At 41.9% G+C, this 278,752-nt stretch overlaps 4 protein-coding genes across 21 annotated transcripts; 2 read left to right on the top strand and 2 right to left on the bottom strand.

The window, feature by feature from the left end:
* Positions 1–37,143: 37,143 nt before the first annotated feature.
* Positions 37,144–75,541, bottom strand: LOC140911293 (THAP domain-containing protein 6). 10 transcript variants are annotated; one of them, XM_073344013.2, is made up of 8 exons: positions 75,124–75,537; positions 70,620–70,689; positions 45,898–46,013; positions 44,208–44,415; positions 43,392–43,499; positions 42,541–42,636; positions 40,803–40,847; positions 37,144–38,096 (listed from the first exon to the last, which is right to left on the bottom strand). In XM_073344013.2, the coding sequence occupies exons 3-8, from the start codon at positions 45,975–45,977 to the stop codon at positions 37,902–37,904; spliced, it is 732 nt and encodes a 243-aa protein (XP_073200114.1). In that variant the 5' UTR covers positions 45,978–46,013; positions 70,620–70,689; positions 75,124–75,537; the 3' UTR covers positions 37,144–37,901. The 10 variants fall into 10 exon arrangements, with proteins under 10 accessions (XP_073200114.1, XP_073200115.1, XP_073200112.1 ...); XM_073344014.2 differs by lacking the exons at positions 70,620–70,689; positions 75,124–75,537 and adding exons at positions 51,776–51,854; positions 70,471–70,613; XM_073344011.2 differs by lacking the exon at positions 70,620–70,689 and having other exon boundaries at positions 75,124–75,536.
* Positions 75,151–78,155, top strand: SMIM15 (small integral membrane protein 15). Of its 3 annotated transcripts, none has more exons than XM_073344022.2 (2): positions 75,151–75,407; positions 76,147–78,154. In XM_073344022.2, the coding sequence occupies exon 2, from the start codon at positions 76,162–76,164 to the stop codon at positions 76,396–76,398; it is 237 nt and encodes a 78-aa protein (XP_073200123.1). In that variant the 5' UTR covers positions 75,151–75,407; positions 76,147–76,161; the 3' UTR covers positions 76,399–78,154. The 3 variants fall into 3 exon arrangements, with proteins under 3 accessions (XP_073200123.1, XP_073200124.1, XP_073200125.1); XM_073344023.2 differs by having other exon boundaries at positions 75,260–75,348; XM_073344024.2 differs by lacking the exon at positions 75,151–75,407 and adding an exon at positions 75,453–75,767 and having other exon boundaries at positions 76,147–78,155.
* A 3,191-nt stretch (positions 78,156–81,346) lies between these two features.
* On the bottom strand, positions 81,347–211,601 carry NDUFAF2 (NADH:ubiquinone oxidoreductase complex assembly factor 2). 4 transcript variants are annotated; one of them, XM_073344028.2, is made up of 5 exons: positions 211,318–211,596; positions 137,243–137,332; positions 116,325–116,383; positions 111,525–111,565; positions 81,592–81,727 (listed from the first exon to the last, which is right to left on the bottom strand). In XM_073344028.2, exons 1-5 carry the CDS (start codon positions 211,442–211,444, stop codon positions 81,691–81,693), a joined length of 354 nt encoding a protein of 117 aa, XP_073200129.1. In that variant the 5' UTR covers positions 211,445–211,596; the 3' UTR covers positions 81,592–81,690. The 4 variants fall into 4 exon arrangements, with proteins under 4 accessions (XP_073200126.1, XP_073200128.1, XP_073200129.1 ...); XM_073344026.2 differs by lacking the exon at positions 81,592–81,727 and adding an exon at positions 84,435–84,654 and having other exon boundaries at positions 211,318–211,601; XM_073344025.2 differs by lacking the exon at positions 116,325–116,383 and having other exon boundaries at positions 81,347–81,727; positions 211,318–211,592.
* Positions 211,602–211,840: 239 nt separating this feature from the next.
* ERCC8 (ERCC excision repair 8, CSA ubiquitin ligase complex subunit) lies at positions 211,841–272,550 on the top strand. Of its 4 annotated transcripts, none has more exons than XM_073344006.1 (12): positions 211,841–212,023; positions 216,705–216,800; positions 216,969–217,070; positions 219,769–219,892; positions 224,514–224,595; positions 225,668–225,736; positions 227,582–227,648; positions 241,723–241,826; positions 244,118–244,242; positions 250,873–251,070; positions 264,574–264,660; positions 271,420–272,550. In XM_073344006.1, the coding sequence occupies exons 1-12, from the start codon at positions 211,947–211,949 to the stop codon at positions 271,474–271,476; spliced, it is 1,188 nt and encodes a 395-aa protein (XP_073200107.1). In that variant the 5' UTR covers positions 211,841–211,946; the 3' UTR covers positions 271,477–272,550. The 4 variants fall into 4 exon arrangements, with proteins under 4 accessions (XP_073200107.1, XP_073200111.1, XP_073200108.1 ...); XM_073344010.2 differs by lacking the exon at positions 271,420–272,550 and adding an exon at positions 266,690–271,409; XM_073344007.2 differs by lacking the exons at positions 264,574–264,660; positions 271,420–272,550 and adding an exon at positions 256,905–264,565.
* The last annotated feature ends 6,202 nt before the right edge of the window (positions 272,551–278,752 follow it).

The following is a 278,752-nucleotide window of genomic DNA, read 5'->3' as shown; positions in this document are numbered from 1 at the left end:
AAGAGATAAGCTACTGTGTGGAAACATAGTAAGATAGATATTTAATGACATCTACTTTAATCATTACAGAGTTATTCAGGTATTGACAGGTTAAAAACCTAATGTCTCATGGAGAAAACTGAACAGCTATTTCCTTGGTGGTGGTACATATTTAATTGAGGCTAACTGCAACATATCAAGGAAACATTAATTGGGTTGTTCCACAACTGTACTCATTACTGATTCAAGTTAAGCACTACTGGATATTTTAGCACGATTCAGATTGGGTTCGCCTAGTATTTAGTATTACACACTCGAAGTAAATTCAGTTTGCAGAGAATAATTCTAACATATCTCTGATAATAAAGGTATAATTGAGTACTTTGAGTATTGAAGGTGCTGTAGAGTGTGTGTGTGTTGCCTTTAACTACCTGAATGTGCATATTTTAATCTAAGAACTTGAATCTAGTAGAGAATGTAGCTGATTTGTGTAAGGTTGTGGCATGGACACTGGACAAGGATTTGCTATTGTGGATCAGACCAGTATCTCATCTCTGACAGGACCAGAGGAAGATGCAGAAAAATAAACCCAAAACCAGGAGAAAACACTTGTCGATAGAGAAAATACCTTCTTAGCCTCCATCACTTTAATCTTCATTTGGCAACATCTATAGTGAGAAATCAGAGCTTGGATCTGACATCTATTTAGCCCTAGATTCATCACCATTAAACAGCATGGTATTAGGTAAAGTGAACACTAATACTGCCCCAATAAAGCATCAGTTATTACTTTTCATCATCATTAACTAAGTCAATTTCCAAGGTGATGCCTCAGCAATTGTATTGCTGTACTGGTTCCCATCTAATTGGAATGTACCGTTAAAATATTTTATAGTTATACAGCACCTTTCACCCAAAAGCACTTCATGTATTATAGAAAGATATCACCATGGAACTGTGCTCATCTGAGTGGATGGCAGCAGCCAATCAGCATTCAAGATGTGGTACTGTAGAGGTAAGGGAAATTTGATATTCAGTCACCAGAGTAGACCCCTACTCTTACTAATAAGATCATGGGCTCTTCAGTGGACTGAAACAACATAACATCAATACAGGGAAAGCAACATGATCTCTTTTATCATGATCCCTCTTTGACAGGGATCTTTGGAAGTAGGGTCTGGCCAGTTTGGAGTAATTCAGCGCACTATGGAGATGAGTGTAATTAAGTGAGGCATGCACAGTGCCAATTTACAAACAGAGCAAAGATAAAGGTGCTTAAGAGAACTGGTATAATTGGTAATACATGAAGTCTGATTTTTTTTCCAAAGCCTTTAATTCAATCAAAGCATAACCAGTATTCATAGGGATGCTCAAAGGTACTTCTGAGGGATATTTGCCTGCTCATTTTCATCTCTCCCTCCCAGCCTTTAGGCCCTAGGCCCGTTTTATTTTTGCTTGGGGTGTTGAAAATAACTTCCCTAGTAATTTTACTAACTTTTTCCATGATTCAGTTTCCACAAAAGCATTCTTCTAGTCCAAAGGCCACCACAAAAGCATTCTTCTAGTCCAAAGGCCACTTGGTGTTGATTATACCCAAAAATACAAATATAAGCATATCCAGGTTTAATCTATATCCGATCAATGCAGTTACAAGTATAGGCCAAAATACAACTGGATCAGCCTAGGAGATACCTTCCCATCATGGCACAACTCCAGAGGGGTAAAGGAAAGCTCTGACAAAAACCCAGTCTTAGACAAATGATGCTTTAGCTAAGGTCCAATAGCCAGAAATGGCAAGATGAGGCAGTTTAGAACCCTGCTGTCTCGTGAAGGTTTTTCTTATTTCACTTTGCTATATTTTTCCCTAACTACTGAAGTTAGCATTTCTTTTTAACAAGTTGAACCCAATTTACTGTACCTGGTACCCAATCAACTGTTTTCTTTATAGATGTGAGCTCAGCCCAAACCTTAAATAAGATCATACTAATATATCAAGGGCACTGCAAGTTTAACACAAACAATCCTTTCTCATGAATTCATTCTTTTTAGTCACATGCTTTGGACTGGTCACATATTCTAATCCAAACTCAATTAAAAAACATAGTTCACCAAGGCTGAATGTGGGCCTGTGTTCCTACTCGGGGAGTGGGGGGAAATATAGAAAGTTGAACTGTTCTTGCTCAAACTTGAAAAAATACCCTTTGACCAGAAAGGCATGAGGCAGTACAAACAAGAATTCAATGGACCTTGTTATGCTCCCCCTCTTATTGTCATTGCCAGCTATGGTACATCACTATGTCCCCTGTGCTTCTGAACCCATTTATTTTCTATCTGCTGCCTATCTAGTTGAGCCTGAAGCAGCACTGTTGTGTCAAGGCTGCAAGTTTCAGTGGGAGAAGCACTCAAAACTTTCTAAGGTGTAGCAGGGCCTCTGTAAGAAGACAAAATAAACAGGCTCAGGTGCTTTGGGAACACAAGAGATTCAGATTTGGAAGATCCTGGGGATATGAAGTAGAGAAAGGAGGAACTGTTGTTTAAGAGGAAGTGGCAATTTGTTGGAGGCACTGCCTTATTCTGATTCATGAGTTGTGCAATTTTCTCCTTTGGATTCTGATCCACTTGAGCATGTTACTAAAGCAGAATTCTTACAGCTATTGGAGACTAATTCTGGGTGCTGTGGCTACCCTTCATAAATTGTTTTCATCTGCCTGAGATTACTGTCCTGATAAAATCGTCCCTTTAGATTTCACTTCAGAAATACACATTGCACAGATTTCCCCTCCCCCCAGCAGATATTCTGCCTAGGCCGTTATAAATCTGATTTGTTTTATTATGGAGCATCCTCACAGGTAAGTGCAACAGGATAGCCAAGTGTAATACTTTTAAAATACAAATCAGTCCCCCAAAAACTAATCATGATTCTACAGTTATATAGAAGCTTAAAAGAACCCAGGGTTCGTTCTCTCTGTCTCTCATATATATATATATATATATATATATATATATATATATATACACATATATATACATACACACACCAATCCATGAAATACAGTTGCCAGACTACAACACTGCAACTGTTTAATAAGATACAATAATGCTACTCAACAGTATAGGAAGTGAAAAGACACCATATCTAACTGGAGGTAGGTAGAATGTAGTTACCCAGAGTGTACTTCACCAGCACTTGTAGATAGGCTTGTGGGATCTTTGGTTAATCCTGACAGGGTCATTAAAGGGAGGCACCTCCAGCAAAGCATGCCCTAGCATTGTGCTGGAACATTAATTCAGTATCAACTCTGACTGTAGTATACCATCTATTGAATTATCAATTCAATTTTCTGCGGTAGCGAAGGGATTTTTGTTTTTTTAGGGCTGTTACTCAGTTAACTCATGCAATTAACTCAAAATTGTGATTAACTACACTATTAAACAAAATAGAATACCAATTGAAATGTATTAAATATTTTTGGATCTTTTTCTAAGCTTTCGATATATTGATTTCAATTACAATGGAATAAAGTGTACAGTACTCATATTTATTACAAATATTTGCACTGAAAATGATACAGTATTTTTAAATTCACCTAATACAAGTACTGTAGTGCAATCTCTATCATGAAAGTGCAACTTACAAATGTAGGGGTTTTGTTACATTTTTGTTTTTGAGGGCAGTTATGTAAAACTTTAGAGCCTACAAGTCCACTCAGTCCTACTTCTTGTACAGCCAATCGCTCAGACAAACAAGTTTGTTTACATTTGCGGGAGATAATGCTGGATGCTTCTTGTTTACAATGTCACCTGAAAGTGAGAACAGGAGGTTTCATTCCACTTTTCTAGCCGGCATTACAAGGTATTTATGTGCCAGATATGCTACACATTAATATGCCCCTTCATGATTTGGCCACCATTCCAGAGGACATGCTTCCATGTTGATGATGCTTGTTTAAAAAAAAGTGTTCATTAAATTCATGACTGAATTCCTTGGGAGAGAATTGTATGTTTCCTGCTCTGTGTTTAACCCACATTCTGTCATATATTTCATGTTATAGCAGTCTCGGATGATGACCTAGCATACGATGTTTGTTTTAAGAACGCTTTTACTGCAGATTTAACAAAACGCAAAGAGGGTACCAATGTGAGATTTCTAAAGATAGCTACTGCACTTGACCCAAGGTTTAAGAATCTGCAGTGCCTTCCAAAACCTGAGAGGGATGAGGTATGGAGCTTGCTTTCAGAATTATTAGAGCAACACTCTGATGCAGAAACTACAGAACCTGAACCACCAAAAAAGAAAATCGACCTTCTGCTGGTGACATTTGACTCAGATGATGGAAAATGAACATGCCTCAGTCAGCACTACTTCGGATCATTATGAAGCAGAACCCATCATCAGCATGGATGCATGGCCGCTGGAATGCAGGTCGAAGCGTGAAGGGACATATGAATCTTTAGCACATCTGGCACATAAATATATTGCAACGCTGGTTTCATATGTGCCATGCGAACCCTTGTTCTCACTTTCACATCCAGAACAAAAGCATTACAGAGTAAACCTATCCTGAAAGCAATAAACAGCTTACATGCAGGTTGTCGCTTATCAGGCAGTCACATCTTACACAGAGACACACTGGCAGATTTCAAAGTCTTTCAGGCCCTCTTCACGGAGTCCGTCCCTTCTAGTCACAGTCTCATGTCAGTTCTTGGCCAGGGTGAGAATGATTTCCCTTCCTGTATCAGGGAGGTCACCTTATACAGTGTTCCATTCAAGGGTCTCCTGAACAGGGTTAAAATAGTATATTCAACTTCCTTCAAAGGAAGTCCTCCAGACTTACAGATCCCTAGCCAGGTAGCATCAGTTGTTCCCCTTCCCCCCATGCTCTTAGCTCCTGCAGGAGACTGCCATAACTCCCCCCTGTAGATAAATATAAACCCTAGACCATACAGATATACACACACTTATAAAGTTGAAACAGTAGTCTCAAAGGTATCTATAATATCTGTCACTTCTTCACCTTCTCTGAGAGCTAGCCCCTCTTTGGTTCCATGTTGTGGAATTGTACCAGCTTTGCTACATGTGGAGGCTTGGGTCAGCCTTAGCAATCTGCAAAATTTCTCCCTAATTTCATTATTTGGGCTATCAAGTATTTCAGTTCTACAGGTAACTTGCTCTTGTCCAATATGAAACAAAAGTATCGATTTTTAAGATGATTTTGCTGGCGCTTTTAAAAATTTGCTTTTGGTATTTTAAAAGTGGATGTCAGTGAGACTGCTCAGATGAGCAGGCCCCGATGAGGGCTCTGGGTAAAAGAGCATTTGACCTAGTCTCTGTAATAGTGTCCAGGGTTTGAGCCTTATTCCACTTACTGATTTTCTGTGTTGCCAACTCCTGCAATTTTCTTGTAAGATGTGAAATATTTGGTGGTTCCCCCCCCAAAAAAGCCCCAACTTCTGGAGTCATGTGATTAAAGGAGAATTTCAGACTTTTTTTTGTAAAATATGTTTCTTGGACCCAAGGTTGTGAAGAAAATCTTGAACGTGACTCAACTGTAAACTAGAGACTCAAGAAAACCAGATGACCAAAATCTATTTTTTTTTTATTATTGATAGTCATTTTGGGGTCAGAAAGTGACATGTCTTTATTATTTTTTTTTTTTTGAATGCACGAGGCTAGCAATACTACTTCCTGCTAGTCTCACAGTAGGGACAGCAAGCCGCAGCCAGATCAGAGATCCTACTCATTCACATTTCCCAATGCCTAGTTGAAGCGAAGATCATTCTGGCAGTGCCCTCTTAGGACTAGATTGTGACGATATGAAGAACCATAAGTGCTAGGGCAAGAAATGCATGTAAAGATTTTCCTGTGAATGCCACCTCTGACTCAGGCCTGGAATCAGGCTGGCTCAGTAGGTGGAGGCGACAGGTGAGGGTTAGGGGAAAGAGAATCATTATATGTGAGACTGAGTGACAGAAATAGGTGTGGGGGAGAGGGAGCCTAGACATAGGAAGGAGGAAGATGGGCAAAGGTATATGTAGCGAGGAGGAAGAGAATAATACAAGATATGAAAGGGAGGGAGTAGAGGCAGGTTGATAGATTCAGTGAACACAGATGAATGAAAAGAGATATGACTTATAATGGAAGGAAGGGAACATAAAAGGAAAAGATGAAAAGCTGTAGAGGGAAATGTAAATATTGGAGCTGGAGGAACCAGCTAGGGGCAGAGTTCTTCTTGACTTGGAGGCAGTGACCATGAGATGGTCGAGTTCAGGATCCTGACCCAAGAAAGAAAGGAGAGCAGCAAAATACGGACCCTGGACTTCAGAAAAGCAGGGACTCTGACTCCCTCGGGGAAATGATGGGCAGGATCACCTGGGAGAATAACATGAGGGCAAAAGGAGTCCAGGAGAGCTGGCTGTATTTTAAAGAATCCTCATTGAGCTTACAGGAACAAACCATCCCGTTGTATAGAAAGAATAGTAAATATGGCAGGCGACCAGCTTGGCTTAACAGAGAAATCCTTGCTGATCTTAAACACAAAAAAGAAACTTAGAAGAAGTGGAAGATTGGACAAATGACCAGGGAGGAGTATAAAAATATTGCTTGGGGATGCAGGAGTGAAATCAGGAAGGCCAAATAACACTTGGAGTTGCAGCTAGCAAGAGATGTTAAGAGTAACAAGAAGGGTTTCTTCAGGTATGTTAGCAACAAGAAGAAAGTCAAGGAAAGTGTGGGTCCCTTACTGAATGAGGGAGGCAACCTAGTGACAGAGGATGTGGAAAAAGCTAACGTACTCAATGCTTTTTTGCCTCTGTCTTCACGAACAAGGTCAGCTCCCAGACTACTGCACTGGGCAGCACAGCACGGGGAGGAGGTGACCAGCCCTCTGTGGAGAAAGAAGTGGTTTGGGACTATTTAGAAAAGCTGGATGAGCACAAGTCCATGGGGCTGGATGCACTGCATCCAAGAGTGCTAAAGGAGTTGGTGGATATGATTGCAAAGCCATTGGCCATTATCTTTGAAAACTCATGGAGATCGGCGGAGGTCCCAGATGACTGGGAAAAAGCTAATGTAGTGCCCATCTTTTAAAAAGGGAAGGAGGAGGATCCCGGGAACTACAGGCTAGTCAGCCTCACCTCAGTCCCTGGAGAAATCATGGAGCAGGTCCTCAAGGAATTAATTCTGAAGCACTTAGACGAGAGGAAAGTGATCAGGAACAGTCAGCATGGTCCGAGCAAGTCATGGCTTACTAATCTAATTACCTTGTATGGTGAGATAACTGGCTCTGTTTTATTCCTTGACTTTAACAAAGCTTTTGATATGGTCTCCCACAGTATTCTTGCCAGCAAATTAAAGAAGTATGGGCTGGATGAATGGACTATAAGGTGGATAGAAAGCTGGCTAGATCGTCGGGCTCAACGGGTAGTGATCAATGGCTCCATGTCTAGTTGGCAGCTGGTATCAAGTGGAGTGCCCCACGGGTCGGTCCTGGGGCCGGTTTTGTTCAATATCTTCATTAATGATCTGGAGGATGGCGTGGACTGCACCCTCAGCAAGTTTGCAGATGACACTAAACTGGGAGGAGAGGTAGATACGCTGGTAGATACACTGGAGAGGTAGGGATAGAGGTAGGGATACAGAGGGACCTAGACAAATTAAAGGATTGGGCCAAAAGAAACCTGAGGTTCAACAAGGACGAGTGCAGAGTCCTGCATTTAGGACGGAAGAATCCCATGCACTGCTACAGACTAGGAACCGAATGGCCAGGCAGCAGTTCTGCAGAAAAAGACCATGGGGTTATAGTGGATGAGAAGCTGGATATGAGTCAACAGTGTGCCCTTGTTGCCAAGAAGGCCAATGGCATTTTGGGATGTATATGTAGGGGCATTGCCAGCAGATCGAGGGACGTGATCGTTCCCCTCTATTTGACATGGTGAGGCCTCATCTGGAGTACTGTGTCCAGTTTTGGGCCCCACACTACAAGAAGAATGTGGAAAAATTGGAAAGTGTGCAGCGGAGGGCAACAAAAATGAGTAGGGGCCTGGAACACATGACTTATGAGGAGAGGCTGAGGGACCTGGGATTGTTTAGTCTGCGGAAGAGAAGAATGAGGGGGGATCTGATAGCTGCGTTTGACTACCTGAAAGGGGTTTCCAAAGAGAATGAATCTAGACTGTTCTCAGTGGTAGCAGATGACAGAATGAGGAGTAATGGTCTCAAGTTGGAGTGGGGGAGGTTTAGGTTGGATATTAGGAAAAACTTTTTCACTAGAAGGGTGGTGAAGCACTGGAATGCGTTACCTAGGGAGGTGGTGGAATCTCCTTCCTTAGAAGTTTTTAAGGTCAGGCTTGCCAAAGCCCTGGCTGGGATGATTTAGTTGGGGATTGGTCCTGCTTTGAGCAGGGGGTTGGACTAGATGACTTCAGGAGGTCCCTTCCAACCCTGATATTCTATGATTTTGTTTTAAAAACAGATGCCAAAATAATGCAGGAATAAAAAAGTAAAGGTTTGATGGTATATACTCCACTCTTCAGAGGCCCACTGGGGCTTAGGAAGAGGAGCAGAGCACTGGGTTCAGGTGGAATGAAGTGGATCAGAATTATGGCGGTCTTGGAATGTCACTGAGTTGCAAGCTGGTCATAATATATTCACTGGGGCACTTCGCACCTACCAGTTTGACCCTAGTCTTAGGTAAAGTGAGCAGGCAGGGAGAATGCTAGGTTGATTGGGAAACCTGAAGCCAATCGGGGCTGGCTGAAACTAGTTAAAAGCCTCCCAGTTAGTCAGGTGGGTGTGCGTGTCAGGAGCTGTGGGAGGATGGTGTGCTGTTGGAGAGACTGAGTAGTACACACCATATCAGGCACAAGGAAGGAGGCCCTGAGGTAAGGGTGAAGTGGAGCTTGAGGAAGTGAGGGCTGCTGTGGGGGAAGTAGCCCAGGGAATTGTACATGTCATGTTTCTAAAAGGTCAGCTACCATAGCTGATACTATTAGGGTCCCTGGGCTGGAGCCCGGAGTAGAGGGTGGGCCCGGGCTCCCCCCCTCTCTTTGCTCCCTGATTAATCACTGAGACTGGGAGACAACAGAGACTGTGCAAGGAAGGATAACTTCTCCTCACCTCCCTTGCTGGATGAAAATGGCTCAGTAGACTGTGACCCTTGTCTCTAGAGAGAGAAGGATTACGTGGAGGGTCACAGTGAGCCTCTGAGGCTAGCAAAATCCGCCAGGAAACGCAGGACCCACGGAGGCAAGGACAGAGCTTTGTCACAACTAGAAGTACAATAAAAGCTCTGCACGATGGAAGTATTTGTGGTCTCATAGTAGAATCTGGGATTTTGGTTCTAGATTCCATTCTGGGGTATACACTACTTGCAATGAGATTTGAGCTCTCTATTAATAGTTAGCCAGTGTTGTTTTTGCAACTCTGCAGAAGTGGGTAAATGCAGGAGCTATATCACTGAACAACAGATGTTGCATCTAAATTGAGTTTTCCTGTGGAAATAAATTACAGAATAAATAAAGAAAAGAGAATGCCGGGTTATTCTGTCTCACTTAAGCAAGTCCATACACAAGAGAATTCCCAGCACTTTACTTTCAGCTTGGGAAATAGGCAAACCTCTCCTGACAGGATTTCCACCCAGATCATTTTGAGAATAGGCCTTCAAGGGGTGATTTGAAAATACACTGGCCTACACCTGCCCTTGGAGAGTAAGCACATAACTTACTTTTTTTTCTACCCTGCCCATCCATAAAAGAAAAGTCCGATGGTGGCAAATCAGACTGTCATTTTGATATTGGGGTGACTTGATTAATATCTAGTTGCAACGCTTGATTTGCAATTGAAACATTGTCAAACCAAATCCATAATTGTTTTCCTGGTAAACTCAATCAACTTTTTAAATAGAGAGTTAGAACAAATTTTCACTAATTATCAAATAGTAAAGCAAAAAGCTTATGACAGGTGTCCTAAAGTATGAGAAGTTTGGCACCTACAATGACCGTATCACCTTTGTGGACAATTATTGTATTTTATATAGCGTGTTGAGGGGGAGGGAATGCTAAAAATCATCATTTTTATTGTGCTTTGAAAGCAGCTGTGTTCCAGTCAGCGGTAGTGCTATTCTAGTGGGAGAAAAGAATCTTGACAAGCTGATGATACCTTATGGTTATGGCCACATTTATGTGCTGCTTTTCATTCGAGAGTCATAGAATCATAGAATCATAGAATATCAGGGTTGGAAGGGACCCCAGAAGGTCATCTAGTCCAACCCCCTGCTCGAAGCAGGACCAATTCCCAGTTAAATCATCCCAGCCAGGGCTTTGTCAAGCCTGACCTTAAAAACCTCTAAGGAAGGAGATTCTACCACCTCCCTAGGTAACGCATTCCAGTGTTTCACCACCCTCTTAGTGAAAAAGTTTTTCCTAATATCCAATCTAAACCTCCCCCACTGCAACTTGAGACCATTACTCCTCGTTCTGTCATCTGCTACCATTGAGAACAGTCTAGAGCCATCCTCTTTGGAACCCCCTTTCAGGTAGTTGAAAGCAGCTATCAAATCCCCCCTCATTCTTCTCTTCTGCAGGCTAAACAATCCCAGCTCCCTCAGCCTCTCCTCATAACTCATGTGTTCCAGTCCCCTAATCATTTTTGTTGCCCTTCGCTGGACTCTCTCCAATTTATCCACATCCTTCTTGAAGTGTGGGGCCCAAAACTGGACACAGTACTCCAGATGAGGCCTCACCAATGTCGAATAGAGGGGAACGATCACGTCCCTCGATCTGCTCGCTATGCCCCTACTTATACATCCCAAAATGCCATTGGACTTCTTGGCAACAAGGGCACACTGCTGACTCATATCCAGCTTCTCGTCCACTGTCACCCCTAGGTCCTTTTCCGCAGAACTGCTGCCTAGCCATTCGGTCCCTAGTCTGTAGCGGTGCATTGGGTTCTTCCGTCCTAAGTGCAGGACCCTGCACTTCTCCTTATTGAACCTCATCAGATTCCTTTTGGCCCAATCTTCCAATTGGTCTAGGTCCTTCTGTATCCTATCCCTCCCCTCCAGCGTATCTACCACTCTCTCATAGCTAGGGACATTTCAGTCAGATCAGTCAAGGTGTCACCAGCTTTTGTCATTTTTAATGAGACAATAGTTTTTGTAATTATGATTTTTATTTGCTGGGTGTTATTTATTTATTAGAAACTGAACACATTTGTTTTGAAGTTTTATATTCCTGTAAAACTGGCAGACAGTCATCACCAATTCTAACATGTTTATGGACAAGATGCCAATTTTTTTTTTTGAACATCCACTTTTTTGGTTAAAAGCAACAGAAAGTTCATTTACGATATTTAATGTCTTGTTAGCTTTAAAAGTGTGGGGGTGGGTCTTTGATTTTTAAAAACAGCGGTCAGTAAATGTTGGTTGGCAACCCAATAGTCTGTGGTAGCCTCAAGGTTTTTCGGCCTGATCTTGAAGTCCCGGGCAGTCTTAGATGCTCAAGTAATTCAAAACTGGACCCTTTGATATTTTTCATAATGAAAATAATGGTATACAAAGTTAGGCCCAGAATCCTGCAAAATGGTTGCTACCACAAGTAGTTCCACTGAAGTAATGGGTCCATTCACAGGAGTAAATGCTATGCTGAGTAGTATATGACTATTTACAGGACTGGCTATTTTTCTTGAATTATCCAATTCAGATATCAATTACCCATTATATTTTCACTGCTATATTTCATTTTAACAAGTCCAAAAGAACAAGAAAAGTTTTCTATCACGAAACTATTTCCACCCATGCCAATAGACATTCTTATGCCGATGATGCTTAGGCTAGGAATTTATGTATTACATTACAAAGATGCACTTTAAGTATTTACATGTTACAACGTCCTGAGTAATACAGACTGTACTTGTCTTGAGCCGTTGATACATTACATTTTTTTCCAAACACCCAATTACTACATACTTGCCTCAAGATAATTTGTGGAAAATTTCATGGGAAATTCTTTCGCGCTGATTGCTACAAGTTGTTATCAAAACAATTCATTAAATTATAGAATATCTTTATACCAGCATCGTTTATCACTTCTGGTTCTACCGGATATGCTAGGGCCACGTTCATAGTACTTCATCAAAATGCACAGCGTTAAAAAAAAATAATTTTGTTTTACAAACCAAAATGCATGTAAAGCTATGGAAACATACTAAAGTGACCCTGCCAATAGAGCAAAGAGTTCAGTAAGAACATTACTTTATGAAGAGCAAATTAAATTATTTTATTTCTTCACATTTGATACTCTGGATGGAACATTTGTCAAAATGTAATGAGACAATGTCAAGATAGTGTAGATTCAATTTAGGCTTTTGATTCTCTTATATTTTTAGGGTGGGGATTTCACAAATGTAATATGAACAAAGGTGGTTATGCTTGTGATGGGGCACACCATTCACCGCTAGTCTAGCGCCTCACTCTGGCCATTCTGGGGATTAGCTCTCCTCCCCCCAGTCTTACCTGCCCTCAGTTTTCACCACATGTACAGATTTATCATGGGCTTCTGTTTCTTTCCTTTGTTTCCTCAAGCCCTTGCCCTTTTCCTAATTGTCCTTTTCTCTGTAGGGGACAGGTCTCTTTATATGACCCTATTCCACACACCAAAAGCAAGTACTTCTCTGACTCAGTCACTTATTGTGTGGGGCTCCCTGGACCCTTGCCTCTTGGTAAGGCTCTTTTCTTCCATCTATATAGGGACACTCCCTCTTCAGGTGCCCCTGGCTCCCACAACCCTAACATCTTCAGAGTTGGGTCTCTGACCTCCTAGTTCCAGAGAGCCTTTCCACCTTCTACTTCCCACCGGTAGTATCCTGTACAAATGCTGCTATTGGCCACCTACCCTTGGTATACCGGCACTTCCTACAGTCTCTGCTGGTTTTCAAGGATCTATCCCCATGTGGCATGGGCCGCCCTTGTTGCTTCTCAGCTCCCCTCTGTGGGAGCAGCAACTCCAGCATCCACCCTCATAAAGCATAGCTTTCCTCAGCCACAAAAGCCTGTATTGCAGGCTGCTTCATATTCATACACACCCTTGGGATACTCCTCCTGCACAATTTATCCTTGGCCCATTGTATCAGGGGCAACTGCCATGCACAGTCTCTCTCTCTCTCACACACACACACAGAGTCCCCTTATAGCAGGGTGACTGTCTCCTACATCCCTTCACTGGTTATACAGTCCTCCACACAATACTGTTCCCTCAGGGGCGACCGAATGCCCGTGTTCTCCACCACTTGTGATGCAGTGCACCACTCACTGCTAATCTGGTGCCTCCTCCTGGTTGCTTTGGGGATTAGTTTATCAGGTCAACAGCCATTCCCATTTCTTTCTCTGGTCTATAGCCCCTCTCTCACTCCAGTAACTGCAGTGTCCTCTTCATGGCTCAGTACTCTGGCCAGGCCAGTCAGCATATCACCCTTTTGGGGTATATCAAAGTCTTTTCTTCAGCAGCCTTAGGTGGTTTTCCCATTCACTCCCTCAGGTTCCACTCCTTCAGTGGCTGTGAGGGGAACACAGACCCACTCTCTACTGTGAGTTTCAGTCCAGAGACCCTCAACCCAGTAGTTTTGGACTTTACTCTCTCAGCCCTCACCACTCTTTCCCTGAACTGCTTCCCACCACTCCTGGTTCCTCTGCTTTTTCTAGGAGTATCAGCACCAAATCCCCTTCCTAGAGAGTGACTGTTCTTTCCCAGCAGTATCCCTTGTCTGTTGGTAGCTGCCTGGATTTATAGGCCACACCTATTCCTGCACAGCTGAACCTGCTTGCAGTCAATTCCCTGCTCCCTGTCTCTCCCTCCAGGTGCAGCCTGTGGAGTTAATAGGCCTACTTAACCCCTTCTAGCCCTGTGTGGGTGAACACCCCATCACAATGATAAAAAGTGAATTTTTTAAATGTTTTTCTCTGCATTTGTGTTTCCAACATTGCAACAATATTGTGTTTGTAAGTGAGAACCTGAAAATGAAAATGACCAGTCCAGTTTCACTGTCCACGCTGAGCATAAATTGTGAATAGTCATGCTATTAGTTACACAGGCAAGACATTTTCAATATGATATTACTGTTTCTTTTAGAACTTGGAGAAGTTAAAGCTTAGCATTAGAATCACTCGTGGAGGCTGAAAGAAGAGTGGAGGGTTACAATGCTAGTATTGTGTGCTCTTTGTTTGTCAACACATGTATGCAGAGGCTAGGTATAATGCTCACCAATGTAACCAAACCTCTATGCCTACACTAGAGTGAGCACTGGTAAATGTATGGGAGGAAGGAGAAATGAGTATGCTGAGGAAAGAGGAATGCAGGAGATGGTGTATGGTCAGGGCAGAGCTGAACTAGTGCAATCTAATGAATACAAATCATCCACTGCCTTCCATCCACTTTATTTCACTGTAACTCCATTGCACTAAATTGAGATATGTCCTTATAAAGCTGTAACAGAATGGTGGATCAAGCCTGATGTGTGTGTCAGCCATTTTTAGGATTTTCATGAAGTGGGAGTGATTGTTTTATTTCAGCCTTGCATAATTTGAAAATGGTTGAATGTCCTCCTCTGCCCCCGAAAAACTTTCCAAAAGTATTGACTATAAATATAATGCCAAAAAATCACCTTTTGGCTGAGACTGGGAGTTTTGGAAAGTTCAAGTAATGAAAATAAGTCATAATTGAAACTGTAATCATAAGTATTGAAGTTGTAAGAGATACCTACAAGACACTGCTGGCTAAGAACAGGCAGATGACGAGCTGAGACACCTGCCTGCTATGCAAACTCCGTTTGTTTTACTTTTCCCTTGGGCTCGCACCCTCACCACTCTTTGTTTCATGCATCAGTTACACCTTGTTATAATCTAGATTGGGAGTTCTTGGGGGCAGGAGTTAGCTTTTTAGTACATGTTTATGCAGCATCCAGTTTTACTGTCAGCCACTAAGAAGGAAGGCCTGTGTAACTGTTTTTTTTCCTGTTCAAGCCAACACCAAGTTTATGAGTCATGAAACTGGAACCCTATTTAAAAGACAGATAGACAAACAAAACAGAAACCTACCCTAGCTGATGAAATGCCTGCTTCCTGTGGAAGAATGACTCTTAGCCTGCTTTCTGTGACCTTGCAGGGTTAAAGGGATTTCCTATTTGCTATATGGAGTGGGGGTAAGATATATAATACAGGCCTGGTTTGTATTAGGCCTGGTTTGTATTCTGGTGTTCAAAAAATATTGTTACTAAGCAGATGCAGGGTATTACATGTGTTGAGATAGCAGGACCTCACACACTTAAACTTCAGAGCCATATGTGCCTCTTCCCACATAAAATCCATGTGGAAGGGGAGTACTCTCCCCCACTGCAACAGATGTGTAACCTTTTTGGATCTATCACTTTGCTGCATTTCCTCACACTATTGTAAATGGAGCAGAAGACCTAGTGGAAAAGCATTAGCCATATCCCCGGGTTACTTAGTGAGGCTGTAGATACGAGGGAACAGATCAGCACTTTTGCTATGAGTCCCTAGATATTCATTCTTGAGAAACAGAGAGGAGGGGTCTTCAATGAGGGCCCTTGGCTGTGCAGTTCACTCCCTCTGGTGGTCTGGCAGAGTTTCCAGCTCTCCAGAATGCACTGCACGTCCTCATGCATTTGTCTGACTGTAAACCATTGCAGAATTATTGATTGTAGTTAGTTGGGGTGGAACAAGGTTGGGGCTGCTTTCCTCTGTGTAACACAGGTAGTTTAAACATGTGGTTGCATATCTTTAATGGCCTAGATGCAGAAACAATTATTAAAATAAACAGTAAACTTATTATGGTTCTAATTTTCCAGTGACCTGTTTCATTGTTTGAATGCAAACAGTAAGGTGTAGTACCTGCTGTAACACTGATTTTATATTTGCATAGTGATTGCCTAAGAAGATTATATTAAATAGAGGGGATAAGGCAGAAGGAGATCATTAGGAAGGAGGGGGGTTGGTGTTTGGATTTTTTTCGGGGGGGGAGGGGAGAGTATTTTACTTCAGGCTTGTCAATAAAGTGGAGTAATACACTCTACAGGGGTGTGATTTCTAAACTACACTAATGTGTTGAACATTATTAGTCCACAGAGACCCTGCTGGTGCACTTTGACATAGTGCTGTTTGAAATAGGTCTGTGTTAAAGTGCACTAGGAAACCTTCTGTGTGCACCAGCGAGGTCTACCCAGAACACTTTAGTCCACTTTAGAAATCCCATCCCCATAGAGCACATTACCCACCATACAGACGAGCCCTTAGTTCTCTTTCACACAAGCAACTGTCTTATTTTTTTAATGGGGGGAAAGAAATGATACAAGTACAAGAGGAAAGGGAGTACTCTTTGACCCAGTAATGCAACATATTGATGGCTAAATATTTCAAATTTTTTTGAGAGCTTAGTTGGCTTCTATGGTACTAGCTACTACATCACATTGGAAGGTGGAGAATGACTGAGCTGAGAACTGATTATCTCTATGCCTGAAAAATACCATTAATCTCCATTTCTTACAACTCCCTATGCCCTCTCCCTCAAAGTCAGGGCTCTTTATTCGTATAGCCATTTGCCTCCAGGGCTGGTGCATGGCTGCTGGTTTATGTCCTCAAACATGTGTTAAATCAGTGTTACAGAAGCTGCTAAGACTGACTTCCTAAAAAGAAATGGAAACATGGTCCTGACCAGTTAAAAAAGCATGGCCCTCAACCCATCTTTCTAATAAGATGGAGGAGGAGAGGAAAGTTGTGGGGGAAGGGGAAATACTCAGGTGTGCAGGGTCTACATTAGCAAATCCTTACGCTATGTTTTATTTCACCACCCTTCAATAAATTTTGTGGCACCAGTAACTGGTTTGGGGACATGGAGGGGAGAGAAGAAAAATGACACTACATGAAAATAATTACAGCTTTGAGGGCAATTCCAAAGAGACTTTAGAACAAATGGTGATCCCTTAGGTGTATTCTTCTGTAAAGCACATTGCAAAAGTCTTAAGAGGCATGGATGACAGCATCTAGGTCCAAATCAGAAGAAAAGAGGTACTGAATGATTAATCAATATTTCTCCTTACAATGTTTTCAAAATTATTTTCAGTAGTATTTTATCCATTCAAGCTCACTGTTTTACCATGGCTCTGGAGGTGCATCAGTAATGGCTCTGCTTCTCCAGACGCCTCTCAAATATTAAGAAAATATAAAATACATCACAAATAGTGACCTTTCAGTGCACTCTTGTCATTTGTTCACTTTCACTCCAACTTGCATTAAACTCCTTTACTTTCTTGTCACTCTTCTGTTAAAAGGCTTAAAGTTTTTTTCACCATGGAGGGATAGATACATAAGAAACTGAGAAGAGGCATAACACTTCACTAAAGCAGACCAAGCAAGGCCCTACATACAAGCGGAGTCAGAGGCTTTTTATTTCCGGATTGCTCCCAATTTTTAAAATAGCTGATGTGCACGTGTGATCATGCTGCTTAAGTGCTTTGCAGGATCGGGGCCAAAGTGCTCATGATCAATCCCTAGAACATGTTAAACAGTGAGGTGGCAAAATTTGCAGATGATACAAAATTACTAAAGATAGTTAAGACCCATGCAGACTGCGAAGAACTACAAAAGGATCCCTCAAAATTGGGTGACTGGGCAACAAAATGGCAGATGAAATTTAATGTTGATAACTGCAAAGTAATGCACATTGGAAAGCATAATCCCAACTACACAAAATGAAGGGGTATAAATTAGCTGTTACCATTCAAGAAAGAGATCTTGGAGTCGTGCATAGTTTTCTGAAAACATTCACTCAACATGCAGCGGCAGTCAAAAAAGCAAACAGAATGCTGGGAATAATTAAGAAAGGGATAGATAATAGGACAGAAAATATCATGTTGCTTCTATATAAATCCATGGTACATCCACATCTTGAATACTGTGTGCAGATGTGGTTGCCTCATCTCAAAAAAAGATGTATTGTAATTTGGAAAAGGTTCAGAAAAGGGCAACAAAAATTATTCGGGGTACGGAACGACTTCCATATGAGGAGAGATTAATAAGACTGGGACTTTTCATCTTGGAAAAGAGATGACTAAGGGGAGATATGATTGAGGTCTATAAAATCATGTAGAGAAAGTAGATAAGGAAGACAAGAACTAGGGGTCATCAAATGAAATTAATAGGCAGAAGGTTTAAAACAGATAAAAGGAAGTATTTCTTCACACAACACACAGTCAACCTGTGGAACTCCTTGCCAGAGGATGTTGTGAAGGCCAAGACCATAACAGGGTTCTAAAAAGAACTAGATAAATTCATGGAGGACAGGTCCATCAATAGCTATTATCCAGGATGGGAAGGAATGGTGTCCCTAGCCTCTCTTTGCCAGAAGCTGGGAATGAGCGACAGGGGATGGATCACTTGATGATTACCTGTTCTGCTCATTCCCTCTGGGGCACCTGGCACTGGCCACTGTCAGAAGACAAGATACTGGGCTAGATGGACCTTTGGTCTGACTCAGTAGGGCCATTCTTATGTTCTTATTTCACTTTTGGAAGAGCTTTTAACCCCATAACTCTTGCATTTACTTTTTGAATTCAGGAGTGGGGAGAGGAGGAAGTCAGCAGCAGTTAGGAGGAGGAGACAGATAACTGGAGATGTGCGGTTGGTTGTACAGTCCTGGGGAAGAGGTGGGGAAGGAGCAGGAATAATGTGGAAGAATCAAGCAGGGAAAATATAGCCAGCGAGGTGAGAGGGGAGGAAGTGGCAGGTAGGCAAATCTACACACCATCTGGCTTTAGATGGCTTGTGATGTGCAACTAAAGTAACTAGAATAGTTTAGAATGTTGGTCATATAGTGTTAAGGATGCCTTAGTTATTGATGGCCCTGTTGCCTGTATTTAGCACTTTCTCTTTGTTTTATTAAGACATAAACATAGCCTATTAGTTTCTTGTCAACAATATACCATAAAATGTAAGTATGTGCTTTACCAAATTAATACTGCAGGAGGAATTTTCATTTTGGAGTACTTGATTTCTCAATACTAACATTAATTTTACATTTAAATAGACATATCCACTTTTAGAAAAGCTATAGCCACATTCTTTACGGCTAGTTGCTGAAAAGAGACTTCTCTTGAGGCTATCTTGAAAGTGCTGTGCTGAACCCTCCAGACTTGAGGAAAATTGGAATTATTATTAAATTTAAGTTTTAACATATTTTAAAAAACATTGCTCTTGAAATGGCAAGTCTCAGGTCAATCCAGTCTTACCAAACTAAGGGGAGGGAAAAAAAAATCTAGAAAGTCAGCCTAAGTACAATGTTAAGATTTTTCTTTTAAAAACCTCTCTGATTTGTCTTCTCTGGTTTGGTGGTCAGTCACTGGCCGCAATTAGTGATAATTGTAGCTGCTGGTTGTTCAGTTGGAAGGATACATCACTGTAGAATATTTTCCTAAGATGTGTTGGGCCCCTGTGTGTAAAATAAAGACACTTGTACAACTTTGAAGGGTGGAGTAGTTCTCTCATTTCCCCACTGTGGTGCACACTTTGCCAGATGGCCAGACTCTGGCCCACTCAGTGCCTCATCATGTTTCCCAGGCATTATGAAATAGGCAGCAGCCAAATAAAGCGTAAAGTGCTTTCCTGGTCTTTATTATGGACAAACACAACTAAGAAAACCAAGATTCTGCCCACATCCCTGACAGAGCTTTCCACAGCCCTAGACTGTAAAACAGCTCCAGCATCATTCTGCTGAGTCCCAAATGGGCATGTAGGCTGTTGGCCAGGCAAATGTCAAAGCCAAGTGCAAATGTAAGATAACAGTCTCCAATTTCAGCCAGTACAGTATTGCTATCCCTAAGCAGCAATGCAATTAATTCAGGACTTCTTTCCCAGCAATCCTGACCAGGCCCCAATTCCTGGAACACCTCTCTTACATACCATTTTTTCCTAATAAGAGGGACAATATCTTCCTCTTAATGAGCAGAGCTGGAGGACTCAAAACTTAGCAGCTGAGCTCTTTTTCTTCTGTGGCTAGCCAAGTCTTTCCTGGCATAACTGGGTGTGGAGTGTGAACATCACATTCGCTCAGTGGCAATCCACCCCATCTCTCTGGAGCTACCATCTCTCTGGAGTTCATCTCTCCTCTTCTGTAAGTTAGCTGGAAATTGTGACTGTCAATGCCTGCAAGCTAGGGAGACAAGGTTCGGGTGGCTATATCACTGAGCCAGCCTACTTTTACAGCATTTTATCTAATAGCATTGCATATGCAAACAGACAGAGTTTATAATGATTGACTGAGTTAATCTTTGATCTCATAAGCCTAATCATCCAATAATCAGCTGTTCATAAAGTTCTTGAAATCAAACAATAGGACTATAAAACATTAAGGACTTGTCTCCAACAGGATCAGAACATGTTAGCTACAACCGTGTTTATATACTAGGGGCACTCACTGTTCTTTCTTGTGGATGGTTACCAAGCTGCTGTATTGGACTCCATCTTTGGATCCCCTGTGCTTTCAACCCAGTTGGGTCTGAACAGCATCCAGACAATATCAGTAAATCTGACCTCTCAGGCAGACTCCTAATGGGCAGACTCCCTGCCTGATATGCCTTGTGGGATGTGGAGTGTCATAGACCAGAAACCCTGGCCACCCCTAAACTAGGGCTGAACCATCCTCAAGTCTCCCCAGTAGTTTATGCATGCTCTCCCTGAGGTCCCACCTGCATGGGCTCTGTGGCTTACCATTTAGCTGTTTGTGGACTACGTGACAGTTAAGGTAAAGAACACAGACAGGTTTGGCAAAGGAACTTCTCCAACACACACATTTTACTCATTGAAAATCATAAGAGATTTAAGATCTATGGAAAAATAACAAAAACCTGAGTGCAACCTCCTCCAGGGTACTCGGCACTCAGAGTCCTCTGAGTTTTGGTCAGTGTCCTTCAGAGAGTCTAGTTCCTTCCTGCTCCCCCCTTTCTGCTTGCTCTGCCTTCCCATTCTGGTGATGGAGTGCCCACCTTTACTACAAAGTCTCTCTCTTTTTAAGACCAATTTTTAATACCTTGTGCTCCTTCTGTCCTTCCACTAGGGTTTTTCCATTCTCTGCCCTATTGCAGGCAGAGGATCACTAACAGTCAATGGCTTGACCAGACAGTCTCCATTGTTCTGCCATGACAAGGCTATTCAGTTCCTAATGGTCCTGTTTCAGTTTCTCAGACATTTTCTGTTTTCTGCCAGAAAGGCAAAGATTTATTCCAAACTGATTTCTTATGATCAGAAATAGAATTCAGAAAGTTGAATGGAATTCATAGGTTTAAATAAATTCCCCGAATGGTCACAATCAGCATTTCCTCAGCATTGGTGCTTAGATACCACAATGGTTTCTGCTCTGGAGATCCCTAATTTAAATAGACAGTGATGTAGCCCCTCACCCAAGAACCAGGACAGTAAAACTGTGCTATAGAATAGTTTTTTTGGAAATCTGTAGCAAGTTTTGGTTTTTTTACATAATTCCAAACTGGTTCTCAGGAACACAAATCTCTGTCCACATGTAAAGGAAACCATAGCAGATTCCTGTAGCTAGCACTGTTCTGACAGAAAAAGTTGTCTTCCCTGCCACCCCTCATATAATTTAAAGCTTATGACCACTGTTCACTGTCATGTTTAGTTTTATTTGATTTTCATCAAACCTGTTTTTCTTGTTACGGTATTATGTGATCCATCATGTATATAAAATAAAACAAGAATAAGGCTGTATGCGCATGTCAAGGTTCTGATAATATCACAAGTCATGGGAGCTTTTGCTTTTGAGGTTAGTATGATCTCATCAGAAATTGCTGGGTGTGGACTAAGAGAAGGTGGTTTTTGGAGCAGTATCTTACAGCAGCTTTGACTCCCCTAGCCTATGATCTTTGATATAGGGGAAAAAATACTCCTAATATCTTTAGATAACTATCTAACCTAAGCTCTAATCCTGCAAATGTTTACTGCTGGATGTATGTCTGTGATTAATTGTATGTAAGCCACTGGGCCTACTCCTAGTAAAAAGTGTTTACAGGATCAAGGCCCAAGTTTGTATATGCATATAGAAATTAGCAATTCTTTCAAAATCAAAGCTTCTTTGCCTAAAAGGGTCCAGGGTGGGCAATTCTGACAAGATCATGCTAACCTTAGAAGAAAAGCTCCCATGTCTTGTGATATTATTGGGACCCTGACATGTCTATACAGCCTTATGCACAGTCTTCTTGTGGTGTTTTGTGTACCTGATGGATCATAACATATATTTGTAACATTTACTCATTTTATCTTTGCTGTATGAACAGGTAATACCCATATTAGATTAATACTACTATTAAAACCTAATAATTGTTGTTTTAATCCATGAGGGCTTACTGAAGGCTGTGATTCAAAAGTATAAAGCACCAGGTATTTTTGTCTGCTTTTCCTGCTGGCTATTGCATACCCAGGTATCTTTGTCTGCTTTTCCTGCTGGCTATTACATGCCAACTAACTTATTGCCATAGCACATAACATACCCCATCTGTCACAAGCATTTTTTAACACAATGTAAACTGAATATTGAATTTAGCCACACCTTATGAAGAAGGGTTTTAATTATTCTTTAGTTCTTAATATAGGGGAGTAAGGACAGGATGGAGGAGGATTGGGTTGTTAGCAAGATAGCTGGAGGGAATCAGAATATATCATTACCTAAGGGAGTGGTATCCTCAATCTTCATCTACTTTAATTCCCTCACCAGCCACATCAAATGACAATGCTGTAGGGCTTAAAAAAAATTGGGGCAAAGCTGGGGCAGTGGGAAGCTGATAATGACAACCTGTCTAGATAGCTGAGTGGCAGGCAACTAGAGAGAAACAAGTTTGCAGTATGGCTAGCTCGGGTGAAGCTGTATCTAATAGTATGTATCTGTTTTTTTTATCAAATGAGGGAACATCAGGAGAGATTTGGCACTAGACTGAGCTGGCTGGCTGGCTCAGGTGAGCTTGGCAGGAAAATTTACTTAAATCAATTTCTGCTAAAACCTGAAATCAGTTTGTCCACAACGGATAATTATTGCGTAGAGCACAAGAGACATTCATGACTCTGTCGTTTTGCCTTCAGAGACATAAAGCACTGTAGTTTCTTTTACCTGCACAGCTAGCTCTAGAGGGTCATCAGGCAGATGACTTGGATAGTGGAACTGGGATAGATGGCAGAAACAGCAGGCTCCCTCCTTAAAAGCCGTCCTCCTAGGCAACAGGGACACAGCGCTCCTGCCTGTCAGGAACAGGAGGGGATGCTGATGAACAGATACTACTCTATGTGGCTGAGTGCGTTCTTGACTTCCAGAGCAGGGTGAAGGCTGAGAATGAGAAGATTCCATCATAACTTCCTTCTATCTAGCTGTCTGCATGCAGTACCAACCTTACAGCCATCTGTCCCCCAAGTCAGACAGCCTTGGGTGCTTCAAATGGGAAGTATCTCAGCACGTAAATACATTGTAGTGGAAAGCGTGAGTTACTGCGGGTAGTGGAATTCACAAAGGTATTTAGGCACCTAACTCAGTGAAGTCAGTGGGACTTAGGCACCTAAATTCCTTTGTGAATCCCATCCTGTGGGTCTGGGCCCACACCAGGCACTGCTGGCTTTATGTTAATCATCATGAACCCAATTCCACAAGATGTGCTGAACGCAATCTCAGGTGGCACTCACCCTCACAGGATGGACACCAAGGTTATGAGGGCACTGAAAGTGAAATTGCTGGGAAGCAAGGGTCAGATACTCTAAAGTATTTAGAGGCCTAACTCCCATTGTTTTTTGGGCCTAGGAGACTAAAGAAGGGGGCCATTAGCAGCTACCTCAAACTCTCAGATGTAAGCTCTCTAATTCAATCCTTTTCATACTACATCACTTCCTCTTTCCTTCTACAAACCCAATCCAACCAAAATCCATTCCACGTCACATCCCTCATGCCAAAACTGTCCTTCGCTCCCCCACCCTGCAGAGCACTTGAGAGCGAGTATCATATAAAGCTAGCACTATCTGCAGGGCGCCCTTCCTACTCAAACACAAGTGCCTCTTTCCATGGTGCATGTAGTAGAGAGGGAGAGGTATTCCCCTTGGTTCCAATGCTATGGAGGCACTGAACATTTTCTGCAAGGTGCACCCTCATTTCCTATTGATTCAATAGGAGGGGAGGTCTCTCGGCACCTTGTAGGAAATACTCAACACTTCCTTGTGCTGGAAGACACCAGGGAGCACTTCTTTGCAGATACAGGAAGCTGGCAGTAAATTGAAATGATGATGATTTTTTCCCTGAGAAGAATGGAGTCCCATCATGGCAGGTTCTATACGACACATGAGACAATCCCTGTGTCAAAGAGCTTTTGGTCTTAAATGAAATAAAGTCAGATGGAGGCATGGGGGAAGCACATGAAGAAAGAGATCCCACTGATGACAGGCACATGTTAGGTTAGTTCTCTTTTTATATTATCCTCCAGCTGCCCCTCCATCAACTTATTGTTCGTTCATTTTTGTTGATTCTTATCCCTAGCCAAATATCTGTTTAGTAATTCAACTGGTTGCTCAGCTATTACACATCTGCCAGTTAGTTAATAACAGTTCGGTTTTCAAATGATTAATATTTATTACTTAATTAATTTATATATTATTTTAGATTATTAATACAAAATTCCCACCTTGTGCCAGAGCAGCCTTTTAATCAAAATCCACCTAACATCCAATGAGGTGGCAAACCCAAATTTCTCTTTGAGGGTCCTTCATACACTCTCCTGTCAGTACTGATGACATCACAGATGAAAGCCCTTGGTGTCATGCTCATAACATCAAAGGGTGAGACTCCCATGAGAAGGTCTCCCCCTCTCACTACCAACTGCTGCTCTTCTGGCAGCAGCTGAAAAACTGCTCACATACTAAAGTGACAGGGCCCATATAAATAATTAGAGTCTCTGTCTGGCCTCACCCACGTAGCCTCAGAAAAAGGGAAGTGGTTGGGCCATCGCGGCCAAGTCTGGGCCTTGGAAAGGAGGGGAAAATCAAGCCTGGCCCCTTCCGTCTGCCTTATAGGAGCTGGAGAGTTTTGTCACCAATTTATTCCTCAGATTTATTTTTGTTTTCAAATTGTCCATAAACAGATTGTGAAAAGCTTGCGTGTATACCATGTTTGATGTTATCTGTGGATTTCTTCAACAAGTAATTCTTGACCTATAGACTATTTGCAAACAGTTAGCTGTAAATATTCTTAATTGACATGCTGTTGGTTAGCTACATAAGTCAAGTAGTATTGTTTCTATTTCCTGATTGGATGATTTATGAAAGTGACCCACAATAGTAGGTCCAAGGTTCACAGCTGAAAGGAGGGCGTGGGAAAGGGAGCTAGTTCACATCCATTTTAGATTCTAATAGAAAGTCCTTTTTTTGGGTTTGGTTCAGTCTATAGTTAGTTCCAGTTAAACAAAAGTTTTTGATTTTGAAGCAGCCCATTTCCAAATGACAAGCAGAGGCCCCAATTCTGCAATTGGATTCACATGGGAAGATCCAGTTGCAAGGATTAGGGCAAAATTACACTGAACTCATACCTTTAGTTGTGAACCATCCAGGGAAACCTTTCTCCCTAATCTCTTCCCTCCTTCTGAGAAGAGACCACTATTGAAATAACAGTATCCACCTGATCTCTTTGACTGGAAGGAGGTTGATGAGTCTGGTAAGAGCACAGCTGCTTTAGAAGAGTGGGAAGGAAACACCTGTGCCCTGTTAATGCTATCAAGTGGCCTCTTTTTCTTTTGGTGTTTTGGTTTGAAAAACAGGAGCACAGTGCTTCTGGCTCACAAAGGGCTCTCCTCCTCCACATGCCTCAAGAGGTTCATGCACCCTTTTTACAAACACCGTTAGAATTGTGACAACTACAATCCAGTGTAAAATTCAGAAATTGCTCTTGGTGAATTCTCAACCTTAACATTCCCTTTTTGTAATTACTGAGTGCTCAAATAGTTTCACAAAGTGTCACAAACAAGGTCAAATCCAAATTTGCTTTCAAATTCAAACAAATATTTGTACAAATCCTCTCTCTCGCTCTCTCACATACACACTGTTTGCTTAGTTCTAGTATCTGGCTGTGTGATTTATTTTTATGGCTTTATAAAATGTAAAACCAAATAAATAAGAGTCCACATCACCCAGCCAAAGGCTTACCCAAGAAAACATATGGTTGTGCTTAAAATATAACTTAAAAGTTACTTACAGAGTGGGAGAATGTCCAACATGAAACTATTCAGTTCCTCCTTCATTCTGGGGTGGAGAAAAGCCTTTGAACCATGCAAATCATAGTGTGTCCGCAATAACAGGAGGCAAATTAAATTATATTATCAGCTTCTAAATATAGAAAACATCATTTCAACAGAACTATTCCTTTGCAGAAGCTAGACTTTACATGCTTGTACTGGAAAAGGGATGTTGAGGGACAGCTGACTGGCTGTAGTGCTAACCAAAACTACAAACATATGCAGCTAATCTTCATCAAAAGCTCTTTCAAACTTTATTTGCTATTTATATAGCATCAGAAGTTTGTACAGCATTGTATGGAGGGAGATCTGTGCCAGACATATACCATACTCCTTACATCCATTAATGTTTTAAGGCAGAAGAGATGCCAATGTGCTCCTGAAATGTGCTTCTACTCACCTATGGTGAAATTCACCCGTACACAGTGGGCCCACAATCCCATGCACCACTTTAGGTCCCATTAAAGGCCTTACTTTGAGGGCACAAGTAGCATGTAAGTGGTACATAGACTTTGCACTGGCCCTCTGCACTGGAGTGAATTTGAACCCTAGAGTTCAGCTGTGCACCCAGTGCAGTAAAAGGGTGTTTTGCAATTGGCTCCAGTGGCATCAGGAATGGGCACATGCAGGGCTTTCAGAGACATCATAGAAACAAGAAATGACATTTCAAAAACTAAGGGTCAATAGAAATGACAGTCTGCATGATCAGCATCCCTACTGGAATTTGTGTGTTAACTTACTCAGGAATTGTCTGACTCCACTTTGTCCAGTCCCTGCAGAATCAATATTCTGCACCTCATTCTCATGTACGCAAAGGCTCTCTGACCCGGAGTTTTATTTTGGTGGAAACAAAATACTTCACTGATCCTTAGAAATATCATTCATTTTCTGATCCCTTGTTAATATATGATTTTACACCCATCACACTAATAACAGTTCTGCAGAACTCAGGCACTTTCCATTCCTCTAGTTATCTTTGTATAGCAAAGGTAAAGGTATTTGAGTACAAGTCCTCTGGGCTTACTGTCTGCACTAGCATATTGCCTTCAGGATACTTATTAGTGTCCTGTAATAAATAAAGGGTTTACACACACTCACTCCACCACAACAGGGTCATCAGGAGTTCTGAGCTACAGAACCTCCTTGTGTTCTACAAACACAGTTGTTATAGTGTACTTTCCTTTGGTTTCCCGTCACCTTCCAACAGGAATAGAGCAGCATGGCTTTTCTCTTGAGAGAGAGAGTTAGCTATTGTTACACATCTCCGCCTCCCCATTCTGTTATTCAACAGCTAGAACAGATTGAGCACAAAGACTGGTGTCCAAAGCCATTGACCAACCCTTCTGAGTTAACCGATGAAATGTAATGTCCAGGACTGTAATCATAGAATCATAGAATATTAGGGTTGGAAGGGACCTCAGGAGGTCATCTAGTCCAACCCCCTGCTCAGAGCAGGACCAATCCCCAATTAAATCCTTGACCTTGTGTGAGCCTTGATACAACTGCTACAGTAGTTCTCTTACGGATGAGTCCCCCACTAGTACTAACCATATGTATTGATGGGTTTGGATGGAAGGATAATTCACCCAGTGGCTGTTGGTCCTAAGCCTTGGACATCAGTCACTCAGGGCCACATTCTACACTTGGATATGCAATATGGCATGAAAACATTATGACTTCAATGGGAGCCCTGCCTGCTGAGCTGAGAGCAGAATTTGGCTGGAATGGATCCTGAGGCAGAGACTTTCCTTTGTTCTTTGTCATCTCAGAAAGAATTTCAAAGTCCTAGAAGCCCTTTATTTTTATCCAACAATTACAACACTTTTGTCATCTTTAAAAAATATTAAAATCTACCCCAAACACCCAACTTCATAAAGAATATGCCACACAGGGTTGAAAGTGTCAATGTATTTTCCCTTTTCGCATTAAGTCTTAGTCCTGGGTTATATTTTTATATTGCTTTATGAAGCTGCATTTTCTATTGCATAGAGGAAAAGAATATATTTTTAAAACAAAGTACTCTCCAACATTAAATAGACAAAAGCAGATTCCAATCAACATAGGGCCATGTTCAGATTCCTTATTCGTGTTGAGTAGTACTTTACTATGTGATTAATCCCCTTGGAATCAATGACCCTACTTATAGAGTAAAATACTGGTCAATATTGGTAACGATATTGAAATCTGAACCTCAGTAACAAGAATTCCCCTCTAACCACATAACATATGTTATCTAAAATAATCCCAGTGAAAAACAAAAACCCTCATGATTAATTTTAGTTTTATACCTTACATTTAAATGAGCAGCAGACCAGGAATTCTTATGTTCATCTATTCATGACTTTCTTTACTTCTTTCTTTTACACACAGCTAAAACATATTTAACAAAATACTAGATTTATATGCTTCATTTATATGCTTGAGTGTTATACACTGGGTAAAAGACAATGAAAATGTTCTTGTATACTGTGCTATGGAGAAATGCTCAATTTTGCCATGGAGAAACCTATATGGAATTTTAAAGACATTATCTTATGCTGGGGTGGAAGTTTCATAGAACATTTCAGCCATTCAATTGTTTTGGTTGGTGATGTTGAGGGGAAGACTATTGGTGAAATTATTTACCTACTAGAAGTGTACGATGGGTCTCCACAGAGTTCTCAATTCCTCCTGACTCAAATGTTGATGGCCTCACTCTGGGGGACAGGAGACAGGGACAAATGGCAGGGAATGGATAGTACAGTGTCAGAGGTGGAAGGAAAGAAGCCACATTTAAAGATGTACAGGAAAAGAAACGTTTTCTGGGTTTCTTGCCTAGTCTTGTACATCTCTGCAGCAAAATCAGCACAGTTCTGAAAAATAACTTGTATAAAGAATATAGGCTTCTGTAGCAAAGCAACAATTCACTTGTGTGGCATCTCCTGCTGGTCATCCTGGGAATTAGCTCTCCAGCATATGGAGGGCCTCCTTCTGCCAGTGGCTCACCTACCTCAGACCCCCATGTCCCTCTCAGACCCCAGTGCCCCTTTACCTTGGGGTTCTGCCCCCAGTAGTAACCCCACACTCAGGATCTCCCCACCCAGGGGAACCCTCCAACCCTCTATCCCCACCTTGCCTCAGTGGCTACTGCCAGTCCTCATCTAGACCCCCACCCACTGGGGCAGACTGCAGTCTATAAACTACTCATCACTGGCAAAGGGGTTTCTTCTTCTTTCTTCTTCTTCTTTCCAGACTGTACCTCTGCAACCTCAGTCCCTGCTTTAGGCCTTGCACAAGGCCTAGAAGCTGGAGCTCCCCAGCACTACTCTACCTCAAGTACCCTTCTCTCCCAGGCAGCCAGATCCTTCTCTCTCCAGAGTTAAAGAGAGACTCACTCAATGCCTGGCTCACAGCCCTTTTATAGGGCCAGCTGTGGCCTGATTGGGGTGTGGCCCCAGCTGTGGTTGCTTCCCCAATCAGCCCAGCCCTTCACATGCACGGGGTATCTGCCCCACTACAGCCTGGATTTCATAAGGAATTAAATGGGACTGTTCATATGTTTAAAGTCAAATACATATTTTTTTTTAAGAAGGGATTTCTTTCTTAGCATGGGGTAAGAGGTGTGATATATATACAAGGGGAAACTGGTTACCTGTCTGTTGTTTTCGGAAGGCATCAGCTTTCTCTCCTCTTCTGGAGGTTCTTATGTTTTGTTCATTAGGGAGTGTCATGACTAATGGAAAAGTCATTGTATTGCTTTACACAGAGTGACTGCTAATTCTCTGTCTCCTTGCAAAACTCCTATTGATTAAACTGAGGCCAAGATCAAGCCCATAATGCTTAGTGTAAGGAATACTATAGGGCGGGAGTTCTCAACCTTTTTCTTACTGAGGCCCCCCCAAACATGCTATAAAAACTCCACGGCCCACCTGTGCCACAACAACTGGTTTTCTGTATATAAAAGCCAGGGCCGGCATTAAGGGGTAGCAAGCAGGGCAATTGCTTGCTACCCCTTAATGGGAGGAGTGGTAGATACGCTGGAGGGGAGGGATAGGATACAGAAGGACCTAGACAAATTGGAGGATTGGGCCAAAAGAAATCTGATGAGGTTCAATAAGGATAAGTGCAGGGTCCTGCACTTAGGACGGAAGAACCCAATGCATAGCTACAGACTAGGGACCGAATGGCTAGGCAGCAGTTCTGCGGAAAAGGACCTAGGGGTGACAGTGGACGAGAAGCTGGATATGAGTCAGCAGTGTGCCCTTGTTGCCAAGAAGGCCAATGGCATTTTGGGATGTATAAGTAGGGGCATAGCGAGCAGATCGAGGGACGTGATCGTCCCCCTCTATTCGACATTGGTGAGGCCTCATCTGGAGTACTGTGTCCAGTTTTGGGCCCCACACTACAAGAAGGATGTGGATAACTTGGAGAGAGTCCAGCGAAGGGCAACAAAAATGATTAGGGGTCTGGAACACATGACTCATGAGGAGAGGCTGAGGGAGCTGGGATTGTTTAGCCTGCAGAAGAGAAGAATGAGGGGGGATTTGATAGAACAAAGCCCTGGCTGGGATGATTTAACTGGGAATTGGTCCTGCTTTGAGCAGGGGGTTGGACTAGATGACCTTCTGGGGTCCCTTCCAACCCTGATATTCTATGATTCTATGATTCTATGCCCAGAACCCTATGCCACAGGGGCACCGTGAAGCTAAGTTGCTCAGGGCCCCAGGCTTCAGCCCCCTGCAGTGGGACTTCGGCTTTCTGCCCTGGGCCCCAGCAAGTCTAACACTGGTCCTGCTTGGTGGACCCCCTGAAATCTGCTTGCAGCCCCCCAGGGGCCCTGGACCCCTCGTTGAGAACCATGCTATAGGACAATCAACTGGGTAATTTGAACAAGCAATACTTTTGGAAGGAAAAAAATAAAAATTAACAAGTGTGTTTGAATGCTCTGATTTTCATAGGAAAGTAACCAGTATTCAAAAGTAGACAAAGGGGAGTGATAAAATACCTTAAAACTTCAAATGATATCACTTGATACATATGTTTGGAGTGATAGATAAATATTCTTCTTCTGGACTTCCCAGGGCATCTTGTCTTCTCCATTTCTGCCTTTTGGACTGAGCTTTTCAAGACAGGGTCCGTCTTCATGATGAGTCTTGTACATCATGTAGCACCTCATTACTATTAATAATTAACAATGTAGCACAGAGTGAGAACAGTTAGAGGGGCATTTCACTGGTGGCTTGTGTAGGTTATATTATTGTGTAATGATCCCTCTGTTAGACCTTCATTGCACATACCACCTTGAAGGGTTTAATCAAACCTTTCTTTCCTTTACATTATTATCAGACTCTTTTTATTGTGAGTACTAGGAGAGGATAAAAATACATAATACTTGACCAGTTGTTTCCAATAACATGTTCAAATTTAAGTGAGGGTGATATTAAATAGGTATTTGTAGTTGTGTCCAGTAGTTTGGATATTATACCACAACAGATATAATCTTTTTGAGTTAAGTCCTTTTTCAGTGTGCTGTGCCTGACTCTGATCTCAGTTATGCCTCAATAAATCTGGACTCATTCGACTCAAGTCAGTGGAATAACTCCAGATTTATATTGATGTAACTGGACTCAGAATCCAGCCTGCTATAGCTCAAGGACTAGATTGGCTATGGGATCAAGTCCCATGCCAGTTGTGGATTTCTATACAGGGCTGAAACTCTATGGGGAGAAAGAACAGGAGGACTTGTGGCACCTTAGAGACTAACCAATTTGTCTGAGCATGAGCTTTCGTGAGCTACAGCTACAGTCTCTAAGGTGCCACAAGTCCTCCTGTTCTTTTTGCAGATACAGACTAACACGGCTGCTCCTCTGAAACCTATGGGGAGATGGTCTCGCAATTAAAGCACTGGACTAGGAGGCAAGGGCTAGATTCCAGCCTTTCTGTGCCACTCTTGATACATAAGGGCCAAACAGCTGCACTAAATGAGTAGATCAGGAGTCCTCCAATGTGGGGGAATTCCAGCTGGTGTAGAGTAGTCCACTGCTCTCAAGTGATCTTCTGGCGGCATAACAGTCTTTTGGAATGGGCACCATTACCAGCAGGCATCATTTAGAGCATCCCTGAGCACGATGTTTACCCCAGTGCCCAGTCTAACATTGCCTCTCTCAGTAAAATAGGTTCTAATGTTCCAGGCTGTGCAAGAGCTATTATTAAAAGTGCAACAGCAGGGCATACTTGGCTATGAGTCACTGCACTGCTGGTATCTAACGTACTATCGTGTGACACACTTCTAGTGCCTTGACTACAATAAGGCTCGCTAGAAACCCAAATCCTATTCTGCTCTGTAACCCTTATATGTAGTATAAATGGAAAGGGAACAGTCTAGTGAAAATTTGTCTTCACGTAAATATGTTTCCGGGTGTTTTTCAGTTTTAATAAACCAGTGAGCTAATCACTGATGAAAACCTAAAACTGGCATCCATTGACCCTATAATTTCACACAGAGGTTATAATCAGGGCAAGAGAAAGGTGGTTTGATTAGCAAGATAGAATCTTTCCCATTCCAGAATCAGATCTTCCTCTGATATCTCAGCCCCCTCCTCTGAATAATAATACTGAAGCTTTATTAGTTAATCAATAAGCCATGATACACAGTATGGTTTTCATAAAATAATCATATGCTAGAGCATTTTGAGGCATGACCCTCATGCCTCTAAACAGATTGGGGTGAGATTATCTTTTGGTAACCGCACCCCTGGGAACTGTCTCATTTCTATTATGAGAAAAAAATATGGTAGAAGAAAATGTGTGTTTCTGCTAGAGAAAGATTAAGCTGGTAGTTTAAAATTAGCAGCCATTTCTGCTGCCTTGCAATATTAGCCTCCCCATTTAGAATGCTCAGCGTCAAACAGAATCCTTCCCCCAGTCCAAGTGGTTTCAAAGCGAAAGTGTAAGTGACGTGATTGGGATGCAGTTTAGCCTAATACAGATGCACTGAGGAGAATTAAATTGCCAATAATGAAAAGAAAAGGCAGCAGCAAGTTTGCTGTAGTGCTTGAAAACAAAGAAAGCCATAGCCCTTTCTGAAAAAATGGGGTGTTCTCTGCTCTCTGAAAAAGTCAGTTCTTGCTTTCTATCAAAATAAGGAAAGCCAGCAATGTATGGATTGTCAGTGATTCCCCTGTAAGCAAATACTACACATTCTGGTCACTTAGTTGCAGTTTCTAGTTATTTTCTTCAATAGGGTATTTTTTAAAATTTGGAAAAATTAGATATGGAGTTTTTTGAAAAGTGAAAAATAGAAAACTGCAGTGAGGCAGGAAATACACTTTTTAAATAATTATGCTGCTCACAACTAAAGTTGCATGAATACTATGAAAATGTCCCACACATATTTGCTCCAGTTGTAAAATGAATTAACTCCAGCTAGACTTTTAAACTTTTTGGGTTACTTTCGGTGAGCCTCCATGTGACTAAAGTGTTAGTGGCATGAATGTTTAGGGAAAGCACACCTTAAAGCTGCATGCAAAAATAATTGCAAAAAGCAAATTTTAAATGTGCATGAACAAGTATCTGCACCAGAAGTGCTCATGCTCTCAGCCAATCCATGAACTTTTGAAATTGCACCATTCAATATCTGAGGGTATGAGTTTTGTTACATTCTACCAAGGAGATGCTTCTAACAAACAGGGGGGACTTGATTATTGCATCAGTTGTGTGTTCGTTACTCCCACTGAAACAAGTCCCTAAGCTTTCTTTATACTTAAGAAGGAACAGTTGATGGAGATTCCCTTCTGAGCCTCAACTGAGGGCAAGGTGAGAGGGTTGGCTCCACCTGTGGGCTATTCCTAGACCTACCCAGAAGTAGAGAAGGTTGAGAAAACACTCCTTGTGCACATGTTCAGATGTTGTAGGTGAAGCATGGGCATGAGCTAATCATAGACAGAGATGGAAAAGCTTGATTAGTTTATCAAGTCCATTTCCTTGGCAGTACAGCATTGTTCCAGATATCTGCCACCTCCCTTTTACACAGGCTAGGGCTGGGGTGGCCAACCTGAGCCTGAGAAGGAGCCAGAATTTACCAGTGTACATTGCCAAAGAGCCACGGTAATATGTCAGCAGCCCCCCCATCAGCTCCACCCCACCCCCGGCTCCCAGCGCCTCCCACACACCAGCAGCTGATCAGAGCCTCCCCCTCCCTCCCGATCAGCTGGCATGCAGGAGGCTCTGGGGGAGGAGGGAGGGCACTGCAGGCTCGGGGAGGGGGCAGGAAGGGGAGGAGTGGGGGCAGAGCCTGTGGCAGAGCCAGGGGCTGAGCAGTGAGCACCCCCCGGCACATTGGAAAGTTGGCACCTGTAGCTCCAGCCCCGGAGTCGGTGCCTGTACAAGGAGCCGCATATTCACTTCTGAAGAGCCGCATGTGGCTCTGGAGTCGCAGGTTGGCCACCCCTGGGCTAGGGACTTAAAGTCAGGAAGTTTCCATACTATTCAGACAGAAACATTCCTTATACTGTGCCCCAAAAACGTGCTAGGTGCTTTACAGAACAATGAAAAGATGTGGTGCCTTCCCTGAAGAGCTTACAGAATATAGACAGCTGGGGATAACAAATAGTCGGGAGGCGATTGGGTGAGGAGACGCAAAGGTTCCAGCAATAAGATCACACTGTTTGGCATCGTTATTAATTGTATCCTGTTATTAGTTATTGTACTAACCTACATTTTTCTTCTCTAGCCTTGAATTTGACACTCTTCAAAGATTTGTAGTTAGCATGTCCTCCCCTGCCCACACGTCGTCATCGCTTTGCAAAGCTATATTTAGCTCTTTTAATCTTTCAAGTCCCTCCTGCCAGTGGTATTGGAACAATTTTTATAGTGGGGTGCTGAAGGCAGAAACTATGTATTTGGGTTACTCCTACTTCATAGGGGTGCAGCCGCACCTCCAGCACTCTTCGTTCCAGCACCTATGCCTCCAGCCCGCTGATCATTTCTGATCTCTAGTAACGTGGAGTCCAGAAGTGGGCTCCCTTTTCTAAATGTAATCACACCAGCGTCACAAAGAGAAGGCTTATTACTGTGATGCCTCTGCATTTACAGCCCCAAAGCAGACTGGCTTTGTTGCTGCTCTATTCCATTGCAAACATTTATGGAACTGATCATCTATCACCCCACTAGCTCTCTTTCAGTATTACCGCCTTCCGGCTCTAGTCCTCCCATTGTATGCTTGTCTTTTAGAGTATTTTTCCATGGCTGTGTTTAATGTAAATTTCCCAAATTGAACCTCATTTTCTGTCTACATTGCTAATCTCTTTAGATTCCTTTGAATTACATCTCTGTTCTCACTGGTGGTCAGTTTTCCTCAATGTCACATGATCTACATTTCATTAATAGGCTTAGTGCTTTTCCTATATGATTAAGGAAGATGTTTAAAAGGGTGGTTTGTTTCCCCCTAACACTGATCTCTGTGATATTCCACTAGGTGCTTTCCTCCACCTCCATAGTATTGCCATTTAGCCTTAGCCAGAGGTGCCTGCAGGCTCTGAGCCTGTGAAGGTTTGATTATTTAAGCACAGGGAATAGATAAGGAAAAAATATACTAGCAAATAATGCAGAAGTTTTTGTTGTCCTGGAGACTGCAGTTTTTAGATGAATGTTTTTGTGTGTGTGTCTTGGAGCTCTGGGCTGCGTCTGATGTTTCATTTTTGCCCCTATTTCTTGGTTAGTCCCTCTTGCACCCATAAAAAATACCTTGCAGGAACATTTATAGGATTTCAAACTGGTTTGTGCTGTTGCCCAGAACATCTCCACCAGCGCAGTGAAGAACAAAGAAATGAGCTCCTATTTAATTTCAGCTGTACACATGCCTAAATGTTTAGGTTGTGACTTGTGGTTTAATTATGTGTTAATAGTATAATTATAACTAGCTGTATATTGCAACCTAGATGCTAAGAATTGTGCAGGGTTTCAGCCATGCAATGGCCATGAAATTCAATGGGAATCTTACAGCTATAAACTCCCACATCTTTTTCAGGGCTGGTTTTCAAAGGAGACCGCAAGAGGCCTAAATGCAAAAATTCATGTGCCCTTTTTTGCTTTAGCTTATGAGCATGTTATTGCAAAATTGTCCATTGAGAGTGGTTTACATCTGAAGTATGTGGTACTGAACATGTCAGAAGACAATATTCCTTTTGTGCCCAAACTCCCAAAGACTTTGATGGAGGTTTGGTATGTGTGTAATGTTCTGACAACTATTGTTTATGGGATAATAAAAGCCTGGTGTGACACAGATTGCCTAACCTGATGTGCATTTATTGTACAAAGAACAGTTTTAGCTGGTGTTTTTAATTGATTAATATTTTTAATTGCAGGAGGGTATCTGGAATATCACAATTCTGAAAACAGTGCACAACCCCCTGGTCATTGTTTGAAGATCATCACTGGATAATGCAGAACCTGATTCAAAGGCCGCTGAAGTCAGAGAAAGCCTTTCCATTACCGTCAAAGGCCTTTTAGTAGTGTCCTCAATATCTAAACTAATAGGGACAAATTCCATGCTGCGCCACTTGGGAGGCAGGGTGCAAAAGGTGCAGCCCACAGGAGGGGAAGGGCAAAGGCGGCTAATATACCATCTTTGCGTTTACCTAATTCTGGACTACTCCACTGACCAGTGCAATCCCGGCCCGGCATGAGCCTGAGCAGCCATTGGGACTGCAAAATTTATGGCAGCTTTGCATGGCTGTCTATGCACTAGATTCACAGCCTAGATTAGCTGGAATGCTTTGTGCTCTGCCCATTCCCCTCTTGTCCCTACATGGGGGGCACCCTATGTGAAGGCTAAATATTGCACATAGTGTACACAGTAGTTATTTTTCGTAATGAATTTTAATATGTTCAATTTTAGCACGCTATATAGACAGCAGAAATATATATTGATACAATGGACTAGAATAAGTCTGCATCTATCCATGCACCCCCCCCACACCCTCATACCCTTTACTACGCATGATCACAGGATTTAACATGATAGTTAATGCAAATGCTGAGCTTTCCAAAAAAAAAAAAAAAAGGGTATATATTTCAATCCATTATGTAAACTGACTTTATAGTGCACTTGTGGATGGCTGTTGCAATGACACCATTGCATCTCTAGAAATTAATGCACTGAAAAGGTGACATAAGATGGAGAAGGGGGGAAAAAGACAAAAATGAATAACGTAGGTGCTAAATACTGTCCACTTAGTAAATGTCTACAGAAGACTTTAAAAACAAACAAACAAAGAAACAGTAAAACTCCCATCCACCCTCCATGAAACTATATATCTAAAATATATGGGGTATATATATTCATTGTCCCCGTGTGGGACAAATGAAGAGGAGACAGGGATTAAAAGAAAAGGCTGACATTCGCTCCCTGAACACCACAAGTGCCAATCTTAACGTTGAAGTTTCTAGCTTTTATATGAAAACTTCAGTAGTGTTTACATGTCTTTTTATTTAATAAATACATTCAAAAATGACATGTATAGCAATAAACATTAGTGAACATTTCTTATCCAACAGCTGGGTGCAGTGGGAGAGAAGATCTGTCATTCAGCCCATGCCCTTTGCACAGATCTAGCAATCACGTTACTTCCCTCGACAACATGTCTTTAGAGTGCAGCTTGTCCAACAAGATTTCCACATTTTTATGGAGTCTCTCTTCTTGATCAGAAGCATTCCTTAATTTTCTTCTGAGCTTGTGATTCTCTGCTAAAAGTTCATCCAATTTCCTCTTCAGAGTTTTTGGACTGTCTGCGATATGGTAATGGTGGTCTGTCTAATTTAAAGATAAAAGAAAGCAACAATGCTGGATTTTTGCTGTATTCGTTAGTATCAGAGCTAACTGGGGCTTAATTTACCAAAAAACAAACCAAAACTAAAAAGCTTCCACGTATTGCAGCTCCATGGTGGAACTGAGAGTAGGATGAGGAACTCATAACAACATGGAGCAAAGCGCTGTGGAGAGGGGAAAGAAAGTACGATACAAGTCTACAATCAGATCCATTTGCAGAGTGTCTTTGTGCCTATATAGAGCCCCACTGAAGACAAGCTAGCAGATCTGATTAAAAGATGGGGTACTAGACCTCATCTGCCAGACATAAGTACCAGAGCTCATTCTGGCCCTACTACAATACACCCTTAGGCGTCAGCTCCGTTGATTTAAAGTCTGTAGTGGAAGAATCACCTGCTGACATGTTGCATTGCCATGTACTGGCCCCGTTTAACCTCTGCCCGCAGGAGAATCCTCAAAGGTATAAGAAGTGGACACAGGATATAGAATCCACTGAATGCTCAAATAAATAGGACATGTTAAGATAGGGGTCTGGCTCAACACCTAAGAATTTTTTAATGAGCTGTATAGCCATAGTGTGATGATAGTGTAGACTAATGTGGCAGCTATTATTTATTCAGATTTGTTAAAAGTGCACGGTGGGGTCAGCAATAACTCATCCACTGCCTTGAACATTGCAGCCTAGTGTATAAAGGCAAGGGATGCTGACCAAAACATCAAGGTTCTCATGCAATCTTTAAAATCCACCTGAAACACCATGAGATTAGCAAAGGGGACTTTGGAATAATGGCTCATCCATAGGATGAGTTTCAGAGTAGCAGCTGTGTTGGTCTGTATCCGCAAAAAGAAAAGGAGTACTTGTGGCACCTTAGAGACTAACCAATTTATCTGAGCATAAGCTTTCGTGAGCTACAGCTCACTTCATCGGATGCATGCAGTGGAAAATACAGTGGGGAGATTTATATACACAGAGAACATGAAACAATGGGTGCTATCATACACAGGGAGTTTCTTGAGCAGATGGTGTAGTTTCTTTTGGTAACCCTCAGTGGGATCAGAGGGTAATGGTTTGTAGAAAGTGGTGTTGGAGAGCTGCCTAGCAACCTCTTGTTCATATTCCGACCTATTCATGATGACGACAGCACCTCCTTTGTCAGCCTTTTTGATTATGATGGCAGAGTTGTTTCTGAGGCTGTGGATGGCATTGTGTTCCGCACAGCTGAGGTTATGGGGCAAGTGATGCTGCTTTTCCACAATTTCAGCCCGTGCACATCGGCGGAAGCACTCTATGTAGAAGTCCAGTCTGTTGTTTCAGGAGGAGTCCACCCAGAATCCTTCTTTTTACACCATCAGCTCAAGAAACTCCCTAAAAAAGCACAAGAACAAATCCGCACAGACACACCCCTAGAACCCCGACCAGGGGTATTCTATCTGCTACCCAAGATCCATAAACCTGGAAATCCTGGACGCCCCATCATCTCAGGCATTGGCATCCTGATAGCAGGATTGTCTGGTTATGTAGACTCCCTCCTCAGGCCCTACGCAACCAGCACTCCCAGCTATCTTCGAGACACCACTGACTTCCTGAGGAAACTACAATCCATCAGTGATCTTCCTGATAACACCATCTTGGCCACTATGGATGTAGAAGCCCTCTACACCAACATTCCACACAAAGATGGACTACAAGCCGTCAGGAACAGTATTCCCGATAATGTCACGGCAAACCTGGTGGCTGAACTTTGTGACTTTGTCCTCACTCATAACTATTTCACATTTGGGGACAATGTATATCTTCAAATCAGCAGCACTGCTATGGGTACCTGCATGGCCCCACAGTATGCCAACATTTTTATGGCTGACTTAGAACAATGCTTCCTCAGCTCTCATCCCCTAATGCCCTATTCTACTTGCGCTACACTGATGACATCGTCATCATCTGGACCCATGGAAAGGAAGCCCTTGAGGAATTCCACCATGATTTCAACAATTTCCATCCCACCATCAACCTCAGCCTGGACCAGTCCACACAAGAGATCCACTTCCTGGACACTATGGTGCTAATAAGCGATGGTCACATAAACACCACCCTATACTGGAAACCTACTGACCGCTATGCTTACCTACATGCCTCCAGCTTTCATCCAGACCACACCACATGATCCATTGTCTACAGCCAAGCTCTACAATACAACTGCATTTGCTCCAACCCCTCAGACAGAGACAAATACCTACAAGATCTCTATCAAGCGTTCGTACAACTACAATACCTGCCTGCTGAAGTGAAGAAACAGATTGACAGAGCCAGAAGAGTACCCACAAGTTACCTACTACAGGACAGGCCCAACAAAGAAAATAACAGAACACCACTAGCCGTCACCTTCAGCCCCCAACTAAAACCTCTCCAACGCCTCATCAAGGATCTACAACCTATCCTGAAGGATGACCCATCACTCTCACAGATCTTGGGAGACAGGCCGGTCCTTGCTTACAGACAGCCCCCCAACCTGAAGCAAATACTCACTAGCAACCACACAACAAAACCACTAACCCAGGAACCTATCCTTGCAACAAAGCCCATTGCCAACTGTGTCCACATATCTATTCAGGGGACACCATCATAGGGCCTAATCTCATCAGCCACACTATCAGAGGCTTGTTCACCTGCACATCTACCAATGTGATACGTACCAGCAATGCCCCTCTGCCATGTACATTGGCCAAACTGGACGGTCTCTACGTAAAAGAATAAATGGACACAAATCAGACATCAAGAATTATAACATTCAAAAAACAGTCAGAGAACACTTCAATCTCTTTGGTCACTCGATTACAGACCTAAAAAGTGGCAATTCTTCAACAAAAAAAACTTCAAAAACAGACAGACTCCAACGAGAGACTGCTGAATTGGAATTAATTTGTAAACTGGATACAATTAACTTAGGCTTGAATACAGACTGGGAGTGGATGTGTCATTACACAAAGTAAAACTATTTCCCCATGTTTATTTCCCCCCTCTCTGCCACTGTTCCTCACACGTTCTTGTCAACTGCTGGAAATGGCCCACCTTGATCATCACTACAAAAGGTCCCCCCCCCCCCCACACTCCTGCTGGTAATAGCTCACCTTACCTGATCACTCTCGTTACAGTGTGTATGGTAACACCCATTGTTTCATGTTCTCTGTGTATATAAATCTCCCCACTGTATTTTCCACTGCATGCATCCGATGAAGTGAGCTGTAGCTCATGAAAGCTTATGCGCAAATAAATTTGTTGGGTGCCACAAGTCCTCCTTTTCTTTTTCCAAAGGATGAGAACATTTCTCTCCCTAAAGCTGCACTACTGAAGCAGCACTTCCCTTGAGTTCTGGGCTCAGAGGTCGAAGTGTTAGCAATTTAGCCCTTAATATAGCATGCCATGGAAAGAGTTAAGTTCACATATGTAAGAGTTACACCTTCTGGATACCTCATTTACATATAAAATGTAATTTTTTCCCTCTGATCAGCTGGGCATTTTGTCCTGAACTAGCTTACATGGATGTAGAACCGACTTCTACAGTTTTCAGAATTTTTTTTTATTTTTCACTTACGAAGTTAGTTTAGTGCCTAAAGGTATGTCTATACTTCCCGCCGGATCAGCAGGCAGCGATCAATCCAGTGAGGGTAGATTTATCGCATCTAGTCTAGACCCAATAAATCGACTGCCGAGCACTCTCCCATCAACTCCTGTACTCCACCGGCGTGAGGCGCAGGCGGAGTCAACAGGGGAGCAGCAGCAGTCGACTCACCACAGTGAAGACACTGCGGTGAGCAGATATAAGTACGTCGACTTCAGCTACGTTATTCATGTAGCTGAAGTTGCGTAACGTAGATTGATTCCCCCCCCTGCAGTGTAGACCAGGCCTTAGGTGCACCTTGACCTGGTGAAGGTACCACCTGTAAAGCCAAGAGGGTGGTTCTATCTCCATGTCCAATCAATCTTTCAAGCTTCTCTATGGCAATGGTTAACAACAGTTTCAATTGTGAGAGTGGCTTTTGAGAGGCAGACACCTGTCCACTTGGAACTGGACTGCAAGCATGTACTCATTTCATATACAGTGGCTACTGCTAAATATCTGAGAGCTTTTGCTTCATTTATTTCTTTCCCTAAATATACAGGGAAACAGAACTACCTCCTCTAGCACTGTGTGGTAACTATAGGCAAATGCTATCTTGAACTGTGAACAAAACATTTAAAACAAAATCATTGAGCCTTTTATCTTATGTTCCAATATACTAAGATTCTCACGGATAGTGTGGAGTCAGTAGGAGTTTTGAGTGTATAAGGGCTTTAAGATTGGACTCAGTGTCAACAAGAGAACATTTTAAAAAGCCTAAAACAGAAAGAATGTAAAAGGAGGAAGTATACCCATTGTAGTTTGATGCTCACCATTACTGTGTCCTGTGTATTACACATCCCATTGGTGTCTACCTCATGAGAACAGCTGAAATTTTCTGTTAATCTTTTTGGGTTGTTTGCTGTTTCCTTTTGTAGAAAACAACAACAGAGAAATTTAATTCCCCCCATGAAACCTTGAACGGAGTGTGTACATGATGTTATGCCCCCAAAAAAGAATTAACGGGATACAGCTTTTTCTCAACTTTTAAAAAACTTTTCTGCCTTTCTCTCACTCCAACAGCAATGAGAAACGGGAGTCCTGTATAACCTTGGAAATTCAAATGCCCTCTTTCAGGCTAGTTCATATGCACTCACATATGGTCGCATGACACAGGTACTTCATGACTGAATGTGAAGAACATTAATTTGTTGCACATTAGACAAGTTACTGAAAGACAAAGAGATGAGTTTTCTGATATCTAGTTCTGCTCAAAATTCTCTCCAGTGGTCTTATACTATGGGTATAATCCTGACCCTATTGAGATCAGTGGCAGAACTATCATGGTCTTCAATGGAGCCAGGATTTCAGTCCATGTATTTTAATCGCTTCGTGGCACATGTCTGTTGCCTCACTGTAAACCCTACACATGCACATTTTACAACATTTTTACATCTTTGTATTTTTTGTTCTCCAATAAGCCTAACAAATATTAATTGTTGCCCCAAGACCAATAAAGCACAGCATCATGCAGTATCCCAGATTATTTTTAAATGCTAAAATAAACAAGTATTTCTCCAATTCAAATTGACACAGAATTGGTCATTAATACAGGAAATACAAAAGGAAAGGCTCACGTTATGACACTATTCTTTCAGCATTCAGTCACAGTTCTGATGCTTACCGTTACCGTGGCTGGCGTAACATGCACCTCACTGGGATCTGCCTCGAGAGGAGGATTTTCTAGAACTATGCCAGCACGTTTTGATCTCCGTAGAGAATTATCTATTCTCTTCAAAAAAAAAAAAAAAAAAAAAAAGAACGCAATTAAAGTTCAGAGAGAACTTCAGCTCTCAGAATTAAGGTTGGTGGCAATGGGGTTTTCATCAGCAAAGCCAGGTTTTATAAATGTTATATTAGGTGTTGACTTCACCTCCTTCACATCTGCTTCTACAGGCACCAGATCAGGCTCACTGTTAGGAAAGAGAGCCCAGCAGACAGTAGAAACTGCCAGAGAGCTGTTGAGACCTGGTCCACATAAGTGTGAATGAGAAAGGTACTAGCCTATGCAATTGTTCATAGAAGGAAAACCTGTCCATGAGAAATTCTCTCTATTGAGATGTGATCCATACTGTGACAAATTTAACCATTCCAGTCTTTAAGTTAAGAGAAATAATATAGGCTGAAAGAATCTGAACTAGACACAAGGACACAGCTTTTGCTTTTACTTAACCAATCAGTTTTAAATTACAGTTCTAGAATGCGTAATTTAACCACTAATATACATACACTCTCTCTGACACCTCAACACCCCTGACCCCCAAGATTTTACTACAGCTATTTTTAGTTGACCTAACAAAGGTTTATTAGCATATTAGTAACAGTATGGCACTCTGTGTGAAATGTCACTCCAATAACCTGCCACCCGAGGCGGTTATGTACTTCAGTTGATAATGAATCAGTTATTTTTAATGAAATCACAGTGTGTCACATTTTATACCTGAAAATTGTCAGGAAAGGAAAATATAGAAGGACAACTCCCTTCCTTTAAAAATTTCTTTCCATTAATTTCTTTGAAGCAGTCAGGATTGAAATGCTGAGAACAAATCATGTCCCATTCAGATGGTGTCCAGAGTTTGCCACTCACGGGGTCAGCCCGATGTACTGCCTGGGCCCACTGCTGTTTTTTCTTATTATCCTTGGGAAACCTAAAACAGAAATAACAAAGTTCACAGACCAAAGAATGTCAGCTGGGTTTTGTTTAGTAATTATACTTTAAGGGGTGATGCTACCCATACAGTCCATTACAGTCAATGGGACAACTCACATGATTAAAACTGCACTTACTTAAGTACCTTGCTGAGTTGGAGCCAGAGAGAAACAGCATGGTCCAGTACACAGAGCATGGACTAGGAGTTAGGGACCTAGATTCTATTCCCAACTTTCCAACTGACTACACTTGTGCCCTTGGGGAAGTGACTTAAATCTCTCTGTGTCTCAGTTTGCCTGTCTGAGAACTCTGGATAATAATGCGCACCTACATTTGTAAATCACTAAGAATATCAGGGGGAAAAAAGAAGCTAAAAGATTGCAAAGTATTAGTTAGTGAGGATGGCAGGTCAATTAAATAAAAACTAAAAAGAACATACTGCTTACCCACTAGGTTTGAAAAGAGAAGGTACTCAGGGAGAAACACAAATCCCCTTATTAAAACGTCCAGTTGGATAAAAAGTTAGAGGGGAAGAAGTAACGTACATACATCTTCTAAGTTCACTAGATACACTGTAAGACTCTCACAACACAATTTCACACATATAGTGCTCACATGTTCTTTGTAAATGGTGAAATGCTCATCACGTCATTTTAAATGGACTGGACAAAGCACTGAAGAGTATACTGCAGAAAACAATTGCTCATTAGCTTCAGGAAATTTACTAGATGACCTAATAGGCTTATTTCCCTTTCTTAGTTTCTGTGATATGCATGTCACATTCACAAACCCAGTTCTACTTAATTTCATGCCACTCAGTTCTCAGAAGCAGCATAGACTCCACGTACAGAAAATCAATTACGCTTTCAAAATGGTATAATAATTTTCAAAGATTCCAAGGGAGAAATAATAACAATGTTAGTGTAGATGATGCTCTAAGAAAAATACTAAACACAAGTTGTCATACATTAAAATCTTGACTAACAGGTACTAACCCTCACTTCTCTCCCACGGCCCTTCCCATCTTTTTGTCTGTCATTCATGGCCTCTTTCTTCTGTGCAATTCCTCATTAATATAATTGAACATATGTCTTTTGTTTTAATTTAAACAACATTTTGTACTTCACCAATTGGCTATTACTCTTAATCAGGTCCCTGCACTGAAAGCCAGGACCTCACTTAGCTGTGCTGCTGCTTTTTTGTATGCTGAAATGACACTCCTCAATCAGTGCTCCTTCCCAATTCCTGACAGGAAGTGCTGCGTCCAATTCATCAGCCAGGAGGAAAGGCTTGCACTGGGATAGCTCCTGGCATCAGGCTGCCACTCCAGAATACTAGGCTTGGGAGAAGGTTTGCTTGGTCAAAATACTTAGAGGGTGAAATCCCTACTGAAATCACTGGGAGTTTTGCCTAAGATTCCACCCAACATCTGCAGTACCTGCAATCAGAATACACTGATACCCATGATCATCAGGCTCACCTATGAAAAGTTATTCCCTGCTTCCGATTTAACTTTGTGTCTGCGTTACTGCAGTTATATGCTGCACAATATTTCACCATGATAGTCCCCCTCAGAGATGGTCACTGCATTCAGTGCTGTAATGAGAAGAGAATAGATGTTTAACATATCACATTTAGAGGTAACATCTGCTGAAAGGGCATCAGTGGACAGTTTCTGCAGTACATTTCCAACTGGAAGGCTGAAAGTAGAAGTGAGAATGAGAAGTAATAATAATAAATAAAGCAAACTACCTTCTTCCTCCACATGATGTGATGTAAGTGTGCTAAAACAAGTACTGTATTGATATATTTCTGTCTGCTGATATTATAGACATATACTTTACTCAGTAAAATGCAGTAATTCATGTTTTGGGTATAAATGATCATGCATAGTCACTAGGACAAAGAGCCATGTTTATTATTAAAAGAAAAGAAAAATAGCTTACCATCATTCTGAAAGCTGATAATACAATGGGCAAGCATATCAGGACATCATTAATACTATTGTGCTGTACTTAACTGAAACTGTGACAACTTTCCACATATATATTTTTTCCAGTAGAGTGTATTCAGTAAGAATAACCTTCATTACTAAGGTGCCACAAGTACTCCTTTTCTTTTTGCAAATACAGACTAACACGGCTGTTACTCTGAAACCTTCATTACTTTAAACAGGTCTGCAGCAGCACCTGAAATTTGCAGCTCAGAGAAACAGAAAAGCAGCTACAATGGCATTTGCACGGCAGCCAAAATGTCAGAACAGCATTCTCAAAGTTACATCACAGTAGCCATACAAATCCATGATTACTGCTTAGCTGAGAAAGAAAGAAAGCTGAGAAATTAAATTAGTGCAATAATAGGGGATGCTGGCATAGAGGAGCCAGTTTCTATAGGCAAGGAGACTGCACAGAACCAGAGAACGGCTATACTGTGAAGTGGTAACCTATAAAAGAAGTGCAGCAAGTTATAAAATAAACACAGGAAAAAATAAATAAAAGCAAAACTGAGGATGTTGTTTTCTTTGTGTGCTCAGTGCTGAATTTGCGGTTTATTCTTTGTGGAAAGTATTACATCTCCTTAGCATAAACAGTCTCAGTGAGGCAATTAAAGAAAACAAAAAACAGTTTCCTGCCAAATATGACTTCAAAACAAACCTATAGCAATATGACATAGTCCAACACTTCATCTCTCTTAAAAACAGATAAGAAAAAATGTATTTCAAAGGTTGCAGTTGGCTTTGTTATGCTGGAACAGTACACTGAGTATTTAATACCTGGAATGTATTTACCACAATTTTATAAAAAGTGGCATCATCCCTCTGGCTAAAATTGAACAACTAACTTTATAATTCAAGGGTCATTTACTCAGCAGTTGGAAACATCATTCTTTGGACAAGTTGGAATGTGTTCCACAATAACTGCATTAAGCAAATACCTATTAAAAGTAAATATTAACAGGGCTTCATTTAATGCAGGAGAAAATGCCAGATCACATTTTTATTTTCTTTAGAAGGTTGAAGAATGCAACCCTTGAATACAGAAAGACAGCTATATCCGTTTTGCAAATCAGGCCTAAATCTGCAAAAATCAGGTCAAGGTCTAAAAAGACATGTCAGAGAAGGGACATAGCACAAATTCCTTTTGTTTTAAGGCCTGACTGATCCAATGCCCATGGAACTTAATGGGAGTCCTTCCACTGACTTCTGTGGGTACTGGATCAGGCCTCTCATCACGTTGAGAAATTTGTTATTACTAGATTATATTTCTTACGAGTTTCTTCTTGCACTCCTTTACTCTTACAGCAACCAGAAAAATAGTACTTTGTATATATTATCTTTATTCACTGTTAAAGGAAAATCTATATTATAGAGCTTTTTAAGGGAACTATTATCAAAGTCTAAAATTATCTGAAATATCAAGATGAATTAGCACAACATGAACTGAAACACTGAAGAAACTGCATGTCAACTAGTCATATACTTTGTTCTTAATTCTATTACTTTTATATTGTGTAAAAGGATTGCATATAAATTTAATAATCAGACCTACTGAAGAGCTAACGCCAATCTAATTTGGAGACACATGTGAAAAGGTGGGGTTCTCTTTCACATTATAGCTAAATAAATAGCACAGAAACACCAAAGAGACACCATCATCTCTGTGATTAGGACAAGAAAAATATTACCATTAGGGTTTTTAGCAAAGCTGATAACCACATTATGCAATCAGTGTCCCCCTTTACAGCCCATTCAGTGAACTATAATATTCTAACACTTATCTGAGGAGGGACCAAGCAAAGGAATTTGTTAAAAACTGGAAAATAATTAAAAAGACAGAAAGAGGCAAGTAAATTTGTTATACAAGAATTATAATACTGGTAACATACACTACTTTTGGAAATATCTCCCATGGCTACCTCAAGGATGTTATCAAGTGAGCTGCTGACTCTCCTGGAGAGTAATAAAAGGCAGGAGAAGACTGAAACATCTTCAGAAATATTATTTAAGGGGCATCATCATCATCATCACACACACACACACACATGCAGTCTCTTCACAGGTACACTTCCTTGGTTTTGGAAGACGGAGTGACTGGGTGGGAAGAAGACAGGGCATGGGGAAAACCGTTCTCAGCACTATCACTGATGTATTTATTAATTTATTTCTTTTTATTTTTATTGTGCTTAATGCAGATTCAAAGAACATCACAATTAATTTAACACTCTTTCAATGCAAAATGTACTATTCATTTAATAATAAAAAGTGAGACTAGACAGGTGAGGAATGGTGTCCCTAGCTTCTGTTTGCTAGAAGCTGGGAAGGACTGACAGGGAATGGATCACTTGATTACCTGTTCTGTTCATTCCTTCTGGGACACCTGGCACTGGCCACTGTTGGAAGACAGGATACTGGGCTAGATGGACCTTTGGTCTGACCCAGTATAGCCGTTCTTATGTAGACCATAAGAGAATAGAGATTTCACTGAAGCATGGATTGGAAAGTAGTGGGAGCATCGCTCACTAGGGAGCTGTGCTGCCACGGAGGGAATCATGGGAAGTGATGGTGGAGGAAATGGCCTTCTATGCATATGTTTTGACCTGGAGTGGCTGCCCTGACATCTGGAATTATCTTATAGCACTCGGGATGTCTTCAGTTTGGACGGGTAATGTCACCTGCCCACGCTAGAAGACCAGGAGGGGGCACACCCCATCTCTCTCCCACTAGGTAGAATTCTGTGGCTGTGAAGCTATGGAATTTTCCATCTAATTTCCTTGTTGTGTGGAAGGGCACAATTTTCCCTAAGAGACTAGAATACTCTTCCTGGCCTGAAATGGTTAACTCAAATTCAAACATACATTTACATACAAAATGGTGCTATCATTAAACTGACTCTTATTGGTGGATAACTGTGCCCTGCAATTTTATATCATAAATTCTTGCTTCACTTACTGGTACTTCTTTCCTAGAGGCAAACACACAAACCAAGTGTGCATGTTACATTTTTCCTCTGTCACTTGTCTGGATTCTGCTACATAATCTCAATACAAATACTTTACTTTTCTAAATGTAACGTAAAGACCCTCTTGTATATTTGCAAGCACCCTCCTGCATGTCACATTCTGGTGTTACGAATTGCTATCAGAGCTGTTTGGGTAATACCAAGTAGTTCTTAGAACCATCCAATAAGCACATTGTCATTCAGGAAAGAGGTATGCAGCGCAAATCTTCAAAACTAGACAGAAACACAGCATAAGAGAGGGAATTTAAAACTATGTTTATTTCTGTAAACAAGGAGAAAACCTTTTTTGGTAGCATGAGAAGCAAGTCTAATCTAGATGTGAAGATTCTATAGTTCAAGGTCATTTTGCTTTTGGAGAAAAGGGGTGCTGAGAATGCCATGTCCTCTGCTGTGACTGGTGCACTGCTCTTTGTTAATTTAGAAACCAATCCTGCCTGCCCCCACCCCATCTCCCATTAAGCCTTGGACAGAGCAGAACGAATGTCATTCTATTCCATGGATGGGTCAGGATTCCCTGTGCTGCTTAGGGGATTCAGACCCTATACACACAATGGAACTTAGCTCTGTGTAGGCTCCCTGCATTACATGGAATGAGATTGGAGCATTCAAGGCTATGCCAATCCACTGGCTGAAAGGTGTTGTGAGGGGACGGAGGCAGAGCAGTAGTGGCCACAGAAAAGGCCCACGCCACATCTCCCCTGCACATATGCCCTGTATTGAGATAATGTGGAAGAAGATTTCGATCTCACTGTCACACTGTGTACTCCAGAGAATCAAAAGTAAAATCTCAGCATTTTACAACAGAAAACAATCACAGCTGCACTTAAATAGACATTTCCCTTTTTACACTGATTTATATTACAGTTAATTTAAAATCTGCATCTTTTGATAGCTGTTCATTGAGTTTACTTAGCTTATATTTTATAACCTCAAAACACGGATGCATTAAATAGGAGCAGAGTTAAATGTGTTTGAGAAAAAATGTTCTAGCTTTCACAGTTACAAGTGCTATTTGATATCTATTCAGATGGACCATATATTTCTCATTATCTTCTTCAAATCTTTAAATACTTTATTTTTTCATATGTGTTAGTGGAGATGAGTAAACCCCCTCCAAAACCTTTGGTAGCTCAGGAATAAGAAGGGAACTCCCCATTCAAGGCCCTTGGCTCAGGAATTTGCTTCCCTCCTTGGTCCATTAGTGCCTAGATTTTGCACCATTCCAGGCATGCTGCAAAGCCCAACTTATCTTACAGGCATCTAGGAAGGTTGGGAGCTGATAGCTGGAGGGGCTGTAAAATGAAGAACAATTTAGGTGGGGTCTCATAATTTGGCTGCCTAAAGTGTCTTTAGTTTTTGTGTGAGAGTCTGTTAAGTAGAACATTTGTAATTGGAAAAACTGATAAACTAAAACATTGTATTGAACATTTTAGACTTTTTGCAAGTTCTGTTTTGGGAGGTTCTTGGTGCTCTGGTTCAGTACGGTGGTTTTTGCTTTTCCCCACAACAAAAACAATATGAAGAAACAACACAGCACAGCAGGATCCCAAACAACTGTGCTTATTAAATATACACAAACATACAAAGCATAGCTACACCCATACCTCTGCTCTGACTGGTTTCTGGTGGCTTTTGAAAACGTGTAACACAGTGGGTACCACTAGAGGGCTCACAAACTCTTTAAAGAGATACTAACCTAGTCAGATACACTACATTTGGTGCTACAGGTTTTAATAAAACAAAAAAAAAATAATTTTGGAATGTAAAAATAAAAGCATTTCATATTATTGTGCTTTCTTAAAAAAAAATACAAGAAAATGTAAAGCATCATGGTTAAAGACATTTTGGTGAATAACAGACATCAACATTTCTAAACACCATGAATCCAAAACTACCACAAGTTCATAAAAACAAAAACAAAACACAACTGAAACGTTTTTGACAAAACCTGGTTTGAACTGTACGTAGTAGCTCATGATATTATGGAACAAAAGTGCATGGTACCTATTGTAATATACACCCAAGCAAGAAATAATTGTGTGCAAAAAATCCCAAATCAAAACAATAAAAACCTTAATATAACACTAGCTTGAGATTTTAACTACGAAGAGATGGATTTTGATTTTCATACACACTAAGGCCCTTTTATGCCACTCTGGCAGAATAAAGAGGCCTTCAAGGCAAACATAATTACATTTATACTCACTTTAAAGGAGCCTTAGGACACAGCTATACTACACACTTTGGTTGATGCAAATTACATTGGCAGACAGCCACCAAAACTTGTATATTGCTCGGGAGTGTGCATACATGGCTTGCATTGACACTGCAGGTACTTACCAAGAGTGTGTTGATGCAAAGTGCAGTGCGCTGCAGGTAGGCACCTCAGTGTGCCACATGCTGCCATCTGGTGCGTTGCCTTTTGGAAAATTTTCAGAATATGTTGTGGATAGAAATGACTTGCCCAGGGATCTCTGGATGCAAAGGTCAAGTTCCCAGCATGCAACGTGCTGAATTTCCTAATGCCATCCATATCCCATAATTTTCATGCCTTTAAAAAAAAAAACCCCAGAAACCTGTACAGCACTTTTTAGGATTCACCATCTCTCACAGAAGCATGGAGCCAGCAGAGCTCTGCACTGTTCTCATGAATGTTGCAAATATAGGATGCTCAATTCTCTTTTATTTGGAAACCCACAGAAGTACCACAACAATGGGGGCCATAACAATTTCTTCGAGCATAGCTTGCTAAGGGACATAGTGAAAAACAATTCAAGTTGTGGGTGGTGTTCACAAAGCAGCTGCAGACGATGGAGCAGTACTTTTGGGCCCCAGAAACAAACACTGACTGGAGGGATCTCATTGTAATATAGGTTTGGGACAATGAGCAGAGGCTGCAAAAGTTTTGGATACAAAGGCCACATTCCTGGATCTGTGTACCAAGCTCACCTCAACTCTCCAGTGCAGCGACACCAAAATGAGAACTGCATTGACAATGGAAAAACAAGTAGAGATCACTCTCTGGAAGTTTGCAATGCCAGATTGCTACCAGTCAATGGAAAATCATTTTGCAGTTGGAAAATCCACGGTGTGGGGCTGCCATAATGCAAGTATATAGGGCCACTAATCGTCTCCTGTTAGGGAGGACTCTCAGCAGTGTGCAGGACACAGCGGATGGATTTTTGCAATAATGGTGGTTCCTGAACTGCAGTGGGGCAATAGCATGTATATCTGTATTTTGGCACCTGCCCACCTTGCCACAGAATACATCATTAGAAAGGGCTACTATTCTATGGTTATGCAAGTGTTGGTGGATCACCGGGGACACTTTACCAAGAACAATATGGACTGGGGTCAGGGAAGGTGCATAACACTTGCATCTTTAAGATCACAGGACTCCTCAGAAAACTGCAAGCATGAACATTCTTTCCTGACAGGTTTCAGAGTAACAGCCGTGTTAGTCTGTATTCGCAAAAAGAAAAGGAGTACTTGTGGCACTTTAGAGACTAACCAATTTATTTCAGCATAAGCTTTTGTGAGCTACAGCTCACTTCATCGGATGCTCAAATAAATTGGTTAGCCATCTGCAATTAAAATGCCAATAGTGATGCTGAAAGACCCACCCTACTCCTTTCTCCCCCGTCTCATGAAACCATGCATTGGTCACCTTGACGGCACTAAGAAGAAATTCAACTACTGGCTCAGCAGATGCAGAATGATTGCTGAATGTGCTTTTGGTAGGCTGAAGACACTCTGGCAGTGTTTACTTTCTAGCTGGATGTCAGCAAGAAAAATATCCCAACAGTTATAGCTGCCTGTTGTGTTCTGCATAATATCTGTGAGGCAAAGGGGGAAAAGCTCCCGCCGGGGTGGAGCTGGAGCAGCTGTCTGCCAGCCACAAGGGCCATTACAAGAGCCCCGTGTGGGGCTATACAGTTGAGGGAGGCTTTGAAAGAGCACTTTAACTGTCAGCCACAGTAGTGTTCGGTGCTGGATTAGTCTTTGGAGTTGGAGCTTTGGGTGCTGCTAAGAATTGTGTACTGCTTGCTGTTCATTTATAAATATGACTAGGTGTTTTCCTGAGGCTATGAATTACATTGTGCTTGCTGGAAATTAACAAGTACTGTTTGCTTTGAGTACTGATATGCATTCTACAATGTGTGTTGTGAACTAATAAAGATAATTTTATTCTCCAAAAATAGAACTTTACTGAGTGGGAAAAACAGTGCAGAAAAACAATACAAAAAATCCCACAGGCAATGTAATACAAAATTCTAACAAATTAATGGAGTGAAACTTTATAAGCAAACATTTCTGTCCACTTCCGTGCACAAGTGTAGTCTGTTGTGGCTACCCACACACCAACCATGGTTCTGTGAAGCCGTGGTTTTCCTTGCTGTCCCTGGCGAGGAATGATAGGGATAAGGATGTTCCCCTTGATGCTATGTTGGGAGGGGTAGAGAGCAGAAATCATGAAGTTCTCCAAGAGCTGAAAAGGCTGGAGCGTCTAACGTTTTTGGATCTATAGGTCAACCACGTGCTGCAGCATTTGGGTTTGCTGCCTGAGAAGTCCCATTATGTCCTGGTGTATTTCCCTCTCTTTGTCCTGCCGAGACTCCTGGGTCTCTCTCTTGTCCTTTCTTTCCTTCTTTAGGCTGTCAGTCATATTGGCCCTCCAAGCCCTTTGTTCATGGTCTGATACAGCACTGACTTACAGTATCTCACTGAATATGTCCTCTTCTTTCTCTTCCTCATCAGGGTCAGGTGTTCTGCAGGTGTGGAATGGGGAAGTACCACACCAGAAGCAGCTCATTTAAAAAAAAGACAAGATGCACCACTGCATTTACAGTTCCAATGGAAAAGATAAGTTTCACAACTCACTTCCCTTATGCCCATAAATGTTTAGTAAATAATGCTTATTGACACTTCAGCTTTGGAGCACCTTGGCACAGCACTGCTCTCCAGCCAGAGGCATAGTTAGCATGGTCTGCAGGGGTGGAAAGGAGGGGAGGGGGTGTTGGTTTTGGTTGATATCTTTTATCCAAAGGCACAGAGAACATAACTCCTACTGGCATTCTGAAGCTGCCTGGGCCCATGTGACACTAGCCTATTTACTGCAATGATGCCAGCCAAAGTAATCACAGAGTGGTGTGGGAAAGTGTCTTCCTGCAGAAACAATGAAGGCAGCCATCCCCAGAAACCTTCAAAAGAGGATTGCAGAGTATCTCCATGGAAGTTTCATAGAGATCTCTCAGGATACAAGGGACAACCCTCTGTACATAAAATAATGTGCTGTGCATCCCCCGCCCAACCCAATAGGGGAATGAAAACTTTACCTGTTTGTTGTACCTTTATTTCTTCTCAGATAAGCAAATGAACGAAAAGTTGATATCTTTATCTTGTTAACTTGGGGATGGGCCACGTGCCATATTTAAATTTAAACACTGTAAGGAAAATGCTTGAATGCACTTACTCTATTTCCTTCATTAGGCTCATCCATGCGCCCTTGGTGGGACTGGCTAGACTGTGAACAGACCCTGGCTCACGGCATAGCTGGAGCTCTTCCCCCACCCCCTCTGCTTCCTCCTCTTCCTCACTGTTCACAGCAGAAGTCTCTGTCTCAGGCTCCTCTGAGGTATCCATAGTAGTCTGTGGGATGCTGATGGGGTCTCTGCCAAGTATGGCATGCAGCTCATCGTAAAAACAGCAGATCTGCAGGGCACCAACAGATCTATTGTATTCCTGGCCAAGTTCCTTTGCTTTCATGCAGCACTGCTACTGATCCCTGTCATATCCCTTTGCCAGCATCCCCCATGCAATCTATTTTAGATGTCCACATTTCTACGACTGGTCCATAGCTGTGCTTAACACAGTTGCTTCTCCCCACAAGCCCAGAAGATCCTATAACTTCTGTCTACTCCAGGCAGGAGCGCATCTATGATATTGTGCTGGCACAGTCGACTGGGCAGTTGCATACAAGGAGAGCTGCTAGGTGTGCTCACCAAGGTAGGCAATCAAGAAAAGGCATTTCAAAAACATGTAGGGGGCTTCAAAGTGGGGGTAGTTTCCAGTATCTGTGACTTCTGGGCACTTAAATTTTCAATTGTGACCAGAGTGTTACTGTTGTAGAGAATGGGGCATTGTGGGACAGTTGTTGGAGGACTGTTGAGTTGACACAGGTCATGCAGCGTCTACACTCACACTGCACCAACCTCGGTAGGTTAAGGATGGCTCCATGCTGTTCGTGGAGGTGGTTTTACTGTGTTGATGTAATGGGGCATTTACATTGGCTGGACACAAAGTTGAGTATAGCCATGCACAAACAGATCAAAGCAAGGGGATCTACTTGGTAGCGCAGACCAGCCCTAGTGTAAATGACACTTGTGTCTGTGCAATAGAGTTAAAGTCTTCCTGTTAACATTAACTCTTCTTTCTTCATTTGCATTAGATCAAACACACCACAGTGCTACATGCCTCTAAAAACACTTGAGATGGAACACTATTTTAATGTCTATATTACATGATCAAATAACATTAATCTATGCTATAAATATGGAACACTACTGTATACATGTACATCTACGGCTACAGACAATAGCTCAGCTGCCTACATCATATTATTTGCCAAATAGTGTGTCCTGTTACATAATTGCACAATACTGTATAACTCAAGACTCTGTCATAGTGTATCAGGCCAAGGGGACAGAGGCCAGGTTCCTGTGAAAGTGCCAGCTCTTGCCAAGGCTTTAGGCCTCAGCTGAGCACCGACAAGCTCGTGCATGGAAACCAGACTAACCTACCTGTATGTTAGTATTGTTCAAAATAGGTGTTGAACTTGTGAAAATGTGTTGGTGTTCATACTCTATACAACGCCGGTTAATTGCCGCATGCATTAATCTTACTCGTAACATCTGTATCCCATGCTATAAGGTAATATGTAGGTTTTGCTTTATAACTGTAAAAATGCCTGCTCTGAATTTGGAAACCCAGGCAGGAGGAGTGGTTCTGCAGCCCATCAAGGAGGACTATCAAAACTAAGTGGGCCATAGTGAAACATGCTACAAAGATGGGGTTAATGACCCTCTTACATTGTGAAGGTGATATATGCAAGAAAGCTTGTCCCATCAGCTTGAATTCTGGAAGAAGGAAATAAAGATAGTGACATAAAAATTCTTCATCTGTTTGCTGTTTGGACTCTCATAGGACTAGAGCTAAGAAACAAAAGCAGAGATCCCCAGTGTTAACCTGGGTGAGCCCTAAAAGGCATACAGTGCTGACAGGTAATTACTGCTCTGTCACCTTTTGGAACCATAGACTAACTCATTTGTGTACATATGTTCCCCGCTTTAACCTGCAAATAATTCTCTCAATTCTTTTTCCTAATTAATAAATCCTTAGTTAGTTTATTATATGATTGCTTACAAGCATTGTCTTTGATATGAGATCTGAGGTACAAACTGACCTGGGTAAGTCTAGTCTCTTGGGACTGGAAGCAACCTGAATCTTTTGCGATCTTTGGTATAAAACTATGCTCTGAAGTGTCCTAGCCTAGCTGGGAATGGGCAACAGGGGATGGATCACTTGATAATTTCCTGTTCTGTTCATTCCTTCTGAAGCACTGGGCATTGGCTACTGTCAGAAGACAGGTACCTGGGCTAGATGGACCATTGGTCTGACCCAGTATGGCCGTTCTTATGTTATGTTAAAGCACAGCTGCTACTCCTCCTGCCAAGCAAATGGGTTGAGATTGGGTGGAGCTCCTCTCCCGCAACCCATTGGTCAACCAAGCTGGTTTGGAGTGAACAGAAGCAAATGCTGTGCACCATAAAGAGCTGTAGGAAAAAATATTCCCCCTCAGGAGCAAGGCAGAGACAGGAAAGGATGTGTGGATCTGAACTGCCGTCAGTGCAGCCACTCTATATAGCCCCAATTCAATGAAAAGGTGAGGGAAATACAAAGACTTTCCATAAGCAATGGAAGAGTGGATGCACTCTGGAACACAAGACATATTTCTCAGAGGTCTTCCATGTCAATTGACCAGACTAGGGTGATGAACAATGTTTCAAAGAGCTAATGGATCGATGATTTAAAACATGGACACAGCTTCTTTTCAAGAGATAGCATACAAAATTTTGTTTGTATTACAAGATCATGCAACTGAACACAATTGGGGTATGATATTTTGCCTATATACAGGTTAAACTGCATTTGAGATTTACTAGGGGATGCAGGGCAATAGGATCCCCATAAGGAACATCCTTTAAAATACAAGGCAAGTCGTCACTCAGGACCAATCTTATAATATAAGACAAGCTCCAGCTTGTGGCAGTAGGACTGAAAGCTAGTGATTTTTTATCTAATTTCCCAAGTTACAATTAATGCAACAAGAGCAGGACTCAGACCAAGATCTCTTATATGACATCATTATTAAACAAGATATTATTATGGCAGAAATTTGTACAGTGCCTAGCACAGTGTGGTACTGGTCCATGACTGGGGCTCATGGGCACTATGGTAGTACAAATAATAAATAAAATAAATAAATAAATAAATAATAATAAAAGTCACCAAATGTCACCGTCACACATAGTCTTGTAAATTACTTCTATTTGCATATGATCGCTATATACTCTGAATAAATGCTATATTTTCGGGGGAGATTTTGGGGGAGTCTCTCTAATTAGAGAGTCAGGTCTAGACTCTTGGGCTATGTCTACACTTAAAACGGTACACTGGTGCTGCTATAGCACTTCAGTGTTAAGAATACCTAGAGCGATGGGAGCGGTTATGCCATCAGTGTAGGTAATCAACCTCCCTGAGAGATGGTAGGTAGGTCGATGGAATAATTCTTCCATCTACACCAGAGTAGGTCAGTATAACTACATCTCTCATGGGTGTGATTTTTCACAACCCTGAGAGACATAGCTATACTGATATACATTCCTAGTGTAGACCAGGCCTTAGTACAGAGTTGCTTCCTGGGAACTGACTGGGGTCTGGGTTGACATTCATGAAGGGGGTTGTTTGTGGTGTTGTTTGTGACCACCTCTGTTCAATGACTGGTGTATAGAGTGTAAATGGACAAGTTACACTAAGAAAATATCCAGACTCCATAGACATTACTGATTTCTACTCCAATGGGAAACTGACGTGCAATGACATCTACCACCACTTGGCAGAAGAAAACAATATTTAATATATTCATTTTTTCAAAATAAAATTGTACTTTAAAGGCAATGTTTAAAATTGACTTCAGGTTTAAAATTGACTACAAGAGAGAAGCAACCAGCCTGGAATTCTAGAGCCCTGATTCTCAGTTACACAAAGGCCATTTTATGCTAGTCTGGCACAACAAAAGGCCTGAAAGTAGGCAGAAACAGCCTCCTGAGAATCCCCGATCTGCAAAGATACTCCTGTAGCCAGAGTACTGCCGGGGTTGGTGGCTCTATTCCCACTACCTGATAGAGAGGGCATAGCTAAAGTGAACTGCACTATAGCTGACAGATTTCAGAGTAGCAGCCGTGTTAGCCCTGGTCTACACTAGGACTTTAGGTCGAACTTAGCAGTGTTAAATCGATGTAAACCTGCACCCGTCCACATGATGAAGCCCTTTATTTCGACTTAAAGGACTCTTAAAATCGATTTCCGTACTCCACCCCTGACAAGTGGATTAGCGCTTAAATCGGCCTTGCCGGGTCAAATTTGGGGTACTGTGGACACAATTCGACGGTATTGGCCTCCGGGAGCTACCCCAGAGTGCTCCATTGTGACCGCTCTGGACAGCACTCTCAACTCAGATGCACTGGCCAGGTAGACAGGAAAAGAACTGCGAACTTTTGAATCTCATTTCCTGTTTGGCCAGTGTGGCAAGCTGCAGGTGACCATGCAGAGCTCATCAGCAGAGGTGACCATAATGAAGTCCCAGAATTGCAAAAGAGCTCCAGCATGGACTGAACGGGAGGTACGGGATCTGATCGCTGTATGGGGAGAGGAATCCGTGCTATCAGAACTCCATTCCAGTTTTCGAAATGCCAAAACCTTTGTCAAAATCTCCCAAGCATGAAGGACAGAGGCCATAACAGGGATCCAAAGCAGTGCCGCGTGAAACTTAAGGAGCTGAGGCAAGCCTACCAGAAAACCAGAGAGGCGAACGGCCGCTCCAGGTCAGAGCCCCAAACATGCCGCTTCTATGATGAGCTGCATGCCATTTTAGGGGGTTCAGCCACCACTACCCCAGCCGTGTTGTTTGACTCCTTTAATGGAGATGGAGGCAACACGGAAGCAGGTTTTGGGGACGAAGAAGATGACGATGATGATGATGAGGTTGTAGATAGCTCACAGCAAGGAAGCGGAGAAAACGGTTTTCCCGACAGCCAGGAACTGTTTCTCACCCTGGACCTGGAGCCAGTACCCCCCGAACCCACCCAAGGCTACCTCCTGGATCCGGCAGGCGGAGAAGGGACCTCCGGTCAGTGTACCTTTTAAAATACTATACATGGTTTAAAAGCAAGCATGTGAAAGGATTAATTTGCCCTGGCATTCGCGGCTCTCCTGGATGTACTCCCAAAGCCTTTGTAAAAGGTTTCTGGGGAGGGCAGCCTTATTGCGTCCTTCATGGTAGGACACTTTACCACTCCAGGCCAGTAACACGTACTCAGGAATCATTGTACAACAAAGCATTGCAGTGTATGTTTGCTGGCGTTCAAACAACATCCGTTCTTTATCTCTCTGTGTTATCCTCAGGAGAGTGAGATATCATTCATGGTCTCCTGGTTGAAATAGGGTGCTTTTCTTCAGGGGACATTCAGAGGAGCCCGTTCCTGCTGAGCTGTTTGCCTGCGGCTGAACAGAAATGTTCCCCGCTGTTAGCCACGGGGAGGGGGAAGGGTTGAGGGGGTAGCCACGTGGTGGGGGGAGGCAAAATGCGACCTTGTAATGAAAGCACATGTGCTATGTATGTAATGTTAACAGCAAGGTTTACCCTGAAAGACTGTAGCCACTGTTTTATAAAATGTGTCTTTTTAAATACCGCTGTCCCTTTTTTTTTCCTCCACCAGCTGCATGTGTTTCAATGATCACAGGATCTTCTCCTTCCCAGAGGCTAGTGAAGATTAGAAAGAAAAAAAAACGCACTTGTGATGAAATGTTCTCTGAGCTCATGCTGTACTCCCACACTGACAGAGCACAGACGAATGCGTGGAAGCAAATAATGTCAGAGTGCAGGAAAGCACAAAATGACCGGGAGGAGAGGTGGCGGGCTGAAGAGAGTAAGTGGCGGGCTGAAGACAGGGCTGAAGCTCAAATGTGGCGGCAGCGTGATGAGAAGAGGCAGGATTCAATGCTGATGCTGCTGGAGGACCAAACCAGTATGCTCCAGTGTATGGTTGAGCTGCAGCCAAGGCAGCTGGAGCACAGACTGCCACTACAGCCCCTGTGTAACCAACCGCTCTCCTCCCCAAGTTCCATAGCCTCCACACCCAGAGGCCCAAGAACGCGGTGGGGGGGCCACCGGCCAACCAGCTACTCCACCACAGAGGATTGCCCCCCCCAAAAAAAGAAGGCTGGCATTCAATACATTTTAAAGTTGTAAACTTTTAAAGTGCTGTGTGGCATTTTCCTTCCCTCCTCTACCACCCCTCCTGGGCTACCTTGTTAGTCACCCCCCTATTTGTGTGATGAATGAATAAAGAATGCATGAATGTGAAGCAACAATGACTTTATTGCCTCTGCAAGCGGTGATTGACGGGAGGATGGGAGGGTGGTTAGCTTGCAGGGAAGTAGAGTGAACCAAGGGGCGGGGGGTTTCATCAAGGAGAAACAAACAGAACTTTCACACCGTAGCCTGGCCAGTCATGAAACTGGTTTTCAAAGCTTCTCTGATGTGTACCGCGCCCTCCTGTGCTCTTCTAACCGCCCTGGTGTCTGGCTGCGCATAACCAGGAGCCAGGCGATTTGCCTCAACCTCCCACCCCGCCATAAACGTCTCCTCCTTACTCTCACAGATACTGTGGAGCACACAGCAAGCAGTAATAACAGTGGGAATATTGGTTTCGCTGAGATCTAAGTGAGTCAGTAAACTGCGCTAGCGCGCCTTTAAACATCCAAATACCAAAACATACCACCATTCTGCACTTGCTCAGCCTGTAGTTGAACAGCTCCTGACTACTGTCCAGGCTGCCTGTGCACGGCTTCATGAGCCATGGCATTAAGGGGTAGGCTGGGTCCCCAAGGATACATATAGGCATTTCAACAGCCCCAACAGTTATTTTCTGGTCTGGGAATAAAGTCCCTTCCTGCAGCTTTTGAAACAGACCAGAGTTCCTGAAGATGCGAGCGTCATGTACCTTTCCCGGCCATCCCACGTAGATTTGGTGAAACGTCCCTTGTGATCCACCAGAGCTTGCAGCACTATTGAAAAGTACCCCTTGTGGTTTATGTACTCGGCAGCTTGGTGCTCCGATGCCAAGATAGGGATATGGGTTCCGTCTATGGCCCCACCACAGTTAGGGAATCCCATTGCAGCAAAGCCATCCACTCTGACCTGCACATTTCCCAGGGTCACTACCCTTGATATCAGCAGATCTTTGATTGCGTGGGCTACTTGCTTCACAGCAGCCCCAACAGTAGATTTGCCCACTCCAAATTGATTCCCAACTGACCGGTAGCTGTCTGGCGTTGCAAGCTTCCACAGGGCTATTGCCACTCGCTTCTCAACTGTGAGGGCTGCTCTCATCTTGGTATTCATGCGCTTCAGGGCAGGGGAAAGCAAGTCACAAAGTTCCATGGAAGTGCCTTTACGCATGCGAAAGTTTCGCAGCCACTGGGAATCATGCCAGACCTGCAACACTATGTGGTCCCGCCAGTCTGTGCTTGTTTCCCGAGCCCAGAATCGGCGTTCCACAGCATGAACCTGCCCCATTAGCACCATGATGCATGCATTGGCAGGGCCCATGCTTTCACAGAAATCTGTGTCCATGTCCTGATCATTCATGTGACCGCGCTGACGTCGCCTCCTCGCCTGGTATCGCTCTGCCAGGTTCTGGTGCTGCATATACTGCTGGATAATGCGTGTGGTGTTTAATGTGCTCCTAATTGCCAAAGTGAGCTGAGCGGCCTCCATGCTTGCCTTGGTATGGCGTCCGCACAGAAAAAAGGCGCAAAACGATTGTCTGCCGTTGCTCTGACTGAGGGAGGGGCGACTGATGACATGGCTTACAGGGTTGGCTTCAGAGAGCTAAAATCAACAAAGGGGGTGGCTTTACATCAAGGAGTATTTCAGGCAGGACTTCACAGAGGGTTCCAATAAGAAATGGTACACCTAAGTTATTGTTCTTATTGGAACAAGGAGGTTAGTCTGGCCTCTGATTGATACATGGCTAAATTTACCTCGCTGCACCTTCTCTGTGAGTGACTGCAGTGTGACCTAGAGGAATGAGTCCCCTAGACAGAGGAGGGGGGGAAGCAAATGAGTACAAAACAAATCTGGTCTATTGCTTGTTTTAATCCACTCCATCTATCTTTTACATCTTTGGCTGGCAGCAGACGGTGCAGAAGGACTGCATGCCATCCACATCTCATGGCTGCTCGGCAGAAGATGGTGCAATATGACTGCTATCCATCCTCATCTCTTGCCTGCCCGGCAGAAGATGGTACAGTATGACTGCTAGCAATCCGTATCCCCTGCCTGCTCACCATAAGACAGTTCAATAGGACTGACTGCAGGACTAAAGAGAATGACCTGGTCAAGTCACTCCAAATTCAGTCCCTGCGCCCGTGTCTGCCCAGGTGCTCCTGGCCGACGTGGCCAGGAGCACCTCGGACATGACGATGACGGCTACCAGTCATATTGCACCGTCTGCTGCCAGAAGGCAATGGGTTGCTGCTACTGTGTAGCAATGCAGTACTGCATCTGCCAGCACCCAGGAGACATACGGTGACGGTTACCTGAGTGGGCTCCATGCTTGCCGTGGTATGGCGTCTGCACAGGTAACTCAGGAAAAAAGGCGCAAAACGATTGTCTGCCCTTGCTTTCACAGAGGGAAGGAGGGAACGGGGGCCTGACGATATGTACCCAGAACCACCCGCGACAATGTTTTAGCCCCATCAGGCATTGGGATCTCAACCCAGAATTCCAATGGGCAGCGGAGACTGCGGGAACTGTGGGATAGCTACCCACAGTGCAACACTCCGGAAGTCGACGCTTGCCTCGGCACTGTGGAAGCACTCCGCCGAGTTAATGCACTTAGAGCATTTTCTGTGGGGACACACACTCGAATATATAAAACCGATTTTTAAAAAAACGACTTCTATACATTCGACCTTATTCCGTAGTGTAGACATACCCTTAGTCTGTATTGCAAAAAGAAAAGGAGCATAAGCTTTCGTGAAGTGAGCTGCAGCTCACGAAAGCTTATGCTCAAATAAATTTGTTAGTCTCTAAGGTGCCACAAGTACTCCTTTTCTTTTTGCAGTATAGCGGTTATCTATTTCCTAGGGCCATGGAAAGCACATTATAAGCTACAGTAGCCCGGAGGTCCCCTAATTCGTGCTCCCTCTCACTAGTTATGTCATGTCTAAATTCTAGTTTGATAACTCCTTGAGGCAGAGGCCAGCCTGACTAGATATTGGTTCTGCAAGGCAATTAGGATTTTTGGATGTAGCATTAAAAAAAAACAACAACAACCACCTCTCTAAAGACTTAAAGATACATGAATCTTTGACTCTTCTTTTAGTTTTTGTTTTCTAGTTCCTGCAATGGAGAGAAGTAAAGAAGCAGTTGGTGTTGTGTTTTTGTTTGTTTTTCTAAAAAGACCAACCAATTCAAATGCTTGCTTCATCTCAGAGATCTTAATTTTTAAATGATAAATTTATATCATCCTTTTCCTTGATGTCTTTTCTAAGGTTCTGATTCTACTGCCAGTGACATTAATGGAACCTTCGCCGCCAACTTTAACAGCAGCAGAATTAGTTCAGGGGTCATGAAAATCTTTCATCTAACAAGGGGCAATGTAACAATGGGGCATTTTATGAGAACCAGAAGCTAAAGCTCATGGCTCTTTCCATGCTCTACTCCAGAATGGAGAGAGCGGAATTTCTTGTGATAATGTCTGACCAATTAAACAAACAAAACAAGCACATACTACTTAAACTTTGGGACTGGGTAAAAATGTACTTGTTTAGTTCAAAATGTTTTGCTGATGAAAAACGAACCCCCGCCTCTGCCTCTCGCTGCCTGGAAAGGCATTGTTACTAATGTGAAGGAATGTTTTTGAATCAGAAAGGAAAAAAAGCATGCAATGTGCCCTCTGCTTTTGGAACAGTTCCTTGATATTTCTGATGCACTGAAATCTTGCCTTGGAGAAAACAGATTGCTGTGATTTCCACAGGAACATGGGGACAAGGGCGCAAAATGCTCCCCCTTAAAAAAAATAAGTTTGGGGGGAGAAATAAAAATTCAGCAATAGAAAGAGGAAGAACTTTGTGGGGAAAGGGTGCAAAAGTAGCCGATTTATGCAGTACCTCTTTGTTACACAGCCCGAGACCGGCAACTCACGGACCCCATAACAGTGAATTGGGCTGAAAGGGTCATTTTTAATTGAAATGTTGAGGACAGGATTAGAAATCTAAATGACCTTGAAAAATTGATTTGAAATCAACAAGATGAAATTCGGTAAAAGCAAGTGCCAAGTACTATATCTAGGAAAGAAAACTTAAATGCACAAATAGAAAATGGGGAATAACTGGCTTGGTGGTATTACCGCTGAAAAGGATCTACGGTTATACTACATCAGAAATTGAATATGAGCCAACAATGTGATGCATATGAGAAAAAGACTAATATTGTGGGATGTATTAACAGGAGCATCATATGTAAGACACAGGAGGTAACTGTTCTGCTCTACTTGGTGCTGGTGAGGTCCCAGCTGAAGTACTGTGTCTAGTTGTTGGTGCCACACTTTAAGAAAGAAAAGGAGTACTTGTGGCACCTTAGAGACTAACCAATTTATTTGAGCATAAGTCTCTAAGGTGCCAAAAGTACTCCTTTTCTTTTTGCGAATACAGACTAACATGGCTGTTACTCTGAAACCTGACTTTAAGAAAGATGTGCATAAATTGGAGAGGATCCAGAGGAGAGCAACAAAAATAATAAAAGGTTTAAAAACCTGATCTATGAGTAAAGGTTACAAAAACTGGGCATATTTAACCTTCAGAAAACAAGACTGAAGGGGGATCTGATAACAGTCTTCAAATATGTGAGGGCTGTCATTGAGGATGGTGATCAATTGTTCTCTGTGTCCACTGAAGGTAGGACAAGAAGTAATGAGCTTAATCTGCAGCAAGGGAGACTTAGGTTAGACGTTAGGGAAAATATTTCTAATGATCAGAATAGTTAAGCACTGGAACAGGCTTCCAAGGGAGGTTGCCGAATCCCCGTCATTGGAGGCTTTAGAGAAGTGGCTAGACAAATACCTGTCAGGGATAGTCTAGGTATACTAGTGCAGGGGAGTGGCATAGATGACTTCTCGAGGTCCTTTCCAGCCCTACATTTCTATGACTCTATGAAAAGTTCAATGCCCATCCCACATAAAGGCTGAGCTGCTGTTATGACACACCTTGATGGAAACAACACACACTAGCGTAGCTGAGTTAATGTGAATCAGGATAAGTATTATATAGTAGGAAAACAACAGAGCCAAGGTGCAAGCAGGTAAAGCAAATGGAACAAAGGCTCCAGCAGGCCGTGACAGCACCATCCTGGCCACACTTATAATCATATGTACATTTTCATTCATCCAGATAAGATGAACAAATTTATACATTTATAACTGGGAAACAAAGAAAAGAAAAACACTTTGCAAAGATGAGTATTACCCAAGGATAAATGTTATCCTCATTTACAGATGAGGAGATTGAGGTGATTTTCCTAGAGACATGCTGTGTGTTAGTGGCCCACCTGGAAAAATAATCTCCGTGTCTCCTGACTTCCGGACACTTATTCTAACTACTAGAAAAAGCTTTAGCAGTGCTGAGGTTCTTTTTTCAGCATTTTTTAAAAAAACAAACAAACCAATAAACAGCCATTTCAGTCATTACCATACCAGGGTGGATTTGAACTAGTGACCGAGGTAGGAGATGGATGGGTTCATATCCAATTATCAATCTCACAAGCAATCCAAAAGGAGTACTTGTGGCACCTTAGAGACTAACCAATTTATTTGAGCATAAGCTTTTGTGAGCTACAGCTCAATTCCTCAGATGTGAGCTGTAGCTCACGAAAGCTTATGTTCAAATAAATCGGTTAGTCTCTAAGGTGCCACAAGTACTCCTTTTCTTTTTGCGAATACAGACTAACATGGCTGCTACTCTGAAACCTGTCAAGCAATCCAGTTTCCCTTACTGTCTTTATGGGCAATTGACTTCCTGTTTTGAACTCTAAAATTGATTACTCAGAAAAAGGAAGTTAAAAGTTGTGATATAACTAGAAGCAGATTAAGGCTAAATATGGTTCATGTCTGATCAAAAACACAGGGTACCAAAACATTTTAAGGAGAAGAAAAACAATGCTACTATAAAAATAATTGTGGGTCACTTTTAAAGGATGAAGGTACTTTAATCTGACGCTGGTCGTGCATACTTTTTTTGTCCCATCAACATTTTAAAAGCCAGATACAAAACCCACTATTATGAAAACAAATTGAAAAATTTAATAGTCTTATTATTTTTTGCCTTCCAGTAGTACCCAGAATGTGCTAGACATCATCCACATACAGTCCCTTCCCTAAACAACTTAGTCTAAGAAGAGTTTACACAGATGATGTGGAAATGGATTGAGCACACCAGTGGAATTACTCATGATTTCTTCTGAGATGCTCAGGTCCAGCTGTACGAACGATAGCAATAGTACAAATGGAAGAGGCTCTTCATAGAATCATAGAATATCAGGGTTGGAAGGGACCCCAGAAGGTCATCTAGTCCAACCCCCTGCTCAAAGCAGGACCAATTCCCAGTTAAATCATCCCAGCCAGGGCTTTGTCAAGCCTGACCTTAAAAACCTCTAAGGAAGGAGATTCTACCACCTCCCTAGGTAACGCATTCCAGTGTTTCACCACCCTCTTAGTGAAAAAGTTTTTCCTAATATCCAATCTAAACCTCCCACACTGCAACTTGAGACCATTACTCCTCGTTCTGTCATCTGCTACCATTGAGAACAGTCTAGAGCCATCCTCTTTGGAACCCCCTTTCAGGTAGTTGAAAGCAGCTATCAAATCCCCCCTCATTCTTCTCTTCATGCAATCTAGGGCAGTGATTCTCAACCAGGGTCTGGGGCCTCCTGGGGGGCCGTGAGCAAGTTTCAGGGGGTCAACCAAGCATGGCTGGCATTAGACTCATTAGGGCCCAGAGCAGAAAGCCAAAGCCCCACCACACAGGACTGCAGCCCAAGGCGCCAAGCCCCATCACCCAGGGCTGAAGCCTGAGCAACTTAGCTTTGCAGTGACCCTGTGGTGTGTGGCCCTGGGGCAATTGCCTTGCTTGCTACCCCTTGATGCCGGCCCTGGCTTTTATATGCAGAAAACCAGTTGTAATGACACAGGTGGGCCGTGGAGTTTTTATAGCATGTTGCAGGGGCCTCCGAAATAAAAAGGTTGAGAACCCCTGGCCTAGGAAATAAAGATGTACTGCTAGTCCACTTCAGCATAACACAACCAAGTTTTCAAATAAAGATTTGTAGCACACAAAGAGGCTGTAATCCCCAATGGTACAATGGAGTTTTGTTGGCTCAAGTACAGCTATAAGAAACAGAAAGCCTACTGGTCTGCATACACTACAGATGTGTCATGCGTGGGCAAGACAGTGCTGATAAAGCACCCACAGTTTAGAAGTTTTACAAGCTGGGGTGGGGGTGGGGGGGAGACACTAGATAAACTTAATTTCTACAGTTCTTCAAAAAAATATTCACCAATATGCAATGTAAGGGAGTTTCATACACATCATCCAGAAACAAGAGTGATATTACTCAGCAGGTGGAATATACAAGGTCAAGAAAATTATGAAATTAAATAATACATGAACTTTGTAGAAACCATTCTGTGTGTGGGACTATCAACTTACATTTTTATGTACACAATGGGACATATTAATGGAGTTACACCAGGGTTGTATCATGCTACTTTGTGGAGCAAATTCAAAGTCAACTAGAGAGGCATGTAAATTATGATCACAACATTTAGCACTGGTTTTCTACATGATTCTACACCAATAACATGTCACCACATCATAGCAAAATGAACAAATTTATTGAAAGCATATATTAAACATATACACTCAAAATTTCATCCTCATTAATGATTCCTAACATGAGACTGCTTTGCTTTCATGCAAGTGACTCCTCCATTTTCCATGTCACTATTATAATCTCGGCACTGCTGTGCCTTCCTCTGCATTATCAATCATTTCTATTAAGGTTGGAGTTTTTGGCATCTTGTAGCTCTCATTTCACAACTTTGTCAACCCATTCTTTTTGTAGTTTGACAATGGACAAGATTGCTAGACCTCTTCAGTATCAGTTCACTCAAGATTCCATCCTAACAAAACTTTCAATGCTGCTCAAGTATGTTAAAGATTTTTTTTTAAATGGTGGCAATTTAATGTTATTGAAGTTAATTGGTTTATAAAATATTGCTGAGTGGTATTTTGATACTGTTTCATTAGCTGTTACCACTGAGTGCTGGTGATCGCTGAAAAACCAAATATTTTCCTTTCCCAAAAATACTAAGTGTGAAATCTTGGCCCTGTAGGGCTGCTGGCCTGTTTCTCCAGCTCAGTAAGGACTGATGCCATGTCCAACACATGATCAGGTCCTCTTTTTGAGGCCTTTATTTATTCTTCAAATACAAAACTCACAAAGTAAAACCAAACAAAACTCTTCCCCAGTCCTCCTACAGGAGCCTATCACAGGAACCAGCTGATACCATTCTCAACTGAGCTCTTTCCATCCTTATAGGAATTGCCCTGGCCCCTTCCCAGCTGGGTCTGATAATCCTCGCCAAATTGTTGCCAATTGTCGCCAAATCCTCCCCAAACATCTTAAAGGGGCTCTGCCTCAGAACAGGGCTGGCTGTCCCAGGGCCCTAGTAATTCCTTAAAGGAGCAGACCACCCTGCTCCAGGCCCAATTGAAGTCAATGGCTGTTTTAAGTCCCATTGATTTAAAAAGAGCCAGGATTTCATCCCAACTGTGACCTAGATGTGTGGGTTGTAGAGATTTAAGACCCTAAAGTTATTGCATACTGCTTTGATACACAAAAAGTCTTACAGCTTGTTTCACAACTCTTGCCAGAGTCCCTAACACTTGTCTCTAACAGCATCGCTCTCTATGCATGGCAATCTGTAGGTAAAACCATTACAATGCTTAGTACATATCAAAGACCATTCTTTATGGGGACACAAGATTTCATCAAGGTGTCCCTCATTGTTCCATCCTAGGCTCCTCCATTCTCTCATAACTCATTTAAAAAATATGAACAATGACTCAGTCAGTGCCCTGTAAAGGAATTCTAGACAGGGATGTCAGAAAAAGGGCAGCGGCACATTGAAAGAGTTTTGTAAAGCAATTCCCAATTTACCAGTCTGACTGAACACAAAAGTATGCTTATGGTTCAAGTCTGAAATGATTTATTATGGCGTGTAGTGTGGCTTTATCCTGTTTTATCTGATCTGATGCTGGACTTTGCAGAATCTAGCCTACTTATCTGGGTACTTACAATGGTATCCATCATGATTGCAACTGAGCATCTCCCAGTAGTAAAAAATAATATCAACAATGATCCCCCTCTCTCTTCCTTTTCTGACAGAAAGAGCAGAGGCAGTAGAAGCTTGCTCTGAATGGGAGGGCAAAGGTCCTCTGCATGGGCAGTAGAACAAGGGGAGTGGGGGCAGCAGGGGAAGGTCAGGTGTCAGAGATAGGAAGGGGAGTCAAGGTGGGTGCTCTGTATGGGGAGTTGGGGTGCCAGGGAGAAGAGGTGGAGCAGTTCCTACCCGCTCCTTGGCCTGATTCCAGGTGCCATGGCAGCTGTACCAGCCCCTCTGGGTCTCATTCTCTCTTCTGCCTGCCCCTGCAAATGTCTGCAGTTTTCAGGGAATGGTGCACACTGATGAAAACACAGATCAGCTCCCACAATATTTACATTGCAGAGGTGCAAGCCCACACTGCACTGTGATTCCACCACCTCCAAGAGACAGACATTCTTCTATTTGCTGTAATGATTTAAAAAGAAGAGCATGACTATTGATATGAATAAGGGTAGTTCTTTGGGAGAGCTTGGGCCTAGAAGTGGGTTTTGCATTTAGCTCTGAATGTGGTGAGCCTAAGTGGCCTCCATTCTGTACAAAGTTGTGATGTTCACTGGGCTAGTGCTTGTTTTGCAGTGTAGCATCACTAAAATGGAGAAAAATAAATGAACTGAACAAAAACCAGAAAAGGGTCATAGATATTCAATCTGCCAGATTACCTGGGGTATCCAAAATGCCTGACTTGCCTGCATGATTATGCAGTACTCTTAGGCTACGACTTCCTTTAATTTATCTCCAATAAGTGCATCCAGGAATGTCACCAAAGGAGATAGTGTTATGTTGCTTTCCAGGAAATATCATGATAAACATATCATTTAGCCACTGGATGGCCTGTTCATTTTAAGTTTCAGAGTAACAGCCGTGTTAGTCTGTATTCGCAAAAAGAAAAGGAGTACTTGTGGCACCTTAGAGACTAACCAATTTATTAGAGCATAAGCTTTCGTGAGCTACAGCTCACTTCATCAGATGCATATCGTGGAAACTGCAGCAGACTTTATATATACACAGAGAATATGAAACAATACCTCCTCCCACCCCACTGTCCTGCTGGTAATAGCTTATCTAAAGTGATCATCAGGTGGGCCATTTCCAGCACAAATCCAGGTTTTCTCACCCTCCACCCCCCCACACAAATTCACTCTCCTAAGTGACAACTCTTTACACAATGTGCATGACAATCAAGTTGGGCTATTTCCTGCACAAATCCAGGTTTTCTCACATCCCCCCACCCCCATACACACACAAACTCACTCTCCTGCTGGTAATAGCTCATCCAAACTGACCACTCTTCAAGTTTAAATCCAAGTTAAACCAGAACATCTGGGGGTGGGGGGGGGGGTAGGAAAAAACAAGAGGAAACAGGCTACCTTGCATAATGACTTAGCCACTCCCAGTCTCTATTTAAGCCTAAATTAATAGTATCCAATTTGCAAATGAATTCCAATTCAGCAGTTTCTCGCTGGAGTCTGGATTTGAAGTTTTTTTGTTTTAAGATAGCGACCTTCATGTCTGTGATTGCGTGACCAGAGAGATTGAAGTGTTCTCCGACTGGTTTATGAATGTTATAATTCTTGACATCTGATTTGTGTCCATTTATTCTTTTACGTAGAGACTGTCCAGTTTGACCAATGTACATGGCAGAGGGGCATTGCTGGCACATGATGGCATATATCACATTGGTGGATGTGCAGGTGAACGAGCCTCTGATAGTGTGGCTGATGTTATTAGGCCCTGTGATGGTGTCCCCTGAATAGATATGTGGGCACAATTGGCAACGGGCTTTGTTGCAAGGATAAGTTCCTGGGTTAGTAGTTCTGTTGTGTGGTATGTGATTGTTGGTGAGTATTTGCTTCAGGTTTCGGGGCTGTCTGTAGGCAAGGACTGGCCTGTCTCCCAAGATTTGTGAGAGTGTTGGGTCATCCTTTAGGATAGGTTGTAGATCCTTAATAATGCGTTGGAGGGGTTTTAGTTGGGGGCTGAAGGTGACGGCTAGTGGCGTTCTGTTATTTTCTTTGTTAGGCCTGTCCTGTAGTAGGTAACTTCTGGGAACTCTTCTGGCTCTATCAATCTGTTTCTTTACTTCTGCAGGTGGGTACTGTAGTTGTAAGAAAGCTTGACAGAGATCTTGTAGGTGTTTGTCTCTGTCTGAGGGGTTGGAGCAAATGCGGTTGTATCGCAGAGCTTGGCTGTAGACGATGGATCGTGTGGTGTGGTCAGGGTGAAAGCTGGAGGCATGCAGGTAGGAATAGCGGTCAGTAGGTTTCCGGTATAGGGTGGTGTTTATGTGATATCTTAAAACAAAAAAACTTCAAATCCAGACTCCAGCGAGAAACTGCTGAATTGGAATTCATTTGCAAATTGGATACTATTAATTTAGGCTTAAATAGAGACTGGGAGTGGCTAAGTCATTATACAAGGTAGCCTGTTTCCTCTTGTTTTTTCCTATCCCCCCCCACCCCCAGATGTTCTGGTTTAACTTGGATTTAAACTTGAAGAGTGGTCAGTTTGGATGAGCTATTACCAGCAGGAGAGTGAGTTTGTGTGTGTATGGGGGTGGGGGGATGTGAGACAACCTGGATTTGTGCAGGAAATAGCCCAACTTGATTGTCATGCACATTGTGTAAAGAGTTGTCACTTAGGAGAGTGAATTTGTGTGGGGGGGTGGAGGGTGAGAAAACCTGGATTTGTGCTGGAAATGGCCCAACTTGATGATCACTTTAGATAAGCTATTACCAGCAGGACAGTGGGGTGGGAGGAGGTATTGTTTCATATTCTCTGTGTATATATAAAGTCTGCTGCAGTTTCCACGATATGCATCTGATGAAGTGAGCTGTAGCTCACGAAAGCTCATGCTCTAATAAATTGGTTAGTCTCTAAGGTGCCACAAGTACTCCTTTTCTTTTTGTTCATTTTAAGGTATCCCAAGTTTCTAAAACCAGGTAGTTCCCCTGCTATATGAACTATTAACTTAGATAACACAGTTTGTAAAGCCATCTAACAATAATGCTAATTCAATATCTTAGAAATAATAACCACATCATTGATTTAGATGAGCTCTGCATTTTCCTGACATTTGTAGAAGAAGTTATTATACAAAGAGACAGAAAAGTTAAGAGATTCCAGTGCTTGTATAAGGGCTTGGCAATACAGTACAGGAAGTGAGACTGTGCTTTTCAGTGCATATTATAGGCATAGCCTGGACAGTACAGCCTTAGAAAATTTTAAATTTGTATTAAGAATGCATAAATTATCCTATGATAAGGATCTGCATGTAGCAAAAATGTATGTATAACACATACCCAATGGAAAGAATTTTAGATCAGATTTCTTGCCAATTATTATGTCCTTTGGTAAAGCACAGTCACTACTTGTTACTCATGTGGTGCCCTTTAAGTAATACAAATATATATGAGAAACAAGCATACAAAAGCTGGGAATGGAAATTACTGAACAGCTCAACCTAGTTCAAGTAACTGCAAGATCTCTGAATCCACCACGCTAAAGCCCCAATCCTGCAAACACTAAAGCATGTCCTTTACTACCATGAACAGCCCCATGGCAATCAATGGGATTACTCACAGTGGTAAAATTAAGCATGTGTAACTGTATGCAAGAGTGGGGCCTAACATGTTGTTCTATCTACCCATACTGTAGGCTTTTACTATATCAAAAATTTTCCAGGCAAATGTACTTTACCTTCCCCACTTGTTGAATTTTTGCATCCATTTTACATGCATTTAACAATGCACTATTACTTTTAGGATTCTGAACCACATCAAGACAAGGAAGTTCAACTAATTTAACTTGCAAAAAGAAAAGGAGTACTTGTGGCACCTTAGAGACTAATCAATTTATTTGAGCATGAGCTTTTGTGAGCTACATCCGATGAAGTAAGCTGTAGCTCACGAAAGCTTATGCTCAAATAAATTGGTTAGTCTCTAAGGTGCCATAAATGCTCCTTTTCTTTTTGTGAATACAGACTAACAGGGCTGCTTCTCTGAAACCTAATTTAACTTGGAGGTCCAGTAGTTGGCCTGTTGTGTTGTTGGGGTTTTTTTTAATGGAGACAGAAACCTCTTGGATTTATGGCAACATGTGTATATATAGATTTAAAACATTTCCAAAACCAGACTTTACTACATGTACTCCTTCCCCAGGGGAGAAGATGAGAGAACAAACACATCACAGATTCGTCATGTGGCTTAATGAGCTATGGGAAGGCTACAATGATGAGCTTGGTCTAAACGCGACCTAGAGCCGAATACCAGCAGTTGTTCAATTACAAACAAGATATTTGCACACACCCCCCTCTAAAATGAGCAGACAGGTCCCACCACACTGCACGTCGGTATATAAAATGAGGGGATCAGGGCGCTTTGGGAGAACAAATTTATTTCCTTTCCTGCTCGAAGTCGGGGCGGGGGGGTGAGCTGCCCACGGCACGGGACGCCGACTTTGGGGTGTTGACGATGGACCCGTCCGTCTCCCAGGGTTACACCACCGCCGCCTACGACACCGGGGCGTTTATCACTGACGGGCTCAGTTTCAAGGAGCACCAGGAACATCGGCCCGAGGGAGCAGCGTAGACTCTGCTTTTCCAAGGGGCTTCTGCAGCCCCCTCCCCGCTCATTATCTGCCAGACTATGCTACGGGCGGGGGTGGGGGAAAGGGGGGGACTCTGTCCCCCTGAGGGAGCCTTGTCTCCCCTCCCCCCTCAGGGGGTCTCTGCATTCCCTCCCATCGGTCCGCAGCCAGCTCCCCGCCGGCACGAACTGAGGGACGGACTGCTCCAGCCCGCTCCCGCGCGGGCGGGCGGCCAGGCGCACGCGGTTTACCTACCGCCTGCCCCGGAAGTGCCCCGCGCCGTCCGGACGCGCTGCGCTGCCCCCACAGAGCAACGGCGGAGGCAGAGACATCGCCACCGCCGGCCGCAATCACGTGACTGGAGGCCCCGAGAGCAGCGGCTGAAGGGACGCGCTAGCCGGTGCCAGAGAGTGACTCTATGGCCACGGAGGCGTAACGGCGGGGGCTGCGCGGTCTCCTTTTCCTGTTTCCGGTTGGCCAGTGAGTCTCCTGTCCTCGCGGCTTCTGGTCGTGGAGCCGCCGTGGCACCGCCAGGAGGGGTCAGTTCTTCCCTGGGGCTTGGGCTGGCTCTAGGGGGAGGGCTCCCAGAGAGCCTCCGCCTGGGCCCCGCGATCCCGCGCAGGAGCCCGCCGCGGGGCAGCGACTCATTCGGCCCCGCCCCTCGGGTGCCGCTGCCGCGCTGGGGCCGGGGAAGGGAGCGTGACCCGGCCGCGAGCCGTCGGATAAGGGTGGGGCTGGGACGACCCTGTGGGCTCCTCGGCCCGCTGCGGGGGTCGCCGCCGCCGCCGGCTCGGGAAGTGAAGTGAGCCGCTCGCTCCCGGCCGGGCCCCGCTCCAGGTGCGGGGAGCTGGAGCGGCCGCGCTGCCCCCGCGCCGCGCTCCCTCCTGCGTGGCCCGCAGGTGCGCTAGGGCCGCGGGGTTTTTAACTCGGGGGTGCGGAGAAACCGTAACCATCGGGGGTCCCGCCAGCTCCGGGGGGTGGAACAAGAGTTTGAAAGAAAACGAGTTTGGCGGCATAAACAACCCACCGGTTTACTCGTCTGACTAGGAAAGTTCAGAAAGTACAGGCGAGACGGGGGTGGAAAGTACGTGTTGGAGAACGATCGTAACAGCTGACTGAAATAGCGGCTTCGCTCCCTCTATCTACAGAAACGTGAAGCACTCTGATTAACTAGGTAGCGGGGGCAGATATTGCTACTGCACTGCATAGGCACGGTAACTTTTGCAGTACTTTTATGACTATGTAATGAAAAGATTTTATCATTCAATTTTTATGTAGGATTCCCCCAATTGGATGCTAGAAAAGATGTTTGATATCAAAGCCTGGGCTGAATATATTGTGGAATGGGCTGCAAAGGATCCATATGGCTTTCTTACCACTGTGATCTTGGCCCTTACACCATTGTTCCTAGCAAGTGCAGTGCTATCATGGAAACTGGCAAAAATGATTGAGGCCAGGGAGCGGGAGCAAAAGAAGAAACAGAAACGCCAGGAAAATATTGCAAAGGCCAAACGAACAAAGAGGGATTAAGTGAGACAAAATGCCTTCCTTGTGCAAAAAATGTGCTTTTTCGTTGATGCATTCTTGTGCACTTGTATCTTTGTGTGTTGTTGTCTTCCTCCAACAGTCTTCTTGAACTACAACAATTCAACCCCTGAAATTATTCATGTTCTGCTTACACAATTTGTGTTGCTGTCTCTGTCTAATCTACAGTGGCATTTGATGTGTATAATTCAACCAGATACCACTTTCCAATGAGTTTACTTTTGTATGTTTACATGCCATACATTAAAATTAATGCACTTGGGGGGTGGGGTTTGGTTTTTTAAATTGGAACTGCTTTAGCAGTTGTTCAAACATGTCAATATTAAATTATGGAAGAAAAAATTAAAATGTCTGACTTTCTAAAAATGTTGCAGTCATTGGTTTTCTAGACACTTAGGAACTTTGTTTTAATACAGCCCTTTTTCTACTGTTAGTTTGTCTTCATTATAGTACTTTTTTTTTTAACCTGGTTTCAACTTGGTCCTGGAATAGCAGTCCTTGTTTCTGCAGCAGTTGTCAGCTTTGTATTCTCAGGAGTTTCTTACTATATGAACAGTGTTAGCATTTCACATTCACTTGACTAAATTCTTCATGAGTGGCTCTCAAAATCTGCTTCCTGGACGGTCAGTAGTCCACTGAGCCTTTTTTGGATAGTTCACAGAAGGAAAGTTTTTACAACAAAGCAGTAGGCAAATGACTTCATTTTCACAATATCCCAATGTGAACAGCTCTTGCCTACAATGTGCTTCACAAAATGAATGTGGAGCTCCATTTGGCAAACTAAATACCATTCTAGGTTTAGGTAAGGACAACAGTAACTCTGGAGCAGCAGAGGAACTGCCTTGGATATTACCAGCTTTGAAAGGATGGCTTAATGAAAGGAAACAAAAGTCACATGTGGTTCTAATTTTGTAAAAGTTGCAAAGTAAATTGGAGCGAAGACTAACCTATTTAATTTATTCAGATTATTCTGTCCAAAGAATAATAGTAAAAGTGAAAAATGTGTAGATTAATATCATGCTTTAGCAAATCTTAATTTTTATTAGTACTTTAGTTCCAATGGGTCTGATCCTGTAGTAGCTATCAAGTTTTAGGCCCTGTTCCAATAACATGTCTCTTAATCAGAGCAAATAGGATTCTCGTGCCTAGCTCTTCACTTAGTATGTAAAGGATAAACACCTATGAAAGCAGATGCTCTATATTATTGAAAGGAGGAAGTGAATAAGAGATGATAAATACCAATGCTAACAAACAGGAAGTTTTGCTAAATCAATATTAGGGCTTGTCTACATTGGCAATTTACAGCACTGCAACTTTCTCGCTCAGGGGTGTGAAAAAACACCCCCCTGAGCGCAGCAAGTTTCAGTACTGTAAAGCACCAGTGTAGACAGTGCATCAGGGCTGGGAGCTACACCCCTCATGGAGGTGGGGGGTAGGTTTTTTTTGTTTTTTTGAGAGCTGTGACCACACAAGGCATGTTAACTGTTGCCAGTGTAGACTAGCCCTTAGTTAAGAGTTGGATGTGAAACATTCAGGCGTAACAGTTAGCTTTCTTCTCCGAGTGTTGCTCAAGACAAGTATTGTTAGAACAGAAAGCATGTTTTAACCTTTTTATGATCTGGATTAAGTCTTCACTGTTTGTCTTGAATGTGGTTACACCTTGGTATTTATACAGTTTTGATATTGTTTTAAAATGGAACAGACACAAAACTAACTACATTACCTAAATAAATTTGATACTTTTTTAAAAATGTGTTCGTTCTTTATTCTGACTTGTAAAAATGTGTATCAGCTGTAGAGAAAAAGAATGTGCCATCTATACAGTACTTGAGTATATATTTAATTTAAATATAGGGTTCTAAAGAGAATGGATTCAACATACATTGATAAGTGAAAATGATCCAAATTAACTAATTCTTTGGCATAATCCTCTCAAAAGTGGTGTGACTTACACAATGTTTTTTATAGTAGGCACAGCTCACTCCGTGTGGCTGATGTAAAGGACTCATACTCTTAAAGTCTCCAAATGAAGCATTTGTTAATCAGCTGGTGAATCCTGACTGGGAACATTTGCTTTGTGTTGGAGGTGGAACATAGGATCTCATCATGCGCACCAGTTAAAGCCAGATGTAGCCTAGTTAATTTATAGAATCAGAAGGTAGACATGGAAAATACCTGTTATTTGTTTAGTCTATTATTGAAAGATTGTTTCCTATATTAATTTTTTGTTCAGTCACTTTAAATCCCACATGATGTGTTTCCACCACTTTAGTTTATTTTAATACCCCAGCATGTGCTGGGTGCCTCCCACTACAGTGAAAACATGTGCTAGTAAACACGTCGATTTCTGAATCCCCTGAAACACTGAAAATCCCAGATGAGGCTACACACTAGTTTCAGACATGGTGCAGCCTGGGGAAGGATGAAAGGAGCAAATAAGATTTGTTAGGAATAACAGCATGATGGAGCAAGTAACTTTAAAATGTGACAGGCTTCTTGTAGACACTGCAGAAGGAAGTTAAAGGGTTCTCTTAAAAGAGGGTAGTGTCTTAGAGCAGCTCAAGATGGGTGGGCCAGAGGCAGGGCTAAGTGTAACAGAAACATCAAAACCAACACCTTTGGTAGATGGGGGGATGGACATAAAGGTGGTACAAAAACAGATCAGGCAACTCTGGCCTTGAAGATAAACTTGAAAATAAAAGGTTTCAGAGGAACAGCCGTGTTAGTCTGTATTCGCAAAAAGAAAAGGAGTACTTGTGGCACCTTAGAGACTAACCAATTTATTTGAGCATGAGCTTTCGTGAGCTACAGCTCACTTCATGAAAGGGGAAATATAGGCAGTGGCTGGGGGTTGGTATCAGGTTGGGTAAGATAGTCTACCTTGATTACTGAACAATATTCTGAGTTAAGCCTTTTCTTTTGGCAGCTGTAGGGCAGATGCTAGATCCAAACTCACTCTGCTCATTCTCACACCATGGCATAACCCATCAAAATTATATTTTTTTCTAAGTAGAATACTATTTCCCTTTTGCAGGCAGTAATAACCACACACAGCTTTTCCCTTTATCATATAAAATTTTTATAGTGGTCAGTCTCCATCTCAGATTCCATTCAGTACTATTCCTAAAATTGTTTGGGAATGTGGTGGGGTGGTAATATATCTCTGGCCCTTTAAATTTCTTTCCAATTCCATAGCCATAAAATTGATTTAACAAAAGAATCTAAACTTCATTAAAAATCATGTTTGCCTTCATAATCTATAGTTACAATCTTCTAAACTAACATAAACCAGTGAAGTTCTTAGGATACAAACGTGTAGTCCATTCCTTGCAAGGGTAGGGGTAACTCTGAAAACTAGTGACAGTAAGTGTTAACAAGAGATCAAAATGTCAAATCATGTATATGGATAGGAAACAAGAAAAAAAAGAGATGACTCTTTTCTTCAGCTGGTAAAAGCTTCAGCTGCCTCTCAAAGGCCTGAAACCTTAACTGACCCTTGCACAGGAGCCAAAGCCTCCAGCTCTTCCTGTCTGACAACTTCTGTAAAGAAGTTGTGTATTATCCAAATCAAATCCTATTGCAAATTAAACAGTTTGGGGGTAATGCACATTTGAAAGACATTCCAACACTGAGATGTCCACAGTTGAATATCAAAACAAGGAGTATTGTCTGATACTTTTTATATTTTAATAGTCATGTTTCTTTTTTGTTACTGAAGCTGTTACAAGTCTGACACCTTCAGCTCAGAATTTAGGGCCTGGGGGTCACAGCTTTTAGGGAGACCTAGCCATAGCACTCTCCATTGCTATGAATCAGATGTGTTAAGTCACTAACCTAGAGCTCAGGTGCTTTTATCATTAAGTCATGAAAACTTGTACAGAGCAGGTTTTAATAGCATGAGGGGGGGGGGGGGGAAGAGGACAAAGTCTGTGCCCTCTCCACACTAGTTTACACTTTTCTTATCACTGATGCAGCTGCACCATTACTGGCCCTTCCTGTAATCCTGATAAGAATGTTATTGGTGTAGACACTGCCTAGGACAGTGGTTCTCAAACTTTTGTACTGGTGACCCCTTTCACACAGCAAGCCTCTGAGTGCGATGCCCCTTATGAATTAAAAACACTTTTTTTGTATATTTAACACCATTATAAATGCTGGAGGCAAAGTGGGTTTTGGGTGGAGGCTGACAGCTTGCGATCTCCATGTAATAACCTTGCAACCCCCTGAGGGGTCCTGACCCCCAGTTTGAGAACCCCTGACCTAGGAGGTCTTAAATTCCTGGAAAATGAGGAAGTGCTTCCACACTCTGCTCTTATTTGACTCAGACTGATTCCCTATAGCACTTTAGACTACTTACAGATGGCCAGCAAGACACACTTTAACTGTTGATTTTACCATCTATTAATACAGTTACAAGATATAGTCCCCTAAAATTAACAAAGAATGTAGTCTCTCTATATTTTTGAAGTGCTTTATGTTAATGAGGTCAAACAAACCCTACAATCACCTAAGGGAGCCAACAGCATTGACCACATTAAAAGGCAACAATAGGCAGGGAACTCTTTGGGATTCCATAGAAATACATGATGATTAAGCAAAAAAAATCTAGATTTGATAATGCAAAAGGTCATTTATAAGCCTCATGTCTACAAATAAGCTATGTGAAATCCATTATGTTGATGACCAGATTATAATTATAATTTTTTTAAAAAATAATTGTTACCTTTAAGGAAAATGCCCCTCAAAAGAAAGTGTATTGTGACATTTTCCTACCTCAATTAACTAAATAGAATGAGCTCAAGAATAACAGATTAACAATTACTTTAAAAAAAATTAAGTATCAATAGTTTTATACTAAGATTTACTAATTAGTCACAGTAATAACTAAGAATTCAATGATTTCTAAGATCTAGCTTGTAAAAACAAATGAAAATTAACTTTAATATATCAGTTTATTTCTCACACACAGTTGGTAAGTGAAAAAGAGTTTTCTTCAGTCATGTTGCTTGTTAGAGCAATTTTCTACACAATTCACTGGCAAGATTTTTCACATTACAACTGTTTATTTATTACGGCTACTGCTAGCTGGTGGGATCCAGGAACCTGGCTGAAAGGTTTTTGCAGTGCTGGATGGGTCTGGTGAAGGCTCATTCTTTCCATAGTAAGGGGATGATGCATGGCCTTTAATTTGAGTTTGAACTGGTTCAGCAACAAGTCCCTCATATTCTTTGGTTTGAAGGAGGCTGTCCTTTTCAGAAGCATCTGTGATTTTCAGTTTTATTTCTTCTCTATACATTTCATTCTTAAGAATTTCCTGCAAAAAGCCACCAGGCAAGAAGGAAAATGGTTAAAGCAGACATCAATGTAATTTACACTACTGAAATAGCAAACGAAAACCCACAGGTATCTTTTTTCCTAAACTTAATTTTACACATTCTCTCTTCATATGCATTTGCAAAATAAAGACAGTCAAAATGCATTGCTTTGGATTACTGCAACTGTAGTCATAGTTTAAAAAAATGCTCCAATATTTTGATTAACTTATCAAAGCAGAGCTGAACTGCACTTTTCAAAGCTGATATTTACAAGGCATATTTTTCTCGAAGATTATTATTCAGGGTGTGAATACAGGGGCACTTTCTGTCACAGTGGTATTATCTCCACTATCTAGAACGGGAATAAAAAATATCTAGAACAGCAAAGTAATGATTCTTCATCATTATCAAGATGTAATAATGAATTTACATTGTCCCCCAAGTCTGCCCTCATTTACCATATACTAGTATAAATCTAGAATAACTTCACTGATTTCCAAGGACTTATTCCAGATTTGACTTGTGTACGTGTTGCACCCTTAAATAATCAAAACATATGCTTTTAGTATCTGGGAAGTGTTTATAGTCTGTTAAATGGATATTAAAATTTGTACTAAAAATATAGGGAGTCAGTCCATTTTGCTTTTGAGGCAGCTATTTTCTAATCCCAAATCTTTGCAAGGGGTATCTAATGAAATGGGCCTTACCGGATCAGATAAAAATAGTTTTAACTAAATCCAATATGTTTTAAGGTCCATTTTATTCACTTATTTGTAACTGTAGTTTGGTTTGAAAGGATGCACTAATGTTAATTTTTCCATCAGCTTTTACTGGCTAAGAGGCACATGGAAAATAAAATAAAAAAAATCTCTGATGTAGTATCTACACTATCCCTGGCTGTTGTGAAATTGGAGTTTTGATTTTGCCTGGCACCATGATTTTGCCACAGAAAACAGAAAAGAAATAACCCCTTGTATTTTTCTTAATTGGTATTAATCAACACTGCAAAGTCTAAATGTCTACACTACGAAATTTGGTCGATTTTATAGAAGTCAATTTTCAGAAAGCAATTTTATACAATCGATTGTGTATGTCCCCACTAAGCGCATTAAGTCGGCTGGTATCAACTCACAGAGCAGTGCACTGTGGATAGCTATCCCACAGTCCCCGCTGCCCATTGGAATTATGGGTTAAGCTTCCAAAGCCTGATGGAGCAAAAACATTGTCACGGGTGGTTTTGGGTACATGTCGTCAGTCTCCCCTCCCTCACTCCCTCCGTGAAAGCAACAGCAGACAATCGTTTCGCGAATTTTTTCCTGGACTATCCGTGTAGACGCCATAGCATGGAGCCCGCTCAGCTCACCGCTGCTGTTCTGAGCATTGTAAATTCCTCGCGTATTATCCTGCAGTATGTGCAGAACCTGGCTAGGAGCCGCCAGCACGAGGACAACTATGTTGAGGACATGGACACAGACATTCCTGAAAGCACGGGATATGGCAATTGGGACATCATGGTGGCAGTGGGGCCGATTCTGGGCCCGGCAAACAAGCACAGACTGGTGGGACCACATAGCGTTGCAGGTTTGGGATGATTCCCAATGGCTGTGAAACTTTTGAATGCGTAAGGCCACTTTCCTGGAACTTTGTGAGTTGCTTTCCCCTGCCCTGAAGCGCACGAATACCAAGATAAGAGCTGCCCCAACAGTTGAGAAGCAAGTGGCGATAGCCCTGTGGAAGCCTGCAACGCTTGACTGCTACTGGTCAGTCAGGAATCAATTTGGAGTGGACAGGTCTACTGTGGGGACTGCTGTGATCCAAGTAGCCAGTGCAATCGCTGACATTCTGCTATCAAGGGTAGTGACTCTGGGAAATGTGCAGGTCATACTGGATGGCTTTGCGGCAATGGGTTTCCCAATCTGTGGCAGGGCGACAGATGGAACACATATCCCTAGCTTGGCACCAGACCACCTTGCCAACCAGTACATAAACAGCAAGGAGTACTTCTCAATGGGCTTCAAGCGCTGGTGGATCACAAAGGACATTTCATCGACATCAACGTGGGATGGCCGGGAAAGGTGCATGACGCTTGCATCTTTAGGAATTCTGGGCTGTTCGAGCAGCTGCAAGAAGGGACTTACTTCCCAGACCAGAAAGTTACCGTTGGGGATGTTGAAATGCCAATAGTTATCCTTGGGGACCCAGCCTACGCCTTGCTCCCATGGCTCATGAAGCCATAAACAGCCAGCCTGGACAGTAGTAAGGAGTGGTTCAACTATAGGCTGAGCAAGCGCAGAATGCTGGTAGAATGTGCCTTTGGACATTTAAAAGCTCGCTGGCGCTATTTGCTGACTAGGTTAGACCTCAGCGCAACCAATATTTCCACTGTTATTGCTGCTTGCTGTGTGCTCCATAATATCTGTGAGAGTAAGGGGGAGACGTTTATGACGGGGTGGGAGGTTGAGGCAAACCGCCTCACGGCCAATTTTGAGCAGCCAGACACCAGAGCGATTAGAAGAGCACAGCCAGGCCCACTGCGCATCACGGAGGCTTTGAAAACCAGTTTCATGACTGGCCAGGCTACATTGTGACAGTTGTGTGTGTGTCACCTTGATGCAAACCTGCCCCCTTTGTTTATTTTAATTCCCTGTAAGCCAGCCACCCTCTCCCCTTCGATCACAGCTGGCAAAGGAAATAAAGTCATTGCTGTTTTGAAACCATGCGTTCGTTCTTTATTAATTAAAAAAAAGTGAGATAACTGACAAGTTAGCCTGGGTGGGGTGGGGGAGGAGGGAAGACAAGGCCACATTGCTTATTGTAGCCATACTACAAATCAAAACTGTTTGAATGACAGTCTTCCATTGCTTGGGCCATCCTCTGGAGTGGAGTAGCTGGGTACCTGGAGCCTCGCCCCCGCATTCTTGGGTGCCTGGGTGAGGAGGATATGGGGGAATATAATCTTAATACATAACAACCAACAAGAATGCACTTTTATGTAGAAATCCATGATTAAATCGAGTCTTCCTGACTAGTGATTTAAATCATGATCTAAATCAATTTGATTTAAATCAAATATACCCTGGTATATTAAGTACAGTAATATGATTGTATTCCTAAATGCTGAAGATCTCAAATACTGAAAGTATTACAGTTTTAGTTACCAAGTTTAAGATTTCCTATTAGTGCAAAAGTAAGTCAAAAAGTAAAAATTTAAAATTTATAAAAACAAGAAGCAATTCCTTCCAAGACTAATTATGATTAATATATATAGTTCATTTATGGGAGAAATATCATTAAAACTCACTAAAAATATACTTCTCCTTAGATATCAGGCTTTTTACCAATTCAGCTTCAAATCCTGTCTATAGTATCCAGCCCAAGGAGTTGCATTAGGAATCTGTCCTTTGCAGCCTTGCTGATTTCACCCCTTTCCACATGAGGAGTAGATTATAGATCAGAGTAGCAGCCATGAAACCTCCTTGCCTCCCTCTTCCACCTCCCTACAACACACACTCACACTTACTTCCTCAGGTTTCAGAGTAGCAGCCGTGTTAGTCTGTATCCGCAAAAAGACCAGGAGTACTTGTGGCACCTTAGATACTTCCTCAATGCAGGCTAATACGCAGGGAACGCCTATGGAACTGCCCCTGCCCACCTCCCATTTTGCACAGCAGTACCATGCAGTACCCTCTGTGCCTCAGGAGAAGAGAGCAGGATTTGCTTCTTTAAGGAATTAAGAGATTGCATTTACACTGTGACTGGAAAAGTTTTATATATAAACATTCACGGTGCTATATATTGTATGGAAGTGACAAGTATGGAGAAGTATTTTTAACTAGTATTTTTAAGTTGCTCCAGGATTAGAAGAGTGACTTAGCTTCTCACTTAGGAAGTTTGTCACTAAATTGAACTGAAATATTTTATAAAATGGCCTAACTTTGTTACCGATTGCCCAAATCTGATTACTGTTGCCCAAATAAACATGGCTAGAGGGCATTTCAGCAGAGAGCTCAATAAAAGAATATTAAAGCATAATGTGCTCTGATCTTTAGGGGACAGACAAGCTTCAGTCTGTCCAATAAGTCTCAGAGATACAGCACTAAATCCATTAGCCAGCTGTACTTGTGGAAGTCCTGACTCAATTCTCATGACCTTCCCAGGAAATATAAACTAAGGATGTCAGGATTTTGAAGTTGGAATTCTCAATGGGTAGATTTTATCACATGATATCTGAAGAATGCTGAAAGTGCTCTTTATTATTCAGAGTAGAGCAGAACTCAGGAGAAAAGATCCATTAACTGAAATAAAAAGACTAACCATGAAGGAGAGAGGCAGCCGCATTTTGCAGTAGCTGGAATCTTTACATTGTTTAGACATTCACCTTCAGATACAGTGAATTACAATAATCCAGTTTGGAGATGACAAATGTCAGAATTATTGTGGCAAGGTCCTCATCTGTGAGGAAGGGGCAAAGTTTGCTAGTAAGATGGATGTGAAAAAAGGCATTTTTGGTCACTGAGGCTACCTAGTTGTCCAGGTTTGTTGAGGAACAAAACAGGACCCAGAGGCTTAACACAACTTTACTGCATTGGGGACTGTATCCCTGCTATGGAATGCAAGGGTTCAGGGGAAGTGTTCAAAATGGTTCTTAAAAGCAGTTCCCATCAACCAGCATTACTTGCCTGGCTTGAGTTTGAGCCAGCTGCGTCTCATCCAGAAGATGATCTCTTGTAACCATTCTGGACATCTGCGGGATGATGGCCACAAGTATGGCCATACTGGGTTAGACCAATGGTCCATCTAGCATAACTAGGGGTCCTAAAAGTTAGCCAGCCAGTCAGGCAGCAGCACAGACAGCTCCATGGCACAGGAGCCAGCACACAAAGCTGTAAACAGGGGAGTTTGAGTGGGAGTTTGAAAGGGGAGTTTGTATCGTGCTACTTGTTTGGGATTTGGTTTTGCTGTGGGTGGTGGTGCTTTGGTGTGGTTTGTGTTTCCCAGATTAACAGCATTTAGCTGGGAAGGCTATGACAGATACAGAGGCAGCAGTGGGAGTGACCCATGTAGTTGGAGACACAATGAGGATGACTGGATGTGGAAGCTGCGGCATGTACATGATCCTGGAGGGGGTACCTGGTAAGAGTTTTGTCTGCAGGAAACGCCGTCTGATAGAGCAGATGGAGGAAAAGATCCGAGGTTTGGAGATGCAGGTGGAAAGTCTGGTTGAGTTTAGGAAGGGGTTTGAGCAGATTATGGACCAAAGACATGAGGTATCTGAAGGGAAAAGCTTAGACCTGCAGATGGAAGCAGGGCTGGGGAATTCTGAGGGGAGACTGGGTGAGGAAAGTGGTCAGTGGAAGCATGTGACTATAAGAACCAGGCAGAGGAAAAGATGGGCTAGTGAAGGAGAAATAGAGCTCAAGAACAGTTTGCAGAGTTGGAAAATGAAGAAGGGGCTCACCAGGTAGTCACTGAAGGTGGAAGGGCAAGGAAAAAGAGAAGAGCGGCTAGTCCTATAGGAAAAGGGGAAGACTCAATGGAGACTACACCAAATATGAGCCCCAGGAGGATACAGGATGGGTTGAAGAGGATTACAAGGGAGAATAGGAATGGAAAGAACTTACAGCCAGAAGGAACAGGAGATAGACTGGAGAATAGCACCGTCACCAGGAAAAGGCAGGTCTATGTGATCAGGGACTCTTTACTGAGAAGAATAGACAGGCCTGTAACCAGAGCTGATCCAGAGAACAGAAGGGTGTGCTGTCTTCCACGTGCTAAGATACAGGATATAGACCTGAGGTTGAAAAGGATCCTAAAGGGAGCAGGAAAGAATCCCCTAATTATCCTTCATGTGGGAACAAATGATATGGCTAGATTCTTGCTGGAAAGTATTAAGGGAGACTATGCTAGGCTGGGGAAGACGCTTAAGGAAATGGAGGCTCAGGTACTCTTTAGTGGGAGTCTGCTTGTTCCTAGAGAAGGGCAACAAAGGTGTGACAAGATTATGACTATCAACAGATGGCTTAGGCAGTGGTGCTATAAGGAGGGCTTTGGGATGTAAGGCTATTGGGAGGCATTCTGGACAAAGGACAGTTCTCTCGGGATGGACTTCATCTGAGTAGGGAAGGAAATAGACTTCTAGGATGGAGGCTGGCACAACTGATTAAGAGAGCTTTAAACTAGGAATTCGGGGGAGATGGTTGGGAGATGTCCAGGTAATCTCCACGCCGGATTTTAGCATTGAGAGGGAAGAAAACAAAGTAAGAAGGGATACAGCCGTGGGTGGGAGAACGTATACAAGGAGGAAGGGCAATGTGGATACCAGTCTAACAGGTTATACTGGCTGTAGAATGACCGTGCCTAATAGGGTACAGAATGTGAGCGAGGCCAAACAGCAAGAATTAAGATGTTTGTACACCAATGTGAGGAGCCTAGGTAACAAAATGGAGGAACTAGAGCTATTGGCGCAGGAAGTGAAACCAGATATTATAGGGATAACAGAAACATGGTGGAACAGTCGTCATGACTGGACTACAGGTATTGAAGGGTATGTGCTGTTTAGGAAAGACCGAAATAAAGGTAAAGGTGGTGGAGGAGCATTGTATATCAATGATGAGGTAGAATGTAAAGAAATAAGAAGCGATGGAATGGATAAGACACAGTCCGTCTGTGCAAAAATTACATTGCGGAAGAAAACTACTAGAGCCTCCCCTAGGATAGTGCTTGGGGTGTGCTATAGACCACCGGAATCTAATTTGGATATGGATAGAGCCCTTTTTAATGTTTTCAATAAAGTAAATACTAATGGAAACTGTGTGATCATGGGAGACTTTAACTTCCCAGACATAGACTGGAGGACGAGTGCTAGTAATAATAATAGGGCTCAGATTTTCGTAGACGCAATAGCTGATGGATTTCTTCATCAAGTAGTTGCTGAACCGACTAGAGGGGATGCCATTTTAGATTTGGTTTTGGAGAGTAGTGAGGACCTCATAGAAGAAATGGTTGTAGGGGATAATCTTGGTTCAAGTGATCATGAGCTAATTCAGTTCAAACTGAATGGAAGAATTAACAAAAATAAATCTGCAACTAGGGGTTTTGATTTCAAAAGGTCTGACTTTCAAAAATTAAGGAAATTAGTTAGGGAAGTGGATTGGACTGAAGAATTTATGGATCTAAAGGTAGAGGAGGCCTGGGATTACTTTAAATCAAAGCTGCAGAAGCTATCAGAAGCCTGCATCCCAAGAAAGGGGAAAAAATTCATAGGCAGGAGTTGTAGACCAAGCTGGATGAGCAAGCATCTCAGAGAGGTGATTAAGAAAAAGCAGAAAGCATACAGGGAGTGGAAGATGGGAGGGATCAACAAGGAAAGCTACCTTATTGAGGTCAGAACATGTAGGGATAAAGTGAGAAAGGCTAAAAGTCAAGTAGAGTTGGACCTTGCAAAGGGAATTAAAAGCAATAGTAAAAGGTTCTGTAGCCATATAAATAAGAAGAAAACAAAGAAAGAAGAAGTGGGACTGCTTAACACTGAGGATGGAGTGGAGGTTAAGGATAATCTAGGCATGGCACAATATCTAAACAAATACTTTGCCTCAGTCTTTAATAAGGCTAAAGAGGATCTTAGGGATAATGGTAGCATGACAGAATGAGAATATGGAGGTAGATATTACCATATTTGAGGTAGAAGCGAAACTCAAACAGCTTAATGGGACTAAATTGGGGGGGGCAAATAATCTTCATCCAAGAATATTAAAGGAATTGGCATCCGAAATTGCAAGTCCATTAGCAAGAATTTTTAATGAATCTGTAAACTCAGGAGTTGTACTGTATGATTGGAGAATTGCTAACATAGTTCCTATTTTTAAGAAAGGGAAAAAAAGTGATCCGGGTAACTACAGGCCTGTTAGTTTGACATCTGTAGTATGCAAGGTCTTGGAAAAAAATTTTGAAGGAGAAAGTAGTTAAGAACATTGAAGTCAATGGTAAATGGGACAAAATACAACATGGTTTTACAAAAGGTAGATCGTGCCAAACCAACCTGATCTCCTTCTTTGAGAAAGTAACAGATTTTTTTAGACAAAGGAAACGCAGTGGATCTAATTTACCTAGATTTCAGTAAGGCATTTGATACCGTGCCACATGGGGAATTATTAGTTAAATTGGAAAAGATGGGGATCAATATAAACATTAAAAGGTGGATAAGGAATTGGTTAAAGGGGAGACTACAACGGGTCCGACTGAAAGGTGAACTGTCAGGCTGGAGGGAGGTTACCAGTGGAGTTCCTCAAGGATCAGTTTTGGGACCAATCTTAGTTAATCTTTTTATTACTGACCTTGGCACAAAAAGTGGGAATGTGCTAATAAAGTTTGCGGATGATACAAAGCTGGGAGGTACTGCCAATTTAGAGAAGGACCGGGATATCATACAGGAGGATCTGGATGACCTTGTAAACTGGAATAATAGTAATAGGATGAAATTTAATAGTGAGAAGTGTACGGTCATGCATTTAGGGATTAATAACAAGAATTTTAGTTATAAGCTAGGGACACATCAATTAGAAGTAACGAAGGAGGAGAAGGACCTCGGAGTATTGGTTGATCACAGGATGACTATGAGTCGCCAATGTGATATGGCTGTGAAAAAAGCTAATGCGGTCTTGGGATGCATCAGGAGAAGTATTTCCAGTAGGGATAAGGAGGTTTTAGTACCATTATACAATGCACTGGTGAGAGCTCACCTGGAATACTGTGTGCAGTTCTGGTCTCCCATGTTTAAGAAGGATGAATTCAAACTGGAACAGGTACAGAGAAGGGCTACTAGGATGATCCGAGGAATGGAAAACTTGTCTTATGAAAGGAGACTCAAGGAACTTGGCTTGTTTAGCCTAACTAAAAGAAGGCTGAGGGGAGATACGATTGCTCTCTATAAATATATCAGAGGGATAAATACCGGAGAGGGAGAGGAATTATTTAAGCTCACTACCAATGTGGACACAAGAACAAATGGATATAAACTGGCCACCAGGAAGTTTAGACTTGAAATTAGACAAAGGTTTCTAACCATCAGAGGAGTGAAGTTTTGGAATAGCCTTCCAAGGGAAGTAGTGGCGGCAAAAGATCTATCTGGCTTTAAGATTAAACTCGATAAGTTTATGGAAGAGATGGTATGATGGGATAACATGATTTTGGTAATTAATTGATCTTTAAATATTCATGGTAAATAGCCTAATGGCCTGTGATGGGATGTTAGATGGGGTGGGATCTGAGTTACCCAGGAAAGAAATTTCTGTAGTATCTGGCTGCTGAATCTTGCCCATATGCTCAGGGTTTAGCTGATCGCCATATTTGGGGTCGGGAAGGAATTTTCCTTCAGGGCAGATTGGAAGAGGCCCTGGAGGTTTTTCGCCTTCCTCTGTAGCATGGGGCACGGGTCACTGCTGGAGGATTCTCTGCTCCTTGAGGTCTTTAAACCATGATTTGAGGACTTCAATACCTCAGGCATAGGTGAGGTTTTTCGCAGGAGTGGGTGGGTGAGATTCTGTGGCCTGCATTGTGCAGGAGGTCAGACTAGATGATCATAATGGTCCCTTCTGACCTTAGTATCTATGAATCTATCCTGTCTTCCTGTGCCAGATGCTTCAGAGGGAATGAACAGAACAGATCAATTTATCAAGTGATCTATCCCCTGGTGTCCAGTCCCAGCTTCTGGCAATCAGAGGTTTAGGGACACCCTGAGTATGGTGTTGCATCCTTGGCCATCCTGGCTAATAGCCATTGATGGACCTATCCTACATGATGGTTGTTGCATCAGTGAAGAATGATATACACATCTAGGTGTCATTAATGCAGTATTGGCAGCATAGCCCATGACATCTCACTCTCTTCCAACTGCCTTTATAGAGATATTGAAGAGAAGAGGGGATCGTTTGGATCCCTCTAGGACTCCACAAGTGAAGTTCTTCAGGGAGAAGGAGCAGTTATCTATCACCACTCTTGGTGTTCTGCTGGAAAGGAATGATTGGAGGCAATGTAGTGCTGTGCCATATACTCCAGCTCTGTTGTGTGTTAATGTATTTAGCAATACCTTACAGTCCAATGTGCCAAAAACTGCAGAGAGGTCCAGTATAATGACCATGGCCATAAAGAGATTGTATTTTAGTGATACCAGGGCTGTCTCTCAGTTGTGCTCTGGTCTGAAGCCCAAAGGCAAGCCATCCAGGATGATAGCAGATGGCTCATGATGGAATTTCTCCATTGTGACTAAGAATGGGATGTTAGAAGACAGACAGTAGTTGGAGAGATTTTTCTGAGTCAACATTTGGATTCTTGAGGATGGGGCAGACCTCCTCTGAAGGTGTCATTGATGTCTGTCATTAGCAGTAGGCATAGTTATTCTTTGCTGGTTGTTGCCAGCCAGCCATGGCTCTGTGTTGCAGGTGTGGCTCTAATTTTTTTAAGGGCTTCTTGGTCTCTGGTAAGCATGACAGGGCCAAAGTTTGAGAAGGGTGGTGGGATTAGGGAATACAGGCTGGTCAGGAATGGAGTTTTCTTATTTAGTTCCATTCATAGACGGTTGATCTTTTCAGTGAAGTTTGATGGATGCATTTTACAGCTTGGGTTCAGTGTCTGGGTTATATGCTGAAAACTGACAATTGATTGATTAACCAATTCGTCATGTGGAAAGTTCTGCTGCTTGTGATTCTACTGAAGTAATGGTTATGGAGTAGAAAGCTGGTTTTGCCTCCTTTGCAATGGAAAAAACCTGCAGTGTTGGCCCATGAATTTAGATGGTTTCTTCTTGTCACAGGCATTCTAAATTTTAATTTGTGTGCTTAATCTGATAGAGTTTGTCTCTGTAAACTATGGTGATTTTCTCAGGCGGGGCGTATGAGTGGGGAGCACAGAGTTAAGGGGTCAATACAGTGGACAATAAGTAGACTGCTGTACAAACCACTGGCACCTTGGCCTGCTGTTGAGTAGCTTGGTTTTCTAGAGAGAATTGAAAACTTAGGCTATATGTACACTACTGCTGTATGTTGACCTAAATTACACTGCCCCAGCTACATGAATAACGTAGCTGGAGTCAACATAGCTCAGGTCCACTTACTACAGTGTATACACTGCACTGGGTTGACAGGAGAAACTCTCCCATCTCCTCAATGTCACAGGCCTCTATGGGTATGTCTACACTGCAAGTTGACACCCGGGTTGGCCCATGCCAGCGGACTCGGTGGGCTTCGGGTTAAAGGGCTGTTTAATTTCAGTGTAGACGTTCGAGCTTGGGCTAGAGTCTGGGCTCCAAGGTGGAAGGGTCCCAGAGATCAGGCGGCAGCCCAAGCCCAAACATTTATACTGAAATTAAATAGACCCTTAGCCCAAGCACTGCAAGCCTGAGTCAGCTGGCACAGACCACTGTGGGTTTTTAGTTGTACCCCATAAATACATCATGCCTGTATTCCAGTCCCTTCATTGGCTCCCCATACATATCCATAGCCAGTACAAGGCCTTGGTCTAGATCGTCAAAGCCCAGTTTTCCCCTGTTGTGGCTGTCAAAGTCTCCTGAAGGAAAAGTAAAGGAGTACTTGTGGCACCTTAGAGACTAACTAATTTATTTGATCATAAGCTTTCGTGAGCTACAGCTCACTTCATCGGATGCATACTGTGGAAAATACAGAAGATGTTTTTATACACACAAACCATGAAAAAATGGGTGTTTATCACTACAAAAGGTTTTCTCTCCCCCCACCCCACTCTCCTGCTGGTAATAGCTTATCTAAAGTGATCACTCTCCTTACAATGTGCGTAAGACATCTGCGTTCTTGTTAAACCCTGGATTTGTGCTGGAAATGACCCACCTTGATGATCACACACATTGTAAGGAGAGTGATCACTTTAGATAAGCTATTACCAATGGAGAGTGGGTTTGTTGGGGAGTGTGGGGAGAAAAACCTGGATTTGTGCTGGAAATGGCCCACCTTGATAATCACACACATTGTAAGGAGAGTGATCACTTTAGATAAGGTATTAGCAATGGAGAGTGGGGAGAAAAACCTGGATTTGTGCTGGAAATGGCCCACCTTGATTATCATACACATTGTAAGGAGAGTGATCACTTTAGATAAGCTATTACCAATGGAGAGTGGGTTTGTTGGGGAGGGTGGGGAGAAAAACCTGGATTTGTGCTGGAAATGGCCCACCTTGATTATCATACACATTGTAAGGAGAGTGATCACTTTAGATAAGCTATTACCAGCAGGAGAGTGGGGTGGGGGGAGAGAAAACCTTTTATAGTGATAAACATCCATTTTTTCATGGTTTGTGTGTATAAAAACATCTTCTGTATTTTCCACAGTATGCATCCAATGAAGTGAGCTGTAGCTCATGAAAGCTTATGCTCAAATAAATAAGTTAGTCTCTAAGGTGCCACAAGTACTCCTTTTCTTTTTGCGAATACAGACTAACATGGCTGTTACTCTGAAACCTGAAGGAAAAGTGCAAGCCATCCTTGTTCTGAGGATGTAGAAAATGAGATATATTGTACATGTGGACTAGCAGGCAGGAGTGGAGTTTTAAAGAAGTAATTTGACAATCCAATATCTGTTTTATTGTTTCAATTTTGTTGAAGACACTGTACCAAATAATATAAATGCAGAAACACTAACATTTAGATTACTTTATTAATTTCTGAAAATAATCCCAGTTAGGATTTTACATGGGGTTGGTTTTAAATGCTGCTTAAAAATAAATGGACACTTTATGGTGATCTAAAAAATGCGAGCTGTCTAGATTATCCAAAATTATTGTAAATACTTTATATATTTTGACAAATTCACACGCTTCTTGATTTGGCTTATGATACAGGATTAGCTGCACAATTGTTGGGTGCCAAAAGTGAGAAAGATCTGAACACAGCAACACCCCCCTTTGTCTGAATTACTCAAATACTTCATATTCATGGAAGATTTGTGTTTTAGTCTCTGGCATTTAAAGTGTGTTTTTTTTTTGTTTGTTTTTTAATTCTGATTGAATTTAATCAGAAAAATTTGAATGATCGTTGGGAATTGTTTAAGAACACTTCACTTGATGCCCAAAAAGCCCGAATCCCACAATCAAGGAAGAAGGCTGTATTGGTTAAAACAGCAACCTGGTTTAGAGGGGGAAGTGAAGGCATTTTTATATATATAAAAGAATTATATAAACAAACTTAAGAAATGCAAATTTTACAGTAACAAATATATATCAGAAGCTAAGAACTGTAGAAAATTGATAAAGGATGCACCTGGACATAAGGAGAAATCTATGACCAGCAGTATTAAGAACAATAGGATGGAGGGTTTTTAAGTAAATTCGGAACAAAAAAAGAATCTTGACAATGGTGTTTGTCCATTACTTGATGGAAATGATAGAATTAACAATAATGAGGCAGAAAACGCTGATGTGTTCAATAAATAGCTCCCAGACTACTGCACTGGGCAGCACAGCATGGGGAGGAGGTGACCAGCGCTCTGTGGAGAAGGAAGTGGTTCGGGACTATTTAGAAAAGTTGGACGAGCACAAGTCCATGGGGCCGGATGCGCTGCATCCGAGAATGCTAAAGGAGTTGGCGGATGTGATTGTAGAGCCATTGGCCATTATCTTTGAAAACTCATGGCGATCCGGGAAAGTCCCGGACAACTGAAAAAAGGCTAATGTAGTGCCCATCGTTAAAAAAGGGAAGGAGGAGGATCCTGGGAACTACAGGCCAGTCAGCCTCACCTCAGTCCCTGGAAAAATCATGGAGCAGATTCTCAAGGAATCAATTCTGAAGCACTTAGAGGAAAGGAAAGTGATCAGAAACAGTCAGCACAGATTCACCAATGGGCAAGTCATGCCTGACAAATCTAATTGCCTTCTATGACGAGATAACTGGCTCTGTGGATGAAGGGAAAGCGGTTGGCCTGTTGTTCCTCGACTTTCGCAAAGCTTTTGACATAGTCTCCCACAGTATTCTTGCCAGCAAGTTAAAGAAGTATGGGCTGGATGAATGGACTATAAGGTGGATAGAAAGTTGGCTAGATTGTCAGGCTCAACGGGTAGTGATCAATGGCTCCATGTCTAGTTGGCAGCCGGTATAAAGTGGAGTGCCCCAAGGGTCGGTCCTGGGGCCAGTTTTGTTCAATATCTTCATAAATGATCTGGAGGATGGGGTGGATTGCACCCTCAGCAAGTTTGCAGATGACACTAAACTGGGCGGAGAGGCAGATATGCTGGAGGGTACGGATAGGATACAGAGGGCCCTAGACAAATTGGAGGATTGGGCCAAAAGAAATCTGATGAGGTTCAACAAGGACAAGTGTAGAGACCTGCACTTAGGACGGAAGAATCCCATGCACCGCTACAGACTAGGGACCGAATGGCTCGGCAGCAGTTCTGCAGAAAAGGACCTAGGGGTTACAGTGGACGAGAAGCTGGATATGAGTCAACAGTGTGCTCTTGTTGCCAAGAAGGCCAATGACATTTTGGGATGTATAAGTAGGGGCATTGCCAGCAGATCGAGGGACGTGATTGTTCCCCTCTATTCGACATGGTGAGGCCTCATCTGGAGTACTGTGTCCAGTTTTGGGCCCCACACTACAAGAAGGATGTGGAAAAATTGGAAAGAGTCCAGCGAAGGGCAACAAAAATGATTAGAGGACTGGAACACATGACTTATGAGGAGAGTCTGAGGGAACTGGGATTGTTTAGTCTGCGGAAGAGAAGAATGAGGGGGGATTTGATAGCTGCTTTCAACTACCTGAAAGGGGGTTCCAAAGAGGATGGATCTAGACTGTTCTCAGTGGTAGCTGATGACAGAACAAGGAGTAATGGTCTCAAGTTGTAGTGGGGGAGGTTTAGGTTGGATATTAGGAAAAACTTTTTCACTAGGAGGGTGGTGAAGCACTGGAATGCGTTACCTAGGGAGGTGGTGGAATCTCCTTCGTTAGAGGTTTTTAAAGTCAGGCTTGACAAAGCCCTGGCTGGGATGATTTAGTTGGGGATTGGTCCTGCTTTGAGCAGGGGGTTGGACAAGATGACCTCCTAAGGTCCCTTCCAACCCTGATATTCTATGATTCTGTGAAATATTCTGTTCAGACCATTATCATCTATTTTTCCCAAATACTGATCATCTGATAACACTCTCCTATTCCACTAGTATCTCAGAAAGATGATAAACAGCAGTGACTAAAGTTAGACATTTTAAAATGTCAGGAGGACTGGATAGTTTGTATCCAAGAGTTTTAAAAGAGCTGGCTTAGGGGACCTTGTGGGATCACTTATTTTGATTTTCAATAAATCTTAGAAAACCGTGATGTTCCAGAAAATTGAAAGAAAGCCAATGTTGTGCCAATATTTTAAAATGGCAAAGGGGACAACCTGGGTAATTATAGGTCTGTCAGTTTGACATCAATCCCAGACAAGATAATGGAATAGCTAATATCGGACTTGATTCCTAGAGCATTAAAAATGGTAATATAATTAATGCTAATAACATGGATTTATGGAAAATAGAAACTCTCAAACTAACTTGATTTTTTTTATGAGGTTTGAAGTTCAGTTTAATAAAGGTAGTAGTGGTGATATTATGGACTTGGACTTCTGTAAGGCATTTGACTTGGTACCACATGCCACTGATTAAAAAACTAGAATAATGTAAAATTAACATGGCACACATAAAATAGATTAAAAACTTGCTGACTGATAGGTCTCAAAATGTAATTGTATACAGGGAAACATTGAGCAACGGTCCCACAGGGATTGATTCTTGACCCTATGCTATTTAATATTTGTATCAATGACCTGTAAGAAAGCATAAAATCATCACTGATAAAATTTGCAGAGGACACAAAAATTGGAGAAGTGGTAAATAATAAAGAAGACTGGTCACTAATACAGAGCAATCTGGGTCACTTGGTAACCAGGCACAAGGAAACAATATGGATTTTAATATAGCTAAATGTAAATGTATACATCTAGGAACTAAGCATGTAAGCCATACATACAGAATGGGGTTCTCTATTCTGGAAGCAGTGACTCTGAAAAAGATTTGGGGGTCATGGGTGGATAATCAGCTGAACATAACTTTCCAGTGCAATGCAGTGACTAAAAGGGCTAATACAATATATGGATGCATAAATAGGAACCTCAGGTAGGAGTAGAGGTTATTTTATCTCTGTATTTAGCACTGTTTTGACCACTGCTGAAATATGGTGTCCAGTTCTGATGTCCCCAATTCAAGGAGGTTGATAAATTGGACAGGGTTGGGAGAAGAGCCATGAGAATGACTAAAGAATTAGACAACATGCCTTATAGTGATACATTGAACTCCTTGAGTCTATTTAGCTTAATAAAGAGAAGATTAAGGGGGGACTTGATCAGAATTTATAAATATCTACATAGGAAACAAATATTTAATAAACAGGATCTTCAGTCTAGCAGAGAGATGTATAACACAATCCAATGGCTGGAAGTTGAAGCTCGACAAATTCAGATGGGAAATAAGGCATCCATTTTTAATGATGAAAGTAATTAACCAATAGAACAATTTACCAAGGGTCATGATGGATTCTCTATCACTAACAAATTTTAAATCAAGATTGGATGTTTTTCTAAAAGCTATGTTCTAGAAATTATTTTGGGGAAGTTTATGGCCTACATTATATGAGAGGTAAGACTAGGCGATCAGAACGGTCCCTTCTGGCTTTGGAATCCATGAAACTTGAACTTTAAACTCTGTTAAGAATGCTTGTGCACATCTGAGCAGAAACATATTTCTATAACATTTGGTGAACAGAAAGGACACAGAGAAGCTATTTTGAAATGTTATTAATAAAGTTTAGTATTTATGTCACAACATCAAAGTTTTTACCTGAGGAGACATAATTAAAATCTAGTAATGTGATGAAAGCTAAACTGATGTGTACACTTTTATACTATTGACAAATTGGTTAATTAAATGCATTTTCTGGTTTTACAAGTTAAACAGTCAAGACGAAATAATAGGCTATTATGTTATTATGTTTCAAATCTGGGAAGGAGAAAAGGGCTCTCTGGTCACCAGCCAGCACCAAATGTTCTGACCCAAACAATTCCTTCCAGCTCAGCAAATGAACATTAATCCAACCATTCTTATCTGGAAGTGGTAACCAAAAAGGTAAATGAAGGGCAGTGTCATTGCAGTGTGAACACAGAAGAGCAGTTGAAGTTAGAAAGATAAATCTGGATTTGCTAAAAAATCTATTTAAACCAAACAGTGGCTAGTCAAGTAATGATTTTGCATAAGATGTGCTTTCTAAGTATTCCTGCCAACTAACAGTAAACATTTGCCAAATCAATGTCAAATGTAATTTATTCAGATTCAGTTTCACTGAAAACACCCTTTGATTAATTACAATTATTAAAATGTGGACTGCTTTTTACTTTGACATGCTTTTTTGAGCTTGTGTGTCCTGCATATTCCAGCAACAAATTGATCTGAACAATCTTCTTTATTTGGGGACAATTACATAGTTTGTCTTCTTCACTGGCTAGAGAATTTTGGTGGTAAGCTTTTTTTGTTCTTTGAACACAAGACAAAGTAATTTTTAAATCCCCCAAATTAAGTAATTATTAAGCTAAAATAGTAATTGTTTTAGAAGTGGTACTTTCATTTACAACTTAACCCAACCTCTAAACATATGCAGGAAAAGAACTAGACCTTTAATTATACTAACAGCACATGTTCTTAAAAAGGTAAAATTGAAGGTAATTCTCCTACAATGGAAACACAACTGAACAGATGTCTTTCAGGATATTCTGTTAAGGTCAGCATTTGGTTATACTCTGTGAAAGTGGTGCTTATGTCATTTTTGTGACCCTTTAATGAGAGGTGTGCTAATACCCTGATATGAACTGATAACAGCATGAAAACTGCAATTAATCATGTCTGGGGGCATTATAAGTTTAACATGGAAGTACTAAGCCACTAAGTACATTAGCAGGCTTCTAATAGGCTCATGCATATATAACAGCCTTGTACAGAGTTTTAAATGGAGTGTTGGTGCACTTCAGGGCTAAGTAGAATAGGTACTAATTCTATAACTTGCAGGAACACTAGTTTAGATACAGTTTAGACCAAAGTGATTGAAAATTTTACTGAGCTACTGCATTGCTATTTCTAAGTTAAAAGAATTTAACGGAATCAGTTGAAGTTATTATCCAGTGGACTTGGCAAAAATATTTTCTGAGGAGGGTGAAAAGAAAGGGGAAATGTATCGAAATTAGAAAGTGAAATAACTATCAGCACCATAGTGGTATCATTGAAATACGGGGAGAGGGGAACTAAGTTGGATTTTTACATATGGCAGGAGAAGAAAAGTAAGTAGAATTTTAGAGAACCAAATATGTGTTCATGTACAAAAGAGAAAGTTGTTGGAATAAGAACACTGAAATCATTCAGGGCTGCACTGGCACCTAGCATTCTGTCCTGAATAAAGAACAGTGCATAGCTAAGGTGCTCCAAGAACACAGCAGCGACTAAACTATGACTCTGAGTCACAGTTTGGTCCCTGCTCCTGTCCTTGCTTGCTTCGTGTATGATGTAATCTGTACCAACTCTTTTCCTGGCACAGTTTACATCCCCCTCCACTGTCTCAGCTGCATTGACTGGTGCACTAGAGGACATAGGCACCAACTTCCCCTCTTTTCAGGGGGTGCTCGACTCCCCCCTTCCCTAGCCCTGCCCCCACTCCACCCCTTCCATGAGGCCCCGCCCCTTCCCCACCCCCATTCCAATCCCTTCCCCAAAGTCCCCACCCCAACTCCGCCCCCTCCCTGCCCCTATTCCAACCCCTTCCCCAAATCCCCAAATTCCCCAAATCCCCGCCCCAGCCCCGCCTCCTCTCCTGAGCGCGCCATGTCCCTTCTCCTCTCCCCTCCCCCAGAACGTGCAAACAGCTGTTTGGCGGCCACCGAGCAGGAAGCGCTGGGAGGTGGGCAGAGGAGCGGAGACACGGCACGCTCAAGGAGGGGGAGCTTGTGTGCCAGTGGGTGCAGAGCACCCACTAATTTTTCCCCTTGAGTGCTCCAGCCGCAGAGCACCCACAGAGTCGGCGCCTATGCTAGAGGATACAGCCAAGGTTCCACCCACTTCCAACCTACATGTGCAGGAGTGGGAGTAGCAGACTACTGTCTTGTGAACCGATATATAGGTAGCCAGCACAGAGGTAAAGAGGCGCACCTTGTTCTCTCAGTTCTCCTCTGTGCAGCTCATAGGCCAACTTATGATCAAACTAAGGAAACAAAGGGAATCAAGGAGCGAAGAATATGTAAAAGGATGGATTCTATATGTTCTTCCCCTCCTCCGGAGGTGACTATTAGAGAAAGAGGCCACTGCCTTTTGACTAGTGCTTTCCAGCCTCAATACTACGGTAGGAACAGATTCCAATACCAACGCTGAGTAGCACATGTATACAATTAGTGTCATTGAAATCATGCTGACTCCTGCAGTAAGGTGCAATACAATGCGAGTAAGGGCATCTGAATCTGGCCAGGGTTTCCAGTCTTATTAGTGATGTTGAGCAACATGGGTGAAAAGTATATTGTTCCAAAGATCTCTTTGTCCTCTGTCTTTTATCACACCATTTCCCAACACTTGTAAATCCTATTTTTCAGCTTTTTGTGGTGTCAGTAATAAAAAACCTAATTTGCTAAAATCCTATTCTATGTGCAAGTGCAATGGTTTTTCAGAGAGAAATGTACTAGAATCTCCATAGAGTAGTTTCCATTTTAAAACTTCTCAATTGAAGAATATGAAAAGAGACAGAAGCAAAAATAAAGCGTGTGATTCAAACAGTGTCAAATAAAGAATATTTCTAAATTGCATATCATTCTGGTGAGAGAATTTGAATTCTGTGTAAACTAATCCTTCTGATTGAAGTTAGTTTTCATCATACAACCTCAGAAATAAATATTTATGATCAAATAAAAGGAAAAAACAGGTATGCATTGTGGTAACTAAACAGAATGTAATTTTCAGTGTAATTATTCTCTTTTGGGGGCAAAACAATCATTGAAACCTTATGCTTATTACTACTCACGGAAATACATTTTTTCCTCCCTTGACAAGGAGGCTGTCAAAACAGATAATTATGGAAATGCTAGAAATAGTTTGAAAGAAGACAGGAGCTGTCAATTTTTTTTTCTTTTTAACATTTCACCTTGTATCCAACTGTGCAATTCAGAAGCCATTTAGTTTTATTACTGCATATCAAGCACATAATGCATTAGAAATGAAAAGCAGCCATTTACTACAGCATAGAGTTTTCTATTCCAAGCCATTTTCAGGCTTTTCACACTAGCTAAAGAAACACACAAACCTACTTAATCTCTCACAAAATATTAACACACACAAAAAAATGTCAGAGTAACAGTAAAAGTGTAACAAACTGAGAAAACTGAGGACATTTTGAGCTAAACCCATTTCCAACCATCCAGCAGGATGCTCTGTTGATTGAACCCCAGTAATGATGGATTGTCTAGGTGGCACCTGGCTCATTGTGACAGCTGGTATAAGACGGGAACTGGCACAAAGTAGCTCCACTACTGATAGCTCTCTGGCTGCTGCAGAAGTATCAGAAAGCCAGGCACAGAGACGAAGCCCCATTCCTCTCTGACCCAGTAGCTTGACGTGTAATAAAAGGGCAATTGGGATTGCAAGGTGTCAGAGGGTGACATCTGGAGCTACAAGGTCTTCTTCAAGACGTCGTGGTAGCATGGTGTGATTGCAGCGGGAGTAAGAAGAAGGGATGAATAGCCTGTGATTCAGGTCCCTGCCTGGAGGAATGGGCATACAATCCACCCGGTGCAAAGTTGCATTACAGAGAATTAGTGGTGGGTGTACAAGCCTGATTTAAGCAGTGAATTAAGAGCTGAAACTGTATTACCTATTAAACATCCATGCTCTATGAGGAAAGCCAGATGGTATCCTCTTTCTTCCAGACAGTATGCCTAACTGAGGAGGTTCATAAGCAAGTTGGCACACTTGAGTCAGAATACTATTCTAGGCTGCTTTATGAAAGACTTTCATTGCCATTAGACTTCACCCTAGTAAATAGGTCATAATGATCTGAAGGTTGTTCAGCTTGCTTATCTTTCCTATTCTCCAAGATGGACCAGAAAGGGACAAGGTTGATAGTCTATTCTGGCAGTATAGTGAAGGAAGGATTAGTCAGTATTGGTTAGTGGACGAACACTTTTGCCCCATTCCCCTTCATGGAGGCTCACACCCTCACATAGATTCGGTTCTTAGCTTCCCCGCAATATTTGTTTCCCTGTGCTTTTCAAAATCCAGATCAGGACAGCAGCCTCCATTGCACTGGATGGAATTGCAGTAGGGAGATATGCTCAACCAAGGCCAGGTGCAGCATTTCAGAACGGATGATGCACTGCTTATTTGGGGAGTATGGCTTACAGTAACCCAGGCATCGCCAGGACATAAACCAAGCACTGGTACTGACCACTATCCAGGTAACAGGGTACTGAACTAGATAAATCGTAGGCTGGATTCAGTCAGGCCCTTACTTCCTAAGAAGCTGCAGACTGAGGAGTCTAGAAGCTGAAGGTCCAGTATATCTGTGATTAAAGTTATCCCTGGAAAACTTGCATGATGGAGATGAGGATAGAAGAGTTCCAGTTCCTCATTGAAGTACCCATTTGATGCAACTGGAAACTGGATGAAGTAGGAAGTACACCAACAAAAAAGAAAGACTGCTTTAAAAGCAAAAAAAAACCAACAACAAAAAAAAACCCAAACAAACAAAACACACAAAACCAGAAAACTGACCCAGAAAGGATAGAGAGGATGTAGAATGCTGTGAAGCTTGAGAAAAACATGCAAGCCTGAATGATCACGAAAGCACTGTGAAGTCTTAGGCGTTACTTGCCACCTGTAGTCAAAAAGAAAATGAATTTAGGATGCAGGAAGCAGCCTAAAACACTAACTGCGAGATGCCCATAAGACTCTTATGGATGCCTCAGTGTCTAAGAGCTTTAAATTTTGCATGCCTGGCGATGTAATGGAAACATAAGCCCATGAGATAGACCCTGAAGGATTTTTTGAAAATATCATCTTTTTTTGTCCCTTTATAATTAAGTCTTAAAAATCCAATAGATAACTTATGGGAGTTGAGACATGAAGAGTGCCAGCTTTCAGCCTGGAGTAGTTTTTACAGCCAGAAGGGAAACTGTAAGAATAGGGGTCTATAACTGATAACAACCTGCATAGCATTAATTACAATGTTGTTTACCAGCGGCACTATTTAAAAGTTAAGTCAGATAATGCCTTGAAATACTGAAGGGAAAGACCACAAAAATCAGGAATGGAGGACTATAAGGAACTTCAAGAGGTCATCTGGTCCATCCCTCCCATGCTGAGGCAGGATTAAGTAAACAGACTGTTGCTGACAGATATTTGTCTAACCTGTTCTTAAAATTCTTCAGTGATGGACAGGCCCATCCCTACGAGGGTGCGGGACCCGGGACACAGGTGCCGAGTTTCTTTCTGCCAGAGGTGCTTCCCCTAGCTCCGCCCAGGCCCCAGCCCCACTCCACCCCTTCCCCCAAGGCCCCAGCTCGCCTTTTTCCTGCCCAGTTCCACCCCCTCCCCCAAGTGCACTGCGCCCTAGCTCCTCTCCCCTCCCCCAAAAGCGCCTCCAGATGCTGTGAAACAGCTGATCGGTGGTAGGCCCTGGGAGGGAGGGGGAAGTTGGTAGGGGGCTCCTCCTCACCCCCCCTGCCCACCCCACGCCTCACCTCCCCATCCGCCTCCTCACGAAGCGCGGGGCCCCCCAAAGCGCAGGGCCCAGGGCGATCGCCCCCAATTGCAGTACCCTAGGGACGGCTCTGGTAATGGGGATTCTACAACTTTCCTAGGTAACCTGTTCCTTAACTATCCTTATAGTGAGGAAAATTTTCCTAGTATCTAAATCTCCCTTGCTACAAATTAGGCCCATTACTTCTTTTCCCTACTCTTGGTGGACATGGAGAACAACTGAAGAGAAATCTTTTATCATGAATACAACCTTACCCCCATAGTATTGTTGTATTAATTTAGATGAAATATATGGGCTAACAGTGTTAATATAACTTAGTTATTGTTTAACATTAAACAGTGTTATACAAAGTTTGGTGTACAGAGATAGTTTGTTTAGTATTTTGGCAAATGTTTTAAAAATTTTTTTATTAAATATAAAGAAAAAGAAAAAACATTTAAAATATTTGAAATGTATAGTATTAAACAAGGCTTAATTTAACAATTATTTTTGAGTTTTTAGAAAAAATCTCCCTTGTTTGACAGGTTTTAAGATATTAAAGAGGTTAATAACTGGTTTCTGGAGGGAAGAGAACAAGCTCGTTGAGGTGGGCTGAAGCTGTTAAAGTCTGATTGTGTTTTACATGGCATTTGGGATTTAGATGGAGCTGGGAGAGGTGGTGATGTTAACAAAGCTTAAGAACTTACTTCATTTGTTGATAAAAACAAAAAACTTTGCTACTGTTATATGTTTGTAAAATATTTAAGAACAAACTAGCTTTTAGTACTTTTTTGGTTCTACATCCTGAATGGGTAAAGATGGCAAAAACTTCCCCCTCCTTTTCTGCTTGCACAGTTAAAGTTGTACATTTACACAAACCATGAAAATATTATGCAGCAGTGGTTATGCTTGCTCACTTGGAGGAAAAAACAAACAACACTTCAGCCCTGACGGCATTTTTACAAAAGTCATCAAAAAGTTACTTTGCAACCACATTTGCAACACCCAGAGGTGGTAAAAATGACATGGGAGAGGGAAAAAAAGATTGCAAAAATAAAACAATTAGAAAAATTACCAAAAAGTTTGGTGTTGCAAAAGCCCTTGGTTTTGGTGGTTTGAGATTTAATTTACAGTTAATGCAGTTGCATCCCCAAATTAAGATGTCATTTGGTTAATAAGAGGGTTATTTAAGATGTCATTTATAAAAAATTGTTTAGCAACTTAACCTTTCATAATTTAACACTTCATTTTTATAATTTTTTGCTTTTTAAAAAATATTTGTATTGAACTTAAAATTACTAATTACAGAAAGTACAAACTTTAAAATAAAAGAAAAAATGAAGCAAACCTTTGCTAAAATAAAAATTTAATAACTTTATAACAATTGTAAACCCCTCTTTTAAAATCAAAAATATTAACTTTTTTGCATGCTCATTTTAAACAAGCTTAACACATCAAAGAATTTTAGAAACAATTTTTTGTTTTAAATCTTGAAAACAATTTCTTGTTTGCCAGTGTGCTAGCTTCTGAATACGTATTAACCCTTTAGGCCTATGGGTGCCTATTAATTTAGATGGAATGTATGGCCAAAGGTGTTAACATTAATGTTGGACAGTGACTGAGTAAACAGTGTTAAACAAGGCCCAGGGTTTAGTATACAGCAGGGATCTGCAACCTTTGGCCTGTGGCCTGCCAGAGTAAGCCCCCTGGTGGGCGGGGCCAGTTTGTTTACCTGCCATGTCTGCAGGTTCAGCCGATTGCAGCTCCCACTGGCTGCGGTCTGCTGCTCCAGGCCAATGGGGGCTGTGGGAAGCGGCGCAGGCTGAGGGATGTGCTGGCCGTCGCTTCCTGCAGCCCCTATTGGCCTGGAGCGGCGAACCGCGGCCAGTGGGAGGCTGTGATTGGCCGAATCTGTGGACGCGGCAGGTAAACAAACTGGCTCCGCCCACCAGGGGGCTTACCCTGGCATGCCAGAGATTGCAGATCCCTGCTGTATACTAAACCCTGGGCCTTGTTTAACACTGTTTACTCAGTCACTGTCCAACATTAATGTTAACACCTTTGGCTTACCCTGGCGGGCTGCATGCCAAAGTTTGCCAATCCCTGGTATACAGAGATCTTAGTCTGCTTAGTACCATGGCAAACACATTAAACATCCTTTAAACTTTTTATTAACGATAAAGAAAAGGAGGAAAAACAGTTAAACATTTTAAATATACAATATTAAATAGGCTTTTATTAAAAAAAACAAGAATCTTTGTTCCCTTTCCTGTTAGCTGGAAAGAGAGTCTTTAGAAGGAAAATCTCCTTCTCTGACAGTCTGCTAGAGGATATTAAAGATGTTAATAACTGTCCTTTGGGGAAAGAGAGAAGAAGTTAGTTGAGCTGGACTGGAGCTGTTAAAGTACAATCCCTTTTTATTTCAGGTGGTGTTTGGGATTTAGCCAGCACCAGTAGACGTGGCAATGTCATCTGGGTCCCCCTCTCTGGCCTGGTCTAGTCAGGATCTCTCTCAGGCTCAGGGTCCACGAAGGTGGCAGGGGTGGCAGCTATGATGGTGAAGACTGAGCCAGTAGTCCCCATCTGTTCTTCTGATTTCCCACCTCCCCAACCAAATCATCTTTCTGTAAGGACCCAAAAATGGAGTGGAGTGGGTTGAATGGCCCATTCCCTCACTATTCGGTCCACCAATTAAGCCTAGTATTTGACACACTAATTTTGGTTCATTAATTTTTCGACTCACATTTTCTTATTTACCAAGCATAATCCCAACACCGTCCAGGAGTTATAGCAATAGGCTTCTTTTTTTAAAAAAAGACTAATTTAGGTTTTCTGTCTGGTTTTTTGCGTCTGTTCCTATTTACATTTGTTATCATGGGTCATTGTGACATCTTATGAACTTACACTCACTTTTTATAGTTGAGCTCACAATCAGGGTAAATCTGTAGGCCCAACAGTATAACAGTACACCACCAGTATATCCAAAGACAACTTTTGGTAACCCATCAGTAATTTAGGGCATCCCAAACACTTATCAGATAAGCTAATTTGCATTTAATGTTATAATTTACCAGATCTCTTTTGACAGAATAGCACTTGATTTAAAGTTGCAACTTCTGTAGACTTTAAAATATTCTGATTAATTTGGACTATAAATTCCTCAGGACAGGGACATGTCTTTTATTTGTCTGGAAAGGTCCATGCTCACTTCTGGTGCCTGTATACAAAGTTAAGAGATGGGCACTGCCTAATCTTAGAATGTTCCAAGATATTTATTCATTCATCTCTTGTTCTATTTGTAAAGGTTTAATTTTTTATGTCTTTTATAATAGTTGAGGAACATATCAGTGTAACTTTCTCTGAACAGACTATATATGTCCATACATACACAATGTGTTACTGCCTTTAGGATGCAATGATACAGCTATTGAGGCCAGATCCTTAGGTGGTATAAATTGATGTATATGTTGATTTACAGCAGCTGAGGATATGGCCCAAAGTCTCTATCTAAATGGAGTCTCATTACCATAGGAACACAGTATTCTTAACAGCAGATTACTTTGCAAATGAATGCAGACCAAGCTGTGTTTTATCACCAATCTTATAAATGAGTTAAGGAGGAGATCTGGTATATTTCAAGTTGGAATAAAATCAAAAGGCAACCAACTGTGGCTCAGCATCCCAGAGGGTTACTTTGTAAAACCCCAGGCTCTGAACCACTGACATTCTTTCCATTACTGCCCAAATTAGACATAATTGACAGAAGAAAAATATTCCTGGTTTTGACTTGCCAAGCAAACGGGGTGTTGTTCTAAGTAATTGTCCTCCAAAAAAGGGGGAAAAGGGAAATAAAAGGAACTCAAAGTATGTGAAGTACCTTAAAGCTGAACAAGTAGTTGTCCAATAGAAATTATTATCGCAGGATTCCACTATAAGAAAAACTAAATCTAGTGACAACACCAACAGATGAATATCAATTAAATTCCTTGTGTGTTACAGCCCATAAGGGGCTGAGTTAAAGCATTATGATGAAGATCTGTTGAGTGCATGGTGACAAAAGTAAAGGGGGGCTGAAGAATGGCCTTGTTTGTGCTATAAAATGTGCATCATGTTTGAACATGGTTCTGAACAATACAGTTAGGTGACTTGATGCTGACCATGGCTTCATGATCAGTGTAGAGCTGAACAAATCATGTTTAGCAGCACGTCAGTAACCGATTAAACATTGATGTGATGCTGAATGCTATTTTTGCTGGTCTATGCTGACCATGAAGTCAGTATCATGGTCAGTATCAGTCACCTACCTCTGTTGTTCACAACCACCTCAAGTAAAGTTTTGCTGGGTAGATAAGGTCTACGGTGAAAAGAGAAAGGGAGACAGGAGGCCAACAGGGCAGAATGGAGGAGGGAAAATGAAGAGAAAGAACAATATATGTTAGAGTTGGGGCAGGGGGAAAAAGGGGCAAGGATGGGTAAAGGGCTAAAGAGAAGGGCAATGGTTAAAAAATGCAGGAATTCGCCAGGGTACAGCTGTTTCCTACCAAAACAGCTGAGGTAGAGCTCCAGTTCCTTAAGCTTCAGGAAGTGCAGTGTTTGCGCTGTGTCGTGATGCAGCGTCACAAAGTGACATAACAGTGCAATGTCAAGACATAAAACTCAAAATCTGTGCACTCCACAGCCTTTTGAGGAGATACTCTCACCCCAGGAGAAAGATGTGAGAAAAACAAAGAGATTTGTTACACAACAGTTTCAGTATGAAATATGGTCACAAATATTCCCCAGTTCCACAGCTGTCAAAGAGCAGTTACCATATCAACATTATTGTAAAAAAGGGAGTATAATACAGAATACAAACCAGCAGAGATATCTAGGGATTACTGTAGATAAAACACTAAAGCTATCAGTACATTGTGGGAAAACAGGAAAATTTCCAAACTATGTCTCTGGGGGGGGGGGGGGGGGGAGAGGAGGCAGAGAGAGAGAGAGAGAGAGATGGTGTGTTGTGATATAAAGACTATCATGGCAAGTGGATTATGTACATCATCCCACCTGAATGCTGAAAAACATTATCCCACACCAATGTGTATTAGTTTCACTTATATTACATAAATGAAAAAAAACTACTTTAGGGATTAGTTCCAACAAAAAATAACTACTACTCAGATTCCCAGTTTATCATTTCTTCTCTGATAAGGTCAATGCACAGCCCTGCAGGTACAGTTCTTAGCTGCTAAATAATTTTTAGACCCTAATAAACCTCATGAAGTTGAAGGCATGAGTAGTTCTATGACTCTAAATGCACCATTACTTCCAATAATCTTTCATCCTCCTCAGCTCACTTCATCTACAATGTGACATATTTAGGGGTCTAATGATCCAAATGTGCCTCTATAGTTGCTCATCTGCAGGAGATGCTTGCTCCCTGTTCTGAAGGGGTACTGACCACTGCCCCAACCCCCCAAACCTCCCCATCCAGAAGCACCCTTAACATCAGTTCCAAAAGAAAATGGCTGAACAAACTAATCCTGCTTCTCGGGGGCATAGTCTCAGACTCTACCCAGCCCAACAAGCATGGCAATCTGACTTATGGAAGCGATATTGGGGGTGGGGGACACTCAACATCTTTGAAGTACCAGTACCACAGGACGTATATTCTCAGCAAGGAAAGAAATACTGACAGGACATCATGATCCAAGTTGACATTTAGCTGATGGCCTAAGCTCAGCCAGGGAGAAGAGAGAGAGCCCAGTGGGCTGAATACTCCCTCTCTGTCCCCAAAAGCACTTTGATCTATGGAGCCCCAGCAGAAAGAATGGAGAGAGTAGCACTCCCATTTCTTCAGTGACTAGAGAAGGAGGGGTATAAGCAAAGATGTACCCTTTGCACAAGCATTTTTGTTTTAAGGTCCTCAACAACCTCTAGGACACAGGCTTAACTCCATTTTAGTTCCACTTATGGGTTTTCTACAGCCCCCACTGCCTGGGTAACTCCAGTGAGGAGTGGGGAAGGGAAAGCAGAAGAAACAGCAATAGAAAGAGCTGCATAGCAGGTGAGAGCTCATTTCTACAATTCTACACCTCTTGAAAAAATACTGGTGTGTAAAAATGACAGGCTGAGTAGTATCCTGAATAGGTTATCTTAATGTGCAGCCAAAGTGGGCAACCTGCTAGCTTGTGCAGGTCAGGTGGTCACAGATAGAGGGCCAGATCCTCAGCTGATGTACATCAATGTAGTGCCCCTGAAGTCAATAGAGCTCTACTTCCTGACACAGTCTGTTAGATTGAGCCTTTATGGTAACTCACTTTTTTAGTCTATAGCTTCATTGCTAAATGCCAGGTTTTAATAAAACTGTGTGTCAAATTCAGGTTTGTTTTATCTGATCAAAACAGTCAGAATTGTTCCATTCTTTGCACATTTGTCAGCATGAAAGAGTAAGCAATATTTCACAGCTTTATTCCATTAGAAAGCACTTTTGAAAAAAAGTCAGGACTGCAAAAAGCCCATCTCATTAGCATTGTAAAATGTTAATGCAGTATCTTTTTCTGTTCTGATGAATATGCTGGAAACTGCCTTTGAAGCATGCATTTTAATGTCAATTGGCATGAAAAAATCATACTAGGATATAGCGGGTCTGATTTTTTAAAGAAATAATAATAGCCATTTTAGAATTCACTTATTTAGAAGTTTCTGAATGACCACAATTACTTACCCCAACATCACAATGTAACTTAATTCCGATAAATTCTTTGTAAGAAACAGATATATAAACAATGGAGGAATTTCATTTCTACTTCCACACCCTGACATTAACACTGTACTATAAAATTCTAAAAGAAGCTTATATCGCTACTGAATATAATTTACATAACAAAAAATAGGCAGGCAGCACTATTTACATTCTCTCTCTAAAATGGTTGGACGGATCAGTCCAAGAAAACTAATAGGTCTAGTTAAACTGGATTTACAATTGACAAGGTACTTCAGCTCTTACCTCCATTGTGGGTGGATCCTTTCTTCTTTTTCTAATCCAAGCTGCAAAACATATTAAAATATTTCAAAGAAGGCACACATTTCTGACAACTCAGAGATATTATGAATTCACAAAAGGCACAGCCACAAAGCAACAATTTGCAGGAGACTATAATAGCAAATTCCCCAAAAATATAGTATTTAATTTTTAAGCAGTTATTTGCCCTTGCCCAAAACCTTAGTCGGTAATATTCACCCCTTCAGTTTAGAGAGCATGAACAAGACCTATGCATTACTTAAATCTTCAAAGAAGGGCTCAAGCCTTTTGTGAAGCTCTCTGCACAACAGTGAATTTCACACAGAGAAAACAACAAAACGACTCTCCAGCAAAGGGCATGATCAATGGCTTTACACCACTTTGGAGAGAGGATTCCTGGATATAGCTAAAGCGTTAAAGTCCAAAAATGTAGAAGTTACTCATGAAAACGTGACAAATAGGATGTATGGTGGGATTCTGAAACCCTTACTCATGCTGAGGTAGTACCCTTGCTCTACAAATAATCCCACTGGCTGAGTACAAGTAGCAGAGTCTGGCCCATTCTGTGGTAGATATGACAATTACAGGGCTAGCTGCACTTCCAGACCCCATCTGGTCTCTCTGAGCACACCTCCACCCGTCCCCCCCGGGGTATGAGGCTGTGTGCCTTCAACCCTCCTGGGGTGAAACCACGATTCTCCCTGGGATGCAGTACCCTGCACATCAACCATGCTTATCCAAACCGGTATGCCTGTGTTCGCTACCTACAGTTCTTCCCTGAAGAAACTTGTGACCAGTGGATTAGTGACTCAAAATAGCCTTCTTAAAACCAAATATTGTTTATTCTTAACCACTGGAACAAAGCATAACATAAGATCAAAAGGTTTTTTTTAAAAAACAATGCAAGGACTGAGTGCAAGTCTATCATACCTGAAGTCCTACCATCCTTAACATGAAGACCTAGTATGTCTAATTTCACAGACACCCCAACCTCTGGAATCTTAGGGTATGTCTATTCTACAATTAAACACCCATGGCTGGCCTGGATCAGCTGACTTGGGCTCATGGGGCTCAGGCTTCGGGACTGTTTAATTGTAGTGTAGACATCCAGGCTCAGGCTGGAGCCCAGGCCTCTCACTTGGGAGAGGGTCCCCAAACAGCTACACTGCAATTAAACAGCCCCGTAGTCTGAGTGCCTCGAGTCCAACTCAGCTGACATGGTCTGCGGGTGTTTCACTGCAGCGTAGACATACCTTAAGTCCCTCAAGGATGTGGTAAGAACTGTCTTTAAAGGCAGACAAAGCTCTTTGTTCTCTCAGCTCACATGCTTGGACCTGATGTCCAAAACCAGTTTGGTGTGCTCTACAGGGGCCAACCTAGAGCATCAAAGAAAAGGCCCGTGCATTGTCTCAGGTGTTTTGTAACAATTCCCAAGAGTTTGTTGAGGGGCGTCTTATTTTGAGTCATGTTTGTTTCCCAATAGTTCTATTGATTTAATCCAATGTAGTCATTCAGTAAATATTCCAATAACCAGGTCAAAATACAGTATTCAGTAGGGGGTTGCACAATTCATAGCTTCTGTAGGCCAAGTGCATTGCACCCAACAGGAGCTCCTTGCATCAATCCAGTCCCTCCCACAAGCTCCCTGTATGCCACCCTCCCATCCTTCTCTGTTTCACAGACTCCCTGCAACTCTCCCTGCCCATCCCATGCCTAAAGCTCTGTCTCTCCTCCTCATTCCCCCCTCTGCCACATGCCAGTGGTTTGTGGTGTTTCCCTCTCCCCATACCATTGTGCCCCATTCCCTTCCATGGCAAGGGCTGTGTGGCAACCTTATCCTCTCTTCCACCCCTGGCAGGAACCCTGTGCGTGTCCCATTCTTCCCTCTACCCATGCTGAAGTTTCTGTAAGGCCCCCTCATACCAGGCTCCTGCAACCCCCTTGCAAAGGTTGCTGTGTGCCCCTCACACCATGGCACGGTCTGGGTTCCCTCCACTCCCATTCCTCCTCACCAGGTCCCTGCCACCCCAAAGTCCCTGCTTTCGACTCCGTATCTTCATTCCACCAACGAAAGTCTCTCTTCCACACCCACCCCAGCCACCCAGTTCCTCCTTGTTCCATACAGTAAGTCCCCTAGAAAATATATAGATGTAATGCTTCCTCTACACTGGGGATGTCAAACTTGAATCACCAGGAGGGCCACATGAGGACTAGTACATTGGCCCGAGGGCCGCATCTCTGACACCACCCCCGCCCGCTGCCCCCAGCCCCGCCCTCTACTCCACCCCTTCCATGAGGCCCCGCCCCTGCCCTGCCCCTTCCCACCCCTTCCCTGCCCCCATTCCAACCCATTCCCCAAAGTCCCCACCCCAACTCTGCCCCCTCCCCACCCTTATTCCAACCCCTTCCCCAAATCCCTGCCCCTGCCCTGCCTCTTCTCCGCCTCCTCCCCTGAGTGTGCGGCTCCCCGCTTCTCCCCCCTCCCTCCTGGAAACAGCTGTTTGGCAGCAGGAAGCGCTTGGAGGTAGGCAGAGGAGCAGAGACATGGCGTGCTGGGGGGATGGGGAGCGGGGGGAGAGGAGCTTGGCGGGCCGCAGGAAATAACTCCGGGGGGTGCGGGGAGCTTGGCGGGCCACAGGAAATAACCCCACACGCGAGGGCCCCGTGCTTGAGACCCCTGCTCTACACACTAAACACAGTCTCTGGTTTCCCCAACGACACACTTCCCATGGGGCAGAAACAAGAATCCCAGGGCAAGGCAGCCACAGGCTGCAGCTACACAGAGCAGTGGGAAGTTTTTGTTACCTCTTTTCTATATGTTGTTCTTGTTCCTAATAAAGGGTCTATCTGGACACCACTCTGCTCATCAGGCAGATACTACATAGTACCAGGTGTGGAAGGCACACCATGCTGGAAGACCCAGTGAGAGTTCACATTGCAAAGGCTACTGCAGAGCCCATGCAACTGCAAGTAATTCCCCACCAGCCTTAAGAATCTGGGGAAGTTCTGCTTATGCTTGGAAAAGGTTCAGACAGCAATTTGAATGGTATATGAAAGCTACAGGGGCAAATAAACCAGAGAATAAGCAAAAGATTGTTCTGCTCTTAACGGTAGCAGGTACAGAAGCCCTAAATGTACACAATGCATTCTAAACAGATGGTGGTGGTGGTGGAAGAGAAGAAGGTTTGAAGAAATAACAAAAGTGTTTGAGGATCATTGTGTCCCTAGGAAAAAAAAAAAAAGTTACTTATGAGAGAGATATGTTCAGGATGAGAACACAGAATGAAGGTGAAACAATAAAGTAGTTTGTTGGGCTTAAAACAAAAAAGTCAGTGTTGTAATATTAAAAAACTCCCATTAAAGATCAGATTGTCCTGTGATGTAACAGTTACTAGGCAATGGATCTGACGCTAGAAAGGGCAATATGTACATACCAAGCAGCAAAACAAACAGAAACACAAATAAAAAGCTTACAGATAGGCACAGAGCTGATGGCAAAATACTATAGCTAAACCAGAAAAGGAAAAGCTCACAGAAATTGGCCAAGGACAGAAACATGGAAAGCAGAAAACAAATCCAGCGATGTAGCAACCATGAGTATAGGAAATGCCCAGCATCAGGCAAGTATGTAGAAACTGCAGTGAACCCAACCATTATGCTAAAATGTGCAGAGAAAGCAGGAAAGCGCACGGGATTCCTCAAGTGAAGAGGAAGAGCTGTTCTTAAGACAATAATAAAGGCATCAGAGAACTCAAAAGACGGGGTAATTAAATTGTGTACAAATGGCTGGCACATATGTGACGTCCAAAACAGACATTGGGGCACATGTAAATGGAATAACAGGAAGTGAAATAGAGAAATGTAAGGAGCACATGAAAGTGGAAAAGTCAAAAGTGTCTGTGAAAGACTATTCTGAACAAACAATTCTAATGGTGGGTGAGTGCACACTGACACTTAAATGTAATGGGAAAATGATAAAACAAGAATTTGTGGTCGTACGCAGAGGGAAGCAAACGAAGTGTTTTGGGCCTTCCCACATGTAAGGTGCTTGGTCTTGTTATGAGGATGTATGCCAGAAAGACAACATAGAACCAGTTATGAATGTATTAATCATTTCATATGAAGATTTATTCACAGGAGATGAATGCTTTCCACTAATATATAAGATATAGTAAAGAGAAGATGCAGAACCTGTAGTACACGCTACACAAAATGTTCTTCAAGCTTTAAGAAAGAGGCTAGACTAGGAGCCGCAAACCAAATGGTATCATCTGGAGAATAGAACAACGTACAGCCCGAGTTCACACTTTAGTAACTGTACAGAAAAAAGGAGGGGTACTACGACTGTATATGGACCAACCCTCAGGCGTTAAACTAAAATATAAGGGTACACTTCCACTTACTCACAAGAAGTGAACTGTTGTCCCAGATGGCAGGAGCCAAATTCTTCAGCAAATTAGATGCATCAGCTGGATGTTGGCAGATCTCTTGGACACTGAGAGCTCAAATATCTGCACTTTCAACACACCATTTGGCAGATACTGCTTCCTAAGACTGCTTTTCAGAATATGTTCAACTCCAAAAGTATTTCGCCATGCAACAAGCCAGATGCTAGAGGGCCTATCAAGCATGAAAGGGTACATTGATGACATAATTTAGAGAAGCACTTCCACTGAACATCAGGAAATACCAAACAGTTCTGAAAATTGCAAGAGCTAATAACCTTAATGTGACCAAATGTCAATTTCAAACAATGGTAATAATATATTTGGAAGAGAGACTCACCTCAAAAAGAATTTTGTCTGATGAATCAAAGATTAAGGCAGTACTGAACATGTTGAGATCTGAAGATAAAAAGGGGATTCAAATGTTCCTAGGCATGTTGAATTATGTCAGCAAATACATACTTTATTATACAGCTTGCACAACTCATCTAAGATATCTCCCTCACAAGATCATTGTGACGGGGCGCACTCGCCTCTCACGAGCACTTCCTGTCGGCTAGGTATGAACCTGCCTTCTCTCTCTGCTCGTGATGCTCCTGTTGGCTGTTGCCTGAGTCAGATGCGTCTTCAATGGCTCAGCCCTCCAACTAAGTCACACAATGTCTAAAATGGATGAACCCCTTCTGGGAAAACAAAGGTCCAAAAAGGACTATCACTGTGCCCTTGTTGGTATCTGTGGCCCCCCACTGGGCTAGCTGCAAGTCTGGCCTGCCCTGGTATAGAGCAGTGCCCCCAGGGCTTTCTCCCAGGAGACTCTTTGCCTTTGCTCTCCTTCAAGTTCATCCTCCTTCTGGAGTGACAAAGTCCAACAAATGGTTGGCTCTCTGCATGGTCTTCAGCCCCATCCCTGAGCCCTTTAAATACCAGCCCTGTGCTTGGGCTTCTAAACGAAACTTGTCCCCTTCTTGGGGCTTTGGCCAATATGCCAGTGATTGGTGGGGGGGCACCCAGGCTCGCCCACTATTCTGGGTCCCAACCCAGGGACCTTATAAACAGCAGCTATGTACTGATTCCATTAATGAATTGCTCCTGCTACATTCCCTGGGCCGCTTCCTATGCAGCCCTCTCCTCTTCACCCTTACTTCAGGGCTGAAGTTCTCAACTCTTCTTCCTCCCCAAATGCCAATGCCACCAGAACCCATCTTCTGGTTCTCCCTTGAGCTCCAACAAGGATCACACTTTCTTACTCCTCTGGTCCGAGACAGGAATTAACCTGCTCAGGCCCTACACCACCTTTTATCTGAGCCTGCTGCGCTCTGATTGGCTGCTTCCCTTCAGTCTCTGTAGGCAGGAGGACTCAACTTCACTGGGGTTAGGTGTGGTAGGACCACAAGGCCTCCAGCAGGGGGCCTCAACGGGTCCGATATACCATGTCTCAGTCATCAAATGGGTATGGATACCAGGGCATGAAAGAGTTCAATGATTTAAAACACACTCTGACATCAGCTCCAGTGCTGCAATTTTTTGACCCACTGTAGGGCATCAAATTCTCTACAGATGCATTGAAAGAAGGGCTTGAAGTTGTACTATTACCATGTCATCAAACTGATTGGTTGCAAGTCTCATATGCATTTAGGGCTATGACAGCAACAGAGATGTATGCGCAAACTGAAAAAGAAACGCTCGGTATGGTGTACAAAATGTCAACTCCTTCTATGGTAGAAGCTTCAAAGCAGAAACTGATCACAAACCACTGATTGCACTACACAAAAGGGGACTTGAAGAAACATCACCAAGAATACAGTGACTACTTTTGAAAATACAGAAGTATGAATTCATAGATTCCAAGGCCAGAAGGAACCTTAGTGATCGCTTAGTCTGACTTCCTGTAGAACATAGGTCACAAAGCTTCCCCAAAATAATTCCTAGAGCATATTTTTAAATCAAGAATGGATGTTTTTCTAAAAATTGTCTGTGATGAAGAATTCACCATGACCCTTGGTAAACTGTTCCAAGGATTAATTACCCTCACTGTTAAAAATGTATGCCTTATTTCCAGTTTGAAGTGGTCTAGCTTCAACTTCCTGCCACTGCAAAAAGAAAAGGAGTACTAGTGGCACCTTAGAGACTAACCAATTTATTTGAGCATAAGCTTTCATGTAGCTCACGAAAGCTTATGCTCAAATAAATTGGTTAGTCTCTAAGGTGCCACTAGTACTCCTTTTCTTTTTGCAAATACAGACTAATACGGCTGCTACTCTGATTCCTGCCACTGGAGTGTTAAGCAAAATAGATAGACTCAAGGAGATCAATCACTATAAGGAATCCTTTAATCGTTCTTGTGGCTCTTCTCTGAACTCTTTCCAATGTATTAACATCCTTCTTGAATTGCGGGCACCAGAACTAGACACAGTATTCCAGCAGCAGTCACACCAGTGCCAAATTCATAGAGGAAAAATAGCCTCTCTAGTCCTACTCAGGATTCCCTTGCTCATGAATCTCAAGATTGCATTAACTTTTTTAGCCACAGCATCACACTGGGAGCTCACAATCAGCTGACTAGCCATCACGACCCCCAAATCTTTTTCAGAGTCACTGCTCTCAGGAGAGAATCCCTCATCTTGTAAGTATGCCCTACATTCTTTGTTCCTAGATGTACACATTTATATTTAGCCTATTAAAATGCATATTTTGCTCAAGCCCAGTTTACCAAACAATCCAGATCACTCTGAATCAGTGACCAATCCTTTTAAATTATTTATCACTCCCCAATTTTTGTGTCATCTGCAAACTTTATCAGTGATGGTTTGTAACAGACACTAACTAATACTCCTCTTGTGCTTTATCTGTTAAGACATTGAACCATAAACATTCAATAGCATTTTCTTTTGAGCTATCAGTGACTCAGAAACAAGTATTGTGATGTTCTACATACTGTGTCATTACCCTTCCCCTTTTGCCTACTTGATCCTTCCTAAATAGGTTATAACCATTGATTTTAACTTTATAATTGTGCAAATCATCCTACCAGGTTTGAGAAATACCAATTAGACCAAATTTATGTTCATAAATGAGCAATTCCAATTCCTCATTTGTTACACAGGCTCCTAGTGTTGGCGTATAGGATAGTCAAGAATTTCTTCTCTTCATGTCCTTTGGTTCCTTGATTACTTCTGTTCTCAACATCTCAATTTTGTGCTGAATGCTCATATCATCCCTCTTTTTACCCTTCCATTTTGTTATTACTTTTACTACCACCTGACTACTCTAGCCAGTCTGTCCCCAAGGAGATTGGTCCCTCTTATAATTAGGTGGAGGCTATCCAAACTACACAGTCCCCTCTCCCCACAGCAAAGTGGACCAATGTTCCACAAAACCAAAACCCCTTACCCTACACCAATTTTAACCAGTGGTTCATTTCTATAATCTTTTACCTTCTGTCTTCCTTTGCTCATGTGAGAGGAAGGGTCTCAGAAGATCATCTGGACATTCTTCTTCAGCACACTTCTGAGTTCCCTGAAGTCATCTGCTATCTGCAAGATATCCCACGCTGCAGTATCATTAGTGCCAATATGAACCATCACCACTGGATCCTTGCCCAATGACTTGAGAAGTTACTTTAAGATTGGATAGACTTCTGGTGTCGTGGCTCCGGAAAGCAGCATACTGTTCTGTTGTCCATCTGCCTCTTGCAGAATGTTCTTTCTAGTCTTCTGAGTATTGAATCTTCAACAAGCATAGTCTGTCTTCCTTGGATGACTAGAGAACTCTTTGTGGGCAAGCGTGATTTTCTTACAGGTTGAGCTTAGCTGCCATCCACATGTGTCCCCCCATAGATCTCTTTGTTCCCTTCAACCTGCTGGATTGTGAGAAGTACCTTGCAAAGTTTCCATGTTCAGGACTGGGTATGGATTTGAAACTTCTAGTTATATGGAATCCCTCCTGTCTTCTTCCCTCTGGTGGCAACAGCCTGACCATCCTCATCTATCTCCAGCTGTGTAGAATGCCACAATGACCTCTTGCCTCTGGTGGTTATGAACTGCCAGGCCTCCTCTCTGACTTCCTCACTCTCCAATTCCTTGGTAGCCAGCTCCTTTCTTCCAGGAACTTGGGGTACTAGGTGATGTTTTCCCAACCTGATAGTCTAGGAACTCCTCAGCTTCTCCGATTCTCAGTAGCATCTCAACTTGCCTCTCCATCCAATAATCTTTTTCTCCAGCACAGAAACCAACTTCTACTTCATGCACATAAAATCCCTTCTGTCCTCAGGTAGGAAAGAGAAGATGGCACATCTGCTGCAGGTCATCCCCACTGTTCTATTGCTGGCCATCTTGATATCACATGTAGTGAGGAACCTGAAAGCAAAGCCTCTCACCCTGCCCCTCTAAACTTCCTTGGAAACTCCCTTGTTAGCTGCCTGTTTGCAGCTCTTGGATTTGCCTAGCAAGTGACTTTTTATACCAAGTCTTCCCTGCTTAACTCAGCTCTGCTCCTCACCATTAGCGAGCAATTAACCAATCAGAGACTTCAAACATGTGGGCTGATGAAAGCTCCAAGGGCTAGCGCCTCATGGGCTTTACAGGGCACCCTGCTTACTCAGGAGCCCAGGGCCCATCTACAGTCCTTTTACAGAGAACAGTCAACCAAACCGCCAACAGATGGACCAGACACACCACTCACTAAGTCCTGCTACCTCAAAGCACAGAGTCTGCAGGTACTCCCTCCAAAACTCCCCTGGTTGTTGCCTCTGTTCAAAGTTGAAACCCTGGAGTTCCAACCTGTATCCTATTTAGTAATAGCAGACACAGTCTCAAGAGGTTATGCTCCATTAGACAGTACATATAGCCTGATAATCTGAAACAAGCAATAATCATACATGTGAATGTTATAAAATCATCACATGCTGTCTCTCCAAGCTTATGGGATGAACAGGAGACAAACAGCTAAAAGTGAAATCCTGCAAGCAGTGATAAGCTATAAGTATAGGAGGGAAAAAATGCAACACTTCCTACCTGCCTATTCCCTCAATAAAAGTTAGCTTTTAGTGATCTCAGGAGTGCTCTTAAAGGGGACACATATTGTGGTTCTCACAATGAGAAAGAAAACATTGGAAAGAATACACAAAGGGCAGTTGGGAATGACCAAATCAAAAAGGAGAGCTAGAGAAATTGTATTCTGGTCACTAGTGATATTGAAGAAATGGGGAACAGGTGAGGAATATGTCAGAAGTACAGAAATTCCCAGCAGAAAGAAGCAATGGTATCATATGAAAAAATGCTCAGTTCCATGGAACAAAGTTCGAATGGATATGTTCAGTTTGAGAAGACATGACCACCTGGTTAAAATCGACTACTTTACTAATTTCCCAGAAGTAGTCATATTTGAAGATCCCACTGCAGCAACAGGCACATTAAGTTTGTCAGGCACATTAAGTTTGTATTTGTACATCATGAAATACCAAGAACAGTAATAACTGACAAACAGAGAACAGTTCAAGAATAGGGCATTCCTGGATTTTGCTAAAATGTACAAACTTTCATCACAAGACAGCTAGTCCTAGATATCCTCAAAGCCAATGCTGTATGTGGAATATGTACAGTGAAGAACTTGCTAAAATCTATCTATATATATAAAAAAAGATTTATATTTAGCACTACTCAGCTATAGAGCTACAATGTGAAAAACATCACCTGTTGAACTCCTCTACAAGAACAAATGGATATAAACTGGCCATCAATAAGTTTAGACTTAAAATGAGACAAAGCTTTCTAACTATTATAGGAGTGAAGTTCTGGAACAATTTCCCAAGAGGAGTAGTGGTGGCAAAAACCTAACTGGTCTGAAGACTGAGATTGGAAGATTCTGGAGGGGATGGTATGATGAGGTTGCCTATAATGTCATATGGCCCATCTGTGACTGCTATTAGCAAATATTTCCAATGGCTGGAAATGGGACACTAGATGGGGAGGGCCCTGAGTTAATACAGACAATTCTTTCCCAGGTGTCTTGCTGATGGGTCTCTCCCACATGTTCAGGGTCTAATTGATTGTCATATTTGGAATCGGGAAAGAATTTTCCTCCAGGTCACATTGGCAGACATCCTGGGGGGTTGTCTACTTCCTCTGCAGCATGGGGGATGGGTCACTTGCTACTTTGAACTAGAGTAAATGATGGATTTTCTGTAACCTTGAAGTCTTTAAATCAAGATCTGAGGACTTCAGTAACTCAGCAGAGGTCATGGGTCTATCACAGGAGTGGATGGGTGAGGTTCTGTGGCCTGTGATGTGCAGGTCGGACTAGATTATCATGATGGTCCCTTCTGGCCTTAAAGTCTATGAAATGTATAAAGACTCAATTACCCGATATGGGGAAAAAATAAAGGATGACCAAGGGGTCCGCAATAGTGAGGAAAAGACTAGGAAAGTACAACGAGACAAAATATTACATAAAGGAACAAGACATTTTCCACAGTTAAAAAACAAAAAAGACTGAGAATTTGGCAAGATGGGCACTGGCCAGTCAAAACTACAGCAATCAAAGATGAAGGCAAAAATCTTATGAAGGAATCCTAAGCATCTGCTCAAGATACCTGAAAATATGGCTGTGACAAGTGAAGTGAGAGCAGACACTTTTTGAAAACAATACACAAAACTGACCCTGTAATTAACTATGAAACTGAATGGTCTTTTACAGATAAGGATTTGCCTTAAGAGGGTTTACAAAACAGAAAATTGGGCACATTGCTGAAATGCTGAATGAGACTGATTGAAACATGTTAAGGTCGTGTTAAAGGAACCTGAAGGGTTGTGAAGTCAGGTATTGTATTTATTACAGTTTGTAAATTTCATAGTGTTATGGTAATTCCTCCTGGAAGTGAAGAGATGTCACGCTTCTAGATACTGTCATTGGTTTCCTAAGACACAGTTCCAGCTGGGGCAGAAACAAAAGCAGCTCAGGACAGGCAGACCCTGTTGTTTTTTTCAAATTTCTGCCCCAGATGGGATTCAGACTCAGAGCGCCTGAGGTGGTGTTCAGATTCAATGATCATAACATACCAGGGGAGCCACACAGGTCCTATAAGACCAGGACAGGGCTGTTGCAAGCTGCAGCTATACAGGATAGTAGGAAGTGTTATCTTATTCTGTACTTAGTTTCTGTTCATAATAAATGGTTTATCTTGACAACTCTGATTGTCATGAAAATACTATACCTCCCACCAGGTCCTTTTCCACCAGGTCCTTTCCTCCCCTCCCCCCCCAGCCCCGCCCAACCACCGTCCCTCAGTCCTCTCCAGGTCCCTGCTTCCTTCTTCTTCTACCTCCACTCCCTACCAACAGTGCTGCATCCCTCCAGTGCCTGCTGCTTCCCTGTCTCTCCTACCCCGTTCCTTGCTCCACATGCACAGGCACACACTTCCTGTAAGGCTCTCTTATTTTTGTTAGTGTGCAGGATACAATGTCCACTCAAGTTAAACTGCTGCTTCTAATATGTGCGCACAGCAGCAGGGGGCAGTAGTTGAGATTTCTCCGCCTGCAGCACCAGAAAATCTGGGGGCCCTGATGTTCCTGTCAATCAGGCATTCCCAGTATTCCCATTTGCACCAATCTCAACAGGTTTTGGCTCACGGATGTCTAGAACACTCCCAGAAATGTTGGTATTGATCAGATGGGCTGTTCCGAAGTTACTGCATTACAGACAAATGCCAAGTTCCATGTTAGACCTCACTTCACTTGGCTAATGAACTATTAAAAAGACCACTTGAAATCCACCACAGATACCATACAAATATATATCTCTGGTACTGTCCATATATACATCAATATATGTCAGCATTTAGAAGCACCAGTGCACTAGCATTTAGCTTATTTGAGCTTTCAACGTATAGAAATGAGGCATGTATGACTGCAAATATTCTGTCTCTCCCACTATAATTTTTCAAATGAATAAGCAAGAGAGACACAAGCGGCCAGTAGTGAGCATCAGGACAGATGTAAGGACAACCAGTTCCACATACACATATATAGCAAAATGTTCTCCTATGTGTCTGTAGAATTAAGACACTTGCTACTGTGTTTGAAAATAGAGAAAAAGTGACATTCAATGAAATATGTTTGAATTCATAGTATGAGTTGTGGGCATCTATAAAAATTCCAGGGTGGTTTGTGGAGCACTTCATGACAATCTTTACCATTTCTAATACAGTACTATTTTACATTCGCACAGCACTTCCATAGAAAAACGAAGAGCACTCTGCAAACTGCATAGATAGAGATTGTTTCACTTCACCACTGAAAGGAAACATGGCAGCCAATCTGCTCCAGCAACACCATGAAATAGCTGGTAGGAGGAACTAGTCTCCAATTAAAATGAGAGCAGTATTATGAAGATTCAGAGTAACAGCCGTGTTAGTCTGTATTCGCAAAAAGAAAAGGAGTACTTGTGGCACCTTAGAGACTAACCAATTTATTTGAGCATGAGCTTTTGTGAGCTATAAATTGGTTAGTCTCTACGGTGCCACAAGTACTCCTTTTCTTATTATGAAGACTGGGCAATTTCATTTTGCCTATCTGGAATTTAGCCAGGACTCCAAAGTTAACAGCCTTAACTCAAGGATAATACTAAGGTATCTTTAATGTAGAGTGGCCAGGTGCCCAGTTTTCAACCTGAAAGTCTGGTTGAAAAGGGGACCTGACAGTGTCCGGTCACTGTGAGCGGGAGAGATGGGGAGGCACTGGGCCATCACTCGCTCCAGCCCCTACTCAGCTGGGGCTGCCTCCTACCTTTGTCAGGTAGCTGCAGCTCCCAGCCCTGGCTCCACAGGCAAGTCCCTCCTGACTCAGGTGGGGGGTTGGGGGTGGGAGGGAAAAAGCACTGAGTGACATGGGGAGGGGGTAAGAGGAGCAGATGGGGTGGGGCCTCAGGGAATAGGTGGGACGGGGTGGGGCTTTGGGGGGAAATAGGCGGGGCAGGGGAGGTTTTTAAAATATTACCAAGCTGGCAACCCTCCTTTAATGACAGGGCCTCAATTTTTGCCTCTAGTCTACAAGATGGCACCCTCAAAGCAGTATTTCTTCTTTACACCATACTGCTGCATTTCTTCCATGACAGAACACCAATTCACTTACCAACACTACTCCTGTGGTGTACCGAGGACTGTGTTGGAATTGCAAGTTATCGCTTTAGGGGCAGATGGGGCTTTTGGGTCTTGCTTTCAGGCTACAGGGATCAGCCTGTTTCTCTTTCTGTTTGGGTTCTGGGGCGTTCTGAATTCTAAGAAATAACATTGTGTTAACATGGCAACCTTCCAGCGAGAGTATTTATGTTTTTATGTAACTTCTTGGTTTATATGCCATGAAACATATAAATTTCCTGATGTGTCTGGGTTTCCTTGGAGGTCTTTCAATCCTGATACTCAAGAGGCCAAACCTTGCCTTTATGGAGAAGTCTTTCAGAACTGAATAGGCAACACTAACCTGTCTACAGAGTTTTCGCACCATCAATCAGAAAACAATAAGAAAATGGTATTCCATTCTATAGGTTGGTTAAGTAGATAAAGTGATTTTCTATTAAATTCTACAGAACTCTATTTGTTTCAATGCTTACATTTTATAGGATTTTCCCATTGCAATATCTGGCAAGATCACAGCCTAAATTAGTATGGGTATTAAACTGTCACACTTTTCAGCTGATGGCCAAACTGTAAACTTTTCAGCTGATGGCACTGAATGTGGTAGAGATTAAAGTTGTATTGTACAACTGTAAAAACACCAGAAAGACTAAAGAAGGAAGTGACTAATGATTGTTAATAAGGGAGCAAGTGTGAGCCTTGTGGTACACAAATCTTCTCTTCTATCAGATGGTCTATCTCTTCAGACCATCACCAGCAGCAGTTCTGGTGCTCTAGGGAAAACAGCAGGTTTGCCAGGTGTCTGATTGTCGACTGGAACACCCTGTCAAAAAGAGACCCTGGTGGCTCTGACTGGATCATAAAAAAGTCCAGTCAGCAGAGCAGCGGGGCAGGCAGGCTGCCTGCCCGGCTCCAAGCAATTCCTGGAAATGGCCAGCACGTTCGGCTCCTAGGCACAGGGGCAGCCAGGGAGGCTCCACAAGCTGCGCCCAAACGCAGCCAATGGGAGCTGCAGGGGTGGTGCCCGGAGCCTCCTGGCCGCCCCTGCACCTAGGACCCGGAGGGACATCCAGGCCACTTCTGCCTGAGATCAGCACTGCCAGGAGTCCCCACCCCCTACCCCAGCCCTGGACCCCCTCCTGCACCCCAAACCCCTCATCTCCAGCCCTACTCCAGAGCCCGCACTCCCAGCCTTCACCCCCACTCCCTGTACCCAACTCCCCTGCTCCAGCCCAGAGCCCCCTCCCATATATTTCTGGCTCCACTCCAGAGCCTGCACCCCCAGCCCAGAGCCTATACCCCCTCCCACACCCCAACTCCCTGCCCCAGCCCAGTGAAAATGAGAGAGAGAGGGAAGAGTGAGCGACCGGACCAGGGGGGGAATAGAATGAGTGGGGGGGCAGGACAAGGGTGTTCAGTTTCCTGCAAATAGAAAGTTGGAACCCCTAAAAAAGGGGTAAAGCAGCGGACATGTTAGAAGCATAATGAAAGGTGTAAAAAGAAAAGGAGTACTTGTGGCACCTTAGAGACTAACCAATTTATTTGAGCATAAGCTTTCGTGAGCTACAGCTCACTTCATCGGATGCATGAAAGGTGTGCAATGGACACAAAACAGGCAGGCAGGCAGCAGGAAAGCAGAAGGCAGTTTTAATGTTTAATAAAGAGGGCAGTTTTTAAACTCACATCATGTAGGTGATTATTTTCTACGGTCTCTCTATGAATGGTTTTATTACAGCACAGTCAGTTTGATTCCTCAATTCTCAACATCTATAACTTGCTTTCCATTTTGGGAAAATTGCTATTATTTTCTTAAAATGCTAGTATCTTCACAGCTGTATTTCACCTTCAGCTTACCACCAATTCACAGTTCTGTACAAACGGATCTTTGAAATCATACCAAGTTTAAGCTGCAGCTGCAAGTGATTGCAGAAATACAAGCATTTCAATTATCAGAGCGGTAGCCGTGTTGGCCGCTTTTACAGATCCAGACTAAGAGTCCTGTGGCACCTTATAGACTAACAGACGTATTGGAGCATAAGCTTTCGTGGGTGAATTCACCAACTAATATGTTAGTCTATAAGGTGCCACAGGACTCTGAAGCATTTCAGTGGTTGCCTTCCCCTTCCTGCCACCCCCCACTGCCATCTTGGATTCTTAACCAATGATTTGATTAGAGATTTGCAGTTGAATGGAGTGTTTGTATGAAGTGATACTTATTTAATTGCCTCAGCTCAACACTCCACACACAGGACATTGCAAGTATTTTAACTTTATCTTTAAAAGTTAAATAAATTTTATGAGCAAAATATATGAAGTGAGAAATATGTTATTCAAAATATTTTTACGCTTTAGAGATGACCCTCACTTTGCTGCACTCATGGAGTGATAAAATGTCATCCCTCATTTATGAAGTTATTTCTCATATCAAACCTTCCATCATCATATTACTCCCGTCTACACACATAGATAATGCATTTATGATGGTATGCTTTTTTTCGCTCTCCATCTACAAAAAACCCCCCAAATCTTTGAATTTATAGTTTTATAGATGGTTCCACCCTGCTTTCCTTGGACTAAACGCCAGAATCACAAAATCTCATAGCTGAACCTTAAAAATAACTTGTTGATCCAAACACAGCACTACATACTACTTTTCCGAACAGTTACAGCTGAATTAAGTTTAGTATTTGTAATAAGCTACAGGAGAAAATAATGAATTTGTGACACAAGTGTTCCTTTACTGCCTGATACAAGTGTCTCCTGTGCAGCAGAGCACACCTCGAATGTTTTATAAGGTGAACATTCCCCTACCCGCCCCCCAAAAACAAAGCCATCCTCTGAACCGACAGTCTTTAATATAGCTTTATCAGTCTTTCAAAAACTACTCACAGATTTTCTAAAACCCAGATCATTCTTCTATCTTTGGGGAGAAGGATGAGGAGATTCTCATATATTTTCCCCCATTAAGCTTCATAATTTTGCATTTGAAATAAAATGTCCTGAAGTCTTCATGAGTTCAGGCAGTACAAGTAAAATTTTGTGTATCTGACATGACACTGCCTGTGAACAAATGCTTATGCATGTGGGAAACTTTCCTCACATGAGTACAATTAGGCAGGTACGTAAGTGTTTGCAGGGTCAGAGCCATAATGATGGACTATGATGAGAAAAACCAGCAGCAGCTAAAGTGCAAAAAAAAAAAAATGACTAGCAATTATCTAATTTAAGAAAAACCAACTGACTAAATCATGTAACTGAGATAGAAGAGATGTAGTATTTTATATTCTCTATCTGAATACACTTATACACCAAAATTTAGAGATAGAAAAGATCATGGAGACCAGTGGTTTTCAAATTTTTTTCATTTGCGGACCCCTAAAAAATTTCAGATGCAGGTCTGGACCCTTATGGAAATCTTAGACATAGTCTGCAGACCCCATGTTGAAAACCACTGATCTCTAGTCCATCCCCTTTGTGCCTGCAATATACTCCTCTAGTGTTTTGTCCAATCCAGTTTTAAACGACTGAAGAAATGAGATTTCTAGCATAGTTAAATATTATTGTTGAAGGGAACAATAAGATAGATGCTTTAATGTGTGTTATTTGAATGGTGCTCCTTTACTTTTTTAATTAAAAAAAATGCATCCAGTGAAGGCTATGTCTGGAAATACTTCCACTCGAACACTCCCCTTCCCCGATCCCAAAAAAGCAAAATACCTTCACACAGCCAAGACCCATTAGGCTTAGCAAAGCAAAGAAGGTGGTGATACAGGTCTGTGACCAAAACAGGAGGGTTTTTCTGCAAAGCTTTTGAAAATGAATAGATTGCCTGCATTTCAAATTGTCTAATTATGTTGCTGTTGCTATTTATATCTATATGGTACTTTCTGCATTCTGTGCTTATTATTCTGCTATCTTTGTCCGTGTGCAAATTTGCAAGATAACTGGACTTTTCATACCTTGAGACCCAGGCATTCTTTCATCAGCGCTCATTTGCATTCTCATTAGTATGCATGAGATTTTTATTGAACGTTAGTAACTCCTACTGGCACATAATGCACTGTAACAAGCGTAAAAGTGAGCATGCAAATTAAGACTCCCATTAATCACTAAATGTTACCAATCCAAAAAAAAAAAAAGAAAAAAACCACAAGAACAGGCAGGCAGTAAAATGCTGCCTGAAGCATGCAATTCCTTGAATCTCTACAGGCATTGAAAATGACTGATATCCTTTCAGGAGCACTGTTGACATGAGCTGAGGAGGTAACTGAGGTATTCTATCACTAGATAGTGTAGGTGACCATCCAAAATTACAATTACAGAAAGGTTATAGTTGTCTGCATCCACGAGACACTGCCATAGAAAAAAATATATCATTTATTTTATTTTCTTATTTAAAGGGGAAAGTGTAGTATAACAGGAGGGCTTTATCTAATCACAAAGTTATCTATGTTTATACTGTCAACATGGATTCTTTTAATAACAACATTAAATGAATTCAAAACAATAATACAAAGAAAAATATACAATAAAGGCTTCATTTTGTAACAAAACTTATCTATACACACAAATTAGAGTCAACTAATACTGGACTCAGGAGAATGGAGGGATTATGATTTTACTTTTGTAATATCAAGCAAGTCTCAGTTTTACATAGAGCTCGAAGGACATTCAAAACCTTTGTAAAAATCATGGCTTTGAGCAGTTGGGAGATTTAGTCCTGGGGAGCTTTTAAATTAAACTAAGAACCACAGGAAAAGAGAATTGCAGAGGAACTCAGCAGGAGTAAAGCTTCAGCCTTGCAGAGTTACGTAACCCCTCAGGACTGGAACATAAAGCCCCACTCCAGAATGTGAAAAAGTGATTTGCACTGTACATTTAGAAGTATATTGATAACTATGGAGAATATGGGAAATTTTTATGAAAATTATGTGACTCAGTTTACCCACTCACTATTGTACTGCTACCCACTTGGTAACTTTTTTCCAGAGACCTTCCTTGTGCTAAGCAGAGGGGGAGGAATGCTTGAATGTGTGTCTTCAAAGGAGACCATCCTTAAGAATTAACAACAAGTGAAAAGGTTGGGTCCTGGCCAGTGTTCCCTCTAATTTTTTACAGGCCATGTGCGCAAAAAATGACTTCTGTGCAAATTTTTGTGCGCGCAATGTTTTGCCGTGTGCACGGGGTTTAGGATCTGTATGCGCGTGCACACGCGCAGAGCTTAGAGGGAACAGTGGTCCTGGCAGAACAAAGGGAGAGCTACAACCTAGATGAAGCCAGCTCTCTCCAGATTTCCAGAGAAGAAAATGTAGAAAATCCCCAAAAGAGGATAAGAGAGACTGAGGTGTTGGTACGGCCCTTTAAAACCACAGAGGTGAGAAGTTTGGCAATTGGAACAAAAGCGCAGGCTTCCTTAGTGAGGGGAAAACTCTGGTTACCAGAGCAATCAAAGCTGAAGGAAATGGGCAGAAAGAACACTCCATGATATGGAGGAGAAGTCATAAGTTGGATGAGTTAGGTTCAGCAGAGGGGACCCAAAACCCTGAAAGAACAACCCAGTTCCCAAAGACCACTTATGAGGAAACTAGGGCAGGGAATTGTGCTTCGGTGTTTATTGTTTTGGCTAGATCTGTACGTCTCTAATGACGTCTAAAATAAAGAGCAATTGTTCTTAGAAATCCTTCTGCAGTATCAATGTTTATTTGCTTCAACTATCACAGGGTCCTGAAGGGGTAACGTATAAACCAGAGTGCCCACAAGGGAGAGAGCATGTTCTTAAGCTACTACTGGAAAGTCTTTGGGAGAGGTTGGGGGGAGGGACAGGTTTCAGCACTGGTCTTGTGGCCTGTGGGATCCCATTTTCAGAAAGGGAACCACACAGAGAGTCAGTGCCCAGGAAGTGTGCCAGAAAGGTCAGAACCAGAGATGGTGGCTGGAGCCGCCAAGTGACAAAGGAGAGCTAAAAAGCACAAGTGCCCAGTGTGTGGGGCCCAAACATACCAGTCTGGTGAATGTCCAACAAGGGGAGTTTGACCAGAGCTGAGATAAAAACTGTATCTAAAAATATTCGTTTTAGACTCATTTCTATATTTGCATCCTCAAATATTTCAAGTGTGTTTTCAGACACAGTTGTTAACCACTAAATTACTAAATATTTCCTAAACAAGAATGTAATCAAACTGAAAGAACGTTACCAAATTTTCCCCCTTAAAACTGTACAGGAGTTCAAGCACTTAAGTCTACTGGGTTCCCAAATAGAGCTGGTCGGAAAAACGCCAATCGAAAATTTTTTTGTCAAAATGTGATGATTTGTGTAAAGCAAAATGTTTCATGGAGACTGCTCTATTTTGACAAAGATCTGATAGAACTTTGCTTGTCAGGCAGATTTTGATATGCCAACTCGCCCACCTGGCTTATTGTCAGCCAGCCTATTGGACTGCCTTGGAGACAGGGACCTCAGAGCTTCCAGGATCTGCGGACTGGGCCAGGGCTCCACTCCCTTTTGCAGAAGGCTGACATTTTGGGGGTTTGTTCCAAATTGGAATTAAAAGAATTTTCAAAATAGCAAAATCCTCCATGAAACAAAATTATCTTTCTTCACACAGTTCTAGGCCCAAACTTTGCTTAACTGATGGCTATATTGGCTGCTTACCAGAAGACTACGACTTGCACCTGGTTCGTAACTGCAATACATTGCAGTTGCCTTCATCTTTAACACAGAGATGGAATTCACAGAGATTACAGGTCCCAGCATGGAATACAGCTTGGTTGCTCAGATAGAGAGAGAAAGCATTTCATGCTGGCACCAACGGCCTCTGTGGATCGCATGTTCACATAAAAGATGGCTCTTGGCTGCATTTGAACTACAGGCCACACTGTGGCAGTGGTTGTGTGCTGCATGGTTCAGATGTGGCCATAGTAATAGCAGAATGAATCCTTAAAACTGTTTACACATCATTCTAAGCATAACGTTTTTTCATCACATGCCCTGTTCTTTTAGATCCTCTATCAATACACAGCCCAAGCCAGCAGGCTCTGCAATGTGGAAACCCCTGGGACAAGGGTGAGGGGACAGAAATCTTCCATCTTGGGACCAAATTAAGGTTTAGTCACCAAAGGGTGGTGCTTAAGGCCCAGCTCCATAAGTCACATAATTACATCAGCATCTCAGCTTTTATTTTAAAAGCTCTTTGGGGCAGGGACTGTTTTTGTTCTGTGTTTGTACAGAACTTATGTAACTTATGTGGCTTGCTCAGTCAGCTCTGTGGCCTACCCAGCCCTGGTTACAGAATGAAGCACATCTGGGTTGAATCAGGTATTTCCCTATAAAGTTCAGCAGCTGGCTGCAGTGAAGGGGGAAGCTGTGGCAAGTCTGCATTAAGTGAGGAAAGGCTCCTGCCCGGAGTATCCTGAGACCAGGGGATTTTCCCCAGCAAGGAAGAGCTGGGAAAGACCTACACCAAACAGGGGAGAGACTGCAACGGCTCCAGGCAGGAAGGCCTGGGAAGAGGAAGAGAACCCTTGTCTTGTGTGGACTTAGGAATGGACTTTGTTTTATTTTCAGTTTATTTTATATCAATAAACCAAGTCCCTAGGGAGGGGTTGGTTTTGATCAAGAAAAAACCTGAAGGGATGATTTATTTGAACAGTCCAAGGAGGAGAAAGGGAGGCAGGCTGCCAGTAGCGTGACCAGTGGCGAGCTGGAGCCAGTTCGCACTGGTTCACTAGAACCGGCTGTTAAATTTAGAAGCTCTTTTAGAACCAGTTGTTCCACGAGGGATCCAGTGAATCAGCTGTTCGCGCGGGAAGCTGGGGCAGGCTGAGAAGCAGGCTGCGGCTTCCTGCTCAGACCCAGGGAGGCGGAGGAGAGCTGGAGGGGGGGGGACGGGGATGCGCGAGGAGGGCCACCCCACCACAGCAGGTAACCAGGGGCAGGCTGAGAAGCAGGCTGTGGCTTCCCGCTCAGGCCCAGGGAAGCGGAGGTGAGCTTGGGGAGGTGGGGGAGGGGAGCAAGGAGGGCCACCCACGCCGCAGCAGGTAACCCCAGGTTACCTCTTGGCCTGAGTGTGAAGCTGCCGCCTGCTTCTCCGCCCCCCCCCAAGGCTTCCCGCCGAACAGCTGATTCATGGGAAGCGGGGGCGCGGAGAAGCAGAGCAAAGGAGGAGGTGGAACAGAGGTGAGGTGATCTGGGGCCGGGCGCGGGGTGGGGAGCTGCTGGTGGGTGCTCTGCACCCACCAAATTTTCCCCGTGGGTGCTCCAGCCCCGGAGCACCCCCAGAGTCGGCACCTAAGGCGCCACTTTTGATGTGATCAGTGGGGGAGCGGCCACTTCCCCTGCTCCCCCCAGCTACGCTCCCCCACCCCTAGGAGCCATAAGGACCTGCCGGATGCTTCCTGGGAGCTGCCCCAGGTAAGCACCTCCAGGACTCCCCACCTCGCCCTCCGGCAGGTGCCTCTGCCTCTTAGGGGCGGGGTGGGCACCCACTACAGTAGCCCTCCTGCCCGGTTCTGGGGGCAGTCAGGGACAGGGGAGGGGGGTGGATGAGGCAGGAGTCCCGGGGGGTGGTGGTGGGCAACGACCCCCTCATAGGGTGAGGAGGGAACCCGTTGTTAAGATTTTGGCAGCTCATCTCTGAGCATGACCCTAAGCCAAGAGGGGGTGCATGGGAGGCAGCTGGCCCAGTTACAATTTAGCATAATGGGGTCTTGGTCCATGACAAATAAATACAATATTGTTAGTTCTGGTGGTAGTGAAGAAAATTTTGAAAAGATGAACAAATGCCTGCCTGAGCATTGTAACCCAGGGATCTCTTGGTGCCAACTGGCAGAAGGCACAGGGGATACACATGGTTTTACAGGGACCCCGAGTCAGATATGTGCATAATAATTCATTAAAGGGTGGCATGTGAGGTCTCTACCAAAAGTCAGTAGCCCACAGGTCATTATAATCACTGCACAATGCATGTATGGTTAATGTTTAAGGAGTTATGTGTATACTAAAAAGTACGTGACAAGTCTCAGGTTCCTTTCAAGCAGGAAGAAACAGACACTTATCCCTGTGTCTGGTCATGTGTGTGTCGGGCACTGTATGTCTCACAATAGCACACTGAACTAAATGATAGCCAGAAGATTGTGGAATCTTCAAGAGATGAAGTTTACAGGAAGAAATAAACAGCAGGAGGGTATCCAGTTTATGAGTAAAGACAAAGGATTTTTGGGGCAAAATTGGGGATTGCAGAGGTATCCCATGGATACTTTCACTGAGAAAGCAAGCTGACAGAATGATTGTCTCATGAATGGACGACCACAACCAAGCCTGATTACAAAAACACTGGAAGGACTTTGGGTCAGCATTGCTCTATAAGACATGAAACTATCTACAGTAGAACCTCAGAGTTATAAACAGCAGAGTTACAGACTGACCAGTCAACCACACACCTAATTTGTAATGGTAAGTACGCAATCAGGCAGCAGAGCAGAGCAGAGAAAGAAAGAAAAAGAAAAGCAAATACAGTACAGTACTGTGTTAAACGTAAACTACTAAAAAAAATAAAGGGAAAGCAACATTTTTTTCTGCACAGTAAAGTTTCAAAGCTGTATTAAGTCAACATTCAGCTGTAAACTTTTGAAAGAACCACCATAATGTTTTGTTCAATTATAAACATTTCAGAGTTACGAACAACCTCCATTCCCAAGATGTTCATAACTCTGAGGTTCTACTGTAGTTACATAAGTCTAGGCTCTAGAATATATGTTATGATTTTGTTTTACATGTAATCATTTGTTTCCAATAATTCTACTTGCTATCACTTGAATCTATATACTTCATTAAATAAACTTTTACTTGTTTTCACTATAAACACATCTGAGTGCGGTGTGTGAAGAGGAGTGGTGATCTGAGGTGAAAAGGGTAAGCTGCAGTGTTCTGCTTCTTTGGAAGCAGTGAATCTGAAATCTGCAAAACATCCAGTGGAACAGAGGCTGGACACTCCAGGGAGATGCTCGGAAGCTGGAGCCTGCCTATAGCTCATCTGTAGAGAGATAGCTGGGCCTGCGTGGGCCCAGAGAGGAGTGGTCATGCTGCATGTGGCAGGTGGAATTGGGGTGCTGACCACAGCAGGCACAAATGAGGCTTCCTCACGCCAAGCATGCAGATGGCTTGAAATGACAGTTCAAACCATGCGACATGCTCCCTCATTTTAACTCTTAAGCTTGCTGCTCTGGGGATCCCTTACCAACACCACCTTAGCACAGATCTCTCTGATATGACTCTTACTGTCGCTCTTCATCATGGCTCTGATGGAATGGTGTCAACTGGGGCACTCTGCTTGGGTGGGTAGGGACTGAGATCTCCCTTCTCTGAAATAGACCCCCACCCTTCTGAAGATAGGGAGCAGTGGGCCATGGAACTGAGGGGAGAGCCCAGACTATACAAAGGAGTGATAGATCCCCCACCAAACCAGCTGCTGTGTGCAGGTCCCTTGTTATTATCACCCCAAGGTGGAAGAATACATTTAAATGGGGTAATAGGATTTAGGATGCCACCAAAATCAAGCTCTGCTTCACTTCGGGAATTCACTAGCTTCCATTAGGCCACTTAATGTAGAAAGACTAACCAGAATCCATATAGGGCTGATCCATCAGCCTGTACCCCTGTTCACGCTACACCCAATCCTTGCTATGCACAGATACACATGAAGTCACCGAGGAACTGAACTCCATGGCTTCCTGAAGGGGCTTCCCAAATCTGGCCTCTCCAATGCAGCAAAACCACACTGATCCTGCTGTGTACGGGGCCCTCTGAACCTATACTAGAGGAGCCAGGATTTGGCCCTTTCCATTTATTTCAGTCATCCATAGTTCCATAACACAACATTTCAGCTGTTAACATTTCAACTGACACAGCACTGAAAAATCCACTTAGCATCATTGTTAATATTTTCGGCTCTTTGAATTATTTTGCACTTTTTCTGTCATAAACAAACAAGGTGCACTGCACACCTCTTCTGTTCAAATAATGGATGGGAAACAACGCAGTTGGAATCTGGTCTTCCTATTCCCTGAAAGGCTCTGCATTTAAAAAGAAAATAACTATTACCTATTTATTTTTCCCCATTTCCCTGACCTTCATGCATCCTTCCAATTCAGTGCTGCCATAGTCACAAAGAATTTTTTATGGTAATTACAAGGATGAACAAGTGTGGTGTTAAAAGTGCAAATGCAAGTAATAAAAATGTGGTTGGCCACACATTTTTTTTCTTGGAGGCAGAAAGCTAAACACACACCCTTGGTTTGACAATGTTGGAAGTTCTCTCTATTATATATCTTCACCGCAGAGTTAACTCAGGCTCCCATTCAAGTGTTGTCCCTCACCTGGCTTCTCCCCACACAAAAACCTCTGACCCAAGTTTAGATAGTGCTTTCAATGCAAACTAGCAGGCCAATCTTGGGTACAGGCAAAAGCCCAAGTGCTGCTTTCATTCCAGCAGGTAACCTGCCTCCTTTGCTGTGAGGTGCAGGCTAAGCAACTCGAAAGCTGGTAGTCCTCCAATGCCCTCCCACAATTCCCACTGTGTGCACAGAAGGACAGACAAGTGGTCCCACAATTAACTGGGAAAGAATCATAGAACATCAACTTACTGCAGCACTAAGCAATAGGGACATGTCCCCAGAAGTCCTAGCCGCATACCTGAGCGAGTGCAGACCCAGGAATTTGAGTGTGGCCACTCAGACATGGGCACCAAACACCTGCAGTGAGGACATGCCCTGAAAAGGTTTAGCCCACATATATTCCTTTCAGGGTCATTTGGTCAGATCGCTCCCTCACTCTCAAATATTTTCACAACTGGTTAGAGGAAATCAAAATCATGGTCATGCAAACTATACACACATTTTCATGTACTGACCCATTTCTTAAAGGTAAGCACATCATTTTACTTGTGCTTAAAAGTGGATACTTTCAGAATTCGCAATAGCTGGATAGGATTACTTTAGTCTTCATGCCTCAAAATGAAAAGATCTCAGGAAAGAACAAATAAAGTTGTAGAGTCAGGTATTCCACTGAATTCAATTTTCAGCATTTTGTACTTTCCAGGTTACATGAAAATAAAAACAAAACCCCAAACATTTACCTTCCCATTCTGTTGGCAAGTCGCCCACTTCATACTTATACTCCTCTTGATTTACAGCTTCTATTATTCTTTTCTCTGGAATGGTCTGTCCTATTAACACAAATAAAGATTACATTTAAAGTATACAGCCAGGTAACATTAACAGCCAAGCAGATTATGCTATGACAAAGTTGCTGCCCCAACACACCCCCTTCTTGACTAGCTGTGGCGTTGCAGCGCCCTTGGTTCAGTTTCCCTCTATTATTCTTTTGCCTTCTCTGTCCAGACCACTTTAGAGTCCTGTGCCATTTCTGGGGCCACACTTCAGGGTTTTGATAAAGGACTGCAATGTATACAAACCACAAACCTTCATCCCCCCCGGGCTCAACTGGCAGCTACCTCATCATAGGTGTGCCTCTGCTGCTTTACATGGTCCTTCTGTGCCTCAATCCATGGCATAATCCAGGAGCTGGCACTCTCCTCCCCTTATCCAGGACATTGGACAGGCTCCAGTTAGGTCTCTAGCTCTATCCTTGCAAAGCCTGACTGATTTTCCCCCTTTTTCCTTCATGGCCTTCCATCAGGCTGCTTCTCAGACAAAGGAAAGTTCCCAAACTCCTCTTCTCTGGAGTTTTCCTCTCTCCAAGTGGGCTCACCCAGCTCTTTATGGAAACAAGCCCTGTACTCCCTGGGCTTTCTTTCTAATCAGGCCTGGCCCACCCTCCAGGTGCAAGGTTAATTGGCTTCTCAGGCCCATATTAACCCTTTCACAGCATATGTGGGGTAAGCATTCAATCACATTTGCTTTCATTTGAACGAATGTTACTTTTTATGTTCACAAATATAAATCAGCCCCACAGACTAAAATAAAGGATCATCGTGTAGAGGGAAAAGATGGCCATTTAGACGTTACAATTCAAACTGCTAAACTTTTTATACGTATTTTTAAAAGTTTAAGATCCCAAGTCATTCACAGATTATGCAACAACTAATCTGAAAACAAAGTATTTCAATATCAGTTCATTGTGCAGTTTTTTCCATTAAGAATGTCACATGGAGGACTGTCTGCTGAGGCTTTCCCATAAACTGTATCTGCCACACTCAAATATCATTAAGGCCCTTAATGGCCAAGGACCAGAATCTTGAAGTGGTTCCATAATCAGATGGGAAGCCAGCGTAGAGTGTGATGTGCTCTGATTAGTCAGATTTGCCTAGAAGGCAGGCCATAGCATGTTGTACAAGAGGTAACTTCCATGTTCCTTTCATCAGCTGCAGAAAAAGCACTTTGCTAAGTATATTTCCCCATATAAAATAAATGGAGCAGTAAGTCCAATTGTGGGGAAATGAGAGAGGAGGAAAGCCATCATGAGCCTCCTGAGTATACGCAGGAATTCCACATATAATGACAAATGCAATTAGTTTGACTAATATGGGATCTGTGGGAAGAAGCAAGATTGTGAAAGGAGTTCTGAAAATACAGCATCTGCATGGAGACAGAGCTAAGGTTTTAACATGTTGTCTAGTGTTTGGTGGTTGTTCTATGTAGTGATACAGGCCATTGGGTGGAGGCGAGTATTAATTTCCTTGATTTTGTGGTAGATAGATTATGAGTAGAGCAACCTTCACGGATATAAAGCACAGGGTGTCTTTTTGTTTCATCTTGAAAAGATATTAGCCCTGAGTCAGTATATCTCTGAGTATTGAAGATATTTTTCTCTACTTCCTTGAAGGTGGTGGTGATTTGGTGTTGTAGTTAAAAGGACAGCTTTTTAAAGAACAGCTGCTCAGACATGTTGCAGTCTTGGCAGAGATAGAATAGTGGGCTGCGTGTAGAGGACATAATCAAAGGTGCATACTGAATGTAATTCAGCACATGGCTATCACCAGCCCATATGTGATCCACGTATATTACATAGCTATATAAAGTTTACATACATGACAAATTATACATTTTGAACTAAACATGTTTCTTCTATTAGATAATCCTGATCCATGCTTTCATAAAACAAAAGTAACGGAATACTGAGGTTCCTTCCTCCAATATTCATCCTTTGTACAATACAGGCTAGTCTTGTAAGAATCAGAGCCTGGTGCCAAACTCTGAAAATTACTTCTTGTCAGGGTTCCCTCCCCACTCTGAACTCTAGGGTACAGATGTGGGGACCCGCATGAAAGACCCCCTAAGCTTATTTCTACCAACTTAGGTTAAAACTTCCCCAAGGCACAAATTCTTTGCCCTTGGAGGGTACACTGCCACCACCAAGTGATTTAACAAAGAATCAGGGAAAGGACCACTTGGAGTTCTTATTCCCCCAAAATATTCCCCCAAGCTCTTACACCCTCCTTTCCTGGGGAGGCTTGAAAATACTACCCTAACCAATTGGTTACAAAGTGACCACAGACCCAAACCCCTGGGTCTTAGGACAATAGAGAAATCAGTCAGGTTCTTAAAAGAAGGATTTTATTTTAAAAAAAGGTAAAAATCACCTCTGTAAAGTCAGGATGGAAAATAACTTTACAGGGTAACAAAAGATTCAAAAACACAGCATAACTTACCCTAGGCTTAGTTTCAAAGTTACAAAAAACAGGAATAAACCTCCCTCCAGCAAAGGAAAAATTCACAAGCAGAACAAAAGATAAACTAACACACCTTGCCTGGCTTTTACTTACAATTTTTGTAATATGAGAGACTTTTAGGATGGTTAATAGCAGAAGGAGTTTCCTGACCTGATGTTTCTCTGCTTCCCAAGAGAACACACAAAGCAAAGCCTTCTCCCCGCCCCAAAGATTTGAAAGTATCTTCTTTCCCCATTGGTCCTTTTGGTCAGGTGCCAACCAGGTTATTTGAGCTTCTTAACCCCTTACAGGTAAGGGAGGAATTCTAGGTTACCCTTAGCTGTATGGTTATGACACTTCTCAAAGTCATTGTTTTGAGGAATCACCATGCCATTGGGTTGGTGGCTTTTACATCTTTTCTGCATCTGTGATGTGGATAGGATGCTACTCAATGACAAAAACTGTCTAGTTTGCTTTGTCTCTTGGTTTTCTTTCAGCGGACTTTTGCTTACAAGTAATTCACATATTTATCTACTGAAGAAAGATCATACAGAAGGCTTTTGGGATTTAAAATTAAGGCCTTTTATAGGTTACAGAGGCACTTCTTCATAATCCGATACTGATTTTTGGGGCAGAAATTGCCTTTAAGCTATTCCATTTCCTAATATAAAGCCTGCTTGCACAAATTTGTAGTTATTTTTTTTAATGAATCAGAAATAACCTTTCAGTAATAACTATATCCGCTTTGCTGTGCATGAAACTGTGCATTTATTGTAAAGTGCTTTCACATAAATTTTGTGATGAGGACATCATTACAGTAGTACAAGAAACTTCCCTTGCAAGGGTACATATGTGAAGCAAACACAAGTACCTATTCAAGTGTCACAGTTTAATATCCTATAGTTTAAATTTCAAAACGAACCCAATCTTCATGTGACAGTAATAGATCTTAAACACAAATGACATGGGCTGCTAATCGCATGCATTAACTGCGATTAATTTACACAAAACAAATTAACTAGATAAAAAGTCACGATTAATCACAGTTTTAATTGCACTGTTAAACAATAATGGAATACCAATTTAAATTTATCATAAATAAATTTGGATTTTTTCACATATTCAAATATATTGATTTCAATTACAACAGAACATACAAAGTGTACAGTGCTCACTTTATACTATGTTTATTACAAAGATTTGCACTGTAAAAAAGGTAAACAAAAGAGACAGTATTTATCAATTCACCCCATATGAGTCCACTCAGTCTTACTTCTTGTTCAGCCAATCACTAAGACAAAACAAGTTTGTTTACATTTATGTGAGATAATGTTGCCCCTGCTTCTTATTTATGACACCTGAAAGTTAGAACAAGCATTGGCATGGCACTATTGTAGCCAGCGTAGCAAGGTATTTACGTGCCAGATATGCTAAACATTCATATGCCCCTTCATGCTTCGTCTTGTAGTTCTAAAGTTTTACATTGTTTTGTTTTTGAGCATGGTTATGTAAAAAATAATTATGCATTTGTAAGTTGCAATTTCACAATAAAGAAATTGCACTATAGTACTTGTATGACGTAGCTCAAAACAGAATGGCTCAACTATTGCAAAAAAACTCATGCTACTGGTTTATTCTTCTGGGAGCCAATAAAAATCCTCTTTGCATATGGTTTTAAGAAGTCAGTATCACCTTGTTCTTAAGGTTTTATTGACTACTCAAGATAGTGTTTTAATTTTTCCAATACATTTTTACTCACTGTTTATAAAGTAATCATTTGAAAAAGAGATTTTGGTGCCAAGCTTCTAAGTACATATACTAGACTTAATCATGAAAGGTGTACTGAACCTTGGCTATATAAAGTGACACAAGGAGTGAGAGCAGAAATCTGGGACCCCTCAGCAGTCACCATCAAAATCACAAGCTTCTGCTACTTGAGCTTTCAGTGGCTGTGAAATATCAGCAGGTTATGTAGTCACTGAAACCAGCCACTAGAGGGAGACAAATCAAACATTAGGCCAATTCATTACATTGAGTCTCTGCAACTGCCATCCACACGAAAGGGAACTGAAGTGCTCATCTGATCTCAGATCAGACCTCTTGTTTGTTATTATAGGGAAGTTAATGAGCCCTGCTAATACTTTATTAATTTTATTTTTTGGAAAAAGTGGCCTGGAAAAAACAAAATCATCTTGACCTTTCTAACAGATAAGAAAAGAGAAGTTAGACTGTATTTAGTGGCTATTAACCTATCCAATATTTCAGAAAACACTGGAATAAAGTTCAAGCAGAAATTTTAAAAAAGTGTTCCAATTAACTGGATGTTATGTTATCTGAAAGGAAGTCAGAAAGTCAGCTATATTCACTAATAAATTTTTTCATCAGAGGTTGTTAAAATCATAACTAGTGCATCACAACTTTCAACAGTTCCTTCTTACCACCCATAGCTGGAGAGAGAGAGAGAGAGAGAGAGAGAGCTGTGCAGTTCTTAACCTCACAATTCTTCAAAATCCTTGGACTTTGTGGTTCTAGTTGTATATAGTTAGTAGTACCCTAGTATTAGTGTTAGTTAGCTTAGTTAAGTGTTCTTCCCTGGTGATGCCCTCACCAGGGTTGAAAATGGCCATTGCGTGTAGGGGGGCTATCCCCAATGACACTCACACAAGATGCTTGCTCTGCTTAGGTGTGGCTCATGTCAAAGAACAGTTTCAATCTATAAATCATTCACAAAACCGACTCAGGTGGCTAAAGACCTTCACCTGAAGCAGCACCTGCTCAAGCAGGCCCTGAGGCCTGCCTCATATCAGAGGCTGCCCTCGACTTCGGTGAGTGGTGCTGGCTCACACTCTGCAGCCTCTCCAAAGAGGTGCAGAAATCACTCTCCTTCGAGTGTGCCAAAAAAAAAAAAAAAAAAGTCTCATAACCAACTGGGACCGCTCTAGGCCTCGTGGAGACTCTTCTTCCTCCAGGAGCATGGCTGCTGCTGCCACGTGGGATGTAACAGGCCCTTTCAACCACCCCCTATTACTGTGCAGATACCTCCTCCTCACCTTCCCTCATGTCCCTCCTCATGAGATATTGCTTTTAGAGCAGGTCCACTCTTCATTGACTTTGGAGTGGTGGAGAAGGTTCCTGTGGAGCACCGGGGTCAAAGTTTTTATTCCCAGTACTTTCTGGTTCCCAAATTCAAAGGAGGAGTAAGGCCTATTCTCGACCTCTGCAACCTTAACAAATGTGCTAGGTACCTGAGGTTCCGTATGGTCACCTTACCAGCTATTGTCCCCGCATGGACTTAGAATGACTAGTTTACTGCACTAAGAAGTCAATGTTGGTCCCCACTCAGAAAATCGAGGTCACTGATGCCTTAATAGACTCTACAAGTTTCAGAGCGGTTTTGCCAACTGACCGTTTCCAGACAATTTGCCACCTTTATCTTGGTCTCCAGTCTAAATCTTCCACAACAGTTCAGATGTGCCTGAGGCTTTTGGGCCACATGTCTGAATGCAAAAAGGTGGTTCAATTTGCCAGGTTGTGCCTTCACCATTTTCAAATGTGGCTTATGACAGTTGTCTGTCCTACCCTATGCCCCTTTTAAACAGGTTGGTCCGCCTCCTTCCATTGATCCTGGACTTCTCACACTGGTGGATGGTTCAGGAGAATGTATGTCAGGGTATTCACTTTGTGTGGCTCTTATCAACCAGGACTGTTGTCACCACTGCCATCCTGATAGGTTGGGGAGCACATCTGGGGTTGCTGAAGGTTCAGGGTTTGTGGTCAAAGCAGGAAGCTTCATTGAATCTCATTGTGCTGGAGCTCGAGGTTATCTACAATGCCTGTCATGCTTTCCTAGATCATATCAAGGGTTCAGTTGTTCACACACTTATCAACAATACCACCACAATGTATTATGTGAACACGCAAGGGGCACACACTCCAGGGTGCTCAGCCAAGAGGCAATCGGGCTGTGGCAGTTCTGTATTGAAGAGTTTCACTCAGATAGCTCATCACTTGTCCGGGGTTCAAGAATCCTTTCATGGACAATCTCAGCCGGAATTTTTCCATGAGTCACGAGTGGTCCCTGCAGTCCACTGTTCTATGAATCATCTTCACATCTTGGGGCATCTCAATGATCGACTGGCTCGCTACAAGGCACAACAGGAAATATCTGTTCTGGTTTCAAGGGGGTCTCAGTCCAGGCTCCCTGATTGACGCCTTCCACCTGAGCTGGCAATTGACTCTCCTGTATGCTTTGATTCAGCCTCTTCCTATATCCTTTCCTCTCCACCCGACCTGCTCATGCAGAATCATGGTTGCACTTTGTATTGGCCACTCAGCTCCCAGCATTTTATGGCATGGCTGCTCTGTGGTTAAATGCGGAGGAAGAGCAATGTTTGGTGGCTGTTCAAGAGACTCTACTTAGCAGTAGAAAAACCTCTACCAGAATGGCCTATTTGGCAAAATGGACGTGGTTTTCAACATGGTCATTGGCCTGCAGAGGTCAGCCAATGTTGGCTTGTATCCAGGACATCTTGGAGTATTTGCTGCATCTTCAGTCATCAGACCTTATGCTTAACTCATCCGGAGGTTCTCTCAAACTTCCATCTGTCCATTCATAAAAGATTGGTGTTTTCCAACGTGATGATTTAGGGAGTCTTAAAAGGAATTCTTCACCTCTATCTCCTGGTGCGGGACCTGTTTCCCTTGTGGAACTTTAGAACAGTCTTGGCGGTTCTGATGGGACCTCCATTCGAGCCTCTGGCATTCTGTCTCTTTCCTCTCATGTCAAAAAACTGCATTGCTTGTAATAACATATGCAAGGAGAGAGAGAGAGTTGCAGGCTTTGATGGCACAGCCTCCTTACCTGCAGTTCTCCAAAGACAAAGAGACATTGCAGCCACACCTAAAATTCATGTTTAAAGTGGGGTCTCAGTTTCATTTGAATCAGGCGGGATATTTCTCTGGATTTTTTCCTATGCTGAATTCATCCTTGGAGGAACAGTGCCTTCACACATTAGATGTCAGTGTCTGAACTTCTACATGGACAGCACTAAACCCTTTCAGGCTTTGCCGCATCTGTTTGCAGGGCCGTCCCTAGCTATTCTGGTGCCCTACGCAGGCCCCAGGGGTGGCGTGTGGGGCCCCAGGCCTCTGCGGAGCGGAGCGGGGGAGGAGCAGGCCCCAGGCCTCCAAAGGGAGGGAGCAGGGGGGCTGGCCCCAGGCCTCTGTGGGGGGAAAGCAGGGGGACTGGAGCAGCACGCAGCTCCTGGTGCCCTACGCAGCTGCGTACTTTGCAAATGGGTAAGGACGGCCCTGCCTGTTTGTGTTCTATGCAGACCATATGAAGGGACAGGCAGTCTCCTCACAATCTTTAACTGGATAACTTCCTGCATCAAGACTGCATAAGAAACAGCTTCAGCCTCTCTATGGGTGCGAGCTCATTCAAAAGGATACTGCTTGTGAGTGACCTGAGCTGAATACATGGCTGCATCTACTCAAAGAAGAAACAGTTACTTACTGTCGCTGTTTTACTTCAAGATATGATGCAGACATTCATTCTATGACCCACCCTCCATCCCCTCTGCTTCGTAGTCTAGTCTCTGGGAGTTGGGTGAGAAAGAACTGAGGGGGGTCATGGTGCTGCCTCATATAGCGAGGAGGGGCTAGGGCCGCGAGATGTGAGTGCTGCCCCTCAACGGGTACTGCCAGGTAAAATTCTTCAGGTTCAGCGTGCTGGGTGCACACACTCCTAAGTGGAATACATGTTTGCATCAGGTCTTGAAGAACCACAATTACTGTAAGTAACTGTTCCTTAGTGATTTACTCAGCTTCCTAAAAAAAAAAAAAAAAACCTGTAATGCCTGTACCATAACTAACAGCTATATTCCCTCCCAATGATTGAACTGCCTTTACTTTCAATTAAACAAATGTGTAAAACTACCTGTAACAGAAGTAGTTTGAAGACATAACATACATTGCAGAGCCCATACAGTGTATTTTACTCCCTTTTCTTTGCTTATAAAATCAGCCATTCATATCTGTAATAAAGTTTTCTAGCTTGCCACAAACTCCACAGAATTTATGATTTAGGGGAGTGTTGTTTATGCAGGGCTGTAGTTCAGGTGCCTTAGATATTCCCTTTTATTTATCTATTAAATTATTTAAGCCTTTATGTTTAATATATCAAATCCTACTATTTAATCAAGCTTCTGGCACATACACAGTACCCCTTACTGCAATGTTTCATAATAAATAAGCCTGCGCTCCCAGCCAGGGAGGCTAACCCCCAGCTCCTCCCCTGCTGTCCCCCATCCCCTGCAGCCTCAGTACACTGCGCTGCCGGCGCTCTAGCCTGCCACTCCTGCCAGGCACAGCGGCGGTGTGCCTGTGAGCTCCTGCCACTCTGAGCAGCATGGTAAGGGGGCCAGGAAGGGATGGATAAGGGGCAGGGGGTCCAAGGGGGCAGTCAGGGGAGAGGAAGCGGGGGACGGTTGGATGGGGCGGAGGTTCGGGGGTGGGGCGGCAATCAGGGTATGGGGAGCAGGGGGTTAGATAAGGGGTGGGGGAGCAGAGGGTGGGATCCAGGCTGTTTGCGGGAGGCAGAGCCTTTTTTGCAACCCCGATGTGGCCCTCAGGCCAAAAAGTTTGCCCACCCCTGCTCTTAAGGGTTGGGTAGTTAAGAATTGATGTGAATCGGTGAGGGATTGGGGGAACATAATAATTAAGGACTAAACCAGAAGAGAGGGGGAAAATATTAAATAAACTATTTACCATAATTCAATACAAATAGTGAGTTAAAAAAGAAAATAGTAAATTTATTTATTATTTTAATCGAGCTGCTTCCTTTTGCCTGCTTGTGCATGTTGTCTCTTTAGATCACTAGCTCTTTGCACAGGGACCTGTCTTCTTACATTTCCACTAAGCACTCAGAATATGGGTGACGCATGTAAAACTCTATATGCATGATTTATGTAAATACTGTCATTGAACAGAGCCATTGCACTAATTTGGACTGCAAGAATCACTGACACTGGTGATAGAGTAACAGGCTGATACTGATGCAACCAATTAGCTAAGAAGAGAAGAATCAAAGATGACCAAAACATATGAATTTGTTTAGTAATGTGTTATCTAATCTTCTGAGGTGCTAAACACCTGCAACTCCAACTGAAATCAATAGTAGCTGTGGGTGCTCAGCACTTCAGGGTCAATTCTTTAGGCCTCTGCTCCAGCAATGGAGTTTGCCATTGACTTTAATGGGAAGATCTGATCCTGGTAAAAAACTGCATACCCTTAAGGGCAGTGGGGCTGAGGTCACTCAGCTTTACAGGTGATGCTCAGCACTTTTTAGGATTGGGCCCTGTATGAAGTGGTTGAGCAGTACTCTGACTTTGAGCTAGTTAACCCAGTTTCCATTATTAGGAACTACAATCCCAGCAAGTTATTTTAGATTGATGAATGCAGAGTCAAGCACTTGGAAATGCTAATGTAATGTGTGTGCCACTTCGCTTTCCATTGCTGGTCCGTAATTTACAAAACATATTTCTGACTGATTGAACAATCAAGTATTCTAAAGTGAAATCACCAAAAATTTAACAATTTCAGTCAGAATTATGACAGTTGTGTTTTAATGTCTCTGAATTGTTCTTTTAAAAGCAGACAAGCATCTTGTCTAAAATTAAACAAGCTTAGAGATGGGAGATATGGAAAACTCATGTCTTCAGATTTATTTACAATACATTTGAGATTTGAATACTGTAATTAACTCACTGTATTTTACAGTGAAATATTCCAACAAAAACTAAGCATCTCCTGGTCTATGGAATGATTAGAGGAAGAGAGAAAACTCTGTATTTTCCCCTTTTTACAGAAAAGCATAGGGTCAAAACTTCCCAACATTTAAGTCAATGAGAGTTTTGCCACAGAATTAAATGGGATCAAAATAAACAAGATGAGGCCACAACCTGAAATCTGGAGCACAAGAAGCCTCCTAAGCAAAGGATTAGTGTTAGGATTATTATTTATTGAGTTATAAACAAAGTTTTGCAAGCTTCAGAATACTCTATAGAAACATGCATTGACATTTCTTCCATCACTGAAATGGAGTCAACTCTTGGGTGAAATATAACAGCCTTTATAACAGCACCAGCAATGTTACACAGTCATTTAGAAACCTGAAAAGTAATGTCTTATTTGACAGAAAGCTAGCTATAGAAACAAGTTTATTAGAACATCTGTGTTCTGGGGCATGATCAAAAACTTCATCGTTCTGTGGATGTAGAGACCCCTGGACTGTACAGTAGACTTCACATATGAATTCTGAGTTGGTATCTCACCATTGCTGTTGGGAGTTCTTGAAAGTGTGAAGAACAAGAATCTTCAATGTGAATGTGCACACCAGCTTGATGGGCTTCACGTTTTACCTAGTAGCTCAAGAAGTGCTCTTATAGGGCTGGCTATATGCTTGTCCTTGGCTTTGGGTTAACTATATCAATAGTATAATCAGTCTTGTTGAACAGATCACCCATCCCCTTTGGCATTTCAATGCCAAATATAGAGGGGCTATTCCACATCTATATCAATGCCACAGTCCATTTTCTCATACCCTCAGCAAGTATGAGGAATCTCATGGATTTTTAGGGTTTTCTTATTGGCATTGTGGCACGTCTGATCGCCTCATTTTGAACCAGAGTAAATTCACTCACCAGCAGGTACTATAGGCTTTTAAGGGGCTCTCAACTCCCTATTCCCTGGCTGTCTGCTGTGCATGGAGTCCATGATCATTTAATAGTGACCTCAGAGTTAAAAAAAGGTAGCTAGGGCCAGAGTCTGGAGAGGAGGTAGCTTGGCAGCTGCCTGTCATCCTTAATACAAGGGTTTTATGTGGACAAAAGATAAAAGCTATAATATTCAAAGATGTTACTTCTGTTGTTCTCAGCCATGGCCTCAGAGTAGAACAGCCCAGCAGACATCATGTGGGTAGCAAGTGTTCTGATTAATCTTAAGTGCCCTATTAGTGACCTTGACTGACTACTGTGTTGAGTTTGTTAATTATTTACAAATGAGATGTATAGGATGTGGGCTCATCTCCAGGAATTTGATTATGAGAGCCACAAGTTCCAAAATTATGTCCTTTTGGTGGGTGGGGCTCAAAATAGTTTCTGAAGAGATGGATGTCCATGACCATCTGTCACTGAGATAGAAATCAGGCGATTTTTCTGGGAGACAATCTGGAAGATACAGACTCTTCTCTAAGGAAATGTTCCACATGCCATCAACAATCTGTCAAATTATTTTGGGCCATGGGGATCAAAGAATTTAAATGTAGATATTCATTCTGAGACTTACATTATTTCTGAGTTGCTAGTCATGTCTAACTACTAGATATGCTACTAGGAGATAGACAAGCCATAGAATTCTCAGCATCCAAAGGTTCTTCCAGTCTTTCCACCTAAATATAAGGGCAAAGGAGGAGGAACTGGGGAGTCACACTTGGTCCTGACCAAAGGGAATTAGGAACACAAATCCTGAAGAAGTTTTATTCTTTTGTTTTTTACCCTCCACTTCTGCCCAGATTCTACGATCAAATGGAGCTTGAATTCCAGGATCTATGGAGGCATTCACTAATCTTTAAACAAACCTATTTTTACAACTCTTGAAATGTTTTCAGCCTATAAAACCACTGAGCCATTTAAAATTCAAAACAAGCCAAAAGCCACATTTGGTAACTTTGAAAGCCTCTGAAAGGATGCCTGTGACTGGATGTATGCTTGTATTCACATCCTAAACATATTGTAAAAATGTTTGTACAAAATATGCCTTGTGAAGCTGAGATAGTCTATACTATTATGGTCACGACTTTTACAAGACTCCGATAAAATTTTGTACAAAGTATGCCCTGTGTGAGCTATCATTTGAAAACTCAATCTGCTGAACATTATTGTTCTGGAAAAAAAGTGTGTATCAACATTGTGAATAAAGTTATAAGTTTCTACTATACAACATTGCTAGAGTTAGAAAGGCAGGCTCAAACCAGTTCTGCAGAGACAAAGACACACTGGCTCCCCCAGCCACATAGAAACATAATTAACTGGACAATCACCTAGTTACAATGGGTATTCCTTGGCAGGAAGGAAGGTGTGCATAAGAAATTTACATTGCATCACATGAATATTTCAAACCTCACATCTACAAGAGGTGGCTTGTTACCTACACCCCAGTTGGGGGTAATCCTCGAAGAAGGGAGAGGGATATAAATATGAGAGACCGTGACCTCCAACTCACCTCTCCCCCTCCCATCTCTCTGCTCATTACATTAACGACTATCAAAGAGCTGAACTAAGAGGGAGTGGTCCCAGGCTGGAAGGAGACCCAGTCTGTGAAATTTACAGCAGCGTATGGTGAGACAAAACCTTTGCTTTTAAAGCTAAGTTAGATATTAGCTTGTGTATTACTCTTATTTTCTTTTGTAACCAATCCTGACTTTTACGCATCAATACTTCTAATTACTTAAAATCTATCTTTCTGTAGTTAATAAACTTATTTTATTGTTTTATCTTAACTGGTGTGTTTGGATTAAAGTGTGTGAGGAAACAATTTAGGATAACAAGACTGGTGCATGTATCATGTCTATTGATGAAATGATGGACTTTCTACAAGTGTGCATTGTTCAGTAGCATAATGGACAGTTCAAGATGCACATTTCTGGGGGAACAAAGATGGAACTGAGAATTTGTGGATGTTGTCCTGTATGTAATTCAAGAGTAACTGGTCAGAGTGCTCATGTATTTAGCTGGGAGTAAATCTGCATGCTGAAGGCTGTGTGAGTAGGTCACGTGTGACTGTTCTGACTGCAAAACTGTGTAAAAGGCATCCCAGGTTAGAGAGTAAAGGGGGCACCACTGTTCAACAGTGAAGATGGTATCCTGGGGAATGTCACAGAGCTATTATTTGAAAACTAATAACTCACTGGTCAATAATATTATGGTGAAATGTATGTAGTAATGTTTGTGTAAAATTATGAAATCCCTCCTAAATATAATATTAATAGGGCATGTTCAAACTCACGTAGCAACAATTAAGCCAAATGGGTCAAGCAGGTCTTAAAACAAATGGATGTGTGTTTACTTCAAATTTACATATACATTGTAAACAGAGTCCTCAGACAATGGAAGGGGAAGGCAGGGGACAAAGGGTATCTGCATTTCAGCAAACAGGGCCGAGAAAAAACAACAAGACTTTTCACCAGAAGACTTAATGCTGCCTGGCTCTCAGAACTTTTACCTAGAAATCACACTGAAGAACTTGCATTTGAAAGGGGGGAAATGAACTATAAAAGTGAGGGGGAAAACACCCCAAGACACCCCTCTCTCTCTCTCTCTCCCTGTCCATCTCCCCCTTTACACCTAAGACGACAAAGGAAACAGATACTGGACTTTGGGGGAAGGCTCCTGACCTGAAAAGTTTGGTCAGTAATGCTGTTGGAAGGATATGGTAAGGATTTTACTTTAAATCAAGTTTACCTTTATTTTTCTTGTAACCATTTCTGACTTTTTATACCTAATTACTTGTATTCACTCAAAACCTCTTTTTAGTTAACTAAACTCGTTTTATTCTTTAACTGAAATGAAGTTAAATTGTTTGGGTAACTCCATTTAAGGTGGCAAGTTGTTGAGAATTGCAGTGGGAAGCCAATCCAGAGTTTGGTGCAATAAATTAATTCATAAAATGAGTAGCAAGCAGACACATAGGCAGACCCATCAATAAACTGAACCTGGTGTAATATCCATATACGAGAAGACTTTTAAGATTTTTGGTGTGGCTATTCCCTATTCTTATTTCCCTAGAAGACAACAATCAATGTGTTGATTGAATCATTGGCTGAAATATATATAGCATCTATGAAGAGTAGGCAGAGAACTGTTATACATTCCATTTTGAATAGCAATTTCTTTTGAGCATGAGGTAAGAACAATAAATACTTTTGATATCAATATCAAACCTGTGCTCTCTCGGTGCCAGGAGAGCCTGGGAGGATGACGGTGCTGGCAGGGGGTTGGGTCCCATACTGCTCCTGAGAGTTAGTGGCGGACCTTTTAAGGGGCTAGAGGCCCCAGCCGGGGAGGAATGAACACGTGGCTCCAGAGTAGCCTGGCCCAGGTCCCTTATTAGATGACCCTTGGGCCTTCTTGCTCGGTGCCGAGGAGCTGTGCTTTTTCGTTTTCGTCTTAGGCACCAGCAATGGGGAGCAGTGCCAGGTAGAGCCTGGTGCCAGTGGCACGCCCTGGTGGGATGGCTCAGAAGCTGGGCAAAGGGCAAACTCCATAAGGAGAGCCCTCAAAAATGAACGTCATGCTCCCTCTGGGTTCTGGGCCGGAGGTTCTTACAGATCTAGCACCAATCCTTGATGTGTGATTCCCCCAAGAACTGAAGGCAGCTGCTATGGGGGTCACTCACAGGCAAAGGCCTGTTGCAGTCCATGCAGGGCTTAAATCAGTGAGAACAGGGCATGCCCCGCCCGGGGCGAAGTCCCTGCTGGGACTAACTTCTAATTATCAACTATACTTAACTACTTAACTAATTACTGTGAACAAAACTATTTACAAAGGCCCTAAGGCTCGAAGTCAGTAAGACAAGAAAAGACGCCCTTGCTAAGCACCTTACTAACCACCATGGGCGCTAAGAAGGAACTGAGAGGGCATAGCGCGGGTGGTGCCTCATATACCACCTCATGAGTGTGGCTGTCCAGAGGGCGCCACAGCCAACCCTCCGGATACAGCTAAGGCAAAAATCTCCAATGACCGCGCATGTGGACATGCACACACCTAGAATGGAACTGACCTGAGCAAGCACTCGAAGAAGAATGTTATCTGCTTTGAAACTCATTTCAGATCTCACCCATTACATGAGTGGGATGTGAAAGTTGTCCTGCGCACACCATACCTTTGGAAACTGCAGAGATTCAGGATTACCATGCAAATATACACAACTGACCTAAACACAATTCTCAATTTAGAAAGGGTTATTACTTTCCCTATCAGCCCAGATTTGAGCTTGGCACTTTGCTTCTAGATATAGTGTTTGTCATCATTTTTAGTACATATACATGAGTCAGAAAAGAGCCCAAGTACTTCTGTTTTCCTATTGAACACATTAAGTGATTATAATACATTTACAATGCTGCAAATAATTATATCACAAAACATTAACTAGTCAAAACAAAGAATTAGCCAATTGCATTCCATAACTTTTTTCACACCAATTATATGTTTAATATTTTGTGCTATTTGAATGTGAATGTAATGCCTGTAATGACTGCAGTGAGGACTGAAGTCCTTGGCTTTTATGTAGGCACAAAGAAATAGTGCTTTTCAGGAAGTTTGCTGTACATCAGAGGCACTGAAGTGTTAAACTGAAGTAATAATTCTGTTTATTGTATTTTGTTTTGAGACACATATTCCCTCAGTGGACAATGAGATCTAAAACCTCTTTGTTAAGACTGCTTGTCTTTCTAGTCTCAACTATGCTCTTGTTTGGAATGCAGTGAGAGCTACTCAAATCCAGTTTTCAAACATGTAAGTCACAGTGTTTGCTATTTTCTGCTCTTTGAAAAGCTTTTGATACTATTCCGTCTCAGCAAAAACAATGTTGCGCCTAATAGATACTACACTTTTAACATAAAAATCACTGTTAAGTAAATGAATTCCATAATGTGCTTACTACAAACACACAGTACTGCAATTCCTTTTTCAACAGAGGTTTAAATAATGTAAGTACACTTTTTAAAATCCTGATGGATCCTCAGCACTCTGGCATGTGGTAGCTTTATCCTAACTGCCTTTTTTATTTATTTATTTATTTTTGGCTTGCCTATCCACTGCAAGAAACAGTTTTCTACCAATTACTGTCACAGTATGAATAAATCCAAGACAAAACTACTGAATATTTTCTGTAAATTTATCAAAAACCTGCATAAAATGGGGATTTAGCATGTATAAAGGGAATTTAGAAAGCAGAGAGGAGGTTTACAATACCTTGTAGTCTATAAATAAAGACACAATGTATGAAGATAAACAAAAAGGCAATCATGCAAGGAAGAGAAATGGGCAAATGACAGTGAGAGTATGAATTGCAAATGAAATGAAAAGGAAGTTACAGCTGGAGAGAACACCAATTAAGCAATATGACCCAACACAGCAGTGTTATGGTCTGGTTTGGATGATGAATTGCATTTCAATTATAATTAATTTGCAAAGACTCATTTAACAATTTACTTTTTCAGAATAAAGTCAATTATTAAAGCTGGTTGTACAAATATTCTCAAGGAGCTGAACATATTTCTGCTTTTATAAAAAGTTTAAATCCATTTTATAAAAAGTAGTTTATTGGTTTGAAATTTGTAAAGAAATTCAGTAGTGTTCAGATCTTACACATTTACAGCTACGAATGTACAATATTTTAGTATAAACTGAGGGCATAATTTAAATATTTTTAGTTCACCTCTTTCAGATATACAGTGTAAAGAACAGTTTTGGGGGGAAATAATATTTTTCCCCATGAAGTTACTAAAGAATTTCTTATATATAAATTTCTTTAATATAAATTAAAATAATTGTAATAAGATTAAATCTAAAATATTTTGGAAGTTTCCTTTTCCCAACAACGGGGTTTGTTTTTTTGTTGGTCTGGAGTGAAATTTGACCATTTAAAAGTAGTCACTATCAAACTAAAATATAGCATGCCTTTTCATTGGTCTTCAGGCAATCATATCATTAAGCAAACATCACTTCCAGAAAAAAATACTAGTAACTGAAAATGTTGAATTAACTAAAAATATTGTGTCCTAATATGACACCTTAAAGTGCAATCCTAGATAAACAAAAAAAGTAGCAAGTACATATTAAGGGTACATATTAACTTTCAAGAAAATTAAAGTTAAAAGCAAACTGTTATAAAGCCATGAATTAGTAGTTAAGGTTGAACTTCTCAGATAAAGGTTTTGGGTTTTTTCATTTAAAACAATACATCCGAGTTCTGGATGGGAGAAAGTTTCCCCACAATGTAGAGATGCTAGACCAGGGGTCTCAAACTCAATTTACCTTAGGGCCAGTGCCAGTCCTCAAATCCTCCCAGAGGGCCAATAATGTCACTGAAGATGGTGTTCAAAAAAGAAAACGTTTATATTGTATTTTTTATTTCTAAGAAATTCAAAATAAAAAAAATATGTCATACAACTTTGTACAATTCTTTGACTGCCAGAGAGTTAACGTTTGCCAAACACCAGGCAATGCTTCAGTTCTGCCAGTTTGTTGACGTTTGGCCTCTGTGACTGAGCCCTTGAAACCTTCAGGATTGTAGCAAGGTGTGCATCAGATAGTTGTGTTCGGTATTTTGACTCATTTATATTCATTGTGGAAAAAAGGTGACGCTACCTCCATGGCTGACTCTGCCCAGCAGCTAGTGATGGTATCTCTGTCCCTCTCCCCCAGCCAATGGGAGCTGCGGAGGGCGGCGCCGGCAGCAGACATTGCTGGCAGCATGTCTGCAGCCCATGGAGGAGAGACTCACGCAGCGTGGAGGTTCTCGGGTCGCAGATGGCCCGCGGGCCAGGACTTGGAGACCCCTGTGCTAGACTCTTCCATAGATGGCAGCTAGCCTTTGATTATAAAACCAGTTTTGACCTCTATATACTGTATAACTACAACCAATCCACCTGGAATTTCCAATCCTTAAATATTTAATGCCAGGATAATTACTTCCTGGAAAAATTACCAGACAAAATATTGGGGAGACATGGCAGGGTGCTTTTTGTCTTAAATATAAAATGAGACAACTTGTTTTTGGCTATTATCCAGACATTTTTCCCTCATGTACAAAAACTTGATTTAGAAGTTTTGTTTTTTTTTTAAATCTGATTCATCGATTCCAAGGCTAGAAGAGACCACTGTGATCATCTGGCCTGACTTCCTGTACAACACAGGCTACAGAACTTCCCCCAGAGGATTCCTAGACCATGTCTTTTAGAAATATATCCCATCTTGATTTTAAAATTGCCTGTGATGGAAAATTCACCATTATCCTTGGTAAATTATTCCAGTGGTTAATTACCCTCACTGTTAAAAAAAATGTTCACCTTATTTCCAGTCTGAATTTGTCTAGCTTCAGCTTCCAGACATTAGATCATGTTCCATCTTTCTCTGCTAGCAAGAAGAGCCCATTGTCAAATATTTGTTCCCCATGTAGGTTCTTACGGACTGTGATAAAGTCATCCCTTCACCTTGTCTTTGTTAAGCTAAATATTTTGGGCTTCTTAAGTCTATTGCTGTAAGGCATGTTTTCCAGTCCTTTAATTATTCTCATGGCTCTTCTCTGAAGCCTGTTCAATTTATCAATCTTTCTCGAATTTTGGACACTAGAAGTGGACACTGTATTCCAACAGCAGTTGCACCAGTGCCAAAAAACCTTTCTACTCCTACTCAAGATTCCCGTTTATGCATCCGAGGACTGCATTTGCCCTTTTGGCCACAGTGCTGCATTGGGAGTTCATGTGACGCTGATTATCCACCACAACCCCCAAACCTTTTTCAGAGTTACTACTTCACAGGATAAAGTCCCCCATCCTGTAAGTATGGCCTAAATTCTTTATTCCTAGGTGTATACATTTAGCCATATTAAAACGCATATTGTTTGCTTCCACTCATCTTATCAAGTGATCCAGATCTCTCTGATTCAGTGACCTGTGCTCTTTATTATGCTCTGCACTCCCCCAATTTTTGGGTCATCAGTGATGATTTTATGTTTTCTTCCAGGCCAAGAACCAATCCCCAAGGGATCCCACTCAAAATACCCGCTCAGTAATGATCCTCAATTTACAATTACATTTTGAGAGCTCTCAGTTGGCCAGCTTTTAACATGTGCCATGTTAAGTTTATATTGTTCTAGTGTTTTAATAAAAATGCCAAGAGATATGGTCATGTTTTGGGTCAGATCAGTGATAGGTTGTGTCATCACCTGTCCTGTAAGCACAAGAGTCTTAGTATGCTCTGTTCTTGTAGTTCCCTGTCTCTGTGCCCCAGCCAGCATACAAGCTTGCCCTGAGTGTCAGGGTGTCAAGCTGCCCTGGTTCAGCAACTCTGAACCAAACAGCCTGCTTCTTGCACCACATCCACACTCTGGCTTCCACCAGCCTCGGGGACTATTACCAAATGACCACACCACATCTCCAGTCCCAAACTTCCCCAAAACTGTCTGCCTGGAAATGTCCAGCCCTCTCTTGGAAGATTTAGGGAAGTAATAAAGGTCCATAAGAGACAACAGCTCTATTTATTACTTTAACTGGAGTTAATCACTTCAATTCAAACACAGCACTGGGTTATTTTAGATTAAAACTCAAACAAATTTATTAGCAGAAGAACATGGATTAAGTTGACACCAAGTAAAAGGAATAAAGAAAGTGGTTACAAGCAAATAAAAGTAAAAATACGCTTTCTAATGCAATGGTCCCCAAACTGTGGGGCATGACCCCAAGGAGGGCATGGAGGAACATTTGGGGGGTGCAGCAGGTCCCAGGCCACCCCCTATGGGGGGGGAAGCTGGGGAGGGAACACCATCCAGCCCTGCATTGTCCCCTGCTACTGAACATGGCTCCACTCCGGCCCCGCCCCCAGCCACACAGTCCCACTGCCGGCCCTTGCCCCCCTGTTTGGGGAGCGGGGAGGGCAGGTGGACACCAGTTAAAAAGTTTCAGAACCACTATTCTAATGGCTAAGATCTAACTGAAGCTACAGCCTTAGTTCAAGGTAGATTTCTTTCCAATCTTTTTCTTTCCAGACATGGCTGACTTCCTCCCATTCAGAAACTTCCACAGAAATGCAAGTCACTCGTCTCCTTTGACTTCCTGGGTGAAGGAGCTTTGCCTAAGCAGGTTTCTTAAAGACTCAGTTTCCAGACACTGCAGCTTCCTTGTCTGAAGGATGCATCTTTCTCATCTTGCAGAAAGCTCTGGCCCCCGGTGTCTGTCTAATGATGGATACCAAGATGGCTTCTTCTCTCTCTCTTTCCTGACTCACTGTTTTGGTCCACAACTCAGGATAACTTCATGCTGTTCTGCCCTTCCTGAAGATGTCCCATCCCCCTGTGGATTTATACATAAATGCGGTTTCCATGGGTTTTGATCACACCTTGCTTAATTTCACTGTAGACAGGTAGATAGCTGCCTTTCCTCCTGTCTGGGAGAAAACCTGTTTCTTCCTTTTTTGGTCACAGACTTTAAACATAGTATCAGTGAATATTCATAATTCCTCATATAGTATTAGTATATACATTTTACAATAATATTAATCCCAGTGTGCCATTAGTTTTCAAAAAAGACCTTATTTGATACACTTTTATAATTCAGTAATACTGTATACAATCAGCTGATTCAATTATCATTTGAGGCTTGAAGAACAGTTGAAGAGCAACTGGCAAGACACAAAAAAGTTGGCTATTAGTTTTTAAATATACCAGAAGCAGGAAGCATGCCAAACAATGAGTGGGGGGGCCACTGGACAATCTGAAATAGCAGAACTGTAGTATGTAACCCATCACTTAAATCAACCTCTGTACCAAATGACTGACTGATAACTAATGGGACACTGATTTTTAAAGAAGGCTCCAAAGGCGATCCTGGCAATTACAGCCTAACTTCAGTATCACGCAAACTGGTTGAAATGATAGTAAAGAACAGAATTATCAAGCACACAGATGAACACTATATGCTGAGGAAAAGTCAACATGGCTTTTGTAAAAAGAAATCATGTCTCACCAATCTATCAGAATTCTTTGTACGGGGGGGTCAACAAGCATGTGGACAAGGTTGAGCCAGTTGATGTAGTGAACTTAGTTTCAGAAAGCCTTTGAAAAGGACGCTCACCAAAGGCTCTAAGCAAAGTAGGCAGTCATGGGATAAGAGGGAAGGATCTCTCTCATTGATCAGTAACTGGTTAAATGGTAGGAAACCAAGGGTAGGAATAAATGGTCAGTTTTCAGTGGAGAGAGTTCCTCCAAGGATTTGTACTGGGGCCTGTACTGTTCAACATATTAATAAATGATCTGTAAAAATGTGTAAACAGTGAGGTGACAAAGTTTACAGATGATACAAATGACACAAGATAGTTAAGCCCAAAACTGACTGCGAAGAGTTACAAAGGGATCTCACAAAATTCGGAGACCAGCAACAAAATGGCAGCTGAAATTCAGTGTTGACAAGTGCAAAGTAAAGCACATTGGAAAACATAATCCCAACTCTACATACAAAATGGTGGGGTATAAATTAGCTGTTACCAGTACAGAAAGAGATCTTGGAGTCATCATGGATAGTTCTTTGAAAATATCCGCTTAAAATGCAGTAGCAGTATAAAAAGCCTATGTTAGGAACAATTAGGAAAGATAGATAAAACAACAAAAATATCATAATTTCACTATATAAATCCATGGTACTCCCACACCTTGAATATTACATGCAGTTCTGGTTGCCCCATCTCAGAAAAGGATATATTAGAACTGGAAAAAATACCAAAAAGGATAAGAAAAACGATGAGGGATATGGAACAGCTTCCATACGAGGAAACATTAAAAAGACTGGGATTGTTCAATTTAGAAAAAAAGAGACAACTACTTAGCGGGGGGCGGGAAATATGAAAGAGGTCTATAAAATCATGAATCGTGTGGAGATAGCGAATAGGGAAGTGTTGCTTACCACTTTACAACACAAAACCAGGGATAACCCAATGAAATTAATAAGCGGCAGGTATAAAAACAAACAAAAAGAAGTACTTCTTCACACAGTGCACAATCCACATGTGGAACTTGTTGCCAGGGGATGTTGTGAAGGGCAAAAGTATAACTGGGTTCAAAAAAGAATTTAGATATGTTCATGGAGGATAGGTCCATCAATGGCTATTAGCCAAGATGGTCAGGGATGCAACCCCATGCTCTGGGTGTCCTAGACCTCTGACTGCCAGAAGCCGGGACTGGACAACTGGGGATGGATCACTTGATAAATTGCCCTGTTCTGTTCATTTCTCTGAAGCATCTGGCACCAGCCACTGTCAAAAGACAGGACACTCGGCTAGATGGACCATTGGTGTGACTTACTATGGCCATTCTTATTTTCTTATGAGGTTCAGACCCCCCCTATTTTTATAGCCCTGATAAAGTTTCTCTTTCTTGCTGGGGTATAGACCCCCATGCTGTCTTCTCTTCTGCTTGCTAGCTTTGTTTACCTGATATACAGATGGACCTTCATTGTCTCTGCCTGATGACCAGGATGGACAGAAAAACAAATACACATTCCTTTGTCTAGGGTACACTGTGCTTATTCACCACTTGCAAAACAATTGTAGCACATATCCATAACTCTTTTTACATATCCTGTACATACATCACAGAAGATTATTAGTGATCAGTGAGTTATTAGTTTTCCAATGACATATCACATTATACCTTTTATATAAAATTATACCACAGCGAGTTGGTCTGACAAGAGTTTCTGACAGAGTAACGAACTACCACTGTGTCACAGATATCAAGTCAAATGTCTTACAGATGTCTACTACATGAACGCTATTACTGTTATCAACCAAACTTGTAATCCGATCAAAACAAGGTAGCATGATAAGTTTGACAGGATCTATTTTCCATAAACCCATGTAGATTGGAATTAACTACATTATCCTCCTTTAATTATTTATTTTTCAAGTCCTGTATCAACAGCTCCATTATCTTGCCCAGAATCAATGTCAGACTGATAGGCCAGTGTGGCAGGGTGTACTGGGCCCTCTGAGGCCCTCTGCTGGAGGCCTTTCAGTCCTACCACACCACAGAAAAGGAACAGCGAAGGTAAGTCCCTCAGGCCTGCCTAGAAAGGCTGCAGGGAAACAGCCAATCAGTGCCCAGCAGGCTCAGTTAAAAGGAGATCCAGGGCTTGAGCAGGTCAGTTCCTGGCTGGGACCAGAGGACTAATGAAGAGTGCTCCTAGCTGGAGCTCAAGGGACAACCAGAAGATGGGTTCTGGTGGCATTGGCATTTGGGGAGGAAGAAGAGGAGTGGAGAACTTCAGCCCTGAGGTAAGGGTGAAGAGAAAGTGGTTACATAGGAAGTGACCCAGGGAATAGTAGCAGTAACTATAAAAGGAAGCAGCACATGGCTGCTACTTGCAGGGTCCTGGGTTGGGACCCGGAGTGGTGGGTGGGGCCGAGTCCCCTCACCGGCCACTGGCAAAGTGGCCAAAGCCCTGAGAAAGGAACACATTGTTAGAAGCCCAAGCACAGGACTGGAATTTAAAGGGCTCAAGGACAGGGATGAAGACCCTGCAGAGGGCCAACCATTTGTTGCATTTTGTTACCCCCTGGAAGAGGACTGAACCTGAAGAAGTGACCTGGCTGGAGAGCTGTGGCAATAAGAACTGATAAGGCAAAGTCTCCAAGGAGAAAGCCCTGGGGGCATTGCTCTATATCAGGACAGGCACGGACTTAAAGCTAGTCCAGAAGGGGCTGAAAACAGCCCAGAGACAGTGCTAAAGACTTTAGCAAGGGCACTAGGACAGACCCAGTTGAACCTGTCACCCCAGAAGAGGTTTGTTGCATTCATATTGACTGTGTGTGACTTGGCTGGAGGGCTGGCCCCATTGAAGCCCCACCTGATGCAGTTAACAGTTATTTAAGTTAAGTTATTTAAGTTAAGCACCAATGTGGACACAAGAATAAATGGCTATAAACTGGCTATCAACAAGTTTAGGCTCAAAATAAGGCAAAGGTTTCTAAGCATCAGAGGAGTGAAGTTCTGGAACAGCCTTCCAAGGGGAGCAGCGGGAGCAAAAAAACCAAATTGGCTTCAGGACTGAGCTTTATAAGCTTATGGGGGGGGGGGGGGCAGGGGGCGCGCAGGAATGATGGGACTGCCTATAATGGCATGTGACCCATTGGTGACTGCCAGTAGCAAAAATCCTCAACCACTGGAGACGGGTCACTAGATGGGGAGGGCTCTGAGTTACTACAGAAAATTCTTTCCCAGGTATCTGCCTGGTGGGTCTTGCCCACGTGCTCAAGGTCTAACTGACTGCCATATTTGGAGCTGGGAAGGAATTTTCCACACATCAGATTGTCAGAGATCCTGGGGAGGGTTTCGCCTTCCTCTGCAGCATGGGACATGAGTCACTTGCCGGTTTAAACAAGTGTAAATGGTGAATTCTCTGTAACTTGAAGTCTTTAAATCATGATTTGAGGACTTCAGTAACTCAGCCAGAAGTTAGTGGTCTATTACAGAAGTGGATGGGAGAAGTTCTGTGGCCTGCAATGTACAGGCGGTCAGACTAGATAATCATGATGGCCCATTATGACCCTAAAGTCTATGAGGGGTCACAACCTGGATACAAATCAGTGCTGGAAAAACAGCAAGCAGCTTACGAAAAAATGCATTGAAACAAGGGATAAAAGGAGCCAGTCTGCCAGGGAGCCTGTGACCTGTCCATGACTGATGAATTGGATACGAGTCTACACAATTATAGTACAACCCATTCCAGACACCTTGTGGAGCTTGCTGCCTGCGCATTATCTCCCCACAGAGGGCAGCTGACGAAACCTACTGGACAATGAGCAGGATGCCAGAGAGAAGCTGTCCCCCCAAGAGCCAGGATCTTTTGGGGACTCAGGATCCTGATGCTAGCCAGCTGGAAAGCCAGCCCTTGTGGCATCAGTCCCTGATTCCTGCCCTGCACTGGCTGAGTCTGAGTCCCAGCCAGAAACCCAGGCTAGGTCCAAAGAAGCAGATCTCCTGGAGGCAGCTTCCACGTGTATGTTCTATCTTTACAATTTATTTATTATTGTGTTATACTGTGGTTCCGGCTTTGGTTCCAAGTGCCTTGTGGCTGCAGCCATTGTAGGCAGATGTGAGATAGGAGCCCTTCTGAGTATCCAGCCTCTGCCTCCCTCCGTTGGCCCCTACTTTCCTTTCAGCTCCCCTGTACATTTCCAAAATGGCAGCTGCATCATCCAGGCAATTAGCCTACATGACATGGTAAAGCCTAGGGTTGCCAGGTGTCTGGTTTTCGACTGGAATGCCCAGTCGAAAAGGTACTCTGGCGGCTCCAGTCAGCACTGCTGACCGGGCCGTTAAAAGTCCAGTCAGCGGCGCAGGGGAGAATAAGCCAGGCTCCCTGCCTTTCTGGCTCCCCACTGTGCCCTGGAAGTGGCCAGCAGGTCCAGCTCCTAGGCGAAGGGGCCACAGAGCTCTGCATGCTGCCCCCGCCCCAAGCACCAGCTCCGCGATCCCATTGGCTGGAAACTGCAGCCAAGGGGAGATGGGGGGCAGCGCCTGTGGGTGAGAGCAGCGCACAGAGCCTCCTGGCCCCCCGCACTCAGGAGCCGGAGCTACTGGCCGCTTCCAGGGCGCAACAGTGAGCCAGGACAAGCAGGGAGCCTGCCTTAGCCCCGCTGATGGGAGCCGCCTGAGGTAAGCCTGTGCCCCAACCCTCTGCCCCAGCCCTGAGCCCCCCACAACCCAGAGCCCCCTCCTACACCCCCAGCCCCCCCATCACCTATCCCATGCCCCACCCCAGAGCCTGCATCCCTAGCCAGAACCCTCACCCCCCACGCGCACCCCACGCCCTTGCTCCAGCCCAGAGCCCCCACACACACCCTGAACCCCTCATCCCCGGCCCTACTGCAGAACCTGCATCCCCAGCCCAGAGCCCACACCCCCACCTGCACCCCAACCCTCTGCTTCAGCCCACAGCCCCCCTCCAGCACTCCGATTCCCTCAGCCCCAGCCCGGAGCCCCTCCTGCACCCCAAACCCCTCATCCCCAGCCTCACCCCAGAGCCTGCACCCCCAGCCAGAGCCCTCACCGCCTGCTGCACCCCACCTCCATGCCCCAGCCCGGAGCCCCCTCCCACACCCCTCATTTCTCCTACACTGCAGAGCCACCCTCCCACACCTTGGAGCCCACCTCCCTCCCCCAGTGCAATGAAAGTGAACGAGGGTGGGGGAGAGTGATCCACTGAGGGAGGGGGAGAGAGAGACTGTAGTGAGTGGTGGGCGGGGCCCTGAGGAAGGGGCAGGGCAAGGGAGTTCACTTTTGTATGATTAGCTAGTTGGCAACCCTACTGAAGGCGCAACTATCAACTGTTTTCAGGACCACCGCCCATCTGCCTATTTTCCTTCTCCTTCCCTCATCTGTCCTGCCTAGCAACTCCTGCCCTTGTCTAACATCTCAAAATGGAGGATGCCAGCATGGCGCAGCCACACTTGTCCCCATCCCCCTCCTGTAGGAGATTTAAATAACAAACCATTCATTTGTGCAAAGTTGAACATTTATTGAGACAGTGGTTACAGGAAAAAAAATGTTTAGCTAGTTTCATAGTTTACAGGAGGTATAAATGCTGGTAAAGGTACAAACTATACTGCTCCCTGCTTAGATACAAATGCCCTGCACATTCTAACAGCCAATCATTGCAGGAGCCGATTTATTTTTCTCTGCACTTCTCCATCTCTCTGCAGGAGATGTACCAGAACTTAAGACTGATAAATTGCTGTATTTTGTTTTGATCATCATCGGGAATAGCCGCACACCCATCCCACAGTTACAACTTGCTAGCTCCTTCCACTCTGAAGAGCTTCTGAGGGAGACTATCCTGGGGAACAGTTTTATAGTATATCTCGCTGGTGTGCCTTTTGCCTTTTTGAATAACACCATTTTCTGCCTTTTAGGTCACCCGTCTCATGCAATCTCAAAGGGTGAGGACAGCCTAAAGGAAATGTAGAGATGATTACTATCTGGCTCAACTCCTGGTGCCCCCATAATCCTCGTTAACCCCTAATAAACCACAGAAGCACCTTCACCACACAAAATTGGAAAACCAAAATGGGAACATAATTTCAACCCTTCCCCCACCACGCACCTTACAAACAGCATAACGGTATCAATAGGAGACAGAAATCCCAGCATACCCAGCACCTCCTCACACTCAGACTACTTATCTGAGATTCCCCCAAGATTGGGAAGAGTCTCAGTGAGGTAAAGTCACACACACACTTTTATATAAATAAAAAATGTTATGGCCTGCCTGGAATATGAACAATAAGTGTTTTTTTTTTCTTCCATCCCCCACAGCTATAGCACCTGCAACAGCCAGACTGTCAAGGAAATGGCTTCTATCAACCACTAGGAAACTAGCCAACCTGAAGGGCAAAAAAAGACCACTCAGAACAAAATGTTTGCAGAACTCATGGCAGAGTCTCAGAGGAAAACCAGCCTGGCTGAGAGGCAGAGGAAGTACATGAGGATGCAGAGGGAGAAAGAAATGCAGATCTCCCAGGACATCATGACTTTGGCCAAGGATAGCATTGCAGTGGTCAGGAACAGCATCGCTATAGCCGAGGCAACTCATGGACGCTCTCCTGAACCAGAATGCTCTCCTTCAAAACATGCTCCTGTTATGCCAGAAGTCCCCTGCTTTGGTTCCCAGCCACTTCCTTCAGCCCCTGGACAACACTGGCTCCTGGACCAGCAGGAACTCCTCTCTCCTGTACCCCCACCGCAGTGCTACCAATGGCACTTCCCCTCTCAGAATCAACCTCTTGGCACCAGGAACATTGGCTCTTGCAGCACGCCCAACAATTCTGACAAGAGGCAGCAGAGGGAAGATGGATACTCACCTGTGACTTTAAGCCCCTCCCCCCCCACATACACACATCTTGTTCTTTTTTGTATGGTTTCACTTTCTGTTTGGGTGTGCGGGGGGTTTTCGTGCTGTTGCTTTAATTAAAGGTTTGCATTACAGAAATACTGTTGTTATTTTTCCATTGGTTTGATTAAAGCTTTATTTTTGGTTTTGGTTTTGTCACAGAGGTATGTTGATGAGGCTTTCCAGGACACTGTAGATTTGTTCCACCTCCGGTCAGACAGCCCCTGCACTGTTAAGGAGGATGAAAGGCCCAGAGAAGGAGAGCAGCCAACAGGAACAGAGGGAAACCTTCCTATAGTCAGGACCCTCCTTCCAGATGATGTTGGGATATCCTCTCGCACTGAGGTTACCTCTCCGGGGGAGGGAACTCCAGTCATTAGGAAAAGGCAGGTGTTAGTAATGGGAGATTCGATCATTAGGAACATACATAGCTGGGTTTGTGATGACCGGGAGAACTATATGGTGACTTGCCTGCCTGGTGCGAAGGTCGCAGATCTCTCGAGGCATCTAGATAGACTTATGTGTAGTGCTGGGGAGGAGCCAGTGGTCGTGGTACATGTAGGTACCAATGACATAGGGAAGGGTAGGAGAGACTTCTTGGAGGCCAAATTTAGGCTGCTAGGAAAGAGACTGAAATCCAGGACCTTTATGGTGGCATTCTCAGAAATGCTACCAGTTACATGTGCAGGGCCAGGTAGGCGGGCAGAGCTTCAGAGTCTCAATGCATGCATGAGACGATGGTGTAGAGAGGAGGGGTTTAGATTTATTAGGAACTGGGGAAACTTTTGGGATGGGGGAGCCTATACAGGAAGGATGGGCTCCACCTAAACCAAAGTGGATCCAGACTGCTGGCACTTAACATTAAAAAGGTTACAGAGCAGTTTTTAAACTAAGAGATGGGGGAAAGCCGATTGCTGCAGAGGTGCATGTGGATCAGACAGAGACTTCTCCTTGAGGAGAGTCTATTGATCGAGACTCTCTAGGTTTTAGTCAGGAGGAGGGGATGAAAGGACAAAGTATGGGCCAGATCAGATGAGAAACATTCACATAAGGAATCTGACACATCACAAAAGGGCAGACAAATAAACAGTGACAAGTTTTTCAAGTGCTTGTACACAAATGCTAGAAGTCTAAATAATATGGGTGAACTAGAGTGCCTTGTGTTAAAAGAGATTGTAAAATTGATACAATAGGCATCACAGAAACCTGGTGGAGTGAGGTCAATCAATGGGACACAATCCGGAGTACAAAATATATTGGAAGGACAGAACAGGTTGTTGGGGGGGGGGGGGGGGGGGCGGGAAGGGAGAAGAGGGTGGCACTATATGTGAAAGAAAACGTAGAAGCAATTAAATAAAATCTTAAAATGAATCCATATGTTCCATTGAATCTCTATGGATAGTAATTCCATGCTCTAATAGGAATATAACAGTAGGTATCTATTATTGACCACCTGACCAGGACAGTGATAGTGACGATGAAATGCTAAGGGAGATTATAGAGGCTATCAAAATAGAGAACTCAATAATAGTGGGGGAATTTCAATTATCCCCACATTGACTGGGTACATGTCACCTCAGGATGAAATGCAGAGACAAAATTTCTCGATACTTTAAATGACTGCTTCTTGGCGCAGCTGGTATGGGAACCCACAAGGGGAGAGGCAATTCTCGATCTAGTCCTGAGTGGAGGGCAGGATCTGGTCCAAGAGGTAACTATAACAGGACCGCTTGGAAATAGTGACCATAATATTACAACATTTAACATTCCTGTAGTGGGAACATCACCTCAACAGCCCAACACTGTGGCATTTAATTTCAGAAAGGGGAACTATGCAAAAATGAGGAGGTTAAACAGAAATTAAAAGGTACAGTGACTAGAGTGAAATCCCTGAAAGCTGCATGGACACTTTTCAAAGACACCATAATAGAGGCTCAACTTAAATGTATACCCCAAATTAAAAAAACACAGTAAAAGAACTAAAAAAGAGCCACCGTGGCTTAACCATGTAAAAGAAGCAGTGGGAGATAAAAAGGCATCCTTTAAAAAGTGGAAGCCAAATCCTAGTGAAGTAAACAGAAAGGAGCATAAACACTGCCAACTTAAATGTAACAAGAAAAGCAAAAAAGGAGTTTGAAGAACAGCTAGCCAAAAACTCAGAAGGTAATAACAAAATGTTTTTTAAGTACATCAGAAGCAGGAAGCCTGCTAAACAACCAGTGGGGCCCTGGACGATCGAGATACAAAAGGAGCACTCAAAGACAATAAAGTCATCATGGAGAAAACTAAATGAATTCTTTGCTTCAGTCTTCAAGGCTGAGGATGTGAGGGAGATTCCCAAACCTGAGCCATCTTTTGTAGGTGACAAATCTGAGGAATTGTCACAGATTGAAGTGTCACTGGAGAAGGTTTTGGAATTAATTGAGAAACTTAACAGTAACAAGTCACCGGGACCAGATGGCATTCACCCAAGAGTTTTGAAAGAACTCAAATGTGAAATTGCGGCACTATTAACTATGGTTTGTAACCTGCCCTTTAAATCAGCTACTGTACCCAATGACTGGAAGATACCTAATGTAACGCCAATATTTAAGAAGGGCTCTAGAGGTGATCCTGGCAATTACAGACTGGTATGTCTAACGTCAGTACCAGGCAAATTAGTTGAAACAATAGTAAAGAATAAAATTGTCAGACACATGGAAGAACATAAATTGTCATGCAAAAGTCAACATGGTTTCTGTAAAGGGAAATCATGTCTTACTAATCTATTAGAGTTCTTTGAGGTCAACATACATGTGGACAAGGGGGATCCAGTGGACATAGTGTACTTAGATTTCCAGAAAGCCTTTGACAAGGTCCCTCACCAAAGGCTCTTATGTAAATTAAGTTGTCATGGGATAAAAGGGAAGATCCTTTCATGGACTGAGAACTGGTTAAAAGACAGGGAACAAAGGGTAGGAATAAATGGTAAATTTTCAGAATGGAGAGGGGTAACTAGTGGTGTTCCCCAAGGGTCAGTCCTAGGAAATTTAATGTGGATAAAGGTAAAGTAATGCACACTGGAAAAAATAACTCCAATTATACATACGATATGATGGGGGCTAATTTAGCTACAACTAATAGAATCATAGAATATCAGGTTGGAGGGGACCTCAGGAGGTCATCTAGTCCAACCCCTGCTCAAAGCAGGGCCAATCTCCAATTTTTGCCCCAGATACCTAAATGGTCCCCTCAAGGATTGAGCTCACAACCCTGGGTTTCGCAGGCCAATGCTCAAACCACTGAGCTATCCCTCCCCCATCAGGAGAAAGATCTTGGAGTCATTGTAGATAGTTCTCTGAAGACGTCCACACAGTGTGCAGCAGCACTCACAAAAGCAAATGGGATGTTAGGAATGTTAAAAAAGGGATAGAGAATAAAACAGAGAATACTTATTGCCCTTATATAAATCCATGGTATGCCCACATCTTGAATACTGCGTACACATGTGATTCCCTCATCTCAAAAAAGATATACTGGCATTAGAAAAGGTTCAGAAAAAGGCAACTAAAATGATTAGGGGTTTGGAAGGGGTCCCCTATGAGGAGAGATTAAAGAGGCTAGGACTTTTCAGCTTGGAAAAGAGGAGACTAAGGGAGGATATGATAGAGGTATATAAAATCATGAGTGGTGTGGAGAAAGTGAATAAGGAAAAGTTAGTTACTTGTTCCCATAATATAAGAACTAGGGACCACCAAACGAAATTAATGGGTAGCAGGTTTAAAACAAATAAAAGGAAGTTCTTCTTCACTCAGCGCACAGTCAACCTGTGGAACTCCTTGCCTGAGGAGGTTGTGAAGGCTAGGACTATAACAGGGTTTAAAAGAGAACTGGATAAATTCATGGAGGTTAAGTCCATTAATGGCTATTAGCCAGGATGGGTAAGGAATGGTGTCCCTAGCCTCTGTTTGTCAGAGGGTGGAGATGGATGGCAGGGGAGAGATCACTACATCATTACTGGTTAGGTTCACTCCCTCTGGGGCACCTGGCATTAGCCACTGATGGTAGGCAGGATACTGGGCTGGATGGACCTTTGGTCTGATCCAGTAATGGCCATTCTTATGTTCTTGTGATGTTTCATAATAAAAAATTAAAATCCATTCATTATGAGTCATTGTTGCATTTAACTCACAAAATCCTTTAAATAATGCTTTAAACATATTCATAGCATTTTACAAAAGTACATAGGAATGTTCCATTTCCACCACCCTTACACAACACTTCAGTGCTTACAACGTACCTATCCCCCTCCACGGGTTCAAAATACGTGGCATCCCTCACAATATTCCCCTGGGTGTCAGGTTTTTTCTGTGGGACACCTTGCTGGCTGCTGAAATGCTGAGCAAGTCTCTGCACCTTAGCCTCCCACCCATTAAGGCTTTCTCCCTTGCTTGCAAAACACCATGCAGAACACAGCATGCAATTATAGTGGTCGGAATGTTTTTTTCTGCTGTTTCCAATCTATTTCATAAACAGGAACACTTGCCTTTCAAACATCCAAATGCTCAATTGACTGCCATTCTGCAACTGCTCAGGTGACAGTTAAAATGTTCCTGCCTTCTGTCCAAGCAGCCTGCATACGGCTTCATTAACCAGGACTTTAGGGGATAAGACGGTTCTCCCATAATAACCAGTCTAACCACTGCACCATTAACATTAACAATGGTCCTGGGAGCAAACAGTCCTTTCTTCATTAAATTTAAACCCTCCCAGACCATCCTGCGGTTATATCTATAAACCTGCTGTGGTGGTCTACCAGTCCTTGCAACACCATGGAGTAACCCTTTGTGTTCATAAAAATCTGCACCCTGGCAGGGGTGCGGGAGGGGAAGGAGGAGGAAGAGGAAATGATAGTCACATGGGTTCCAGCAACTGCCCCAGTAGAGTCTGGGAACCCCATGCATGCAATGGAATCAATTATCTCCTGAGTACTACACAGCTCTGTGACCCAGTTAGACAGTACCTTATCCACAGCAAAGCAGACCAGCATGGGAATAGTCCCAACCATTCAACTTCCCACACCAAATTGATTGGCTACAGACCACTAACATTCTGTGGTGACAAGCTTGCAGAGGGCAAAGACAACGCGCTTCTCTATGAGCGTGAAGCACCACATGTTAGTATGCTGCCATTGCAGCTCCAGGGTCAGTTCTGCACAGATCTCAAAAGATGAAGCACTCCCCATCCTGAAGGTCTTCCACCATTGCTGGTTATCCACGGTCTACAGAATGATCCTCTCCCAATCCACGTTGGTTTCCTGGACCCAGGAACAGCACCGAAGGTTGTGTTGTTGATCCATGATCTGGTCCTTTAGTTCCATCAGCTCAGCATCATCCCCTTCGTCCTCACCCTGCTGCCACCACTTCGGAATATTTCCCTGCCGCCAAACAAACTGCTCCTGCTACCGCCAAACAAACTGCTCCTGCTACCGCCAAACAAACTGCTCCTGCTACCGCCAAACAAACTGCTCCTGCTACCGCCAAACAAACTGCTCCTGCTACCGCCAAACAAACTGCTCCTGCTACCGCCAAACAAACTGCTCCTGCTACCGCCAAACAAACTGCTCCTGCTACCGCCAAACAAACTGCTCCTGCTACCATAGAATATTGTCCCGCTCCCTCATTATCTGCTTGGTGGTGCGACAGGCAAAGTGCAATGCCAAATTCATTCAGCACTGACTACTGTATTACAGCCCAAGCAGCCTCTATGTATTTGCCCTTGTCGCTATAGTGGTGTAGAGTTTTGCTGGGTCCATGCTGGCAGACAGCAATTTGAAAAAGGTATGAACTCACCGAGAAAGGAAGTGTGGGGCAGACAGTGGAAACATGGGATTTAAAAAATAAGAATGCACCCCGCTTCCCACAATTTACAGGGAAACAATCCCAGGATGCACACTGCTCAGCAGTGAAACAGAGGACCATGAATAATCCTCAAGAACGCTACCTCTCAGTTTGCAGCAAACTGCCGCCATGTGTTGACACAATGTGAATTGAAAATAAAACAGGCACTTTGTTTGCATGCTATTGGTGAGACTAGTACACTGCAAGTTACCTGATGTGCATCTAAAAGCTTTGGATTAAAACCTGAATGCAGACAGGTCCTTAGCAGCTCTTGGCCCTGTTGAGATCAAAGTGGAAGGAAAATGGAGAAACTGCACAGAGTCAAGACCACTGGAGTGATGTCTCTGCTGGTCTTGAAGCTGCCAAGTCCAGGGAAAGGGGACAGTGGAGAGCCAACTAAACAGTGCTTGGGAACTGAAACTTTCTGCACTTGATTCAGCCTAGGGATTGATTTTTTCTTTTCAGGTTTGAACTATCTTAGGACATTTTGTCGTTATGCAAAGATGAAAAAAATATATCCACTTTCCCTTTTTTTGCTTACACAGCTCAAAAGCAGTTGAACTAAACATCTTGAAATTTTTAGGCTAAGCAGTTCTCTGAGGACTAGGCCCTTGCATAATATATAAAGAAAAACTAAGGAAGGTTTAAGTGTTTTCAACCCAATTTTCATGCACGTGTAGTAGTAGCGACCTTTTTTAATGTTGGGATCTGAGTACCAACTACAGCACTACATACTGTAGCCAATAGCTCTGTAGAAATGTTTCTATGTAAAAACCTCTCTTTATATAGACTTCAGTGTACAAAGAGATTTTATATTGCAATTTTTCTGTTCCTGAATATCTTCTGACCTCCACAGAAGGGAAACCCACCACTTTCAAATGATTTTGTTCCATCCTTTTTTATGTAGAGCTTATGAGCAATTAGAGAACAAGTTATGAATTCTTTAACTCTGCAATCCAATAATTTCAGGTGAAGGATACTTTAAAAATGTATACAATCTTCTAATGTAACAGCTCTAGATGTTCCTATTTTATTTGTAAAATACAGAAAATATAAACTTTACACTCACAATGTTAACATTACAGTAAACTTTCCTAACTTTTGAGTTTTGAGTTTCTATTAATTTAGCAATACTGATGAGTTAACCTGAATTCTTTATATCTTCTTTTCCTGATTTGAGCGTTTAGATTCATAATATTAATGTTAGGGTAATGTATGTGTTTGCATTTTAATATTTATACAGGTCCATTTGTTCTTAAGTATCTCAAAATGCTAAAAAGCTATACTGAGATACACAACCATACATGAATCATATCTCAACACACTGAAACAAAACACTGCTATGAAACATGGGAAAACTACTCCTCAACTACAGTTTAGGACAGCAAGTAAAGAAGACAATTCCTAACACTTTGTAGGGGGGAACTGAGGCAGGCAAAATGTAGTTACCAGAAATGGAATTTGGCCAGGACACTAGGATTAAAATGGCTACTCTTATAAAAAGTGCTTAGAGTTACTATAATTATTAGACTTTTAAGCTTTCCAATGACCTGCCTTATTTAAAAGGGGACACCCTTCAGTTGCACAATACTTCTAAGGCCATGCTTGAGTACTGTTTACATACAGATGCTGAAGAAAGAGCACTGACTAATGAGAATCATCCTCACTTCCTGAAACATCTAGGTGCCTACTGAAAGGCTCGTATCCAAACATTGCTCATCCTAACCCTTGCAAGATCTAACAGGAGTACAGCACAAAGAGGTATGGCTGTAGGCCTTTACTGTATTTTTCAGAGTAAAGCCCTCAATATACAACTTACAAGTTATAATCAGGTTTCAGAGTAACAGCCGTGTTACAGCCGTGTTAGTCTGTATTCGCAAAAAGAAAAGGAGTACTTGCGGCACCTTAGAGACTAACCAATTATTTGGTGAGAAGGCCTGGATTTGTGCTGGGGGTGGCCCACCTTGATTATCATGCGCATTGTGGGGAGAGTGGTCACTTTGGATGAGCTATTGCCAGCGGGATAGTGAGTTTGTGTGTGTGGTTTTTGGGAGGGGGGTGGGGGGGGGTGAGAGAACCTGGATTTGTGCAGGAAATGGCCCAACTTGATTGTCATGCACATTGTGTGGAGAGTTGTCACTTTGGATGGGCTATCACCAGCAGGAGAGTGAATTTGGGGGGGGGGGGGGGTGGAGGGCGAGAAAACCTGGATTTGTGCTGGAAATGGCCCAACTTGATGATCACTTTAGATAAGCTATTACCAGCAGGACAGTGGGGTGGGAGGAGGTATTGTTTCATATTCTCTGTGTGTATATAAAGTCTGCTGCAGTTTCCACGGTATGCATCCGACGAAGTGAGCTGTAGCTCACGAAAGCTCATGCTCAAATAAATTGGTTAGTCTCTAAGGTGCCACAAGTACTCCTTTTCTTTAAGTTATAATCACAAATCCCTATGCAATGAGATAAAACTAAACCTCTGAATGTTTAACTTTTAGTAGTCTTGAGATATGTGAGTATTTTGAAACTTGGCTGTTAAGGGAATTATTGTCATTTATTATCATCCCTGAGAGAATATATATCTACCATAAAAGCCAACATTTAATAAAACATTTAACTTTTCTCCCCCTCTCTATGGAAACATAGCATAAAAATAACATTTAACCTTCTGAAAAGAGAATAAATCTGTTCAATTATTCTTACCTCAGATATATAAATAGCAATCCTTACTAATTGTTTTGTTAGTATTTAAATATCATAGCTCTGATTTTGTATTTGTTTTTCTTTTCTACTGTTTAAAATATATATAAGATTGTTGCTACACAGAAAAATAAATCCAGGGCTTTTTAATAGAGATAGTGAAGTAAGATTCTCCCCGCTCTCTCCAATAAAGACGACCTACTTTTTTGTGTTTTTGTAACATTTGTCTTCTATCTTGGGAAATTATTAGAAAATCAAATTACCTGTATGACGAACCTTCTGTAATTACGAGTGTCTTATTTTTCAGTTTAACTTCATTTCTGATTTGTGGCTGCATTTTACTTATTTTACAAATGACTAAACATATATTTAGATATCAAATTTAGACATTTTTAGTTCAAATCAATTAAACTGAGAATTATTCCCTTCTGGCTCCCTATATTTTTCTTTAATCTTGGTCAGCATAGGACCTTATTACAAGTAATTTGCTACTATAAGGCTGAGGAAAAATGCTAGCCTCACAATTTTTGTCATTTCTCCCCCACCCCTCCTTCCCCTTCCCCTGCAGGCTGCTACTGTTGATGGCCTTTATGGAAATATAAATTCAATCAGCAGCTGCAAATTTCATGAGACGTCCATCTTCATGCTGAATTTCTAACTGAGTGTCAAAACAATCTGTGGATTTCTCCCTGATGAAACACACATTGAATTGTAAATTTCTGCAATTTTCTCATGTTTGAATTTCAGCTGCACTAAAATAGAGCTAGCCTAGATATAGTGCCTACCAGTTTGAGACAAGTAATTTTTTTTTCTCATTATCCCTCCTTACCATTCAAAGAGTTAAACTATAAAAACCCATAACACATGACCTGGTTTATTTTTTTAAACAAAAAATTAAAATTACATTACATTTCCTATTCCATTTAGTAGTAAAAGGGGATATAAAGAACTCCAATGTATTTTTAAAAGGTTTTCAAATGAGTTACTTATTCTTCACTATTCATTTTCAGTATTTTGCAGTGATGAAAATCCAGGAATTAGCTGTGATAAAACTGAAGAATTTTCTATGGTGTCAAAATAGTTAAACATCTGAATAGAGAAGGTTCAGTTCAGAGAAACAATGGCTGCTCTTTCCTCTTTCTTTGGTGTAAATCTTGTTTTTAATTAAAATGTTGGTGGGAAAGAGAAAATGTGAAAATATAAAATTTAAATGGCTAGGATGGTTAGCACATACATCTGAACAGTTCACTGTTCTCTTGAGAGCAACTAAAAGAGAATATAATTTTCCATTCAAATTTCTATTTCTTACAATAGCTTAAAGAGATTGTTCAATAGACAAGGTTTATTATACCAACTCAAATATTTTACTTTAGAAAGACATCCATTTTTCTCTTCCAAGGATACTAACGTAAAATACGCAAAATGTTGTTTTGCTAATTGCAATGTGCCCTGGTAAACCTGTAAACCTTAAGTAGCCTGTTTATTACATTTCCCTCTCATCGCCACGTCACCGACATAAATATAATTCACAATGAAGTAGCCAATGGCTTAGAATAAAGAGACCCCCCACACACACATAAAATGTTTGTAGACATCTTTCCTCACATAGAAGCAAATATTAGCTATGGACTAACAGAAATGTGACAAACATCGCCCATGTCTCTGGCCACGCCATTATGCACGGGAATAATTTAAACTGGTGTCTCTGCGCTCAAGGAAATGGAGAGACCACAGTTCATATTGCCCTGCTAAATTATTCAATTAGGCCAAAACTGCTAGATGAAGAACTTCTGCCTCCAACACGAGCTACCATCATTAGCACCTGCCATACTCAGATTACCTTGTCCAGTATCCTGACTACGTGCAGTTCCAGATACTTCAGAGGAGATTGCAAGAAACCTCAATAGTGGATAAATATGGAATGAACTACCCATAAAGGAAGGTTTTTGCTCGTTTGTGGCTGGGGAAGCATAAGGTTTTATAGCCCTTATTAAAAAAAAGTTATCCTACCTTCTTTAGTCACACCCAACACAACTCTCCTTGTCACCCTGATTGCATCACGCTTTGCTTGGACTGGCAGAAGCATCAGGTTCCTCATATTTCCTAACTTTCACAACTGGCTGACCTTTAAATGTCCCTCCACTGTTTCATTGGGTAAAACATCACATTTTAGCCCACAAAGACAAAGAGTTTGATGACATCTAGCAGGATGTTGGTTATTAATGTGAATCCTCCATATCAGAATACAGGTCAGATGAACGACTTTGTATAGCAAAGCTTGTTCAGCATTAAGTTTAGGCATTACCTGTTCAAGAAGTGACTTTAATAAGTCTGCTACTCCCTCTTTGATTCCCCAATGAATACGAAAATGCTAACATCCCACTCAGACATGACAGCCATTTTCTGCTCAAACTATAGTTCCAACTAATAAGATCTTTTGTCTCACCAAGACACAAATCCTGATCAGACGATGCTGAGGAATTTTGTTTCAGTTTGATACGGTCTTGCATTATTGGTTGGTTTTAACAGAATGATGAAAACGTACACCAATCTCTTCCAACACCAACCATGTAAAATAACAAAGCCTGTGTATTGACACACTAGTAGTTTCTAGTCACTAGTTTCAGTGTGTGCACGCCTAGCCACAAAAGCTGTCAAAGTTGCCATACAAAGGCCTTTTCTGAATTTTGTGTTTTACAATGGCTGCCATTACCACAGTATCTTGAGCATTACATTATTTCATTATTTCTGTCTGTGGCACTAGCTGAAAACTCCAAGGGAAGGAAGGAAGGAAGGAAGACTGTAATAAGAGACTATGGCTCTCTGATTCTTGTGACAGTGACATTTGTTCCTATTCCTTTTTAGATTCTTTTATTTGGAATGCTGTAGAACATTATATAGTATCTCATTGTGTTGATCATTTTCACTGCATATCAGAAGATCAAATATTTCCACTCCCTCCATATCCTCCAAGATCTGAGACATTATGCTTTATTAGATCAGAGGCCAAAGCAATTCCAATGGAAAGTTGTTAAGATTTTCATCTACCTAAAGCGCAGCTGAAATTACTGAGTGTTGCATTTTTTGAAGTGAGTCAGATCTACTAAATCTTAGCTTCTCTTCAAAACTGAAAATACTTCTGTATTTTTAAATTTAGACACCAACATGCAATTTGAGACTATTGTTAAGAGATGATCAAAGAGTTACACAAAGGAAGCCATCTGTAGTGCACAAGTTTTTTGGTCCTACAAAACCCAGAAGATATGCTACATATTCTCAAGCACCATATACTGGCACTTGATCTATTAACCTCTTAATGAACATCATTTATGCTTTTCTTCCGAATCTGACACTGAAGACACTGAATACAGCAATTAGTTACTAATTATGTTAAGCATAAAAAGTGAATATACAGAAATAAGAGAATTAATCACAGATTGAACAACTGTTTTTGTAGTATTTTAGTTTAACATTAAAAAAATTGGTGGGGAAATTTGGTTATAGATAGCTAGAAAACAGCTATTTTTTCAATTACAAAGAAATTACATAAAAAATTTCATGTATTTAGGAGGAAGCTAACTGAATTTCTTCTAACTTGTCAGCACTTTTTCAAATAAAATCTCACTAGTATTTTTTAATGCATCAGGCCTGGTCTACACTAGAAAATTAGGTCAGTCTAACTACACCACACAGGTGTGAAAAATTCACACCCCTGAACGATGCAGTTAAACCTACCTAACCCCCGGCGTAGAGAGCATTACGTTGACAGGAAAATTCTCCCATCAGCCTAGCTACCACCTTTTGGAGAGGTGGAGTTCTACGCCAACAAGAGAAGCCCTCCCATTGGCAGAAGTAGTATCTTCACTGAAGCAAGTACTACAGTGGTGCGGATGCGCTGCTGTGGCATTTTAAGTGTAGACAAGCCCTCAGTTGCGTCTCAGAGTCAAAAACAAGCCACCTACACATTCCATAACTTCCTTGACTTATCTGTCCAGAAGTCTACGGTATTAATAGCTAATTTGGTTTTGCTTCCTATAGTTTAATAACTCCCTAATATCAAGAATTTTTTTTGTTCCTAAGCTGACTTAGAAAAAGAAGTTTAAATTAAATTGCTGTATTATTACAGCTGCAAGATCACTGCTTCAAAAGGCTGGCTGCACTACAAAACGTGGTAAAGTACATTACTTTAAAATGTGAGGCGGGGGGAACAAAAAGAACTTGGGTTTGCCCATTCAGTTTCAATAATTGTCAATGACTTTCTTATCAAGTATATTTTGGAACTTAACAGTCTTTAAATAAAGTTAAGGTAATTACTCTAATCATTATACACTGAAAATTCCTTTAAAAAAAGACATGAATTTCAACTTGGAAGGAAAAGAAAAGGAAAAGAGAAAAGCAGGCTTAGGGAACAGGGACCTAACCAACCCTAATAAAATACTGTTTCCTTGGTAAGAGCTGGGCTCCCTTTGTTAATATTTTTAGTTCCTTTTTTTTTTTTAAAGCTATTCCACACCTCCCTCAGCTGAGAAGCCCTCTCCTCTATAAATGGCCTCCCAAACCTATGGGAGTCAGACATCTCAGGGAAAGCAGAGAACCAAGACATGCATGCCTGCTCAAGGCTCCACATATGGCTTTTGTAGGCTCTAATCAACACTCCACTGTCCCTACTGTCTGGTAGGGAGAATGAAATGATGCCTGATCTTCCTGATAAAGAACAGAAAGGAGAGTGCTGAAAATGAGCCTGATGGCGTGGAACTTCCCTCACCGTTGGCTTATCAGCACCTCCACCAAAAAGAAAGGATGGGATACACATCTTTCCTTTCAGTAGCCAAAGAGTAGGAAGTGAAAACGAAAATTCAGTAGCGTCTCATCAGGATGCTCCATTGCTGCAGGACGACAGAATCATGACAATGCAGCATCAAACAGACTGGATTCAATAACATGACTCCACAGATGAAGTGGCACTCCAAATTTTAAAGGCTGGACATTGCTGCTCTTGAGACTCAGTGTCTCCTACATCTTATTTTCTATTATAAAACCCAGTTTCAATTACAATTCAAATACATATCAAAATATACTAATATAATAGATAGAGTATGAATATATTTAAGAACAACATAGAACTACATAAGAAGTCAAGCTGCTGATATGCTGTGTGAAGGCCAGGGCTTTGTAAGTATTAGAACATTACGCCTTTAACCTAAAACTGTTATCTGTTATGCCGCTTAAAAAAAAAAAAAAAAGAAATTATGTTTGCATACATCATTGCCATAGCCATAGTATTGGTTGAGGCTGGTCAGTCCGAGCTGTAAAAAAAAAAAAAAAGAAAAAGAAATCCAGCAGACAAAGCATTTTGTCACCTTCTCCATTGTAACATGCAAAATGGCAGGTCCAAAGAATGTTAAAAAAAGAATGTACCTTTGTTTAAAGTGCCAGAAAATGCAATATTAATCTGGCACTAGTTCACTTGGCAGCTTAACGTTGCCCTTGCAAAAAAAAGTGCCATATAATAAAAAGACAACAGATAGCATTTGTGTACTAATTAAATCACCTAAAATCCCATGCCTTCCTCGAGCACCATTACATAGTACAGTGTACTGCCCCCTTCAGAAATCTGTTCCCAGTAGTCATTAGAACATAGGCATGTCTCCAACTTTCAAGGAAGGCCCCAAAATTAATGCTGCGTACCTGAGTCTACATGCAACTAAGTTTCAGAATCTTTAATGGAGGTCATTTGTTAACACTATCAAACACAAAACAGACAACCTACTGCTGCTCCCATTTAATTCTACAGGATCTGGCCTACAGTTGAAGTAAATTAGCCTTCTCTACACTGGGGGTGGGAGAAGGAAAGAGGGGAGTAGAAAGAGGGCAAATTTCTATCTGCATATGATGCCCACTAAGAGGAACAGATAGTTGCAATCATAGGCACTGACTCTGTGGGTGGCTCCAGGGCTGGAAAAAAATTAGTGGGTGTCTATCACCCACCAGCAGCCATCTCCTGCATCAGCGCCTCTTGCCCGCTGGCAGCCTCGCCGATCAACTCCTCCCCCTCCCTCCCAGCGCCTTCCACCTGCTGCAGATCAGCTATTCAGCGGCATGCAGGAGGGACTGGGAGGAGGGGGAGGAGCAGGGACAGGGCATGCTCAGGAGAGGGAAGAGGCAGGGGATAGGTGGGGGCTGGAGGGAAGGGGTGGAGTGAGGGCAAAGCCAAAGCAGAGCAGGGGTTGAACACCCCTTGGGACAACTGGCGCCTGTGCTTGCAACTGAATACCAGAACAGGAAATAGTGTAATGGCGGGAGTATGATGTTTAACTAGACTTGCACTGATTGTAGTTACTCATTTTCCTTAAGTAAATAGGTAGCACAGACAAGTAAGTAATATCGGAAAATATGACAATTACAGTAATATAAAAACACTACCTTTTGTACACGGTTTCAGACAAACTATCTCAATGCATTTTACACTCTAATAGCTGTATATACACTGTCAGTACTAGTTTGTCTTGAAACAACTAGATCTGCCCGTATTAAAAAATATCTAAAGAAAAAGTTTTAACTTAGACTTGACAAAAAGTATTGTAGCCAATTACTTGATTTTATTGTTCATTTGCTGTGTGATGTTCCACAGTCTAGAAAAACAATAAATCCACCACTTACAGTAATCCCTAAAAATACCCCAATTCCAAATATAATATAATAACAAAGTTATTACATAAAAGTTTTAAGCATAAATTTAAGTTGCATAGAACATTTTAAGTATTATATCAATTAAGTTTGCGGTGTATTACTATACTAATAATTGCTGTGTACTGTCATAACATATGACAGGATTCTTATCTTTTTTATAATACTCACCCTGTCAAGGTGGGGAGGGAGCTGTAGCCAATTACTTCATTTTATCATTCATTCATTCTGTGATGTTATGATTAACTAACATGTCATATCATTGTATGCTAAATAGATTTAAGTTGTAGAAGTATAAGATTGATTAGTAGTTAAAAGGAATATGTATGTATTAAGATAGACTGAAATGCAAGGCCTTCAGACTGAGGCCTGTAAAATGCCAGCTTAGACATATGAGGCCATAGACTTAAAAATGCTTGACATAAGTGACCAAAGAATAACCCTATGCCACAAGATTACGGAAAATGTGCTAATGGGTGGTGCTGCAAAAAATTAACTGTAAGAGTAATTTTGACTACAAAACACCCGGTAGTCACATTGTTCTAACACGTGCCCTAACCGCAGGCATAAATGCTAAAGAAACTGTAGCCAACCTATAAAAAATAGGGTACCCCAATATTCTTGGGAAACAATACAAATAAGGAAGAAAAAAAAGGTAAACACCTTCACACACATGCGCAGACTCTTAGGTGTAGTCAAAAATCACAAGATCAAACAGGGCTCCCAAATTGGGTAATATAAGTTCCCTCCAGGAAAATTCCAGCAGAAACATCCCTCTTCTAATGATCAAATTGGCAAGGCATCCATCAAACCCTAAGAATATCGTTAAGAATGCGAGTATTGCTATATTGGCAACTTGTGCATAGGTCTTTATAGAATTTCTATATGCCTGGGTACTCATAACTGTAACTGTAACTTTAATAAAGTTGTAAAACAAATTAAACCTTGTACTTGTAAATGTATGTGTGGTCACTATCCATATTCTCTGTGTTCCTAAAGGCTCTAAATCTAAAGCAAGCAGCAGAAGTAACTTTCACTCTGTTGAGCTTAAAACCGTAGCCACCAAAGCTGAACTCACAATAGTGTAATACAACATTACGAAACACATTTTAAATAAAATAAAAGGCTACAATATACAACTTCCCCTTCACTCTTACAACTATTAAAATATTTTGAGCTTTCAAAATATTAAAGTAAATGTTTTCAAAGTATAAAAGTCATAGGGTTAGAATAAGATGAAGGCTGCTACTCCCCCTAAATACAGAACCACCCTAAATACAGTGAGCGGAACAAACAATACTTACAAGGCTGGCTATACTACTTTTTCTGATTCAAGTTTTTCCTTTAGGAAAAAAAGCCACAAAGAATAATAATAAACTTTCACTTTTTTCCTGAAAATACCTTGATCTATATTTTGCAATGACTGTACAGTGAACATCATAATCAAGATACCATACACCCTAAAATATACTTTTTACAAGTATTGCTCACAGTTACAATTAGTTTTAGTTTCCCATCATGATTAACCTTTCAAGAGTCCATGAATTTTTCAAATGCATCATGAAGTTGAACACAAATGTTGCCTCCAATATATTTTACTTAGATTTTAGAAGGTCAAATTTTAAGTCTCTCTCCTAGATACTCTGTCAACATCGGGACTATCTGCTGTCTCCAATGAGATGGCAGTTTCCCCAGAGCCCAAGGACATAAAATAAATAGTTAGCAAATAAAATTCAGAATCAAGTTTTCATCCATCACTACAAGGAGTATTATCCAAGGTATCTGCTTCACTAACTCATTCTGTACCAGTTTATCCACTTTAGTACCCATTAAACAAGTTTTAGAGAGGTTAAACTTTTTCTTCACAAAGACTGCTGGGAGTTAAACTACTGAATTCTTCCACCATTTCCTTTCAGTACCTTACTTTGTTGCTTTATTAACAGCCACACTTAATCGGTCATTTATTTGACCTCCAGTATTTTGTGTGTTTAAGAATCTATTTGTTTTAATTCCCCAATGTGCAGGTTCTGTTCTTCAAACACACGTTTTACATTCTCACTTCAGTTTCCAACAGTGCTGCAAGTTCTCTCTCTATATACTGTAGTTTAAGAGCTTCATTTTAGCTCTGTCATTTTTAACAATTTATTACTCATCCACACGCATTCCAATATTTAGGTTTGCCCAACAGCAAACACTCTTTCTGAGCCAACTCCATGATCTCTTTAAACTTTAGCCAGTTTTCTCCCACTGTGCTTCATGCTAAGAACATTGCCAGTCTAGTTCACTGGGTTCACTCTTCATTTTAAAACATTTCACTTTTAAAAGCTTTAATTTACCAGCAGTGGTATTAGAGCAGCACAAAATATTCTGTGAAGCTCATACTCAAAGTTAGCCTCTCGTTCAATGCATTGTTGAACCCCATTATTGTAATTCTTCATTATTTGTAGTACCTTAGCACCTACAAGCCCTACTCGCAGACCCAAACCCCACTGTGCAAGGCCCTGTAAAAACAGAACAAAAAGATGGTCCCAAGGAGCTCACAATTTAAGTGTAAGACAACAGTTATAAGGCTGGTAGAGAAGTACAAGAAAACAATGAGACAATATTGGTCAATCCACAGAAGTTCAGAGATTGCTGAGGTTGCTCAATGCATGTGAAAAAAAACCTACATTGTCCTTCCCCCAAATTATAAAACGAACCAGTCGTAACTCTCTGGTTCCAGTTTCCCTCCTACCCTTTGCCTTATCTATTTAGGCTGTCAACGCCTCTTACTAAGCATTTATACACCTAGCACAATGGGGATCTGATCTTGATTCGGGTCTCTAGATGCTACTGTAATACAAACAAACTCAGTGCATTTACAATAATTTTAAAAATTTAATGTTGTTAAGAATTAGCCAATTGACAAGAATTCTTACTTTCCAATTATTCCAAGCAGAAAGTTAAATATGTTTTGGAAATATTGAGTGCTCTTTTATTGTGGGTAACTTTTTTCGGGGGGAGAGGGGAGGGACAAAACAATTTGTAAACTGGAATTTTTCCATAGCAAGAGAAACACCACAAAGGTAACTGGGCATTACCATATACCTTCATCAAATCAGGCTCAAAAGGACAGAATGCAACACACCCAATATATGTTGATACAGTAAATTTGGAGGAAGAAAGCATGTTGGTTCCGTTCAATGTAATTCCAACTGTAGCTAAATGAAGTACCCTAATGGGGTGAAATTCTGTCTTAGATTGCTAGTAAGGTTGTACATGCAAAGAGGTGCATTGGTTGCTGTGCAATTCAAGGACTAGGTGGGAAAAAAGCAAGCAGAATAGACAGAGAATACTATTCAGCTATCTAGTATTTTGTTGGTCATTGGGACACTGTAAAAAAGGCAGAAGACAACCTGTCATTTGAGGCTGGTTATGAGAGAATTCTTTCCTGTTAATCAAAGCTGTACCAAGAGAAGCAGTGAAAATCAGACAGATTATGCTGTCAATTTTAGACATGATAATGTGCTTTAGAGATAAAACATTCTTCTGCATGACAATTGAACAGATGGAATTTTTCATTTTTTGTTAACTGGACCGATACCTAAAATATAATTGAAATGAAGCTGAAAGCTACTCCTTTCTTCTGAAGAAGTAGATGTGTCACCCCAGAAACAGTGAACTGAATGCTGCAGAGATTAAATTGATATTATATCATTCTGTACATCTATGCAATATTTCAGTCTAACTGCTGATGAAACAGTAGACGTTTATGTGCATAGTATATCAGCGTGACAGCAGATACATCATCATCATCTTTGGTGAAAAAATGCATTAAAATAAGACTCCCTTAAATTTCAGCACGTTGATTTTAGTCCAGAGGAAAGTGGTGGGGAACGACCACCTTTACAGAAGGGCTGGTTTTAGTGGGGGGAGGAATGGGAGAAGCACAAAACTAGTGTTGTAGTTCAAAGGCCTTTTGATATGGATGGACTGAAATGTAGTCAATCACTATCTCATATCCAAGCGCTCACTAAGTCTTGCAACTTCCAACTCTGAGGAAGAAATGGATTTTAAAGAGACGGCAAACATCCTAATTACTAAATCCCTGATCTGATTAATGTCTTTGTCATCTCTTGCCTTGACTACTGTAGCATGGTCTTTTTTTAAACCAAGCACCCCTTGTCATCTATCAAAACTGCTGCTTTGAAAATCATATTCTTTCCTGCATTAATCACATTTTTCCCTCCTTAAACTCCATCACTGCCTTCCTCTTCTTTTCTGCATCTAGTCCAGTTGCCTCACCCTTACCTTCAAATCTATGTACAATTCTGCCTCCCTGATGCCTCACCCCACCAACTCTTATCTCTTTTATCCCCTGAACTCTGACTAGTCTTTTTTTTTTTTTTTTTTGGAGTGCTCCCTTTGTACCGTACAGCTGTTGACTCAATACCTCTTTTTTTGCCATACCAGGGTTGGAACAGCCTCCTGTTTCCCATGCATGCACCAAGTGAAATCAGTCTCCTCTTCAATTTCTCTCTTAATTTGTTTTTGGCTTCCCCCTTCAACACTAGTCTCTTTCTGGTCCCATCTACTCACAAACAAATAATGCACAAAAATGTACTGTATCAGAACTGGACTCTTAGCTCTTCAGTGCAGGAACTATGAAGCATGTTTGTAAAGAGGAAGGTACAGTTACGGCTCTCTTAACAGTAATATAATTATGTTATGACTAAGAGGAAGGCAGTCTGATCTGAAAGAATAAACACAGCACTGGGAGTCAGGATTCCCTAGCCCTATTCCTGATTCTGCCACTGCCTCACTGTGTGGCCTTGGGCAAAATTACTTGACCCTCAGCTTCTTCATCTGTAACACGACAAAAGCATCCACTTACTCTCACGCCTTGTGAAGATTAACTAGTTAACACTGGTATAGTGCTTCCAACACGTGAAGAACTATATAATTACTAAGTCAATTTGAAGCCAATGTGATAAGTAATTTTCCATGAATGATAATGCTAATAAGCATTCATATAGCATTTTACATTTTCAAAGCCCTCGAAAAACTTACAATTACTCTTCACAACACATCTATGGAGGTAGGTACAATTTATCCCTAATTTACAGCTAAGAAACTAGGGCAGAGAGAATCAGTGCAGAATTAGGATCAGTTATGTCATTGCTCTTATGCACATGCACTAATAGCGGTCATCACACTACTTCCTCAATAACCAAGCATGTGCACCAATTCATATATTTGTTTACTGAAAGTTGTTAGATTCTACTTGGACCTCCAAAAAACAGCATTCGAGTAGAGTTTTGCCAGTTAAGCTACAAGGAACAGTTTTGTAAGCACTGGCCAAAAGAAACTGTTACACACTACACACAAATCCTCTAAGTATTTTTAACATTCATTGCACTGAAGAGTTTTTAGTTCAATTAAGAGTCAGATCCAGTTTTTAAAAAGCATGTATGCACACATATCGACCTTTTGAATTATGAACAGTACTGAAGTACACACCCAACCCTAGAGATCACAACTCTGGGGGGGGGGGGCTGTTGAGCAGTAAGGAAGACCTGAAATTTTTAATGCCCTATAGCATCTGATTGTAACAATAGTTCTAGAAATATATAATTTTAAAGTGTTTTGCAATGTTTTTTCCCTGATGCTATTGCCTCTTAGCATTTTGGATTATCTGAATAGTGAAAGCAGATACCAAATTTTGTAATTAAAATTAAAGTAGAAGGAGGAAATGCAAACACAAATAACTAAACAGATGCCCAAACTATAGTTGCTCATCACTACTGTAATATTGAAGGTAGTATTATGGGGGACCATTCACTGATGTTACAGGAAGCAGTGTTTTAAAATACTTTTATGGAGTAGGATTTATTTCTACTTGCAAGGGGTTAATTTAATCTTTTCTGCCTGGGTGTTTTGCCTCCTTTCATCCCCTGTTCCTTCAATTATGGACAAGACTGCAGACATTTTAAGAAAGGCTGCCATTCCGGTGTCTGAAACTCCCCCTCAAAAACAGTATTCCCTCCTATCCTCCCTTCACAAGATATTCAATTCATTCTTTTTTTCCTCCCTCCTCTTTGGTGGCTGTCTACCTTCACCTCCAACTTGTCTTCCTGTGGATTTCTGTCTCTCTTCACTTTCCTTTCCACCTCACTGATTCCTCTGGTCCCTCTCTTTTATATTACAATATCCTCAGAGATCACTTGCCTCCAACAGCAACTCTGATTGGAGCTGGAAATCGCTTCAAGTACATGTAAGTGCTCCTCCTTCAGTCAGAGAGAGGGAGTAACTAAGAACCATGAGGCACACCTTCCCTATCGAGGAAGAACATACTGCCTTCTCAGTATTCTGAATGGGAAAACAAGCTTCTTGACCTTGGATGTGCGGCCACTAAACTAGAATTCCTTTAGGTTTGTGAGACTCTCTCAATGACATTACTTTTGTCTACTCCTTACTTTTTCCACTTGTTTGTTTTTGCCCTCATCCTCAACACAGCACAAGTGGAGGATTACGCTTCCTTGGCAGCGCTAACAGGAACAAAGGAAAACGGGTTAAGTATTATGCAAGTCTTGTTAGTTTGAATGCGGCCCTTATGTCAGTACTGGTGAGGAGGTGCTATGTGCAGCACAAGAGTTATGCTTTTTTAGGATTCTTATGCTGCGCTAGAAGGGGGTGGGCTGGGAAACAGACACAGATCTCTACAGGAGGAAAACTAATCTGCGATAGAGATAGATATGAATATTTAGTTTGCTACAGTTACTTTATTATTCTTGAAGGGATACAGCAAAGCTTTGTCACTACGAAATAAACTTGATTATACACTGAGTGAAACACAAGACCAATGACCAAGTGTATCCAGCATCCAAATAATGCAGTGGTTTTTATTTCAGAGGTATTATTCTGTCTTAAACAGAAGACGTCAAATGGCTAGCAAGTTCTGCCCCCAATGTAGTTTGTATCCTATTGTAATTGTACATACTAGAACCCGGGGTTAGTAAACTGATCTGGATATAGTCAAATACTAAAAAGTGCAATGGCACTGCATTTTTCAGAAGTCACAAAACATCAGGAAGAGCAAAAATTTTAAGTTGCCACAACATGAGCTTACTACAGAATGTGCAATGTGGATCTCAGTCCTGTTGTTCCAGGTTAATGTGCAGTTTTCTGGTTATTTATATATTTAACGAGAAAAATAATAGGAAACACTAGTGCACATGGATGCATGTACACATTGCAGTAGAAATTTTAAGTTTTTATATTTGATTTCCTAGTGCATACTTCTAAAAATAATGCACAGTTATGTGCTTTGCATGTTTGGTCACTGGAGCTTGTAAACTCATGCTGGGTAATGGTTCAGCTCATGAAGCTCGCAAGCTCTATCAGCTTCAGCAGCCTAGCTTGTAAGCTTCTTGCACCAATTAATTGTACATAAATACACAATGGATCTACATCCAACTACAGAACTATAGACAAAGAAGCTTTCTACTTCTCAGCTTTCAAAATGGTCATCTTCTTGATAAATCAGTTTCCACGCTAAACTGCCAAAATGTGGCTTTTTTGGTACAGTGCTGTTGTAAACTAGGTTTAAAATCCGTTTTTTAAAAAGAATTAATTTTTCATCTTCAAAACAGGTGTTTTCTCCATGCTACTCTAATAAAGAGTTGCAGTCAGTCAATACTTTCCAATCCCATGACTCTCCAATGCTCTCCTCCTTTTGTTGCCCACATTCTAGTCACCCTCATTCTCCTGAGTTTCTCTATCCTAACCTATTTTTTCCTCACAGCTGGGCCCTGATCAGTACTGAATGAAAGTTGTGCAGTCTAGGACAATACACAGTATTATAACTCTGGGGCAGCAAGGACCAAGAGTATGATTATTTTCTTCTGCAGATTCTGTGGGGGACCACAATCCTGCTAAAAATCCTGCTATTTGGAAGGTGAGGGCAAATGAGTCTCCCTGAAACTCTTACTGTCCAGCAAAGTCACTAGAAGGAGGCTGGTCACTGTCAGAGAACCAACTGTTGTGAGGAATTCAGATTTGGATCCTAAAACAAAAGGGGGGCAGGGGCGCGCGGAGGTTCTGCACAGCTGTAACTCCAGTAGATTTAAGTGGGAATTTTGAATGTGCAAAAGACAAAAGATCAGGCTGAAAATTTAGAAAAAGACCCCAAACATTTGGATGTATATGAATCAATCCTCCAACCTTTACTATATTCACCACTCAGCAGTGGGAACAACTGTTCAATAAAGAGGAGTATGTTTCCAGCACTTCCATGTTCAACACATTTTATTTCCCCCCAGGAACGGACTGAACACGACACAGAGCCAAGAACTCTTGAATACTAATCTCATTGCTAACACTAATTTACTCAGAGAAGTCACTGGGGGCAAGGGGAGTGGCTCTGAGGATTAACGTTTGTATTCAACTTTGAAATGTACAGCACTATGTAACACTTTAACATACACTTTAACATGTAGCCATAACAAATATTTTTAATAGACATGTATTTTCCCCACTTTTTAATTACATTGGTTTTCACCTGATTCAGTTGCCCATCAACAGGACCGTCCCTAGCTATTCTGGGGCCCTATGCAGCCCCCCCGTGGGGGTGCATGTGGGGCCCCAGGCCTCTGCGGGGGGGGGGGCTGTCTTGCAGGGCAGAGGGGAACCGCCCCACAGCACTCACTGGCGGCATGGCTGGGCCCGGGTTGCCACACTTCCCGCCACCGGTGAGTGCAGGCCTGGCCCTGCTTCAGTCCTCAGGGGAGTGGGGGTGGAGCAGCACGCAGCTGCGCACGGCACCAGAAAAATTTAGTGCCCCAAATTTCCTGGTGCCCTACACAGCTGTGAGCTTTGGTATAGGTAGGGATGGGCCTGCTCATCACAAGGAGTCAGGAAAAGTACTTGGAGAAACATGAGCTCCATTCAGAATGTCACATGCTTGAAATTTAGCAACCAGAGAAAAAGCTGAATTTCCCATTCTATATATCAGAATTTTCAGTGATCTTTCACTTTACTGCCACAGTCACACAGCCCTCACCACAAATCCTTCCTCTGAATCAGACAAAGATTTGAAACCACACCTCTTCCCTCCCAGGTGAATGCCTTAATCACCAGGCTAAAGAATCATTCTCTCTCTCTCTCCCCGCACTTGGCCCAACGAATAGTTAAGTATTTAGACAAAAAGTGGAACACCTTCAACAGGAGAAAATTGAGAGCAGCCCAACTCAGAACAGCCTATAGCGTTATGGCTAGGATACTCACCTGGGAGGGGGGAGATCTGAGTTCAACCCTCTGCTCCAGAGAGGCAATTCAAACCTGTATCTCCCACATTCCCAGCAAGTGCCCTAATCCTGCTCCAAAAAGGACTTTGTCAGCAAATTGAAAAACATTTTCAGAGCCTAATGGAACTAAAAAAAAATCAATTATTCACTCAGTTCTAGTGGCGGGGAAGGGTGTGTTACAAAATACAGTAGCAGAAAAAGCATGAAGGGCTGCAGAATTTTACCAAGCTCTCTCACACTTATCCTCAGGCAGAGGTTTTATTGCACAGCACATTTTTTCTTACCAGTAAATAAAAAAGGAAGGATTTAGTATCATTAACAGGAGAAAACTGGTGGAGATATTAGCTGAACTGTGTTCAGTGCACATGTGATACCGTAACACTGGTTTTCACTTTTCTGCTGTTCTGGAAGAATAGAATGACGTGGTCACTACAAGAGCTCATTTAAATAATGTCGTGTAATACCTAATGTTGGTATGTGGTTAGTTCGGAACATTTAGTAGACCTAGCCACACAAAAACTCTAATCATCTACACCACACTTAGCACCAGGTCATATGTGCCTACTTGAGAAGAAAAACAAGAGTCATTTAAAAAAAACACGGCTGTGGAATATTTATCCTCACACTTACATGGAGAGGGCTCATGTTTGCAGCTTCCCAAAGTCTACAGTTAAACAGAACAAAGTACCACATAAATGAGCTGAACTTTGACTTCCACACTACATGCTATTAAAATTGTATCAATTTATTTTCTTCTAGTTCACACAAATGACTATCTCTAGTTAATTCCCCATTTGTATATTTAGTCAGCTATTTTCCTTCTTCAAATTATGCCATACCCTTCCTACTGAACAAATATTCTCCTTGAAGACGACTTTGGACCCAGGATAATCATTATTATTTATATTGCCATAGCACCTAGGAGCCCTACTCATGAACCTGGAGCCCACAGCACTAGGCACTGTACAAACCCAGAACAAAAAGACGACTGCTGTCCCCAGGGATGAGCAATCTAAGTATAAGAGACAACAGATGGAGAGAGACACATTGACAGGTGAATATCAGGAAACAATGGGACAATATTGGTCAGCATGATAAGCGATGGTCTCTACGCACAAGCAGCTTAACTTACCAAGTTTTTAGTAGGCACCCCAACAAAGGAAAGTTTTGAGGAGGGATCTGAAGATGAATAATGAGAGAGCTTTGCAGATATTTATGGGGAGTGCTTCCCAAGCATGTGGGGCAGCCTGGAAGAAAGCACAGAGGTATCTACAGGGATTTAAGAACATTAAAGGGATTGTGTTCCCTTGCTCAAACTTAGAGAGACTGGAAGTGATTGTACTTCAGTTGCTGAATCCTTTGTCTTGATTACCATAAGATAATTATAATGTATGTTTTAGCATCTTTATTATAGGCTCTTATTTAAGGGCCTTGTGACCAGCTGTAACAATCTTTTCCAGGCTGGAGATTAAGGTCTGAGACTGGGAGTTGAATGCATTTAACAAATAAATGTACTTGGATATTTGAAAGCTGAGGTTGAAATAAAAAAAGAATTTTACTAGTTTTACACATGATTACTATCCCGAGATTGTCAGTGCTTCTAAACACTGGATTTTGATGCTTAACTGAAAGAGGAATATTACTTGAATTTACTTACGGAACAAACGTTATGACAGTTGTACTTTGAAGTCAGACAGTCCTCACAATACTGGGTTTCAGAGAACGCTCCCAATTTCAAATAGAACAACAAAATACTCTAATTAGACAGAGTAGCCATCAAGAGGCCTATTCTAATAGCACAGAAGTATAAAGACACTTCCCACAGGGGCTCAGTCTGGGTAGTTCTGTAAGGAGCAGAATGAGGTTCTAAGGCCATGCTATGACCTTACAGAGCTAGAATAGGCTGATGCCTTCAGAAAGCATTCAGTGTTGGGATTTGTACAAAAACACTTCCTTTTCTTAAATATGCAGAAAATGTTACATTACAGAAACTTGATCTTTTTGCTTGTACACCCATAATAAAGCCCTCCTAGAGGAACTCAAGCCTATATATTTCACTGATTTAGTATGGTAGTTAAACAGCAAATTGACTTTGCATAGCAAATAGAGTAAGTTGTATTTGTTGACTTCTCATTTGGAGTCCATGAGAACAATAATCACTCCAGCTAAGGACTAGTTTTTAAATATGTCTGATCCTGGATGGAGGACCAGTCTTCCTCTGTGAGGTAGAGGCATCCAAAGATCCAGTGCTAGGTTAATCAGGCCTGAGAGCCACAGCCTCTTCAGCCAGAAAGACAAACAGCATCACTGCTGCTGTCTCATGTCTATCTTCTATACTGTCCTGGGGAGCAGTGGAAAAGGTGAGAACATATATGGCAGGGACCTTGCTCAGCTCTGAGTGAGGTCATTCGTGGCCTCACACCCCAAGTCCTGACACACACAGAAGCTGCAGGGCACTTTATTTACTATTTCCAGATGCAAAGAGGTCAATCACCAGCCCATCAAACTGACTTACAACGAACAAGGTATTTCCCGGTGTAGGTATCACTCTAGAGATAGAAATCTTTGCTCTGCCCAGGACAGGAGAATCTCTCTCCAGGCTAGGGCTGATAGGGTTTTCATAATGGGAAAGAACGCTATCAGACGGACGGACTGTCAAAACCAGAGAGGGAGCAGTATTCTGAGATATCAATGAAGCACTGTGTTTCAGCTGATGGATGCAGTGCACGCTCTTTCTGGCATCTGTTCCCTGAACTGAAGATCCCTTCCAATACAAATCTGATTCTCCGTATTCACCATTTGTGGGAGTAGAAAACATACAACTGGAGCTACATCTGCCAACGAATGAGATAGAATGAGATGCATATAGAATACCTGGAACTACTGGAAGCTATCAGATGGTCATATGAACTCTGGATCATTGAAGCGTATCTGTCTAGGAGAAGAGAATTTCCAGTAGTCTCCAATAGGAATGGAATTTTTAATTGACACCATTTATGATCATCTTCATCTTCTGTTTACATTCTTCTGAGATTTGACCTTGTACCTAATAGTTTCCTTCCTTAGCCCAGGTCTATGATTGACTTCACTAATGCAACATGTCTGTCCCACATCCAAGATATTCCAGGAACCATGTCACTGTTTGCTTCAGCTTTTCAATACAGAAAATGGATAAAAAATGCCCAGGAAGAGATGAATGATTTTTTTTTCCTCGAAAGCTAACATTATTTCTACGATCGTCCTGGAGAGACCCTTTGGGAGCACAGGTAATATCAAATGGTAATGACAGAAGTTGGGAAAAGAAAAGGTTTGTCATCCATTTGCAAAAAAGTTGTCTGAGGATGGTAAAATGGGAATGCTTTGAAGACAAGCCTCTTTTAGAAAGTCATTTAGATGTTTCACACAGGGCCTTACTCTGCCTGTTGCCAATAGTTTAAAGCTAGAAGCTCCAATATGAAGTAAATGACTGATTATTTTATTCATGTTGTAGCCTTTCCATGGGTTCCTGGGAACGGGACATGCTGCTCCTGAAATTCTTGCACAACGCTATAGGGTATCCCCTCTGGACAATATCCAATGACCTCATTTGATCTAAGATATAAGTGGCCCTTCTGCTCCTGAACTGAAACAGCCTGGCACCAATCAGGATCTAACTCCAGATAGTGCTAGTTAGGAGACCTCCAGATAGCTATGAAGCAATAGAAGGCAGTTACAGACTGCAGAAGGCTGCACTTATTCTAGCTAGCACTCACAAAGAAGTATTTTCTCATTAGTACTTCACAGACTGCTTCAATTTGCCATATGACCCATATTCCTCTGTAATTCTTGCCAGAATCTGTAGTTTTAAGCTGACTTTTCTGAGCACTCTAAATAGTCTCAGCTTTCCATAAAGTTTTCCATTGTATTACCAAGACAGCTGGGAAATTATTTCTCTGAGCATCTGACCCCAAGGACCTGCATGATACAGATTTGAATCCCACACTTTCCCTACAGGGAGAAGACCTTAGGGTATGATTTTAAGGCTAAGAGGGACCATACCTGCAATACTGTCCACTCATGTTAGCTTTGCTAGTATATACATGCTGGGACACTCCGGGTACATTTACAGTGCAGGTGGGAGCAAGCCCCCCAGCATGGGTAGACAGATTAGTTTTAGTGTCTAGTTCAGCCTCACCTCAGTCCCTGGAAAAATCATGGAGCAGGTCCTCAAGGAAACCATTTTGAAGCACTTGGAGGAGGGGAAAGTTATTAGGAACAGTCAGTATGGATTCACAAGGGCAAGTCATGCCTGACCAACATGACTGCCTTCGATGACAAGGATATGGGGAAGGCAGTGGACGAGATATATCTCAACTTTAGCAACGCTTTTAATATGGTCTCCCACAGTATTCTAGCCAGCAAGTTAAAAAGTATGGATTAGATTAATGGATTATAAGGTAGATAGAAAGCTGGCTAGATTGTCGGGCTCAATGGGTAGTGATCAACCAGTCTAGTTGGCAGCCAGTATCTAGTTGGCAGCCAGTTGGCAGCCAGTATCAAGCGGAGTGCCCCAAGGTCAGTCCTGGGGCCGGTTTTGTTCAACATCTTTATTAATGATCTGGGTGACGGGATGGATTGCACCCTCAGCAAGTTCACAGATGACACTAAGCTGAGGGGAGAGGCAGATATGCTGGAAGGTAGGGATAGGGTCCAGAGTGACCTAGACAAATTGGAGGATTGGGCCAAAAGTAATCTGATGAGGTTCAACAAGGACAAGTACAGAGTCCTGCACTTAGGACGGAAGAATCCCATGCACTGCTACAGGCTGGGGACTGACTGGCTAAGCAGCAGTTCTGCAGAAAAGGACCTGGGGATTACAGTGGATGAGAAGCTGGGCACGAGTCACCAGTGTGCCTGTTGCCGCCAAGAAGGCTAACTGCATATTGGGCTGCATTAGTAGGACCACTGCCAACAAAGAGAGGGAAGCGATTGTTCCCCTCTATTCAGCACTGGTGAGGCCACATCTGGAGTATTGTGTCCAGTTTTGAGCCCTCCGCTACAGAAAAGATGTGGACAAATTGGAAAGCATCCAGCGGAGGGCAACGAAAATGATCAGGGGGCTGGGGCACATGACTTACGAGGAGAGGCTGAGGGAACTGGGCTTGTTTAGTCTGCAGAAGAGAAGAGTGAGGGGGAATTTGGTAGCAGCGTTCAACTACCTGAAGGGGAATTCCAAAAAGGATGGAGCTTGGCTGCTCTCAGTTGTGGCAGATGACAGAACAAGGAGCAATGGTCTCAAGTTGCACTGGGGGAGGTCTAGGTTGGACATTAGGAAACATTATTTCACTAGGAGGGTGGTGAAGCACTGGAATGGGTTACCTCGGGAGGTGGTGGAATCTCCATCCTTAGAGATTTTTAAAGCCCAGCTTCACAAAGCCCTGGCTGGGATGATTTAGTTGGGATTGGTCCTGCAGAGGGTTGGACTAGATGACCTCCTGAGGTCTCTTCCAACCCTAATCTATGATTCTAGTGGGGCTTTAGCTAGGGTACTAAAAATAGCAGCTTGGCTGTTGCAGCTTGGGCTCTCAAAAGCCTGAGCCTGGCCACAATATTCACACTGCTACATTTAGCACACTAGCTCAAGCCACCCGAGCACAAGTTTGTCTACCTGGGCTAGGGGGCTTACAAGGACATGCCATTAGGGTGTCAGAGGAAATTTCACATTTGTTTATGTATTTTTGTTGGCTGAATGCCACCTGTTTTCATGCCAAAGGAGGGGGCTGAGACAACGCCTGCCAAGACTTTGCTGCCAATGAAGAGCCTGTATAGTAAGGAGGCCATTCTTTCAGGTAAAAATCTTCCCTCGTTAGAAGCGCAGAGTCCCTGGCCACCAAGAAAAATAACCTGTAGTGATATCAGGCTAAATTTTGACTGGTACATAACGCAGAACCTTATGGACTAAAAAACTGAGGCCAGGAAACGGTGCAGTGGAGCGAAAGAAATAGTGGACCAAGAGGACCCTTACTGCCTGACAGTTCTTCCATAAATGGGCTGCTATCTCTCTCCTCGATCCACAGCGATATTGGAGTGGGAGGAAGTAGCGAGGCATTGCAACCTACAACAGAAGCTGGAAACAGTAATCTGAACATTAGGAGATGGTGATCCACAATGGCAGCTGGGAATAATGTCTTGATACTTTCCCAGTCTTTTAGATGTGGCAGGAAATCCTTATTCACCTATTACACCTTTCCAGGGTGCATGAGGAAGAGTATATAGCTATCAATTATACAGGGCAGCTGAAGACTTCCTAAGCATGGTTTCACAATACACAGTACACTCTTGCCTGGAGAAGTCTATCTGCTATTTTGATTTTTGTTTGTTTTAACTAGATTTTACTATTTGGTTCTCTTACTCTGATTTGGACTGCTGGTCTTCCTCTACTAAGAAGAAAGAATTCCTGAGGCAAAGGTGGGGAGTGCATGCATGCCTAGAGGAATCAGCATGTGCCTATGGCCTGGTGCTTTCTACACTGACCTGCCCTACTGCCCTCTGTGAAGGTGAACAGGCAAACCAAGCTCTGACAATTACCTGCCCCACTGCATTCTTCCACTCAGCAGGGGAAACAGCACTGTTTTAACTGCTCATTTGGGAGTTTGCCCCTCTTCAGATGTTCTTCAGATCATGGAGCAAAACTGACCTGAAAATTTTAAAATGTTTAGCGATTTCTACCCTGGAAAAGGCTGATCTCATTCATTTCTCCCCCATTCACTGTGGCTGAATTCGAGCAGGAACAGCTCATGAAATTTTGGTGCATCAAATCTAAATCCTAGCCATGAGCTGACAAAATTTGATCAGATACGGATATCCTTGGTCCATCCCTGATAATGTTACCAAGCTGTAGGCCTACAATTTGAAGCTTTTATAAATGAGAAGGTAAATTTTGGCTAAAGCAAATAAGCTTTTCAGCGGTTTAAACTTGCAACAAGATTAAAACAAACAAAGTCTCTTGCAAGGAAGCAAAACTGTTAAGGTGATTGAGTCTTTTCCCAGTGAGATCATATAATTATGACTTGTTTCTTCAGCAGCTATTGTGACTAGTCTATAATCATATACAAATTTTACTACTGAATTTTGTTTTGTAAAACAAAAAAATTGCAACACAGTTTCTCAATGTAACCAAATAGTGAGCTTCATAAAATGATACCATCATCCTACAAACCTCCATTAGCTGTTTACATATAGGTGCAAATATATGTGAGGGACCCAGATGCTCCAAGCTATTGGAATTACTTCAAGAATTATGTTGGTGTAACTGAGATCAGAAGCTGGCCCAGAACTACCCAGATCACCATATGCAAATGGACTATGCTTTCTTAGAAAATACTGTTGTATTTGAGGGTTTGAATTTAGGTTCCATGCAGCAAAGCTCCAATTTTTTTTTATTCAAAGCTGTCAGGGCAAAGATAGGGGAAAAGTCATAACTGTAGTACAATTAGTACAATTGTAGCACAATGACTCCCAGTATTTTAATACTAAACTGTTTGTCATGGGCAATTATGAATGAGTTATTCTTTACCACAGTAACTGTTTAAAGCTATTTAAAGTATGCTGAAACCCATTTAAAAATCATCAACTTCTTTAGAGTCAACATACATTGAGCCAAATATGTAAATATTCATGAAGCTCATTCTCTCAGTAGCTGTCTGAGAAGAATGGCAAAGCCCAGGGCCTTGGGAATTCTGCCACTGAGTTCAGTGGGGCCAGGACTTCCCCCCCCATGATAAAACAAAGTTAGAGATAACTAGGCAAAAAATAACAGTAACCGATTAAATGTAAAACTTAATATTTAAGTTTCTTATCTGGTAAAAACAAAAACAGACTATTTATCAAAGTCATGTCGCGTTTCCTGAAAATGTTGTAATAATCATACAGTTATCAATTCAGGACTGGAGTTTTTAAATCAGGACAGACAATGTTGTTCTCGGAGCTACAACACTAACTCGGATGAAGTTTAAAGCAGTTCTTGGTTACAACACCGTTGAGATGATTATATCAGATTAGTATCCAATATTTATACTTCAATGTTGATTTATCACCCTGGAAAAGGTCATCCCATTTCAAGTACAAGCAAGCAGACCACATCAAATGAGTATGAAAATCTCCACCATAACATTCATCTCAAACACAACACAAACAATTCTTATAAAAATCTGTTATTAATTGACTCTGGGTCCTAATTTCTCTCAATCAAACCGAACCTTTCAGCAGCTTTTGCAGAGCATGAAGCTCATGCACGCATCTCGTTTTATCCCCTTGCAAAACTGAATGCCTAGTTGCCTACCCACTTGGTCAGCAGAATAGAAAGGAAGAAGAGTGGCTTGGTCAGGTTGCAGGGCCAAAGTAAGGCAACGCAAAATCCTAGCTATGCCCATGGCCCCATCCCTGTTTACAGCAGTGTGGAGGGCCCCTGCCACTACATGTGCTGTCTGCTTTAAGGCCTCCCTTCTCCCTGGAATACTTCTTCAGGTCTTCAGAAAGGCCTGTGACCATCTGGAGGAAGGAGGACTAAGCTCTCATCCAGCTCAACAGCATGTAAAGCTGCACAACATAGAAACAATATATGAGCAGCACAGAGCTGCTGAGTCCCCACTGCTCTGCAACTCAAACATCAGCACCACTTGAGCTTTAACCCACACAGTCTGATAGGGCAGCTAGCTCAAATATAAAGCACCACTTAACTTGAGCTAGAGATTTTTGTGTTTGGATGGGAGTCAAGTTAGGAGCACCACTGTAGTTATACTTTGCGCTAACACTGCAGTGAAGACTAAGCCCATCCAGAGTCCCCCACTGGGTTGATGTTGGTGGATGGTTTCAGAGTAAATGACCCCTTAAGATGAATGAGGAACTATTGTTTCAGGCCATCTCCAGACCTTATTGTACTTAAGACTTCAAGCCTAACAGTATTAAAATATGGAACTTCGAGAAGCAGCCATAGCGCTTGACAGGGGCTTCTTTTTATCATTTTTACGACAGATTGTGTGCAGTACAGATACTGTGTGTTAAAAGAGCTTAGCAAAATAAGATTTACTTATTAGCAGTTCCTATCACATTTTAGTGCATCTTTTAGCACTACACAAAACAATAATATAATTCTACAACCATCAATTTAGGATAGGAGTTTTTAAGTGTCAACGTGTAGCACCCTTAATAGAAAAATTCCTAGCAAAAATAACAGTTACATCACTTTGCAGAGAGTCTGACTCCCTTTCATTCAACTATGACAGAACTAAAATTCTACTCAAACTACCAGTAAAGAAACTGGTATTTTATCAAGTCACACTTAAGGAAACTTGTGCACAGAAACACAATTGGGAAACTCACTGAATTAAATGCATAACTCAAAATTCCCATAGTAGCGAGCAAGTGTCATGCTTTTAATTTTCACGCCACACATTGTGCTGAAACTGTATACATCTAAATTGTCACTTTACCAATAAGAGCAAGTTAGAGTTAAAGTTGCAGTTTTGTGCTTAATCCATCCACTCGGATAAGCAGTGCAGGTTCTCAGAACAGAATTGCAGTTCGCAGGAACAATGACATCAGTTAAAAGCATAGATTGTTTTCCCTGTTTCAAAATGGGAAAATTCAAAGTTAGGGCTTTCAATCTTTTTGTTTGTGTTTTCTTTTATTTTCTATGGGGTAATGGAATCTGAAGATAGTAAGATTTATCCGCAGAGTGTGGCAGACTTGACATGATGATGTTTACATCACCCTAGCAGCTCAGCAGAGCTCCTTTGCTGAGAATGAAGTATGGGTGACAGACAGGTACCAGTTAGGAAAGTGACATGTACTACTAGAACACATGCCTATTCTTGGCCAGTTTCTTTCCCAAAGGCTGGCCTTCTCCTGTCTCCCAAGTTCCATGCATAAACTCATCTGGGGGCTATCATTACCGAGGGATTTGTATTGGTACATCACATCACCATCTGGATACAAACATGATAATGCTGAGACTTCATCAGGGCTTATTCAGACACACATTTCTTACTTTAACCATCTAAAAAAATATATTTAGAGTTTAATGTTAGTAACAGCCACCAAAAGGGCTATTCTTATTTAAACAATTTTAACTGATTGGCTGTGGAAGGCAGTATGATTGACAAAAAGGAAAGATCTCAGCCCTCAGAGTGTCAGCCATTCGGTCAGGTGACTACAGGTAACAGTTTACTGTCAATAAACGTTGCATTAAATATAAAAATAAACAGTTACAAATTCAAGAAAATTAAGACAATAAGACATAGCACAGAAAAAAAATGGCTGTGGAACAGATTTGAACAAAAAAAGACTGAAGAAACCAAACCTGGCCCTCAGGCTAAAAACAGCAGGAAAATTATTTAAGATAATGAATGAGTATAATAGAAAGTTTATTGTTGTCAGACTGAATTCAATACGATCATCAGTTTAACTGAACCTTGCTACTAGGAACATAGCACTCAATACATGCTTAAGGCCTGGTTACGCTATAGCAACAAATCAACTGTTAAACACTATCATCTTCACTGTCTTCAATCACTCGTGATTTAAAATCAAGTGAGAAAAGGAGTACTTGTGGCACCTTAACGACGAACAAATTTATCTGAGCATAAGCTTTCGTGAGCTACAGCTCACTTCATCAGATGTGAGCTGTAGTTCACGAAAGCTTATGCTCAAATAAATCTGTTTGTCTCTAAGGTGCCACAAGTACTCCTTTTCTTTTTGCGAATACAGACTAACACGGCTGCTACTCTGAAGTCAGTGAGATTAACACATCATGTCCCATATCAATCAGCTTCTGGAAATTTAAGACAAAAATGACACTGTCAATATCCAAATATGTTTTAAAAGCATAAATATTTGAAAAGAAATCTGTAGAGAGTTCCTTGGAGTATAACATAGTACATGGCCCATACAGAATAGCTGTACTGTCACTCCAGAATCCTTGTCCTAAAAGTTGGCAGTTTATAATGCAAGGTTTATTTTTGGAGGAAAAAAATATGCACCCAATTATTTTGCAGAGAAGAGACTTTAAAAAAAATCTTAACTAAGAGGAAACACACAGTACTTTTAATAAACTGTCTGTCTAGGACATCTCTGAAACAATGTTGCCTCCTTCTGGGCAAATCCAGAATGTCTATTATTTTCCATAAAATCAAAGGCAGTAAATTTTTTCCTCCCAGAAAAAAAAACAAACACATCCTCAAGGCTATGACAATATTCTCTTGTTTTCTTATTCAAATGAATTTCACTTTACTATTTTGAACTTGATCTAATTATTTTCAATGGTCACCGCTCATTTAAAAATGAATCATTTTAAGTAAGTTTCCATAACACTTCAGATTACATTAACATAACATTTTTTAAAAAGAGCTCATTTATTTTCACCAAAACTTGAAAAGTCCTCTTGAAAGAAGCTTTCACTGTCAAGCATCATTAACTTTTACAGATTCTAACATTTTATTTACTTTTTTTTCTTCCTCTTATGGGTGTAAAGCAACTTCCAAATGGGAACTAGAGTAAATCATTGCAGTGTTTTCCTTCTAAATCTGCAGGCAGAGCTCCAACATCTGTTGCTGCTTATAGCTTTCATAAGCTGCAGCAAGAATAACAATTGATCAAAGACTTGTCAGAGTTCACTACTGCTAGTGGAAACCTGTTGGCAGCAGCAAAACAGAAGAATTCGGCCAATGTCACTTCGCTTGTGATCACTGTGAGTAAGGCCCTACCAAATTCACGGTCCATTTTGGTCAATTTCACAGTCATAGTATTTTAAAAAAATCATAAATTTCATGATTTCAGCTATTTAAATCTGAAATTTCAGAGTGTTGTAATTGTGGAAGAAGAGTGGCATAGTATAGTAGAAAGAAAAAGGAGTACTTGTGGCACCTTAGAGACTAACCAATTTATTTGAGCATGAGCTTTCGTGAGCTACAGCTCACTTCATCGGATGCACACCGTGGAAACCGCAGCAGACTTTATATACACAGAGAATATGAAACAATACCTCCTCCCACCCCACTGTCCTGCTGGTAATAGCTTATCTAAAGTGATCATCAAGTTTAGATAAGCTATTACCAGCTTTATCTATAACTTTAGATAAGCTATTACCAGCAGGACAGTGGGGTGGGAGGAGGTATTGTTTCATATTCTCTGTGTGTATATAAAGTCTGCTGCAGTTTCCACGGTATGCATCCGATGAAGTGAGCTGTAGCTCACGCTCAAATAAATTGGTTAGTCTCTAAGGTGCCACAAGTACTCCTTTTCTTTTTGCGAATACAGACTAACACGGCTGTTACTCTGAAATAGTATAGTAGAGCCACCCTTACTTCTGCGCTGCTGCTGGCAGGGTGCTGGCATCAGGGGTGTTGCTGCTCTCCAACTGCCCAGCTCTGAAGGCAGCACTGAAGTAAGGATGGCACGGTGTGGTATTGCCACCTTTATTTCTTCACTGCTGCTGGCATGGGAAGAAGAACCTAGCCCTTAAATTGCAGGAAGCATGGTTTTGGAAGGGGTGTGGGAATGTATTTTTCTCCTGGCTAGTAAGCATCATGTCAAGTTCTCAAGATCTGCTTTTCATTATAAAGGTTACTTTTTGCACTTTACTCTGAAAATAAACTCGTCAATTTTACTTTGCAGTTCTCGTGCACAAATACAATAGTTAATATTTGAGCTGTGAACACTACAAAGGAATATTTAAAACCAGAAGAAAGTGTATTAAAATTTTTTCAAAAACACATGGACTAATTTTTATTGAAGTTGGAGTCTAAAATTTTTTTGATTCCTTACATATCTAACCTAGTGCACCTATTATTGTCCCTTTACATAGAACTTCAGGTGCCAATAGGTGTTTGAGCTGGTGTAGAAGTAGTTTACACTACTAGTTTTATATACCTCTTGGGCCCTACACATTGGAGAGAATTTAACCCTGTAAGTTCATGGAGTCTACATGCAATTACTAAGTAATCCTGTTTTGTAAGACTAACACCATTTTATATCAATTATAAACAGCCTATTATTTTAAACAGGCTCATGCAGATGTAACAAAACCTCAATTACAAAAGGAGCATTTTATATTAAGCCGGAATCCCCAGAACATTTCCCTACCATAGGATGGTTTAACAGGCAAATCAACCTCTGTTTTTTAACATACATAAACCCAACCACCCATCATTTTGATCTAAGAGAAATTAAAATAAATTTGAATGAAAACTATGTAACATCTTTTAGTGCTCCCTCTGCTGGTTTTGTAGAAAAAGTTATCAACTTTAGTCTCAGAACTGTTCCGATATCTTAAAATGATAAAGAGACACCACAAGGGAGAAAAAAAAAAAGATAGACCTCTTACTTATACTCCACATTTTTTAAACAGAAAGCTATCAAAATAAAAAAAAATTTCAAAAATCCAAAGATTTACAATTATATACGTATACATGGCGAAAGTGTGCACACAATACAGACTTTCCACCAGTTATTTCATTAACAAGCAATTTTCTGTACTATTAGGCCCCGATCCTGTAATCGGACACTCGCAAACCAAACCTTATACCTGCACAGAGTGCCACTGAAGTTTATGCTGTACCTCACAGGCACAGAAACCCATAGACACAGATCAAACTGCAGGCCTGAACCTTAGGGTACATCTACACTGGGCTAAAAGGCCTATGGCACTGCTGCAGCTGGCCCAAGTCAGCTGAGTTGGGCTTGTGGGGTTCAGGGCTAAAAATTGCTGTGTAGACATTCAGGTTCAGGCTACAGACCAGGCTCTGGGATCCCCCCTTTTTCATGGGGTTTCATAGCTCAGGCTCTAGCATGAGCATCTACACAGCAATTTTACTGCTCTGGAGCCTGAGCCCTGCAAGCCAGAGTCAGCTGACCAAGGCCAGACATGGGTGTTCAATTGCTATGTAGACATATCCTTGCAGAGATGTGATTCAGAAATTTTTCTTCCACAACTAGCTTCTCCCACTAATTTCTATAATAAAAGCGGTAATCCACTCGAGCACCAACTATAGTCGTTCCATTTTATTCCTCCCCCCATCCCCCAGAGGAATGGAATTTATTCTTACCCAGGCTGGAAGGAAGACTGACAGCAACGTCAAATCAACTTTTACAGAGCAATTAAGGCCAAATTCATCCCTGGTGGCAACTATGTTGACTTCAGTGAGGTTACATGCCCTGAAAACTGAAAATTAATGTGTTTGAGAACTAGATGTCCTATGTAGCTACTTTTTTGTTGCTACAGCAGAGGTTGTTGGTGGCTATTTGTTTAATTCCAAATATCTGAACATACTGTTGTCAGACAAGTCAAAGCTCAGCACATCACAAGCCCATGCCACAGGAGCCCAGCGATACTGAGGCGGATGCATATCCAGAAACCTGTGCACATTACTCAAGTTGCTCTAGGCTGCTTTGCTGCTGGCCCTGGTGAACTGCAGGCCAGCCCTACCCTCTGCCATTTCCCCTTCAGTTACGCCAAAGATCATATGCACCCCTAAACTTTTCCAAGGTGATGCCCTCTTCTTGGCACCCAGAGGAACATCCTCTCTTGATAGAAATCAGCTAATTTGGTGACCTTTATTATTTTTCAGTGTGCTTCTAAAGCCTTTTGTTGTTTCAGTCCTTTTTATGCTTCATTACTATTTTTTTAAACAAAAAGTTACTACCTACAGGTTCACTGATTTGCTACACCATCTATTAGAAAGAAACTTAGAAAGTATAAATGAATGCTTCATAGAGCACATACATTTCAAGTTTCAGCCATTACTATGAATGCCAGCACAAGTGAAGTTATTGCATAGTTTGAAAAATACGCTGTGCACAAAGACACTATGAATACAAGTTAGAAAATATTTAGATGGTAAGTGTTTAGTGGAAAAGCCACCACAATAATATCTAGATTGAGCAAGAGGGTATGGCAAAACAACAAACTGACAACACACAAAGATTTGTGTGTCTCGTGCATGTGTTATCAGCACACTTTTGTACAGGAGCAAGACATGCACCTTATACTCTCATCAGGAAAAGAGGCACAACAGCGTTCATATAAGTTGCCTTTGGCAAATCTTTGGAATCTCCTGGAGGGACAGTCACCAACACTAAGGGGCTCAAGCGGGCCAGCATACCCAGAATGCAAACACTCTTCAGAGACACCTCCCCTGGTTTGGGCACGTGTGCCGAATGAATGATGGATGCATCCCAAAGGACATCCTCTACGGCGAATTGGCATCTGGAAAATGACCCAAAGGACGCCCAAAATTGCATTTCAAGGATGTGTGCAAATGAGACTTCAGAGAAATGAATGGGGACAACTGGGAAGATCACACTCCAGACTGCAGCCTTTGTAACCAAGAGCTCAATAAAGGTCTCCGAAGTTACAAGAGGAAGCAGTCCAGCTTAGCAGAGGAGAAAAGAGCTGCCTGAAGGCAGAGTCCAAAGAGTCAAAACATCACCTTTAAAAGTGATAGATGCAGCAGATTGTCTCTCTTGAGTGGATCTCTTCAGCCACAGCGCCAGCTGTCGTAAAACCAACTGAGTAAATTCTTTACCTCTCAGGGGGACATACCCATGGTCTCTCGAGCCTGAAGGATACTGCTAGTGCAGTTTATATTATTTAATTTTTTCTCTTTAACTAGGCACTAACAATCTTCATATTTACAAAGTTTTACAGTGGAAAATGGGATCAGTTATCTCCTGTGAAATATATGCTGTCTTAATAAAATACATAAACTGTATGAGGAATTTTAGCAATTATTGAACTATGAACAGTTTAAGAATCATTGCGGGTTGCAGAGCAAACAATTCATCATGTAGCAAAGCTATGGTGATGCTCTGACAGTGTGATATACAGTTAAAAAAATAAAGACATTACAGAGATTAAGCTACCCTGTTTAGTGAAATATTTGTCTGCGATACTAAAATTAGTCATCAATCATTGTTACCTAAATGTCCAATCCCACCTTCTATCACATCCAGTTTCGGGACTGCCATCTGAAGTGTAATCTCAGAATTAATGAGTTATACTGGATGTTCCTCCCAAGACAGGCATAATGAAACTGTATTATTTAATCACGGTCATCAATTTTTTACTAATCTTTGAAAAAGTTTAACTTTAGCATAAACTTATTTGGTAGAAAACAACAGTAGTATTGTTGAAGATTTAAATGTATTTTCTAGAGACCATGCAACATTTCTGCTTTAACACAAGGGTCTGAGAAATTATACCATATGTAAGCGTTTCCTGCCCAGTTACATCCGACATTTGAATTTTTTGTGTTTTAGGAAAATGAACCGCTATAACCCTAAAAAATTCTCTCGCACTACTATTAGTCATATTCTCCTTCTCAAAGTCTCACCCTCCCTTGGCTTCTACAACTCTGTCCTCCTCTGGTTCCTTTACTATCTCTTTCCCACTTTCCATTCCTACTCTCTGTGGGGTCTCTCAGAGCTCTGTTCTTTTCCCCTCCTTCTCTTTCCTCTCCTCAAGCAACTTCATCCCCTTGCAGACTCATCTCACATCATTACATTGATGGCTCACAGATGTATCTTTCCCTTCCATAACTTTTCTTACAGCAGAGCTTTTTTTCAGTCCACACAGCAAAAACTCTTAGCCGGGCACTCATTATCTCACATCTCATCAACTTTTTTGTGATGTTCTAAACACCACATCTCCACCATCAATACCCCATCTTCCAGGCACATATAGTGCAACTGCTAAGATCATCTTCCTTGCCATTCCTTCCAACAGCCATCCTCCTCTCTTTCAATTTCTCTGATGGTTCCCCTCACCGTCTTCCACTGCAACCAAGTCTAGCTGCCTGTCCACGTTATTGTTAATCATTTCTATTTTGATAGCACCCCGAGGTTTCAGTCAGGTTTTCAACCTCAAAGCACTTCACAACAGAGTAAAATTAAGTCCCTGGCCTGAAGAACTTACAAATTAAATAGAGGTAAAAGATAATGATTGGATGAAGCCTATAATGGAAGGGGTGGGGATTTGGGAGGAAGAAGAGAACAGCAATAGGAACAGCTGACTACATAGACTCGCTATGTTCACAAATGCAGATCTCATTTTTTAAAAATATTTTGAAGAAACCATTCATGTTCTTTCAACAGGCCCCTCCCCTCATCTTTAAACCTTTCACCACACTGTCTCTCTCCTTATCGGTCATCTTATTGCATCACTCTTATTATTCCCTCTTCTCTGCCAATACCACCAGTACTGGCAACCTACTTGTCCACTTTTCCCACAACCACTATTGCATTTTTTTCTATGTCACCTCTCATATATGGAACCCGCATCTCTAAACTAATTCTTCAGATTTTTCAAGATGAGAAATTGTCAAGGGAGGGCCAGGGCTCTGAGGTGGCACCAAGCATTCTCTCTCTCAGGTCCTGTAGTACTTTAAATCCAAACAACTGAAAATAGACCAGTGTGTGGGTGCTGTGTGTGATGTTAGTGGCCTGTGATATACAAGAGATCAGACTAGATGATCTGCTGGTCCCGTCTGGTCTTAAACTCCACAACACTTATTTGATTCCTACAAGAAATCACTTGACTAATAAGAGTTAGTCAGAAAGCCTTGCAGAGATATTTCCCCATTTTTAAAAATTGGTTGTACATTGTATCCCTCTCCTCTGTTAATTGTTAGTCTTCTTAGATTATGAGACCTCTGGAAGAGGAACTGTAGCTAACTATTCATCTAGACAGTACCTAACACATTGTGAACAAAGCATGGTGCAAAAATAACTGAAGTACAAATAAATAATACCAGAAGATGAGTGAATGAAGGTTTTCTGCAGTGCAACTTTCCTTTAAGTTAAGTCCCTACCACCATCAAATCCTTTTTCATTATTTTCATTTGTTGTTTTCTCAAAGTCAAAAAGGTTTATTTTAGTCTTCCCTAAGATCCTCTTTCTAAAGGCCTGAAAACATTTTCTACTTGCAATAATAGCTGCTAAAAGTATGTAATTTAAAATTATTCACACAAAACAAAGTTGTTCTAAAACTAGCATTGTGATCTACAGACACAATTTTCAGGGCAAATTAGTTATTAAGGCTCATAGCTAGTCCCATTTTAAAAGACTACAGAAAGCCATAATGATTAGGATGCTAGATAATCTGATGGAACAATTAAGGTTAGTTTGACGTAATTACAGAACATTCCAGGCACCCCAACCATACTATATCACACTCTAAACTAGACAATCCAAAACTATGTGCTGGGGAAGGATGAGAAGAAGCTGCATGAGTTGCCTGGATTGAGGAATGTGGGTATGTGCAACTTAAGAAATGAGTCTAAGGTCTGTAAAGAAGTGTGGGGTGTACTCTATAGGAGCAGATACTATTAGAAGCATTTATGGAAGAGTTTATACAGTTTAGGGAGAATAGGCCAAAGAAAGTCAGGCTAGTTTCATGTAAGTTTTCCAAGAATTTCACCTACGTGCATACCCTAAAAATTTTCCGCTGGAAAAGTCTGTTTTGATTGAGGTGAAAGCAAAGCTCCAAGGTCACCTGATGGGTGGGTTTATCTTTACTTACTTTAAAATAATAGTCAATTTGAAATCTGTGTTTTTTTAAATGAGTTTTATGTTCTAGACCCTTGCCCACTTTCCTATTTAAAAAAAAAGGTTTCTCTTCCCTGTTGTCCTGTGCATTATTAACTGGGAAGCTAACAGACTATAGAAAGAGTGAAAAAGGTTACCGGAGGTCCCTGGTATACATTTCTCACTTACCCACTGTTTAGGACATCCGTCGCTCATCAATAGGGGAACGTGTTCCAATTTACATTGGTCCACATATCTGTCATTTGCACAGATAGGGACCGACGTGAATTGGAACACATTCCCCTATTGTACAGTATAGTACTGTACTTGTGTCCGCCAGCCACGTTCAAGGCTTATTACCCACGGAGGATATTCTCCATGCTGATTAAGGAGACGGTAGGTGAAGTCCAGTGTAAAGGAGTCTTGGAAGTCCTACAACATCTTGAATGGCATGGAATACATTGACATGTGTTGGAAAGAGGTCACTTTGCAATGTGTGAATGGCACTTGGCGCTACGCATGGCCAGATGCTGTCCACAGCTTTGTGGGATTTGATGCCATTCCTGCTCTCAAGCAAGAAATTGTCAAGCTGCCGAAGGATGTCAGCTTTGAGGAGGTGGAGGAAGAAGATGTACAGGAGTTGTTGGAGTCTCACGCTGAGCAACTGACAAATCAAGAACTGACTGAGCTGGACCAACAACGGATATCTGAAGAAAGCAAGGACGATGACGTAGGGCAGGAAGCCAGGAGTCTGAGGACAAAGAATCTCTCCTGTTTTTTTGAATTGCTGGATGAGATGATGGAAATCATAGAGCGGTGATTCTTTTTGTGAACAGTCTGCCGAAGTCTCCAGGGCTCTCAATGATGCAGTGGCTTTGTTGTTCAAAGATTCATGAAGGAGAGCAGACGTCGATAGAATCCTTTTTAAGACTTCTGCAACCAAAAGGCCAGCCCAAGAAAACCCCGCCACTCCCCTACCTAAGTTTAGCATTGACAGTTTTATACTGTATTACAGTACTGTATTTACATAATTAAAATGTTCTATGTGTTTGAATGGCGTTAGTAGGGTTCCACATTATTTTATTCAATGTTTTATGTGCAAAATGTGTACTGTATGACCTGTCACTGTAAAAAGGTACACTGTTTAGGCAAAAAGAGCATTGTCATAGGTGAGTGTGGTGAAGTTGTGAATGCATCCCCCCCTTATTCCTTTATTTCTTATGGGGAAAAATTCCCTGGTATGCATCGCCCTTTTCAAGAACGCACCCCCAATGTATACAGGGGGTACCCTGTATATATATATATAAAGTATTATGAAATGAATCTTGTTAATCTTTCAAGCCTGGTTCACTTATTTTCTTTTTATATACAGCCCTCTACTATTGTTAATGTAAATCTTCTCAAATTCCCGCCTCCTCCCCCAATGGAAATTGCATTATTAGTAGAAAGCACCAGGACAGGTAACAGAGTCAGACTAGACCACAAGTGAAGAACCTGATTCAATATTACAGCGATATTAAACAAATTTAGTTCAGAGGCACATCCTCCCCATTTTTGTCTTTATCAAAACAGCCCCTAAAATACAGTATGCTGCTACCTGATCTGAGAAGAAACAGTAGGGCAAAGTTGAAGGAAGAAAAAAAGTACTTGGGTTAGGAGCCTAAAGAAAACTATAGAGAATGTGAGGGCGTATAGGGAACTAAGGGAAAGCAGGAGAAACACACAAAAGACATGCAAGGGAATTTCTGGGCAATGTACATGGAGATTAAATGATTGAGCACGAAACAGTCTAGGAAAGGGTAAACCTATGAACATGGTGGACCACACAGGCTGGTGGAGAGGCTGCCAGAGAGGAAGTATTGAGAAGTTGTAAGGATGGGTACTCTGGAAGATGAAACTGGCAAGGGATAGGATGTAAGCAAAGGAGGCTATGAGCAGGAGTAGTGGGTATCCTGGGGGAAAGTTCAAGGTTTCAGTCATCATCTTCAAAGTTCTCCATGTCCTGGGCCCACCGCTCAGGATATATGAAACACGGTCTAAAGCTCTGTGACAAAGACCATGTTGACCCCTTCACTCCTCTGGCCCAACGGAACCCTCAATGGTAAGAATAAAGTTCCTCTCGGCTGTGGAATGAAGTCCCCTGAGAACTAAGGCCATCACAAATCTCACCACTTTCCATTCCAAGTGTCTAGCTCATTTCCTTGACACTGCCTTCTTGAATATAAACACACAGCCATACGTATATCTACTTGTTTAAAACTCCGACCACAAGACCCTGTGCTGCACCCAGGTCTACCCTGGGGAGAAGATGAGAGAACAAACATGTGACAGACGTGCGGTCATGCTGCTTAATGAACTACTGGAAGGCGCTCAGGCACCAGGATGATGAGCACGGTATAAGAACCTGTACAGCACAGAAGAGAGTCGGATATAGGAAACAATGAGGGGAGCCTAGCGCTAGGGAGGTCCTGGGGGGGGGGCTCGGGGCAGAGGGAGTGGGGTGCCATGGCGGCAGGAGGGGTGGGTTTAGGGAAGAAGGCTGGGGGCAGGAGGGGTGGGGTCAGAAGTGCCTGGGGTGAGGCTGGGGGCCCGGGCGCAGACGGTGAGGGGATACGCTATAGGTGGGCTGAGCTGCAGAGGCTCTGCCGGAGGCAGGCCCAGCAAGCTCCCAAGAGAAGGCTGCGGAGTCCGTGGCAGCCCCTCCCCCCGCTCTTACCAGCCCAGGTTTGGTGTTTGGGGATCTTGTAGTATTTGTTTCCAAACTGGTCGCTGCCCACATGCTCCTTCTCTGGCCCGAGGAGCCGGAGCCGCAGGGCGCGCAGGAGCCGCCAGGGCCCGCCCATCCTGCCGGGCGAGTCAGGCCAGGCGAGACCCGCGCGCTCTGCCGCAAACGCCCCCGCCGCCCAAGGGCGAGGCCAGCGGCTTCAAGCGCCCGGCCCCTGCCCAGAGCCCGAGAACGCCGAGTAGCTACCACGCCCCTTCCGCTTCGGCCGCGCCTCCAACGCTGTGAGCGCCGTGTACGTGCCCCGCCCCTTCCAGCTAGGCTACGCCCCTAACGCTGCAAACGCCGTGTACGTGCCCCGCCCCTTCCGCTTCGGCCGCGCCCCCAACGCTGCAAACGCCGTGTACGTGCCCCGCCCCTTCCGCTTCGGCCGCGCCCCCAACGCTGTGAGCGCCGTGTACGTGCCCTGCCCCCACCTCTGTTCCTCCTGCCCAGAGGCAGGCTGTCGACTATTCAATAACGGCGCTCTCCATTGGACACGGTCGTTTCGCACTGAGCCAATCGGCGTCACCCTATTCACAACATGGCGGCGCTCCTTGATCTGGTACTGGCTTGGTCCCGCCATGTTGGCCTTCATTTCGGCCCGCCAGGCCGGTCTCGACGATCCGCTGCGGTTGCGCCGGGCTGAGTCCACCCGGAGGTAAAGAGTCTTTCGGCTTCTGCAGTTCAGTCTCTTCTCGGCTGGGGCTGGCCTCGGACTGTGCGGTCCGGGCCCATGGCCTCGCCCGGGCAGAGCAGGCCCCGGAGAAGTCCGGGGATTCCCCTCTCCTCGTCCGCGGTCTGCACGTGCCTGCCCACGCCTCAGACCTCACTCGCCCTGGGGAGCCAGGACCCTGCGCGGCCCCTGGGCCACAGCTGCGTCGCGGATAGTGAGGCGGCGGCAGAGTTGCCCAACTTCACCCCCGCGCACTGTGTTGCGCCTACTGGATGCGGGAGGCAGGGCCGGGTGACGGGGCCGTGACTCAGTGTCTCCACCCGGTAGGGGATGATGTCTTTACACCAGTGTCGTCCTTTGCCCAGCACCAGACATCGACAGGGCCCTGCTGGGCCAGAGCTTTTCACTTGGACTGGGATGGCAGGCCCTGAAAGTGCCCTGTCACGGCGAGCTCCTGGGCATGACATGTCGGGCTCGTCTGTCTGTATTTTACCCTCCTTTCCAGTTTGAGTGTCAGTGGATGAAACCAAGGGTCACGCTCTTCCTCTCTATTCCTACTTCCTCTCTGCTTTCCCCTATCCCCTCCATTTCCAATTAAGTTTTTTTGGCAGCTCTCCATACCAACATTTGTTTGAAGAAAAACTCAGAAAGAGGACAGGCTATTTATTAAATAATTTCTTCCCCTGTGGAGGATTATATTACTTGGTGCGATTATGTACAACATTGTTTCTGAGAGTAGTCACTCTAGAATAGGTGTTCTGTCTAGAGGTGGTAGTAGTAATGCCAACCCCAAGCAGCCAACAATCATGTAAGTCCAGAAATAAGGTATTTAAAAGCATGTATGTTGGGTTCTTTTTACTTACCTTCTGAATTTTCTTGTTTCGTTTCACATGTCTAAACTTTTTTCTGTAACCACTAAGGCTGGAAACTTCCTTCTTAGAAAATGAAAACTGAGATTCTCATGTAATCACACAGTTCATGGAGCTGGGGCTTTAACAAAAAAAATTACAACTATTACTAAGACTTGTGATCAAATGAGAGTTGACTACATGGAAGTAGTGATCTAGCCTGTTGGCCTTAGGTTGGGCAAAGTTATGTATATTACTGGCTGTTTTCATTGCAGTTGTACACTTTAACTGCATTATGTAATCTCTTAAAGTTACACAAGAATTATGGCGTGGAGTCCTTGTGGCATTCGCCCAAATAAATTTGTTTGTCTCTGAGGTGCCACAAAGACTCCTCATTGTTTTTTCTGATACAGACTAACACGGCTATGCTTCTGAAACAAGAATTATGCTCTACCCCTAATGTGTGTCAGACTTATGCTTGCTACCTACCTTCCACTACCTGCTGCATGCAAAGTAGTTTGGCTTTAGTGCAGTACATTTCACCACAGCAGCCACTGCAATGCCTGGTAGTAGGATACTGTCTTTGCCAAAACGTAGCATTGTGTTGTAACATGCTACAGTAAACCCCATGACATTGTAAATGTTAAGTTGCATCCTACACAATGAACACATTAACATGGCGTGCTTATTTCATCCCCCTAAAAGTGTATTTGTTCTACATCCTTTATACCTGTTTACAGACACTCATGTGAACATCTTGAGATTCATAGCTAAAAGAATTTTATGTGGCTTCTCCTTTCTGAACATTTCAGAAATAAATCACTATGAGTTATGGTTGGGCCTTGCAGGTCTTCTCAAGTCATAATTCTCTTTATGTAGCTATAACAGAGAACCTTTTCTAGTGTAGACTAGACCTGTGTGAAAACCAGTACACCAAAGCCTCGTGAATCTGCAGTCAGATTAAAACAATAAATATGAGGCATGAATTTCTCATTTTATATCAGATGTTAATTGTGAAACTTAAAGATGACAGTGTATATGTCAATATTGTTGAAAGGTTCATTGAGAATGATTTTAGCAGAAATATTCAGCTAATCTCATTATCCCATAATTAGGGCCCTACCAAATTCACATCCATTTCGATCAATTTCACAGTCATGGGAGTTTTTAAATTGTAAATTTCATGATTTCAGCTATTTAAATCTGAAATTTCACAGAATTGTAATTGTAGGGGTCCTGAGCCAAAAAGGAATTGAGGTGAGGGTCACAAGGTTATTGTAGGGAGTGTTGTAAGTACTGCTACCCTTACTTCTGTGCTGCTGCTGGCGGCGCTGCCTTCATAGCTGGGCTCCTGGCCAGCAGCTGCTGCTCTCCAGCTGCCCAGTTCTGAAGGCAGTGCCACCACCAGCAGCAACACAGAAATACGGATGGTATTGTCACCCTTACTTCTGCGCTGCTGCCTGCAGAGTTGGGCCCTCAGTGAGCAGCCACCACTCTCTGGCCGCCCAGCTCTGAAAGCAGCAATGCAGAAGCAAGGGTGGCATGGTATGGTATTGCCCTTCTTCTGCACTGCTGCTGGCAGGGTGCTGCCTTCAGAGCAGGGCGCCTGGCCAACAGCTGCGGCTCTACGGCCACCCAGCTCTCAAGGCAGTGGAGAAGTAAGTGTACCAATACTGTGCCCCCCGCCTTAAAATAACCTTGTGACCCCCCCAAAGCTCCTTTTTGGGTCAGGACCCCCAATTTGAGAAATGCTGGTCTCCCCCATGAAATCTGTATAGTATAGGGTAAAAGCACATGAAAGACTAGATTTCACGGTCTGTTATGTGTTTTCCATAATCCCAAACTGGATCCTGCACTTCTCCAGGTACCAGGAGTCTCAGGTGTACACCTACCCAGCTGCCAAAATCTTCAGCTTCTCCCAAGAATCTCTATGATGCAGTTATGCATTGTCAGTCCAAACATCTGATTGTATTATTCATTTTCTGTATTTAAGTCAACAGAACCATAATTTTTTTAATTTAAATTAAGCTGCAGGAAGATATCCAATCTGCTACACCCTAGCCTTTAGCACAGCATTTAGTTCCAGATTGCCATAGAGAATAAATAACTTTTGGTATAAGAACAGTAGTTAAATTTTGACTTTAGCAGCAATCTCTAAAGTGCCAATCTGTGAAAGTGCTGAGCACTTCCAGCTCCCTTTGACTTCAACTGCAGGAGGCATTCAGCACCTTGAAAACTGGATGTTCATTTTGTGTGTATAAATTGTGATTTTTTTTCCTGTACTTTTGTTGGCAAAAGGAATGCTCAGTAGAGTGTAGATTTTTCATAACATAGAAGCAGGATTTCTAACTCCGCTTAAGGAGCTGGGTTTTGGTGTATAACATATTTTCATAACTCAGAGGAGCCTTAAGTCATCAAACCAAAGAACTGATCAAAAGGTGTTTCTGGTTATCACCTAGCTCAGTGTTTCCCAAACTTGTGACGCCTCTTGTTCAGAGAAAGCCCCTGGCGGGCTGGGCCGGTTTGTTTACTTGCTGCTTCTGCAGATTCGGCCAGTCGCGGCTCCCATGAGCCACGGTTCGCTGCTGCGGGCCAATGAGGGCAGTGGGAAGCAGCGCGGGCTGAGGGACGTACTGGCTGCTGCTTCCCGCAGCTACTATTCTTGTACCAAGTTTGGGAAACACTGACCTAGCTTGTTCAAAGCTACAAAGATAGTTTCACTTTGCAGTAATTAGAAGACATCAATTAAAATGTGAAAGGACTTTGTCGTAGAAATATTTTAATAAACTCACAACTATAAACTCACCATATTTTTCTCATGAATTTTCATTTTGCTATTCATGTGTCTTTTGGTCAAATGACTACTTAGTATTTTTCTGAATCTATAAAATGCTGAGTGTTTGGTTGTTTTGTTTTGTTTTTTGGTGCTGTTTTATCCTGGATAATAAACTCAGAGCACGTTGTGATCTCAGCAAAACACTTTTTGCTTAATTTGAATTTTTTTAAGACCAGGTATCTTTCTTATCTTTGATCAGATGTTGAGGAAAATTGTAGTTATTCTTGTCAGTTACAACAGTAGGAAATTGCTTGATTGACCCTTACAACAATAGCTGGATTTGAATGATCATTCAAATTAGGAGTAAAAACAAATCTTGTCCATAACACAGTGAATGCTCTGATGTTTTGTTAGCTGAATTTGAATTTTTATCAAAAATACTTTTCATTAGAGTGTAATTTTTTGTTTCTTTCTTAGTGATACAAAAGATGTGGAAAACATTTAACTTTGTTGTAATTATCATGTGGTGGTGGTTTGTTATTCATTCTGTATAACATAAATCACTTCATTTACTAAAATAACTGGTTTTTCCACTAGGTGTCCTTAGTTTTATTAAATAAACTACCAGATGATCATGGTTGGGATGAAGACTAACTTATTTGTGAATATAGTAGATCTAAAAGTATATAAACATTTCATTTCACTTTTTAAAATTTCTGATTCTTGCATTATATGCCAATTTTCATTCATACATTTGTTGATATTAATTGCTTAATAAAGATTTGTAGTCCTCCACCTCCAAATAATGTACAGTGTGGTAATTTCCGCCAGTCACACTTTAATCTTTTTCTTATTTTTAGTTCTACATCAAGTCTGACAATGTACTTTAAAATGTAAAGGGTAATAATTGAATGTGTTGAGTCAAAGAAGAATTCTGAGAATCACAAATTTGACTTTTTTTTGTTGTACTAAAGAAAAGGTAAAATTTGAGTACTTCCTGATTCTCACCATTCATGGTTTGATATATTCTATTTTTTTAAAGGGTACTAAGCTTGGAGTTAAACAAAGATAGAGATGTGGAAAGAATCCATGGAACTGGTGTTAACACCCTGGATATTGAACCTGTTGAGGGAAGATAGTAAGTAAATTGTGCTGTTTTATTATCAGGTATATTTTATAGAATGAATACTTAGTTTTAATCATTTATGATTAAAACTAATTACTTTGCTGAATGTGAACGTTGATTTACTTTGAACAGATTGTGAGTGTAAGACATCTAAAAGCTATGTTATGTTTGTTCTTACAGCATGTTATCAGGTGGGTCAGATGGTGTTATTGTACTTTATGACCTTGAAAACTTCAGCAGAAAACCATGTTATACATGTAAAGCAATTTGTTCTGTGGGCAGGTATGTACCTTTTTTTTAAAAAAAAAAAAAATCACTATGAAATATTTTTAGCAATTTTATTATATATTTTGCATTGAATTCACAAATTGTTGCACATTAGTGTTTTATTTCCTGCATAAAACGCTAATCACACATAGGACCAGACAACTTTGATAAAAAAACATTGATGACACACAGTTAAAAGTATAATATATTTTGTATATACACTAAGAAGCATAATGATGGCCTCATTCAAGGCTAGATCCAGAATTATTCTCTTATTTAATGTTTTATGTTGTTAAGTGTGTATTATGTAATTTTGTTATGTTTGTTTAAGAGTTTGTTCCAATTCTGGGATTTATTCACGTAACGTTAATTATGATTTTAGTTTGTCCAGACACCCATAAGGATGGAGACCTAGAGACTGCAGGTTAACAAAAGTATCTTCTGTTCCTGTACCACATTTTGATGCATGCTCTATCATCTTTTTCTTTTCCTGTCACAATTTAGGCCTTTCTACTGTTGTAGGTAATCTTTGCTGCAGTAGTCGATGCTGTATCAGGTTCACATACCCAGCTTCTAGGCCTTAAGCATCCAGCCATGAGAATAAGAGGAAAGGGTAACCACTAACTCCTGCAGGGAAGGCCAAACTATCATGAGACACAGAAAAAGTCTTTGCTTGTGGGAGGCCCAACTTCCTAAGTTCAAGGATGGGCAGCTTCTGCTAGAACAATAAATACATAAAAAGAACAAATCCTTATGAGCTGCAGGGAAAGTCTGACAAATCTGTAAGAGCTTTGGGGACTTGTGAGGAGGTGATACAGATGCATTAATTCTACTATAGGATAACCCTGTATATACTCAAAAAGAAAAGGAGTACTTGTGGCACCTTAGAGACTAACCAATTTATTAGAGCATAAGTTTTCGTGAGCTACAGCTCACTTCATCAGATGCATATCGTGGAAACTGCATCTGATGAAGTGAGCTGTAGCTCACGAAAGCTTATGCTCTAATAAATTGGTTAGTCTCTAAGGTGCCACAAGTACTCCTTTTCTTTTTGCAAATACAGACTAACACGGCTGTTACTCTGAAACCTGTATATACTGAGTTCTCTGTCAGTTTTAGCTGTAATATTGTCGAATGAATTGTGAATAAACTTATGGCCTGTCTTTTGCCAGTAAGATTAGGACTGTCCTCATTCAAGCATGCCCTTGGCAAATTCCAGATTACCACTGCATGGATCATTTATGTCTAGAATCCTCAAAATAGTTTTTCTAACTTCATCAGTAACTAGCTGCATATTACTTTAGATTCTATCCAGTCTACTGAAGAGAGTGAAGTGTACATTATTGTCCTTATGACTAGACATAGCACTGTACATCTACATGGTCAATTTCAGTGTGGGATAATATGAGAGAGTCAGAATAAGGAATCTGTGAGTTGAAAAGAGGAAAAGCAGTGTTTTCTACTGGTTAAAATAGGATTGTGAATCAGGAGACTGGGCTTCTATTGCTGACTCTGCCATTGATGCTTTGTGAGGTCCTAGGCAACACACAATCTCAGTGTGCCTCCAATTTTCCTCTCTGTAAAAATATCCAATGTTTTACAGTATTGAACTCCTTGGATGAAAAGTTTTATGCAACTGTATCATCAGCAGATTCCTATTTTTACACGTATTATTAATTAAACAACTAGAGTAGTCAACATTTAAAAAAACCAACCAACCACAAACAGCTGCTCCTATAACTTATATATTTGCTTAGACACTTAACTTGTCTGTACAGCTCCACTGGGTGATTCTGTGCTGTATCTACAGCAAAGGCAGATATTCTCCTCTGTGTTGTAACACCATGATACATCTGCATATGGACTTGATGGAGAGTATCCTAGAGTCCTGAAGCTCACTATCTCTTCACCATTTTTCTAAGTCTCGATCCCTGCCATTTTATTTTCCTGAGTTCACTTGTAATGACAGTGAGCTTTGGGAACATCTAAAAGGAATGAAACTTTCAGCGATAAGGATACTAACAGGAGCAGAGATCCAATTGTAGTTCAACAACCACTTGAGATTCTGATATGCTACCTTAAATAGTTCACTGGTTCTCAAGATATCATTAAACTGAAGTGTATTTAGGAGCCTGTGAAGATTAAATCAAACAGGACCTGTGTTGCAAGATACTATCTAAATTCCCTTAAGTGTTGATCTGACCAAGATACTACTGGAACAAAGACCGTGTGGTTAGCAACATACTAAAATAGTAAAATTTTGTAGCACTTCTGTCATAGTTGTGATTTAACATTACCATTAGCAAATAATTGTTAAAGACCCCAATCCTGAAAGCTTGTGCATATAATATGGAATCCCATTTAAGTCAGCAGAACTCAACAGGGTCATAACTATTTGTAGAGTCGGGCCCTACAATAATATTTAAATGTCAAAGCCTATCTTTTGGAAGCGTGACTACACCTCAAAATAGCTTGGTTTTGAGAGGGCAGATGATCAGCACTTTCTGAAAATCAGCCCCAAGGGGGCTCAAATTGGTCCCTCAGAAATTGAGGCACCAAAATTACTGGTTACTTTTGAAAATTTAGACCCAGTAGTTTAAAAAAAAAAAAAAAAAGAGTAAAAATAATTAAACCCCCCCACCTTGGTCAGCTAGTATCAAATCAAAAAGACGCTGCTGACCCTAATCAGTGCAATTCTATTATTGTATTATAGGAGCCATCCTGATGTACACAAATTCAGCGTAGAGACGGTTCAATGGTATCCTCGTGACACTGGCATGTTTACATCAAGCTCATTTGATAAAACATTGAAAATATGGGATACAAACACATTACAAGTAAGTAATTACTAATTATTTTCCAAACTTCCTATGCGCTCGACCTTGTGATATGCTGAGCACCTGTTTTGCGGGTAGTGTGCCTGAAATTCCCATTGAACTCAGTGAGAGTTGACTCACTCAGCATTTTGAAGGATGAAAAATGTCAGGTTGGTAGCATTCAAAATTGTAGGCACAGAATACGAGGGCAGAAGTTTAGGCACTCCCATATTTGACAGCATGCTTCGGCCTTGTTTTAGAAACCACTTCTATGTTACCAATAATATGGTAGTTCAGAGTCTTTGATTGCTTGTTTTTTCTGCGTAGCCTGCCAATAAAAACGTGACTTGTGATGGTAGATTTTGTGCTATGTACATTTGTCCAGCAACAACTGGTCTGAGAGCATAGTTTATTTCTTGTGAGGTGTTGAACACCTATTGAACAATATTAATTGTTGGTTATCATATTTGCATAGCACTGGTAGTGTGCTGTGGGAGCACATCTGTTGTTATAAACAATATGAACAATGTCTTTGATGGCTTAAACCTTTTGCCATATTTGTGTGAGAGGATTTGATAAGCTTTTAAAACAGCAGAACGAGGGAAACCATGAGGAGAAACACTAATCAATTTGTCATGACTTAAATAAAGTTTACACATTACAGGCCATTTATCTGCTACTAAATTCTGTCCTCTAATAGCTGATATATGAATTTTGGACTGTGGTAAATCTCTCTTATTTCATATATCAGTGGACTTACATTGACATTGTTTGTTTGCCAAGAATATTGCCTCATGCATTAAGGTGAGAAGATCATGAAAACTGGAGATTCTATCATCCCAAGGACACAATACACAATATTTCTCTGATTAAATTAGATGTGAAAATTATTATTTTCTAAGCCCTTTTAAAAGTGTAACGTTGAGATGTATAATTATGTTTTTGTGGAGGGAGGAGGTAGCGTTGCCTTTTTGTTGTTCAAAGCGTGTTGCGTGCTTAGCAAGAACCAGATACTGCTTTAGAGTTTAGACCATCCTCTTAGAATGAGTTACAAAATGTAAACTGTATATAAAGGACAATTGGTGTACAAACTGCCACAAAATGGTATATTTCCAAAAGATTTGAGTTCATTCTTTAAAATAAAAAGCAATTTTAAACTATTTTTTTAAAAAGGAAACATAAAAATAAAGTTACCTGATATTGTCCACAGCGTTAAAGATAAAGTCCCAAATTTGATCTATTGTACTACGTAATTGTTAAAATGTCAGAAGGACACAATGTGCCACTAAACATAAACCCTCACATAGAATCATAGAATATCAGGGGTGGAAGGGACCTCAGGAGATCATCTAGTTCAACCCCCTGCTTAAAGCAGGACCAATCCCCAATTAAATCATCCAACAGATTTTTGCCCCATATCCCTAAATGGCCCCCTCAAGGAGTGAACTCACAACCCTGGGTTTAGCAGGCCAGTGCTCAAACCACTGAGCTTAATAAAGTTAAACAGAAAAGGAAGAAAAGTAAACAATATGACGATAGTTACTCTGTTTGGAATTTGTGTCTCAGTATTACTGCAAAAAGTCTACAGGCACAATGTGGCCTTTTGTTTTCAAGTGTTAGTAAGTGAAAGTATGAGGCCAGGGAAGCTACAGAGACATTTAGAAACGAAATCCCTGGAATTAGTAAACAAGAGCCGCAAACTTTTCCTTCAGAAACAAGAAGAATAAAAACAAGTCATGTCTAAAGAAGCAACTGTTCTGTTCTTCAAAAGCCTTAGGCTCATCTTATGTTATAGGCATGTGAATTACAGAATGCAAGCAGACACACACCATTGGCAAGACCTTTACACTTCCACCAGCAATAGCCATATGAAGAATTAAGATTGGGAAGCAAGCAGTCATGGCACTGAAAACCATTCCCATGTCAAATAATCCCATCCATTGATGCACTGATGACCATGCAGAAAATGTTCAGGACCAGTTGGTAGAACAAGTGAAGAAGTCAATATTTTTCACCACAGCTTGATGAATCCACAAACATAACCAACCTGGCTCAGTTTCTGTGTTGTGTGAGATTTGTCAAAGCAAGTTCAATAGTTGAAGAATTTTTATTTTGCAAAGAAACCCTGAACAACCAGTGAGGAAATATTCAAGATCCTTGATAAATTCATGGTGGATGAAGGTGTTAATTGGACACTGTAGGTGTGCTGTGCTGTGTGGTGAGGCAGCAGCCATGGCCAGGAAGAACAGTGGGGTTGCAGCACGAGTAAAGATGTGACATCATTTGGACACACAGAACAATTCATCACCAGGCATCAGCATCGAAAAAGTTGCGACCTGAAGTACATGAGGCCTTCAGTGGTGGTGGTAATTTTATAAAATCCCAGGTAGTGAATACACAGTGTTTTAGTGTGCAAAGAGAGAGGCTGTAACCATACTCAGCTTCTGTTTCACAGTAAAGTCAGGAGGTTATCACATGAGAAAGTGTTACAATGCATCTTTGAATTGCCTGGCAAAATCAGAATTTTTCTTCTTGGGAAACAGATCTTGCAGATAACATGAGTAATATGGATTTCTTGACTACATTAGCTTCCCCGGTGGATAAATCGGGCAAATTTAATGCCGTGAACCTAACACTTCAAGGTAGGAATACAAATATAATCGATATGAAACATAAAATTGGGAGATTCATGAACAGGTGCTGCCTTTGGCGGTGCCATGTTGAAAAGGAAATTACTGAGATATTTCCAGTGTTATCAAACTTTTGAATAGAGTAAAATTGATAAAAATGCTATTAAAGACCAAATATTAACTCATTTATGGAATCATAGGGTCAGAAGGGACTGCCAGGTTTTTTGTTTGGATAATATTCCTATTTTGATGAATATTGTCCTAGAATCGAACATGAATCTCTGGATACCAACTGGATTTGAAACCCCTTCTCACTAACATTTGAATCCATTCCAACCTTTATTATCTCATCATAAAAAAAATATATATATATATTAGAATTGTCAAGAGATCTTATTCAGAACACCAAGTTTTCAAATCTTACAAACCAGGAATTCTGCATTTCTGTTGACAGAGTGCAAAGAACTCCATGATATAGCTATGAAAGTGCTGCTTCCTTTCACTTTGAGTTTTCTCTGAGTCTTAAGTAGTCAGCAACCATTTTTGTGAAAACTAAACACAGAAAGAAAAGGAGTACTTGTGGCACCTTAGAGACTAACCAATTTATTTGAGCATAAGCTTTCGTGAGCTACAGCTCACTTCATCGGATGCATACTGTGGAAAGCATAGAAGATCTTTTTATACACACAAAGCATGAAAAAATGGGTGTTTACCACTACAAAAGGTTTTCTCTCCCCCCACCCCACTCTCCTGTGGGTAATAGCGTATCTAAAGTGATCACTCTCCTTACAATGTGTATGATAATCAAGGTGGGCCATTTCCAGCACAAATCCAGGGTTTAACAAGAACGTCGGGGGGGGAGGGGAGGGGGGGAGGAAAAAACAAGGGGAAATAGGTGGAGTGGAAATCTATCATTTTGCGAATACAGACTAACACGGCTGTTACTCTAAACACAGAAGTAATTTAAATTTTTAAAGTGACTTATGACTGGCGCTATCAGAGATTCAATAAAACATTGCACAGCTATGTAGTTTGAAACAGGTCGGTTCTTCCAAATAAAATCTTAGGCTGTGTCTGGTCACGCCAAAAAATCCACATTTTAAAATTATAGTTTTAAAAACCCAGATCAGATTTTGTAATGAACAGTATGTAGTTGAATAAAATCACAAAACGGTCCAAACTCATGTCCTTCTTGAATCTAGTGTCCTGAGTCAGTTTAAAAATATATATATTTGGTTGTGAGGAGCCACCAAGCTTTAAAATATCAATAAGGGGGAGACAGTACGAAACAGTTTGGGAACCGTGACAATAATGCAACATTGATGTTGAAAAATTGAGTACACTGGTGAGGAAATTTGAGAAGTCAAGGTTCTTAACACTAATATTATCAGTCTTCTTGCACATAATGTGTATTTAATGGCTTACGTTTTAGTATGTAAGCAATAAAACAGAGTTGATTTCAGGAACTTGTCAACATACCGCTTGAGTCCCAACAGAAAATGGGGAAAAATAACTTTAAATATGGTCCCTTATTTTATATAAGGTGACACTTCAATTTAGCCACTCGCTATTGCTTCTACCTTTTCTTTATATCCTTTTTTTTGAGGTAGCATGTTTTGTATGTGAAGAACAAGTATTAGCTCTAGTATACATCATTTTCTTTCTTTCCTGTTATCACTGATTTCCATTTACATACCCCACCTTCTTCCTTGCTGCTTTTCCTTCCTCCTTTTTTTTCCCCCTTGTCACTGTAATCAGAGCATTTTCTTCCAGGCTTTATTACTCTTTGCCATGTTAGCTCTATGCCCTGCCAGTGCTGGATGTCTAGTTCTGGTAGCATGACTATTTGCATGATTAGGCACTTAATCAGTAGAGAGGTGGCATGTGAGCAGCCTTGTAAACAGTAACTCTAACTTTAAAAATGCTTAACCAATTTTAAAGAAGAGATACAAATTCTCACTATGATATTAATCAAGGGGCAAAGCTGATAGATGTTTTGTTTTAATTACCAGCCTGCAGATGTGTTTAATTTTGAGGGAACAGTTTATAGCCATCATATGTCTCCAGTTGCTACCAAGCATTGCTTAATAGCAGGTATGTATACATTTTTAAGAAGTTCCTATCTATGTTTGGGTTGTAGTAAGAGGCAAATGATTCAAAATTAGCATTTTCCTTTTTCTACAATGACTTTTTTCATATGCAACAGTCTTGACTATTTTCTGGCAAGTGATATCAAAGACTTTGTAAAACTGAGGTCATTTTCTAAATAAAATCACTTCATTTGGGCTTATACTGTTTATGAAAGGAAAGTACTTCCTTTGCATTTCTGAAATGAGCAAACCACACACCACCGAGTTTGCATGGTTCAGCTAGTGTTTCTAAATACACACTACTCAGATTAATGCAGCTAAATCAGTATTGAGATCTATGGGAGTTGAATGTGTACTGTATACTGTATGTATTTACTGTTGTCAATTAAAAAAAAATATTTAGAGAAGGGACCATATTCTTAATTCATAAATCTAGAAAAAAAGAGCAGCCTTGTTTCCCCTACAACAGCGGTTCTCAAATTGTGGATCGGGATCCCAAAGTGGGTCCAACTCTGTTTTAATGGCGTCGCCAGGGCTGGATTAGACTTGCTAGGGCCTGGGGCCAAAGCCAAAGCCTGAGGACTTCCCTGAACAGCAGGTCTCAGGTTATAGGCTTCCTGCCTGGGGCTTAAGCCCTTAGGTTTTGGCTTTGGTCACCCTGCCTGGGGCAGCAGGCTCAGGCTTTGGTCCCTCCTTCTGGGGTCATATAGTAATTTTTGTTGTCACAAAGGAAGTCTGAGAACTCCTCCCCAACAACCTTTTAAATATAGTTTAATAAAGATCTAGTTGGGGATTGGTCCTGCTTTGAGCAGGGGGTTGGACTAGATGACCTCCTGAGATCCCTTCCAACCCTGATATTCTATGATTCTATTGTTAATGTGAGGAATTCAGTAGAATTGTATGCAGAGACTTTGAAAATATAAATCTGTTTGTTTGGAAATTTGATCAGTTCAAATGTGTGGGAAATCTTATGAAGCTGATAGTTTCTTTATATCTTTGTAGTAAGACTTGTTAGAGTTTTTATTCCTTGTTAAGAGTTGGTTTTTTTTTACGTTGTCTTGTTTTTCTTGTTACAGTTGGTACCAAAAGCCCCGAAGTACAGCTTTGTGACTTGAAGTCTGGATCCTGTTCTCAAATTCTGCAGGGTACTTTTTAGCCTGAAACATAATTTTTAAACAGTAACTACTTTAAGTAAACCAGCCAGTGTAAAGAAACACAATCCAGCCAGTGTAAAGAAACACTATAAACAATGTGTTCTTTGTAACTAACGTGACTGATGTGTTTAGTACCAGTTGTGAAAATTACACAGTGAGAAAGGTTCTTCTTTGTATTATTCTAGTGCTACTGAATTGGAGAACACAAATATTAATTAAGGAACAGCTATCATTTTAGGTCTTTGGGAATTTTCATAATAAACCCTGATTTCTGGAGTACTAGTTAGTCTTAAATCATTCTAGTGTTACTAGGCATGTGTGAAACCAGTTTGGAGGAAAATTAGTTTATACGTTTAAAATTAAAAAAGCATGTTCAACGGTATTTTTGTTTGCATAACTCAGACTTCCTCAATCAAAATATTAATTAGCTGAGCAAAAGTGTTATCTAGTTAATGTAGTTTATTTTTAAAAACAAATTATATATTTTTAAGATTTGAAAGTTTTAAGAGACTTCTGGGGAGCTTTTTCATTTATCGTTCTGTAAAAAGGCAAATTCCATATCGCATCCCTTGAGAATAATGGGCCCAGTTTTCCGCTGGTGAAAATCAACACAGTTGTACCAATTTACACCATCTGAAGTTCTGACTCACTATAGATTAATATTTGTTTAAATGTTGTTTTAGGATCTCCAGGAATGTTGTACTTGTGTTCATGAAGATTGTGTGTGGTGTGTGTGCGCGTTTTTTACAAAATCTTAATATTTTTAAACAAAATATCCTCCAGAGATTTTGTATGGATGGACTTTCTTTAAGACTCTTTGGCTTCAGAGGCTCGGGGAGTAAGATATTACTCGACATAAGGACAGCAGTATCTGAACCTTTACGTTTATCTAATAATGTTAGGAGGCTCTAGGGCTTTATGCTCTGGAAAGCCTCGGTGTTTGAGTTGGTTGTGGGTAATTGAAATGAAACACTACAAGGGAAATATAAATGATGAAATGTTGAGTGTACTGATGTAGATGTACAGAAGGAAGTAATGTAAATAACTCTTGGTTATAAGGCCAAAGATGTATGTATGTGATCTAACCTACTTTTTATCAATCAGATTTGCTCGCTTATGCCCATTTTATTATAAGTGGCACAGTAGCAACACTATATTTAGATTGCCTAACACTTTCTATTGTTTGGAGTTTTTCTAGACATCTTTTTGAAGATCTCAAAAACCACTATAGTTTGTTGTTAAATATATTGTATCACCATCCAATAAGCAGTGCATGGTCCTCGTGCTGCTAAGAGACCAAAAGAAAACACACACTTACCTTCAAATTTGGGCTGTTGGTAAGGAGTAGAATAAATAATCTAGATATAGGAATGAGGATCTGCTGAATAAATATATATATATTTTTAAAATAGCTCAATAAAAACTGACACTAAATTGTTTTTACATCTGTGTATTTTAAATGTTACTGTTAAAACTTCTGTAACAGTAATGGAGTAGTCTTAGTAGTTGTATGTGCTATTCTTTTGTTAGCATAGCTGTAGAACGATAAAGGCATCTGGGCTAGTAAAGTATAGAGAGGTAAACTTAGTATTCTTCATATCACTTTCAGCTGAATGCATTCTTAGCCAAGCAAAAGGGGGGAAGTAAACTGCCAATAATCCAAAATAAGGAACGCTCTTCCCATTCACTCCAAATTAATACCAGAATATTAATGGTAGTTGTAAATTGGTAGATTAGTCCAATTGCATTTCTCTTGGATATATGCCACATTTACTTATATCAGAAAAGTTGTTTATCAATAAGTTACCTGAAATTTCTCATGTACCATATTTGTAGGTCACAGACAGGAAGTGCTGGCAGTGACCTGGTCCCCACGTTATGAGTATGTCTTGGCAACTGCAAGGTAAAAACTATTTCTGTAATGTAAATAAGCAGTAAAATGACTTACAGAAAGCATTGTAAATGAATGACTTGTTTAGAAAAAATATTTGGATACACAACAGTTTCATATTAATTTGAGGTGAAGGTCTGCATTAGTATTTATGCTACCATGATACTGTGGATCCTAGATGGGAAAAATTGGATTGAAGAGCTATCCAAATGGTGCACACAGGGTTGGTCTACACTTAAGTTATGTCAGCATACCTATGTTGGTCAGGGTGTGAAAAATAAACACCCTTGACTGACATAGCTCTGCCAAGAAGATCCCCACTATAGACGCAGCTACATCAACGTAGCTAATGTCATTCGGGGAAGTCTTAAATTGGCAGAAAAACACCTCCTTTGGTGAAAGCTGCATCTATGCTAGAGAGCTGTTCTAGCCACAGTGTAACTATATCCTAAGATTATAGGTTGAGTTTGTGCATGGATAGCATATATAAGAGGCATGGGTTTGGCCAGTGATACAGAAGATGAGGTCATGGCACACGGATACAAGGGATGCAGACGTCTTTTCGTCTCTTTATTCTCCCAGCCAATTATCTATGCAGATGGTAAAGTCCAGAGAGAAGTCTAGACCTGTAGACATCTCAGACCAGTTCATCTTTGATTTCTTCCTTCAACCACCGCCAGAATTGGTACAGTTTTGCTGCTTTGTTCCACTCTGTATCTGCTGTGAGGCAGCAGAAGTGCACTGCATAGTGAGCCACTCTGTCTTGCCCCTGCTAGTCCCCTTGATATTCAGAATCAGTGTGCGTCATTGAAGATGGTTGACATTGATTGGAGAAAGGCATCCCAGTTCGACAGCACTGGACTATGGCCTTCTACCACAGGGAGGCCCAGACTAACGCGTCTCCTCTCAGCAGGCTGATAACTAAGGTCACCTTAGCCTGGTCAGAGGCATAGATTTGGTGATGTATCAGAAACAGAAGCCAACATCGGCTCATGAAACTCCAGAACTGCTGTCAGTTCCCATCTCACTGTTCGGGCAAGGGTATTGCAGGTCCCTGTTCAGGACAAGGGCCTGCAGACAGTGTGGGGTGTGTCTCTTTCTTATTTCTTTATGCTTGGTTTGCACTTCTACGATCTATTATTGTGGTTTATAGTGCTTTAAGAACGCTGGTGACTGACTATTGTACCTTTGAACTCTGCATTCAAGAATTTAAGAGACTTGTTACTTGGAAGCAACTGTAGCTAGCATTGGTGTCAGCAAGACTTGTAAGAAAGATCCTCTCACTATGCTTTCCCTTCACCCATGGAACAGTGTCTGGCTCCTTCTCCCAGATCACTCATCTTTTTCTCCTGGAAAAGTCTCAGATCTCTTCCCTTCAGGGTACGGCTGCTCCCTCAATCTGGAGAACACTTTCTCTTCTGGAGCTCTCCCAGTTCTTTCCCCTGGGATACTCCTGTTCCGTTTAAGGGGATGTCTCCCTTTGGGTTTGCCTTCCTCTTACAAGCCTCTCCTCCCGAGAAGCACCTTCCTCCTGAGAGCACTCCCTCTGACTGAACTCATTTTTAATAGGGTGTGAGTGCTTCTCTACTGATTGACCATTAACCAGTCACCTGAGGCAAGCAGTAACTCCCAGGTAAGTTCTCAGAGAACTGACACGGGCAAGCTAGGCCCTGACTCTCTCCTTTAAGACCCAGTTGCCCGGTGACAGCCTCTGATTATCGCTGACATTGCCCTGGAGGGTCTGAGACTAAGTCATACCAGCTGAGGCAATCAGTGTTTGTCCTAAGGGACTGCTACCCGGGATCTGGTCTGAGAATGGGAGAATCACAAGCGATGGTTAGAGGCCTGAGACCTGAAGATAGCAAGGGATGTGGAGGGTGAAAGGAGAGGTCAGAGGTGCAGTTCACGCAGTGACAGTGATGCTGCTTTCACACAGTACAAGCAGAGAGAGGTTTTCAGTTTCTCACAAAAACACTAGATTCTGTAGATTTCACTGATCAAGGTCCTGGACATGACATAACGAATTCAAAAGAGGAAGAATATCCCAAGGCTTGTCAGAGGCTTGTTGCAAAGCTTTAAGCTTCTGCTGACAGCTGGAAGGACATGACCAGGAAGTATGGGGTGCTGGGTGTATGTAATTTACCAGGGATACTCCACAGCACTGAATCAACTTTCCAGACTCACGTTCGTGTCGTAACAGAAAAAACAGAATATGACGGAGACAGTATATCATCTCTGACAGATTGCAGCAATAAAACAGGTTCCTTTCTAAGGATGAGTATAGTTCACAACTATAGATCACAAGTGATCTGGAAAACTGATAGATACTTGGAGTGGAATATCTGTCCATGCATATATAACAAGGGCCTGCTGGGTGTGGGGCTCTGTCCCCCGCTAGTGGCACTTTAGACCACTTAGAGATTAAGGAGTCTGCTACAACCTCATCTGGCTTTTAGCTCACACAGTAGAGGCTCATACACTAAGCTTCAGAGGTCCCAGGTTCAATCCTGGCTGCTGCGTTACACACAGAAGTAGCTTGAAGAAGGCACAGAGATAAGAGGGAGAAGAAAACAAATGGTAGAGTTAGATGTTCACTATTGACAAATGAGAAGATGTGGGGCTTGAGAAATCAGACCAAAGATATGATTTATGTATGTTCCTTGATGGATGACCTGCTAAGGATGACTTTCTCACAGGATACAGTTACAAAGGACAGAGAGAGAATCTTCATCTTTCTTCAAGAATACTGCCTTATAGGAACATAGTGAAGAACTCTCTAGCTGCAGTAGAAAAACTGGGGCTGATTATAGGTGCAAAAGTGGGAAAGCTTTTCAGAGAAGAGAAAAAAAGGTGTATGATCCATCAGATTTCAGCTGGTAAAGCTGTCATGTTCTGAATGTTAATTTGAGTTAATTTCCAAATTTAGTTATGAACTGAGTTCTATCTCAGGCCTCTTCATGGGTTCCTGTTGCTTTTTAAAGGTAACTTCACCCCTTGTTGAAGGCATCTCATTCCTAGAGTTCAAAGTGTTTAAGCAGTCCATGTCCTGCTGACTTCCTTACTACATCTAAATATCAATGTGTAGCAGCTGTGACGGGGACACACAGAGCTCAAGTTTCAACATGGATTTGTGACAGAGGATCCTTGGTGAAGGATGTGTGGTTATGGAACCTGCTTCCCACAGGAGATTGAGCTAACCATGAATCTCACCCCCTGTCAAGGTTCCTCCCCCACTCTGAACTCTAGGGTACAGATGTGGGGACCTGCATGAAAAACCTCCTAAGCTTATCTGTACCAGCTTAGGTCAAAACTTCCCCAAGGTACAAAATATTACACCCGTTGTCCTTGGACTGGCCGCTACCACCACCAAACTAATACTGGTTACTGGGGAAGAGCTGTTTGGATGCGTCCTTCCCCCCAAAATACTTCCCAAAACCTTGCACCCCACTTCCTGGACAAGGTTTAGTAAAAAGCCTCACCAATTTGCCTAGGTAACTACAGACCCAGACCCTTGGATCTTAAGAACAATGAACAATCCTCCCAACACTTGCACCCCCCCTTTCCTGGGAAATGTTGGATAAAAAGCCTCACCAATTTGCATAGGTGACCACAGACCCAAATAGATTCATAGATTCATAGATTCATAGATATTTAGGTCAGAAGGGACCATTATGATCATCTAGTCTGACCTCCTGCACAATGCAGGCCACAGAACTTCACCCACCACTCCTAAAAAAGACCTCACACCTATATCTGTGCTATTGAAGTCCTCAAATTGTAGTTTGAAGACCTCAAGGAGCAGAGAATCCTCCAGCAAGTGACCCATGCCCCATGCTACAGAGGAAGGCGAAAAACCTCCAGGGCCTTCCAATCTGCCCTGGAGGAAAATTCCTTCCCGACCCCAAATATGGCGATCAGCTAAACCCTGAGCATATGGGCAAGATTCATCAGCCAGATACTACAGAAAATTCTTTCCCGGGTAACTTGGATCTTACCCCATCTAAAAACCCATCACAGGCCATTGGGCCTATTTACCATGAATATTTAATTACCAAAACCATGTTATCCCATCATACCATCTCCTCCATAAACTTATCGAGTTTAATCTTAAAGCAAGATAGATCTTTTGCCCCCACCACTTCCCTCGGAAGGCTATTCCAAAACTTCACTCCTCTGATGGTTAGAAACCTTCGTCTAATTTCTAATCTAAATTTCCTAGTGGCCAGTTTATATCCATTTGTTCTTGTGTCCACATTGGTACTGAGTTTAAATAATTCCTCTCCCTCTCTGGTATTTATCCCTCTGATATATTTATAGAGAGCAATCATATCTCCCCTCAACCTTCTTTTAGTTAGGCTAAACAAGCCAAGCTCCCTGAGTCTCCTTTCATAAGACAAGTTTTCCATTCCTCGGATCATCCTAGTAGCCCTTCTCTGTACCTGTTCCAGTTTGAATTCATCCTTCTTAAACATGGGAGACCAGAACTGCACACAGTATTCCAGGTGAGGTCTCACCAGTGCCTTATATAACGGTACTAAAACCTCCTTATCCCTACTGGAAATACCTCTCCTGATGCATCCCAAGACGACATTAGCTTTTTTCACAGCCATATCACATTGGCAGCTCATAGTCAACCTATGATCAACCAATACTCCAAGGTCCTTTTCCTCCTCCGTTACTTCTAGTTGATGCGTCCCTAGCTTATAACTAAAATTCTTGTTATTAATCCCTAAATGCATGACCTTACACTTCTCACTATTAAATTTCATCCTATTCCTATTACTCCAGTTTACAAGGTCATCCAGATCCTCCTGTAGGGTATCCCTGTCCTTCTCTAAATTAGCAATACCTCCCAGCTTTGTATCATCTGCAAACTTTATTAGCACACTCCCACTTTTTGTACCCAGGTCAGTAATAAAAAGATTAAATAAGATTGGTCCCAAAACTGATCCTTGAGGAACTCCACTGGTAACCTCCCTCCAACTTGACAGTTCACCTTTCAGTAGGACCCGTTGTAGTCTCCCCTTTAACCAATTCCCTATCCACCTTTCAATTTTCCTATTGATGCCCATCTTATCCAATTTAACTAATAATTCCCCATGTGGCACAGTATCAAACGCCTTACTAAAATCTAAATAAATTAGATCCACTGCGTTTCCTTTATCTAAAAAATCTGTTACTCTCTCAAAGAAGGAAATCAAGTTGGTTTGGCACGATCTACCTTTTGTAAAACCATGTTGTATTTTGTCCCATTTACCATTGACTTCAATGTCCTTAACTACCTTCTCCTTCAAAATTTTTTCCAAGACCTTGCATACTACAGATGTCAAACTAACAGGCCTATAATTACTTGGATCACTTTTTTTCCCTTTCTTAAAAATAGGAACTATGTTAGCAATTCTCCAATCATATGGTACAACCCCTGAATTTACAGATTCATTAAAAATTCTTGCTAATGGGCTTGCAATTTCTTGTGCCAATTCTTTTAATATTCTTGGATGAAGATTATCTGGGCCCCCCGATTTAGCCCCATTAAGCTGTTTGAGTTTCGCTTCTACCTCAGATATGGTGATGTCTACCTCCATATCCTCATTCCCATTTATCATGCTACCACTATCCTTGGATCTGAGAACAATGAAAAAGCATTCAGTTTTTTACAAGAAGACTTTTAATAAAAAATAGAAGTAAATAGAAATAAAGAAATCCCCCCTGTAAAATCAGGATGGTCGATATCTTACAGGGTAATTAGATTCAAAAACATAGAGAACCCCTCTAGGCAAAACCTTAAGTTACAAAAAAGATACACAGACAGAAATAGTTATTCTATTCAGCACAATTCTTTTCTCAGCCATTTAAAGAAATCATAATCTAACACATACCTAGCTAGATTACTTACTAAAAGTTCTAAGACTCCATTCCTGGTCTATCCCCGGTAAAGACCAGCATATAGACAGACACAGACCCTTTGTTTCTCTCCCTCCTCCCAGCTTTTGAAAGTATCTTGTCTCCTCATTGGTCATTTTGGTCAGGTGCCAGCGAGGTTACCTTTAGCTTCTTAACCCTTTACAGGTGAGAGGAGCTTTCCCCTGGCCAGGAGGGATTTCAAAGGGGTTTACCCTTCCCTTTGTATTTATGACACGCCCCCCAAATCTCAGCTAGGGTGAAACACTGGCTGGGATTTCTTCCTGGAGCTCTAGGAAAAACAGAGTTAATAAGACACATGCATCTCTAAATATACTACCAAGTACATAAAGACTAACAATATTTTCCACATCTCAAGGACGATTTTAACCAGTTGATTCTGGGAAACTTTCACGGGAGAGTGCATCAGCCACTTTGTTAGAAGCTCCTGAGATGTGTTGGATGTCGAAATCAAAATCTTGGAGAGCTAAACTCCACCGAAGAAGTTTTTTGTTAGTTTCCTTGACGGTGTGAAGCCACTTCAGTGCAGCATGGTCGGTTTGCAGGTGGAAACGCCATCCCCAAACATATGGGCGTAGCTTTTCCAGAGCATAGACAATGGCGTAACATTCTTTTTCAGTGACTGACCAGTTGCTTTCCCTCTCAGACAGTTTTTTGCTGAGAAACACTACAGGGTGGAATTCTTGATCAGGTCCTTTCTGCATTAAAACTGCTCCCACACCACGCTCGGACGCATCTGTGGTTACTAGGAACGGGTTTGTCAAAGTCTGGGGCCCTTAGTACAGGGTCAGACATGAGTGTCGCTTTAAGCTTGTTAAAGGCCTTCTGACACTTTCCGGTCCACTGAAAAGCATTTGGCTGTTTCTTTTTGGTTAGGTCTGTCAGTGGGGCAGCGATTTGGCTGTAGTGCGGTACAAATCGTCTGTAATAACCGGCCAAGCCTAAGAAGGATTGAACCTGTTTCTTTGACTTTGGGACAGGCCACTTTTGGATAGCATCCACTTTGGCCTGTAGGGGGCTGATAGTTCCTTGACCCACCTGGTGTCCAAAGTAAGTCACTCTGTTTAGGCCTATTTGACACTTCTTAGCCTTAACAGTTAGTCCTGCCTCCCTTATGCGCTCAAGGACTTTTTGTAGATGTTCCAGGTGGTCTGCCCAGGAATCCGAAAATATGGCCACATCGTCAAGGTAGGCGACTGCATATTCTCCTAATCCCGCTAGGAGACCATCTACAAGTCTTTGGAAAGTGGCGGGTGCATTTCGCAGCCTGAAAGGGAGTACATTAAATTCATACAGCCCGAGATGTGTGATGAAGGCTGACCTTTCCTTGGCAGATTCATCTAGCGGTACCTGCCAGTACCCCTTGGTTAAGTCCAAGGTAGAGATGAACTGGGCCCGTCTCAGTTTCTCTAATAGTTCATCTGTGCGTGGCATTGGATAGTTGTCTGGGCAAGTTACAGCATTTAGCTTACAGTAGTCCACGCAAAAACGTATTTCCCCATCTGGTTTGGGAACTAGAACCACTGGAGATGCCCATGCACTTTCAGAGGGGCGGATTACACCCATCTGTAACATATCCTGGATCTCCCATTCTATAGCAGTTTTAGCTTGGGGAGACACCCGGTAAGGTTGGACCCTAATTGGGTGAGCATTACCTATGTCAATGGAGTGGTATGCCCGTTCAGTCAGTCCTGGGGTGGCTGAGAACGTTGGCGCGTAGCTAGTGCACAGCTCCTGGATCTGCTGTCGCTGCATACGCCCAAGGGTCATGGAGAGTTTCACCTCTTCCACACCACCAGCACATTTCCCTTCGTAGTAAACACCTTCAGGCCACTCAGCGTCGTCTCCTCCCTGGGCTGTAAACTGACAAACCTTTAATTCTCTGGAATAAAAGGGCTTTAGAGAATTAATATGGTACATCTTAGGCTTTCGGTTGGAGGTGGGGAATGCTATGAGATAATTAACAGCTCCCAGGCGCTCCTGGACCATGAATGGCCCTTCCCACGATGCTTCCATTTTATGGGCCTGGAGCGCCTTTAAGACCATGACCTGGTCCCCTACTTTGAAGGAACGCTCTCTGGCATGTTTATCATACCAGGCTTTTTGCTCTTTTTGAGCATCCTGTAAGTTTTCTTTAGCAAGGGCTAAAGAGGTTCGGAGGGTGTTTTGTAGGTTGGTTACAAAGTCCAGAATATTAGTTCCTGGAGAAGGTGTAAATCCCTCCCATTGCTGCTTCACCAGCTGCAATGGCCCCTTAACCTCACGGCCATATACAAGTTCAAATGGGGAAAACCCTAAACTGGGATGTGGTACAGCTCTGTAGGCAAAGAGCAACTGCTGCAACACTAGGTCCCAATCATTGGAGTGCTCATTTACGAATTTACGTATCATGGCCCCCAAAGTTCCATTAAACTTCTCCACCATGCCATTTGTTTGATGATGGTAAGGAGTGGCAACCAAGTGATTTACCCCATGAGCTTCCCAAAGGTTTTTCATAGTTCCTGCCAGGAAATTAGTCCCTGCATCTGTGAGGATGTCGGAGGGCCAACCTACCCTGGCAAAAATGTCTGCTAGTGCCTGGCACACACTTTTAGCCCTGGTGTTGCTTAGAGCTACTGCTTCTGGCCATCGGGTGGCAAAATCCATGAAAGTCAGTATGTACTGCTTTCCTCTGGGTGTCTTTTTCGGAAAAGGACCCAGAATATCCACAGCTACTCGCTGAAATGGAACTTCAATGATGGGGAGTGGCTGGAGAGGGGCTTTGACCTGGTCTTGGGGTTTTCCCACTCTTTGGCACACCTCACAAGACTGAACATAGGTAGAAACATCCTTGCCCATTCCCTCCCAGTGGAATGACCCCCCCAAACAGTCTTTGGTCCTGTTCACCCCAGCATGGCCACTAGGGTGATCGTGGGCTAAGCTCAAGAGCTGGGCCCGGTATTTAGTTGGAACTACCAACTGTCTCTGAGGATGCCAGTCTTCCTGGTGTCCACCAGAAAGAGTTTCCTTGTATAAAAGTCCTCTTTCTACAACAAACCTGGATCGATTAGAAGAGCTGAGAGGCGGTGGGTTGCTCCGTGCCGCCGTCCAAGCTCTCTGGAGGCTTTCATCTGCTTCCTGTTCGGTCTGGAACTGTTCCCTTGATGCTGGAGACATCAGTTCCTCATTGGATTGTGGACCGAGGCTTGGTCCCTCTGAAAGCGATATAGGGGATGGAGCTGTTTCTGTTGACTGTGAACCGCTCTCCGCTGGTGCACTATGTTGGGATTCAGGCTCCGGCTGAGCCTCTTGTGTAGGGTTATCGGCTGCTGCCAGTTCAGGTTCGGTGGGGCCCTCTGGTGTTGAGGTTGCAAGTACTGGATTCAGTGCTGGCACGGGGTCTGGTGTTGGTTGTTTGGCTGGTTCCGGTTCTGGGACTGGTTCTGTCTGGGTCTCTGGGACTGGATCCACTACTGCTGTTGCAGACATTGGCCTGGGGTCCAGGTCCATCACCTCTGACCGGGTCCTGATAGAAGTTTCCGGAACAGAGCTAGGCCTCACGGCTTGTTTAGCCTGGCTGCGGGTGACCGTTCCCACCCTCTTGGCCTGCTTCACATGATTGGCCAAGTCTTCCCCCAACAGCATGGGGATGGGATAATCATCATAGACTGCAAAAGTCCACATTCCTGACCAGCCCTTGTACTGGACAGGCAACTTGGCTGTAGGCAAATTGAAAGAGTTGGACTTGAAGGGTTGAATCGTCACTTGGATCTCTGGGTTGATTAAATTGGGGTCCACTAAGGAAGCATGGATAGCTGACACTTGTGCTCCGGTGTCCCTCCACGCGGTGACCTTCTTCCCACCCACACTCACAGTTTCCCTCCGCTCCAAGGGTATCTGGGAGGTATCTGGGCCTGTGGACCTCTGGTGTGATTCCGGTGCAATGAACTGTAATCTGTTGGGGTTCTTGGGGCAGTTGGCCTTTACATGCCCCAGCTCGTTACATTTAAAACATCGTCCAGCTGACGGTCACTGGGGCGAGGAGGGTTGCTGGAGGACGGGGTGGTGGGACGATAAGGGGTCTGGAGGGTTCTTTGGGAGGTAGGTGGGGCTTTGGGCAGCCCCCAGTAATAGGGTGTGGTCTGGGGTGGTCCCTTCTGGTCTCCGCTCCAACTGCGACCAGTTTTCTTCTTCTCTGCCACCTCCACCCATCTGGCTCCAATCTCTCCTGCCTCGATTACAGTTTTGGGCTTCCCGTCTAGGATGTATCTTTCTATTTCCTCAGGAACACCCTCTAAGAATTGTTCCATTTGCATTAGGAAGGGCAAATTTACTGGAGATTCAACACTTGCTCCTGATATCCAGGCATCCCAATGTTTCACAATGTGGTAGGCATGTCGGGTAAATGACATGTCTGGTTTCCACCTTAGGGCTCTGAACCTCCGACGAGACTGCTCAGGTGTTATCCCCATTCTGACTCTCGCCTTGGATTTAAACAGTTCATACTTGTTCATGTGTTCTTTAGGCATTTCAGCTGCCACCTCAGCTAAGGGTCCACTGAGCTGCGGCCTCCGCTCTACCATGTATTGGTCAGTAGAGATGTTGTACCCAAGGCAGGCCCTTTCGAAGTTTTCTAAGAAGGCCTCAGTATCATCACCTGCCTTGTAGGTGGGGAACTTTCTGGGATGGGAAGTGGTACCTGGAGAAGGATTGCTAGGGTTTGTTGGTATATTCTGCCGGGCCTTTATCCTCTCCACCTCCTCCACATGCTTCCTCTCTTTTTCCTTCTCCTCCTCCACATGCTTCCTCTCTTTTTCCTTCTCCTCCTCCACATGCTTCCTTGCCTCCATTTCCCTCTTGTGGGCAGCCTCCTGTACCTCCTTCTCCAGCCGCATGAGTTCTATCTGTCTTTCATGTTCCCTTTGTTTTTCCTCAGCCTGAAATTTGGCTAATTCCAGCTGTAGTCGAGCTGAGGATTTGGTCATTCTAACCTCTCTGTTTTTAACTAACTTTACACCCGAGGTTTAGAAATAAACAAACAAAACGTGGCTGTAAAATTTTGCTGTGCTGGAATAGAATACCTGTTCTCTGATAGTGACTGTCAGCCTACAGAAAAAGACAATTCCCTTGTCTCTGCTCTGGGCCCAAATTAAAGCAAAAAACCTCCAACTACTTGGAAACCTGCTTACCCAGCCCAAAGAAAAAGCAAATGGGTAGAACACACACCCCCTATTTACTTTTAGGAAGAAAAGAAAAAAAAACCTCTGGGTTAGAAGACTGTGAATTTCCTTGCAGGAGTTAAGTACCCTGCCTCCAGGCAAAGAAAACCTGCAATTCACAAGATAATCCCCTTTTGTCTCTGCTTGGCCACAAAGCAGAGAAAAAACAATCTGCTTTCAGTTTCAACTGCTTTCTGGACTTCCTTTCCAAAGGAAAAAAAATTTCCTTTTTAAAATCTGTATTTCTAGTTCAAAAAATCTCAACTGGATCTCAAAATGATTTCAGGTTAATCCCACCACTATGCCACCATGTCAAGGTTCCTCCCCCACTCTGAACTCTAGGGTACAGATGTGGGGACCTGCATGAAAAACCTCCTAAGCTTATCTTTACCAGCTTAGGTCAAAACTTCCCCAAGGTACAAAATATTCCACCCTTTGTCCTTGGACTGGTCGCTACCACCACCAAACTAATACTGGTTACTGGGGAAGAGCTGTTTGGACGCGTCCTTCCCCCCAAAATACTTCCCAAAACCTTGCGCCCCACTTCCTGGACAAGGTTTGGTAAAAAGCCTCACCAATTTGCCTAGGTGACTACAGACCCAGACCCTTGGATCTTAAGAACAATGAACAATCATCCCAACACTTGCACCCCCCCTTTCCTGGGAAATGTTGGATAAAAAGCCTCACCAATTTGCATAGGTGACCACAGACCCAAACCCTTGGATCTGAGACCAATGAAAAAGCATTCAGTTTTTTACAAGAAGACTTTTAATAAAAAATAGAAGTAAATAGAAATAAAGAAATCCCCCCTGTAAAATCAGGATGGTCGATATCTTACAGGGTAATTAGATTCAAAAACATAGAGAACCCCTCTAGGCAAAACCTTAAGTTACAAAAAAGATACACAGACAGAAATAGTTATTCTATTCAGCACAATTCTTTTCTCAGCCATTTAAAGAAATCATAATCTAACACATACCTAGCTAGATTACTTACTAAAAGTTCTAAGACTCCATTCCTGGTCTATCCCCGGTAAAGACCAGCATATAGACAGACACAGACCCTTTGTTTCTCTCCCTCCTCCCAGCTTTTGAAAGTATCTTGTCTCCTCATCGGTCATTTTGGTCAGGTGCCAGCGAGGTTACCTTTAGCTTCTTAACCCTTTACAGGTGAGAGGAGCTTTCCCCTGGCCAGGAGGGATTTCAAAGGGGTTTACCCTTCCCTTTGTATTTATGATACCCCCTTCAAAGCATGCAGCAAGCTATGCCTTTTTAAACAAGCATTTCCTCAGCCCTCGTGTTGTAAGACACCCAGCACAAAGGGAGCCAGTCACCAGCACTTGGTTACTGTAAGCAACAGGTTTAAAGAAGGGGAAAGAAAGCTCTACCTCTTCCTTTTTTTTTTTTACACCTCTATTAGTGGTGCATGATATATCTCAAATCTTGTAGGCTGTTCAGTGACTACAATGAATACATTTAAATACATATGTTTTCAGGTAGAGATTCTCTCTTAAGATGCATGCAAAGGTTTGAGTCCCAGGGAAGTTACTCAGATTTGCTAACATTCAACCAGTACTGAACCCAGAAGTGAATAACACATTTAACCAGATTCCCTGAGCTTGACATAAAGCATTCAGAGAGACCTCTGCTGGGAAGAGAATTTTCTGTAGCTGGGTACCTGTAGCTCTTGGTGTCTTCACTATTATTCAGTATACCTGGAATCTGTGAAGGTACAGGTGTTTACACTTTGTTAGCTGCCTAATTTTAACTGAAATAAAAAAAAATTGGAGAAAGCCAAATTTTGGCTAACTTGGGAGTATACTGTTATGGTACAGCTGTGCATTGTCAGGTTGTGAACCTAAGGAAAATACCCACTGCTATGTCTTTTGCTTAATATTACCTTTTAAAAAAACTTGTTTTCCCTGCTGACTACATTGAGATCATGGACAAGCTACTCTTGGCTGTGTCCCTCTACTCACTTTGTGTGACTGGACACTATTTTTGAAATTATAGGAATCCAGACAGAGACAGATTGTTGTAAACTTATGACCTGTCTTCAAGAATAGGGAAGATAAAGCCTGAATGAATGAATGAACAATCTATAAGAGCTGCAGAGAGAATTAGTTCCCCCAACATTTTGTATCTTACTCACTCAGGAATGCAGAACATTTTCTTATTGTTAAATTTTGGTGTTCGCCTTCTTTTTCTTTTTTTGCTGTGTGTGTGTGTGTGTGTGTGTATGTGAAATCAAGTAGACTTTGTGTCACCATAAATATGCATTATATAAAGTGGGTACAATTTGGGGTCTCTCCTCCAGAACAAGTGTGTGTGTATTATATTCTCAGATGAAGGCAAAATATGCTGCTGCCTTTATTAATCCAAATCTATTTTTACACAGAAATAGAAATGTGTTGGAAATACTTGGTACCACTGATTCATAAGCAAAATGAAAAGCTGCTGCTTTCAGTTGGTGCACTGCTGCCTTTTCAGCATACATTCAGTGTGCAACGTTAGCAGCAGAAAACAGTAAGGGGAAAAAATAGCAAAGCAAATAACCTATCTTCTTGTTTACAGAATAGGGACACAATTAATCTTTTCCTGCTTTTATGCTGTTATTTTTAATTACATGGGCATATCATTTCTCCAAGGACTAGATAGACTTGTATCTTGTTCCTTAGCATTTTTGCAACCACATTCTATTGTTATTGTACTTACACAATATTATTAACAAGTACAATAATATTGTACTAGTTTTTCAAACATTGTGTAGATGAGCAAGAAGCTCAAAGTCTGCCTTAATGTCCACTCTCTGCATTCTCATTAGCTTGAATGTGATATCACAAGGTGTAAATCAGGGCAGAATGCAGCCCAAAATGGGAACATCTACTGGACCCATGACAGAAAAAGGTGGGGATGTTTGGAGGCAGTTTCTCTAATCAATAAATCCATACAATTTATTTTTCTTAGTGCTGACAGTAGAGTAAAACTCTGGGATGTGAGGAGAGCATCTGGATGTCTGATTACTCTTGATCAGTACAATGGGGAGAAGTCAAAAGCATCTTCTGAAGCAGGTAATAAAGAATATATTTATAAAGGAAATATGATGGTGGTGGTACGCTACATCTTTACCTAGAAGCATTCTTGAATTTCATACCATCACAGTTTTTAATGCAAGAAATGACCATTGTGATCATCTAGTATGATGTCTTGTATAACACAGACATAGAATTTCACCTGGTAACTCCTGCATTAAACCCAGTAACTTGTGGCTGAACTAGAGCATATCTTTTTAAAAGGCATACTGATAAAACCTTGGCTCTGTTTGAAGTCAATGGGAATTTAAAGTTTTCAAATAATGGAGAATTGACCACACCCCTTGATAAGTTGTTCCAGTGGTTAATTACCCTTACTGTTAAACAATGTGTGCATATTTCCAGTTTGTCTGTCTAGCTTCAAGTTCCAGCCACTGGATTTTGTTATGCTTTGGTCTTCTAGAATAACGAGCTCTCTATTATTAGATAGCTTCATCTATAGTAAGCAAGACATATATATGTATTAGGTTAGTTATAAAATTCAAAATTTAATTTTAACTTTGTTTAATGCTAAATTATGCTATTACTTGAATACTAACAAAGGTGGATAGGTCCTGGAATATACTAAATATGCCCTGGTTAAAACATTAACATTATTAACATTTTATACGAATGCAGCTAAACACAATTTCTGCACTTGGGAAGCAAACTAAATTAAAGGAACAGCACTGTACTTTAAAACGTAGTTCAGAAATTAATTTGGATTAATTCTGGATCCAAGTTCCATACACTGGACAAACAAAACCAAACTTTAGATCTCATAAAGCATCTTCTGAAACGAAAGATTTTAAAACGGACAAAGTAAAAGACTGTGTCTAATCCTAATCCTGAAAAGATTAACTCGTGCCTAAATTTAAGCACTGTGAGCAGTCCCATAAATTGGACTAATTACAGTGTGTAAAGTTAATCATGTAGGATCAGAGTTTTATTCAGGAAAATACTGATGGTGGATTTATACATAAAACAACATTGAGTTTGTTTTGTAGGCTGTGGTTTAGCTTTGTGCTGTGTCATGTTCTCTGTTGCATATATGGAATATGAATGTTTGGTTTTGAGAATTAAAAATGTAATTGACACTCAAAGTTATTGAAATGACAACATACTGGGAGAACTAAGAATTTCTTTTTAATTTAGCTTACAACTTTTGGGTCCCATCAAATGGACTTCTGTGTATGTTGTCTTAAAATGGATTAATGAAAGTACAAAGATCGATAACTCAGAGAGGTGCTTTAGAAATGCCAAAGACAGGGGTGGGAAGGGGAATCTGTTCTCTTGGATGACTGTTGTATGTTAGAGTTTTTTAAACACACAATTCCTGTGCTCCCCACTTGATTATTTTTTTCTCTCTGGAAGGACAAATTTTGAAGTGTGTGTATATATAGTTTCATGAGAACTGTTAGGTTTGTGGTGTTTTTAAAATAGGAACTGAGGAACAATTGTCAACAATGGAAGAGGGACATTTGAAATACTAGATCAGAACTGTAAAATAAACTTAGCTCATTAATTTCTTCAACAAATTTTGCAAAGCAGGTAAAGCAGTTTTAACAAACTAAAATGGAAGCTCCAAATTACGAACTTGGGGGAGGGGACTAAGTGTGCAAAAGACTTCTTCACATATGTAAAAAATGTAGATGTAAACAATCTTTGTAGTGGGGTGCTACAGAACAGATCATTATACAAATAGCTTTCACATCATGTTCACAAAGAGCTTATATTTTATGCTGCAAAAGAGAAATATATTCTTATTATAGACGGAGGAAAAGCTGTCTACAGAAACACTAGTAAACCTTTAAAATAGTGTCAGATCCTGCATTATTTCTGCATCCAAAACAACCATTAAAGTCAGTCAATGTTTTGCCAAAGACACAGATTTCAGGATTGGGTCCTTTTTGGAGGTAGTCATCAGCACTTTGCTCTATTTTTGATGTTACTGTAATGTCATCTGAGCATCATGATATCTGCAGAAAGTGGAAAGGGCATTGAAACTTTTGTATGTTTACTCTCATTTTGAATGAAGTACTTTCAAACGCACATAATACATTCACCATATAGAACCTAACATAGAAGGAACTTCATCACTTGGCATCATAATCCAAAGGTTTTACAATATATATTTTATAAGAACCTTTGTTGCTTTCAAATAAACATTTATATATTCTTGAGTGGAAAGTTGTTTGAATATTTAAATAGTGCATTCAGTACTACAGGTGTACAAAATAAAATAATAAATCTTCCCTAAATAACTGAACAGGCTCATATTTTCCTGACAGCAAACACTGCTCATAATGGAAGAGTTAATGGCTTATGCTTTACAAGTGATGGGCTTCATCTTCTGACTATTGGTACAGATGACCGGATGAGACTCTGGAATAGTTCCAGTGGGGAAAACACATTGGTAAGGTTTTTAAAGGACCTTCAGTTGCATTTCTTGGTTACTTTTAAGAGACTAATAGACCAGTGGTCCAGTTATGATACATAATTTATCTTTGGAAGTAAATCTCGTGCTGGACGCTGCTGCGTAATCTCAGTTGATCTATGTATTTTTAATCAAAATAATTTATTTTCTATTATTTTGTCAAGTGAAAATTAGTAACTAAGAGGCCTGCATGGCCCACCATTTGAAAATGAGACTATAAAACCAGTCATTTGTGACAGTAGCTCAAATCCAGGTCAGGCTGGCAGTAACCAGAAAGCACTAACATCTGTTGGCAGCTTGTCTGAAACAAATTTGGTTCTCAGTCTACTTTTCACTGGGTGGGTGTCCATACCACAAACTGAATAAGTATGGAGACTGAATTAATCTCTTGTCAGTAGGTATAGCTCTTTCCAAATAAGTTTGAGATCCGCTGAGAGAAGTAGGCTGCATCTAGCCCTCTTTATGCAGTCTGTTTTCTACGTGCTCCCTCCCAACCCTTTTAGCCACTGGAGGGCCACTTCTCATTGGTTCCAACCACAGAGGATCCTGAATGGCCTTTTTAGGTAATTCCTGAAGGCCATCTCCACCCCCCTCCAAGCAAAAGGACACCTTCATGCAGATTGCACCAAGGCAGCGGCGTCATCCAGTAGGGACAACTCATGCCTGGTGTCACAGATCACAACAACCTTTCAGTAGGAATACAGATTATATTCCTTCATCTCTCTAGTCTCCCCACCCCCAGTGCTCTCATGCCTGCTTTAAACTGCTGCTGCTGCACCTGCTCCGTAGAGAATATTAGATATACAGTCCCAATGAAAATACAACTCTAGTGATATAAAATTAAAGTTTCAGAACACTCTAAAAACATTTAATTAAGAGCTTAGATAAGTATAAATGGCAATCCCTACGCAAAAGGACAAACTGAGGGCCAAATCCTGCTCCCATTCAAATAAATGACAAAAAAACTCCTGTCAGTGGGAACAGGATAAGCCCTAACATGAGCGTAAAAATCTGGCAGCATTTTCCTTTTGGCAGGGGTTGATCTTGCTGGGAAGAGATTAGTGGGTTCCTTCTGATGCAAAAAGGCTCAGTACCCCACCTAGATATTCTAAGGGTATGTCTTCACTGCAGCATTAATTCAGCACCAGCATTCATTGATAGGCACCAGATTCTGAGTATCTGGGTTAGCCTGGGTGTGGGCAGCCACACTGCAAAGTCATACCTGAGTTACTGGTGCTACCCCTTCGTGCTACATTTACGCATGTGGGTTGCTGAGACTTCCGGGGGCATATCCCATGCTTCTTTGTGCTACCGTAAGAAGACCTGCTTATGATTCTTTCCCAATGAATTGTGGGAAAACTTTGTCTGTTTTTCAGGGCACATGGTGGGGAATTGCGGGATGGGTGGTTTAGTCTGCATCCTCATTGTAAAATGGGTAATGTTACCAGCCCAAATGAAAGCCTCATTCAAGTTTTAGCCTACAGCCCCATATAAGTGATATAGCCCAGACTGAAAGCACCACTAAACTCAGATGAGAAGGTTTTGTTCATGGATGGGAAGGGGGTGAGGGGCAACACCTGAGTTAAGATCCCAAGTGTTAACTCTGCTGTGAAGACATGCCCCAAAGGGAGGTGGGAGTGGCTCTCCAGAGAGTGGATATAAAGAGAGTGGACTGAGGAGCCCTGGGCGTAGCGATGACTAAGGAGAAGACTTAGAGCTGAAACTTATTTGATAATACTGTCAATATTCCAGAAAGAGGGTGATTTTGGCTTTCGACAGTTCGTAGATTTTGTTATGGAGCAGGTTGAGAGAGGCATTTCCTCACAGCACCCCACAAGAATTACTCTGGAGTTTGAGTAAATATTTATCCCTTTTAAGTTGGCAAGGAGAGTTTGGCCTATAGAACTAGGTTACCATCTTACTGGGAAAGAAATGGGTGGATGCAAAAACAGAGAATATCTAAGTATTTGCTCTCTTGAATAGGGATTTTGATTACAAAAGCAGAAGCAAAGTTTACCACTTCTGCCATTCTTTGTGTGGATCCCACTTACGGCGTGCATGCACGTCATGTGCACAAGATCAGAATTTTTGACCAGCAGTGCCTTTGGGGGCTGCATCTGTGCCCTGCATGATTTCATGCTCTCCCATCTGAGGGAATAAAAGGCAGAGTGGCACTGACCACCTCATTTCCTGCTTCTTCCAAGGCAGAACTTGATGGTGTCCACCTGCTATCCCATAGTGCCCTTTCTTATACACAAGTTTGTAGGTATTAGTACATATTTCCAGTTAGGATTTGCAGCCCTCTTTCTGTGTACATGCATGGGAATGACGAGGTGGGCTGTTGGGTTGTTTCTGCCTTAACCCTTGATTACTGTTGGTGCTGAGGGTCATGCCCCCCTTACCCCGTTGACCTTCCCCATGGAGCTGGGCTGTGAGCAGGACCACGACTCAGGCTGGGGGGCCATGCAGACAGGGGTAAAGGGGCTGAGGCTGGGGCCGCAGCTGGGGGAGGGACTGAGAGCAGAGCCGTGGTTGGGGGCGGTGGCAGGAACGGAGCTGTCAAGGTTCCTCCCCCACTCTGAACTCTAGGGTACAGATGTGGGGACCTGCATGAAAAACCTCCTAAGCTTATCTTTACCAGCTTAGGTCAAAACTTCCCCAAGGTACAAAATATTCCACCCTTTGTCCTTGGATTGGCCACTACCACCACCAAACTAATACTGGTTACTGGGGAAGAGCTGTTTGGACGCGTCTTTCCCCACAAAATACTTTCCAAAACCTTGCACCCCACTTCCTGGACAAGGTTTGGTAAAAAGCCTCACCAATTTGCCTAGGTGACTACAGACCCAGACCCTTGGATCTTAAGAACAATGAACAATCCTCCCAACACTTGCACCCCCCCTTTCCTGGGAAATGTTGGATAAAAAGCCTCACCAATTTGCATAGGTGACCACAGACCCAAACCCTTGGATCTGAGAACAATGAAAAAGCATTCAGTTTTCTTACAAGAAGACTTTTAATAAAAATAGAAGTAAATAGAAATAAAGAAATCCCCCCTGTAAAATCAGGATGGTAGATACCTTACAGGGTAATTAGATTCAAAAACATAGAGAACCCCTCTAGGCAAAACCTTAAGTTACAAAAAAGATACACAGACAGAAATAGTTATTCTATTCAGCACAATTCTTTTCTCAGCCATTTAAAGAAATCATAATCTAACACGTACCTAGCTAGATTACTTACTAAAAGTTCTAAGACTCCATTCCTGGTCTATCACCGGCAAAGACAGAATATAGACAGACACACAGACCCTTTGTGTCTCTCCCTCCTCCCAGCTTTTGAAAGTATCTTGTCTCCTCATTGGTCATTTTGGTCAGGTGCCAGCGAGGTTACCTTTAGCTTCTTAACCCTTTACAGGTGAGAGGAGCTTTCCCCTGGCCAGGAGGGATTTCAAAGGGGTTTACCCTTCCCTTTATATTTATGACAGGAGCCATAGCCGATCTGCGGTGGGGACTGGTAGCCAGCCCGCAGCCAGATGTGGCTCCACTCCCAGCCCCACGTGTGGCTGAGGCTGGGGTCAGGGCCAGGAGTGGAACCACGCCGAGGCTGGGGATTGGGCCAGGACCCAGGGACATGGCTGCGGTCAGGGCCAGAGCAGAGCTGGGGGCGGGGAGGGAGCTGCCCCCCCACTTCCCAGAAAGGTCTCTGCCTTAAGGTTAAAGTTCTCAAGTCCTCTCACTCTCAGCTTATGCAAATGTAGCCAGTCGAACTCCATGGACTACAGAGGAGCACCTTTCATTGTCCCTCTGGTCCCAGCTGCAAGCTACCTGCAAAGGCCCTGCAGCTCCTTTTAATCTGAGCCTGCTGGGCTCGAATGGCTGCTTCCATGCACAAACTGACTTATCTAGCTTCCCCTCGCTCTCAACTTCTGCATTATGGAGCAATGGTAGCTACTTTATTATAGTTAAGAATGTGACCATGTTTTCGTTATTCAAGTTAGATTTCAACTCCCCTCTCATTTCCATGAGTGTGGAAATATTTTTTTTAACCTGAAATTTCTCTGTTGGGGGTTTATTCCTTCACCCACTTACTTCCCTGGTCCTTCTCACATGAACAGAGAGCAACAATACACGAAGTCCAAAGGTGCAAACAATTCGATATTTATTGAGGTGAACTTCCAGCAAGCATGATTCCAGTTTCCTTCCTTAGTGTCCCCCTTCCCAGCTCTGACACCACAGAGCCTTACCTGTGTCCCTGTTCCCATTTCCCCCTTTAGCAAAACATGATTCCAATTTCCCGACCCCCATCCCTGTTCCCATTCCCCCCAAACACACACACACACACACTTCCTGATTGACTGCAGACTATATAGTAAAACTTGAGTTTTGCTTAGCTATACCTTAACCATTCATTTTACTGAAATTTAACTAACCAATCCTAACATATTGTAACATGATTATTTAACCAGTTATATCCCACCACCTTAAAATTTACACCCAGCAAAATTAATTATACGGCAGACAGAAACAATCACAGAACCAGACAGAGATTATACAGACAATAGGGAAATGGGGACTACAGTGATAGAACAACAAAGAAATGAGGAGTACTTGTGGCACCTTAGAGACTAACAAATTTATTTGAGCATAAGCTTTCGTGAGCTACAGTTCACTTCATCGGATGCAAACCAATGAAGTGAGCTGTAGCTCACGAAAGCTTATGCTCAAATAAATTTGTTAGTCTCTAAGGTGCCACAAGTACTCCTTTTCTTTTTGCGAATACAGACTAACATGGCTGCTACTCTGAAAGAAATGAGGATTTCACATCCTAGCTATTGATAAGTGAGTTCTTGCAAGACAGGATGCTATCAAACTAAGTTTCCTTTTACATCTTCTAAGCACTTCCCTTTCTCTGGAGGCGATAGGCATTATCAGGACAGGATTGTATTCCTAACAGCCCAATAGCACCTTATTTCAATGTGACTAGTTTGAAATGTGAGGATGTGACCCTTCGCTTCCCAGCTTATGGCTGCCTCTGCTGCTTAGCCAAAGATCTTAGCCGAAGCACAGGGCCTCAGATTGTCACAGTAAGAGAAGGACTTTACACCGGCAGACAGTGGTTTTGATTCTTTCTTTTATACCTCTATAACTAGCTAAGTGATAAGAATACACCTAAATTCTTAGAGTATAGGCCTTTACAGACAGGCCTGAATATCTGTATCCTAACATTCTCATATGTGAATTCTGTCCAGAAAAGAACCATTGGGGAAAATGTGGTTAGAGAAGTTATTTTGTGTGTATCTGTGTGTGATTTTTGTTTTGTATTTTTGAGTTACAGGACTATGGAGGAGAGGGGGAAAGTATTTTCACATTTGGAAAAAAAATCAATCTTCTTTATATTGTCATCTGTAGAATAGGTTGGTTCGAGATTCCAGAATTGTATGGCTGTTTTCATTAATGTTTTTTAAGGTTAAGTGAAAATTTTTGATTGAACTATGAAAATATAAATCTCTGAGAGCTCTGTCATATGTTTGATGTCCTTAGAAACTTCTTCATAGTTCTTGCAGAATATATAAACTTCCATGGAATAGTCTGAATCTATTAACTTCATAAGCCACATGGTTCTGGTTCAACAACTTCAGAAGTGTCTACAGACACACTTGGTGGAGCTTTTAATTTCTGGAAGGTAAATAGTTCTGGTTCAAGGAATGTGCAAGCAATTACTTGTAAATTCCACACGGAAAGTAACTGGTTTTGTATCAGAAGGCCTGTGCAGAACTTTTTTTCAGCAGTGATTTTGCAGAGAACTGATTTTACAATTGGCAATGACACCGAAGAGCCTGGATGCATTAATTTAAAATTGCAACATTGGGTTTTAAATCACTAACAAATTATAATGTCAGAGAGAAATCCATTCACTTGACTTATTTTTGAAATATTTGATATATTGCCATCATGAGAGTTAATCAAAAATTTAAACAACTATAAGAAATTCCCAAACAAAAAATAATTGAGATAGTTATGGATAAAAAGACATATACTTGAATGTAAAATAGCCTTACTGAGATGTTGGCCTTTGGAAGAAATTATGTTATGTTTGAAAGCCAGAAAGCCAGATTTAAAGTTCCACAAACTGTCTTAATACTGGCCATTATACCATCCCACGAATGCTCTTACTAGTAACCATCTTCCACTTACCAACCAGAAAATGCCATCAGCATAACTAATCTACCCTTTCATACTTGTGATCTTGGGCCACCTCCTGCCCAACACATATCACCTATCAATCCCAGTTGAAACTCACTCACCTGTTCAGAATGAGAAGAAATGACATCTCTTATACTTCAAATAGAGTACATTGTTTCATATCTTCCACTCAGTACAATTTACCCTATTCATTATGCTGTTTTCATTAACTTTGGAACCCAAAAATAAGGTGTATGCATTTGGGAAGCTCACAGTTGTGTTAAATTCCAAAGTAGCAAGGTGCTTGCATAACCATTGTTTTATTGAGAATTTAACTCTTAATTTTAAATTTGTTTTAATAATTTAATCCACAAGAATTAGCTTTGTATAATACTAGCTAACAGCTTAATCTTGCATCCTACAGGTGAACTATGGGAAAGTCTGTAATGAAAGCAGAAAAGGACTAAAATTCACCATCTCTACTGGCTGTGATCCAGAATTTGCATTTGTACCATATGGTAGCACCATTGCTGTTTATACAGTCTACTCAGGAGAACTGATAACTATGCTTAGGGGACATTATAGTACTGTTGACTGCTGTGTATTTCAGCCTAATTTTCAGGTAAGTGAAGTACTTAAGGGAGTTTAGAATGTTCATAAAATAATGAGTTCATAGATTTTAAGGCCAGAAAGAGATCAACACATCATCTAGTCTGACCTATATAACATAGGCCATAGAATTTCATCCAGATACTCCTATACTGAGTCAAGTAACTTGGGTATGTTAAATCTCGATTTATAAACATCAAGAGAGGGAGAATCTACCTCTCCCCTTAGTAGTTTATTCCACTGGCTATCTAGTTAATCATTCTCTCTGTCCAAAAAAAATTTTTTTCTTTTCTTTTCTTTTTTTGTAATTTTAATTTGTCTGGCTGTAACTTCCAACCATTGGTGCTTGTTCTGCCTTTCTCCAATAGATTAAAGAGCTTTTAGTGCCTTTTATTTTCTCCTTGTGCAGCTATTTTTACAATATAGTTAATTCACCCCTTGATATTTTTTGTTGATTAGCAAACAGATTGCTCCTTAAGTCTCTCTTTTAAAGATATTTTCTCCAGCCCTCAAATAATTTTTGTGGCTCTTCTCTGCACTCTCCAAATTACAACATCCTTTTTAAAATGGGAACAGCAGTACTGGATGCAGTGTTCCAGAATAAATCTCAGTAATGCTGCATACGGAGGTAAAATTACCTCCCTACTTCACTTTATCTAAACAAGAATCACATTAGCCCTCTTCCACAGCATTGCACAGGAAGCTCATGTTCAGTTGTTTGTCCAGTATGATTCCTAAATCCTTTTCAGAGTCACTGTTTTCCAGAATATAGCTTCCCATTCTTGGCCTCTTTGAATATTGGCCCATCTTGAGTACTCTTCCAGTTGTCTTCAGTATTCCAGGATTTACTGAAAATTAACATCAGCAAGCCAGAGATCTCATCCATCAGTTCTTTTAGGGGTCATAGATGGAAGTTATCTGGGCCTGCGGATTTAAAAATATTTATCTGTAGTAGATATTGTTTAACATCCTCCTGAGTTATTAATATACTGGAAAATTAGTTCATCATCCTTATGTGTAATATAAGTACATCATTCTGCTTCTTTCCAAATACAGAACAGAAATATTATTTAAACACTTCAACCTGTGCTGCATCATTATAAACAATTCTACCATCTCCATCTAGTAGTGGTCCTGTGTCATTATTAGGATTTCATTTGTTCCTAATACACTTAAAAATTGCTTGTTGTCCTTAGACCTGCCAGGTCTGGATTTTTCTGTGAGGTCTTTAGCTTCCGTCATCAATGTTCTACACCTCCATAACTTTCAATTTTATATTGCTTTCTGTTTATTTCCCCTTTTCAAATATGTTTATGTATATATTATTTTTAATCGTTACCTTCACTTCCTCTCTTAACCAGGATGGGCTTTTAATCCATTAAACTTAATTAGCCCTTCGGAACCTCCACATATATATATGACTGGTTGGGATTTGTCCTCTCTTTGGCCATGAATTTCATGATCATGGGTCCCTTGGAAGCCACCAATTTGCTGTCTAGTTATCTATTCATCTTTATCCATCATAAAGAGATCTAAAATAGTTATCTGACACTGCTTTACAATAGCTTCTTTAAGTTGTTGTTATATATACCTACCTTCAAAGAATGGTGTGCCACTTAATTCGTATTTATATATCACTTTGAGATACTGGGAGTAAAGATGCTACAAGTACAATATTATTATTGGCTCAAATTCTGCTTAAGCAAATATCCTATTAACATTGATGAGATGTTAGCCTGATGAAGTATTGAGGACAGCAGGATTTGGCCCATTATTATAACTGAGGGGTTGGATGAAGGCGAATGGAAAAAGGCTAATCTAGTGCCCATCTTTAAAAAAGGGAAGAAGGAGGATCCTGGGAGCTACAGGCCAGTCAGCCTCACCTCAGTCCCTGGAAAAATCATGGAGCAGGTCATCAAGGAATCAATTCTGAAGCACTTGGAGGAGAGAAAAGTGATCAGGAACAGTCAGCATGGATTCACCAAGGGAAAGTCATGCCTGACTAATCTAATTGCCTTCTATGACGAGATAACTGGCTCTGTGGATGAGGGGAAAGCGGTGGACGTGTTGTTCCTTGACTTTAGCAAAGCTTTTGACACGGTCTCCCACAGAATTCTTGCCAGCAAGTTAGTATGGGCTGGATGAATGGACTATAAGGTGGATAGAAATTTGGCTAGATTGTCGGGCTCAACAGGTAGTGATCAATGGCTCCATGTCTAGTTGGCAGCCGGTATCAAGTGGAGTGCCCCAAGGGTCGGTCCTGGGGCCAGTTTTGTTCAATATCTTCATAAATGATCTGGAGGATGGTGTGGATTGCACTCTCAGCAAGTTTGCAGATGACACTAAACTGGGAGGAGAGGTAGATACGCTGGAGGGTAAGGGATAGGATACAGAGGGCCCTAGACAAATTGGAGGATTGGGCCAAAAGAAATGTGATGAGCTTCAACAAGGACAAGTGCAGAGTCCTGCACTTAGGACGGAAGAATCCCATGCACCACTACAGACTAGGGACCGAATGGCTCGGCAGCAGTTCTGCAGAAAAGGACCTAGGGGTTACAGTGGACGAGAAGCTGGATATGAGTCAACAGTGTGCTCTTGTTGCCAAGAAGGCCAGTGGCATTTTGGGATGTATAAGTAGGGGCATTGCCAGCAGATCAAGGGACGTGATCGTTCCCCTCTATTCAACATTGGTGAGGCCTCATCTGGAGTACTGTGTCCAGTTTTGGGCCCCACACTACAAGAGGGATGTGGGAAAATTGGAAAGAGTCCAGCGGAGGGCAACAAAAATGATTAGGGGACTGGAACACATGACTTATGAGGAGAGGCGGAGAGAACTGGGATTGTTTAATCTGCGGAAGAGAAGAGTGAGGGGGGATTTGATAGCTGCTTTCAACTACCTGAAAGGGGTTCCAAAGAGGATGGCTCTAGACTGTTCTCAGTGGTAGCAGATGACAGAACAAGGAGTAATGGTCTCAAGTTGCAGTGGGGGAGGTTTAGGTTGGATATTAGGAAAAACGTTTTACTAGGAGGGTGGTGAAACACTGGAATGCGTTACCTAGGGTGGTGGTGGAATCTCCTTCCTTAGATATTTTTAAGGTCAGGCTTGCCAAAGCACTGGCTGGAATGATTTAGTTGGGGATTGGTCCTGCTAGATGACCTCTTGAGGTCCCTTCCAACCCTGATATTCTACGATTCTATGATTATTTTGGAGGCTGTGCAGGGGGAAGCCTGGTTGTGAAATCTGCTGTAGGAGTTCAGTGTTTCGCATTTACTGTCTGGTGTTCAGATAATAAACATTGTTTGAGAGTTCCTGACACAGTCAGAAGTAGGGACAATGTCTTGTCTGTAAAGCACCATGCAAACCTAAGGAACAGTATAAATAAGGTTATGAATCTGTCACAGTTTCCATGATTTTATGAGACCTCCATGACGTCTTGAATATTCCAATAATTCAGCCCTGGGCAGTGGGGCTTGGTCTTCAGCTTCAGCCCCAGGCAGCGGGGCTCGGGCTTCAGCTTCGGTTTCAATGAATCTGGGATTTATTATTTATTGCCCACATCCTGTCCATGACTTTTAATAAAAATACCTGTGCCAAAAACGTGGCACCTTAAGTATAAAGTGAGTCACTGATGTGTGAAGAATTGCAACTTCATTCAAAAATTTAGCTGCTTTCTTCCTGAGACCTTGCTTTTTTTGTACAGTAAGTGTCTATTACAACTACTTACAAAGGCAGTTGATGACTTGCCCTGATGTGGCAAGTCAGTAAGTGTACAGAAAAATTAAGATAATTACAAACTAAACAAGGTTTCGTGCTTTGCAGTCTACATATTGTTCTGCTCTTAATTGACTCAGGAGCTCAAATAAGTTTATTTGTTTTGTGTTAATATAATTTTATTTAATGTAAACTCTAGGCTAACTGAAAACCATACAATCCTTGGACAGGAAAGCAAGACAGAATAGTTATAATGTTCACAGTAAATATACTGCAGAAAGAACAAGGAGTACTTGTGGCACCTTAGAGACTAACAAATTTATTTGAACATAAGCTTTCGTGGGCTAAAGCCCACTTCATCAGATGCATGCAGTGGAAAATACAGTAGGAAGGTATGGATATATCTATATATATACACACAGAGAGTGTGAAAAAATGGGGGTTGCCATACCAACTCTTAATGAGATCAAACAATTAAGGTGGGCTGTTATCAGCAGGAGAAAAAAAACTTTTGTAGTGATAATCAGGATGGCCCATTCAAACAGTGTGAGTAACAGTAGGGGAGAAATTAGCATGGGGAAATAGTTTTTAGTTAATGTAATGACTCATCCACTCCCAGCGTTTATTCAAGCCTAATTTAATGGTGTCCAATTTGCAGATTAATTCCAGTTCTGCTGTTTCTCATTGGAGTCTGTTCTTGAAGCTTTTTTGTTGAATAATTGCAACTTTTAGGTCTGTAATTGAGTGTCCAGGGAGATTGAAATGTTCTCTGACTGGCTTTTGAATGTTATAATCCTTGATGTCTGATTTGTGTCCATTTATTCTTTTGCGTGGAGATTGTCTGGTTTGGCCAATGTACATGGCAGAGGAGCATTGCTGGCACATGATGGCATATATCACATTGGTAGATGTGCAGGTGTGGCTAATGTGATTAGGTCCTATGATGGTGTCCCTCGAATAGATATGTGGACAGAGTTGGCAACGGGCTTTGTTGCAAGGATCAGTTCCTGGGCTAGTTTGTTTGTTGTTTGGTGTGTAGTTACTAGTATTTGCTTCAGGTTGGGGGCTGTCTGTAAGTGAGGACTGGCCTGTCTCCCAAGATCTGAGAGAGTGAGGGATCGTCCTTCAGGACAGGTTGTAGATCTTTGATGATGCGCTGGAGAGGTTTTAGTTGCAGGCTGAAGGTGACGGCTAGTGGTGTTCTGTTGTTTTCTTTGTTGGGCCTGTGCTGTGGTAGGTGACTTCTGGGTACTCTTCTGGCTCTGTCCATCTGTTTCTTCGCTTCAGCAGGTGGGTACTGTAGTTGTAAGAATGCTTGATAGAGATCTTGTAGGTGTTTGTCTCTGTCTGAGGGGTTGGAGCAAATGCGGTTGTATCGTAGAGCTTGGCTATAGAGAAGGGATTGTGTGGTGTGGTATGGTCTGGATGAAGGCTGGAGGCATGTCGGTAAGTATAGCGGTCAGTAGGTTTCCAGTATAGGGTAGTCTTTATGTGACCGTTGCTTTTCTTTCTCCTGCTGATAATAGCCAACCTTAATCGATTGGTCTCGTTAAGCGTTGGTATGGCAACCCCCATTTTTTCATGTTCTCTGTATATGTGTATATGTATAATATATATCTTCCTACTGTATTTTCCACTGCATGCGTCTGATGAGGTGGGCTTTAGCCCACAAAAGCTTATGCTCAAATAAATTTGTTAATCTGTAAGGTGCCACAAGTACTCCTCGTTCTTTCTCCTGATACAGACTAACACGGCTACCACTCTGAAACCAGTAAATATACTGATGTCCCCATTACACTGCTCAAAGGGAAGACTGGGTTTTTTAAAAAGCTTTAGTGATAATCTGCACTTTGCTATAGACTAAAGTTTTATTTCAAAATTTGTTTTTAAGTATATAATCTGTGAAAACAGTACATGCAAAGCATTCACAGATGTATGCAAATCCTAGTGAGTTAACATTGTTTAAAATCTTTGAATACATAGAGACTGACTTGATCAACAGTCTCCCCTTAAAAATGGTGGGGAACACTTAAATGCACTGTTGGCAAGATTAAAAGATTCCACATTAGTGTCTGTATATCACAGCATATACCTATTAATCATGAAAAACCAAAAAGAAGAAAAATGTTTTGCAGGTGCTTCCAGAGGATTATGGGATCCAGAAGATCTTACAGATGCTTACACACACAACTTTACGTGAATAGTTCCAGTGAGGCCAGTGTGACAACTCGCATTGAGAACTTATTCATGTGCACAAGTGTTTGCATGACTCGGGCCATAGAATGGGTATCAGGTTTTAATCAATTCAGCCTGTACTGGGACTTATTTTAGATATAATATGAAAAGAGAGCCTTTGGAAAGAAGGAGCAGTGACGATCCATTTTAGATACCAATAAATTAACTTGATATTTTGAAGAGTTTATTTTGAAGGTGTCATAGCAGCTCCATAGCTAAGTGTAAAAGCCAATGCTGCTTTAAGCAGAATTTATATTCTGTTCTATCATAGTAAATTTCACTCCAGCTGTTTAAACATGCAGCATTTCTTGTCTTAAATGTGCTTCGTGAAACATTATTAACAAATAATTAACAGTTCAATAACTGTTTGGAGACAGCACCATATATAAACATCCTCCTATGCTATGCATCTATATAAATCGCAGTCTGGAAAATACCAGAATCCTATTAATAAAATGCGAAGAAATTGAAGATGCTTTCGACTGTAAATTCTTCAGGACAGGAACTGTCTGCTCCTCCAGCACAGTGGGGCCCCATTCTTGTTTAGTCCTTAGGCACTACCATAATAAACATGACCAGTAATAATAATGAACATGTTTGATATTTGCCTTCCTAACATGATACAAGTGTCACATTATGTTCCTATTCTTTCTTTTCTCTCCCTGAATAAAATGAGATTTCTCCCACCTCCTTACTGCTCCCATAATTGCACATCTAAGACATAAATGTGCACAAATTATTTCCAGATGGTTAATTTTTTTAAATACATTGTTATTAGTAAACAAGATGAATATCAGAACCCCAAGTGGCCATCTGCATAATTGAGATTTTGTCTCTATGGGGAAGGGGAGCTTAACCCACAGCTTTTTGATGCATGTCAGGTAACACGCATTACATAAACTGTACTAATAGCATGCATGTGGGATGGTGTGCCTTCTTTCATCGCACATCATTGTATACGCACAATGGCTTACTGCATCCTAAGGGCATGGCATTCTTGCAGGGTATTCAATGGTTCTTTGCTTTGCTGCTGAGCAGTGTGCATTCTGAAATTTTTCTTCCTGTGCATTATGGGATGCATAGCAAAAGCCAGGCAAGTTCAAATGTTTAAAAAATTCCCATTTTTTCCTCTTACTTTTCCACTTTCCTATACTTAATTTTTGGCTGGGCTAGTGCCATTTTCCGATTTTTGTCAGCCAGTAGGGCCCCAACAATGCTCCATGCTGCCATGCTGGCAACAGTGAATGAACAAAAGCTGCTTCGGCTGTATTTCAGCATTCAAAGCCGGATTAATTCAGTTATGGACTTTGCCCACCATACCACCAATCAGATGATGCAGCAGCAGCTGCTCCTCTAACAGCAGCCGAGGAAGCAGTGCGAGGAAGAAAAGGAAGACACCAACAATTGATAGTACAGGACCGGTTCTTGGAGCAGCTTCACCCTGTGCCATGCTGTTTCTGGGCTTGGATTGGTTGGAAAGGTGGTTGTGCAGACCTGGGATGACAAGCAGTGGTGAGAAAATTTCCTGATGGGGAAGGCAACCTGTTTGGAGAAATGTGCTGAGCTGTGGGGAGCTGCAGCGGCAGCATACCATCATGTGGTGACACCCATTTGTGGACAAGTGGGTTACCACTGCCATCTAGAAACCGGCCACCCCTGAATGCTGCCAGTCCGTATCTAACCAGTTCAGCATGGGGATATCGGCTGTTGTCATGCAGGCATGTGATACCATGGGAAAGGTGCTGTTGCACCAATTTAGAAAGCTTGGTGTAATGCTCAGGAGATCATTGGTGGTTTTGCATACGTGAGCTTCCCAAATTGTATTGAGGCAATTGATGGTACCCATGTGCCTATTATTTCTCCTCACACAAACACCCCCACCCCCACACTGCTTCCCAGATCAGGGATCAGAATTTATAAACAGAAAGGGGTATTTCTCCATACATGACAGGTTTACAGAAATAAAAGCAGGATGGTCTGGAAGGGCTCATAATGCTAGGATCTTTCAGAATTCAGGTGCTTACCTTAGTGGAGAAAGGAACGTTTGCCCCTAGGAGCACTGTGGACATTAACGGAGTTGGCGTTGCTCTGGTTATCCTGAGAGACCCAGGTTATCCTCTGCTTCCTTGATCATTCATGGGCTGCGTGGACAGAAGGAACAAACTGTTTAACTACTGCCTCAGTAGGTGCAGAATAGTAGAGGAGTGTGCATTTGAAAGGAAGGTGATGCTGTTCGTGGAATAGGTTGGAAGCAGCAGAAAAAAACATGCCAACGCTGGTAGCAATATGTTTATATTTTGCACAGTATTTTTGAGAGTACAGGAGAAAGCCTTAATTGTAAGTGGGAGACTTGGGCATAGCATCGTGCTCAGTGGTTTAAGCAACCAGCAAGGCATCCAATATAAAATGGAAACAGCCAGGGTAGTTCTGTCAAGGATGCATAATTCTTAATTTTGAGTCTCAGGCCTGTGGGGGTAGTATGGACTAAGAGCAGCTCTGTGTTTTATGGACAGAGGAGATGCAACGTTGTGGCCATTCTATTTTTACCTTGTGTTTTTGCTTAGATACTTTGTAAAACCTTATGTATTATATAAAATGTAATGCTTTTCTGTGTAAAATGCCTTGTTGACTCCTTATGAATGAAGTTTTTAACGTTTTTGTTATTAATGATATATTGTGTAACAAACAAAAATAAACCTTTAAATGAAACAATAATGAAACATTTTAAATTATGTAACAATAACAATCTATTGTCCAAGGACTTTTAATTAAACTTTTAATTAAAACAATAGTGAAACAAAATACCAAAGTGCAACAGTGCAGTTCTGGGCACAACACAAGGGGTTGGGAGGCTTAAAGTCATCGGTGAATATACATTTTCATCTCTCTCTTCTTGTTTGTGAGCCTTCCAATATTTAGTGGTGAGGTTCAAAGGTATCAGGAGTGCTACAGGGCTCAGAAGAGCTGGAATCCCAGGTGCAGCTGTTCAGTGCCCTATGAAGGGATTGGCCTCTGGGAGCACTTCTGCGGGTGCACAGTGGGGTAATATTGTTGTTCCCAGAAATCTGTATTGTCTAGGGGCTGCATAACATGGCTGGGTGTGAGGATAGCAGGCAGTGCAGACTGTATACCAACAGCAATATGCACTTCGGCAGGGCATTTTGGCTTTGTATTGCCTCTGCATCTCCCTGTCTTTTTTGGAGCTGTATTTTGTCATGGCAGGGCTGTTGCTGGCAACTGCCATGCTGTCCTTGGCCACTCCCACAATCTCTTTCTAGTGCTCCCTGTCTGTCTTTCTCTCCATCCTCAAATACTGTCTGCACCTCTCTGCTATTTTGGGGGGCAGGGGAGTGTTTTGTTTGGCATTTTTGTGGTACTGGGAGGAACCGTGGAATGAGGTCCAACACTTCATCACATGTTTTCTGTTTTTTTTTCTCCCTTAGGTTAGCCAAATACTCAGCCGTTCATAAAGTCCCTGTCTTTGAGGGGTCTGGCCAGCGTGGGTGCCGTAGTTGTGGGAGTATTAATAAAAATCACAGTTGGTTATTCATATTCCAGAGAGGCTGTGACAGCATTTTTTTAATAAGCATTTCTGACTTCACCTCCCTGAGATTCTTCCCAGTTTTGAGGGTACCTCAGAGATAAGCAGAGTGTGCATTGGCATTTTTGTCTGTGCAGTATATGCTATTTGGCTTTGCTATTGTGCCTTGGAGTCTGGTGTTTTTAAGAACTATGTTCCTGGTTGTGTGGTAGGGGAGGGGAATTATGGAGGTGTCTATATGGTGTCAGAGGGCTTAGTAGGGGGCATCTGGGAGCAAACTAGATAGTAAACCCCCATACACCAGTTTTAGGTTGTCCTGACTCTGGATAATGTTACACAGAGACAGGTGATTGGCAGGCAGAAAATGGCTTTATTCAAAAAGGGAAAGGGCAGGCCAGAAAGATACACTGTGAAGTTATTTACCAAGATGGTCTCCCCAGAAGTGCTACAGGAGTGGGAGTTGTGAGCTATAAAGGGGAAGGATTATGCAGCTATTCCTTACTTTGTGTTTATCAACACGGAATTTCATCTGCCATTTTGTTGCTCAGTTACCCAGTTTAGGGAGACCCCTTTGTAACTCTTTGCAGTCAGCTTTGGACTTAACTACCTTGAATAATTTAGTATTGTCAGCAAAATTTGCCAACTCATTGTTTACCCCTCTTTTCCAAATCATTTATGAATATGTTGAACAGCTCTGGTCCTAATAGATTGGTACGGAATGATTTCATTTTACAAAAGCTGTATTGACTCTTCCCCAACATATCATGTTCATCTGTGTTTCCTATAGTTTCAGCCAGTTTGCCTGATACTGAAGGTAGGCTTACCGGCCTGTAATTGCCAGGATCCCATTTGGAGGCTCTTTTAAACATCAGTGTTACGGTAGCTCTCCTCCAATCATCTGGTACAGAGGCTGATTTAAGCAATAGGTTATATACCACAGTTAGTAGTTTTGCTGTTTCATATTTGAACTCCTTCAGAACTCTTGAGGTGTATAGCAGTTGGTTCTGATGACTTCTTATTGTTTAATTTGTTCCAAAACCTCCTCTATTGACACCTCATTCTGGGAGAGTTCCTCAGCTATGTCACCTTAAAAAAAGGTCTCAGATGTAGGGATCTCCCTCATATTCTCTCTCTGAAGATCGGCGCTAAGAATTTATTTAGCTTTTCTGCAATTACCCTGTTTTCCTTGAGTGCCCCTTTAGCACCTTGATCCAGTGGCCTCACTGACTTTTTGGCAGGCTTCTTGCTTCTGATGTATTTTAAAAATACTTTGCTGTTAAATTTTGTCTTTAGCTAGTTGCTTTCCAAATTTTTTCTTGGCCTACCTTATAATTTTATATCTGTTTATATTCCTTTCTGTTTTCCTCAATAGGATTTCACTTCCAATTTTTAAAGGATGCCCTTTTGCCTCTATCCGCCTCATTTATTCTGCTGTTTAGCCATCGTGGCATTGTTTTGGTATTTGGAGTATATGTTTAGATTGATCCTCTATTATGGTGTTTTTAAATAGTCTCCTTGCAGTTTGCAGGTATTTCACCCTTGGGACTGTTGCATTTAATTTCTGTTTTGCTAGCTTCCTCATTTTTGAAGTTAAATGCTAAGTGAAGTTAAAGTTAAATGTGTGACTAAGTTAAATGAAGTTAAAGTTAAATGTGGTGACTGTCCTTGGTATTTTCCTCCTTAAATGTTAAATTTAATTACATTATGGCCGCTGTTACTGAGCAGTTCAGTTTTATTCACTTCTTGGACCAGATTCTGTGCTCCACTGAGGATTAAATCAAGAATTGCCTCTCCCCTTGTGGATTCCAGGATAAGCTACTCCAAGAAGCAATCAGTTATGGGGTCTAAACATTTTATCTCCGCTAAGGTGACATATACCCAGTCAATGTAAGGATTGTTACGAAGGTAGAAGATGCAATAATAGTCTCTCTAATCTCCTAAGCATCTCACAGTTGCTTGTCACCATACTGGTCAGGTGGTTGGTAATATATTCCTACTGCTGTACACTTACTTTCAAGCATGAAATTTTTATCAGTAGAGAAGTCTGTTAGTTGATTCATTTACAATTTTTACTTTATTTGACTTTATGCTTTGACGTATCGTGCCACTCTCCCACCAGCATGACCTACTCTGTTATTCCTATGTATTTTGTAGCCTGTTATTTCTGTGTCCCACTGATTTGCCTCATTCCAGGAAGTTTCCATGATGTCTGTTATTTCAATGTCCTCATTTTATGCTAGGCACTGTCATCCCTTGTTTTAATATAGATTCTCCTGAGCAATTTGCACATTATCTGGCACTGGTCAGCATCCTAGTCGCAGACATCTGCTTAGCAATGTCCACAAAAAAGCTCTTTATTGCGGTGCTTGACCACAAGAATTTACAGCACGGATGCTCCACCTCAGGTTGTGATAAGATTCAGGGTCTTAATACAGCTCCAAGCGGCAGCTTGAGGCATGTTGTAGGGATTCCAGAGTAATATTGCAGTAGTTCTGATATACTAGAATCCAGGAGCAAATGGGCAAAATCTGATCCCGTGCCAGCTTTTAAATGGAGGAGGGAACATCCAGCCAACTTGACGCCAGAGCAGGGTAGGGTACACAGTTAAACAGACAAGTCAGTAATGGTTGCTTGGAAAGCAGTGTGGGATAGCTGCTCGAGGACTGCCAAGTAGTTGGCAGCAGCATCGCATGCGCATGAACAATACACTGTATGTCAAGGTTCCTCCCCCACTCTGAACTCTAGGGTACAGATGTGGGGACCTGCATGAAAAACCCCCTAAGCTTACTTTTACCAGCTTAGGTTAAAACTTCCCCAAGATACAAATTAATTTTATCCTTTGTCCTTGGAATATCCACTGCCACCACCAAACTCTAACTGGGTTTACTGGGAAACGTAATTTGGACACGTCTTTCCCCCCAAAATCCTCCCAACCCTTGCACCCCACTTCCTGGGAAAGGTTTGGTAAAAATCCTCACCAATTTGCATAGGTGACCACAGACCCAAACCCTTGGATCTGAGAACAATGAAAAAGCATTCAGTTTTCTTACAAGAAGACTTTTAATAGAAATAGAAGTAAAGGAATCACCCCTGTAAAATCAGGATGGTAGATACCTTACAGGGTAATTAGATTCAAAACATAGAGAACCCCTCTAGGCAAAACCTTAAGTTACAAAAAAGACACACAGACAGAAATAGTTATTCTATTCAGCACAATTCTTTTCTCAGCCATTTAAAGAAATCATAATCTTACACATACCTAGCTAGATTACTTACTGAAAGTTCTAAGACTCCATTCCTGGTCTATCCCCGGCAAAGACAGAATATAGACAGATACACAAACCCTTGTTTCTCTCCCTCCTCCCAGCTTTTGAAAGTATCTTGTCTCCTCATTGGTCATTTTGGTCAGGTGCCAGCGAGGTTACCTTTAGCTTCTTAACCCTTTACAGGTGAGAGGATTTTTCCTCTGGCCAGGAGGGATTTTAAAGGGGTTTACCCTTCCCTTTATATTTATGACACTGTACTAACTCAATTCACAGCAAAGTTCTTTGAAGGACTCCAGAGTTTATCGCAAATGAAGAGTTAGTATACTACAGTGGATTGCATCAGGTGAATGCAAGCATTTTCAAACAGAATTAACTCGACTTAATTTGGTTTAAACCATCCATGTAGACAAAGCCTAAATTTTTGATCTATTGTGTCAAAGGAAGAAGTTTTGCTCTGAAGAAACTTGAAATACAGTTGACAGGGAGATGAGAAATGAGTTAAATTTAACAGTAAAATCAATTTAAATGGTAGCAATGCTATTTTGGTAAGCTCTTCCTAAGGAAATTGGCAGCAGTTGTGTCCTATTGACTTTTTTACATTTTAAAATCTGCAGTGATCTAGATTATGTTACAGATCGGATTCTAAGAATGTTTCTTTATTTCTAAACATTCAACGTCATTTAAATATAATATTTCTCATAAGCATTTCTTGTTCAATATTCAGCAAATACGGAGTGAAGTTATTTTTGCTTTTTCTCACAGGAACTATATAGTGGTAGCAAAGATTGCAATATCCTTGCGTGGGTTCCAGCTTTACGAGAGCCAATGCCCGATGAAGATGCTGAAAAGGTATATATAGAATGTTCTATGAATGTCAATTGTCCTTTTATTTATTAATGTTTTTTTACAGCAAAGGGGAAAAATTAGATATGAGGAAAATATTTCCCAATTGCCCTTTGCAGTGAAGATTGATACACAGAAATGATCTAGCTGTCTTTTCTCTGCAATACGCTTTTCCTGTGGTGCAGAGTAGCCTAATGGATCTGCCAGTTCTCTACTAGAGTTCCTGATTCTCCTGTATTTAAAGTGTTTCTTGTTTTTATGTTGTTTGGCTATTTGACTTTCTTCTTAGCCTTTGTAATTTCCATGCTATGTTTTACCTGCCATAGTTTAAGGTCCTTTGGAAATATAGTAACAAAATTAATAATAAAAAGTTTGAGTAGTAAACGAACAGTGAGATTAAGGGTAGCAGTTTTTCGCATCCAATTACTGTTGGATCTGGAAGTATCAGGAAAATTCTAAGCAGGCTTACTCAAGAGTCTGTCTGAGACAAAAGGAAGGTGGGGCGGGTATGTATTTACTATCCAAGTTCCCAAGAAACTTTTGATACATCTACAGATTTTTAATGAATCATTGAAGCTTACAAACAAAGTCTGGAAATTTTTATTTTTTTTAAACAATCTAATTTCTTAGACATTATTGTAAAGTGAATTTAGATTTAGGTCTCTGTCTTACAGGACCTATTTATGAAATGAGGTCCAGTTTCATCATCCTTTTTTAAACTGGAGATCCGTTAGCTGTTCCATGATTTACAGTTGGTATTGCATATTGGTAAAGTTATTTTTTAAAAGTCTTTATTTTGTTTGTTTTCTAACTATTCTGTGATAACTAGAGTAGTGTGTGTTTCTTGGTAGCAATACCTCTAATTTCAGCTTCCAAAGGGAAAACCTAAGTAACAGTACCTTCCAAAGGCGCATAAATTGCTTCCTTCAATTTTTGGTCTCTAAGGATTGCCCTCATCATTAAGACTTCATGTCTGTCATGTAAGTCACAAATTCCGTGACTTTCCATGACCTCTGTGATTTCTGCAGTGGCCAGTGCGGTTGGCTCTGAGGCTGCCCGAGCAGATGAGACGGCCACTGCTGGGGCAGTTTGGTTGTGGGAGGGGGCTCAGTACTGTGGTTCCTGCCACTTCCGCAGAGCTGCACGGAGCCCAGTAGGGAGCCTGCCAGCCCTGCCAACCCTTGGCTCCACCCCGAGCCCCTTCCCACACTCCAAACCCCTCGGCTCCACCCCCACCACACATCACCTCCATATTGGTGCATATAGCAAAATTAATTCTGCACATGGATGGGAAAAGTTAGAGGGAACATTGCTGGCAACCCGAGTAGTACCTCCCTGCCAAGTTCCTCTGCCCTTTTTCAGATCTGGCAGAGCAGCTGCACAAACACCAGGCAAAATCCAAAAGGTGCTCTATACATGCATCAAGTTTCTCAGGCTTGGCAGAAGGTTAAAATATGCCCAGCCTGTGTCCAGCCAGCTGACTCTCTCTGCTAGGGCATGGGGCTCTGAGTCAGACAGGCATGTTGAGGGGCCCCTCCTCCCCAGGTAGCTGCAACTCCACTGAAAAACCCAACCAGGGTAGACAGAGCAGACAGGGGGACGCTCTGAGGATGAGGAGGACTCAATCCAGGGGGTAAATCCTGGAGCAACAAAGGCTACGGGTCACCCCACAAGTCCTAAAATTGGTCCTAGAATCTCTGGGGAGAGAAGTAGGGCTCGTACACAGCTCCGCTTCCTCACACCGTGAATCCAGATTCTCACGATACTCTCTGGATTTTGCAGGACTTACCCCAGACTCTGGGTCCCAGAAAGGCAAAAGCAAGAGTGTCCTGCGCAAGGGAGCAAGTACTGCTGTTATAGGGTGGGGTGAAAATCAGGGGTTAAACCCCTTCTCCTTTGCCGAGGGTTGCCACCTTTCTAATTGCTGGTAACCGGACCCCCAAGGCCCTTCCCCCTTCTCTGCCTCTTCCCCCAAGGGCCCGCCCCAGTCACTTGCTCCTCCCCTGTCTCCTCCTGCTCTCCCATTGCTCTCTAGATGGTCTCCAACTTGTCCCCCATCCTCCAAGCTGGGCTCCCTCTGCTTTGTGGATGGGACAGGAGCTGCTGCAGCCTGACAAGGAGCCTTCCTGCAGGTAGGAGGCAGACCCAGTAAGCAGGGGTTGGTGTGGGTTAATGACCTGGCATCTCCCCCTGCCCCGCAGTAATACTGGACTTTTGGTGTCTGGTCAGTGCATCTGACCAGACACTGCCAGGTCCCTTTTTTGACTAGACTTTCCGGTCTAATACCAGGCATCTGGCAACCCTAAATGGCTCCCGGACAAGAAGCCAAAAACCAGACTGTCTGGCTAAAACCCGGGCAGGTGGCAACCCTACTTTTGCTTTCTCCTCCTGAAAGAGTGTTTGCTAGGACTTTTCTCCCGCACAGAGTCTCTCCCCGTGCAGTGTAGCATGCTCACCGTCCCTCTCCCACCCTGCACCATATCTAGGCATGCGGAGAAGTCTCTGCCTCCTGTGCAGCCCTGCCTCAGACTGCAGCCTCATGGGAATTGGCTGCATGGGCTATCTGGCTTTCAGCCCACGGACTCTCACTCTGCCAGGAAAGTGGCGTAGATCTGAAGCAGCAGCAGAATGGGAATTTTGCCCTCTGAGCATCAGCCATAAACCATGCTGTGCCATGAAAAGGGGCTCAGACTCTGAAAGGTAGGGAAGGGTCTCTCGATGCCCCTTCCCAGCTTCACAGTGTGGCTCCACGTTAAAGCCTTGAGCACTTCAGGCAGTCTGTGACCAGAACAGAGGCACCTATGTGGGATTACATAAGGGTACATGAGAAATCCCTTCACATGTTCAGAATGATACTGATTTCCTGAGTATAGCTCCAAGTGGTACTAGATTACTCACATAGTACTTATTAACTAGGAGGAGCAGGCAAACAATCTTTCAAGCTTCTGGGACATCTAACAACTATTTTCTGAATTGAGGGATGTATAACAATTCCCCTCTATTGTACAGTCCCCAGATCAGGATGAATAGTGTACCACTTGCCCCTATAAGCAGACGGGGAAGAAGAGAAAAAGGCGTTGCTCGCACACACACACAAACCAAAAAAATCCAGCAGAACTTTTCCAAGACCAGATGGATGTCTCTTAGTGGCCTGGAAGAAACTTTTTATTAATAGATCTTTCTTTTTGAGCATTATGATGATGCATGTTTTCCCACTGATACCTCCAAAGAAGGAGAGCAAAATGAGGACACCTGATTAAACCAAGTCTTAAACTAAAATGTGTTTTTATATTTATATTAGGGCTGTCAATTAATCACAGTTAATGCATGCAATTAACGCAAAACAAATTAACTAGATTAAAAATATAGTTGTGATTAAGCACAGTTCTAATCACACTGTTAATAATAGAATACCAATTTAAATTTATTATACATATTTTTGGATCTTTTTCTACATTTTCAAAGATATTAATTTCAGTTACAACAAAGAATACAGCGCTCGCTTTATATTATTTTTTATTACAAATATTTGCACTGTAAAAAGATAAAAGAAATAGTATTTTTCAGTTCACCTCATATGAGTCCACTCAGTTCTTCTTGTTGAGCCTGTTGCTAAGACAAACAAGTTTGTTTACATTTATGGGAGATAATGCTGCCTGCCTCTTATTTACAATGTCACCTGAAAATGAGAACAAGCGTTCACATGGCACTGTTGTGGCTGCTGTTGCATGGTATTTACATGCCTGATATGCTAAACGTTCGTATGCCCCTTCATGCTTTGTCTTGTAGGCTCTTTGTTTTTGAGTGCAGTCATATAAAAGGTAAGTTGCACTTTCATGATTCTGATTGCATTACAGTACTTCTACAGTGGCATGGGGAAAAGGATCTGAAGCAGAAGCTTCCAAGGAAACCTAGATCAATATTCCTCGAAACCAACAAAATCCTCAGCATAACTAAATCCTTCTTTCTGATTCACCCTCTGCATCCAGAGTCCTAAGTGGCTGGTTGTAATCACAAGAAGACACAGCGCACAAACCACAGCATGCAGTGTTACAACCTATACTCTGGATTGTCTCCAAGCACAAGACTTTGCAATGACACCAGGAAAAGCTCCCCGATTCCTTAGACAAACATAATTCACCTAGGAGTGGAGATACACTTCAATGACAAAGATCCACCCATCTAGACAGGTTCCAGATGATCCAAGATATGATATCCGTGCTGGACAAATGCATAAGGCCAACCATAATTCAGAGTCTCTATCCACTGGGCCTTCTGCTCTCGTACACATGGGTCTCCCCAAGGACTAGGTCACACATCTGGTGTCTCCCGGCCTTTCTTAGGAGTATGGGACCATTCCTTGGAGTGAATGCAAGACCACTTTCCAGTTCCAAACCAGGTGCTGGAATCCCCTAAATAATGGATAGTCTCAGAGAACATCCACAGGGATCTTCCCATATACCTTCCAGACCTGTTGGTTCTCACAACATATGCCAGGCTGAAGAGTGGGGGGAGTGCTTCCGGGATCCAGAACAGCATAGTGCATCAGGAGGGCAACCATGTCTTGGTTCAGCCAGGTAACCACGACTGCATACATAAACAACCAAAGGGGAACAAGGAGTGTAGAAGTGATGGAAACAATGAAAAGACAAAGAAGATTCTCCCTTCCCTAAAGGTGATGCATATAAAAGGGAGAGCTAAACCTAAAGGCAGACTGGCTCCGCAGATGCAAAGTCAACTACTCAGTGTGATGCCTGCACCAGGAAGTCTTCACTCTGATCTTGCAGACTTTCAGTCTCCCTTCAGTTGACCTGTTTGTCAATTTCAGGAAGACAAAATGGCCAAAATTCTTTACCTAGCAAGCAGACCCCACGGGGACATATGCTGTGTTGCACAGATGGCCGCAAGGCCTACTACACACATTCCCATCCTTTCTTCTTCTAGGGAAGGTGATCCAAACAATAAGGCAAGAAGAAGGAAGGGAGACAGTGCTAACTACATACCAACCAAGGAGACCCTAGTACTCTGATTTAGTAGAATTAAAGCTGGAACCACTGTTGCAGCTTTTGGCAAGACCCGCCATCTTTTTTCCAAGACCCATTTGTCCACCCAGACCCAGATCGTCTTCAACAGGCAGCTTGGCTATTGAAAGAGGGAAGCATTAGCTGCTCTCAGCCAGTCTTCTCAAATGATCAGGACTCTACTCTCATCCAGGAGAGCTTCCACACTAAAACCTGCTCCTACAAATTCAGTTCATGATGCAGGAGCACAGCGGAGGTCCAAGGGATCCTGGGATTCTGGCCACTCTGGACTTCCTTCAGGAATATGTAGATAAAGGTCTTTTGCCCAGCACTGTAGCCTACCAGCTGCCAGCCATAAGTAGTGTACGATTTACAGGATCCGTGGGCTCCTTGGCAGAACCCTCAGGTATGTAGATTTGTCAGAGCAATCAGAGTGGCCAAACCAGTGGTCAGACCGATCTTCCCTAAGTGGGAACTACCACTGGTGTTGAAAGCCCTAACCACCCAACCACCCTTTGAGCCTCTGTTTGTTCTGCCCATGGCCACAGCACCTGACCAAGAAGCAGTGGCACACCCTAGGTGTCAGAAGAGCACTGAATATTTATATCAAGCATACAGAATGCTCAAGGAGATCGGGCTGTCTTCATTTCCTTTCATCCCGAGGTGCCAAGGCTTAGTGTCTAAGCTATCCCATACCAAGTGGATCGGACTGTACATTGCTGAGGCATACAAGTCATTCAGCGTGCCGGTTCTGGAAAATGAAAGTGCATTCTACAAGATCCATGGCAACCTCATGGGCCAAAAGAGAGGCACGTCTACAACAGAGATCTGAGGAGCAGCCACGTGATCATTGGCTAATGCCTCTGTCAGACACTATAGGGTGGAGTTTCTGCATCCACAGAGGCCTTTGGCAGAAAGGTGCTGCAGGTGGTGGTCCAGACATAACCTGGCCATTTGAACAATTCAAAAAGTGGGGTATATCCTATTTATGTTCATTTCTCTGTCCCTCCCTATTCCAGTTCACTGCATGCTACTTCTCATACATATCTGAATTGTGGGAGATGCTTGGCTGCAGAATGGAAAATTTCTTACCCAATAATTTTCTGTCTGCTAACAGGATCATCCCCAATTATACCCTACTGGATGGCTTCACAACCAGGAGTCAGCATTTTATTTGGATAGTCACCATGTAGGCAGTGGCCTATTGTACATAATTCATTAGTTCACTGAAGTTGTTAATTTTCTAAGAGCTTTCTCACAGCTGTTGAATGAATCATCTGGCAGCAAGCAGGAGAAGGTGTGTGGCTATCACAGGCTCTCCTGCAGCTTTGAACTGCCTCTGCAAATTGTAGACAGGAAGGGAATAGCCCATATGTAACAGAATTGTGGGAGATGCTGTTAGCAGAAAAGAAATTACTGGGTAAGAAATTTTCCATTCCAATCCATGTGCCAGAAACCATGTGACTAAGTCGGTCATATGCAGGATACTACTTTCTTTCATAATGTACTCTTCTAATCTGTTTGTTTATAGGATGGACAACCATCAGCTTCAAAAATGCTGTAAAAATCAGAGAAAATTATTAGTTTATATTCAGATGGTAATGTAAGAAATGACTTGAGTAGTGACCTTAATTGAGTTCTTAATAATTACATATTTTATTAAATCATAATTAAATTTTAATGATTTCACTCACTTTTTAAAAAGCAAACTATTGAAAAAAAAATCTGTTATCTTCTACTTCAGCAACACTTAAATCCAGCATTTGAAGATGGATGGAGCAGCAGTGATGATGAAGGATGAATCTCAATTAGCTGTTGATATAAAACTGACATTCATGCACCATGTTTGTGAAGAAAGGACTTTATCTGCAGAATTGAACAAGTATTTGTCATCAGCTTCTTTGTAGAGTTCCTTAAAGCTCAGGCTTTCAGAAATGAGATTTTCTTGGAAAGTTACTTTTTTGTACTGTCTTAATGTTTCTTCTGTGTTATTACTATATTTTGAAATCGTATTCTTTTATTTCACCTGGCCTTCTCACTCTCTTCCCACCCACCCCCGCCACCCCCAAACTTTAGGCAAAGCAATTTGGTATATTGTACCTAGTTGTTGAGCTGCATATTAAGAAAAGCAAAAATTCTGATGATCAGATGCTAGTACACCCCGTCTCTCTTCTGGTTTCACTAAAACAGTGAGGACTAATGATTCCTTCTATTTTCAGGGGATCTAAATGGGGCAGATTGAGACTAGATGAGTGTGGAGAGGAGCTGGGGTGTGTAAGTCCTAGTTCCTTTGTATTATCCCCATTTTACAGATGCCTCTCCATGGGTGCATTATGGAATCCAGCTTCCTCAATTAGAATTGAGGCATTATTTATATAGGTATTTGTATAGCCCCCATCAATTTAATATCTGACCCCATCCCAGGTATTTAAAAATAGAAGCAAATTACATGGAATAAGATCTTATTGGTCCTGTTAAGGTGATCATAAGATCAGTGGGCATCCTCTGCTGCATGAACCCACCCCCCCCACCCCCCAAGTGGAGGGGAGAGTTCATGGATAGCGGCAGGCAAACGCTGAATGGACTTGGCTTCTGTGACAGCCAAAGAGTCAGGAGGAGAAAGGGAAACCTAGTGCTGAGTCACTGGGCTTCTGCCAATGTGCTGTGACTTAGGAGGTTGAACCTCCTGCCTGTTCTGGGTGTGCAAGACCTGCTCTCCCTTTCTCAACAAGACGACTGAGAGGAATCTCAGCAAGCTGAGAGTGTCCTGTCTGTGCTAGGTGTGTTTTCCCTCTTTGGTTATAATGTAGCCTTATGGTTTTAATAAACCTCAAGTCAGAAGAAAAATTTGAATAAAATGGAAATGTAAAAAACAGTCCTTCAAAATGTCTTCATTTCAACTGAATGTGTGGCTAGGGTCTTTGCTCTGTACTGTCATGCAGGAGGTTTGGTGGGTCAGTTCCTAGCACAGTGCTGGGCTGAGCATGCTACAGGAGCAGCACTCACTATTCCCTGAGGACTGAGTTAAGGAGCTGCACTAAAAGGCTTCCCATCAAGTGAGGGAAGGATGGCTGGGATGCAGTACTTCAAAGGGAAAAGTTTATACCAAATGGAGGAGCAGGATTCAAACAACATGGGGAAAAGTGTTAAGCAACTGGATGAAAATTATTTAGCCTGTGTACTGTATGTCACTAGTGCACATTTCAGAATTACATTTGTAAAAGTTTTATGTGCTATTTTTTAAAAATTGCATACTGTTATTCCATACACCAGTCCAGTGAAAGGGGCATAGAGAGACTCAAGGAAATCCTAGTAATTCAAAAGTGTTACTAAGTTTACAATTGCCAGGAATGTTGAAACCCAAAATTTGGCCTCCCTTAAAGTTGTTATGAAGCTGTACTAGTTGGGGGCAGGGAGATTCCCAAAGCTTCACTTAATCTTAGTTCAAGGGACCAGCCCAGACCCCGTAAGTGTAGGGGAATATAGCAAATTGAAATTGGCTTCTTAAAGATGAAACTTTCATTTAATTACCAGTTGTTAGTTCTTTTCCTCCTGAAGCCTAGGGAATCTTGGTAACTTAATGAAAATAAGCTTTATTACAAGACAAAAGCTAAATGAATAAACTATTTGTATTATTGGGCAACATTTTTGTTGCATGTTATGTGTATATATACAGGTGCTTCATACTGCATATAATATTTGTACTTCACATTTTCCAAATTTACTAAAAAGGTGGGGTTTTTTGTCTTGAGAGAAATGTTCATTAGATCCTGTGTTTTTTAAACCACTCTCCTGGTTTGTGCATTACTTCAGAGCTAACCATCAAAAGGAGAAATAAATTACATACTAATCAGTTCTTCCTGAGCTGTGCAGTGATCATCGAAAACGTTGGTACTTAAAGAAGTAGACCCAGGGTAGTTTTTGTGTTCCATACCAAATGGGAGGTAGAGAGATCCAAATTTGTCACTTGGAAGAAGACAAATACGGTAAAGAAAGTTTTCATTTTCCAGCCAGGGTTCCAAACTGACAGCCATTGACTCTCTGTCCTCTTTCTGGCACTGCCTTTCTCTTCCAATTGAAATGCTACATGCTTCCCATTCCCCCACTTTCTGAGCACCAAGGGAATCTCTGCCTGGCTTCATTCTGTATAGTATTGCATTGTACCAATTCTTTCCCAGCCCTCCTGGCTTTAGTTCCAAGCTGAAGGGAGAGGAGTTTAAGAGAAGGTGGGGCCAGTTTATATTCACTGACATAAGCCAAAAGTCCTGGCCAACTCCCACCTCCCAGAAGCCAAAAATCTTACATCAGGCTGGCAGTGCCTCATAGCATATGGCTAGTCCCCAAGTTATTAAACACCTGGGCACTATACAGCATCTTAATTGTCGTTACACAAATTCTGGACAAATTCCATTGCAAGTAATAGATTGTTTAGATTTCCCCTAAAGATTCAGTTTTGACATTTACTTCCTTCCCTAAAATATTACAGGCGATTTTATTGTTTTTTTTTTTAAATTGCTGCTGCATTCTTCAAAAGTTACTGTAGTTCATTGATACATTAAGGATTCTTCTGGGTGAAATATGCCATATAAATGTAACAGGACTGTCACAGTAATTTCTTTCCCTCAATTTTATGACAGAAGACACCAGATACTAAACAAAGATAGAACTGAATGCTGTGTAGCAGGATTTGAAACAGTGCCAGGTATAGGCTACATTGAATTGTAGAAGCTATAGAACAGTCCCAGATCTTGCTTCTGTGTGCCATTCAAGCCTGAGAAGTTAAGAGTTCTGTTTTGATTATTTTTGCCATATCCACCTCCATGGTATCTGAGCATCTTTATGAAAAATTGCCTGATAGTCTGAAAGAAATTTGGAAGCTCAGATCAACTTAGAAAAGGGAAATTCTACTGCTTGTGAAAGCAAGTGGTTCCATAGAGAAGGAAGTAGTTTACTGAGGGCACTTCTGCTATAGCAGTTGGTACTGGGATAATGCTTGGGAAGGGGTTAATTCCCTGCAGGGAAGGTCAGGCCACAGATCTATCCTGGCCAGAAAAGTTGCTTTGCCTTCCAGTAAAATAGGAAGTTTTCCACCAGGACTTGGCAGGACAAGTACTGTAACATGAAAAGGAAATGATTTGCTTTTAGAGTTCTTTCTCTTTCACTCTTCCGTTTTCCTTCCAGTCTAAAGAGGGAATTGAGCCAGTCCTACTGAAAAGTTAGGCAACCCTTGGAAACAGCCTGCTTCATCTCTGCATGAACTCTGCCTGAAGAGACTCTCAGATACGATGTATGATTTTATGTTTCTGTTTGGTTATGAGGATTGAAAGGAGTCTGCTAGTGATTTAGCAGTGGACCCTTCTGAATGACCTAAGATGGAGGAAAACAGGGTTCTTTTTCCTTATAGCCAGGACTAAGGTACAAAGGGCCAGCCAGCATTGTCACTTGAAGCCATCAGTATTGTCAACTCCAAGCGTTCAAAAATAATGTGTTTAAACCCCTCAAAATCCACGAAACTGTAATAAATGCAGGGGTCTTTTGTGTCTTCTTGTTTGAGCTATTGGAGTTCATGTTTACAAGCTTTTCTCTGCAATCATGAGGACTAAGCTATATTTATTTCATTGAAAGTTAAGATTTTCATCTCCCTTATCTCCAGCAATCTTCAGTAATCACTTTACTCCAGCATGTGGGGCTTTAAGAAAAGCAACAAATATCACAAGACTGATCAAGCAATTGTTAGATCTGGCAACACTGGGTCAGAGACCCTTAAAGTGATTAGTTATAACTTCCCTTGTGGCATTTTTCCTTTATTTAACCTAGTGCTACAGTCCCTCGTCTGCCTCGCACATGTAGGCGAGAACTATTATACCATTTGAGAAAGGGCCTCAGTTTTACCCTTGTCTCATTTTTGTAATGTAAGTACAGCCCTAAAGGCCCCCAGTGTAAATAGCTGAGGATCAATACAGTGTTCATTAAACTGTAAGTTCTTCAGTGCAGTCTTAGTATGCGTGTCCAATATCTGATGTGGTGGGACCCTGATCGAGGCCTCCTGATGTTACTATAATACAAATAATACAACTTATACCTTTTGTGGCATGCTAGCTGAACTACTCGGGTGTGTATTTATTTAGCTTTCTCCAGCAGTAAGATATTCTTGAAGATAATATATTGTTTCAGAGGGTAGAAGATTCCTTTCTGTACTTCTGCCATTCAGTATTTCCCACCCTCTATCAAAACATAACGTAAGTAACTCTTAAAACACAAATAATTTAAGATTGATTTTACATTAAAATGTACTTCCTTGCTCTGAGGAAATATTTAATGGTAAGCTATGAAAAGGGCTTGTGTGGCTTTTTGTTTTTCTTTTATGTGCTTGTTTGTAAGGACTTTGGGTTTTTTGTTTGTAGAGAAAAACAGGAGAGAATTGGGATCTAGTCTTGTCTGCCTGTGAAAAACTGTGGTGGCTAGAGCACTAGGGCAAATATGACATCACAAGAGTAAACCAACAAGACTGAGCAATTTTTAGAGAACTGCTATTTAACTCCAATGACAAATGAACATTGTGGAAGAGGTTATTTAAGATTTAACATTGTCATCATGTAAGCTGATGGGCAGGTGCACCAGCCACCAGCCGTAGCCAAAATAAAACCCAAACTCTCAAGCTGAATTCCAGGTCCCTTTCCTCTGAGCTGGTTTTATTAATAAACAGAAGATACCCAGTGTCGTGTATTAAGGCTTTTGTAAGAGCCCTATCCTGCTTTCTGCAAGCTGGAAGGGAGGAAGACAACCTTTTCGGTTGTCTCCTAGAGGCCTCCTGCTAGGTTTTCATGACTGACTTCCTTTAGGGTCTTTCCTCAACCCTCATCTTGTTAAGATTGTATGAAGGAATAACCCTGGCTCAGTCTCCAGCACATAGTGCTTGGTTAGCTGACCCTCCCATTAAATGACCTGAAAGAGTACAGCTCCCAGCAACCCCCGATACAAAGGCCCCAAAGGCCATATCAGGCATCCTGGACTGTGTTGATGCACCCTAGGGCATCTGTTACACACCTCTTCAATTAAAGTCTGATTGCTCACACATTGACAGCTCAAACTCCCAGGAATGCCTGCAACAAAACCATGAAAGATGAGTCTTTAGAAATATAAAATGTAAAGTAAAAATAGTCTCTATTTTTAAAAATAAAACTTTTCAGACCTTACATAATAAGGAAACCAAAAATGATGCTAGGCCCTATTTTTAAAAATTTCTTACGCTTCTCTTTGAAAAGAAACTTACAGGGGAGGAAAATAAACTGATGCTGTTTTGACATTTTAAAAAGTCAAAACCACCTTTCTGTGCTGAGGAAGATCCTCTAGCTCTGTGCAGTTGGCAGATCACACCTTCTGCCATTTTCCTGGACCTGTGAGGGAGGAGCACACAGTGTTTTTTCTGCTCCTTTAACACTAAGGAGAGTTTGTAGTAATTTTTCCCACAGCAAGAGAGAAACAATTTAAAAATTGGTCCGCCCTATTGCAAACTACATTAACATGTGCAAGCAAGGACAGGTAATTCAGCTGGCTGGAACACAAAAATTACACACTTGTCTTTTTTGACATAAACAACATTGCAATACAAAAATTACACACACCTTTCTTCTTTTCCTCCAGGCTTTGTGTTCACCAGGCAGCCAGCCATGCAAACTGAGTGTTTTCAGTTCCCATTGACTTCAATAGGTAATCAACACTAAACAGGATTGAATGTACCTGTAGTAATGCAGGGTTTGAGCTTCGCTGGCATTGTGAGGAAATTGTCAGTAGGCAGATCTTTAAGCAAACATGAACACATCCTTCTAGCAACATTTAGTGAAAATTCTAGACAAAATAAGGTGAGGGGGGGAAGTGGGTTTTTGTGTTTTGTTTTTTTTTCATTTAGTGGAGACTGTTGCCAATGGTATGACTGCCCTGACAGCCACAAAACTTCAGCTGTACACACTATTTTAAAGCTGATTATTAATCCTCTGTTAGTATTTCATCAGGGCCTATGAAGACACACTAGTTTTTGAACACAACAAACATGATTTAGATTGCCAGACAACTAATCCTTGGTCTGTAAAAAAATTTTTTTATCTGTCAGGTGCCATTTTAAGAAGAAAAAAAAGGGGGGGGGGCGTAAATGTAGAAAACTAACACTCTAGCTAAGATGCAACTGTTGTTAATTCTCTGTGAGCCTGATCCAAAGCCCACTGAAGTCAATGACTAATGGACTTCGACTAAGGCCCTATTACAGTAGAACCTCAGAGTTACGAACATCTTGGGAATGGAGGTTGTTCATAATTCTGAATAAAACATTATGGTTATTTCAAAAGTTTACTACTGAACATTGACTTAATACAGCTTTGAAACTTTTACTGTGCAGAAGAAAAACACTGCTTTCCGTTTATATTTTTAGTAGTTTGTTTGACACAGTACTGTACTGTACTCGCCTGCTTTTTTTTGTCGCGGCTGCTGCTGCCTGATTGCATACTTCTGGTTCCAAATGAGGTGTGTGGTTGAGTGGTCAGTTTGTATCTCTGAGGTTCTACTGGAGTGTAAATCTGAATAGTCATGTGCTGCCATAGAAAATTAATCTACAATATGTACTGCCTGTAGCAGTAAGTTTTTCTGACCATCTGTTCACTTACTCTTCTCTACGGATACTCTAGCAAGGATGGAGAGTGAATTCAGCTCCTGGGAGAGTGCCAGTTGATTTTCCTTAAAAGGTTGTATCAGATGGTGTGTGGCATGAACATTGCAAAGAGGGTCTTCAAAGCAGTGGGGAGGGAATGTCTTGTGTTCCCCAACAAGTAATTAGCATTGCTAATCCCACGCCAGTCTTCTGCAGTGCCTGTAAAATATTAGTTTATTAATGCTGGCTCGTGTTAGGAGATTTTATTCCCCTTTTGTATATATTTGCACTTTTTAAAAATGTATAATCATGTCTATTTGATTATGCCTCTCTCCCCAATCTTTTGAATGTCACTTGCCAGTTTAAATAGTAAAGGGTCTTTGAAGTAGAGAGAATGTTTGTAAAAAGAAAAGGAGTACTTGTGGCACCTCAGAGA

Source organism: Lepidochelys kempii, chromosome 5 (assembly GCF_965140285.1).
Source record: "Lepidochelys kempii isolate rLepKem1 chromosome 5, rLepKem1.hap1, whole genome shotgun sequence".
NCBI lineage: Eukaryota > Metazoa > Chordata > Testudines > Cheloniidae > Lepidochelys > Lepidochelys kempii.
The sequence above is the reverse complement of the archived record's forward strand: the minus strand, read 5'-3'. Positions and strand labels throughout refer to the sequence as shown.

What these genes read in the sequence shown, in the direction of transcription:
- LOC140911293 (XM_073344013.2), bottom strand. Translation starts at nt 45,977, where the DNA reads ATGGTGAAATATTGTGCAGCATATAACTGCAGTAACGCAGACACAAAG. An exon ending in CCTTTCCTGACAATTTTCAG is followed by an intron (nt 43,500 to 44,207) that starts GTATAAAATGTG and finishes TTTTTTTTGAAG; the next exon opens with AGAATAGATAATTCTCTACG. An exon ending in ATACACAGGACACAGTAATG is followed by an intron (nt 40,848 to 42,540) that starts GTGAGCATCAAA and finishes TCTTTTACGTAG; the next exon opens with AGACCGTCCAGTTTGGCCAA.
- SMIM15 (XM_073344024.2), top strand. Translation starts at nt 76,162, where the DNA reads ATGCTAGAAAAGATGTTTGATATCAAAGCCTGGGCTGAATATATTGTG.
- NDUFAF2 (XM_073344025.2), bottom strand. Translation starts at nt 211,444, where the DNA reads ATGGGCGGGCCCTGGCGGCTCCTGCGCGCCCTGCGGCTCCGGCTCCTC. An exon ending in CAAACACCAAACCTGGGCTG is followed by an intron (nt 137,333 to 211,317) that starts GTAAGAGCGGGG and finishes TTGTGTTAATAG; the next exon opens with GACAGACCATTCCAGAGAAA. An exon ending in CTTGCCAACAGAATGGGAAG is followed by an intron (nt 111,566 to 137,242) that starts GTAAATGTTTGG and finishes TATGTTTTGCAG; the next exon opens with CTTGGATTAGAAAAAGAAGA.
- ERCC8 (XM_073344010.2), top strand. Translation starts at nt 211,947, where the DNA reads ATGTTGGCCTTCATTTCGGCCCGCCAGGCCGGTCTCGACGATCCGCTG. An exon ending in GAACCTGTTGAGGGAAGATA is followed by an intron (nt 216,801 to 216,968) that starts GTAAGTAAATTG and finishes TTGTTCTTACAG; the next exon opens with CATGTTATCAGGTGGGTCAG. An exon ending in GCAATTTGTTCTGTGGGCAG is followed by an intron (nt 217,071 to 219,768) that starts GTATGTACCTTT and finishes ATTGTATTATAG; the next exon opens with GAGCCATCCTGATGTACACA.